At 41.3% G+C, this 288358-nt stretch overlaps 3 protein-coding genes, 1 long non-coding RNA gene and 1 pseudogene across 4 annotated transcripts; 1 reads left to right on the top strand and 4 right to left on the bottom strand.

Annotated features, from left to right (window-relative positions):
• Positions 1-55697: 55697 nt before the first annotated feature.
• LOC143670299 (uncharacterized) lies at positions 55698-95379 on the bottom strand. The gene is made up of 4 exons (XR_013169321.1): positions 95017-95379; positions 93897-94058; positions 93635-93700; positions 55698-55840 (listed from the first exon to the last, which is right to left on the bottom strand). It is a non-coding gene; the product is annotated as an uncharacterized LOC143670299 (long non-coding RNA).
• On the bottom strand, positions 71714-78040 carry LOC143671038 (COP9 signalosome complex subunit 2 pseudogene; annotated as a pseudogene).
• Positions 95380-102984: 7605 nt separating the features above from the next.
• Positions 102985-129398, top strand: PDHA1 (pyruvate dehydrogenase E1 subunit alpha 1). Its single transcript, XM_077145272.1, has 11 exons — positions 102985-103189; positions 117287-117346; positions 118038-118211; positions 119017-119143; positions 120208-120299; positions 121109-121201; positions 122036-122191; positions 122346-122417; positions 124283-124350; positions 125555-125663; positions 126086-129398. The coding sequence occupies exons 1-11, from the start codon at positions 103133-103135 to the stop codon at positions 126248-126250; spliced, it is 1173 nt and encodes a 390-aa protein (XP_077001387.1). The 5' UTR covers positions 102985-103132; the 3' UTR covers positions 126251-129398.
• MAP3K15 (mitogen-activated protein kinase kinase kinase 15) lies at positions 126693-216800 on the bottom strand. The gene is made up of 24 exons (XM_077147036.1): positions 216748-216800; positions 186370-186540; positions 180243-180355; positions 179335-179494; positions 176811-176961; positions 175426-175533; positions 170080-170129; positions 166885-166980; positions 160369-160456; positions 157340-157473; positions 153766-153893; positions 151778-151908; positions 151450-151555; positions 140614-140771; positions 137268-137451; positions 136217-136394; positions 135477-135651; positions 134475-134660; positions 133754-133859; positions 132635-132848; positions 129035-129147; positions 128071-128171; positions 127911-127987; positions 126693-127369 (listed from the first exon to the last, which is right to left on the bottom strand). The coding sequence occupies exons 1-24, from the start codon at positions 216798-216800 to the stop codon at positions 127282-127284; spliced, it is 3069 nt and encodes a 1022-aa protein (XP_077003151.1). The 3' UTR covers positions 126693-127281.
• Positions 216801-227651: 10851 nt separating this feature from the next.
• Positions 227652-284105, bottom strand: LOC143672135 (mitogen-activated protein kinase kinase kinase 15-like). The gene is made up of 6 exons (XM_077147035.1): positions 283760-284105; positions 268338-268477; positions 265409-265432; positions 238014-238207; positions 230088-230256; positions 227652-228108 (listed from the first exon to the last, which is right to left on the bottom strand). The coding sequence occupies exons 1-6, from the start codon at positions 284103-284105 to the stop codon at positions 227998-228000; spliced, it is 984 nt and encodes a 327-aa protein (XP_077003150.1). The 3' UTR covers positions 227652-227997.
• Positions 284106-288358: the final 4253 nt, after the last annotated feature.

Raw genomic sequence — 288358 nt, 5'->3', positions numbered from 1 at the left:
TAGGCCTTATCAATAAAGGCCCTGTATTCATTTCCTACTGCTACTGTAACGAATTACCACAAACTGGTGACTTAAAACAACATGAATTTATTATCTTACAGGACTGTAAGATGGCTCTCACTGGGCTAAAATCAAGTTGTTGGCATGGCTGCATTCCTCACTGGAGGCCCTAGGGGAGAATCCCTTTTCTTGCCTTTTCTAGCTTCTGGAAGCTGCCCATAGTCATTGGCTCATAGCCTCTTCCTCCATCTTCAAAGCCAGCAGAAGCTGTTTGAGTTTTTCTCAAACATCACCTCACTCTGACCTCCTTTTCTGCCTCCTTCTTCTACTTATAAAGACCCTTGTGATTATATTGGGTCCATCCAGATAATCCAGGATAATCTCCTCATAGCAAGGTCAGCTGATTAGCAAATTTATTCCATCTATTGCCAGCTGTGCTGGTGTGAATTTGTGGACCCCAGAATAGCCATGTCCTTTAATCCTCATTCAGTATTGCTGTGTGGGAGCTTTTTGATTATCCATGGAGATGTGACCCACCCAACTATGGGTGGTAACTTTTCATTAGGTGGTTTCCATGGAGATGTGTCTCTATCAAGGTGGGGTTGCTTGCTGGAGCCCTTTAAGAGGGAACCATTTTGGAAAAAACAATAGAGCCCATGCAGCCAGAGACCTTTGAAGATGAAGAAAGAAAATGCCCCCAGGGGAGCTTCAAGAAACAAGAAGCCAGGAAAGAAAGCTAGCAGACGTGGCCATGTGCCCTTCCAACCAAGAGAGAAACCCTGAACGTCATTGGCCTTCTTGAACCAAGGTATCTTTCCCTGGATGCGTTAGATTGGATATTTCTATAGCCTTTCTTTAATTGGGACATTTTCATGACCTTAGAACTGTAAACTTGCAAAATAAATTCCCCCTTTTAAAAGCCATTCTGTTTCTGGTACAGCACATTCTAGCAGCTAGCAAACTAGAACAGCAGGTAACCTAACATAGTCACGGTTTCTGGCAACTAGGACACGGGCACCCTTGGTGGGGCCTGAGAGGGAGTACCCATTCACTGCTCACATGCTGGTGAGGTTTTTGCTCCTTCTTGGCAGTTGGCTCATCAACAAAGATGAGGGCACTTCCATATTAGAATAACACTTCCAGTGTTAAAAGCAGGACAGTCAGTTCACTGTGATGCAGATGGCTGTGTAGGCATGCTACCTGGGGAAGTCCTATGGTGCTCCCTCAAGAGCATGGGCCCTGAAGAACAGTGATTTACATTTTTGCTCAAGCGCTTGTCACATATGGGACCTTGAATAAATTATGTACCTTCTCTGTGGCATCCATTCTTGATATATCAAGTGGGAATAATAATGCCTATCTTGAAGGATGAGAAACGGGAAGCTGCTAGCACATTGCCTAGTCTATAACTAGCATTGTTTCTGAAGAACTGCGGGTTCTACTTAGAGTTGAATCATGTCCCTTTGACCAGGATAACCACATGGAGAAAGCATACAATGACCTAATTCCCTGCAAGGCAAATGTGGGTTCTGCCCTAGCTATAGCATTCTAATTGGATCTCTTTTAAAAATTAATTAATTTATTTTTTAAGCATAACAACATACAAACACAAACTTTCTTACCATATGATCATTCCATTCTTGATATATAATCAATAAGTCACAATATCATCACATAGTTGTATATTCATCATCATGATCATTTTCTTAGAACATTTGCATCAATTCAGAAAAAGAAATAAAAAGACAACAGAAAAAAATGCATGCATACCATACCCTTTACCCCTCCCTTTCATTGATCACTAGCATTTCAATCTACTAAATTTATATAATTGGATCTTAATTATAAAGCCTAAGGCAACATTCAGAAGGCCTTAAAATAGTAGTATACATAAGCACTTAGTTAATAAAATTCCTTCTGAGGATGCTAATATCACAAAATATTTAATCTCAAATTACTCTGGCAGACCATTCATTGGTGACACTGCTGTGGGTTTGCCAAGAACAGCACTCATCATATGTTAAAAATAGATGTCAGAAAGCCATTAAATAAATGCAGCAGCTTTTATCTTAAGAAGTGTATGAAATTGCTTTCACCAATATGTGAGATAAAGCTTATTCAAATATAAAAGTAAAATTATTTTTCTCATTGTGAGAGTCAATCATCAGATGTTTTCAATAAGCAAAGTTTCAGCTCTTCGGTGCCTTGTGCATGTCCTGCCACCAGGAAAACATTTTAAAATATCTTCTTGTATCCTCTTCTTTCTATTTTTGCATTTTACATGATCTGATAAAAAAAAAATGGCAGCAGTTAGTTTGCCCAAAGCAACCAAAAAAGCTAACACCAAACACAGAGAGGAATCCTAAATCCCATTTTGATGCCCCAACCACTAACATGCTCATTTGTAGCTTTAAATGAAAACAAATTGCTCCCTCATAGAAAAACTTCCATAATCTCAGGAGAAATGTTGATGTATTGCCCGTGAGTCATTTTCCTGTGATTTGTGTCTTAGTTTGCCAGGGCTGCTATGACAAATACCACACACAATGGGTTGGCTTACACAATAAGAATTCATCGGCTCGCAGTTTGAAGGCTGGAAGTCCCAAATCAAGACGTTGGCAAGGCCAGGCTTTCTCCTGGACTGGGTGGCATTCTGGTGCTGGCAGTCCTCCGTCACATGGTGACGTCCCTGCTCTCCTCTTCCGGTTCTCTCTGACTTCTGGCTTGTCTTTACAAGGCCTCCAAAAATATGGATTAAGACCCACCCTCATTCCATTCGGCCACAACTGACCTAATAATAACATCTCCAAAGGTCCTCTTTACGAATGGGTTCATACCCACAGAAACCCGGATGAAGGTTTGTATGTGTCCTTTCTCGGGTATGTGATTCAATCCCCAACAGTCTGCCTGAATATCAGATTTTGAAGCTCTCCAAACTAGCCCGGCTGCATTCATCCAGAAGGGCGTCCAGGGTGAGAAGAGAGCCGTCTCAAATGATACTGATTTCGCCATTCGGATGGTTTTTTCATGGCTGTTCATATAGAAAGGAATTCTTTCCTTTGAAGAAAATTATGCTGACGACTAACAGCTTTCTCCTTCCCCATCCCCAGGGTTTCCCGTGTTTTTTGAATTCTCCACTTCAGAGTCAATCCTTAAAGCGAAGCTGACTCATGTGCCCCATGATTAACTATAACCACTTTTCCTTTCTTCCTTCAGAACCTTTCTCCATTGTGAACATTTCCCATGGTGGCTAGCCAAAATTCCTCAGCCACTCAAACCAAGTGAAAAATGACCGTTTTTTTTTAGTAAGTTAAAGGTCTTGGAAATTAGATTCAAGATCCCCACTGAACTTGGAGGCAGGCTACCATCCGATTATATTTTTCAAAATCTGATTCTAATAGCAATAAAGTTAGGAAGGGGGCAACTGGATGAAGAGCCTTTGACTACTTCGCATCAGTGGGCTTGATGATTTGCTTAGGAAAATAGATTTATAAAATATAATCAGGTAGTAAATAGTCACTTGTAACCAGTGTGAAGCAGCAGAGAGCCTTAAAGTAGTCCTTTCTGGCTAAGAGTTAGAACAATGAATACTAGAATAATTATTTGGGCTGCTTTTAGTTTCTCTTAATAAAAATTACTAGATAGAATTCAAGAACTTGTTACATTGCTTGTTATTGCTTAATGTACTGATCATCATTTAAAAGTAAAGACTTGGTCAGTAAAAAAAAATATATATATATATATAATCAGAAGTTGCCTGGTGTACAAGAAATGTGTCTGATTTGAGCACCTCATGAAATTCAAGCCCTTGCATAAAAGAGTTCAATTCCAATGTTGTGAATGTTGAAAAAGTTTTTCCTTTTTTCATATTTATCACCATCATTTCATAATAACACCTATTGTTGTTTGTTTTTAGCTGACACGTGTTTAGAAGTATGAAATTCTCAAAAAAAAATAAACGACATTTAAAAAATAATACCCATTGATAGTAAGAGTATAAAATGATCACTGGACACTTTTGATGGGAACTGGAACAGCCTTTCTTTAACCCATAAATTCCACTTCTTGACATTTATTCTAATGAAACTACCAGGAAAATGTAAACATTTGCACAAAGAGGCTCATCGCATTGTTGTTTAAAATATCAAAAAACTAGAAACAACCCACCCCTGCATCATGAATCAATTAAATGGGCGGGCCACCGTGGCTCAGCAGGCAGAGTTCTCATCTGCCATGCTGGAGACCTGGGTTCAGTTCCCGGTTCCTGCCCATGTAAAAAATAAATAAATAAAGGGTAAGAATCGATTAAATAAGGTATAACATATGTCCATATTATGGGTTACATCTTGTCAATAGAAGTTTGGTTTTGAAATAATTTGGTAAAAGATTCAAGAGATAGCATTGAATTAAAAATGAATTACACATAGTATATACAGTATCATCTCAATATGACCTTTACATATAGTGTGTGTGTATAAAAGAAAGAGAATATGCCAAAAATGGTGAAAATGGATATCTCTGGGGTTTTCTGTATTTTCTATCCTCTCTATAATGATGTGTTCCTTTTAAAAATCATAATAAATGTTAGTGTTTTTATTTCAGAAATGGGCTTCTGATTGAAACAATCTGATTCCAGTCTTGTTTCTTTTGTTGGCCATTTATCACCTTAAATGTTTCCAGGTTGTCTGGTCCTATATACTGCAACTTGCCAGATGCCAGGTCCCTGACAGTGTTTGAAGAGCCTGGTACAGTAGGAGATGGTGGGTGTGGCAACCAAGGGAAGGAATAAAGGAGCTGAGGGCAGAGGCAGGAAAGCTGGGGGCAAGGATTGAAAGAGAAGCAGCAGCTGCCATGCCGACACCTCATGGAGGTGGGCGTAATCACGCATGGTCAAAAGGATGCCTGAGAGCAGGGCCAGGTGTCAGACCAGACCTGGCTACGGTATTGGGACAGGCACTGCCAGGAGAGCCCCAGCCCCTGGGATGGCCTCCTGCTAATGTAGTCAGGGGAATCAACATGGAGTAAGGAAGAATCTGAGAGGCCGCGGTCTAGTTAGATGAAAGCCCGTTCACTGGGCTGGAGTTAGCCATGGGCCCAGGGGTGGGCTTGCATCCTAGAATGACTGAGTTATAAGATGGGTGTGTGGAAGCTGAGGACCCAGGCCCTGGACTGCAGGGAACAGGGGAGAGGATCTTGGGCACAGACAGAAACCCAGTTACCCCAATCAGGACATAAAGTTGGGGCTAGACTAACAGCACTGGTGACTTGATACTGAGTTCCAGAGAGGTGGGCTACACTTTCTTAAAACTCGCCTGCTGAGGTCAGGATTGGCAGGGACAGTGAGCTGGTCTAATAAGAGGATTGGTTTCCCCAATCTCTGGGGATCTGGGGAAACCAGATAGGACATAGCACTTGAGCACTGGAGTCAGATAATCTTGTCAGAATCATGCTTGATATAGTTTATAATCCATAAAACAAGTTAATGAACATTCTCCATGTGGCAAAAACAGGAGGCCCTCGCCAATGCAGACTTAGCCGTTCCTGCCCAATGCCCTTTGTGGTGTCCCTACTAAAGGTACAGACACACATTAGTGCATCTTGGTGATGTCAACAATGTGTCAAAAATAAAAGATGAGTCAATAAGCATTTTATCTTTGTTTTATCAAATCAGAATAGGTTGGAAATTTTATTCTTGTTACACTAATGCCTCTAATAAAAACTCACGAGCAGAATTTCTACCTCCATAAATTTCAATGAAAATGCCATGCTATACAAAAGATTCCAGCCAATCAAATATTTTTTATAAAGATTCTTTGGTATTTAATTATTTTACTGGAATATTGTGCTGGTTTGAAATGATGTATGTACCCTAGAAAAGCCATGTTTTAATTCTAATCCCATTTGGTAAAGGCAGCCATTTCTTCTAATCCTTATTCAGCATTGTATGTTTGAAACTGTAATTAGATCATCTCCCTGGAGATATGATGTAATCAAGACTGGTTGTTAAACTGGATTAGGTGACAGCATGTCTCCACCCATTCCGGTGTGTCTTGATTAGTTTCTGAAGTCCTATAAAAGAGGAAACATTTTGGAGAATGAGAGATTCAGAAAGAGCAGAGCAAAACGACATAGCCACAGGAAGCAGAGTCCATCAGACAGCAACCTTTGGAGATGAAGAAGGAAAATGCCTCCAAGGGAGCTTCATGAAACAGGAAGCCAGGAGAAGAAGCTAGCAGATGACACTGTGTTCGCCATGTGCCCTTCCAGATGAGAGAGGAACCCTGACTGTGTTTGCCATGTGCCTTTCTAGATGAAAGAGAAACTCTGACTGTGTTCACTATGTGCCCTTCTACTTGAGAGAGAAACCCTGAACTTCATTGGTCTTCTTGAACCAAGGTATCTTTCCCTGGATGCCTTCGATTGGACGTTTCTATAAACTTGTTTTAATTGGACATTTTCTCAGCCTTACAACTGTAAACTAGCAATTTATTAAATTCCCCTTTTTAAATGTCATTCCGTTTCTGGTATATTACATTCCAGCAGCTAGCAAACTAGAACAAATATGAAGTTGAATCTCACGATATTTCTTTCCTTAAATCCAGGAGCTGAGGATGTTACTACAAACTTCACTGGAAACAAAGAAACACCTCTTGATGATGACCCACACTTATTAGTTTTCTCCAAAGAACAATTTCTACTCCCATAGAGAAGAAATTCCATGGCTTATAGCTATAACAGTGATTCTCAACCTTGGCTTCCCAATAGAATCACTTGTAGAGCTTTTCCAGCTTTTTCTCAGAGCCCAGGCAGGAGACAAATTAAATCAGAATCTCAGGAGATGGGACTGTCAGAGATTAAGTGAGGGATTAGAAAAAAATTTTGTTTACTTGGGCAACAAATAACTCTCAAATCGGGCAGTACCAAAATACACGTGGAAAGGAGCTCCACCAAGGGCATGGAAAAGGAAAGATTATAGAAGGCAAACACAGAATCAAGTGAGGAAATGTTCTAATTGGTTGACAGTAAGTTTCCATTTTACATGGGGGGTGTCTTACAAAATGGGGAGCAGACATACACTGATTAATATGATATGTTATCCATTCTGATAAGATATCTCTACTAGACCAAACTGGTTTATCACCAGATGTTGCTTTATCTGCAATTCTACAGGGTACATTCCATTGTTCCAGTTTCTTAGAAAGCCCCTGGAGGTCAATTGTTTTTGTCTTCTGGAAAATCCTTTCTCAGAAAAGGGTCTTCCCTCCTGGCAACACCCTTTTCTACACTTGCCCTTTGGTTCTGCCAAAGCCCATCTGTTTGATGACACCACAGTGATTTACCAAGTCTCACCTCCAAATTTTGTTCATGCTATTATTCCCAGTAAGGTGGCAAAGTGGAAATAGCATGAATTTAAGTTAATTCTCACCCCTACTCCATCACAGATTAACTATGTGATCCACTTATTAGCCATGCAAGCTTTGGTAGGTCTCCCAATCTTCCTTAACATGAATTTTCCTATCTACAAAATTATAATACTAGTATCTACCTCCATTACAATATTTTCATGCTGTATTTTGAGTATTAAATGAGATGGCTGATGTGCCTGACACATGCACCATAAATGGTACTTCTCTTTCAGGTCTCATCCTCACCTCTGCCTAGAATTCTTTGCCATCTCTGTAACTTCCTAAATCTTGTCCTAACTTCAGAATCTAGCTCAAGATCCACATCTTGAAACTTTGTCATAACCACCCCTTTACCACTCAATTGGCCCTTCATGCCATACTGTCCTAGATAGCTATTTAACTTTTTACTAGAATATCTTGTCTCCTCAGCAGGCTTGTAAATTCCACAAGGAAAAGAACAATGCTTTGTACTTATTATACATCACACACAGTGCAGGCTCACAGTACATTTTAATACTGTATTTCTTCAATCCTAAGATGTAATCATTTGGGTGGGCCACGGTGGCTCAGCAGGTAAGAATGCTTGCCTGCCATGCCGGAGGACCTGGGTTCGATTCCCGGTGCCTGCCCATGTAAAAAAAAAAAAAAAAAAAGATGTAATCAATTATAAGCACTCCACCAATATGATAACAGGAAAGAGGGAAATGTCACATTTAATGTCTGCATAACTTTAGTAAGAAGATGTGAATGGTGTAGTAATTTCTACCCTTTTCCTTTAGGAAATTATTCATCAAGCAACAGGGAGAATTAAAATAATAAACAGAAATCCTAGTAAACTTTATTTTCAGTAAAACTAGGAGAGAGATCTAATCTACGGACTCCAAAATATGTAAAAGGGTTACCAATGGCAGCTGTTGAGGACAGAAACTGATGATCTAAGAGAGGGGATCATTTTGAAGCACAAGATTTATGTTCCTCAATTGCCCCAAATGGTACAAGAATATATGAGCGAGGCTTTCCTGGACACAGATTGTTCTAGTAAAGTAGAGAAGGAGGGTGAGGCAAAGAATCTCACAATCTATATAGTCAGGAAGCAGAGAAGGAGAGAGCCTTTGGGTCATATTTCCTAGAAAGCTACCGTGGCCTTTTCCCACCCTTGGAACCACTCCTCCTCCAACCAGAAACCTCTTGTAAGTAAATCATCAGTGAGGCATAATAAAGAACTCACAAAGTATTGACATGAATATACTATGGGGTAATATGGTAGTAAAGAATGGCAAAATTTGTCCACAAAGGAAGAAGACTCACCATAAAAATATTGCCAGGGAGCAGATGAAAATTGTGATCACATATTTTGCCATGAATTAGAAAAAACTCCAAGAAGCAATAATTTATAGAACAAAAGAAGTACAAAGCAGAAATATGAAAGCTCATAGACACTCTAGTGAACAATAGTAGGAGATGAAACATGAATTGGCAAAACTAAGGAACGGAGTAGAAGACAAAATAAAATCATATTTAAAATGAAGATAAAATGTGAAGGATTATAAGAGAAAAGAGACACTGCAGAAAACACAGTAAAGGAACAAGGATAGAAAAGACAAAGCAAACATAATGAAACAAATCCAGAAAATAATAAAGAATTAGAGATAAAGAAATGCATACAGAAGACTGACAAAGGAGAGCTACATTTGCATAATTGGAGTTCCCCTAAAAGAAAAATAAAACCTTTGGACAAAAGAGGAACTTAAAGTCATCATGTAAGAATGTTTTCTGGAAATAGAATAAGACAGAAGCCTACATACCAAAAGGGTCCAAGTACTGAGGGAAAATGACCCAGATAATCAGACATATTCCAGTAAATTTAGGGGACTTTGAAGATAAAGGAAGAATGCAGTGGACAGCCAGGCAGAACGATCAAGTCACTTCAAAGGGCAAAAATCAGGCTGGCCTCAGATTTCTCTGGACCAACATTCAATGCCAAAAGATAGTGCATCAACAGCTACAAGATATTCAAAGAAAGGATGTGTGAGCCATGGATTTTATATCCAGCCAAATTGTCCTCAGTAGAAAGGCTACTCCCAAACACTTTGGAACATGCAAGAAAGCAGGTTAATATTGTTTTATGAGGCTTTCTTGATGAAACTAATAGAGGAAAATTATAAGCCAACCCAGATAAATGGTGAAACAAAATAAACTATTTGGCAGTGAGCACTGAATATACTTAAAACGAATGTGGCAATTGGGTTGATGGAACAGAACATAAATGCTATATACCCTGACAACACAGAAACATTAGCAGTGAACAAAAATTGGGAGAGGAATGGGGAAAGAATGTGGAAGACCAGTTGTAATACTTGGAAGTTAAAGCATATCATTTAGAGGTGACCTAAATGAAATAAACATTATGAACATTATGAATATTAAAGATGCAGACACTCAGAATGAGAACACTTTTTTTTTAACTTTTTTTATTAATTAAAAATTAACAAACAAAACATTAAGATATCATTCCATTCTACATATACAATCAGTAATTCTTAATATCATCACATAGTTGCATACTCATCATTTCTTAGAACATTTGCATCGATTTAGAAAAAGAAATAAAAAGACAACAGAAAAAGAAATAACGATAACAGAGAAAAAAAAAAAAAGATTATACATACCATACCCCTTACCCCTCGCTTTCATTTACCACTAGCATTTCGAACTAAATTTATTTTAACATTTGTTCCCCCCTATTATTTATTTTTATTCCATATGTTCTACTCTTCTGTTGATATAGTAGCTAAAAGGAGCATCAGACACAAGGTTTTCACATTCACAGAGTCTCATTGTGAAAGCTATATCATTGTTCAATCATCATCAAGAAACATGGCTACTGGAACACAGCTCTACATTTTCAGGCAGTTCCCTCCAGCCTCTCCCTTACATCTTGAACAACAAGGTGATATCTACTTAATGCGTAAGAATAACCTCCAGGATAACCTCTCAACTCTGTTTGGAATCTCTCAGCCATTGACACTTAGTCTCATTTCACTCTTCCCCCTTTGGTCGAGAAGGTTCTCTCAATCCCTTGATGTTAATTCTCAGCTCATTCTAGGGTTTTTCTCAGTCCCTTGATGCTGAGGCTCAGCTAATTCCAGGATCTCTGTCACACGTTGCCAGGAAGGTCCACACCCCTGGGAGTCATGTCCCACGCAGAGAGGGGGAGAGTGGTGAGACTGCTTGTCATGTTGGCTGGAGAGAGAGGCCACATCTGAGCAATGAAAGAGGCTCTCTTGGTGGTGACTCTTAGGCCTAAATTTTAAGTAGACTTGACCTATCCTTTGTGGGGTTAAGTTTCATATGAACAACCCCCAAGACTGGGGGCCCAGCCTATAGCTTTGGTTGTCCACACTGCTTGTGAGAATATCAAGAATTCAACTTGGGGAAGTTGAATTTCTCCCTGCTCTCACCATTCCCCGAAGGGGGCTTGCAAATACTTTTCCAGTCACTGATCAAATCACTCTGGGATTCATCGGGGCATCACTCTGGACAAACCAACAAAACCTCATGTCCTACCTGAGATTCCGAGTACTTATGACATTCAATCAAACTATCTACATGAGTTATATTAGGAAATGCTCTAGTCAAAATATAAATTTTGTAACAAACATTTTTTTGCTTTAATCTCACACATAAGGTGACATTTTAAAGTATTAATTATCATCTATTTTCAGCACCCTGCAATAATGACATTCCTTTGTTCTTCCTCATGCAAAAACATTTTAAAAATTTGTACCTTGTACATTTCACTATTATTATACACTCTAGGCATTACTAGATTATACCATCTCGATCTTTACCATCTATCTTTCTTTCTGATTTCATTTATGTCCCCAGCCCTCCTCCCTCTATCATTCTCACATGCAGCTTCAGAATGAGAACACTTTTTAGTAATATTGGAGAGTGAAAGAGAGGGATAGTTCATTTTAATTCAGAATAGGACACTAATAGGATACTATCTTTACTCCTCTTTTTCTTTAGATATGACAAAGATACAACTATAAAGGTAACTACGAGAACAAAAATACTAACTTTGTAAATACAGAAGAACTACAGACAAAAAAATAAGGCAGAGAAAACAGACCACATGACAATAAATTTAAAAACTAACCGTAAAAAGAAAAACCACAACATAAAATAAGGAGACTAAGACCAAAAATATCTGCTCTATCAATAAATAGAAATAGGCTTAAGTCACCTATTAAAAAAATCATCATCTTTGATTTTCAAAATTCTAACTTTATGCTGCACACAAGAGATCCACCTAAAATAGTGATTCAGGAAGTTTGAAAATAAAATGAGGACTGGGGGCCAAATTTCTCACTGATGGAGTAGGAGTTTACAGATAAGCAAGGAAAGGAGGCTACAATGTCCATGTGGTGATGGAATAGAGTTGGAGACATCGGTATGAACTCATGTTTAGCTGAATGTAGATACAGATAGTTACATATAGAAATATTTATAGATAGGTGTGAATGCACAAGCTGGTATACACATATATATATATACTTCACTGCTCCATCCACTGAGAGGGCCTAGAAGCAATGGCACCCCAATAGTAACAAGTAAACCCTAGCACCCAGATCTTTGTTTCTAATACCATTCTCCAATAAAAGGAACGAGTGCTCCTTGAAGAAATGGTTGGTTCTAGGGCTCAGGCAGGAAGTATACAAAATGAGTATCTTATAGTGCCAGAACATAAGGATGTGCCAAAATATCACAATGATAAAGCAAAGTCAAAGGGTCATAAAAACCAACTGCAAGATCTCCCAATGGCCAAAATACAATTTGAGAAACAAAATAAAGAAGTATTATATTATAACCCCCAATACAAAATTAACATCCATGAGTCTACATCGATAGAAATGAATGATTGGATAAACAAATTAATGGGAGAGAGCAGAGATGATTCTCCCGTGAAGGATTCCACATGATTTATGTAGATCCTCTGCCCTCGAGGAGGTGGAGCATAAATCCCCACTTAAGTCTGAGCTGTGCACAGTGACTTCCTTCCAAAGGTGACAGTATAGAAAGGAGGGTGACAGAGTGACTTTACGGTGGAGACAGCAACAGTGTCAACATCAACAGGGCCAATGTCAACAGCAAGGAGTCATGCCCAAAGTCTGTCCCCTTGATACGATACGAAGAAAATGGCAAGTCACCTCGGTGGCCTTCTTCCCCCAAGCCCCAAACCTCAATCTAATCATGAGCAAACTATCAGACAAATTCCAATTTAGGGATGTTCTACAAAATACCTGAGCAGTGTACCTCACAACTGGCTAAAACAAGGAAATCTGATGAACTGTCACAGCAAGAGAAGCCTAAGGAGACATGATGACTAAATGTAGTATGGGATCCTAGATGGGCTCCAGGAGCAGAAAAAAGACATTAGGGAAGAACTAAGGGGATTTGCATCAAGTATGGGGTCTAGTCAATAATAATCTATCAATATTGGTTCATGGTGACAAATGTACCACACCAAGGTAAGAGGTTAACCATAGGAAAAACTGGGTGTGGGGTATACAGGAACTCCGTGCACTTTCTTCACAATTTTTCTAAAAATGTAAGCGCAAATGAAAGGCAGCAAGGTAAAATCAGTCCAAAAAGCATTAAATAAGAGAACGGTTCTTTATAATGCCAAAGAACACAATCCATAAAGATGTATCAGATATTATGCACCAAATAATATGGCAGCAAAACCCCAAAAACAAAAATTAAGAGATAAAAGGAAACAAACTGGTAATGGGAGAATAATTTACCTTTCCCAGTCAATGATATATCAAGAAGGAAAAAAAAGTCAAAATATAGAAAACCTAAATACTATAATTAATAAGGTAGATCTAATTGACATATACTGAAAAATGCACTCTGAAAATGGAGAACATACCTTCCTTTCAAGAACCTATGGTATACTCATAGAAATTTATCAAATATAAGGCAACAAAGAGAATCCAAAAAAACTGCCAAAAAAAGTTCAGAAAATATTCTATAGTGACAAGGTAAAGGAATTAGAAATTAAGAACAATCAGAAGACAAATAGGCCCTTCTACCAAACATTTTTTCTTTCTAATTCTTAAACAGGTCTGCAGTCAAAGAGGAAACCAAACTACAGTCAGAATTCATGGAAACCAACAATAATGAAAACACATCTAATAGAACCTATAGGATGCAGCTTCCTAATCTCCAATATTGCTGTAAACAAAGAGGAGAGGATAAAATAAGAATTAACCAGCCATCCAGCTCAAACACGTTAGGAGGATAACAAGGTAAACCAAAGGAAACAGAAGAAAGGAACTAAAAGCCATTAAAACAGAAATAAACGAGATAGAAGAAAGAAAACAGAACAACTAGAATATAACTCCAAAAGTTAGCTCTTGAAGGGAAAAATGTAATTCACTAGCTAACTTAATCAAGAAAAATAAAAGAAAAAATGCAAATACATAAAGTAAGAAAGAACATGGAGAAAATAACCACAGAGAGGAAAAAAACAGATTTCTTTCATGAAATCCACGCAAACGCATTTGAAAATAGGAATGAAATGGCTAGTTTTCTTGAAAAACACCACTTACCAAAGAAGTCAGAAAATCTAAACAGAATAATTTCTTAAAAGAAATAGAGAAAATTGTCAAGAGACTCTCCACACCTTCATCCCCACCGGAAAAAAAAAAAGACTAGGTCAAGGTGATTTCAAAGAGAATCGCAGAAACTTCTGCTTCCGGCCACAAAGTAGTAACAAAGACTGAATTTACTCTCCCCCCACTCCCAAATGCAACGACTAAAAATCCAGACAAAATATTAAAGAACAGTTTTCAGACCTAATTTTATATTTTATAAATATAAATATTTACATAAATATATTAAATATTCATATTAAAATATTAAAGAACAGTTTTCCAACCTAATTTTATATTTTATAAATATAAAACATTTTACCCAACAACAGCAGAATACACATTCTCTTCAAGTGCTCATGGAATGTTTTACCAAAAATGGACCCTATTCTGGGGCATAAAACAAGTCTCAATAAAATTTAAAGGATGCATGTCATATGAAGTGTATTCTCTGATCACAATGGAATTAAATTAGAACTCGATAACTGAAAGATACCGTGAAAATCCCCAAATATTTAGAAAATAAATAATACACTTCTATATGAAATGGTTGAAAAAGAAATTATAAAGGACATTAACAAGTATTTTTAATTGACTAAAAATGAAAATACAACATGCCAAAATTTGTGGGATACACATGAAGCAGTCCTTGGAGGAAAACTTACAGCATTAAATGCTTATATTAGAAAACAAAGAAGAGTCTCCAATAAATGGCTTAAGTTTCTACCTTAAGAAACTATAAAAAGAAAGCAAAATGAAATGCAATCATACCCTGTAGGTGAGGCTGCAGGAAACGGACGTCCTCGTGCCTTTCTGGTAGGAGTTTAGATCTGTACAATCCTGGTGGAGGGCAATTTAGTAACATCTATAAAATTACAAATGAATATTACCATTTAACTCAGCAGTCCTGGTTGGGGGGATTTCACCCCCCAAGTATACTTGAGAAGTATACTTGCTCATGTACTGAATGGTTTATGAACAGTATTATTAGAACATTGTCTGTAATACCACACAAAAAAGGAAACAACCTAAGCATCTATCAATTGAAGACTGGTTACATAAATTATGGTACAGCCCTACAATGGAACCCATGCAGCTATAACAAGGCAATAAGGAAGCTCTGTTCATACTGACATGGAAAAGTCTCCAGGGCACACTGTTAAATAAAGGAACACAAGATGCAGAAAATTGTATAGATGCCACTTTTGCTGGTCTGCATAAAACAACTCTGGAAAAATATACATAAAACTAACAGATAATTCCTGTAGGAGGATGGAGACTGGAAAATAGAAGAGAGATGGAGGTGGGAAGGAGACTTTTGCACCATAAGCTTTTTAGATTTAAATATATATATTTGAAGCAAGTAGATGTAGTACCCATTCAAAGAGTTGAATTTTAAAAAGGGGGAAAAAATGTCTATACAAAAAAGTTTACTGATGGAAATAGCAGACAGCTACCCATACAATTACGTTCTACTTTCTTTGTCAGTATTAAAGCTCGAGCCTAAACTTCTTTCATCTTTGGAGTGTCAGATTTCTCAGATTCCCCCTTGTCCCTGACAGTTAGTTACATATCACATCTTGGGGACCTGCTTGCTGTCCTTCCTGCCTGTGCTTGTGCCCTTGACACACTCACTGCTTGGGGATTCGTAGTATAATTTGGGAACAGCATAGTCACTGTCCTGATTGAACTCTTTTCCAGCCCTTGGGGAGCTCCACCCAATGCAAGAGGGAGCCTCAGAAAGACGGAGGAGCAAGTGTTAGGAGAGTGCCCATGCCTGTACAGCACGTGTGCCCACAGACACACTCAAAAGCCCACCTAGGACTGCATGTCTGGGGGGTTGGGGCAGAGGGAAGGAAAATGAGTTGCCGTTTTAACAATGAGCAGGAGGGGGTGTGAAGGTAGTTCAGTGGTAGAATTCTCACCTGCCATGCGGGACACCCCGGGTTCGATTCCTGGGTCATGTATCTCCCCCCCAAAATACAAACAAACAAACAAACATAAAACCAAACAAGCAAAAATTCAACAAATGGTGCTGCAGTAACAGGATGCTCACATGGAAAAAGAATGAAATGTGAACCCTGTCATACAGCATACAAAAAAAAAAAAAACAAAACAAAATGAACAGGACCTGTGGTAAAGGGGAAATCAGCAGTGCATGGTTAATTGGAGGTTCTGGGAAAAAGAAAGCAATTGCATTTTTGTACCCCATTAAAGTTGACCTGCTCATTAAACCTGTCACAATTTCAAAGCATAGCAAAAAAAAACAGTATTTTGTCTGCAATTCCTATTTGGTTAAACTTGAAGTTTTGTGTTTCTTTTCTTTAATTGAATGACACATTGCGAAAGGTTAAAGAACTTCTTTTAAAAGACAGTAGGAAGCTAGGGGGTGTGTTCTAGTTTGCTAGCTACCAGAATGCAACACACCAGAGATGGATTGGCTTTTAATAAAAGGGGATTTATTTCATTAGTTCTTCAGCGGAAAGGCAGCTAACTTTCAACTGAGGTTCTTTCTTACGTGGAAAGGCACGAGGTGATCTCTGCTGGCCTTCTCTCCAGGCGCCTGGTTTCCAACAACTTTCCTTGGGGTGATTCCTTTCTGCATCTCCAAAGGCCCGAGCTGAGCTGTGAGTGCTGAGATGAGGTATGCTGAGCTGCTTGGGCTGTGCTACGTTGCACTCTCTCATTTAAGCACCAGCCAATTAAATCAAACATCATTCATTGCAGCAGGCACACCTCCTAGCCAACTGCAGATGTAATCAGCAACAGATGAGGTTCACATGCCATTGGCTCATGTCCACAGCAACAGAACTAGGTACCTTCACCTGGCCAAGTTGACAACTGAAACTACCATAGGGTGCAAGGGTAGTTCAGTGGTAGAATTCTCTTCTGCTATGCAGAAGACTCAGGTTCCGTTCTTGGTCCGTGCACTTTCGACAAAACAAACAAAACAAAAATGCAGCAAATGGTGCTACAATAATGGGATACTCACATGGAAAAATAACGAAATGTGACCCTGCCACACAACATAAAACAAAAAAGATAGTAGGAAGCTTATTTACTGATAGATATTAGCAGCTGACTAATATTTCAGATTTGTGAATCAATTCCACCAACATATCCTAGCTCGGAAGAGTCTATGTTTTCCTTCAAGGGATTTTGCAATCTCTACCTATTTTAATTCTATGTCATGTGTCAGGCAATTTTCTTGTGTACATATCAGGTTTTCAAGACTGCATTATAATGCCATCTTTTAAAAAATAGTTTAAGTGACAATTAGGGGATCAAATTTAAGTTAAAATTCAGCCATGTGTGATGTTACAAATGCCACCCAGTTAGTTGACCTTCAAATAATTGATCATTTCCATGCAAGGCATACACGGTGACAACAACATGACAACTTACTTCTTTGCCAAAAGGCTGGAAAGTTTGTTTTAACCTGTATTCCAATTTTAGAATTCTTAAAGTATTCTAGTGCCTCTTATTATGGGCAAAATATGTTTAATACTTGTTGTATCAGTCAGGGTTCTCCAGAGAAAAGGAACAAATAGGATATATGCATGTATGTGTGTGTCTATATCTATATATTCTCAGTGCTATAAATACAGATGGATACATACAGAGATTTATTTTTAAAGGATAACAATTGTGGGGGGGTGGCAAGTCTAAAATCTGTAAGGTAGGCCAGCAGGGTAGAAACTCAGAGAGGAGTCAATGTTGTAATCTTGAGGCAGAATTTCTTCTTCTCCAGGAATCCTATTTTTGCTCTTAAGGCCTTCAACTGATTGGACAAGGCCTACCCACATCAGCAAGGGCAATCTGCTCTAAAGTCAACTGATTGCAGATGTTAATAGCATCCACAAAATACCCTCACAGCAACATTTTAGACTAGTGTTTGACCAAACAACTGGGCAACATAACCTCACCAAGTTGACACATAAAATTAACTACACTCTCGTTAAAATTTATTCACATAGTCTTCATCAATAGCTTGGTGACATAGCTTAGGGTATAGGTAGTAAATGTCAAGTTTATAGGTAAATCAACTGAATAATATCAGTTAAGATTGTGTAAAGCTGCACATAACCTGACTACAGTGACTTATCCAAACAGGGCTTTATATTTCTCGTGAAGGAGGAGGTCCAGATAGGCAGTTCTACCTGGAGCAATGTCTCAGGCCCCTTTCACTTTCCAGCTCCACCACCCCTAGAGTATGGATTTCCAGGCAATGGACGCATGATGGTATCTCTACCACCAGCCTTGTGGCTGCCTCCTAGCCAAAAAGCAACAGCATAACAGGGAAGGAAATAGGGACAGCATCCATCAGAAAACCAGATACTTCCCCAGACACCCCTTAGCTGACATCTGCTTACATCCTATCAGCAAGAATGTGTCACCTGGCTTTACATAGCTGCAAGGGAATCTGGAAGGGTAATTTTGCTTTCCAGAACAAAAATCTGTGTCATGAAAGAGAAAATGGGCTTTGGGTAGGTATCTAGCAGTATCTGCTCTGTCACCAAGAAGTTAAGACAAATTGAACATTTGTCTTCTTACTCTTAGTTGGATGCACCAAGATATTGCTTTTGGGCCAAGGAGAAAAATGAGGAGAAGGAGAGTGTATTCACACAACAATATATTTCATCCAAAATTCCCACCTAATTTTAGATATAAAGTTAGTTCCTGTTTGGTTATCAAAGAAGATTGAGGTTATGGAATGCAGAATACTAGTGCAACCCTTGACTACATGCAATTTTTCAGGATTACTGTGAATTAAATCCAGCCCACAGGGGTATTTTCATTTCTGGTCACATTGTCTTCTCATGTTCACTACAGAAAGGGAAAGGATGGTGAGATAGAGCTGGTTGTTCACTGCACTGCAAGAATACTTCTATAGAAGTTTCTAGTGGGGCTAATTCACAATTGTCCTTGGAAGAGAGTCATAGCTGGAGATAGCTGAAACTGGGTCTACCTTGTTAGAAGGTTAAGGATCCAGGAATGGGTTCTTTGATCCTGCAAGTAAAGGTCACAGCCTCTACTATGGTGTAGATCAACTCGGTTCAGCCTTCTGGACCCCTCAAGGACATCGTTCAAGAAAATGATCTGATATGTGACTTGTCGTGATTAGATCAAGATGGTAGACTGAATCCACATTCCAGCCTCCCCTCCCAAACCTCAAATCCGTTGATATAACAGAAAAGATATCCATGCACAGTTTTAAAAAGAATAAATGCATGTCAGTGCTAGGAATAGAAATCCCTGAAAGACCTAGGGTAAATGAGGTTGGAAGGAAAGCAGAAGGCAAGAACAAATCAGAGATCTTAGAAATAAAATAACTCCTAGTCATTCACAGGAAGTTTTTTTTTTTAACTTTTTTTATTGTATAGTATAACATATATACAAAGCAGATAAATAAAAAAAAAAAGCAATAATTTTCAAAGCACTCTTCAAAAAGTGGTTAAAGGATAGATCCCAGAGTTTGTCATGGGCTACCATATGATCCTCTCATAGTTTCCTTCTAGCTCCTCCAGAATATAAGGGGCTAGAGGGCTTAAATACTTACTTATCATCACAATTGACTTTTTTTTCCTTCTTTTTTTCTGAACAGTAACATATATACAAAAAAGCTATACATTTCAAAGCACAGCACCACAATTAGTTGTAGAACATATTTCAGACTTCAACATGGGTTACAATTTCACAATTTTGGGTTTTTACTTCTAGCTGCTTTAAAATACTGGAGTGAGATGATCATGTGATTTTTTCCCTTTTGATTTGTTAATGTGCTGTATTACATTAATTGATTTTCTTGTGTTGAGCCATCCTTGCATTCCTGGTATAAGCCCCACTTGGTCATGGTGTATAATTCTTTTAATGTGCTGTTGGATTCAATTTGCTAATATTTTATTGAGAATTTTTGCATTTGTGTTCATTAGGGAAATTGGCCTGTAGTTCTCCTTTCTTATAGCATCTTTACCAGCTTTTGGATTTAAAATGATATTAGCTTCATAAAATGAGTTAGATAGAGTTCCTTTTTCCTCAATTTTTTGGAAAAGTTTAAGCAGGATTGGTTTTAGTTCTTTCTGGAATGTTTGATAAAATTCCCCTGTGAAGCCATCTGGCTCTGGGCTTTTCTTTGTAGGAAGATTTTTGATGACTGATTGAATCTCTTTACTTGTGATTGGTTTGTTGAGATCTGCTATTTCTTCCTGAGTCAGTTTAGCTTCTTTTGTGTGTCTCCAGGAATTTCTCCATTTCATCTAAATTGTCTAGTTTGTTGGCGTATAGTTGCTCATAGTATCCTCTTATGATTTCTTTTATTTCTTCAGGGTCTGTGCTAACACACCCCTTCTCATTTCTGATTTTGTTTATTTGCATCCTTTCTCTTTCTTCTTTGTCAGTTTGCTAGTGGCCCATCAATTTTATTGATTTTCTCAAAGAACTAACTTTTGGTTTTATTGATTCTTTGTATTGTTCTTTTGTTCTCCCATTCATTTAACTCTGCTTTAATCTTTGTCATTCCTTCTATTTTCTTTGGGGTTAGTTTGCTGTTCTTTCTCAAGCTCCTCCAAGTGAGCAGTTAAGTCCTTGATTTTTGCTCTTTCTTGTTTTGTAATATAGGCATTTAGGGCAATAAATTTCCCTCTCAGCACAGCCTTTGCCACATCCCATAAGTTCTGTAAAGTTGTGTTCTCATTTTCATTCCTCTCCAGATAGCTACTGATTTCTCTAGCATTTTTTTCTTTGACCCACTGGTTGTTTAAGAGTGTGTCATTTAATCTCCATATATTTGTGAATGTTCTCATTCTTTGGTGGTTATTGAGATCCAGTTTCATCCCATTGTGATCAGAGGAAGTGCTTTAAATAATTTCAATAATTTTAAATTTATAAAGACCTGCTTTGTGCCCCAGCATATGATCTATCCTGGAGAATGTTCCATGAGCACTAGAGAAGAATGTATAACCTTGTGCTTTAGGGTGTAATGACCTATATTATGTCTGTTAGGTCTAATTCATTTATCAAGTTATTTAACTTCTCTATTTCTTTGTTGATCTTCTGTCTGGTTGTTCCGTCTATACAGGAGAGTGGTGTATTTATATCTCCTACTATTATTGTTGAAACATCGATCATTCCCTTCAGTTTTGCCAATGTCTGTCTCATGTACTTTGGAGCTCCTTGATTGGGAGCATAAACATTTATGATTGTTGTCTCTTCTTGGTAAATTAACCCTTTAATTAGTATATAATGTCCTTCTTTGTCTCTTATGATGTCTTTACATTTAAAATCTATTGTGTCCAGTATTAGTATAGCTATTCCTGCTTTCTTTTGGTTACAACTTGCATGGAAAATCTTTTTCCATCCTTTCACTTTCAATCTATTTGTATCCTTGTGTCTAAGATGAGTCTCTTGTAAAGAGCATATAGCTGGATTATGTTTCTTAATCTATTCTGCCAATCTGCATCTTTTAATTGGTAAGTTTAGTCCATTAACACTCAAAGTTGTTACTGAAAAGGTGTTTCTTGATTCCACCATCTTTTCTTTTTAATTTTATTTGTCAGATCTATATATTCTTTGCCCTCTTTCTCTTTGTATTCTTTATTTACACTCACTGGTACTCTTCAATTCTCTGCCCTCCTCCAGACCTCCCTCTCCTGTCTTTTTTTTTCAGCCAGCAGAACTCCTTTTAGTATTTCTTATAGGGCTGGTCTCTTGTTGACAAATTCTTTCAGGACTTCTTTGTCTGTGAAAACTTTCATCTCTCCCTCAATTTTGAAGGATAATTTGGTTGGGTACAGAATTCTTGGTTGGAAGTCTTTCTCTTTCAGGATCTTGAATATATCATACCACTACCTTCTCACCTCCAGGGTGCTAGTTGAGTAGTCTGAACTCAATCTTATTTGACTTCCCTTGTATGTAGTAAATTGTTTTTCTCTCGCCACTTTCAGGATTTTCTGCTTCTCTTCAACATTTGACAGACTGATTAGTATATGCCTTGGGGAAGGCCTATTTGGATTTATTCTGTTTGGAGTTCTTTGGTTTTCTTTGACTTGTATATTTATGTCTTTTATGAGGGTTGGGAAGTTTTCCCCCATTATATTCTCAACTACTCTTCCTAGCCCTTTACTTCTCTCTTCTCTTTCTGGGACACCAATGATTCTTATATTTGTGTGTTTTGTTTTGCCTATCATTTCCCTGAGTTCCCATTCAATTTTTTCCATCTTTTTAACCATTTGCTGTTTTGAGTGTTCAAAGTCAATGATCCTGTCCTCCATATCACTTATTCTTTCTTCTTTCTCTTGAAATCTGGGGTTGTGTGCCTCTAGTATGTTTTTTATTTGGTGAACAGAGTCTTTAATCTCTGTGATTTCTGCTATTTTTCTATTTATTCTTTCAAATTCCTCTTTGTGCTCTTCTACTGTCTTCTTGATCTCCTTTATGTCATTTGCTATCCCACTTATTTTAAGTAGAGTTGTATGAACATCTTTGATTAATTGTTCCAATGTCTGTGTCTCCTCTGGTGTTTTTATTTGGTCATCAGGCAGGACTCTATCTGTCTGCATTGTGATGTGCTTAATGATCTTCTGCTGTCTTTGTGGCATGTAAATATCTTGATTCATTTAGTTTGGGAGTTGATTTCTTTCAGTAGTCTAAGGCCTTGTGTTTGTGGGATGGTTGTATAGTAGGGAACAGGGTACGGGGTGGAGCACTTAGTATGTTGATTTGTTCCAGGGCAGGTATGGGCGCAGGTTGGGGATTTTACCCTGATGCTTGTGAACATGCTTGGGCACCCAGTGGCCAGGGAGGATGTAGCTGTGTGGTCTGTGCACCTGTCTGGGGGGGTGTAACCCTGGTGCGCACTGGTCTAAGGCACAGGATGCTTTGTGCGCATGCATAGAGCTATGGTAAGAGGTTGGCGTTACACCTTCATGGATTGGGGGCAGATGTGACCCAGCTGTGCAGGTTGTGCAGGTTGGCACTTTCTCAGAGCTGGAAAGTGAGATTGAGGGTTGTGCGCATGCGCAGTTCTAGAACTGCTGTAATGTGGGGTTCCAGGAGCTGAATGATGTGATTGGGGGCCTGTGTGCATGCGTGGGCCTGGGAGTGCCATAAACGGATGCACTGAGCTCAGGGAGGGTGAGTGAGGCTGTGCAATGCTATGGGCGGGGGTAGCCTAGCTATGGAGGTTAGTGCCCGCAGCCTTTATGTGCTGGTAACAGCTTGCAGGGAACAGGGAGGGGGAGGTAGTGCTCGGGAGGGGTGCAGGAGAGGTGGGTTGGGCTGCACTTGGGGTGGGGGTGTGGGACAGATACGTGCACTGGAGGCTGGTGGTGGGGGTGCCTGGAGCATGGGGAATGAGAACGGTTCAGAGGACTCAGGCGTGTGGGGTGTGGGGTGAGTCGCCGGTCACAGGGCTGTGCTGGTGAGGGTAGTGCACCCAAGGAGCACAGCCTTGCTTACTTCCTAGTCCTGTGTTCCCGTCTGTGCACTCCTGCAGGCTCCACTCCTCCGCACCTCCATGCCAGGCTCCAGCTTTCTGCCTTTCAGTTCCTCGGCCTCTGCAACCAGGGCTGCCACATGTGGTGCAGAAGGCTCTCCCAGGTCAGCCACACTCCTGAATTGTCGCCTCAGTTGCCCTCCTGTCCCTTCTCTATTTTTTCCATGAAGTAGGGCTAATATTGAGGTACTCTAGTCGACCATCTTCCCAGAAGTCCTAGTCACAGGAAGTTTTGATAGAGGAAATAAAGTGCCCTAAGTCCTGTGTTCCAGGCAGTAAGCACCTTTCCAACTTAGTAGTTAAAAATCACAGAGGACAGCACTTTAAAGATGATAAATCACATTAGGGCAGAATCACCATGAAAGTTTTGGACTTGGAAAAGCCTAACAATTCTGAAAGAATGAGGCAAGTCTGACCAATTTGATAGGAAAGAAGAAATTGCTTAAATAGTGCCTGAGTGATTCTCTCTGCTTCTTCTTAGAAATGAGAAAACACCATGAGATTCCACATGGTCTAAACAAGCCTTCAGCTGTGACAGATGCACAAATTCTATTGGAAACCTTGACATTCTGAACCGCCTGACTTTTCCATCCCGTTTCCAGCGGGCTTTTCAAGTCGTAGCTGGAAATTCTAGAAGCTCAGTATTTCTCCTGCTGTTTTGAAGTTTGCCTACCAAAATCCCAAGGTGATTCCGTTGTTTTAAAAAAGAATGAGTTCAAATCTGATCCTGTAAAACAAATTAGCGTGTAATAAAGGGTTTAAAAATAATCTGGTACATTTGCTTTCTGCTCCTAATATTTGGCATGATTACAATAAAACTCCATTAAAGTGGTAGATCTATAAAAGAGATCTGGTATGACCATGATTTAGAATTATCTGATTTCTTAATGAAAAATAATAGGGCATTTATTGGTTGAGAAGCAAGTTACCTTGAATTACAAATTAACTCAATAGTTGCTTATGGGAGTTTAGTGTATTTAATATTCCATCACAGTACATTGGGAGGTCCACTAGGCTTGAGATGGGAAATCTGAATTCTAATTCCATGTCTGCCATTACATACCTTGTGGCTTTGGACAAAATCAGTTAACCTCTTTGAGCCTCAGTTTCCCCATCTGTACCATGAAGGGATTAGACTAAAATAGTCTCAAAGGTTTCTTCTAGCTCTAAAATATTGTGGCTGTGTTTCCTTTTTTGCAGGGCCTTTGTGATTCTCACACCCCTCTTTCTTTGTTCCAAGCTCCTTGGCTTCTCCTGCTGCCTCTACTTCCCCCACCGGCTCAGGGTGTCCCCAGGATACTCACTCATCCCAGACAGCGGTGTATGTGCCAGACTTTTCTCCAAGCCCACCAATCAAACTTACTCTCAGGTAGCCCCTTTCCTCAGAGCCCAGTGACTTATGGATTCCCGAGCCCAGTAACAGTGTCTCCACCTAAAGGGGTGCTGAGGATCTGAGCTACTGTGGCCAGGTCAGGAAGGGGAGAGAGCAAGTTCTGCTGCTTATTCCAGGTTGGGAGCCTATTCTTTGGGAACTAAAGCTTGGGGATTTGTTTCTAATGTGGGTCCCTAAGGAGAATCCTGGTGGGTTGCGAGACTGGGAGAAGGAGATGCTCTCCTTGCTGTTACAAAATCAAAGGGAAAGCATTTTCCCAATATGCACAAAATTCAGTCTAACCAGCCATTTCAAATCCATATTTACTCTTTTTTTTTTAACTTTTTTTTTGTGAGTGTGGGGGGAAGTGCATGGGCCAGAAATAACTTTTTTATTATTATTATTATTGTATAATATAACCTATATACAAAGCAAAGTAAGAAAAAAGCAATAGTTTTCAAAGCACTCTTCAACAAGTAGTTACAGGACAGATCCCAGAGTTTGTCATGGACTACCACACCATCATCTCACATTTTTCCTTCTAGCTGCTCCAGGATATAGGTGGCTAGAAGGAATAAATATTTTTTTTTTATCATCATAATCAACTTTTTATTTCCTTTTTTGTGAAAAATAAGATATATACAAAAAAGCTGTAAATTTCAAAGCACAGTGCAACAATTAGTTGTAGAACAGATTTCAGAGTTTAGATGGGTTACAGTTCCACAATTTTAGGTTTTTTCTCCTAGCTGCTCTAAGATACTGGGGACTAAAGGAAATATCAATATAATGATTCAACAGTCATACTCATTTGTTGAACCCTACCTTCTCTGTATAACTCCACCATCACCTTTGATCTTTCTCCCACTCTTTAGGGGTATTTGGGCTGTGGCCATTCTAACTTTTTCATGTTGGCAGGGCCTGTCAAAAATATAGGGTAGGGAGCGGGCCACGGTGGCTCAGCAGGCAGAGCTCTTGCCTGCTGTGGAAGAAGACCCGGGTTCAATTTCCGGTGCCTGTCCATGCTAAAAAAAAAAAAAAAAAATATATATATATATATATATATATATATATATATATAGGGCAGGGAGGTGGAACTAGCTAATGTTCTGGAGAGGCTGGCCCCTCTAGGTTTCAAGACTGTATTTTTTTTATATATAAATGAGACAGAGTATGTGAAATCGCATGTACATATAAAATTATACACTGTATAACAGTATTATAATACAAAAAGTACAGATCCACATTACACCTAAAGGCAACTAAACGCGCACAGGTTCTGACTCGCTTAATATCTCGATGGTGATGTTTGCTGGGCCTGTGTAATCCTCTTTTGTAGATTTCTCCTCCCCATTGTGGGCAGGCAAGGGAGTTCGCTGGGCAGGGGAGACACCAAGACATTCAGAGTCAAAGCTTCATAATCCCATCCATATATTTCTTCCTCCCAATTCTCCCGTGTCCCTGTGTGCGCTTATCCTATAATCCTGCAAAGCGCAACACCACCCATGGGGCAGACATCCCAGAGACAGGATTACAAAGAGTATGCACAACATTCCCGAGCTTTCCTCCCCTCCCAAAACCAAGGTTATCCTGGGCGCCTCTCTACCGCCAGGCCAGCATGGTTGCAGTTCTTCAAAACCCAGTGTCAATGTGTATTTATCACACAAGCTAAGCGATTGCATCTTTTCTTTAAACACACTTCAGTGAGAGATGTCTCAGGCATATAGCCTAAGCCTCGATTCTTGCATTCTAACTAAAGCATTCGCTCTCACGTATCAATATCTTGGACATGTTATTATATCAAGGCAGAAATACTGAGTCCGAGAAAATCCAAAGTCAAGGAAATTCTGCGTCGTCTCCACCTCCCAACCCCCACCCTCATGTCTAGACATCGCCGTCGCCTCCACAGTTACCGCCCTCTTTTTTTCCACATTTCATTAATAACTGTACAAGTCAAACAACAGCTAATCTGGCAATTATGCACAAGTTGAAACAGAACATGTTACCCTGTATTGCCTGCCAAATTTACACTGAAATTTGGATCGATAAAGGAGCTGCAAGATTTTTGAAACGTTTGCCCTCCCTTTCTTCCGGCCTTTTGACCAGAATTAGTGATTCAAAAAAGCAAATCAACAAGCGCAGCATGAAACCTGCCTCCTCATGTCTTTATTTTTCAAAGTTAACCCTTTTTTCTTCTCCCGCCAGAGTTTGGGGACGGGAGAGGCAAAAAGGGGAGCAAACCAGAGAATACCCACACCCTGAGATAATTGCATCAGTACGAAGGAATGAGCCCCACACCCGGCCTGGTCAGCTTTCTGGGGTCATTTAATCATACTTTGTACACCTGTGTTATGAGGTAGTGCAGCTGCAAAGACAAACACTATTAGTTTAAGAAGCCAACGTTCCTGTTCCCCCATAGATTTAGTCACTTCCAAACGTCCCAGATTAGCTCGCAGAATTTTTGAGAAGTGAAGTAAATAAAGCAAAAGCAAGACTGGGTCTACAGAGTCAGTCTCAGGGCCAAAACATCCCTGCCTCGCTTCTACAACCAGTGCTGGGACTTCCAACTGCCAACAGTGCCTCGGTTTCCCACGGCCGTGATGTTCCTCAGATACTCTGTGCTCAGCAGAGCTGGATGGATAGGTTCTCCAGCAGCTTCCAGAAGCACCTTCAGAAGTCAAATTCAGCAACCAGATATAGCATCAACTCTGCCCACACCTCCTCCTCCTGGGTTTCCTTATTTCTAGACATTACAAAAAGGTGAGAATGCGAACATTCATAGGAAGAAGATCATTAATCATTCTTTCATTATAGATTTCCACAGAAATCCAGAAGAAACAGGAAGGAAGGCAATTGAAGGGCTACTTTGGTCTTATACTATCATTCTGCTGAAAGTTCCATCAGGGAACCACACTAGACTATCTCAAAAGCTAATTCATGCCTGAAATTATCCGTTGTCTATACCCAACTGGGGATTTGGATGTGGATTGGCAGCAGGATGTAATACACTCAGGTTATGCTGGCTCTGTATGCCAGCCATGAGGCCTGGTTGTGGAATTTCCTGAGTTCAGAGGACGTGGTTGGTTGCTATGTCCCTCCAGAAATGTGGTCTACTTCATTGCTAGAGACAAAAGACCCAGCATTTGGGCAGGAATCCTGGGATGGTTCTGAGATCACCCTTGATGGGCCTAAATCCATTTTGGAGACTTCTAGAAGGACCCGTCTTTCTTTTCTCTCTAGGGTACTACCTAGAGTTGGCCCTGTGGCTCTGGAAGCAATTCCTGGCAGAACCTGGTTCCCTCATGGAAAGCCACCTGTCTTTACACTCACCTAAGGCTGGCACAGATGACAAAGTGGGTTTGACTTCATTACCTGTATCCCTTTTAGAGCTCACATCCACCATTTCGTTCTTTCCCTTTCACTTTCCAGGTGACTAATATACTCATGTGGCTCCCAGGTGACCCAGGATTCTCTATTCTGGTGGCCCAGGTAGTCAAACTCTAGTGCCCCTCAGCCTCTACCATCTCTTACCTGGATTCTGCAGCAACCTCTGATCATGATCATCCTACAATCCAGTTTCCATTCTAATATGCAAGTTTGGGTCACAGTCTTGCCTAAAGCCCTTCATTAGCTTTTCATTATTGTTAGGTTGTAAATCATGCTTCCTTCAGTAGTACATGTTATATTAAATCTGGCCTATACTTATCTTTGTATGTTCATATCTTGCTACTTTCCCATGTACCCGCTAATATTCCATACAGAACTTTCTTCAGTTACTTTACTGTACCATTTATCCTATTCCTTCTCCTGAATTACTCCTTTCCTTCTCCCTTGCCCACTTCCTCATTTCTCATCTTTCTCCTCCATGGAGTACCTCTAATGCCCTAAGGCTGGTTTATATTGTCTTACAGCCATCTGTGCCTCCCCAGCCATGCTGCCTTGTCACTGCTTGTTTGGACACCTGTCTCCCCACTGAACTGAAGGCAGGAAATTTACCTGTTCTCTTCACCACCAATCATTCTAGGTGCCTGGATACATTCTTACCACTAGGCTTAGGAAATTTAGCTGAAACTCTCCATCACCCTTGGCCTGATGTATCTTGAAGAGTGTGATGGTTACGTTCTCATGTCAACTTGGCCAAATGATTATGCCCAGTTATCTAGTCAGGCAAGCACTGGCCTGACCTTTGCTGCAAGGATATTTCATGGCTGGTTGATTAAAGCATCAGTCAGTTGATTGCATCTGTGACTGATTACATCTGCAATCAACTAAAGCATGTCTCCCACAAAGAGGCAATCCAATCAGTTGAAGGCTTTTAAGGAAGAAGACAGACTCTTTCACTGCTTCTTCAGCCAGAGAGCCTCTCCTGTGGAGTTCATCCAGACCTAGCATCGGTGCTGCCAGCTTCACAGCCTGCCCCTGTAGATTTTGGACTTTTCCATTCCCACGGTTGCATGAGACACTTTTATGAATCTCATGTTTACAGATCTCTCCTGTTGGCTCTGTTTCTCTAGAGAACCCTGACTAACACAAACAGTAATAATATCTATTATTTTAAAGCACTTTAGTGTCTGCAACATTGCTTCCTTTGACACATCATCCTGAGAGGTGGGCAAATGAGCTCCACTCTGACAGACCAGCATACTTAGGCTAAAGCCCCCAGCATCATTGTCTACTCTGTTAGTTGCTAAGGATGCAACGATGAAGAAAACATGGTCTTTGTCCCTGAAGATCTTAAAGTCTAGACAGAAAAAGCCATTTTAAAGTGTGAGAAATTGATAATGGCAGTATTAACAAAATGTTGTGGAGTCAGGGAGGGAAAATTACTGACTTGATTTAGGGAAGCTGGGAAGGGCATGAGAACAAGTCCCTCTTATCTTCCAACAAGCTCCCACACATCCTTTGAGACTAACTCACCTGATCCGTCCTCCTTCTCTTCTCCTCTGTATCCCATTCAGAGGCCCTCCCAGCCTTACACAGGGAAAATTCAACGATAGTTCCACAGCACACCTTTTTAATACTGCCTATCAAGTTCCCTTGAGTCTGAGGAGATTCTACAAGCTAGGCAAAGATGGCTGATGCATGCGGGCTAAGAATCTCCTGAGAGATAACTTAATCTCAGACCCAAAAGGCAAGACCCAGTGGGAAATCTTGGTCATGAGCTGGGAGCGGCAATTGAAGAGCGGAAGAACAAGAAGCAATTGTGAGTACAACATGATGCTTGTCACTCAGATCTTCTTACCTCCGAACTCCCAATGGAAATGCACAGCTTTGTCAGCTGGAGGGGTAGAAATGGAAGCCAAAGAGTGGTTTCACTAAAGAATGTTAAAGGATTAGGGTAGCAGCTGCAGGCTTTGGATGCCCTCTAACAGATTGAAACACAAAGGGGAGACAGGCCTTCTCCTCCTTCATTTGCTGCAGACCATAGCTTTGGTATCATGGGGACTCCAATGAGTCTGGCATGGTCCCTGGTCAAGCAGCAGTAGCATCCAGAAAAGACTTGAATGCCTACAATAGAAAGAGAAGCACCCAGTGGGACAAGATTAGCCACCTGGGATAGTGCTTATCAAATTGTGGGGCATGATGCAATTGTGGGTCATGAAATTACCATAACCAAACAGTTTTTTTTAATAGACTAGAAGATAAAACATATGAGTTCATCATATGTTTTATGTATGTATATGCAATCATGTGTGCATGTATGTGAATATATATGTGTATATGTTCTGGATCATTATATAAAATATCTCTTCCTAGACATTTTTGTGTCAAAATCACAAAGGAATTGCCTGTGGAACAGAAGTAGTATAACATAGAAATGGTAGTTATCTTGTCATCAAGCCCATAGAAGACTCTCTTATGGAACCAATTAGGGTTTGCTGGGGCAAGCTACACTATCCATTATAGTAGCCACTAACCACATGTGGCTATTTAAATTAAAAATAATTAAAATGAATTTAAGTTAAAAGTTTCATTCTTCAGAGGACATCAGGAGATAGGAATAGGGTAGATATTGGGTAATTGGAGCTGAAGGGATACAGATTGTACAACAGGACTGAATATAAAAACTCAGAAATGGACAGCAGAATACTACCTAACTGTAATACAATTATGTTAAAACACTGAATGAAACTGAATGTGAGAATGACAGAGGGAGGAGGGCTTGGGGCACAAATGAAATCAGAAGGAAAGATAGATGATAAAGACTGAGATGGTATGATCTAGGAATGCCTAGAGTGTATAATAAGAGTGACTAAATATAAAAAATTTTCAAACGTTTTTGCATGAAGAAAAGCAAAGGAATGTCAGTATTGCAGGGTGTTGAAAATAGATGGTCGTTCATATTTTAGAACTTCAACTTCTGTAGGAGACTAAAGCAAAAGATGTTTATTTGGTACAAAATTTATATTTTGACTAGTGCATTTCCTAATATAACTTATATGGACAGGTTAATTGAACACTATAAGCACATGGAACCTTGAGTAGGGCATGAGATTTTGTAGGTTTGTCCAGTGTGATGCCTTGATAAATCTCAGAGTGATTTGAACAGTGAATAAAGAAGTATTTGCAAAGTCCCCTTGGGGGAATGGCAAGAAAGGGGGAAAAATTCAACTTCCCCATTTGGAGAATTCCTGATATTCTCGCAAGCAGTGGGGACAACCAATTCAATAGTTTGAGTCCTCAATCTTGGGGTTTGTTCCTATGAAACTTATCCCTGCAAAGGATAGGCTAAGCCTACTTAAAATTAGGCCTAAGAGTCACCCCCAGAGAACCACTTTTGTCACTCAGATGTGGCCTCTCTCTCTTTCGGCTAACACAGCAAGCAAACTCACTGCCCTCCCCCTGTCTACGTGGGACATGACTCCCAGGGGTATAAACCTCCCTGGCAACATGGGACAGAAATCCTAGAATGAGCTGGGACTCAGCATTAAGGCATTGAGAAAACCTTCTCGACCAAAATGGGGAAGAGAAAAATGAGACAAAATAAAGTGTCAGTGGCTGAGAGATTCCAAACACAGTCGAGAGGTTATCCTGGAGGTTATTCTTAGGCATTATATAGATATCCCTTTTTCAGTTTTAAGTGTATTAGAGAGGCTAGAGGGACGTGCCTGAAAATGTGGAGCTGTGTTCCAGTAGCCATGTTTCTTGAGGATGATTGAATAATGATATAGCTTTCACAATGTAACTGTGTGATTGTGAAAACCTTGTGTCTGATGTTCCTTTTATTATCTACCTTATCAACAGACGAGTAGAACATATGGAATAAAAATGAATAAATAATAGAGGGAACAAATGTTAAAATACATTGAGTAGACAAATACTAGTGATCAATGAAAGGGAGTGGTAAGGGTTAAAGTAAAAAAAATAGGGGGAACAAAGTTTAAAATATATTGGGTAGATGGAAATACTAGTGATCAATGAGAGGGAGGGGTAAGGGGTATGATATGTATGAGTTTTTTCTTTTTTCTTTTTATTTCTTTTTCTGGAGTGAGGCAAATGTTCTAAAAAATGATCATGGTGATGAATATACAACTATGTGATGATATTGTGAGTCACTGATTGTACACCATGTATCGAATGTTTGTATGTTAAGAATGTTCCTGTTTGTATGTTGTTTTGGTTTGTCAAAAAAAAGAGAAAGAAAATCCTCCGATGAAAGGAAAAAAAATCCATTCTTTGTATCAGCCATGTTTCCAGTGCTCAGTAAGCACGTGTGGCTAGTGGCAGATACTGAACCTTTCCACCGTTGCAAAAGTTCTATTGCACAGCACTAGGCCAGCAGCAGTTCTGCATCAGCAGGTGGGGGCCAGAGTTAGTGAAATGCTTATTTAACTGTTAGTCTGCCTTCCACCTGTACCCACAGACAAGTGAGGAAAACTAGAAAAATGATACCTATTTCCCCACTACCTATTCCCAGTCCATGCAACTAGAATGTGAGGTCTTTGAAGGTAGGTGCTATGTCTGACTCATCTTTGCCTGCAAGAGAAGAGCAAGTTTTGGGGACTGGAAGCACAGGAGGGAGATAGATAGATAGTTCGGTTTTAGACATGATAAGTTTGAGGAACACAGGAGCTATCCGGGAAAAGGTGTTCCTAGGCCATTGGTTCTTAAACTGGTTGTGTGTCAGGAATAATCTGTGCAGTTTTAGAAACCCACAAACACTTGGACCTTGCTCAAAATCGAGTTGTGTTGGTTTCTTAGGCTGCTCAAGCAAATACCATGAAATGGGGTGGGTTAAACAATAGGAATTTATTTGCTCACAGTTTTGAGGCTAAAAGAAAGTCCATATGAAGGTGTCATCAAGGCAATGCTTCCTCCCTGAGAACTGTGGCATTCTGAGACTAGCTGCTGACAATCCTAGGTCCTTAATTTGTCACCTGGCAAGGCACATGGTGGCATCTCCTGGTCTCTCCCTTCTCTTCTGGGTTCCACTGATGTTCAGCTTCTTGCTTCCTGTGTCTTTCTCTCAATATGCCTGAATTTTATTCCCCTTATAAAGGACCCTAGTAATAGGATTAAGATCCATCCTGATTGGGCTGGGTCTCACCTTAATTGAAGTCACCTCATCGAAAGGTCCTGCTTACAATGGGTTCACACCCACAAGAATGGATTAAATTTAAGAACATAGTTTTCTGGGGTATATACACTCCAAACCAACACACTGGTGGACCAGAATTCCCAGGGACAGGGCATGGACACCTACATAGTTTTTAAGTCCCACAGATGATTGTGAAGTACAGTTAGGGTTGATTCCATTATCACCCCCAGGCAGCAAAAATATATAAATTGGAGCTTGGCAAACAAGTTAGGCTGGAGATCATAGACACATCAAATGTAGTTGAAGCAAGATCTTCACCCACGGAGAGTGGAGAGAAAGAAAAGAGGACCAAGGACAAACCCCCTAAGATGGAAAGAAGCAAAACCAATAAAGGTGCTTGAGAAAAGATCAGAGCACTAAGAAGGTATATGAGTAAGCATGCTTTTAGATGCAAATAACAGAAAAGCCTAGCTCATATCAGCTTAAACAATAAGGAAATTAATGATGGCACATAAGAAAAAGATCAAAGTGAGTATGGACTCCAGGCACAGAACATCAGGGCTCTAACTTTCCTTCTCTGCAACTTGTTCAGAATTCTGTTGGCTTCCTTCTCAGGCTGGAAGGTAATACAGCAGTTCTTCAAGCAATCATTCTCTAGGAGAATGGAACCACCATGATTGGCTCAGACTAATCATATTTGAGTTTGAATGAATGTTGGGGTGTCAAACACAGTGATCACAAAAGAAGAGAAGCAGGAGAGCTAGGTGTCACAGAAGACAAAGAAGAGTGTGGGATGACCAGCGGAGTCCCATTGCTGCATTTAGTGTACACACTTTGCAATACTAGAATTGAGTTATTTTTAATAAAATATATTGCTTGAGAGTTGATCCTGAATTAGCCCTATGCAGCTAAAAGCATGATATGTTACAGTTCAATATTCAAGCAGGTCACTCAAAGGAAAGGAAACAGATCAAGAAACAAAGAGGAACATAAAGAGGAAGAGGAAAAAGAAGGAAAGGTCAAGAGCAAGAAGAAACAAAGAGAAATTTCTTGAGTTGTCATTAATAACTGCACAGAAGACATCCTCTCCACATGTACCCCCAATATCCCCACATACCTGGCCAAGAAAAAAAAGTTAAATCAACCAGAGAACACATATTCCAAAGATCTAGATTTCAGAGCAACTGTAACTTGTGACTTATGGTAAATTTAAAGAACTTCAGTGCCTTGTTTTACTTAGGGTTGTCAAGGCAATCCCATAGCCTTGAGAATTTTGGCAAAGCAATCCTTGGCCAATGGAGAAACCATCTCTCAAAGGCCTCAGTTGGCCATTGCCCACTATGTAGACCAGTTCCTTGATGCTATTCTCAGAACAAAATTTCCAACAGATGCTAAATCAATGAAAACACACTGAGAATTGTAAGATAATTTATTTTTCATCTGTTTCCACCTGCACTCAATTGAGGATACCAGCTCATAACCCAGGCAATATATAACAGAGACCAGGGGCTGTTCCACCCATATTTTATAAAGTACCCATGGTGCCAATTTTAGTATTGCAGCTGTAAATAACAAGCCCCTAGAGTCAGAGGGGTTGATCTCATTCTCAGACATACATCCAAAGCTTAAAGAAGGCCAGTGTATCGTTATGGATCATTGTGTTACTGACATTGTTGAGCTCACCAGCACTCACAAGGCCCAGCTGAATTTCCTAAGGGCTCCTCTGTACATTCTCCTCTCCCTCCTCCATCTGGGAATTACATAAACAGTTTCCCAGAAACCAAAATATAAGAAGCATGCACTAGGAGGTGCGGTAAGAATCAGGGGAACCACATCATCTCTCCTAGCACAATCCGGTCATTTCATTTTTGCATTAGTGAGAAATAGAACAGCGAAGTATCCTGGACACATGGATTGAGAACTCTCTTCGAAATCTTTTTCCAATGGCTTCCCACGGCCTTTGGGATAAAGATCAAACTCCTAACTTGACTTATGGAGCCCTGCAAGGCCTGCCAGCCCCTCCAGCACCCTCCATGCTGTCCTCCCACTTTGTCACTATCCTCTACTTCCTTGGCACCCACCCCAGCCCAGCTCCCTTTGTCTGGAACCCTCTCTACCTCACACCTAATTGTCACCTAGTTTATTCTTAGGAGCTCATCTCAAACATCACTTCCTTCAAAGAAGTCTTCTCTGCCTTCCGAGATTAGATTAGAGTACTCCATTACACCTTTTCCTACTATCCTGTGTTGTGTTTTTTTTTCTAGGGCATTTACTCAAGTATGCAATGACTTATTTAATTTACATCTGTCTAGCATCAGGCACTAGGAGTGTGGCGACCATTCCTGTCTCCCTCACTGTCCTCAGCACCCAGCCCAGAGCCTGACATGTAGTAACTCAAATACCTTGCTAAGCAAACGACTGCAACAATGACCGGCCATTCCCTATCTCCATTAGAGCTAAGGCACGTGATTCTAAGTTCTGAGCTGTGAAATATCAGAACAGCTTAGAGGTTTTTTCTTATGCTAGTTAAATTACTTGGTATTTCTTTCCCCTTTGTTCAAATACTTTCTTACTAACAGCTTTATTGAGATATAATTCGTATCCCATACAATTCTACCATGGAAAGTATACAGTTCAATGGTTTTTAACATAGTCACCAAGTCATGCAACCATTACCAAGATCTAATTTCAGAACACTTTCGTCTCCCCCCAAAGAATCCCTGTACCCATTAGCAGCCATTCCCCATTTCCTAGGAGCCCAAAGCAACCTTCATCTCCTTTCTGTCTTTATATAGACTTGCTGTGCTGGTTTGAAAGGATGTATGTACCATAGAAAAGCCATGTTTTAATCCTAATCCCATTTTGTAAAGGCAGTCGTTTCTTCTAATCTCTATTCAGCCCTCTATGTCGGAAACTTTAATTAGATTATCTCCATGGAGATGGGACTCAATCAAGAGTGGTTGTTAAACTGGATTAGGTGGACACGTGTCTCCACCCATTCAGGTGGGTCTTGATTAGTTTATGGGAATCCTATAAAAGAGGACACATTTTGGAGAAAGCAGGAGATTCGGAGAGAGCAGAACGACACAGCTACGAGAAGCAGAGAGTCCACCAGCCAGGGACCTTTGGAAATGAAGAAGGAAAACGCCTCCCGAGGAGCTTCGTGAAGGGAAGCCAGGAAAGAAAGCTAGCAGATGGTGCCGTGTTCGCCACATGCCTTTCCAGATGAGAGAAAAACCCTGACCCTGTTCGCCATGTGCCTTCTCACTTGAGAGAGAAACCCTGAACTTCATCGTCCTTCTTGAACCAAGGTATCTTTCCCTGGATGCCTTAGATTAGACATTTCTATTGACTTGTTTTAATTGGGACATTTTCTTGGCCTTAGAACTATAAACTAGCAATTTATTAAATCCCCCTTTTTAAAAGCCATTCTGTTTCTGGTATATTGCATTCCAGCAGCTAGCAAACTAGAACACTTGCCTATTCTGGACATTTCATTATAAATGGAATCCTAGAATACATGACCTTTTATGACTGGTCATAATGATTCTTAGCATAATGATTCAAGGTTGTAGCACGTGTCAGCACTTGATTCCTTTTTATTGCCGAATAATATTCCATTGTGTGGATAGACCACACTTCATTTGTCCATTCATCAGTTGATAGGCATTTGGGTGATTTCCACTCTTTGGCTATTATAAATAAAGCTGCTATGAAAAATGGTGTACAATTTTTTGCATGGATATATGTTTTCATTTCTCTTAGATACATATCTAGAAGTAGAATTGCAGCGTTACATGGTAACTTCATGTAATCTTTGGAGGAACTGCCAAGCTGTTTTCCAAAGTGGCTACACCATTTTACATTCCTACTAGCAATGTAGGAGGTTTCCAATTTTTCCACATCCTCACCAACCTTTGTTATTATATGTCTTTTGGATTGTAGATATCCTAGTGGGTATGAAGTGGTATATCATTGTGGTTTTGATTTGCATTTCCCTGATAACTAATGGTGTCAAGCATACTTTCTGTGGACTGTCTTTTCACCACCTTGATGCTCACCACCTTTGAAGCACAAAGGTTTTAAATTTTGATAGAGTCCAATTTTCTTTTGTTGCTTATGTTTTTGGTGTTATATCCAAGAAACTATTGCCCCCCAGGTCATGAAGATTTAGGTCTATGTTTTCTTCTAAGTTTTCTATTTTTACCCTTTACATGTACGTGTCTTTGATATATTTGGAGTTAATTTTTTAATATTTGGTGTGACCTAGGGGTCCAACTTCATTCTTTTGTATGTGACTATCCAGTTGTCCCATCACCATTTCTTTCCCCCATTAAATCATTGAAAATCAATTGACTTGTAAATACGAGGGGTTTGGGATCTCAATTTTATCCCATTAATCTATGAGTCTACTTTTATGCCAGTACCATGCTATCTTGATAGCTATAGCTTTGTGGAACATTTTGAAATTGGGAAATGTGAGTCCTCCGACTTCATTCTTTAGCTACTTTGGACCCCTTGTATTTCCACATGAAATTTAGGGTCAGCTTGCCTATTTCCGCTAAGAAGTCAGGTGGGATCTTGATAAGGATTGTATTAAATCTGTAGATCACTTAGGAGAGTATTGCCATCTTCACAATGTTAATTCTTCTGAACCATGAACATGAAATGTCTTTCCATTTATTTAGGTCTTCTTCGAGTTCTTTCGACAATGTTTTCTCATATACAGATTATACATTTTGCACTCCTTTTGTTAAATTTATTCACTATTATTTTATTATTTTGAAGCTATTGTAAATAGATTGGTTTTCTTAATTTCATTTTTGGATTGTTCATTACAAGAAAAAATTGCTTTTTGGACACTGATCTTGTATCCTGTGATTTTACTCTTCAAACACTTTCAAGTTATCACAACCTGGAACCTGAAATATCAGTTCTGTTTCATCCAATTAATCACATCTGGGTTGAAAACTCACTGTTGTTCTATGTTCCTCTTTATATGGGAAATAAATGTAATAAATAGCTGTATTTAAAGGACAACTTAGCTGCATTGTCCTTTAAACGCACAGGTCACACTTTAATCTTCTAACAACTCTGAAGATATTGCTCCATTCCCTTCTAAGCTAGCTAGAGCTATGGACAAGACTACACCAGCCTGACTTCTGCCCTCTCTTGTGGCTGCCTTGTTTCTTTCTGCATGGATGCTTGATTGAAATTCAACTGCTTACTAGTTTAATATTTTTTTCCTAGAAGAGAGGGATGCCCTTTAGAGCTGCAGTCCAGTTTGCAATCTCAGCAAATTCAACCTTCACAATACTTTAATCTACCAGGCACACTCCAATTTATCTATTAACCCAATAATGCTTTTTGTATAGCATTTTCCCTCTAACACAGGATCTGGTATAAGTTCATATATTGCATTAAGTTGTCAGACTCTTTAGTCACCTTTAACATGGATCCATTCCTTAGTATTTGTCACTTATGACATTGACATTTAAAAAAAATACAGCTGTTTTTCTTTTTTTAATAGAATATTCCTTAGGTTCAGGTTATACATTCCCTGCTAGAGTACTACTAAATGTCATGTGTCCTTCTCAGGGTATCACATCCAACTGATGTCCATCTGACCCTCATTTGTGATGTTAATTCTGATCCTAATTTGAGGTGTTACTCAAATAGTTATGACTATTTCAAAATTTTAACATTTGCCTTTTTCCTCTGGGCCGATTATATTACTACAAGCTTTTTTTCTGTCAATAATTTGATGTTACACCTATGTCCATTCTTCTTGCTGTTTCTAGTTCATTTATTCACCCCCTAATAGCATTGTTCTGGTCCTCCGTTTGTTTCCTTAACTCTGACCTTTCCCTTTTTGGCCCAATGTATTGGCTTAGCACTTCATATTGTTTGTGACTTACTTTCATTTTCTCATTCTCAGTGTTGGCAGCTGCTTGGACCTGCTGTTTACACTGATATGTTGTGTGTGTGTGGGGGGTGTGGGTGTGAATTCTTGATCCTCTTCCAACTTACCTACAATCCATTTATCTTCCTCTCAGAGCTCCAGTTGGAGGGCAAAATGAGGTGTTCTGTATGCTTTTCTCTACCCTGAGGCTGTGGTCATAAGGGGAAAGGTAGACACTTCAGCTGGAGCCGTCCGCCCCTTTGCTGGGGCATATGCCTGCCTCTGCTCTCTTTAAGGCAGTCCTTACCTGTCCTGCAGTAGAAGTTCAGGCATCATGCTTTTGGGTATAGCCTATTCCGAATACCATGTATCCTCAGACTTGGAATTATGCTCCCAGTTTTGTATGAATCCGTAGTAAATGGCACACTTTAGGGTTTTTCATTTATTTTTTTGGTCTCAGATGAAATACTCTGGCACCCTTAGGGACTTCTACTCCTAAGGGCTTTTCTTTGACATTTCCTAGGGCATCTTACTTTCCTCATCAATTCACTTCTAAATCAAGAAACACTGGTGAGAATTTGGGATTTGGTCGACTCACCTTTTACTCCCACAGTCCCAACTTCAGGTGACGGGAAGTGGGGTGGGGCGGGGGGGCTGAGGTTAAAAGCAGTGGTGTAGCAGTGAATGTTTACAAGTGGATCTCAAAAACAAAAAGCCCTAATGTATAGTGGATGCCAATCTCCACAGTAGAAACACTCCCACCATATGCAATTTCAAGCTACTAATGTGATGTTTCTAAATGAAGAGATGCGTGTTAGCACACCACTATATGGTATTTGCACCATAGAAATGCAATTAGATATAAATAACCTCGAGTGCATAGATAATAGTAAAATGGAGTGAAGTAATTAGGAAGTGATGAGTTTTGAGTATTTACGACCTTTGTTTTTCATGTAATTTATTTAATTGTATATCATTTAATTTTTAATAATTGCTGTGTTTCATAACTGGCTTGCAAAATCGCTGGAAATTTGACTGTTGGCTCTCATGAGCCAGTAGGAACCTGCCCCAGCACATCCCTGAACTAGAAAGCGAGCCAAAATCATCCATGCTTTCCTCTGCTCACCATTTCTTGATTTGGAAGTATGAGGCCATATCTAAAAGAGGCATGAAAAGAAAAGCTTCTGTGGTTGTGGTTGGTAAATTTTTGCTGTTTTTAAAATTATTTTTTGTTCATTCTAAAGGAAAGATTCTGTGATTTAGTGTGTGTGTATAATGTATAATGTATTTTTTTTCTTTCTTTTTGGAAAAAATCCATTTTGAGAAATTAAAGATGTTTTTAAGAGTCTTTATTAAATGATTCCTTACTGAACCAAATCACAGATTCTGGTCAATATTTCCTTTAATGCAGTTCTTTCTCAGCTCTGGCCAGACACTAGAATCACCTGGGGAGCCAGTTTCCAATACTGATGCCAAGACCCCACTCCAAAAAAATCTGATTCAATTGCTCTAGGGTGGGGTCATGTCATTAGTATTTTTGAAAAGCTCTCAAGGTTATTCTAATGGGAAGCCTGGGTTGAGAACCCCTGTAATAATATAAGATTTAGAATCTACTAAAATATATGTAATATATGTATTAACCTTCTAAAATGGATAGTAATGCACAGGAATATTGGTAAAGTTCCTGGAGATGTCTAAAGAAAAACAATAACAACATAATAATAATGATGTCATTAAGGTCTGTTTTGGATGGGCCTCCAGAAGTTTCCTTTTTTTTTTTTTCACATGGGCAGGCACTGGGAATCAAACCCAAGTCTCTGGCATGGCAGGCAAGAACTCTACCACTGAGCCACAGAACTCTGCTACTGAACCACTTCATACTAGAAGTTTTATAAATGAAAAAAAAAAACTATCCAGTGACTTATGGAGCAAAGCTTTATTAAATGTAACAATAGCCTGAAACTGCAGACTAAAAAATGGTATATTTTCAGTTTTCCTTTTGGAAGTTCATGAGATCAGCACATCAGACTGATTACTTACCGGACTGAGAAATATCCCCATGAACCTTTACAATAAAATCCTATTGATGTGTTTTTTTAAGATGGGAGCCAAAATTGATCCTCACTGAGCAAATTATTTCTCAGGAGTACAAATTAAAATTATGAAAAAGAGTGTAAGAGGGAGAGCTCTAAAATATTTAAGCAAATAAACTTCTCCCAAGGGATTGATTACAAGGAAATTAATAGCCTTATTAGAAGCTATAATTATCAGCTCACTGAAAAAAGCAGCCCCTGAAGATCTCTTCTTCCTTTTTAGCTTAGATTTCTAATTGTTGCGTATGTTAAAAAATAATATAGAAATATTTCTATATTAATCAGGATTCTTGGATTGCAAGTAACAAATCCAATTTGAAAGTTAAAGAGAAAAGGGATTCATTGGGTCAAACAACTGAAAAGTCCAGAGATGGACATCAAGGTTGCTCTTTCCATGTCTCCAAGCTCAGGCAGATGGTCATCTCATGAGTACAAGATGGCTGCCACAGCTCCAGGCTTTCATACAACCATTCAGCAACCCCAGCAGAAGAGCATCCCTCCATCTCAAGAGCTACAACCAAAATCATGGAATTGAGCCTTACTAGTTCAGATGGGCCTGGCTTTACTCGTGTGCCCTTTCTTGAATCCATCACTAGATCTATGGGACTCCAGTACTCTGATGGGCCAAGCTTGTGCCTACCCCTGGACCCAGGTGGAATCTTCTGTACATGAATTACATCACCGAGGATGGGGTGGAAGGTAGTTATCCAAGGACAGTCAGATCGCTGTCAGAAGATTCAAGGACGGATGCTGAGCAAAGAAAAACAGATTTAGATTCACGATTGAGAATTCCAAATCAACGTTCCATTCCTCTCTTCCCTCTAACTTCCCATTTAGCCACAACAAGTGAGGCTTTCTGGTATCTTAGAAATTGTTTGGTTTTTCAAAAGCCAAACAGCAGCCCCTTGGTATTGTGACTAAACATCTGATGAGAGATAAGTGCTTAGGTGAGAAATGCTATAGGGGTTATGCTCTAACACACCGTTCCTAGAGTTCCCTTACGTCTATTTGCCTCAAACGGAGCTAAAATGTATTTGATATGAGAAATGCAAGCTTTTAAGAATAGAGTAACATGACTGAACATACCACTTTCTAAATATTTTTTAGCCACAGAAACAGAAAGCTGCATATCCAAGTTTCCACTGAGCCCAAAGCAGATGTCTCGAGATGATTTTCAAACTTGGAGGAACCCCCTGGAATGAACGAGGATATGAATATATACCACTTCAGAACTACCATCTGCTTCCACGGTTTGGAAGCGAACTGTTAGAAGCGCATTAGTGACCAGTATTGAAAGAGTTCACGGTTTGTATTTTGTTAGTCCCTGTCGTCATGGCAACCAACTGGTGCTACATAAAGCCTGAAGCCAGCAGACTTGTAATGGAATACATTCCACCGAGTGAGTCAAAGTTGTTGAAAAGGAAGCAATCACACTGTTATGGAAAGAAATTATGAACTCCTATGAACCGATCAGGATAGAAATAAGCAACTTTTTTGGAAGCGCAGTTCCCCCTCCTCCCACATATTTTTGATGATAAGTAACTTGGCAATGCTTCAGTTCTAATGGAACTAGCCATCATGTCGTTTAAGAAGGGGGATGGTGGTGATATGTAGCCTGCAAAGTTTCAGAGAAGAACAGATGAGAAAGTATATGTGAGGGGCCCATGAAAACTGCAACCGGCTACACTGGTGTGTGCTAGCGCTGTTGACTAAGAGTCCTTAACATTCAAAATGGAAGTTCCAGATATTATTTTAACCCACCCCTGAGCCATTAGAGACTACTTCCTATGACACACATACTCATATTTTGTTCAGTCTGAAAACCCGAGTGATGAAACTTGCGTTCTTCCCCTGGGGCTTCCTACTTCACCGCAGAGCCAGAAAATTTATGCCCGGAGATTATAGCATTTAACAGCTTGGACTCTGGGGTCAGACAGGCATGGGTTCAAATCCCAGCTCTGGTACTTTAAAGTAGCTACGGTACTTGGGTATGTGACTTAAAGCCTTTGCGTCTCGGGGCCTCGCCTACAAAATGGAAGCCATGCTATCTACTCTACAAAGCTGTGAGGGAGATTAAACCCAAGGATGTCAATAAAAGCCCCTAGCCGTCTCTGCCACATAGTAAGAGATGGAGAAATGTGAGGTATTATTGCCATTAGATTTATTGCCTTTTATTTAATGCCATCTTTACTTTCTTGCTGATCCTCGTTGAACTTGTTCTACCATGTTGAAATTGTTTTCTTCTTGATTTACTCCCTTGCTTTCCAGTATGACCCTAGTATCTTCAGCTGTGGTCATGCCCACATTTTGTTATGATCTCATTGATTAGGCTTGGTGGCTCCTCAAAAAGTCGATTCCATAACAAAGATTGTCATCCCTTTTCGTTACTAATTGTCCAGTGTTATTGTTGGCTTCCCTGGGGTAGCTGACCCCCGTCCACCACCATATGGTTATGGGCCTTCCTTGGTTCAGAAGGTTCTTAAAAAAGCGATGGGAAAGCCCAGTTCTGGTGGACTGGACATTGGGACATCAGCCAGGCCTGTCACACACTTCCCCACACCCTCGTCTTTCAGGGAGCTGGGCTGGGATGTTCCACAAAAGTCAAGTTATACAAATTTGGCAGTACATTTCTTCCGCTATTTATCCCTTCCTTGGACAACCAGATTAAATTCCCGCAGCTTGGGCCTATCTGAGTTGTCAGCCTGAGCAGACCAATTTCTGCTTCTAGGAGAAGAGCAGAAGATGCAACAAATACTCAAGCACCGGGCAAACTCCTGAACTGGTGAGGTCCTAGGGCCCATTCTTCTAACAGACTCAGAAGAACAGTATTTTGAGCTGCAGATTTGCATAGGGTCAGTTTTTCCAAGAAATGTGGTCCTTCATTTGGATAACTAAGCTGGAAAGGTTGGCGTTTCCTCCTACCTGACCACATTTGTTTTCTCCATCTTTTTGGAGACTGATCTTAAAATAGTTTCTCTCTCTCCACCCTTCTAGAATTTTCACCTATGCTCTTCCAGCATCTTCATTAATTTTAATACCAGGCTGATTTTTCTTTGCCATTACAGGCTTCTAGGTTCTTTAATAGTTCTGCAATTCCTCCTGAATCTGCTTCTTCAACACAGACTAATGATTAACAAAAGGGATTTTTACTGGCATGTCATGTCCCTTAGTGGGACATATTATAAGCCATACACCCTTGGCCTCTTCTTTCACCACCAAACCTTAATAGTTGGGGGGTGGGGGTGGGGTGGGAAGGGATACAGTAGTTAATTCCCAGAACAGATTTTTAACTCCTTACTCAAAGACACCTTGAGGACCTCATGTTCAAGCCAGAATTCTTTAGGGCAGAAAAGATATCAAATGGTTATAAGATGCCAATTGCGCTACCCTGCCTTGGTCCACACTCTGAACTTCACGCCACTTCCTTTCTGGCTAGCCATCTCTTTCGTTAGAACCGCAATCTGAAGAGAGAATGCTTTTGATTAGAGACGCAATTAAAAAGAGACTCGATGTGTTCCAAAAATATTTCATCCCATCTGACCAACTAGCCTGGTTTCTACTTTTCTCAACCTTGGCACTATTGACACTTTCAGCCAAATAATTCTTTGTTGTGGGTCTGTCCTGTGCAGTGTAGGATGTTTAGTACCCCTGGCCCCCACCTACTAAGTGCCAGAGCACCCACATACCCTGGGTGTGACAACCAAAAATGCCTCCGGACATTGCCAAACGTGCCGTGGGGAACAAAATTGCCTCCAGTCGAGAAGCAGTGGTGCAGAGGAACTGGTGAAACCTGTGTTTCCCTTCCTTTCTTTTCTGGACTAGGCAAATCTTAGAGGTCAATGAAAAATAAGAAAATATTAGGTTCCAGAATGCACTATTTTGGTTCTATTATTATAAAATCCGTAACTCTTCTCACTTGAGATTTTTAGAAAAGCAATTAAATTTCCAAATATAGCTCCGATGTATAAACATTGGTCTGGTGGCTGGCACGCCTCACCTCCCTGCTAATGGGTCAATAAGGACAGAACTTTTCATGAGGTTTTTCCAAGAGGCTGCGGCCCTCCTTCACTGAGGCCCAGGATAAAACTACTCATTAGCAAAGTGACTAATCCGCAGCCTATTAGTCAAAAAGACTCAGCAAGGGGGAAAGGAGCGTAATGCTTCCTGTGTATGGTTTTCTCTCTTAAGGCTTAATAGGCAGTGGTCTAATGAGTGGTCATATCCAAGTTGGTTTTACAAATTGGCAGGTTTGGTTTTCGCTCCCCAGTGCTTGCTTCCAGGCTGATCAGGATTTCCACAGACCCTGAAGTGGAGGGAAAATGGTGGCATCCCAGCGGTCTCTTCTCCAATTGCTGCTCTATCCATGCCTTCCTTTCCCTCTACCCTCCTGATCCTTCCTGCCTTAGGCTGTATTGCTAATCTGCCAGGAAGGGGGGGGGAGGATGGCGGAGAGGCCCCTGAGGCAGGGAAGCAAATGAGAATTAGAATCACCTGGAGAGCTTTTTGGCTCCCCCCTCCCCCCAGACCAACCCATCACCAACACCCACTCACCCCCCCAACACCCACGAACCAGGTCCGGCACAAACAAGCGGCAGTCTCACGTGGGATGCGCTGAGGAGAGTTTGGTGGGGGGACTGTTTGCAGAGGTGCCGTCAGGCCTTAGAAAAATCTCAACAGGAGGGAGGCAGGGCCTCAGAGCTAATAACAGCAGGAAGCTGGGACCACCCCTAAGCCTGGGCAGGGCAGAGAAGAGTGCTAGCCTGAACCCAAAGGGTAGCTGTGGGGGCAATGGCTTCTTATATCACGCAAATATGTTCACCTGGCACAGAAGGAACCTAGAGCATGAATATCCCAACGTCACTCTTCTCCTGCCCTCCAGCTTCCTGCCAGCACCTCCTATTGGCCCAGTCCAACTGGGTATAGGAGGGCAAGGGAGCCTAGTGATGGCGTCCCCTGCTGATTCTGATGCTATGTCCCTACGGGATCAGAGGCAACATTCAGGTGAGGCTTTGTAGACCCGGGAAGGCATTGGGGGTTCATTCTAAGGAGGATGAGAAACTGTCAGAGGGTTTTAAGCAGAAGACCCAGATGATCTAACTGAGAACAGAAGATTCTGGCTGCTGTGGGAAGAACAGATGACGTGGGGGACAAGGACTCAGGCAGGGAGACCGTGAAAAGAGTCTAGGCAAGATGGAGAAGGAAGGAAGGGAGGGAGGCCGGGATGAAGTTAGTTCGCCTGAGGAGTATGAAGCCTCCTAGAGCGCTCAAGGGGCTTAGGGAAGCGTGCTAGTTGTGCTATGATCTCCACCTGGCTTAACTGCTGACGCCATTTTCCTGCCTCTGCCTCCCACCTTCCCGTGCCTTTAGGAAAGGAACTTGTTGCCATTAAACACCAGGAAACTAGTGGGAAATGGAACAGCCCTGCGTATGTGTACAGCGCGTTGCCTCTCCCAAAGGAGCAACTTCTCCTTACCAAGTGGAAGGATCTGGGGCTCAGCGAGGTTCAGAGGTAATTTAAATTCACTGCTTCCGATTCCTAGTCTAGTGCTTTCCTAACCTAGTGATGTTCCTACGCGCTGATTTTAACACAACAGCTAAATAGAAGTGGTCCTGGATTGCATCCTAGAAGGGAAAACGCTATAAAGGACTTTAATGGGACAATTGGTGAAATTTGAATACAGGCTATATTGAGATAACAATATTACATCACTTTCCATTTCCGGACCTTGATAATTACATTGCAGTTTCCTTAGACTGTGTCCTTGTTCCCAAGTAGTGATGCTGAAGGAGTCTAAGGTGAAAAGTCATCATGTCTGCCACTTATTTTTTTTTTTGGGGGGGCGGGTACATGGTCCGGGAATCGAACCCCGGTCTCCGGCATGAAAGGCAGGTAGTCTAACCACTAAACTACCCTGCCACTTATTCTTAAATGGCTCATTTAAAATAAGTATATATGGTAGAATGCTCACCTTCCGTACAGGAGACCTGGGTTCGAGTCTCGGACCATGCACCTGAAAAAAAAAAGTATGTAAACAAAGATTGATAAAAAGAGAGAAAGCAAATGTAGCAAATGTTAAGCAATAGGTGAATGGTATGCAGGTATTTATTGCATTGTTCTTGCAACTTTTATGTAGGTATGAAATTTTGATAATTAAATGTCTGGAAAATTAAAAGACAAATGTAGCTTTCAGATAAAATCAAGTTACGCCTTCTGTATGGTAATGAATTTGGCCTCCAAAAAAAAAGGTCTGTACTTTGTCCCACCTTCTGGGGAAGTGGCCTCTGAACCTCTGGAATTTCCTGTGATGGGAGGGTCTTTTCTTCTTTTTCGTGGGCTGGGACCACACCTGATAGGTCTTATGCTAATGGATGGCAGGGCAGGGCCAGCCGCACCTGCAGCCTTAGGGTGGGGGCTGCAGATCAATTTCCACCACACGGGCACTGATTCCATCAGTCAGGTCCCCGGACTGAGAGCCCACAGAAACTCAGGACACCTCAACTCCCCCATGAGCTTCCACGGCTGATAATGGCCTTGCCCCGCCACAAGGGGACACATTCCGACACCACGTGGAGAGGACATTTAAGACCCTCCGGACCTCACCCTATGCATCTCTTCTTTCGGCTTCTTTCTTGTACCTTTTACTCTGATAAAACTATAATGATAAGTAAAGGGCTTTCATTGCGTTCTGTGAGTCATTCCAGCAAATTGTCAAACCCGTGGGGTTTGGTGGGGATCCCCAAATCTGTAGCCAGTTTGGTCAGAAATCGGTTGGCCTGAGCCCCCAAACCTGCATCCGGTGTCTGAAAAACAAACTTTGTAGAGAACAGCCCTGAGCCTTCAGGTAGTTAAAAGTGCATTGTAGCTGGTGATTGAAATTTTCGCAGACTTTATAGCTGGAGTCAGAAATTGTTGAAATGTTTGCAGTTTATATAGTTGGTGTCTGCAGTATTTGTAGTTGGTCACAGAAGTGTAAGAGGTTGCAGAAGTTTTTGCAACTTATGTACCTTCCATTGTGTGTTTCACATACGACTGCAGTCATCTTTGACAGTGTAGAAGACAATGACAGCTCTGTTTCCTAATGGGTTTATCAATCGCTTCATTTCATCACTACACAGGCAGACTATCCCTGCTCATATTTAGCTAGCCTAGGCCAGTGAGCTTAATGGAGGAGCTTGCTCTGCTGGGAACAGTTGTAACTTTCATAGAATACCAAAGAACATTCTACCCCGAGGTGTCGAGAATTCTTCATTCGGAGGAAGAGGGAGGTGAAGAGTCTGCAGCCTTATCCATGTCCCCAAGAAAGTAGTAAGACCACAGAGGGCATGGTCTTACCCTCTATGTCCCATGGACAGGGCCTCCAGCCTTGCCAAATGATTTCATGACTCAAATACATCTTGGAAGCACCACAACTTCTGGACTTGAAAGGGAGCTAGGACCCTGGCCAGTCTGGGAAAATGGTCAATGACCATAAAATAACTTCACAGCTCTGAGGTGGAGAAAACTCAGTAATTTGAGTTCAAATTTCCCTCTACCATAGCAAGATGGGTTCCCAAAACTGAATTTAAGTTAAGGTAAATAGTAAATAAATAAAATAATAAGATAATTTTTTGTTAATATTTGCATTTTGGACTGAGTGTCATTTCTATTTTAGGTGACGTGTACTGAAATGTATGATTTACCGATGATACATTCATACTGAGGATCTTGTTTTATCCTCCCAATTCTGTGACTTAGGTAAAATCACCCCCATTTTATAAATGAGGAAACCAAAACTTAGAGGGGTTAATAACTACTTCTCTGATGTCATAGAGTGAGCAACTGGTGGGGCCGGGATTTGAACCCAGACAGTCTGACTCTAGGGTCCAGCCTCTTAGCCCCTCTTCCCTGCTTCTAGGAGGCCACCCACCTGTCCATAAGGCCAGTCCTTCCCTGTTGCAATTCCCACTTCTAGATCCTGGCCTGCAGAATAAGGCTTGTGATTTATTAAAGGAAGATGCTACTCTGTGGTGTAACAGAAATGTAAAAAGCTTATTCCAGCTCAACAGAGCACAAGAAAATCATCAATTCCATCCCTTTCAATAGGCAGCCAAACTTTCCATACTGCAGATGACTAAAATATAGAGATTGTGCCCGGGAGGGTGGGACTCTCCTGCCAAATGTCCTGGCTGCCAAGGCTGTCCTCTCCTGCAAAGAGAAGGTTCTTCCAAACGACACTGGTGTTCTCCAGTCCCCCAGTGGATGTGTCACTTAGTCAGGTAAGTCTGCCAAAGTCTCATGCTGAGCCTCATCCGGGGCTCGAAAAAGAGTAGGTCTTGCACCGAAGACAATTTGAGAAACAGAATTAATTGCAGATTCCTTCTGGAGCTGCTTAAGCTCCTTGATGTCTCAGATGCATGGCCAAGATGGAGCTCTCCTTGGCAGCTGAGGATGCTTCCAGATGACACAAACCAAGGGCAACACTCAGAGGAAGTTTGGCTTTCCCAAGACTTGGTGGGGCGAGCTCTGATGCATGAATGGGGCTTTGGGGAGCCTACCCTCTCAGCAGATCCAAACCACACGGCTCCCAGAGATCTATGGAAACTTATGTCTTCCTCATGAGCTGACCGAACGTTAGCAATAGTTTCCTTTTGGCCAAATGGCACTCTGGGTGGGGAGACGTGTGAAGAGTCTTTTCTCTCACTAAAAGGGGCAATTTGGCCATCAAAGGACATGCCCAAAACCTCATAGAAAGACTTTCCCAAGATAGCATTTGTTATCTGTTTAGAGAAGTGCCATAGGCTTTGAGTCTGCCCTGGCAGTGTTTGCATTCAGATTTATTAGCCATTATTATCAAACCACAGAACTAAAATGGATAGAGCTACCTATAATTCTGATTCTCTCCCAAACCCTACGTGGTCATTGTCATATATCTCATTTTACAGATGAGTAAACTGTGGAGATGAGCTTACGTAAGCTCTAAATGATTTTATTTTTAATCTAGGTCAAATCAAAGTTAGAAACAAAGGATACCCAACAACTTGGATGAAACTCATAGTTATTAAATCAAATGAAAGAAGCCACACAAAAATGAGCACATACTGTATGATTCCATTTATAGGAAGTTCAAAAATAGGCAAAACTCATCGATAAAGCTGGAAGTCAGAATACTGGGGTTACGTCTAGGAAGGTGATACTTACTGAAAAGGGGCGTGAGGGAGCCGTGGGGGAGGAGGGAGCTGGAAAAATTCTACATCTTGATTTTGCTGGTAGTTACACAGTATGTAAAAATTCATGGGCCTGTGTTCTTAAAATTTGTGCACCTTATGGTATTTAAATGATGTCTCAAAAAGCAGGTCAAAATTTTAACAGAAATTTTGAGCATATTTAAGAAGCTGTGGATACTGGTGTCTTTGAAGATATAAAGCACTGGCTAAACAAACAGCCTGTTTTTAGATAGCTGTGAGCAAATGGTTTTATAACAGTCACCATAAAATTAACTTAATCTATATGTGTTCTGTATGTTGACATCATAAAGTTGCCCTTAAAAAAAAAAAAAAAAGGAAAGGAAAGAAAAACCAACAAAAACCAGGAGACGTTTCCTGAAATCTTGAAAGGTTTGCTCTAGGAATTCCAAGGACTGTTGCTTTGTAAGTTGGAACAAGGAAGGTTTATTATGGGAAGTTACATTTGGGACAATGATTCCTCGCTTCAAATTGTCCACTGTGATTGCTATAAATGTCAATTTTACTCAATGACTTTTGATGGTTAACAGGATGGCCATGACCACAATCTAATTCTACAGAACCCAATAGGCACAGAAAGTTTCCCTGGGAATTAAGAGCAGCGTTAAAGGCATTTTTCCTTGAAAAGACATTTTAGAAGGCAAATAGAGTGATAAAACCAATTAATGTAAAACGCCCGATAGAATCTTTTTTCTTTTTTGTTTTTTTTGGGGGGTAGGGTGCATGGTCCAGGAACCCAATGGAATCTTAAAACTGAGTTGAAGGTTGCAAGGCCTCCAAATGTGAGAAACAGTGCTGGGATTCGGGTTTCCTGGTCCCTGATCTCATATCCATTCCATTGTCCGGTGCCCCCCTTGGATTTTTCTTTCAATCTCATTCTAGATTTCAAATGGATAAATGTATAGAAAAAAAGGTTTGCTGACTCAAGGTAACAAAATTAAACATTAGCAAGAAAAAGATGCTCCTTCTCCCTAAAATGTTTCTCATCTGAAAGTTTAAAAACACATTTCTTGCTAATTATTTGATTAAAGAAAACCTCAGAGTAGAAATAATCTATTTATAAAAGATCAGCAACACTATGCAGCAAAACTCATGGGATGGGTCCAGACTAAAATGCAGTGGTAAAAGTGAGAAATATAGAATGGATACCTCATTTTCAAGTGTGGAAGGAAGAAAGTGAGAAGAAGTCTGAAGAAGAACAGAAGGAAGAAAATAAATAGTGAACAAGTTAAACATAATAAAGGAGAAAATCAAGTAAAAATTCAATAAGGCCAAAAACTCGTTCTTTGCTCCAGATGGGTCCCTGGTCCAGATAAGTCCTGAAACCCAGAGGGCCCAGCCTCTCCAGAACATCAGGTAGTTCCATCTCCCTACCCCGTATTAGTGACAGAACCTTCCAATATCAAAAATTTAGAATTGCCATAGCCCCAACAATCCCAATGAGAGGTATGGAAAGATCAAAGTTGATGGTGGAATTATACAGAGAAGACAGGATTTAACAAATGAACATGCATGCTGAATCATTAAATTGATATCTCTTTTAGTCTCCAGTATTTTAGAACAGCTAGAAGTAAAAACCTAAAATTGTGAAATTGTAACCCATGTCAAAGTCTGGAATATGCTCTACAACCAATTGTGGTGCTGTGTTTGGAAATTTATAGTTTTTTTGTATATATGTTATTTTTCACAAAAAGAAGGGAAAAATCGATTGTGATGATAAAGTGTTTAAGCCTTCTAGCCTCCTATATTCTGGAGCAGCTAGAAGGAAAAATATGAGAGGATCGTACTGTAGCCCATGACAGACTCTGGGATCTGTCCTGTAACCACTTTTTGAAGAGTGCTTTGAAAACTATTGCTATTTTATTTCTTTGCTTTGTATATATGTTATACTATACAATTAAAAAAGTTTTAAAAAATCTCATTCTTTGAAAATCCAAACGGATAGCTGTCATTTAATCAGATAAGTTCGGGGGGTTAAAACTCAGAGATAATAAATATGAAAACTTTGGTTAAATGGATGCTTTCTTGGGAAAATCAAAGTTAGCAAAATTAGCTCTCAAGATGGCTGGTCAGATTTTCCTCACCAAGGAGGGGCAACCACCCCTGCAGAGAGGAGTATTTTATCACTGACACTGTTTAGCATTGCCAGTGCATGGTGGTGATAAAACGCAGACTGATGGAAATTCTCTACAGAAAATTCACCCTTTATTTCTTGCACCTGGCAGTCCTCAGCTACGTCGAGGCTTCACCTCAGGCTTCACCACTGCCTACCTACTGAAAAAAGTAAAAAGACAGTCAAAGATTTATTCCTAAAAGAAAGCCCATGCATATATTGTTTTATGGGTGACCATTTCCAAATTTTGAAGAAACAAATAAACCAAATGTTATATAAACTGTTCTACAACATAGGAAGATTAAGAAGCGAACCCATCTCACTTAATGACCTAGCAAAAATTTGATGCCAAAACCAGACTAACACAGCACAAGATAAGGAAAGCTGTAGACCCATCACTTATGAAGGTAAATACAAAAACTATAAACATCAGCGACTAGAATTGAACAATGTATTCTGAGATACTAAAACGAATAAGTAAGGTGCATCCAAGGAATGCAAGGATGGTTGAAAAGAGGAAAGTATGTTAGTGTAATTCACAGTGTACTAGTAGGGGGAAAGAAACATTATCTCAATAGTTGCAACATGACTAGATTCATAATGAGCAAACATATTAGCAATAACAAATTATAAGTTGCAACAGAAAAAGATATCATTCACAATAGCAAAAAAAAAAAGTTGTGAACGTTTGGCAAAATTTAGTGGCCACCCATGATTTTTTTCAAAAAAGAGTTAGAAAACATGAATAGAATAAAATGGTTTTAACTTGATAAAGACCACTTATCATAAACTTATAGCCAGCATCATAAGCAGTGGTGCAACACTACAAATGTTCTCATTTATCAGTTACAATGGTCCTTTTGACTACAAAAAAGAAAACTTAATCCACCTGGTGTTTAAAAGCTACAGAAAGTATTTTTACCTTGTGTTTTAGTTTCCTAGGCTGCGCCAGCAAATGCTATAAAATGAGTTGGCTTAAACAATGGGAATTTATGAGCTTACAGTTTTGAGGCTGAGAAAATGCCCAAATCAAGGCATCATCAAGGTGATGCTTTCTTCCCAAAGATTGGCTGCCAGTGACCCTCAGCTCCTCCGCGACAGGGCAAGGCACATGGCAGCATCTGCTGATCTCGGCCTTCTCTTCTGGGTTTTGTGGATTTCAGTTTCTTCCTTCCATGGCTTTCCTCTCTCTCTCTCTCTGTATTTATTCCATTTATAAAGGTCGCCAGTAATAGGATTAAGACCCATCCTGAACGAGGTGGGTCACACCTTAACTGAAGCAGCCTCATTAAAAGGTTCCGCATACAATGAGGTCACACCTACAGGAATGGACCAAATTTAAGAACATGTGTTTTTGGAGTACATACAGTTTCAAACAACCACACCTCACACAAGAAGAATAATTCCTGAGTTGGTTAATTCAACAGTGTCACCCCATATCTAGTCTTCCATATTTCCACTCAGAGCATTAGCTTCTTGCCCTCTTGCTTGGCCCTTCATTGATCACAAGTTGGCTATGGAAGCCTTAAGAATGTCTTCCTCATACAACAGATTCCAAAGGCTAGCATGGGGAAGCCAGATATATTTCCTCCTCCTATCTTTTCTTAAAAGTCAGGAAAACTTTCCCAGAAGTACCCAGATACTTCCCCCCATCTCACTAATAAGAATAAGGCCATATAACCCCGAATACTATTCAGCCATAAAAAGGAATAAGTTCTGATAATGGTGACAACACAGATGAACCTTGACAATGTGCTGTTGAGTGAAATAAGCCAGACACAAAGGACAAATGTATGATCTCATGTATTAGAAATACCCAGGACAAGCAAATTCATAGAGACACAAAATAGATTAGAGATTATCAGGGGCAGGGGAGAGGGGGAAGGGGGAATTATTGTTGAAGGGGTGCAGAGTTTCTGTTTGGGATGATGAAAAGCTGTCAGTAATGGTGGTGAGTTTCATTCATATCACTGAATTGGGCACTCACAGGTGCTTAAAATGGGAAACGTCGAGTTGCATATATGACATCACATCAAAAGTTGTTTGTTTATTTTTTTTAAAAAAAGAACATATAACCTTTAAGTTTGCCCGCAGTAGAAGGGCAATTATGAAGCTCACTTATCCAGGGATGCCAGAGGCATGTAGAGAAGCACCATGAGATCTTTCAGGGTTTGAGTTCCTGTCTACTCCAGCCATCCTGCCCTGGGGTAGCAGGTCATGGAACGAAGGCACATCATTAAGCCATATCAATGTTCTGTTTTACCCCTAACATTGACCACGTCCCATAGTGCACTTCGTATGAATTGTAATTGTGTGTCTTACCAAAACCTGCTATTCTTGGGGGTGAAAGACAGACATCTTGGTGTGAATCTGGGGAGAGGAAATCCCATCCTTCCATTCAGAGCCCTCTTCCCACTCCTAACACCATATGAGAGGAATGGGCTCTCACGCAAAGGTCACTGCTAGGTTTTTTTAAAGTCAGAACCATCGACATTTCACAATTGTGATTTCTTTGGAGATGATGTTCATCTGTCTCCCATGTGCACCTTCCTGGCATTCAGAAAGCTCAAATGATCTCCATGCTCAGCTTTCCCATAGGGCAGGGGGCAGGAAGGTGTTCTGATAGGGATGACAATGCCAGACCCCTCTGGAGTCAGGAGCTATATTCAGAAAATCAACCTGGGGGAAGTTTTTAAAGGTCACAAAGATGAAAAAGAAAACATGGCCTTCAAGAAAGGAAAAAAGAGAACCAGATGGGAAACTTTGCATCACATCATTTTAAGCAACTGTGCAAAAGACTCTGGGATAAATAGGTGCAGGGTGGAATGTCTAAGCTTTAGATATGACAATTATACCCACCAAGGTCCTAAGTCGACACAAGTTTAATAAAGGGTTTATTCGGAAAGGATGGAATTCCACAGGAGGGAGCTGCGGGGTAGGGATAATTATGCTGAGCGCACTTAGCTCCCATCTCTTGCTGGTGTCACCCACTGGTTGAAGCCAACAGGATCAGATGAAGTAGTTCAGACAGGTCCAACCTCCTGGGGGCACAGAACAGGGCCGAGAAGGTAGAGAATAGAATTGAGGTTAGTTACGGTAACTAATCACAACAAATCAGGATTCTCCCCAACCCGTGTTTGCTGGCACGCATTCACTTTGACTCTCCCTTCTTCATTTGCTTCCACCCAACCCACCTGCCCATTCCCTAAACATTTTGAAACACTTTGTATTTGCTGTCCATACAGTCCCCAGGTGTCTGTGTGTTTCGTTGGTGCTTTGACAAGTTGGTGATGTCCCCCTGAACTTATCTTAGGAGTAAGGTCTCTAACCACAGGCTAGAGGGGCCTTTATGAGGAAGTGACAGTTGTGCGGAGATCTAAGGGAAACCACCTCTGCAGAAGGTACAGCCAGTTCAAAGCTCTGAGACAGAGAGTGTCGGAGGGACAGACAGTTACCACGCAGTCAGCATTCCAGAGCTGAATGCCACCGCCTCCCACAAGGCACTGGGAGTCCTCCACCACATGGGACAGAGGAGCCTGCCCCCGCCTGCCCACTCCGGCCTAGCTCCCTCATTTGTGCAGCGGGGACCTCGGCTTGGATTGTGGCCGAGCTCACCTCCTACTCTAGAAACACACAACTCTTTCAGCCTATAAGGGGAAAGGGGGCCAAGTGGCATTTGTTTATTTAAAAAATGCCCGGTGGACACGGACATTGTGTTCACCCCGGGGCTGGCCTAGCTGATGCATCTTTGCACCAACAACACCACCCTCGGCACCTGCCGTCCCCGTGGCCACTAGTGGCTTCTTACCACAGGTATCTGTCGCCCTCCAGCCACAGGGCATGTGGGCCAGGCCAGCCAGGAGTGGGGGGTCGGCGGTCAGCCCTGGGCAGCCTTCCTTCCCCTGGGCATGGCCCTGGGTCAGTGGCCCCATCCCCCAGCTTCCTGTCCCCACATGGTACAGTGGGACAGTGCCCAGGTGTGTCCCTCACCCCCCTCTGAGGCCCCCTCGCCTTGGCCTTGTTCCCTTCCCAGCCTCACTTCCTCACTCCCCGACTGGGGCTTCCCAAGAAGCGACTTGCACTCAAGTCATTGTTTCCAGAGATCCGCTTCTGGGGAGCTCAGAATGTCTAAAGTAGACTTTTTTTGTCATCATAATCGGTTTAAAGCAGACATTTTTAAAGCCTCAAAATATGCCCTTTCCTTCTGACCGTTCAATTACTAATAATACATCTTTTGACAGTAATCATAGTGGAAGCAAAACATGAATGCCAAGATGTTCATGTTTGATGAAAACATTGGAAATTATAGAGAACATTAGAAAAATATAAATGCCTTACAGTAGGGGAATGATTAAACAAATCATGGTGCAAAATATTATTTACTCATTAAAAATCACATTATAAAATGCTACTTGATGACATGGAAAAAATATTCATGAGGCACAATTACACAAAAAACAATTACCGAGCAATATTTCTGGTAGATATTTTTGTTAGTAATAATATATGGGGCATAGAAAAAAAAATACGAGAAAGCTGAAACACACAGGACTTAACAATTGCTAGCAGTTTCTCTCCTCTGGGTTTGTCTGTATTTTTCAAATTTTCTATACTATACATATATATATATATATAAACAATATACATTTTCTTTTGAAATGCTGCAGCGTTAGCTTTCACAGTCTAAGATGGTACTTTTCCTTCTTGGCACTATTGGCACCTTGGACGGGATGATTCTTGGTTGTGGCGTGGTCCGTGCACTGTGGGACACTGAATGGCAGCCCTAGACCCACTCGATGCCAGTAGCATCTTCCTCCCACTCGTGACAGCCAAACATGTCTCCAGACACTGCCGAGTGTCCCCTGAGAGGCCAAAGTCCCCCCTTGTCGAGAACCACTGGACTAAAAGGACTTAAAATCATAGACGTGACATAAGATGATGCAAACTTTGTTTTGCGACTTGCATCATTTTATTTCATTTTGCAAAAACCAGTGTCATGTCAACATTTAACCCCAAAGTAATATCTACTTCAGAAGATGAGGACACTTCCTCAATGTGCAAAATGACAGCAAATATGTGGTCCCACGCCACAGAAGCGGTGCCTCCCTTTAAAAACCTTCCATTCTCTCTCCCACCGTGCTCAGAGGCTCTGGAGATATGGAAGTGAACAGGATGCTCTAGGGGCCTCCCCTGGAGGAGAGGCCCCTGAGGGGTAGACATTAACCACTGACGCTTATATGTCAGCAAAACCTCCCCATGCTGGCAAGCGTGAGCAAGAAGTAAAGGAGTGTTGTGGCAGCGTATCCCTTGGCCCTGGGGGAAGAGGGGGCTTTTCCCTGAGGACGTGACCCAAGAGCAGGGGCAGGTGGGCCAGGGCGGAAAGTAGAAGGAACCGTGAGTGCAAAGCCCTGAGCCAGCAATGAGTTTGGAGCATCTCAGGAGCAGAAAGAGCAAAGCCAACGGGGCTGGCTGCGAGGGAACAGGAAGGTGGGGGGGGGGGGGGGGAGGGCTCAGATCTTGGCAGGGCCTTTGGAGGCCTTAGGAGGGGGTTTGGGGCCGACTGTGATTGCAGCGGGCAGATGCTGGGGGGCGTTATGCAGGGGGTGGACAAGATCCAATTTCTGCTCTCGGAAGCCCCTTTGACTGCTGCGTGGGGGGTGGGTTGGCGCAGGACACAAGTTGGTGGGGCGGGGAGATTGCCATTCGACCTCAGCAGAAGTCCAGGTCAGAGATGGACAATGGCGACCGAATTAGATTGCACCGGAGAGGGGATGATAGAAGTGGTCACATTAGGAGAAAGACTTGGGAGAGGGGTTGGGAGCATGCCAAGGGCCTTGAAGTATGGGTGCTGAGCCAGCTATGAGGCAAGGAGGGGTGGGGGCAGTCTGCTTGGCAATGACTAATGACAGAGACCAGGAAGGCCAGGGCCTTTAAAACCTACTTTTATTTTTAAAGAGGCTAATGGTCAGGAAAGAAGGCATTTGGTAACTTCCTTGGGAGTCACAGCCAAGCCACCCCGGGAGCTCCCAGCTGTGTAGGCAAAGGCACAGCTGGTTTGGGGAAAGATCTCCAAATTTGTTCTTTACAAACAATCCCCAATCAGAGGCTGATGCCTGAAATTCTACCCTCTGAGCTTTCTTTTTGGTTTTAGTTCTTAAACCTGAATCCAAATCCAGAGCCCCATTCAAAAGACAAGAGAGGTGGCAGGAAGATGGCGCTGGGGTCTCCTGGGAGGACAAATTTACCATGCAGATGTTACTAACAGGAGGAACTCGGGGAGAGGCTGTTAGCAGGAGTACATGGGGACTCTCTGTATTTCCTGTGCAATTTTTTCCATAGATCTAAAACTGCTCTAAAAAAAAAATTCTACTTTAGAAACTCAATCAGACTTGATTTTCTTACTGAATTTCATCTTTTAAAAATGAGTTTTATTAATTTTTCTAATCTTTCAATTCACTGATGTTTTAAAATCATCAAGTCAAGAGCATTGAAATTTCCATCATTTTAATTTGTTTGAATCTCATTTTACCCTACCTGTCCAACTGCAGGAGCCCTAGGAATAGAGCTAAAAACCCCTAGATTTTTAGGCTGTTCATATTTTCTTGGCCCCATTTAGTTTTAATCCTTTCTTTTACTTATTGAGTAGATATTTATTGAATGCCTGTTATGTGTCAGCTACTATAGTAGAGGCTGGGAAGATACAAAAATTAAATGATTTCATCCCAGCCTTAGAGGACCTGCTAGGGAAGAGAAGAATGTATGAACAAGCCATTAAAATACATTGGAATAAACACTATAGTTAAGATATGTCTAAAGCACCAAAAATGTAGGTACTAGATTTTTATTTAACTAAGCAGTAAGTCCTATAAGTTTACCACCATTCATTGCTATTACTGTCTATTTAGCTTAGATTTGAATAGAATTATAATTAGTTTCAAAGCAAGTAAAAAATTTTTAGATTACCACAAAATGTAATTTCAACTGCAGAGCAGTTACATTTTCTATTTCTTGTGTTAGATTGCCACCAAATGGAAATTTTTATGTAAGTGCAGGCCATATGTTTTCCATTTCTTGTGTTAGAGTGCCACCCAGTGGAACTTTCACATATTGCAGAACTGGTGTTTTTCTGTTTCTTCTGTTAGAGTGCCGCCCAGTGGAAATTTTCTGTAATTACAGGTGAGGTGTTCCCCCCCCTCCTTATTATGTTCGGCTGCCACCGAGTGGCATTCAAATGTAACTGCAAACCATATATGTTTCTTATTTCTTATGTTAAATATGTTTCTTATTTCTTATGTTAGATTTCCTCCCAGTGGACTTCTCATGCACTTGTAGATCAGAGGGTTTTTTTTCCCCATTTCTTGTTAGACTTCCACCCAGCAGAATTTTCATTTAGCTGTAAAGCATATGTTTCTCCTATTTCTCAGGTTAGAGTGCCGCCTGGAGGAATTTTCCTATAATGCAGGACACATGTTTCTCCTACTAGGTTACAGTACCAACCTGAGATTTTCCTGTAATTGCAAAACACATGTTTTCTATCTCATATGTTAGAATGCCACCAGCTGGAATTATCCAGCTCTTGTAGAACAGATGTTCTCAGCTAATACTTATGAGAGTGCCACCCAGTGAAATGTTCCTCCTTTGTTATAAACTTCACGAGCACTCCTCAAGTTGGCATACAAATCAGCTAGAGAACTTTATAAAACACAGATTGCAGATTCTCACCCTATTTCTTATTTAGATTAGAAATGAGTTCTGGGACTTTGCCTTTTGATTGGAGAGTTTACTCCGTTAACATTCAGTGTTATTACTGCATGGGTAGTACTTTCTTCTACTATTTTGCCTTCTGGATTTTATATGTCATATCTAATTTTCCTTCTTTTTACCTTTATTCATGGTCTTCCTTTCTACACTCTTCTCCACACCTCTCTCTTCAGTCTTCATATCTGTCTCTAGTGTTCCCTTTAGTATTTCTTGCAGAGCTGGTCTCTTGGTCACAAATTCTCTCAGTGACTTTTTGTCTATAAATGTTTTAATTTCTCCCTCATTTTTGAAGGACAATTTTGCTGGATATAGGAGTCTTGGTTGGCAGTTTTTCTCTTTTAGTAATTTAAATATATCATCCCACTGTCTTCTAGCTTCCATGGTTTCTGCTGAGAAATCTACACATAGTCTTATTGGGTTTCCCTTGTATGTGACAGATTGTTTTTCTCTTGCTGCTTTCAAGATCCTCTCTTTCTCTTTGACTTCTGACATTCTGATTAGTAAATGTCTTGGAGTATGTCTATTTCGATCTATTCTCTTTGGGGTACACTGCACTTCTTGGATCTGTAATTTTAAGTCTTTCATAAGAGTTGGGAAATTTTCAGTGATAATTTCCTCCATTAGTTTTTCTCCTCCTTTTCCCTTCTCTTCTCCTTCTGGGACACCCACAACACATATATTCGTGCGCTTCATATTGTCTTTCAATTCCCTGAGTCCCTGCTCATATTTTTCCATTTTTTTTCCTACAGTTTCTGTTTCTTGTCGGATTTCAGATGTTCCATCCTCCAGTTCAGAAATCCTATGTTCTGTCTCTCGAAATCTACCATTGTAGGTTTCCATTGCTTTTTTCATCTCTTCTACTGTGCCTTTCATTCCCATAAGTTCTGTGATTTGTTTTTTCAGACTTTCAATTTCTTCTTTTTGTTCTTTCCTTGCCTTCTTTATATCCTCCCTCAATTCATTGATTTGGTTTTTGGTGAGGTTTTCCATGTCTGTTCATACATTCTGAATTAATTGTTTCAGCTCCTGTATATCATTTGAATTGTTGGTTTGTTCCTTTGACTGGGCCATATCTTCAATTTTCCTAGTGTGATTTGTTATTTTTTGCTGGTGTCTAGGCATTTAGTTACCTTAATTAGTTTATTCTGGAGATTGCTTTCACTTCTTCTATCTAGGGTTTTCTTGCTGGATGAATTTGTTGTATGTCTGTTCTTTGACATTCTGTTCAGCTTTATCTGGACCTTTAGCTTAAGTTTTGTTTAACAGAGGAGAATTTTTCAGTTCTTGTTTTCTTGTTTCTTGCCCTGCTTGTGTGGTGCCTTTCCCCCCACACACACACTTAGGAGGGTCTACTTAGATATTTTAGACCCCAGCCAGATTTTCCCAGACCAAACTGGCCTCCTATCATGAGGAAAGAGTCACCTGCGTCAGTTTTCCCTGAGGGTGAGACCCAGCAGGTTGAAAGACTTTCCTGTGAAGTCTCTGGACTCTGTTCTTCTTATCCTGCCCAGTATGTGGTGCTTGTCTGCCTGCAGATCCCACCAGCATAAGATGATGCAGTACCTTTAACTTTGGCAGGCTCTCCCTGCTGGGGGCATGGTAGAGACAGAGGAGAGGTTGTAGGATGGGTTTTTTTTTTTACTAAAAAAATTAACTAACACAACATTTAGAAATCATTCCATCCTACATATGCAATCAGTGATTCTTAATATCATCACATAGATGTATGATCATCATTTCTTAGTACATTTTCATCGGTTTAGAAAAAGAAATAGCAAGACAACAGAAAAAGAAATAAAATGATAATATAGAGAAAAAAATAAAAATAAAAAATACAAAAAATATATATAAAAAAACTATAGCTCAGATGCAGCTTCATTCAGTGTTTTAACATAATTACATTACAATTAGGTAGTATTGTGCTGTCCACTTTTGAATTTTTGTATTCAGTCCTGTTGCACAGTCTGTATCCCTTCAGCTCCAACTACCCACCATCGTACCCTGTTTCTAACTCCTGCTGGTCTCTGTTACCAATGACATATTCCAAGTTTATTCTCGAATGTCGGTTCACATCAGTGGGACCATACAGTATTTGTCCTTTAGTTTTTGGCTAGTCTCACTCAGCATAATGTTCTCTAGGTCCATCCATGTTATTACATGCTTCATAAGTTTATTCTGTCTTAAAGCTGCATAATATTCCATCGTACGTATATACCACAGTTTGTTTAGCCATTCTTCTGTTGATGGACATTTTGGCTGTTTCCATCTCTTTGCAATTGTAAATAACGCTGCTATAAACATTGGTGTGCAAATGTCCGTTTGTGTCTTTGCCCTTAAGTCCTTTGAGTAGATACCCAGCAATGGTACTGCTGGGTCGTATGGCAATTCTATATTCAGCTTTTTGAGGAATCGCCAAACTGCCTTCCACAGTGGTTGCACCATTTGACATTCCCACCAACAGTGGATAAGTGTGCCTCTTTCTCTGCATCCTCTCCAGCACTTGTCATTTTCTGTTTTGTTGATAATGGCCATTCTGGTGGGTGTGAAATGATATCTCGTTGTGGTTTTGATTTGCATTTCTCTCATGGCCAGGGACATTGAGCATCTCTTCATGTGCCTTTTGGCCATTTGTATTTCCTCTTCTGAGAGGTGTCTGTTCAAGTCTTTTTCCCATTTTGTGATTGGGTTGGCTGTCTTTTTGTTGTTGAGTTGAGCAATCTCTTTATAAATTCTGGATAGTAGACCTTTATCTGATACGTCGTTTCCAAATATTGTCTCCCATTGTGTAGGCTGTCTTTCTACTTTCTTGATGAAGTTGTTTGATGCACAAAAGTGTTTAATTTTGAGGAGCTCCCATTTATTTATTTCTTTCTTCAGTGCTATTGCTTTAGGTTTAAGGTCCATAAAACCGCCTCCAATTGTAAGATTCATAAGATATCTCCCTACATTTTCCTCTAACTGTTTTATGGTCTTAGACCTAATGTTTAGATCTTTGATCCATTTTGAGTTAACTTTTGTATAGGGTGTGAGATACGGGTCCTCTTTCATTCTTTTGCATATGGATATCCAGTTCTCTAGGCACCATTTATTGAAGAGACTTTTCTGTCCCAGGTGAGTTGGCTTGACTGCCTTATCAAAGATCAAATGTCCATAGATGAGAGGGTCTATATCTGAGCACTCTATTCGATTCCATTGGTCGATATATCTATCTTTATGCCAGTACCATGCTGTTTTGACCACTGTGGCTTCATAATATGCCTTAAAGTCAGGCAGCGTGAGAACTCCAGCTTTATTTTTTTTCCTCAAGATACTTTTAGCAATTCGGGGCACCCTGCCCTTCCAGATAAATTTGCTTATTGGTTTTTCTATTTCTGAAAAATAAGTTGTTGGGATTTTGATTGGTATTGCATTGAATCTGTAAATCAATTTATGTAGAATTGACATCTTAACTATATTTAGTCTTCCAATCCGTGAACACGGTACGCCCTTCCATCTATTTAGGTCTTCTGTGATTTCTTTTAACAGTTTTTTGTGGTTTTCTTTGTATAGGTCTTTTGTCTCTTTAGTTAAATTTATTCCTAGGTATTTTATTCTTTTAGTTGCAATTGTAAATGGAATTCATTTCTTGATTTCCCCCTCAGTTCATTGCTAGTGTATAGAAATGCTACAGATTTTTGAATGTTGATGTTGTAACCTGCTACTTTGCTGTACTTATTTATTAGCTCTAGTAGTTTTGTTGTGGATTTTTCCGGGTTTTCGACGTATAGTATCATATCGTCTGCAGACAGTGATAGTTTTACTTCTTCCTTTCCAATTTTGATGCCTTGTATTTCTTTTTCTTGTCTAATTGCTCTGGCTAGAACCTCCAACACGATGTTGAATAACAGTGGTGATAGTGGACATCCTTGTCTTGTTCCTGATCTTAGGGGGAAAGTTTTCAATTTTTCCCCATTGAGGATGATATTAGCTGTGGGTTTTTCATATATTCCCTCTATCATTTTAAGGAAGTTCCCTTGTATTCCTATCCTTTGAAGTGTTTTCAACAGGAAAGGATGTTGAATCTTGTCAAATGCCTTCTCTGCATCAATTGAGATGATCATGTGATTTTTCTGCTTTGATTTGTTGATGTGGTGTATTACATTAATTGATTTTCTTATGTTGAACCATCCTTGCATACCTGGGATGAATCCTACTTGGTCATGATGTATAATTCTTTTAATGTGTTGTTGGATACGATTTGCTAGAATTTTATTGAGGATTTTTGCATCTATATTCATTAGAGAGATTGGCCTGTAGTTTTCTTTTTGTGTAATATCTTTGCCTGGTTTTGGTATGAGGGTGATGTTGGCTTCATAGAATGAATTAGGTAGCTTTCCCTCCACTTCAATTTTTTTGAAGAGTTTGAGCAGGGTTGGTACTAATTCTTTCTGGAATGTTTGGTAGAATTCACACGTGAAGCCGTCTGGTACTGGACTGTTCTTTTTGGGAAGCTTTTGAATGACTGATTCAATTTCTTTACTTGTGATTGGTTTGTTGAGGTCATCTATTTTTTCTCGAGTCAAAGTTGGTTGTTCATGCCTTTCTAGGAACTTGTCCATTTTATCTACATTGTTGTATTTATTAGCGTAAAGTTGTTCATAGTATCCTGTTATTACCTGTTTTATTTCTGTGAGGTCAGTGGTTATGTCTCCTCTTCCATTTCTGATCTTATTTATTTGCATCCTCTCTCTTCTTTTTGTCAGTCTTGCTAAGGGCCCATCAATCTTGTTGATTTTCTCATAGAACCAACTTCTGGTCTTATTGATTTTCTCAATTGTTTTCATGTTCTCAATTTCATTTATTTCTGCTCTAATCTTTGTTATTTCTTTCCTTTTGCTTGCTTTGGGGTTAGTTTGCTGTTCTTTCTCCAGTTCTTCCAAGTAGACAGTTAATTCTCGAATTTTTGCCCTTTTTTCTTTTCTGATATAGGCATTTAGGGCAATAAATTTCCCTCTTAGCACTGCCTTTGCTGTGTCCCATAGGTTTTGATATGTTGTGTTTTCATTTTCATTCGCCTTGAGATATTTACTAATTTCTCTTGTAATTTCTTCCTTGACCCACTCATTGTTTAAGAGTGTGTTGTTGAGCCTCCATGTATTTGTGAATTTTCTGGCACTCTGCCTATTATTGATTTCCAACTTCATTCCTTTATGATCCGAGAAAGTGTTGTGTATGATTTCAATCTTTAAATTTGTTGAGACTTGCTTTGTGACCCAGCATATGGTCTATCTTTGAGAATGATCCATGAACACTTGAGAAAATGGTGTATCCTGCTGTTGTGGGGTGTAATGTCCTATAAATGTCTGTTAAGTCTAGCTCATTTATTGTAATATTCAAATTCTCTGTTTCTTTATTGATCCTCTGTGTAGATGTTCTGTCCATTGATGAGAGTGGGGAATTGAAGTCTCCAACTATTATGGTAGATGTGTCTATTTCCCTTTTCAGTAATTGCAGTGTATTCCTCACGCATTTTGGGGCATTCTGATTCGGTGAGTAAATATTTATGATTGTTATGTCTTCTTGTTTAATTGTTCCTTTTATTAGTACATAGTATCCTTCTTTGTCTCTTTTAACTGTTTTACATTTGAAGTCTAATTTGTTGGATATTAGTATAGCTACTCCTGCTCTTTTCTGGTTGTTATTTGCATGAAATATCTTTTCCTAACCTTTCACTTTCAACCTATGTTTATCTTTGGGTCTAAGATGTGTTTCCTGTAGACAGCACATAGAAGGATCCTGTTTTTTAATCCACTCTGCCAGTGTATGTCTTTTGATTGGGGAATTCAGTCCATTAGCATTTAGTGTTATTTCTGTTTGGGTAATACTTTCCTCTACCATTTTGCCTTTTGTATTATATATATCATATCTGATTTTCCTTCTTTCTACACTCTTCTCCATACCTCTCTCTTCTGTCTTTTCGTATCTGACTCTAGTGCTCCCTTTAGTATTTCTTGCAGAGCTGGTCTCTTGGGCACAAATTCTCTCAGTGACTTTTTGTCTGAAAATGTTTTAATTTCTCCCTCATTTTTGAAGGATAATTTTGCTGGATATAGAAGTCTTGGTTGGCAGTTTTTCTCTTTTAGTAATTTAAATATATCATCCCACTCTCTTCTTGCTTCCATGGTTTCTACTGAGAAATCTACACATAGTCTTATTGGGTTTCCCTTGTATGTGTTGGATTGTTTTTCTCTTGCTGCTTTCAAGATCCTCTCTTTCTCTTTGACCTCTGACATTCTAACTAGTAAGTGTCTTGGAGAACGCCTATTTGGGTCTATTCTCTTTGGGGTGCGCTGCACTTCTTGGATCTGTAATTTTAGGTCTTCCATAAGAGTTTGGAAATTTTCAGTGATAATTTCTTCCATTAGTTTTTCTCCTCCTTTTCCCTTCTCTTCTCCTTCTGGGACACCCACAACACGTATATTTGTGCGCTTCATATTATCATTCAATTCCCTCAGCCCCTGCTCAAATTTTTCCATTCTTTTCCCTATAGTTTCTGTTTCTTTTTGGATTTCAGATGTTCCATCCTCCAGTTCACTAATTCTAGCCTCTGTCTCTTGAAATCTACCATTGTAGGTTTCCATTGTTTTTTTCATCTCTTCTACTGTATCTTTCATTCCCATAAGTTCTGTGTTTTGTTTTTTCAGACTTTCGATTTCTTCTTTTTGTTCAGCCCATGTCTTCTTCATGTCCTCCCTCAATTTATTGATTTGGTTTTTGAAGAGGTTTTCCATTTCTGTTCGTATATTCAGCATTAGTTGTCTCAGCTCCTGTATCTGATTTGAACTATTGGTTTGTTCCTTTGACTGGGCCATATCTTCAATTTTCCTGGTGTGATTTGTTATTTTTTGCTGGCATCTGGGCATTTAATCAGATTTCCCTGAGTGTGGGACCCAGCAGGTTGAAAGACTTTCCTGTGAAGTCTCTGGGCTCTGTCTTTCTTATCCTGCCCCGTATGTGGTGCTTGTCTGTCTGCGGGTCCCACCAGCAAAAGATGTTGTGGCTCCTTTAAGTTTGGAAGACTCTCGCTGCTGGGTGTGTGGTGGAGACAGAGGAAAGGTTGTAGGTTGGTTTTAATGACTTCAAATTGTCAGGTCCTGGGATCTGAATTCCTTGAGAGAGGGATTCCACCTGGGTTGCATTTCACCCCTCCCGGGGAAGGTTCAGGTGGTAGAGAGCCCTGAAAGCAGCCCGCCTCTGTGTTCGGGGCAGTCGCAACCTGTGTAATCCAAGCGCTGAGCCCAGAGGCAACCAAGCCTCCGCAGAAACAGCCGCAAAAGGCTCTGTTTTGCCCCCTTTCCTCTTTTTCAGTTAGCCCAATAGGCGACTTCCACCTTGATCAGTTTCGCCTGAGCTAAGGGCCTACTTTTAGTAGTCAGAATTTGTTCATTAATGCCACTATTGGTGTTAGGTTGGACTCAGTCTCTACTACTGTTGGAGACTCTTTCCTTTCCCTCCGGGAAGCCGCGCGTGGGTAAGGGGCACCGGCCACCGTGACTTGGGGAACCGCCGAGCCGAGGCTCCCAGCCGGCCTGGGGAGTCGCGTGTGTGGGAGGGGCTCCGGTCGCCGGCTGCTGCGGCTTGGGGAACCGCCGATCCAAGACTCCCAGCCAGCCCGGGAAGCCACGCATGGGGGAGGGGCTCTGGTAGCTGGTCCGCAGCTTGGGGAACCACTGATCCAAGTCTCTCAGGCGGACCGGGAAGGAGGGAGGGAGGGGGGCTGGTCGCCAGCCGCCGCAGCCTGGGGAAGCGTGCACCGCTCGGGGACCTCACCGCAGCGGAGTCTCATAGCCAGTCCAGCCGTTCCAGAGTGGGGTACACTGTGTGTTTGGTCTCTGTCGTGGCTCCGGGAGCTGTTCTGTACTGTTTCTAGTTATTTAGTAGTTGTTCTGGAGGAGGAACTAAGACACGCGAACCTTACTAAGCCGCCATCTTCTCCGGAAGTCCGTGTAGGATGGTTTTAATGGCTTCAAATTACCAAGCCCTGGTGTCTGAATTCCTTGATGGAGGGATTCCACCTGAGTTAGGCTTCACCCCTCCCCTGGGGAAGGCACAGGCTCCAGACAAGCCCCCAAAAGAGCTCACTTCTGCCTATGCCTGGGGCAGTTGCAGCCTGAAAAGTCCTGCCACTGTATCCAGAGGCAGTCAAGCCTTTGTAGATACACAGCCACAAAAACCTCTGTTTCCTTTTTTTCCCCCCCCCCTTTTCTATCAGTCCTGCCCTCTTGGCGCCGGGGCAAAAATGAGCAACCTCCACTTTGATCAGGTTCACCTAAGCTGGGGGCCTATTTTTAGTAGTCAGAATTTGTTAATTAGTTCAACAATTGGCGTTTGATTGTGCCCAGTCCATGCTGCTGGTAAAGTCCTTTCCTTTCCCTTCTGGGAAGCGGCCTGTGGGGGAGGGGCGCCGGCCACCGCAGTTTTGGGAACTTACGGTTCTGGGGGGTGCTCGCAGCCGGTCCAGCTGGTCCAGACTGGGGTATGCTGTGTGTCCGGTCACTATTGTGGCTCCGGGAGCTGTTCTGTACTGTTTCTGGTTCTCAGGATACCTTTTGATTAAAGCTACCAGTTGGGGGTGATACCAGTTGCTTTTTATATGGGTTATTGCAAAGAGATATAAGCCACTTTATAATGCAGTTTTTGTCTGGTGTCTTGGGTATTCCAAAATCCTAGAATGGGTAGTCCATAAAATATTTGTTGGGTGAATGAATTAAATTGGCACTTCAATTTTGTCAGGTTATTTGGATAAATGTGGTGTTCCCCCACTTCAAGCAAGTAGATGCTATTTGTCTCATTATTTGCCACAACTCCACTACCATGTTATAATAAAAGCCACAGGCTTTTTATTTTATTATTCTATCAAAATCAAATATTTATTGGAGTGTAGATATACTACCTGCCATATAGCCTGTTCCCAGAAGCTTGGTGTGGTCCCCTCTCTGTCCTTTCAGGTGCTGCAACAAGCATCTTACCAAATGTTGATTCCAAAGCAGACCCAGAGGACTGAGTCCCCAACAAGTGGCAGACATAAGACAACTGCTCCAAATCATTAGGTCTCTAGCTTTACAAAACATAGATTGCAGGTCCCCTCCCCATTTCTTATTTAAATTTGGAATGGGGCTCTGGGACTTTGCCATTCTAGCAATTACACAAAATTTCCACCAGGTGGCACTCCAACACAAGAAATAGAAAAGAACATTGCTCTACGATTACACAAAATTTCCACCAGGTGGCACTCCAACACAAGAAATAGAAAAGAACTTTGCTCTACGATTACACAAAACTTCCACTAGGTGGCACTCTAACATAAGAAATAGGGTGATCTACTCTACAATTACATGAAAATTCCACTAGGTGGCACTCTAAAACAGGGGGAAAAATCTGCTCTACATTTAAACTCAGTTGATGCTAGTGCTGGGATCTCTGATAATCTTTTCAACAGATTGCATATCTTGAACACTGCCCATTTCACCAGTGAAAACTTCTTTCTAACACTCCTTAGGTGAATTAATAAGCTCCCTAGTACAAATTTAGAGTGGCTCCAGAATGTGGACTCCTGGTTAGGGTCCTTTCACTGCCAACCACCTACCCTTGGCATGTGCCTTCCTGGCTAGGGAACTTCACAGGTAAACTGACTGCCCCTGAGATGTGCAAGATTAAAGTTAATTTGCAGACATATTTACAGCACTCTGTTTATGCCAAATTATGTTAAAATAAATTGCAGTCCATATAAATCCGAGAAACACAACGTTTTGTTAATGTGCTTATTCATTTATTCACTTGTTCTTTATTAAAATGTTGACATTGTGGAAATCTGAGTCAAAAGTCAGGAGCCCTGAGTTCTAGTCCCAGCTCCGCCACTACCTAGCTAAGTGACTGCATACAAATTACGTAGTCTCTCTAGGCCTGAACTAGCCATTGCTAAGTCACCTCCGGCTCTAAAATTTCATGATTCTGTTCTTTCCAAAAGATGTCACAACTTGCAATTTCAATTACTCTCCAGCTTTTCTCAAATTGAGTAAGGATTAAGCACTAATAGCCCAAGGAATCTGCTGAATATAATGGATTAACGTCTATGCTATGCACCTAGAGTGGAAATAGTTATATATTCTCCCGAGGAGAAGCGAGGAAAGAGTCACCCACTTCATTTTCTGTGCTCTGTGGCTCAGATGAGGAACCTGGGGTGAGAGGCTGCAAAACACTCTGAAGACCATCTAGCACGTACCTCCCTGAGTGGGGCACCACCAGTCATTAGTGGGTTGCTAAGATCTCGTTCCCCTAAGCTTCTGTCGCGGCTGGAACCCCTGGGGAGAAGCAGGTTCTGTAAGGGCCGCCGGGTGCATTTCCTCCGTGGCGCCACAGAAACGCTATGGCTTTCTCCGCAAGCTGAGACGTGAGAAGGTGCGGGATGTGCTTTCTCGGACGGTGGTCATGGAAAGTGCAATGTAGGCCACACCAAGATGCTCCTTGCCCTGAAAAGCTCCCCTTGGAGATCTGGCATAGGAGTGCCTCGTTCATCTTGAGCACCCTGTTTCCAATCCTTTCTTACTTCAGCAGACTTCTGTCTGGTTTCTAAGTAAAAACCATAGTGGCCTCAAGTGACAAACCCGCAGGTCCAGAAATAAATATCCAGACACATTTTTGGAGAACTGACATTTTGCAAAATGCAGCGAACATTTTGGTTTATACATGAGAAAAGGAAGTGTTCAAAAGGGTATGCATTTCAAGGGATTGCAGGTTATTTGTGAGAACTTCTGCATGTAAAATGTTTCCATTTAACCACCAGTAGCATGTCAGTGTATTTAAAATCATGACCAAAACATCTTCTCTCTGGTCAGGCTCCCCATGACCGTTACCATAATGTTGCATGTTTAGGGCAAGATGTCAAGGCTGCAGAAATCCCATGGCATTTTGGTTTTCTTCTGGAGATGAAAGCTGTTCTTCTTGGGATGAATGCAGCCCAAAACACAAACCACTCGATTGAGAAAAGCGCCTCTGCCGTCGCTTCATTAATTTTCAGAACACATCAGGCGACAGTAATTTTGCCATTCCCAGTTCTTTTAAGAAGTCCATCTCTGCAGCTTGCTTAAAGTACATCCGTAAAAGCTTATTCTCTGTTAGGCCAGTTTACTGCCTACAGCCTGGCTGAGAGACTTTACATGCTTGGTGCATTTATCTGGAGCAGTCGACCGCGCCCCTCCCTCTTCTGACTTCATGGATTCGGCCGTGAATAACTTCTCCGGTATGCCCTGGTGTGGTTAACACCTCAGACATGAAAGGAATATATATTTTTGTGGCAGGCTTAATTAACTTTACGAGCACTTGTGTTCTGATGTTTCGCAAAAGCTCTTCAGTACGTCCCCTATGAAGGACTTCTTAAAAGAACTGGGAATGGCAAAATTACTGTCGCCTGATGTGTTCTGAAAATTTAATCCTGATTTCATTAGCATTTTTGCTAAGACCAAATATTTTCAGCAAGTGGTTTGTCTGGGACTCCCCGATTCATCACAATTCTTGAATGCTCCCCTAAGATCACTGTGTGCCTTTTCAAATTCACCTTCTCTCAAGTGCATTTAAACATCACATTCTCTCACAGCTCCTGTGATCAGCTTTTTCAGGTCCTCTTCATCATCAGACTGGCAAGACTGATGTAATTGGCATAAAATTTTTTGAAGCTTTCCATAGTCCTCTCAATCTAAATGTAATTTTCCAAGATTTGTGTTTGTCTTAAACTGCAGTCTCTCATTCTTAGCATCTTTCAAAGCTTCCAGTGTTGTTTCATAGAATTCCTGCCGTAAATCCATCTGTGTAGAAGTGGAGATATAATCAAAGATAGAATTAATGGATTTTTCAGGATAATTTCTTGTGACTGCACTCCAAATATAAGTCAATAGCTCTTTATATCTGTTCGTCATTTCTGGAAAATTTGTCAGTCTTAAGTTAGTCTTATCATGTGCTTCAGTGCTTTAAATCCCTATCTTCCTTCTTTACCTTTAAGTTCCAAAACCTTTTAGAATCTGTTTAATGCTGTTTTGGGGTCATTTTCTTGGCCGGGAGGGAAGAGGGGCTCTTTCTCTCTTATTTATTTATTTTTCAGAAAGCCCATGAGGGTCTTTATTTTTAACATGACTGAAAGGAACAAGTCCAACAGAACACACAAATGAGAAAAGAGTCTGACAATTTGAGGCTCCATTTTCTCTTTCTCTGAAAAGATGGTATTCTTCGAAAGTACCAGTTTCTAAGTTGCCAAGAGGAGGAGTGATCTTATCTCAATTAAGAGTTTGATTAAAAGGCACAAAGGCTCATGGGGGGGGGGGGGTGCTTTCATGTAGACAATCTTGTTTTCCCCGTGGGGAATTGATCACAGCTAGTTCCACCGACCAGGAAAGGACCTGCCATCCCATGCCTGTTGCCTTTACAACACAGCAAACTTCCTTAACATCCTGGGACTTGGGAAAGTGAGGATAATGGCATGTTCTCATGGCATGTCCACCATGGACAAGGATTTAAGGCAGCAGCCAAGTGCACAGGCCTCACCTGGGAGGTGGTCAGAAATGCCAATTCCCTGTGGAATCCGAAACTCCGGGGGAGGGGCTGACAAGCTGCATTTTAACAAGACCTGCAGGTGGTGCGGGTTTTGAGAATTACTGATTTCTGAAAATCAGGGGTAGAAAGCATGCATGAGGACCTTGCTCCACCCTCCCTGATCAGCTCCCAACACAATGTGGGCCCTGTTCAAAGGCAACTCCTTCCCCAGAAATCACCAAGTGAAGACAAATGGAAGAGATGGCCAAGGCCAACTGCATGACCTTTGTACTCTGAGGTCCTTAGAAAAGAGCCATTTCCTTTCCAAATTTTGGAGCCCACTGACTTGTAAGCCCAAGAACCACCAGCTGATCCAAGCAATGCTCAGGTAGCAAGATTCAAGAAGAGTTGCTCTCCATTCTGCCACATCCAGTGCCCCTGTGCTGGTTTGAAAGGATGTATGTACTCTAGAAAAGCCATGTTTTCATCCTAATCCCATTTGTAAAGGCAGCCGTTTCTTCTAATCACTAGTCAGTATTGTATGTTTGAAACTGGAATTAGATCATGTCCCTGGAGATGTGATTTAATCAAGAGTAGTTGTTAAACTGGATTAGGTGGAGGCGTGTCTCCACCCATTTGGGTGGGTCTTGATAAGTTTACTGGAATCCTACAAAAGAGGAAACATTTTGGAGAAGGGAGATTCTCAGAGAGCAGGGTGACACAGCCACAAGAAGCAGAGAGTCCACCAGCCAGCGAAATTTTGAAATGAAGAAGGAAAACGCCTCCCGGGGAGCTTCGTGAAGGGAAGCCAGGAGAGAAAGCTAGCAGATGGTGCCGTGTTCGCCATGTGCCCTTCCAGCCAAGAGAGAAACCCTGAGCATGTTCACCATGCGCCTTTCCACTTGACAGAGAGAAACCCTGAACTTCATTGGCCTTGTTGAACCAAGGTATCTTTCCCTGGATGGATGCCTTAGATTGGACATTTCTATAGACTTGTTTTAACTGGGACATTTTCTCAGCCTTAGAACTGTAAGCTAGCAACTTACTAAATTCCCCTTTTTAAAAGCCATTCTGTTTCTGGTATATTGCATTACAGCAGCTAGCAAATTAGAAAGCCCCCTTTTAAAAGGGGGCCTCTTTATAATCCTGAAATGAAGTTCATGGCCACTATAACTCACCTACACACATAATTTTTAGATTTTTTAAAACTTTGATATAAAGAAGAAATACAAGCAAATTTACTTTGCTATAAACTAAGGCGGTAGGCTGAACAAACACATTCCTTTTTTTTAAACTTTTTTATTAAAAAAATTAACAAACAAAACATTAAGATATCATTCCATTCTACATATACAATCAGTAATTCTTAATATCATCACATAGTTGCATATTCATCATTTCTTAGAACATTTGCATCGATTTAGAAAAAGAAATAAAAAGACAACAGAAAAAGAAATAAAACGATAATAGAGAAAAAAAGATTATACATACCATACCCCTTACCCCTCGCTTTCATTTACCACTAGCATTTCAAACTAAATTTATATTAACATTTGTTCCCCCCTATTATTTATTTTTATTCCATAGGTTCTACTCTTCTGTTGATATAGTAGCTAAAAGGAGTATCAGCCACAAGGTTTTCACATTCACAGAGTCTCATTGTGAAAGCTATATCATTGTTCAATCATCATCAAGAAACATGGCTACTGGAACACAGCTCTACATTTTCAGGCAGTTCCCTCCAGCCTCTCCCTTACATCTTGAACAACAAGGTGATATCTACTTAATGCATAAGAATAACCTCCAGGATAACTTCTTGACTCTGTTTGGAATCTCTCAGCCATTGACACTTAGTCTCATTTCACTCTTGCCCCTTTGGTCGAGAAGGTTCTCTCAATCCCTTGATGTTAATTCTCAGCTCATTCTAGGGTTTTTCTCAGTCCCTTGATGCTCAGGCTCAGCTCATTCCAGGATCTCTGTCCCACGTTGCCAGGAAGGTCCACACCCCTGGGAGTCATGTCCCACGCAGAGAGGGGGAGGGTGGTGAGACTGCTCGTCGTGTTGGCTGGAGAGAGAGGCCACATCTGAGCAATGAAAGAGGCTCCCTTGGGGGTGACTCTTAGGCCTAAATTTTAAGTAGACTTGACCTATCCTTTGTGGGGTTAAGTTTCATATGAACAAACCCCAAGACTGGGGGCTCAGCCTACAGCTTTGGTTGTCCACACTGCTTGTGAGAATATCAAGAATTCAACTTGGGGAAGTTGAATTTCTCCCTGCTCTCACCGTTCCCCGAAGGGGGCTTGCAAATACTTTTCCAGTCACTGATCAAATCACTCTGGGATTCATCGGGGCATCACTGTGGACAAACCAACAAAATCTCATGTCCTTGAGATTCTAAGTACTTATGACATTCAATCAAACTATCTACATGAGTTATATTAGGAAATGCTCTAGTCAAAATGTCCAACAGACGAGTGGCTGAACAAACTGTGGTATATACATGCGATGGAATATTATGCAGCTTTAAGACAGAATAAACTTATGAAGTATGTAACAACATGGATGGACCTTGAGAACATTATGCTGAGTGAGACTAGCCAAAAACTAAAGGACAAATACTGTATGGTCTCACTGATATGAACTGACATTAGTGAATAAACTTGGAATATGTCATTGGTAACAGAGACCATCAGGAGATAGAAATAGGGTAAGATATTGGGTAATTGGAGCTGAAGGGATACAGACTGTGCAACAGGACTGAATACAAAAAGAGGACACACACAGAGAGAAAGGAATAACTTCATCCTTTTCTTTCGGTCAGATGATTTATCCGGTTTTCACGAAAAGAAGCTTCAGGCCCTGGGTTGGTTCACAAGAATAGGGTGCTTGTATTTCTGTCGTGTTTTCCAGGCCTTCCTTTTCCTTCTCCTGTGGGAACTTAGGAAAGTCAAGTTTAATCCTAGAAATGTGTACCCTGCTAGTAATCCCTTGTAGTTTGGCAGCCATAGGAGTGGTTAAGAACACTGGGTAGGGCCCTTCCATTTGAGCTGTAGCTGCTCTGCTGAGGATTTTTTCTTTCCAATTTTTTTAACAAAGCTTGGTCCCCTGGATGCACTCGGAGAAGTGAGTCGATGTGGTGGGATGCAAGGAGGACTCGGTTCCCAGATTCCTTAAGAGCCTGTTAGACTTGTCCTACATTTATGAGGGCAAGTCTAGATTTATGATGCCCTAGACTTACAGTTTTATGTATGTCTCGGTACCAGTTAGAAGGTCTTAGGAGGGGAAAGGTCTCCCATAAGTCATCTCCTAAGGGCTTAGCTGTAAGGTGCTTTTCGGGGCAGCCCTTGCCCTGAGAAGAGTGATGGGGAGGATTTCATCCATGTCTCAGCAGTCTCTTGGCAAAGTTTAGCAATGGTTTTCCTAAGCTGATGGTTTGCCTTTTCTACTTTACCCAAGAACTGGGACCTCCAGGAGTCATGTAAGTGAAAAAAATTCCAAGGGCCACACAGAGCTGCTGGATCTCCCATTCAAAGTAACAATGGTCCCTCCTTTACCTCAAAAGAAATGGCTGCGTCCACCAGATGGATCAGGATTAAAGCATGGCTTTCCTAGGGTGCATCATCCTTTCAAACTGGCGCAACCTCCTGCCACCCTCCTCCTGGCAAACTTCTTCTCCGGGAGGTGGCAAAAGGAGACGCTGGGTCCATCCGGGGACATGTGCCATTTTCTATGACCGACCTGGCCCAATGTAAACAGAAATTAGTGTGCTTTTTGGAAGACCCAGCCAAGTTCACTGAGGGAATTCAGTTTCTGGTATATTGCATTCCAGCAGCTAGCAAACTAGAGCAGAGGTCCTGCTCTGGGTAATTCCAGTGGGACGACCCCAACCCGGTCCTAGAATGGGAGAGCTGGAGGGCAGTTAAGGTGGGGGATGGGGGTGGCCTGCCAGGCCAGTGGGAGAGTGCCTGGAGGCCTTGTGGACCAGGGAGGGGGCAGCCCCAGATTTGCAGGAGGGGATCTCATGCTAATGGGAGCTTAAGAGAAGGTTGTCTAGAATGTCTGCATGAGTATCATCAGAGGTATAGGTGTAACATAGGTGACAGGGCCCTCATAAATTAGGATTTGGGTTAAGGGTCCTGAAGGCCTGGATGTATGGAACTTCGGTCCACTTCCCTTGTCTGCTGAAAAAAGGTCTAGTTTTGCCAAACTTCTCTATCCTCCAGTCAACACTGGAACCAAGCTGTGTTGCAAAAGAAAATTATGCTCACATCTGCTGTTCCTTGTTCCTGGTTCTGTTGCTTCCAACTTCTGATTCCTGTGGTTTCCTCTCTAAGAGTCTGTGGGCATTCATTTAGTTCCTCCAGGACACAACTCTGGGTTCTGGCTTCCTCAGCATCTCATGGAAAGAAACGTGGTGACCTCTACTGGACCCCAAGCATCCCTGTCTAGACATCTGCTCTCTCTGTTGTCACTCCAAGCATGTATCTGTTGGCTCTGAAGCCATTGTTCTCCAAGTACCTGCATCTGAAGTTTCTCCAAAATGTTCACGCTTTTAAAGGACTCTATAAAACTAATCAAGACACACCTTGAATGGGTGGAGTCACATCTCCATCTAAACAAAAGGACACACCTACAATTGAGTGGCTTTTATCTCCGTGGAAACAATCTAATCAAAAGGTTCTCCCTAAACAATAATGAATGAGGATTAAGAGAACATGGCTTTTCTGGGATACATAACATTTTCAAACCAGTACACAATCTTTCCTTGGTCTACTTAGTAATATGTATTCATATTTCTGGAAAATCCAGGCCCTCCAAAATAAAAATACTTCTTGGGCAAGTTGCCTAACCTCTCTGTGCCTCAGTTTCCTTACCTGTAAAATGGCCATAATGGTTTCGTTGTGCAGGATGGCTGGCATCTCGAGCTCTGCCCATTAAATCCAAGAGTACCCCTCCTCAAATCACTGCTTGCCTTGTTTTAGGGAAGCAAATGAACCACTCTCTGCTTTCTAGTGGGCCATATAGCAACATGAATCAGAACCCTACAAGTTATGCAGACTGTTGGACCCAGCAGTTTCACCTCTAGAGATTTATCCTAAGTGGTCGTAATAACAATAATAATGAAAATAATAATAATTTGGATGAGGGTAAGGTTATACGGCCACAAATGGGCTGATCAAAGAAGGTTGATGATTGTAAAAATGGAAAACCATCTAATTGTCCAACAGTAAGGGACAATAAAATATTAGGACCCTTACAATAAAATATATACAATAAAATATTAGGAGTCAAAAATCAGGTTTCTAAAAAATATTTAAACCCCCTGTTGCAGAGAATCCATTCCACCCTCACCAGGAACACTCCCAGATTTGGGAGCAAAAGCAAGTCTGCCATCAATCAAGGATGACAAGGCAACTTCTTTGCTTCCCTAATGCTCAGGTGAAGTCATATCAGCTTGTTACTTACCCAGCATTTACTGACTGCAAGAAAGGCTGCACCTGTGCCTTCTGCTCTGCAGCCTCCTGTACTTATGACTACTTTTGGCATTCTCCAGGCTTCTAACCAAGTTTAATTGTTGCACAGTGGGTTTATTAAAGCAATATACATCTCCCTTTCCTTCTTCTCAAGTATAGCACATCAACACCGTGTGCTGGTCGTTGTGGCTTTTAGATGGGAGTTTTTTTTGTTTTTTTTTTGTTTTCTTAACATGGCAGGCACTGGGAATCAAACCCAGGTCCTCTGGCATCGCAGGCAAGCATTTCTGCTTGCTGAGCCACCATGGCCCGCCCTAGATGGGAGATCTTTTGCAGGGTGGAAGGGGTAGTGTGGAATCCATTGACACCCAGTTGGGGGGAAAAAAGCAAGGGAGTGTCCCTTTGGCTTAAAGCCAAATGTTGCTCACAGAATGACCTTTCTCTGCTGTCATTTAGAACTAATTTCCATGAGACAACTACAGAAAACCTGCCTCTTTGGTAAGACCGACTTGTCTCAGGGTGGGAGGGCACAGTAAGGAAAGGGTTGGACAGAGTATATAGGATGGCTCCTTCTGGGGACTCAGAAGCACCCCTTCCCTGATTTTGAATTGTGCTCTCACAGGGAACCTTCATAAAAATGGGACAGGGTGAAGTTGGAACTAGTAATGGAAATATGGTTGGTTTTAATTTGGATTGATTAGCTCTTAATAGTGTTAAGTGGTACAACCTTGTAAATGTGATACTAAAACTTGTATTTATTTCTAACGGGCGTCTGGTTGAACTTTGGATTTAGCTGGGATCAAAGTCAGTTTGTTCTTTTAAAGTTGAATTCACTCTAATGCTTAACCCTGCTCCCTCCTTACCTTGTCCAATGAAGCCCAATTCTAAAGGTCAGATGAAGAAGGAAAACGCCTCGCAGGGAGCTTCATGAAACCGGAAGCCAGGAGAGAAAGCTAGCAGATGACGCTGTATTCACCACGTGCCCTTCCTGATGAGAGAGAAGCCCTGACCGTGTTGGCCACGTGCCCTTCCTGATGAGAGAGAAGCCCTGACCGTGTTGGCCACGTGCCCTTCCTGATGAGAGAGAAGCCCTGACCGTGTTGGCCATGTGCCCTTCCTGATGAGAGAGGAACCCTGACCGTGTTCGCCATGTGCCTTTCCAGCTGAGAGAGAAGCTCTGACTGTGCTCGCCATGTGCCTTCTCACTCGAGAGAGAAACCCTGAACTTCACTGGCCTTCTTGAACTGAAGTATCTGTCCCTGGATGCCTTTGATTGGACATTTCTATAGACTTGTTTTAATTGGGACATTTTCTCGGCCGTAGAAACTATAAACGAGCAACTTATTAAATTCCCCTTTTTAAAAGCCCCTGTTTCTGGGATACTGCATTCTAGCAGCTAGCAAACTAGAGCACGCCTGAAGCAGAACTGCCTGTTTCAAAGGTCTGTGCATTGTGAGACTTGCGATCAGGACCCCGGAACGGCCCTTCACAGCGTGTGCTCAGCCTGAACTCCCTGCAGCAGCACCAAGGGCCACGCGTCTCTGTCCAGAGGGGAGCACGTCCCTCCTGGGTGCCTCTGGTCCCCAGGGAGGGGTGGGGATGGAGGGGGGGGCACGACCCCAGGCCGAGGCCCCCTCACCACGCCCCGTATTTCTTTGCAGTTCCTCGGAGCACACGACCACCCTGCTCTTAGCCCTCAGCAGCGTCCACCACCAAGTGGCCGGCCTGGCTGCTGGCACCGTGGGCTGGGTCCTGTCCGTCATCTCCATGGGCCTGGCGGCCTGGCGCGTGTGGCACCTCGGCTCCAACCCCCCCTACCGGTCCGGCCTGGTGTGCGTGGGCATGGGGAGGACGTGCGTGTACCACCACGCCAACCACTTCTGCAAGGACCCGCTCTGCTACGGCTACGCCTCCTACAGCGCCGCCCTGCCGCTGCGCCTCCGCGGGGCCCACGGCCTCCTGCTGACCGCCATCCTCCTGGGCCTCCTGGGCCAAGTCAGCGCCGTCGTCGCGCTCCGGACCGCGTACGTCGGGCTCCGGCGCAGGGAGGCCACCTCCCTTTGGTTCCTGGTCGCGGGAGCCCTGCACATCACAGCCGGCCTGTGTGTCTACGGCACAGTGGGCGTGAACTACCTCACGGTGATGCGGGAAGAGGGCATCTCCTTCCCCCCATCTTTCCAACTGCCCTTCAAGCCGGACACCCAGGAAGTCGGGAGGGCCAGCGTCGTGGCGTCCCTGGGCGCCCTGCTGCTGCTGGTCAGCGGCTTTACCTTCCTCTCGTACAGCTCTTCCTCCCAGAACCGAGTGCACCCCGAGTTCCCGCGGCGGGAGCTCCCCGATGACCTGGGCTCTCCCCACCCACCGTGAGCCGGAGGCGGCCGGCAGCAGCACCAGGACCCACGGCCAGGCATTGCCAGGGTCTCAGGACTTGATTAGACGTCATTGGGGCAGAAACTGTTGCCCCCCGGTATCTTCTGTGTCTAAACTGGGTTGGTGGTTTGACTGGTTGAATGAAGAAACTTGTTAAAAATAAAATCTTGCCTAGCTGCCAGTCACTTGGACGGGGTCTGGATTTCCATTCTTCTTAGCTAAAATAAATCATCAATACTCTAAATCTAGCGTGTGGACATGAGAGTCTGGGAACATGTTAACCTCCCTCTTAAGCTTCTGCTAGCCAGTGATTGGCCTGAATTCCTATGGCATGAAAAGAAATTCTCCAAAACACATACAAGTAGAGAGAATAGGGTGAGGCCTCTGCATGCAGCTGTCTGCACCCGCAGCAGTCAGCACGAGCCCGCCACATTAGCTGCCTCTCTCCTGTCTTTCTACTTCATCTGTTTTTTTTCTCCAAAGTATTTCAAGGTAAAGCCCAGACATCATGTCCCTTCATCCCCACATATTTCAGTGTCCTCTAAAAAATATGCACATTTCCTTACCTGATCACATACCACCTCAACACATTTTTAACAATTATTCCTCGTTATTATGAAATACCCAATCAGAAATGTTTAGTGCCTCAAAAATAGTTGTACAGTTTATTTTCTCCACATTTGCTGCCTACTTTTTCTCTTCAGTTTTAATCCAATGCAGTCTCCTTCACTCTCCAACCCCCATCTTCCCCTCCTCTTCCTCTTGTTCTCCTCCTCCTTTTCCTTCTTCCTTCTTCCATTTATTTCCCGAGGAAACCAGGCCAATTGTCCTGTAGAATTCCCCACAATCAGGAGGTCCATTTGCCTCCTAATGTCACTTAACTTGTTGTCTCTTGATTAGATTTGGGCTCAGCTTTTCGGGGACCAGGATTGCATAGGGGCTACCAGCTACCTCAGACGGACTGCACTGTACCAGGAGGCACATGATGATCTCCCCCCATTTCGGGACGCTAAGGTTGCTTGATAGATTCTCCAGGTGAAGACCTGATGCCTATTTTAAATTTTCTCATCAAACATCCTCCTAATGGTTTTATCTATTGATGGTCCTGGTTTGAATCAGTTATTTCATTAATGATTGAAAAGGGTGACTTTCTAACTCACATGTTCCTGCCAGAGATATTGGCTGAGATGCTTCCGTAAAAAATAACTTTTCCTCATTGCTATGGCTGTTCGGTTACCCTTAAATTCAGTTCATATAAAAATAATCTGGGGTAAATGCTTTGTTCTTTCCCTCTAATTAATAAGTTCCTGAGTAAGGAGGGAGTGGCCTCCTTACACTGCAGTGGTGACCGTTGCATCGTTTACTGATTTTGCTATTTTCTTTTATCTTTTCGGTTTTGAAACATGGACTCAATTCCGGAGTTTGAACACATGGGATTTTCTTCCACGTTTTGATTATGGAAATTTTCAAATGCATTCAGAAGTAGAGAGACTATTATAATGAGCCCACCTAGACTTGTTATTCAGCCCCGATAATTATCAATATGTAACCAATCTTGTTTCAACTCTACCTTCGCTTGACCCCCCAAGCCAACCTTGGATTATTTTGAAACCAGTCCCTGTCAACATATCACTTTATCCAGAAGTACTTCAATATGTATTTCTAAAAGATAAGAAATAATATTTTCTTTTTAAAAGTAATCGCATGTCATTTATCACACCAAAAAAAGATTAACAATGATTTCTTAATAGAGTCAGATCCTTAACCCATGTTCGGATTTCCCTAACTGGCTCAGAAATGTCTCTAACAATAACAGTAACATAAGAGTTTCTATGTATTCAAAGTGTTTCATTCCACTGCACCTGTTATTCCTTTTATTATCAAATTGTCTTTATCTTTGTCCTTAGAACCACTGTTATACACATACCCTTTGACAGGTCTCCATTTGTCTTTTTCCCAAGTTTAAAAACCCTTTATTCAAGATAATCAATGTACATTGTTTACTGCAAACAGTTCTTTACTTTATCAACAAAGTTTCTCTTCTAGAAAATGAGTTTCCTAAAAAGCAAAACGGTAGCACATCACTGGGTACAGCTGACAACCACATTCATCAATTGTTAAGGAGAGATATAGAAATTAAAGCATGTTTATTTGCTCTGCATCTAAATGTCTCTTATAGCCACAGTTCTTAACCTTATGGAAGCTCTCTGAGAATAGTACACAGACACACACAATTTTGCATACATTTGCAACCTTCTTGAGGCCTACTCATGTGTTTCACTTTTAAAAAAAGTAATGATTTCCAAAAATTGATTCATTCTTTCATGTACTTCCTAGAAACTCCTTCTCATAATCCTCATGTTATGTGGCTAGATTGCTCACAGCATTTTTGACATTCCAAAGGCCTCAATAAAAAATAAATGGCTGAGTAAGTACGGCATTAGTAGGTTAAAATTGGACAGATTTTCCCAGACCATGTACCTCCCGCCCCCCCCAAAAAAAATTAGACTTCTTTAATCTTCGAATTCCACAGACCAAAGTACACCAGACAGAAATCAATGGAATGTCTTCCTTAAATAATACTTCAGTCTTTAAGAACAAAATGGTTGGAAATTTCTCCATACTGTGACATATAGTACGTCTGTCAATTAATGTATGGACCATAAATGCTGCCTATTGGACCCAGGTAGACTGAGTGCGCTCCAGAGAATATTAAACAGATGTGTGGGCAATAGATTCTTCGTCTCTGATGGGGATTTTGTAAAATCTTGGTAGTGGTCTTTGGTGAATATCCTGTCCATTTTAATTTGCATAATACCTTCAGCACACAAGCACTGGGAGCTAGGAGGCAAACTCACCCTTTCATACTTAGTTCAATAGTTCCTGACTTCTTTCCCGTATCTTTGAAAGGACCTTAGGTCTGGTCTTGGAATGACTCCCATGTATTCTTGATGCAGCTATGAGAATGACTTGTAAAATTGTTCCCTAGGCAAACACTACATTTCCCCAGTGAAATCTTTCCTTCTAGCAGGCCTATTAAGGCCAACCTTACAAATGGAGGCTTTGTAAAAGAGTTATGGATGGGAACACAGAATGATAGAACCACTCTGATAGACAGTGTAGCCATTTCTTACAAAGCTAACCCACTCTTCACATAAAATTCAACAACCATGCTCTGGGTATTGATGCAAAAGAGCTGAAAATTTATGTCCGCACAGAAACCTGCACACAAATGTTTATAGTAGACTTATTCATAATTACTAAAAACTGGAAGCAGCCAAGGTGTCTTTCAATAAGTGAATAGATTGATAAAATTATATAAGGACCTGAGGACCCCTCAGAGACACAAAACCTGTGCCCTACTTCCTCTTTGAACTCCCTTTTGAGTTTTCTCTTGCAATCTTTTGAGATTGGAAATTCCCACCAAGGCTTTGGCCCCCAAATATCCAATCAAGCTCCAAGTTCATTACATTTACCCCAATACATAATAAAACCCACTTGCCCTAAACCTGCCCCATAACATAACCTTTGCCCAATCAATGAGACAAGCTAAGTTCCTTTTTACGTCTATAAAAATCATTTGCCCTCTGTAGAAGCTTGAAGCGGCTTCCATTTTAGCAAGTGATTTAGCTTCCTTGCAGGAGCAAAACTTTTGGTGTTTTGAATAAAATAGTGGAATGTGGAAACCTGATTCTGATTTGTCTTTCTGAAGGATAAACAAACTGTGATACATCCATACAATGGGGTATTCAACAATGAAAAGAAGTGGTCCAGCCACAAAAAGGCAAAGAGGAACCTCAAACGCATATTACTTAGTAAAAGAAGCCATTTTGAAAAGGTTATATACTGTATGATTACGAGCAAATATTTTAGAAGAAGCAAAATTATACAGAGAGTAAAAAGATCAATGGCTGCCAAGGGCTTAGGAGGAGGGAGGAAAAGATGAATCCTCACTATTCTCTGGGTTCCCCCCTTCTGGAAACCCAGAATTTTCCAGACCATCAATTTCTGGTTTCTTTTTCACCCAAGAGTTCAGTTCTCAGCTTTTCTCTTTCCTATCACATTTTACCACAAGCTACAAAGAGAAACCAGGCTGCACTTTCCACATTTAATTTGGAAATCTCTTCTGCTAAATATCCAAGTTCATAGTTTTAAAATCTGCCTCCCATCCAAAGTCAGTCTATTTTGCCAGATTCTTTGCCACTTTAAAACAAGGATCACCTTCCTTCCAAGTTGCCAATCCACATGGATCATTTCTGTCTAAGAGCTTAGAGTCCACGTTTCTACCAACAGTCTCTTCAAAGTATTCTAAGCCTTCTTTATCAAGCTCCTCACAACTCTTCCAGAATCTTCCCTGTATCCATTTAAAAAGGCAGTCCAACATGTTTGGTATTTGCAGACCTCAGTAACCCATGTCTCTTGTATCAAAATGTGTTCTATTTTGCAAGCTGCTAGAATGTGATATACCAGAAATTGAACTGCTTTTAAAAAGGAAATTTATTAAGTTGCAAGCTTACAACGCCAAGGCCATGAAAATGTCCAAATGAAACCATCAAGGGAAAGATATCTTAACTCCAAAGAATGGGTCGATGAAGTTTGGGATTTCTCTCTCAGCTGCGGGGGCGCATAGTGACATCTGCTAGCTTTGTCTCCTCGCTTCATAAGGCTAGTGTTTTCCTTCTATCCAAAGGTCTCTGGCTGTGTGGACTCTGTTGGTTTTGGTGGCTCTGAAGCTTTTTCAAAATGGTTCCATCTCTAAAAACTCCAGTAAGCAACCCCACCTTGAATGGGCGGAGACACATCTCCATGGAAACAATCTAATCAAAGGTCACTACCCACAATTTGGCAGGTCATATCTCCATGGAAACAATAAAAAAGATTCTACCTGGCAATACTGACTGAGGATTAAAGAACATTGCTTTTCTGGGATACACAACAGATTCAAACTGGCACAGGTGCCAATTGTACCCAAGGTGACTTACAGATTCAGTGAAATCCCAATTAAAATTCTAACAGCCTACATTGCAGAAATGGAAAACCAATCATCAAGTTCATATGGAAGGGTAAGCAGCTCTGACTAATCAAAGCCATCTTGAGAAAGAGGAATGTAGTTGGTGGACTCACATTTACCAATCTTAAAACTTATTTATACAGTCTTAGTAATCATAACTGTATGGAACTGGCAAATGGATATACATATAGACCAATGGAATCCAACTGAGAGCTCAGAAATCAACCCTAAAATTTATGGCCAACTGATTTTTGACAAGGGTGCTGTGCTGGTTTGAAACTGTTATGTACTCCAAAAAAAACCAAGTCCCCCCCCCCCTTTTTCCCCATTTTTAAACAGTTTTACTCAGCCTTTCCAGAACATCTTGCTCCATCCCCCATCCCATATTATTCACAGCCCCTTCCAACATGTAAAAGTTAGAATGGGAATAACCCAACTATCCCTAAAGAGTGGAAGAAAGATCAAAGGTGATGGTGGAGTTATACAGAGAAGGTAGGGTTTGACACATGAGAATGGTGCTGAATCATTATACTGAGGTTTCTTTTAGCCTTCAGTACCTTGGAACAACTAGAAATAAAAACTTAAAATTGTGGAATTCTAACCCATACCAAACTCTGAAATCTGTTCTACAAGTAATTGCTGCGATGTACTTATAGCTTTTTTTGCATACATCCCATTTAAAGAGAAGGAGGAGTATACAGAGAAGATAGGATTTATCAAATGAGCATGACTGCTGAATCATTAAATTGATACTTCTTTTGGTCTCCAGTATCTTGGAGCAGCTAGAAGAAAAAAAATTAAAAATCATGTAACTGTAACCCAAACCAAACTTTAAAATCTGTTCTATAACTACTTGTTAAAATGTACATGGAAATTTATTGCATTTTTTGTATGTTATATGTGATAATAAAAAATTAAAAAAAAGTTTTATCCACACATGATGTAATCCAACCTAAATGCATAAACATGCCTTTGCCACCATAATCTATCTGAAGACACTTCTTTTTCTTCCACAAAGAATCCACAGCCCTTCCCCATGCCCCCTGCCAGCTGTCATTTAGTCTTGGCACAATACCTTTGCTACATTCAGTGGAAGCATATTTCAGTGTTACTGTTGATTATAGACTCTAGCTTACATTCATTGTACTTTTTCCCGTATACTGTCTATTTTCAACACCCTGCGGTATTGACATTCATTTGTTTTCCCTCATGCAAACATTGTTTTTATTTGTACATTTAATCACCATCACTGTCCACTCTAGGCATTCCTAAATTACCATCTCAGTCTTTATCCTCTATCTTTCCTTTTGGTTTCATATGTGCTCCCAGCTCTTCTCCCTCCAGCATACTCAAATTCAGCTTTATGCAGTACTTACCTTACTGTGCTACAATCAGATAGTATTGTGCTATCTATTTCTGAATTTTTACAGTCAGTCCTGTTGCACAATCTGTATTTCTTCTGCACCAGTTGCCCAATTTCTACCCTACTTCTATCTCCTGATAATGTGTTCTTAACTTCAATTCTCCACGTTTGCTCATTAAGGTTAGTTCATATTACTGAGACCATCCAGTATTTCTCATTTGGTTTCTGGCTAATTTCACTCAGCATAATATCCTCAAGATTCATCTATATTGTTACATGTTTCGTGTCTTCATTCTTTCTTACAGCTGCATAATATTCTACCCTATGTATATTCCACAGCTTGTTTAGTCACTCATCCATTGATGAACATTTGGACTATTTCCATCTCTTGACAATCATATTGTTGCTATACACATTGGTGTGCAAATGTCCATTTGTGTCCTTTCCCTCAGGTTCTCTAGTAATGGGATTGCAGGATCATATGGCAATTCTATACCCTGCTTCCTAAGGAACCACCAAACTGCCTTCCAGAGCAGTTGTACCACTTTACATTCCCTCCAACAGTGGGTAATTGCCTATAGGTTCCACATCGTCTCCAGCACCTGTTGTCTCCTGTATTTGTTTTTCTTTTCTTTTTTTGATAATGGACATTCTAGTAGGTGTGAGATGATATCTCATTGTGGTTTTGATTTGCATTTCCCTAATAGCCAGTGAAGTTGAGCATCTTTGCACGTGCCTTTTAGCCATTTGTATTTCCTCTTCTGAGAAGTGTCTATTCATGGCTTTTGCCCATTTTTAAATTGGATTGTTTGTTTTTTGTTGTTGTTGAATTGAAGAATCTCTTTATATATTCTGGACAGTAAACGCTTATCTGATATGTGGTCTTCCATTGTGTGGGTTGTGTTTTTACTTTCTTGACAAAGCTCTTTGATGCACCAAAGTGTTTAATTGTGAGGAGTTCCTATTTATTTATTTATTTATTTATTTATTTATTTATTTATTTGGTGCTCGTGTTTTGGGTGAAAGGTGTAGGAAAACCCTCCTATTACAAGATTTATAAGCTATTTCCTTACATTTTCTTCTAAACTTTTATAGTCACAGCTCTAATGTTTAGGTCATTGATTGATTTTGAGTTAATTTTTGTATAGGGTGTGAGAGATGGATCCTCTTTCATTCCTTTGCATATGGACTTCTAATTCTCCAAGCACCCATTACTGAAAAGGCTGCTCTGTCCCAGGTGGGTTGGCTTGATCACCTATCAAAGATCAATTGTCCATAGATGAGAGGGTCTATATCTGAACACTCTATTCAGTTCCATTGGTCAGTGTATCTATCTTTATACCACAACCATGCTGTTTTGACCACTGTAGCTTCATAACATGCTTTAAAATTAGGTAGTGTGAGACCTCCCACTTAATTTTTCGTTCTCAAGATATTTTTAGCTATTTGGGGCACCCTGCACTTCCAAATAAATTTGATTATTGGTTTTCCAATTTCCGCAAAGTAAGTTTTTTGATTTTAATTGGTATTGCACTGAATCCTTATATCAGTTTGGGTAGAATTGACATCTTAACTATATTTAGCCTTCCAGTCCATGGACACGGTATGCCCTTCCACTTATTTAGATCCTCCATGATTTCTTTCAGCAATTTCTTGTAGCTTTCTGTGTATAGGTCTTTTGTATCCTTAGTTAAATTTATTCCTAAATATTTTATTCCTTTGGTTGCTATTATAATTGGAATTTTTGTCTTGATTTCCTTCTCAGATTGCTCAGCACTAGTGGATAGAAACACTACTGATTTTTGCATATGGATCTTGTACCCTGTCACTTTGCTGTACTCATTTATTAGCTCTTGTAGTGTTGCTGTAGATCTTTTGGGATTTTCAACATATAGCATCCTATTATCTGTAAACAGTGAGAGTTTTACTTCTTCCTTTCCAACCTGGATGCATTTTATTTCTTTTTTCTTTTTTCTTGCCTAATTGCTCTGCCTAGAGCTGCCAACACAACGTTGAATAACAACGGTGACAGTGGGCATCCTTATCTTGTTCCTGATCTTAGAGAGAAAGTTTTTATTCTTTCCCCATCAAGGATGATGTTAGCTGAGAGTTTTAAAATATACTTCATTTATCATGATGAGGAAGTTCCCTTTTTCTCTTCTTTGAAGTATTTTCATCAAGAGAGGATGCTGAATTTTTTCAAGTGCTTTTTTGGCCTCAATTGAGATGATAGTGTGGTTTTTCTGCTTTGATTTGTTGATATGGTGTATTTCATGAATTGATTTTCTTACATTGATCCAACCTTGCATACCTGGAATAAATCTCACTTGGTCATGATGTATAATTCTTTTCATCTGCTGCCGGATTTGATTTGCAGGTATTTTGTTGAGAATTTTTCCATCTATATTCATTAGGGAGATTTGTCAGTAATTTTCTTTTATTGTAATATCTTTGTCTGGTTTCATAGAATGAGTTAGGCAGCTTTCCCTCCTCTTCAATTTTTTTGAAGAGTTTGAGCAAGATTGGTACTAACTCTTTTGTGAATGCTTGGTAGTATTTACACGTGAAACCATCTGGTCCTGGACTTTTTGGGAGCCTCTTGTTGAGTCATTCAATCTCTTTACTTGTGATTGGTATTTTGAGATCCTCTATTTCTTCTCAAGTCATATTGGTTGTCCATGCCTTCCTAGGAAGTTTTCCATTTCATCTATGTTGTCTAGTTTATTAGCATAGACCTGCTCATAGTATCTTCTCATTAACTCCTTTATTACTGTGGGGTTGGTGGTTATGTCTCCTCTTCCATTTTTTATTTTATTTGCATCTTTTCTCTCTCTCCTCTCTCTCTCTCTTTTTTTTTTGTCAGCCTAGCTAAGGGACTATTAATTTTATTGATTTTCTCAAAGAACCAATTTCTGGTTCTGTGGATTTTCTTGATTGTTTTCATGTTCTCAATTTTATTTATTTCTGCTCTAATCTTCAATATTTCTTTCCTTTTATTTGTTTTGGGATTAGTTTGCTGTTCTTTCTCTTGTTCTTCCAAGTGAACAGTTAATCCTTGACTTTTACCCTTTCTTCTTTTTTAATATTGGCATTTAAGGCAATAAATTTCCCTCTTAGTACTGCCTTTGCTGTGTCCCATTAGTATTTTATGTTGTGTTTTTATTTTCATTTGCCTTGAGATATTTACTGATTTCTCCCTTAATCCATGTGTTGTTTAGCCTCCATATATTTGTAAATTTTTAGGCCTTCTGCCTGTTATTGATTTCCAACTTCAGTCCATTATGATCTAAGAAGGTGTTCTGCATGATTTCAAGCCTTTTAAATTTACTGAGATTTGCTTTGTAACCAGCATATTGTCTATCCTATGAGCACTTGAAAAAAATGTGTCTCCTACTGTTGTGGGGTGTAATGTTCTGTAAATGTCTGTTAAATCTAGTTCACTTATGTATTATTCAAATTCTCTGTTTCTTTACTGATCTTCCATCTAGATATTCTATCTATTAATGTGAGTCTGGAATTGAAATCTCCAACTATTATGGCAGAAGTGTCTATTTCTCCCTTCAGTGGTGTTTGTCTCATGTACTTTGGAAGCACTCTGGCTCAGTGCATAACATCTGTGATTGTTATGTATTCTTGTTGAATTGTTCCTTTTATTAATGCATAGTGTCCTTCTTTGTCTCTTTTAATTGTTTTACATTTGAAGGCTATTTTTCAGGTATCAGTATAGCTACTCCAGCTCTTTTCTGATTGGTGTTTGCATCAAGTATCTTTTCCCCACCTTTCACTCTCAACCTATTTTTGTACTTGGGTCTAAAGTGAGTCTTCTGTGACAGCATATAGATAGCTCCTGTTTTTTAATCCATTCTGCCAGTCTATGTCTTTGATTGTGGAGTTTAATCCATTAACATTTAGTGTTATTTCTGTAAAGGCAGAACATTCTTCTATCATTTTGTCTTTGGATTTTATATGTCATACCTATTTTTTTTCTCTTTTTACTTTTACTGATAGTCTTCATTTCTACACTGTTCTGCAGACCTCTCTCTCCTGCTTTTTCCTATCTGTCTGTAGTGCTCCCTATAATATGTCTTACAAAGCCTATCTCTTGGTTACAAATTCTCTCAGTGATTATTTGTCTGAAAATGTTTTAATTTCCCCCCTCAGTTATGAAGGACAATTTTTCTGGATACATAATTCTTGGCTGGTACTTTGACTTTAATCTATTTGTATCCTAGTGTCTAAGATGAATCTCTTGTAAGCAGCATATAGCTGGATTATACTTAATCCATTCTGCTGATCCGTTCTGTTTAATTGGTAAGTTTAGTCTATTAACATTCAAAGTTATTACTATAAAGGCATTTCTTGAATCCACCATCTTATCCTTTGGGGGTTATTTCTCAGATCTATATATTCTTTTCCCTCTTTCTTTTTTAAACTTTTGGTTACCCTTACTGGTGCTCTTCAACTTTGTGCCCTCCTCTGGAACTCCTGCTCCTGTCTTTTTTTTTTTTTTAGCCACCAGAAAGCCATTTAGTATCTCTTGTAGTTCCAGTTCTTGTTGACACATTCTCTTGCCTTTGTTTGTGTATGAAAATTTTAATTTCTCCCTCAGTTTTGAAGGACAGTTTGGCTGGGCACAGAATTCTTGACTGGAAGCCTTTCTCTTTTGGGATCTTAAATATCTCATTCCACTGCCTTCTTACCTCCACAGTGCCTATTAAGTAGTCCAAACTCAGTCTTGTGTGGTTTCCCTTCTACATAGTAAGTTGTTTTCTCTTGCTACTTTCAGGATTTTCTCGTTCTCAGTCTGAAGAGAATTGACAGACTGATTAATATGTGTCTTGGGGTAGGCCTATTTGGAGTTCGTTGGGATTCTTTGATTTGCATATTTATGTCTTTTATAAGGTGCACCGGTGAGGGTAGTGCACCCAAGGAACGTGGCCTGGCTTACTGCTTAGTCCCGTGCTCCCATCCATGCACTCCTGCAGGCTCTGCCACTCTGCACCTCCATGCTAGGCTCCAGCTTTCTGCCTTTCAGTTCCTCGGCCTCTGCAACCAGGGCTGCCACATGTGGTGCAGAAGGCTCTCCCAGGTCCGCCGCACTCCCGAATTGCTGCCTCAGTCACCCTCCTGTCCCTTCCCTACCTTTTCTGTGGAACAGGGCTAAGCTTGAGCTAGTCTATTCAGCCATCTTCCTGGAAGTCCTTGTTTTTGTTTTAACAGTGGGGAGGTGGGTAGGAGAATGGAAAAGAATAATTCTGGATACAATTATTTGGAAGAAGAGTAGATGTAAAGAGTATAAACCCTACCTTTTCATCATCTACAGCAAATAGTTAAAAAAAGAAGAACAAAAACAAACAAACAAACAAAAAAACCAGAAACCTTTCACCCTTGGGTATCTTTCTCTAAAAGCCTACTTTCTAGCTACTAGCCTATTCATGGCAATAATTTAAAATTCACTTGGAATACCTTTCATGTCCTCTGAATACTACTATGCCCACTGTTGCAGCACATTCAAACAAACACCCTACATGGCTGGATAGGGCTAACCTAGGACTGATATGAGAAAGGCTTGCAAACAAGAGGCCAAGATGTCATTTCTCTGCAGGTAGGAATACTGCCCATGGTGGGAAGGACACATCTACCAAGCTGACCCCTATAAAAAGTTCACACAATATTTAAGCCCTCTAGCTTCCTATATTCTGGAGCAACTAGAACAAAAAATCTGAGAGGACTGTATGGTAGACCATGACAAACTCTGGGATTGGTCTCATAACTATTTGTTGAAGAGTGCTTTGAAAACTATTACTTTTTAAAAAATTTCTTTGCTTTGTGTATATGTTATACTACCTAATAAAAAAGTTAAAAAAAAAGTGTACACAAAAGCAGGGAATTTAAGCGTTTTGTTCCAAGAAAAACTTTGTTGAGTAGTTTTCTTCATCATTTATCCTCTCAAGGGAAGCTTATAAACACACACACACACCCATTGGTCTAGGCCATATCATAAACTCAGTGGGATTTCAGTAGAAACAGCAGGAAACTAGTAAAAAATGAAGTAAAAATAAACCAAGTAAATGTTTAAGGGTTCCTTTTGCACTTGGTTTGTCAAACCAAGGCTCAGTTTTCGTATAGGGGGTAGAATTCTACCGGAGTGTCTATTACAAGCCAGACAGCAGTGTATGGGTGTTTCAACAGCAGAATGCCTATCATTCACGTGGAAGACCTGGGCTCACTTCCTGCCCCATTCACTACCCTCAAAAATATAAAATAGAAATATGAAAAACAAATGTAAACATACCTTGACAGTAGTAGGCCCCAAAGTCAGAAGGAGACACCGCAAGATATATTTTGGAATGAACTCAGACTGGTGCCCACAGAAGGGAGAGAAAATAATTTTTAAAAACCATAAAATTTTAAAAAATAAAAATAAAAATATTAAAATATATAGAAATAATAATAATAACAATAAAATATTTAGAGAAAATATATTTTAAAAAGTAGAAAAAAATAGAGAAAGAAAAACAGCATCTAGGCAGAGAAGTTTCCCGACCTGCACTTACCACTTCTCACCAGCAGGGAGCACTCCGAGGCACCGCTTCCTTTCAGGCCTGCTGCTCCTGACTGCCGTCGAGGGTGGGAAGATAGCGGGCATAGCAAGGAGGCTGCTCCAGGCCAGCGGCTGCAGGACCGCTGGTCCTGATGTGGGACAGGAGAGTGGACGGCTGAAAACGGGGGGGGGGGGGGGGGGGGATAGCTATTCATCTGCCAGATGAATCCAGCACACACCATGCGGGACAGGACGGCTATTCGCGGTACCCAGCAGTGTGATCGCTCCCGGTTCCCAGAGTCCCACCTCGGGGCTCTCTACAGGCACTGCTGACCGCAGAGCCACTGGGAATGTTTCCCCAGACAGCAACTCGGACAGGCCAGAGCAGAGGGACAGTCAGCTCCTTCTACTCTGCAGCTCTCCACACTGTCCGACCCCAGTGGGCATCATGGCTGACCCGACCCACCTTGCACTCCCCACCCCGAAACCACCCCCCTCCCAAGAATCACTGAAGACCTCTATACTCAACCCCCAACTACTGCAGTCCTTGTCTTTCTCTCCCTGTCCCCTATCTTGTCCCACAGAGCAGGGGGTAAATTCAGTCCACGTCACTGCACCATCTTCCTGGTATCCCCAATGCCTGGCAATATTAGGAGAGCCAGGAAACATTGCATCTCATGGCAAGGACTCTTGCCATCTATATCTGTGTGACCTTGAATAAGTTACTTAACCTCTCTGTGCTCAATTCCCTCATCTGTAAAATGAGGCCCATAACTGTGCCACCATCCTAAGGACTGAATGGGTTAACACTGTAAAGTCCATAGAATAGGGCCTGATCCACATAAAGCACAAGATAAGCATGTAATAAATAATTTTGGGGATCAGGATTTCTGGCTTTATTAGCCCCAAGTTCTATTTAACAACATTCCTTTTACTGCAGGTGGTTCATCTCTCACTGAGGATCTTTAAATATTGGCTGGGCATCTTTCCATTCCTATTGAACATTTCTTTCTGCTCTGAAGCAAATTTGCTGTCCCTCAAACATCAAGATTTTAAGTCCTGCCACAAGGCCCAAAGGTAAAATTATAAAGTAAGATAAATGTGAACTTCAGAATAATCCTGTCCCCACACACCCTGATTTCAGACATAGACAACACCAAACTTTCCCCTGGCTGACACATTTTCCTGGCAGCTGTAACCTGCTACTTCCTGAGCCCCTCTCTCCATCAAAATTTGAAACCTCTGGGTGTTACATGGGGGCGAGGGGGGGGGGGACCGGGAAAGGCACTGCAACTGGAGCTGCGGAGGCTGTGTTGCCCCTCCCAACATGACTTCCGGAACCGCCCCTTCCGGATGACATGACTTCTGGAACCGCCCCTTCCGGACACCTGACTTCCGGAGAACCTCCCCTTCCTGACGTCAGCTGACCTGTTTGTTTAAAAACTGTCGACGCACTCACCCAGGCGTAGACTCGCTTGTGTCGGTTGGTCTTGGATTCGGTGAGTTCTGCCCCGGAGCGCAGAAATAAACCTGCCCACTTTAAATTTCCCAGTCTACCTTTCTTCTTTCTCACCCTTTCACCTCCTAAACCTTTCACTGGGGTCTCTCCCCTCAGGCCCTTGGAGCAGGGAGGTAGTCACGGACAGGGAGATGATCACACTGGCCGATCTTGTGAATGTTTCTTCCTAAGTAGTAAAGCTGCTGATCTTGTATGATTAGAAAGCACATTCCCCAAAAGATTGGGAAAGAGTGGCTGCAGTTTTGGGGCATCCAGATTCCCAGCCAGAGGATAGAGTTTGGAGCCCCTGACCCTCCCTCACCTGGGCAGTTGTCAGCATCATGCGCACAGCAGGTGACTCTGCACAGACGCCATCTCCTTCCCTTCAGGGCCACATGACAGAGGGGAAACCCGAGGAGAATTTTCTAATTATCACAGCTTCTCACACTCAAGGATAAGAACTGGCAAGAGATCCAATTAAGTGGGTTCACAACCTAAATTTGGTTTCAGAGTAGATATTTGCTCCGTGTAAGACACATCAGGAGTTTTTGTTTTTTAAGAAACCAATATCTCTAAAGCTGGAATTTTGAGGAAGTGGTGGGTAGAAAAAAAAAGTCATGATTTGTTGTGTTGAGCATATTGTAGCTCATCAAGGTGGTATTTTAGTGTTTTTGGTTAGAAAAGTATATATGCTTATCCTAAAAGATGTATGAGTTATAGTAAATTGTGCAAATAAAAAATGAAAATCTCTCCCTCACGCAATTGGTCTCATAGAATTGTGTTCTTCTTTCTAAGATTTTCAGAAAGTATACGCATATGTTTGTATATATAAAGAGAACTCTGTTTTCCTTATGATGCAAATGGTCATACTCTATGCATTGATGTTCATTTTGCTTTTGGGCTATAACACAGATATTTCTTCAGACAGTTGAACTCATTCTATGTAATGGCCATGTGATATTCCACAGTAATCCTAGATGCTTTTGGCCATAATTTATTTAAGCATCCCATTACTTACAGACATTTAGGGTTTTCTCTCCATTGTAAACATTGTTGAAGCTAATGTCCCTGTACATATGTTTTTGCAAATTTGGGACTAGCTTGGTATTATTAATTCCTGGGGTTGGAGTTGCTAGATAAGAAGTATGAACATCTCAAATTTTGATCAACAGAGCCAATTTGCACTCCCAAAGTGGTTTGCAAATTGATACTCCCACCATGGCCAAAGATGTCTAGGTTTCTTTTAATCTTATCTAAAACACTTAGAACACTAAATGAAAGGTAAGTATATATAGCATCCTTAAGTGTAACTTTTAGACAAGAAAGTAACGCAGATATTTAGCACTTTTGAAGCCATAGCTCATCCAGTATGTTTGTTCATTTTTTTCTTCTTGGTGTTCCTGACTTGACTTCGTAATTCCTCAGCCTCATCTATAGTCAACATGAAGCAGCACTTACGCCAGAAAATGATTGGCCTCTCTCTTGGTTATGTATCTTTGGCTCTTGGCCTGGTCCTAGCGAAGAGCAAGTCCTGGCGAGTGTGGGAATTTGACAGCAGCGTTGTTCCTGTAGTGTCCATTGGACTTTGGAAAGCTTGTCATGTTCAAATTTTGAACATGTCTGGTTCTCTGGTTGAGTTGCCAGTATACAGTGAGATCAACATGAGCTGGGTCATTTCTAATGAAATTGCATATGGGCAGGAGCTGATGTTGCTGGATAATTTTATGAAGTTAGTAGCCCTTGCGCTTGGCTCAATGGGTTTTTTCGCCCACTGGATCAGTGGTGACCAATATCCAGATTTCCTCCGAGCGTATTACCACAGGGCTGCCATTTTTCTTTTCCTCAGCTGTGGTTTTACTGTGGCTACAGTGAGCTGGAATTTCAGTGTGGACTTTTTTGGCCAAACCACCCTTAATTTTCCACAAGACTTTCCTATTGATAAAGAGATGCTAACGAAGAAACGCCTCTCCTATGTGTTGCCACTAGGAATCACGACTGCCTCCTTGTCACTAATAAGTTCTGCCATGCTTGGCTCTGGGAAATATTTAGCAAAACGGCAGAATCAAGTGAAGCCTATGACTTATGACCAAATTTTCTAAGTAAAATGTCTGGACTGAGAACTTTTAGTTTTTGAAATGGCTGTCAAGATTTTTCTTAAAGAAATTTCCTATTACACATAACATTGTTAATAATTATCTACATATTTTTAAAAAAGCATATTTGATATCTCAGAGAATTCTGAAGCTTATCTTCCTCTCTCAGCGCCATTCTGAAACTCTTTTCCTCTCTTTGAAAGTTTTAACTTCCTGGAATCTGCAGACAAACATCCTCTATATATACTGGGTCAAAAACCAAAGGCAGAGGGAATATAAGATGGTACAGTCTCTCTGGAAAACCATTTTCAGTTCCTTGAGTAATTGAACAGTGCGTTACTGTATAACACGGTAACTGTACTTCTATATATGTGTACCTGAGATAAATAAAAGCTTGTCCATACAAAAATTTGTGCACTAATTCTTATAGCAGCATTATTCCTAATAGCTAAAAGGTGGAAACAACCCAGATTTCCACCAATGATGAATGTATAACAAGACGTGATGTATCCTTACAGTGGAATCGTTTATTTGGCTAAAAAAAAGATAACAAAGCTGTGATACTTGATACAACAGGGGTGAACTTCGCAAACATTAAGTGGAAGAAACCAGACTAAATTCTACAAATTATATGTGTCCATTCATATGAAATTTGAGAATAGAGGAATCTGAAGAGAAAGTAAGTTTATTAGTGATACTTAGGGCTCAGGGATGGGGAAAGGGGAAAGAAGGGAGGAAAAGGTGATAGCCATAGATTATGGGGTTCCATTATCTTTCTTTTCTTATTAAAGAAGTTGTGCTTTTATAGAGAAAGCATGTATAAACTCAGGATTCCCATATACCACAGTATTTTTTTTTATTTTAACAATGTAGATTTTATGAAAGTGATAAAATATGTTTACAGATGTAAATATACTCCCTATATCCTTTTCACTCAAATTTTTATCCCTGCAAAATCTGCCTGAGGCTGTCTATTGCCTAGCACATTCAGTTTCATGGCTGTTTACCATGTATTGGTGTTTTATTTATTTATTTATTTTTCTTAAATCCTGCTCTTTTCCAGTGACAGTCCTGTCATGTCCAACATCTGCTTCCACAAACTCTCTTGGTTTGGATTTTTGGGTGTGCATACATTGTTGCTATGCAAAGAAAGTACAGAATGGTGGTATTAGATTATTGCTTTGGGGTATTGCAAATGCTGTCCAGGTGGCCATATGCACATGCAAATTTTGATGGGCCCTTTTTGGAATCACTTGTCATTTGTGTAAATATTCTCGAGTCATGTCACCGTGCAACCCAGATAATAATAAAGAGTAAGCTGTAAGGGAAGGTAGTCAATATTTTGTGTGGAAACGAAAGCCACTGCCATTTTGTCTGCACTTTGAAGGTCAAAATATTCCCATGGAACTTTCTAGATGTGGATCCAGATAAATATAGGCTTTTTCTTCTATTAAAATTTTCAGTGTCTATAAAAATGGTTTCTCCTATGGACTGTTACTGACCCCTGTCTGTAGAAACACATAAGTGGAGTAATATTTGGGAAAAAAAACAGCTTTTTTAGAATGAAAAGAATATTTAATCACCTGTGGAAAAGGTAAAGAAACAGTAGGTACCTAAGGATATCATTTCTATATATTTCTAAAAAGTAGATCTATATATTTATACACATGTATACATAAGAAAAGACTAAAGAGGACATACTGACTTGATAACAGGGCTTGATGAGAGGTGTAGGACTGTAGAATATGCATATTTTTAATTTTGATTTATCTTTTGTTTGTATAATTTCTACAATGAATGTTTCTTTTATAGTAAGAAAAAATGAGAATTATAAAATGATGAGGAAATGCTTTACTAATGAATCCTCTTATGAGCTATTTGTAAAGTCAACATCTGCTCCCTGCCTTGTGTTTGGTAAATCCAGGCTTTTCTTTAATAATTGGCCAGGCTCATCGATGGTTAAGCCAGCTCTGGGGATGGTTGGAAAGGCCCAGAGAATTTTTATGAGTGGAGAACCTGACACAGACAGCAGCTATGAGCTGTAGAGATGGGCACAGAGTATGAGCTGTAGAGATGGGCACAGAGGTCGAGAGCACTCCTACCCCACCCTTATCTTCCACTGGACCCAACCTGCCTTGTTCCTGCCTGGTTGTTTAACTAGCAATGTTGAGTGCTTACCTTTTTGCCGAATTCTATGCTGGACGCAGATTCTTATCCTTTATTTAGTGGCACTTGTCTGTGATTATAAAGACAGCGGGTCACCCCTTAAATCTGCCAAGTTCTCAACTGATTCTTTCTCAACGTGCACCTGGAAGATATGTCTTTAAACTTTGCTTGGCAGATGATGACATGGAGGCACCAAGAGGCTAAAAGATTTGCATATTTACTTCTGTTTAACACATTCGGGTATAGTTCTCGTTACGGGTCAGGTGCTGTTTTAAGTATTTTACAAATACTAACCCATATAAGTTTCATAACAGCCTTATAAGAAGAATATTGTCATTATACTCATTTTACAGATGAGGGAAACTGAGGCCCAGAGAGGTTAGGCAACTTTCCCAAGGTCACAGAGCCTAGTAAGAGGTTGAGCCAGGTTTTGAGACCAGGCCTACTGGTTCCAGGTCCAGATGCTCGACCGCCTCTCTATAAGTCCTATCTTAGCTTGCTAAAGGCTGGATCTTTTGGGGGAGCAGCCACAGAAATGACTGCCCATGATCTGCATGATGGGGAAAGAAGTGCAGGCTTACAAGGATGGGCAATGTGGTGCAAACTGTTGTCTGACCATGAGCCCTCTCAGGATGTTGCAACTCGCAGATGGAAGGACGGATTCTGTCCCATTCCTGTTGGTCTAGGCAGAGTAGGTCAAAGACAGTACCCAGCCTGAGTCAGAGATTTGGTGGGCCAGCCTCCTGTTTGAGCACGTTCACACCCCAAAAGGAAAGATTTTGGAACCCGTTTTTCCACATTTTTCCATTGGCTGACAGAAAAAATCAGACCCAGCATTATTCACACACCTTTCCATAGATCCAGGAAACCCACGCTTTCCTGAAACCTGTGGCACCTCTTTCAATGACTGTCTTTTGGGGGCGTGTCATGAGAGGAAACATCTGATCTACCATATTTACAGAATGCAAAGCAAATCTTAAACTCTTTCTTTGGCTTCCCATTGATCTTGGAAAAATTTCTGTTCTAAATACTTAATGAGGTCTGAAAGTCAGGGAATGATCTACTGCCAACCTTGTTCTTATTTCTCAAGAACAACCTGCTTTTTCCATGCATGCCCCATCTTGTCAAATACCTTTATCCAGCCATTGCTATTCAGCAACCATATCTCATCTAAAAGATCTCTTCCACAGCCTTTCCTGACCGTTCTATCCGACCAGCTCTGCACAACACTACAATTGAAATGTATTAATTAAATGTATCATTTTATGTGTCATTCCTCTGTTTACTATCTGTCCCATCCCCCACCACCTACTCAGAAGCTTGATGGGGACCATGTCTATTATGCGCAACAATGTTTATAATTCCAGAGGCTGGTTCATCACAGGTGTTCAATATGTCTTACAAAATGAATGAATGAATGAATGCAAATATATGTACACCTTTTAAAATTTTGGTTGGAGACTGCCTGACATGAGCAATTCCTTCTGTAGCTTCAATGCATGGTAGCAAATGCCAAAAGTGGAAATGTGGATTTTCTGACACTGACTAAACTGTTTAATATTTTATCACAGAAATTTTCAAATATACACAGAAGTAGAGAGAATGGTATAACGATCCCCAATGTAGGCAACACCCAGCTTTAACAATTATCAGTTCTGGGCCAATCTTCTCTTCTCTGTGTCCTACAAACTATTCACCATCACAACCACCCACCCACCCCCCCCCATTGCTGGATTATTTTAAAGCAACTCCCAGACACCATATCGTTTCGATTGTAAATACTTCAGTATGTACCTGTAAAAGAAAAGGACTTAAAAAAAACACTTTAATACCATTTGCACACCTAAAAATGTTATTTAATATCTTCAAACATCCAGTGTTTAAATCTCCCAAATTATCTGATAAATATCTTTAAAACCTTTTTTTTTTTTTTTTTTTTTACAATTTTTTTGTTCAAGTCAAGACTTGACCAAGATTGAACCATCTAGTGGTTCCCCCTTCCTCTTTTTTCTTTTTTTTTTGCCTGGGAAGGTGTCAGGAGTCGAACCCGGGTCTCCGGCATGGCAGGCGAGAACTCTGCCTGCTGAGCCACTGTGACCTATCCCCCACTACCTTTTTTTTTTAATTTTGCCATTTGTTTATTTTAAAAAGTAGGTTACTTGGGCTGTAAAGTTTCCTATTGCATTCCAATAAACTGGTAGTAAACCCAGAGGCTGGATCAGATTCAAGTTTGATTTGGAGGCAAGCCTAATTCAGAGAGGCATGGGTACTTCCTGTCCTGTCAGGTCAAGGAACACATAGTGGTGTCCAGTTGCAGGAGTTCTCCGGTTGATCTAAATTATAAAGTTCTCAAACAGCTAGATCTACCATTTCCTTAGGGGTTGCAAGATTCCAGTCGAATTCTATCATTCCTTCTTTATCTATGAGCAGATATTGTTCTATAAAAAAACTTTCCCCCATAAACTATTCCTTTATTTTGAAATTCAGTTTGCACAGAAAAGGCAGGATAAATCCTTGATTCTTTCCCTTTACCAGTTTTTGGAATAATTACTATTGGCCTGGTCTTGGCTTCTAGGTCTTTTCAGTGCAGCGTGTTAGATGTATTTTTTTTTTAAAGAGAAAAATAGTCATGAGTTTGTGGGTAGTGTGCTTCCACGTATATGAAATACTTAGAATATGTGCATTCATATGAAATACTTAGAATATGTGCATTCATAGACAAAGCAGATTGCAAGTTGGGGAGGGGAGGGGAAATATTGCTTAATGGGTGCATTGTTTCTGTCCGGGTGATGAAAAAGTTTTCGTAATGGACGGTGGTAACAGTAGCACATTACTGTGAACGTAATTAATATCATTAAATTGTATACATAGAAATGGTTACAATGGGAAATTCTGTGTTGTATGTTACCAAGTTAAAATTTCAAAACGACCAAAATTGCCAAAAAAATCCCGTTAGTTGCTGAATCATTTATAGAAACCAGCTGTTCCGTCTTTTTGGCCTGGCCACGCTGTCAATCTTCTTCAGTCTGTGATCTGAGCGACGGCACCAAAAGGGCAGCACCGGCAGGACTGGGCACATGGTACGATCTTCCCGCACAATTTTCCGGCTGTTCGGTGGTGTAGAAATCAGCAAGAAAGCTCCGCGGGAAACCTGCCCCGCAGCCCCGACGGCTCAACCCCATTCTCCCACGCCGCGTCCCCGTAGGGTCAGCCTCTTCACCGCAGGCCGCGCGGTGACGGAAAGAGTTCTCAGTCCTGCCCACTTTGGAGATGACGCCCAATGGGCGGCCTCGGACCTGTCACGTGGGCGAGGCCCGCCTGGCGAGCCGTCCTGTTGGCCTGCGGCCTGACGCGGCGCATGACGTCGCCTCCGTTGCGGAGTGCCTGAGGTGTTGCGTCCGCTCTGGGCCGCCTGAAGGAGACTCAGGGGCACGGTGGCCGTTCCGCTTGGTCTTCGGGGGTCGCCGCCGTCGCTGTCGTTGCACGCGCTCCATGAGGAAGATGCTCGCCACCGTCTCCCGCGTGTTGTCGGGCGCCGCCCAGAAGCCGGTGAGGCGGCCTGAGCGAGCGGTCCTGGCAGGACGGGGTGGGGCGCGAGCGGGCCCGGGAGGGATAGGGTGCGGCGCGAGAGCTGAGGAGGCCGGGAGGGCCGGGTCGACGGCGCGCGGAGTGTCGGGCCCCTGTTTTGCCTCCACGCAGTGCTCCCGGCCTGGCCCCGGAGGGAGGTGGCGTGGACGGTGCTTCCTCACCGTCCTTGAGGCCAGCTGCGCCGCTCCGGGGGAAAGGGGGAGGGCTGCGGCGTCCGTGTGCTGGGTAGCCAGGGCTTTGCCTCCGTGGGCCCAGCTCCGTGCTGGGCAAGTAGGGGTGCTTTGGTTTACTGCCGACAGGAAAGGAGGTCACGGTCTTCGCCTTTAGGAAGGGAGCTTCCTAAAGTCTCCAGTCGACCAGGACCTCCCCACTCGTTTTAATCTTAACTTCGGCTGCGTAGTTCCGAGCAGTAGAGATCCTGGATTCCGGAGACGGAATAGCTCCGTGACCTTGTGCAAGTTTTTTTTTTTTTTTTTTTTTTAACATCCCTGTGCCCAGTTTCCTCAGCTTTTCAGTGGCGCTAAGAGTACCTGTCTCGGCGGGTTGTTGCTAGGAGTAAACCAGCTGCATGTATGTAAACCTTTCCGAAGAGTGCCTGGTACATAGTAGATGCCATTTGGGTTAAAGATTGTTGTCATTTACTGGCTGCCCATTTTGATATACACCTTTGCGAGGCTTTGTGGAGGGTTCATAATTGCTTCAAGCGGAGCCAGACTCCCAAGAAACAAACTTCGTCCCATTTCCTCACGTTGAGCTTTTCTTGGCAGTCGTTTTAAGAGCAGTCAAACCACCTGGACGGAACCGCTCTCTCTCCAGCGTGCATACACACACTTGCTTGAACCACTACTTGTCCTTTAAGGTCAGGATTCAAACAAACAAAAAAACCCCACAATTCATACTATGCAAAAGTCTTTTTAAGTGTATAATATAAAAAGATAAAAGTATTAGTTAAGAAAATGCGCAGTGATGCTTGGGAGAGTAGGGGTTAGATTAGCAAACTATTTATGGACCCAGCTTTTAAATGTCCTTGACATCTAAGCTTCTGGCATTTTGACCTCTAGGCACAGCGGGGTAGTATGGCAGCCAAGCTTTGACTTGCAAATCTGGATCCTGTAACTCCGCCAGGACTCTGGTGCAGCTCTGCTTGCTGTGGGCAGAGATTGTCCAAACGTAGGACTCCCATCGACTAAATAACCGCAAAAAAGAATGATGAATCGGTTTTTAGCATTTAAATTTTAACTGGATCTACGGTAATGGAGAAGTACATTCCATGCTATTTGTTTCTGTATGTACACGTGATATATCCAACGTCTATTGACCTTAATATGTGCTAGGCACTAGGCTAGGTTCTTCGTATGCTTTATCCCCCCAAAATTAGTTCTTAGTTGGACATAACAGAAACGTATTTTGAACATTATAAACCTTGGTTACATGAGGAAGTTAGCCAAAGGTGGAGTTTGCTTATAGCCTTGCGATTGACAATGAATAGAAGTGAAAATGAGGTACAGTTTTGTTATTAAAGCTTCAGACTTTATCAGTTGAAAGGAAAAAAATTCAAAGACACTACTTAAATGAAACTTAGAAGGTTTCAAGAAGTCAAACTGCAATGTGAAATTAATAAGAGGCATTAAATTTCACACCTTTCTACCAGAGTGTCTGATTTGAGATGTCATCCCAAAGCATTGCTATAGGGCTTTATCATTAATTGGAGGCTCAGAAACATCCTTAAATCTTTATTGTTGGGTATCCATATAGGTGTATTATTTCCTCTTAAAAGTCAGATTATTGTTTCCATTATTCGTTTGCTAATAGTAGAAAGAAAATTGAAATCCAGAGATGGAGTTGCCTTAGAAAGTGCCCAGGGGTCTTTCTATTTGGTGTTGTCAACTCAAGATAATTGGGAGTATTTCAGCACTTAACTTTGGTAATTAAGTGGGAGCTATTCCTGAAGCTTACAAAGACAGTGAAAACTGAAAGTTTCACATTTATCTTTTCAAAAGTCAGAATAATAAGTTAACATTTCAACTCTATATTTTATGATTCTTCATACTTACAAATGTCTCTTCAAGGTATAAATAGCACAAAATAAATCAGAGTTTTTACTTTTTATATTATACATTTAAAAATACTTTTACATAGCATTAGTTGTGTTTTTTAAAAAATTCTGACCTTAAAGAACAAGTAGTGGTTCAAGCAAATTAGGTGAACTTATATAATCAGAGCTATAGTAGTACCACCTGTCTGATACTCGAAGGAGAAAGGGTAAAGGGTTAGGTCGTTATTTTCACAGCTGTTGAGTTCTGCCTAAAGTTACTCCTCCTATCTTACTTCTGAGGACTCTGCAGATTTCCCCTCTTTTCATTTTTTCTTTTTTCCTCCAGTTTAAAACCTGCGTGGCATGGAGAGTTATCTCAGGCCCATATATTGCCATTCTCATCACAGAGTGTTTGGTTTGAAATTTTAGTTTGGATTGAATCGCAGTCTTGTATAGTGACTGCAAAGACTCAAAAAGCTGTTGAAGAGTTGAGTTTAAAATGTTTTTATTCTCCCAAACTACTGCTCCTCTAGGGAGCTGCTAGTGAAGTAAGGTTTGTTAAAAGCATTTGTCTATTTAGCTACTTTTAAAATTTATTTTACTTACCATTTGTAACTACTTGTCTTTCAATTAATTTATTTCTTTCAAAATGGCTACAGAGTTTCTACTTTGTTTTTTTGTTGTTGTTTCTTTTTTATTAATTTATTTTTTGTAAAATACCAAAAAAAAAACAAACGCAAACATTCATAACTTTTGATAATTCCGTTCTACATATATAATCAGTAATTCACAATATCACACAGTTGCATATTCCTCATCATGATAATTTCTTGGAACATTTGCATATATTCAGAAAAAGAAATAAAAAGACAACAAAAAAACTCATACATACCATACCCCTTACCCCTCCCTTTCATTGATCACTAGTATTTCAATCTAAATGTATTTTAACATTTGTTCCCCCATTATTTATTTTCCATATGTTTTACGCATCTGTTGCTAAAGTAGGTAAAAGGAGCCTCAGACACAAGGTTTTCACAATCACACAGTCACACTGTGAAAGCTATATCATTATACAATCATCGTCAAGAAACATGGCTACTGGAACACAGCTCTACATTTTCAGGCAGTTCCCTCCAGCCTCTCCATTACATCTTGGATAGCAAGGTGATATCTACCTAATGCATAAGAGTAACCTCCAGGATAACCTCTCGACTCGGTTTGGAATCTCTCAGCCATTGACACTTTGTCTCATTTCACTCTTCCCCCTTTTGGTCGAGAAGGTTTTCTCAATCCCTTGATGCTGTCTCAGCTCATTCTGGGATTTCTGTCCCACGTTACCAGGAAGGTCCACACCCCTGGGAGTCACGTCCCACGTGAACAGGGGGAAGGTGGTGAGTTCGCTTGTTGTGTTGGCTGGAGAGAAGGGCCACATCTGAGCAACAAAAGAGGTTCTCTTGGGGGTGACTCTTAGGCCTAATTTTAAGTAGGCTTGACCTATCCTTTGTGGGCTTAAGTTTCATATGAACAAACCCCAAGATTGGGGGCTAAGCCTATAGCGTTGGTTGTCCACACTGCTTGTGAGAATATCAAGAATTCGACTTGGGGAAGTTGAATTTTCCCCCTTTCTCACCATTCCCCAAAGGGGACTTTGCAAATACTTTTTTATTCACTGTTCAAATCACTCTGGGATTTATCAGGGCATCACTCTGGACAAACCAACAAAATCTCATGTCCTACTCAAGGTTCCATGTACTTATGGTGTTCAATTAAGCTGTCTACATAAGTTATATTAGGAAATGCACTAGTCAAAATATAAATTTTGTACCAAATAAACATTTTTTGCTTTAGTCTCACACATAAAATTTTCAAATATTAATTACCATCTATTTTCAGCACCCTGCAGTAATGATATTCCTTTGTTCCTCCTCATGCAAAAACATTTTTAAAATTTGTACGTTTAGTCAGTATCATTATACACTCTAGGCATTCCTAGATTATACCATCTCATTCTTTATTGTCTGTCTTTCTGATTTCATTTGTGTCCCCAGCCCTCCTTCCTCTATCATTCTCACATTCAGCTTCATTCAGTTCTACTTTGTTTTTAAGTAGTTCTGCATTTAATCTGAAAGACTACATTTTTAAAAATAGCCTTTATAGAATTAACTATCTATAGGAAAAGAAGAAATGTGTGTGTGATTTTTCAGATTACCTGTCCTCCATGAACAGAGATGGCATTTAAAGATCAGAGCCTCATTCCTTTAATTATCCAAAATATGTCTGGTTGTGCTTTAAAATCTTTCAGTAATGTGTTTGCATGAAATGCAAGTTGCACTTCATCTTTACCTCAGTAAAACTTGGCCTCTTCAGAAATTGTATAATATAGCCCAAATCAAATAGAAATGAATTTTGGGTTACAGTGATCTGTTAACTGGGTAAAATAAGAGTGGACTATAACTTCATTCAGTCAAAAATTCTTTTTGAGAGCAAAGACTGTTACAATGGAAATGAATTCTCGTGGATAGCATTTTCTTTCTCTTCTACTTAAAAATTTTTTTTATGGAGATTAGAGACAGGGGAGAAATTCTGGTTCCTTACTTTGAGCTACCTCTCTTTTGGCTATTTGAATGTTTATTTTGTTGCTTGCATATGGCAACAATTATACTAAGGCACTGAGAAAGATACTTTGAAGAAGAGTAACCATAAATTATGTGTCAGTGGGCTTTATAGTGCTGCCTTCCCACAACAAAGGAAATCAGCTAATCAATGTTTCCATAAGCTGTAATAACTGATGAGAATGTCCCCAGAGTGCTCACCGCACTTCTGGCTTTTATGTCTTAGTGTGTTTATTGCTCATTCATCATCCTTACATTTCAGTGTGCTAACACAGCCTATTCAGAGTGTTTAAAGTTTATTTTATAATCATCTTAGGCCTATACTTTTCTTTTTAAACCTATAGTTAATGCTAGAAAGATCATTGTTGGCTGAAGAAAAAAACCTGGAGACTGTCTTCCATGAACTGGAAAAGTTTCTTCTTCCACAACATGCCAGGTTTCCAGTGGTTCTGGATTTAAGACTTTGGTTTGGAAAAAAAAGTCTTTAAAATTAAGCTAAAACATCAGCTTTCTCCTCAAGAAAGAAACCACCAGTGTCTGGATAAGTATAAGAAATAAAAACAGGTTTAAGGAATGTATCTTGTAACAAATTCATTGTGTGTCCTCAAATGTAGTGTTTAGTATCTTACAGAACCTAAGGAGAAGTTTTAATGTAATTTATTATGGTGTTGGTTTACCATCATTTGAGAGCATATGGGGTAAGGAGTGTAGCATTCTCCCACTCTTGGCTCCCTCGTTTGCCTCCCTTCACCCAACCAGCAAAACCCTTCAGAAACTGGATGTTGGTTCCCCCGTACAGAAAGTTGAGAATCTCTGAAATTAAAGCAGATTAAAATTAAAGTTATTTTGCATTCTTAACTTGTGATTTCAACTTTGAATGAAGATATTTTTTTTTTTACATTTTTTTTATTAATTAAAAAAAGAATTAACAAAACAATTAGAAATCATTCCAATCTACATGTACAATCAGTAATTCTTAATAACATCACATAGTTGCATATTCATCATTTCTTAGTACATTTGCATCGATTTAGAAAAAGAAATAAAAAGACAACAGAATAAGAATTAAAACAATAATAGAAAGAAAAAAAACAAAAAAAACAAAAACAAAAAACCTATACCTCACATGCAGCTTCATTCAGTGTTTTAACATAATTGCATTACAATTGGGTAGTATTGTGCTGTCCATTTCTGAGTTTTTATATCCAGTCCCGTTGTACAGTCTGTATCCCTTCAGCTCCAATTATCCCTTCTCTTTTTTTTTTTTTTTTTTTAATTAACGGAAAAAAAGAAATTAACCCAACATTTAGAGATCATACCATTCTACACATGCAATCATTAATTCTTAACATCATCACATAGATGCATGATCATCATTTCTTAGTACATTTGCATTGGTTTAGAAGAACTAGCAACATAACCGAAAAAGATATAGAATGTTAATATAGAGAAAAAAATAAAAGTAATAATAGTAAAATCAAAACAAAACAAAACAAAACAAAACAAAAACCTATAGCTCAGATGCAGCTTCATTCAGTGTTTTAACATGATTACTTTACAATTAGGTATTATTGTGCTGTCCATTTTTGAGTTTTTGTATCTAGTCCTGTTGCACAGTCTGTATCCCTTCAGCTTCAATTACCCATTGTCTTACCCTGTTTCTAACTCCTGCTGAACTCTGTTACCAATGACATATTTCAAGTTTATTCTCGAATGTCCATTCACATCAGTGGGACCATACAGTATTTGTCCTTTAGTTTTTGGCTGGATTCACTCAGCATAATATTCTCTAGGTCCATCCATGTTATTACATGGTTCATAAGTTTATCTTGTCTTAAAGCTGCATAATATTCCATCGTATGTATATACCACAGTTTGTTTAGCCACTCTTCTGTTGATGGAGATTTTGGCTGTTTCCATCTCTTTGCAATTGTAAATAATGCTGCTATAAACATTGGTGTGCAAATGTCCGTTTGTGTCTTTGCCCTTAAGTCCTTTGAGTAGATACCTAGCAATGGTATTGCTGGGTCGTATGGCAGTTCTATATTCAGCTTTTTGAGGAACCACCAAACTGCCTTCCACAGTGGTTGCACCCTTTGACATTCCCACCAACAGTGGATAAGTGTGCCTCTTTCTCCGCATCCTCTCCAGCACTTGTCATTTTCTGTTTTGTTGATAATGGCCATTCTGGTGGGTGTGAGATGATATCTCATTGTGGTTTTGATTTGCATTTCTCTAATGGCCAGGGACATTGAGCATCTCTTCATGTGCCTCTTGGCCATCCGTATTTCCTCTTCTGTTAGGTGTCTGTTCAAGTCTTTTTCCCATTTTGTAATTGGGTTGGCTGTCTTTTTGTTGTTGAGATGAACAATCTCTTTATAAATTCTGGATACTAGACCTTTATCTGATATATCATTTCCAAATATTGTCTCCCATTGTGAAGGCTGTCTTTCTACTTTCTTGATGAAGTTCTTTGATGCACAAAAGTGTTTAATTTTGAGGAGTTCCCATTTATTTATTTCCTTCTTCAGTGCTCTTGCTTTAGGTTTAAGGTCCATAAAACCGCCTCCAGTTGTAAGATCCATAAGATATCTCCCAACATTTTCCTCTAACTGTTTTATGGTCTTAGACCTAATGTTTAGATCTTTGATCCATTTTGAGTTAACTTTTGTATAGGGTGTGAGAGATGGGTCTTCTTTCATTCTTTTGCATATGGATATCCAGTTCTCTAGGCACCATTTATTGAAGAGACTGCTCTGTCCCAGGTGAGTTGGCTTGACTGCCTTATCAAAGATCAAATGTCCATAGATGAGAGGGTCTATATCTGAGCACTCTATTCGATTCCATTGGTCGATATATCTATCTTTATGCCAATACCATGCTGTTTTGACCACTGTGGCTTCATAATATGCCTTAAAGTCAGGCAGCGCGAGACCTCCAGCTTCGTTTTTTTTCCTCAAGATGTTTTTAGCAATTCGGGGCACCCTGCCCTTCCAGATAAATTTGCTTATTGGTTTTTCTATTTCTGAAAAATAAGTTGTTGGGATTTTGATTGGTATTGCATTGAATCTGTAAATCAATTTAGGTAGGATTGACATCTTAACTATATTTAGTCTTCCAATCCATGAACACGGTATGCCCTTCCATCTATTTAGGTCTTCTGTGATTTCTTTTAGCAGTTTTTTGTAGTTTTCTTTATATAGGTTTTTTGTCTCTTTAGTTAAATTTATTCCTAGGTATTTTATTCTTTTAGTTACAATTGTAAATGGGATTCGTTTCTTGATTTCCCCCTCAGCTTGTTCATTACTAGTGTATAGAAATGCTACAGATTTTTGAATGTTGATCTTGTAACCTGCTACTTTGCTGTACTCATTTATTAGCTCTAGTAGTTTTCTTGTGGATTTTTCCGGGTTTTCGACGTATAGTATCATATCGTCTGCAAACAGTGATAGTTTTACTTCTTCCTTTCCAATTTTGATGCCTTGTATTTCTTTTTCTTGTCTAATTGCTCTGGCTAGAACCTCCAACACAATGTTGAATAATAGTGGTGATAGTGGACATCCTTGTCTTGTTCCTGATCTTAGGGGGAAAGTTTTCAATTTTTCCCCATTGAGGATGATATTAGCTGTGGGTTTTTCATATATTCCCTCTATCATTTTAAGGAAGTTCCCTTGTATTCCTATCTTTTGAAGTGTTTTCAACAGGAAAGGATGTTGAATCTTGTCGAATGCCTTCTCTGCATCAATTGAGATGATCATGTGATTTTTCTGCTTTGATTTGTTGATATGGTGTATTACATTAATTGATTTTCTTATGTTGAACCATCCTTGCATACCTGGGATGAATCCTACTTGGTCATGATGTATAATTCTTTTAATGTGCTGTTGGATACGATTTGCTAGAATTTTATTGAGGATTTTTGCATCTGTATTCATTAGAGAGATTGGTCTGTAGTTTTCTTTTTTTGTAATATCTTTGCCTGGTTTTGGTATGAGGGTGATGTTGGCTTCATAGAATGAATTAGGTAGTTTTCCCTCCACTTCGATTTTTTTGAAGAGTTTGAAGAGAATTGGTACTAATTCTTTCTGGAACGTTTGGTAGAATTCACATGTGAAGCCATCTGGTCCTGGACTTTTCTTTTTAGGAAGCTTTTGAATGACTAATTCAATTTCTTTACTTGTGATTGGTTTGTTGAGGTCATCTATGTCTTCTTGAGTCAAAGTTGGTTGTTCATGTCTTTCCAGGAACCCGTCCATTTCCTCTAAATTGTTGTATTTATTAGCGTAAAGTTGTTCATAGTATCCTGTTATTACCTCCTTTATTTCTGTGAGGTCAGTAGTTATGTCTCCTCTTCCATTTCTGATCTTATTTATTTGCATCCTCTCTCTTCTTCTTTTTGTCAATCTTGCTAAGGGCCCATCAATCTTATTGATTTTCTCATAGAACCAACTTCTGGCCTTATTGATATTCTCTATTGTTTTCATGTTTTCAATTTCATTTATTTGTGCTCTAATCTTTGTTATTTCTTTCCTTTTGCTTGCTTTGGGGTTAGCTTGCTGTTCTTTCTCCAGTTCTTCCAAATGGATAGTTAATTCCTGAATTTTTGCCTTTTCTTCTTTTCTGATATAGGCATTTAGAGCAATAAATTTCCCTCTTAGCACTGCCTTTGCTGCGTCCCATAAGTTTTGATATGTTGTGTTTTCATTTTCATTCGCCTCGAGGTATTTGCTAATTTCCCTTGCAATTTCTTCTTTGACCCAGTCGTTGTTTAGGAGTGTGTTGTTGAGCCTCCACGTATTTGTGAATTTTCTGGCACTCTGCCTATTATTGATTTCCAACATCATTCCTTTATGGTCCGAGAAAGTGTTGTGTAAGATTTCAATCTTTTTAAATTTGTTAAGACTTGCTTTGTGACCCAGCATATGGTCTATCTTTGAGAATGATCCATGAGCACTTGAGAAAAAGGTGTATCCTGCTGTTGTGGGATGTAATGTCCTATAAATGTCTATTAAGTCTAGTTCATTTATAGTAATATTCAGATTCTCTATTTCTTTGTTGATCCTCTGTCTAGATGTTCTGTCCCTTGATGAGAGTGGTGAGTTGAAGTCTCCAACTATTATGGTATATGAGTCTATTTCCCTTTTCAATGTTTGCAGTATATTCCTCACGTATTTTGGGGCATTCTGATTCGGTGCGTAAATATTTATGATTGTTATGTCTTCTTGTTTAATTGTTCCTTTTATTAGTATATAGTGTCCTTCTTTGTCTCTTTTAACTGTTTTACATTTGAAGTCTAATTTGTTGGATATTAGTATAGCCACTCCTGCTCTTTTCTGGTTGTTATTTGCATGAAATATCTTTTCCCAACCTTTCACTTTCAACCTATGTTTATCTTTGGGTCTAAGATGTGTTTCCTGTAGACAGCATATAGAAGGATCCTGTTTTTTAATCCATTCTGCCAATCTATGTCTTTTGATTGGGGAATTCAGTCCATTGACATTTAGTGTTATTACTGTTTGGATAATATTTTCCTCTAACATTTTGCCTTTTGTATTATATATATCATATCTGATTTTCCTTCTTTCTACACTCTTTTCCATATCTCTCTCTTCTGTCTTTTTGTATCTGACTCTAGTGCTCCCTTTAGTATTTCTTGCAGAGCTGGTCTCTTGGTCACAAATTCTTTCAGTGACTTTTTGTCTGAGAATGTTTTAATTTCTCCCTCATTTTTGAAGGATAATTTTGCTGGATATAGGAGTCTTGGTTGGCAGTTTTTCTCTTTTAGTATTTTAAATATATCATCCCACTGTCTTCTAGCTTCCATGGTTTCTGCTGAGAAATCTACACAAAATCTTATTGGGTTTCCCTTGTATGTAATGGATTGTTTTTCTCTTGCTGCTTTCAAGATCTTCTCTTTCTCTTTGACCTCTGACATTCTAACTAGTAAGTGTCTTGGAGAACGCCTATTTGGGTCTAATCTCTTTGGGGTGCGCTGCACTTCTTGGATCTGTAATTTTAGGTCTTTCATAAGAGTTGGGAAATTTTCAGTGATAATTTCTTCCATTAGTTTTTCTCCTCCTTTTCCCTTCTCTTCTCCTTCTGGGACACCCACAACACGTATATTTGTGCGGTTCATATTGTCCTTGAGTTCCCTGATACCCTGTTCAAATTTTTCCATTCTTTTCCCTATAGTTTCTGTTTCTTTTTGGAATTCAGATGTTCCATCCTCCAAATCACTAATTCTATCTTCTGTCTCTTTAAATCTATCATTGTAGCTATCCATTATTTTTTCTATGTTTGCTACTTTATCCTTCACTTCCATAAGTTCTGCGATTTGTTTTTTCAGTTTTTCTATTTCTTCTTTATGTTCAGCCCATGTCCTCTTCATGTCCTCCCTCAATTTATCGATTTCATTTTTGAAGAGGTTTTCCATTTCTGTTCGTATATTCAGCATTAGTTGTCTCAGCTCTTGTGTCTCATTTGAGCTATTGGTTTGTTCCTTTGACTGGGCCATATTCTCAATCTTTTGAGCGTGGACAGTTATCTTCTGCTGCTGGCGTCTGGGCATTTATTCAGATTTCTCTTGGTGTTGGACCCAGCAAGGTTGTAATATTTTTCTGTGAAATCTCTGGGTTCTGTTTTTCTTATCCTGCCCAGTAGGTGGCGCTCGTGGCACCCGTTTGTCTGCGGGCCCCACCAGTAAAAGGTGCTGTGGGACCTTAAACTTTGGAAAACTCTCGCCGTCCTGGGGGTTCGCTAGCCGAAACGGCTTGAGCCGGCCCGGGGTCCGAACGCAGGGAGGGTTGCTGGTCTCCGCAGCCAGGGAAAGAGCCCGTCCGAATTTCCTAGTCGGCCCTGGGCAACAAGCGTGGCGGGAGGGCGCCAGCGGCAGCGGCCCGCCCGAGAGAGTGCACGTTCCCCGGGAGTCACGGGTTTGGAAGGGGCCTCCCCCACCCGTCACCGTTCTCCGCGGCCTGGGGGTTTCCGATCCAATTCTCTCAGTTGGTCCGGGGGCTGCGCGTGGTGTGGGCACCAGCCGTCTTTGTTTCAGGGGACCACCTCTCCAATTCTCCCAGCCGGCCCGGGAAGGGGGAAGGGAGTAACTCCGGCTGCTTGCCACCCCGCCCGGTAAGGCCCGCGCGCCTCGGCAATCTCACCCGAGCTGCTTCTCTCAGCCAGCCAGCCGTTCCAGGATGGGGTACGCTTTCTTTTTTATCTCTGTTGTGGCTTTGGGCGCTTTCTGTATCGTTTCTACTCCCCTAGTAGGTGTCCTGGAGAAGAAACTAAGATCCGCGCGTCTTACTAAGCCGCCATCTTCCAGGAAGTCCCTGAATGAAGATATTTTTCAAAGTTCTTTTTTCACAGAAGATTGGATTGCATTTTTAAACTTTTCTGCTTGTCTTATTGCTTGTATTTCTGTTATGACCCCTTCTTGTGTTCCTTTTGTGAGATCTTTACTACCAGTATTTTTGCTTTTTAAGTAGTAGGTAAAAATTTTAATTCGCACTGGTAGAACCTGGAATTTTTAAATTTTTTTCCTCTTGTAGTTCAAAGTTTCCCATATTTAAGAACTTAAAAGTTTTTATTTTTTCAAAATTCAAAGTGGTTATCCATGGACTCTGTCAAAGAGGAATTCCACTTAACAGAATCTTTTTATGGTTCTCCAAAGAAAATAAATGATAAAGGTATTTTGAACCAACCTCAAGTTAAGAAACATTCACACTTACTGATATGACTTTTAGCTTCTTTAATTTAACTTGGCTCTTTTCACCTGTTACACGTCAGTGGTGGTTCTTGTTTTTGAGCTTCATTAGAAAAGTGAAACAAGGGTAGAAAGTATTTAACTAGCTTTCTGGCAGCCATAATCTTTGTTCTTACCTTCCTACTCTTTATTATGTAGCACTAATACCATTCTTTATTGTTTCTACCTTAGCACAGCAGATAAAGGATTTACCTTCTATCCACTACTGTTACTGTTGCCTGGCTGGCTTTGTCTCTAGTTTTAAATCCTTTCCAGAAATATGGTTTCTGTAGTTGTATCTGGGAATTTATTTCGCAATATAATAAAAATTTCTGGCCCCCACAAAATGACTTATTACCTGCCAAAAATAGTACCACCATTTTGTGATTTTCAAATGTAGCCTTTTGTGTCTTACCTCAGTCCTCTTGGCTTTACATCCCAAATTCCTAAATTTTCTTCACTTATTCGTAGAATATGTTAGTGGATTCCCTCTACCTCTAACTTAACTGAGGAATTTATTTCTAGAATTTAAGCTTTTGCTCCTCCAGCGGTCTCATTGTCTTTGTTGGCTTTATCAGACAATGGTAGATGAAGAGATAAGTATACTTAGAGATACTCATAGCAGGTAAATCTTAACCCTTCTCACCAATATTACATCCAGTCTTAGAAGGTGGGTGGTAAGGGAATACACTGTTATGAACACATCAAAAGTGCTTTTTGTAGGAATTGATAAATATGCTTCAAGTTTCTGTGAAGAGAAATTTTGCTGGTTTACATTTCAGTGTGTGAAAACATGTCAGAAGAGTATATAATCCAGAATGTGGCTATGGCTAAAATAGTACAGTAATACTAATTGGTTACATTTTTTGGTGGTCTATCACCATCCCCTGTAGAATACCTTGAGCAGGTATGTTGTAAGGATGAAAAGGAAACATTTCCCCAGCTTTTAACTTCCCAAGCTGTGACAGCAGCCATCAGAGATCAAGAAGGTAACACATTGTTTTGGAGAACACTTTTCCCTTCAGGGGTTCCCGCCGTAGAGTTAGGCTGTTCAAGTGATAAAACATCTCCCAAAATCCAGTCTTAAAGTCAGGGCATGCCTAATCTCTTTTGTCTTGCACATTTCTAAGTAATGTATTTATCACATACTTTGAGTAGCTTCAAATATTTTTTCTCTTATAAATCCATTTCACAGAAGAGTGAAATTTGCCTGGAATTGGGATGACATCATAGTTTTATTAGAAGTCTAATTCTGAAAGCTTTTTAGCTTGCTAGGAAAACTTATCTGATGATGACTAAGTATAGCATAGGTAAAGCCCACTGATTATCTAGTCTCTTCAGTTTAGCCATTCATTTAATTATATTCTCAGCTATAATTCTTTGAAAGCCAAGTGACTTAGTGGGTGGGTTTGGGTTTGGTCTCCTTTCTCTCTCTGCTGTTTGCCTTCAGATAAAGGTATGATGGTACGTCTTGGATTTATTATGGAAAACAAGGAAAATGTCAACACAATGAGCAGAATGGAAGATAAACCCATGAATGTGTTGGGGCTTAATTAAAGTTTAATGACTGCATCCTGGTAACTGATTAATAATAATGATGATTTTCAAAAATAAATAACCACTAATGGAAAAGGTACTGATTGATTTATACATTTTGGTCTTTCAAGGCTAGCAGAGTGCTGGTGGCATCCCGGAACTTTGCAAATGATGCTACATTTGAAATTAAGGTATGGGGGTCTTTTAGTTTGCATTAATCATTTCCCCATAATTTGAAACAGTTTTTTCTTTGGAATAGAACATTTTGATATTTGGGCTTTTTCACCAGTTTCTTAATGTTCCAGAATCTAAGTCCAGAATTATTTAGCAAAAATTAGAATTTATTGTTCTTATTTAGCAGTTTGCCGATTTCCTGTACCAGGTAGAATTTTACTATTTAAAACTATATGGCATGGTGATCATCTGTTTGCACTTTGGGGAGAAAGGGGTCTTTTTGTTTTTTTGTTTTGTAGTTTTAGGACAAGGGTTATGAATTCAGTTGTTTACCAGGACCAAACAGGTAGAGTTTCCTAGGGGAGAGCTAAAGATTAAGCACTTTCTCCACAGTTTAGATTGTGACTCTAAAAAATTTGAATGAGAAAACTCCTAGAATATTTCTTTGAAAGTTTATTTCAACCTATAACTCAGTTGACTTCTAGGGGGTTTTAATGAAAGTCATCTTAATATGGAAAGATTCCCTTCCCACAAAACCCCATCATGTTGTACAGTGAGTTTCATAGATTTAAGGAATCAGAAGCCATATGAAACGTACTCCTTTATTCTTTTTTGTATTAAACATTATTTGAGATTGAGTTAGATTTAGAATGAGCTGACAGTATTTTCAGTATAATAATGGAAGACAAATTCTTTATTCCTTGTCAGAAATGCGACCTTCATCGGTTGGAAGAGGGTCCTCCTGTCACAACTGTGCTCACCAGAGAGGACGGGCTCAGATACTACAGGATGATGCAGACTATTCGCCGAATGGAGTTAAAGGCAGATCAGCTGTATAAACAGAAAATTATTCGTGGTTTCTGTCATTTGTGTGATGGTCAGGTGAGTGGTAGTTTTGTAATAAAACCATGTCATTGAGGTGTGGTGGTGTTTAGTTGCTTTTACCTTGCCTTTGACTTTTAATTGCTTTTACCCTGCCTTTGGATTATATAGTATTTGAGGCTGATATCATAGAATAAAAATTAGAATGCTAAAACCTGTTATGAAGCTTAAGCTAAAGAATGTATTCGCACATAGCATTGCTGATTTCCTGTATCTAGTAGAATTTTTACTCTTTAAAACTTTATGGCATGGTGATCTGTATGCACTTTGGAAAGAAAGGAATCTTTTTTTTGTTTGTTTCATTGTTTTAGGCCAAGGGTTACAAATTCAATTCCCTACAGGGGCCAAAAGGGTAGAGTAAACAAACAAAGAAGGCCAGGTGTACAAAAAAGAGAGCAAGGTCACTGGGATGGCCCTAGTCTACCCAGAGAGTCATGTACCACTCACTTGCAGCCAACTAGTGCCATTTGGAAATACGGGGCTAATGCTCCCAAGTTAACATTTCTTCAAGAGAAGACAGAAGTCTGGATTTTTATGTGAAATTCTCCCCGTATTTTAATGTTGACATCTGATTCAGGATTTTGTTTTTAATTACTATGCAGGCTAAAGTAAACTTCACGTCTGTGGGTTGCCTGTTTATGGCTTCTGGTTTGGACCTTACTTTTCATTAATGTTTCTGATGGAAAATAACCACTTTGTGTGGTTATTAATGAAGAGTTCTAATAGCCCAAATATTTCATAATAGTCTAGGAAATCTAAATATTTGTATCATAGTAATTTAGTGTTTCTTCTTCCTTTTATGCAGGAAGCTTGTTGTGTGGGCCTCGAGGCTGGAATAAATCCCACGGATCATCTCATTACAGCCTATCGGGCTCATGGCTTTACCTTTACTCGTGGACTTTCAGTCCGAGAAATTCTCACAGAGCTTACAGGTTTGCTATTGATTTACAAAAAAGTGAAATAAATGAATTTTGTTTTCACTTCTCTCCCCTTAAGATGCTCATTATTATGCATTTAATATTAAAACCTTTTTTGTCTGGCAGTGAGCCTACAGAATAGGTTCCGCCTGGGTTCGATGGACACTTAAGACTGAAAAATGAAGCAGACCGCTCCAAGTAGCAGAAGAGTAGCAGTTTGTTAGGGAACTTACAGATCAGGAAGCTGGTCTTGGGCAGCCGCAGGAGTTCACAGAGTAGTGCTCTGCCCAGCCCAGTGAGTTACAGAGGGTTATATAGAATGTAAACAAAGAAGGCACAGAGCCAGGTCAGGGTTTTCAAGATCATAAACATGTCTTGGAAGTTACTGATACCTAGCAGGAGTAGTTTAGCACACATGGCAAGCATGCTTAGGAATGTACATGTCTTATCTAGGAATTTATGGCTTCTCTGGTTGATGGCCTCACACTTTGAACTAAAAACAAACAAAACCCCCTTTTGGTGCTCTGGTACCTCTCTTGTTCTTTAGAATAAATTGCCCATTTGTTTACTTCATCTGGCCCTTCAAGTAAATGTTTGAAAAGGTTAGCCAAAATCAGAATAGTGTGTATATCTTCCATCACTCAAGCATGCCAGCAGAAATCAAGCGGTCACAGAAAGTAAATCGGGGAAAAATACACTACAGTATGCAATTTAAATTCTAGGACTCTCTTAATATCCCCACCCCACCCCTGAGTCTTGAACTGTTCAGGGTACCAGTGCAACAGAAATCAGAAGATGTTTGCAAATGTCAAAAGTCCAGGGTACCATGCCAACATGTGAAGGAAACTCAGTAAAGAAAAGGGAGCATCAGGAAAGGTCAAGCACAGAGGGCCCAGACTGCCTTTGTTTTAAAAGGACAGGAGATGGGTAGAACATATGTTTGCATAGAAGAACAGATACTTAGATCATTGACTCAGGCTCAGAGTCCTAATAGTTGAACCTTCTGAGTAAATACTTGGGGTGTGGGTTGGTTGGTTTTGTATATCTGCTTTTTGATGCATATTTTCTGCCATTTCTAGGACGAAGAGGAGGTTGTGCTAAAGGAAAAGGAGGATCAATGCATATGTATGCCAAGAACTTCTATGGGGGCAATGGCATTGTTGGGGCTCAGGTAAGCTATCTGTTTATGGCCCTAATGAGGATGAGGATTGTCAGGCCTTCCTAGATTTGGCCCTGGCTCATACCATCAAAAAAAAAATGCATACTCCCCAGAGAACTTATCTCTAAAGTATTTAACTTTGGAGGCTTGGTTTGCTTTTAAAAACCTGCTACTTCATATTCTACCATTTGATCATTTAAAAAGTAAATTTGGATGATGATTTCAAATTTCTCCTTGTAATTGTTTATTTTAAGTAAGCAAGAGCCTCTAGCAATACCTTCAACCTTATTTATTTTAAAGTACATTCATCACATGTTTGCATCAATTTAGTTCTTGCAGCTCCCTAACAGTGCTGACACATCCTGATCTTAGGGGCCTATTTATGATCCAAAGCCAACTTCTGAAGTTCTTGCTTTCATTATTACTGAGTAATCAGGAATTAACAGCATAAAAGTTTATCTAAAATGTTCATTTTCCTTTCTAACATATTAGAATTCTTTTATGTGTTTAAAAGCAAAACAAAACTCCCCAAATCTCTAGGTTTTATTTTTTGACTGTTTAGGACTAGTAGTTGAATTTTGGAGTATAGAAATGTTATTGCTTGATAGTTGAAACAGAATATCATGTTTGTTCCTGTTACTTTACTGGTGTCATCAAAATATTGGGGATAGGATAAACAGAGAGATGAGATTGGGGTAGGAAGAGCTGATAGCAGTGGTCAAATTTCTAGCCCAGATTCTGGCCAGAAGTTAAAATTTAGAGCGTTAATTTCTTCCCTCATGGATTTCTACGGTTGTCTTCTTGGTTGTTCTCAATGTTAGGTGCCCCTGGGAGCTGGAATTGCTCTAGCTTGTAAGTATAATGGAAAAGATGAGGTCTGTCTGACTTTATATGGTGATGGCGCTGCAAATCAGGTAAGCACATCTCTTAATTTTCCAATAACAGACAACAGTTTTATTTCCACTTTGTTGAATATTCACAGTTGAGTTTGTAAAGAAGTAGTATATTACTTATTAGTTGAAATAGAAGTTTATATGGCAAACTAAAATTTGGTTTTACGGTCATATTAGAGACTCAATAATCTCTTGGCACATTTTATGAGAGCTCTATACAGGTGCATTTCTATGAGGGAGTTCTCCTTTTGTTCTATACCTGGACTTCTCAAACTATCTGTGGTAAAAACTTAATTTTTATTTTAAATATCTAACCTGTTGCAGACCAATATTGAAATCAATACTGTAATATACAGACTCATTCTCTTGGGTGCCATGGCAATGTAAACTACTATAATAGTTTTTAAGCCCTGATTTTTACTTTCGGCACTTAGCTTGTCCATGGCCCACACTTTGTATAGCACTGTGACTAGATGGTGGTTCTGAGACCTGAGTTGACTCTGGTTACCCAGAGAGTTTGATAGGATTTGTAATAAAACATAAGACTAGAAAGCCATAGATACATTTTTGCACATTTATCTTTATTCCATCGTAGTCTATACTTTTAGCATGGCCCCATTGAAACAAGTAGTATATGTTTGGTTTGTCATTTCCCCTATGCTACCTGCTGCTTCTCCCCTCGGTCTCCCAAATACTTACATTCCTTTCCCTTACCACCCAAATGCTTTGAAGATGAGGCTTTTCATTCTTTATGAAAGCTTTCTTTCTGTGATAGAACAAGAACTGTTAATGATGATGGAGTATAGAGAAAAACAGCAAAATGAAAACACTTGAACTTTTTATAAATACTTCTAGGGTCAGATATTTGAATCTTACAATATGGCAGCTTTGTGGAAATTACCTTGCATTTTCATCTGTGAGAATAACCGCTATGGAATGGGAACATCTGTTGAGAGAGCAGCAGCCAGCACTGATTACTACAAGAGAGGCGATTTTATTCCTGGGCTGAGGGTAAGGATTCTCATAGTGCAAGGGTCATGCCCACTAGATGCCTTTGTGTAACACACCCCTTGGCTATTTTAGAAAAATTTAAGAATTTCATTTTCTTACTCCATGAACTGATCATATAAAATTATAGTAGTTTTTGGTTTACATTTCTTAACAGGTAGATGGAATGGATATTCTGTGTGTCCGGGAGGCAACAAGGTTTGCAGCTGCCCATTGCAGATCTGGAAAGGTAAGACTTTCTAAAGATTCCTAATGACATTTGTCTTGAAGTTTAATAGCGCCTCCCACATGCCTTTTCCATAGATAGCCCTAAGGGATAGCTGCCCATTAAGGTATATAAGATAGAAGCAGAGATGAAGGAAGTGAATTGGGTACCTCTCAACATAGCCTGGGCTTTGGAAAACATTCCATATTTCCTCCATCTGGGTTAAATCTTTTCTTCCAGTGCTTTGTTAGCATTTTGTCTATCTTTATCATGACCATCTCTTTTGCCTTTTTGTATCAGTCATAAGCCCCTTGAGTGAGCAAACTGGGTATCCCCAATGTGCCTAGCTCAGAGCATTGCTTATGTAATAGGCATTTAATATAAATTTAATATAAATTATATATTATGATTAAGTATATAATCCCACCCTTGCTGTTTCAGTCCTAAAAATCTCTACCATTCAGTATATAGTAGTGGAGGGAGAGGGGAACAGTGAGATTGGCCTAAAAGTGTTCCAAGTACCTTCAGAGACAGTATAAAGGTGTTCTCCCTACATCACTGTTCCACAGCCAGAAAATCTGCCCCGAGGGTAACATTTCAATGATATACCCTGTGTTGGGTGGGGATCAGGAATGCAAGTAAGAGTTAGCTGGCAGTGAATGAAAGTGCTAGAAAGGGAAAAGAACGTGCAGGGGGGAGGAAATTGTAGGGAAGTTAAACAAGAAAGGGAGGAGAATGAAACAGAGTGCGACAGAGATGACGAGTTGTAATAGGCTAAGCAGTCTACATCATCTCTTAATTCCTCAACAGAAAAGAATATGTGGTGTCCAACTGTCTAAGTGGAAAGGTCAGTAGTTTATAGAATGCGTTTACTTTCCTAACCCAACCAAAGCCTTGTCCTGGAACTTAGGGAGTGCCTGGAAACCCCCTTATCACCACCGGTCTGACTAAATGTGTGTCCAAATGGCTACTGGGTGGCATAAGAAAATTATTGAGGTGTTGATGTATGGTAGGCAATGTGCTAAGCACTTTATATGTTAAATGCAATTTTACACCTCTGAGTTAGGTACTGTTCTGCCCAGTTTGCAGATGAGGAAACTGAGGCACCCAGCTATACTATATGTTTGAGCCGGGATTAGAACCCAAGCACTTAGATTCCAGAATTCCCCCTTTGTAATTGCACCAAACTACCCAGAGATCCTACATTCATTCCATCCCCTCAGTATTCAAAGTCGTCTTGTGGAAGTGGGCTAGTGTAATGTGAACAAGCCACTTGGTGATGCATAGCTAGGCTGGCCCAACTCCTAGCAGTCATGTGCTTTTGTAGCAGGTCGTCATTGCCTGCCATCTCCCTGTTAAACTAGCAAGATCTCCATGAAACAGGATTGGTTGTCAGCCCACTGACCCTGAAGATGAAGCTATCACCTTTCTCTCTGCCATCCCTGCTTAGTAATGAGTTCCTCTTCATTAAATCTAAATCTACTTTTATAGAATTCTGTATTTAATGAAATTAATAGACAATTCTATCTTCCCTTTTTTTAAAATTTAATGTCAGTGGGCTCTGTAACTTGCTAAATGCCTTTTTTTTTTTTTTTTTTAACATGGGCAGGCACCGGGAATCGAACCCGGGTCCTCTGGCATTGCAGGCAAGCATTCCTGCCTGCTGAGCCACTGTGGCCTGCCCGCTAAATGCCTTTTTGATTCAAAATGAGCTGTGACAGATTACTTTATTAAATTCCTCAGTCAACCAAAAAGCAGTTCTTGAGAGCTATGCTTTTTTTAATAGAAGATCTAGTGAGGATATACTTGATCCTGAAAGGAGCTGCATTTGAGGTTGTGGGTTGTTGGCGCACTGCTCCAGTCACCTTAATCTTTTGTCTCTGATTTAGGGGCCCATACTGATGGAGTTACAGACTTACCGTTATCATGGACACAGTATGAGTGATCCTGGAGTCAGGTATGCTGATGGGAAAGCTGAGTATGCTTTCCAGAATGGCTGCGTTTTGAATCATATTAAAAAGTAAAACATTTTAACATTTGCTTTTGAAACCAAATACCAGTTGCCTTCATTCATTGAATTAGCAATCTTGGCATCAGGTTCTATAAGTCTTAGTCTGAAAAGTGCCTTTAATACAGAAAGCATTCTGATAATCTGTAATACATAGTATGTAAATGTTAGCCTAAGCAGTACTAAAGAACAACAGTTAATTGCAGAGAGAGTTCCTCGCATTAAACAGTTCTGATGTTAGAGTAGCATGTTTGGGGGCACTTCGATTTTGTAGGTATACTTGTGATATACTGTACCTGAAGAGGATTGGACTTTTAAAATGTTCTTTTGGCTGGAGTGAGGTTAATTGTGAGTGAAACATCGCAATTGAAATAATGTTATACTAGGAAGATGAGGGTATTTTTCAGTTAGAGACCCTGGCATACCAGGTGTGACGATTGAAGGAGGAAGAAAAGGTAAACCATAACAGGCTTTTGTTTGTAGAATGGAGTTCTGTGTAGAATGGAGTTCTAAGAGTAGATCGATTTTTGCAGAGAGCAAAGTAAATGGAGAAATGCCTGCTGTATAATCCTGTTTTAAAACTGCTTTTAGTATAGGTCTAGAATTAGAGAACCTGTATCCAAATTTTTGCTGGCTACAATTTTCTGAGGACTTAAGGAGGAAAGGAGAAGTACATTTATTTTCTGCCTGGCATTCTGATGCCTTAAAAGCTATAATTATCACCACACTAAAAGTCTTCACTGCCGCGCCCCCCACCCCCACGTACATACAATATAAGAACTCAAAAGGGTGGGATGGTTGCCATATTAAAGAGGCTCCATCCTTTCCCTACCCTTATCCCTACCCTTAGGACTAGATAAAAATAAAGTGGTCCCTGTTGTCAGAATGCTGGAAAGGTTGGGTATATTACCAGCGAACAGAACATTATGTTGAGTTCTTATGTTTCGAACACCAAAATTAATTTCAAGTTGGATTTAATGTGTTAATATCTTCTGAAAGTATACCTCCTGATACTCCCACAGGGACATGGGCATCAATATATGTCCCTTTGTTTCAGAAACCTGCTGTATTAAACAGTCTGTATTTAACAAAGCTGTCTTTACTGTACTGGAAGTGTTCCTAACCTATTTACTACTGCTTCCCAAACCCATAGTTATCGTACACGAGAAGAAATTCAGGAAGTGAGAAGTAAGAGTGACCCCATTATGCTTCTCAAGGACAGAATGGTAAACAGCGATCTTGCCAGTATTGAAGAATTAAAGGTATAGTTCTTGGTGGTCTAAAAAGATTGGTTCTCCTTTTGGAGCAGTTTTTTTCCCCACACATATTCTTTTAGGCTCCCCTTGTTAAAATTACAACATTATTCTTTATTAGGAAGTTTCTGGTGGGCCATGTACTAATGAAGTAAATGAGAAATTACATATTACTATAGCATGTTAATCAGTCGTATTGGCAAAGTGTTTAAACTCCACTTTGGATTTTTAATTCCTCAGTGTTTCCTGGCCAGGATATATCTGCTTTAAATGTTGACACCAAACTCTTCGTGTGTAATTTTGTAACTTAAAATAGCAACTTTTAATACTTTTTAAACAGTTATACTAGCAAGAGGTTCAGGATTATAACTTTAGTTGGTAGCTAAGCAGCTATTAATTCAAAATCTCTTGAACTGTGATCTGATTTTTAGGAAATTGATGTTGAAGTGAGGAAAGAAATTGAGGATGCAGCCCAGTTTGCTACGGCTGACCCAGAACCACCTCTGGAAGAATTAGGCTATCACATCTACTGCAGTGATCCACCTTTTGAAGTTCGTGGTGCAAATCAGTGGATCAAGTTTAAGTCGGTCGGTTAAAGGGAGACTGCAAGTAAATTTATTATTATACTGTGAATAGGATATTCGTCATCAACTTTAAGGAACCGTTTGTGTTCCCACTTTTGTTAAAGGAGGAATAAAATCCATAAAACATATCTTGTAAACTTTCATTAAGACTAGTATGTAGATTAAATCCGAGGGATAGGAATTGCATGGAGCTTATATATTACTGCTTTAAAAGATGTTGAGGACTTAAACTATTTAGTGTGAATATTGTAAAGGTTTTAGTAAGATTTTAGATTTATACAGATCTGGAGATCTGTATAAAATGGAGAGTTCCCTAAAATAGTTTGATTTCCTTGCATCAACCCTGCCAGCTTTTGAGGGGATCATTTTCCTGAGGTATCAGCTCTGTGCCCCATGTGGTGGCAGACTGACATTAACCACCAGCTGATGCTATTTCCTATGAGAGCGCCCCCCCTTCCCCCTCATGGGAGCAGGGTTGGTGCTGAAGTCATTAATACCAGCTAGCGATTCTCTATAATAAACACAATATTTATTTCTAGGGTGGGGTGGGGGGAGGACAATTCCATTGTTAAAGTAAGCATTTCAAAGGCCAAATAGACTAGTTTTTTCATTTATGCACTCAAAATAAATACGAAGCTATTTTCTTAATCGTTTTCTATTTACATTAAATACAAGGGATATTCTTAATAGCATCTTTCTCAAATTATACATGATTAGTAACTGGTATTGCATTTAAATTTAACAGTAATTTCCAGCCTTGTTATTTTAAAACTCTTTCACCTTTTCAACAAGTGCAATAGGATGCGCTGATCTTTTATTGAAGTCAATTTTAAGATTTTTGTGATACTCTGGGATGTTAAAACTAAGGCTCACAATCTCTACAGTTCTACTCATCTTTAAAACATGTATCAATTCCATTTAAGTAGGATAGCTTTACATAAGAAATGCAGTTTTTAAAGTGTATACATTAACAGACACTTTAACAGCAAAGGCAGGGGAGGGGTAGATTTGCTCACTCAGTCCCACAGTTTACTTGACTATGCTTAAACCTCATCTTTGGTTTCTGAGGGCTCCCGAGCCTGTATTCTGTGCTGGGTGACTGCATTCCAGATCCTGCAGAGGAGACCACCCCTTTGAGATAAAAAGTGTTCATTAGAGTCATAAGAAAAAAATTACTTCATAGCAACAAAACCAGTGCTTCCTTAGGAGCCGTTATAGCCAATGTCACAGTATATCACTCTAGATTTGACAGCTAGTCTTAAAAGTACAGCAGCCTCTACCTTAAAAATTTAATGAAAGTAAAACACACATGGAGGACACTTCTGCCTCAGCAGCAAGTAGCAGGACATATGTATTATAGCACCGGTGGATCTGTGCAGAGAAGGCTACTTAAATGATGGGATGAGCAGTCTACACAAAGGATTTGGGTCTAGTCCCTGCTATTTCATGCCTTTCCTTAACCCACTCTTGAACTGGGGAGAACACTTCTGCTGCTTCTTCCTACTTCTCTGACGTCTCTGACCTAGCCTTCAATTTGTTTTCTGACTGAAGGCCCTTCTAAGCCAGAGGAAAGGAAACTTTTACTTCAGTAACAGTGGAAATGTAACCAGCACTTAAAAAACAACAAAAAAGACATTTTGTACTATAGGAACCGTTTTGAGGCTACTCTTACCGTAGTTGAAGGTATCTTAGATCTTCCTTAGTGATATCATTAAGAACATCAGAAAGTATATAACCTTCTTCAACAATCTGAAACAAAGATGAAATACATAAAAAATGCTAAATGGCTTTTTCACAATAGCAGGTAGATCATTTTATGGTTCTATGTTTACCTTTCTAATTGTATTAGAATCTGCTCCGTGCAGTTTCAACCAATCTACAAGCTCTTTATCTGTTCTCTGCTCATGATGGAGTTCTGGGTTCTGTGTAATATCTGTAATAATTAGAAATTTGTTTTATTGTATATTAATGTCTAACAGTACAACTTTTTAAAAAGTAACAAGTTGGATGTAATAAACTATTCCAGAATGTAAATGTGGTGATATAAAAAGGAAATGAACCTAAATCAGCTGCTCTAATATATACTAATCAACCTTCCTGGATTCACAGGAAGATTCAGTTTCCAGAGAGTTAAATAGTCTTTATTGATACCATTATTTATGTTGGAATTTGAGACGTTATCTGTCAGCCTCTTTATCTGCTCTTTCTCCTGTCTTTAAAATGCTTTTTCTTAGGACTGAGATTTCGTTTTGGAGCTTATCTATTTATCTATTCACGTTCTAAGAGGTGGCTGTAGTTCTTTCCTACATGGCACCAAATGAGTATGTCAGGTTTATGGAGGTATAATTTATGCAGTAAACTACCCTTTTTTAGGCATACAGTGCTGTGAATTGATAAACTCAGATATCAAGATAGAGAAATGTCCATCATTCCAGAAGTTTCTTTGTGTCCTTTTATAATTTTATAATCTTCCCCCTTTCCCTGCCATTCTGATATATTTTCTGTCTCTATTTTTGCCTTTTCCAGAGTATTATATAAATGGAATCATATATGTCATTTTGAAGCTGGCTTCTTCCACTTAGCATAATGTATTCGTCATTCATCCATATTGTTGGATATATCAATTGTTTCTTTTTATTGTTGAGTAGTATTCTAGAATCTACTGGAATACTGATTGAATAGAGGATAACTCTAAACTGTTTCTTCAAGATTGACTAGAATATTTTTATGAGCCAGATTTTAAAAGTCTGTCTCACATCCACAGATATGTCAGACCGAGTAGAAAATGACTCTCACCATTAGACTTGAATTGTAACTGAAGATGATACAATTCTTGAGTTTTCTGTTTTAGAGTTTGCTGTAGAAGTTTCTGGTATTCTCTCTCTCTTTGAACTAGGTGTTCCAAAAGTCTGGTTAAAAAAAAATCATTCAGAGGTGAGTCTGATGAAGAACCTAACACTGTTCAGTTCAGCTCAGACATTTGTTTGACCATTAGGGATTGGAAAAAACCAACACCATCCCAACAGTTAGTTGAGTGAGGAAAGCAAATAATGTTGTTTCTTAAAAGTTCTGTGAATCGGGTTTCAGCCTGTAATAAGGGATCCTTCATTGTGTTTCCCTCCCCTTGAAAATAAAGACCAGTGTTCAGAGAGTAGATGTATTTTGTCTCAAAGTGTATTAATGAACGAAAAGAATTTGACTGAACAGTAGAACTCAGCGAGATGGTCTGATTATTTAAACTTGTCTCTCTGAGTGACATAAAAAATAGCCAAAACAAGAGTAATTAGACACCTCCCTTCTCCTAGGGGGAAATAAGCCAAGTGGAGAGACTAGAAGCCAGCCCCCTGCTTCTGAAATAATGGGGCAGGAAGGGTGAGAAACAAACTGCTCGATTGAGCAGTGTTAACCACAGAATCTAACGCTGCTTTCGTACTTTACGTGAATTCATTTGAACCTTATTGCAGTTTTATCAGGTAAGCGTCATTTTCTATCCCAGTTCTACATAGAAGTAACGGAGGCCCAGAGAAGTAATTGGCCAGAGTCACACAGGCTGGACTCTGCCAGTCAGGATGGTCTCCTGTCATCTAATCTTGTTCGTAATTCTCCCTGAGACAAAGGAAGAGGGCTTGGCATAGCTGAATGTGGACGACCTTAGTCCTCAGCTCAGGGATGGGGGTAGGGAGCTGGCAGATTAGAGCCATTTCTAATTTTTCTCATTTGTTTGTGTACCTAGTAAATGGGGCTCGGTTTTCTGTTGTTTGCGTGGGCAGGCACTGGGAATCAAACCTGGGTCTCTGGAATGGCAGGCGAGAACTCTGCCACTGAGCCACTGTGGCCTGCCTGGGGCTTGTTTATTTTTAACAGCATGTTCTTTTAATTAATGTGATCCATGCTGGATAGAGAGTAGGGAATATAGGACCAGGCTTTGCATTACTGAAATTAATCCCTACAGTTATGCTTAGAAGTCACTCTACAAAAACAATATTGGCAAACAACGTAGCAAATGTGATAACACAGCCCCTGCTGGGTAATTTGGTGGCAAAATGGGGTGGGAAGAACAGAATACTCCTTTTCCTGGGGGATAGCAGACAGGACATACTGGAGTCAACAGGTAAGGAGTGCTCACTACCCTTATTCCCTGCCCCTGCCTTCCTTTGTCATTATCTCTCAAGAAGTCCTCCTTTTTGCACTAGTGAAGGAGTCAGTTCTGGCCACCAAATAGATTGTGAAGCCTCTCTGGACCAGAGAGCTGGCTTAGAACTAAACTCACTCCACACACACACATGTACGCATACCCACCCTCGAGTTCATCTGCACAAGGGCTGCCTCCCTGTGCTGTCTCGGACAAGGACAGTTATCCAGTCTACACCGTTTTACCCAATGGCCAGAGTTAAGGTATCTCCAGACCACAAGGACTGACAAAGCACTGCATGTTGATTAGCTAGCAGTGTGCATTAAGGGGCTGGCTAATGTTTAACCAAACTAATTCTGTGACTGTAAGATAGAATGACTCAACAGTGGAGAAGAATAACCTTTGAATCTATATATAGCATTTTATGAATTTGGTGACCATAAACCTCATTAGAAAACAATTTTAAAGTATTACTATATCTGGAACAAATTTTGCCACAACTACCATTTCATTAAAAAAATGTGAAAAATAAGTCCCCTTAGGGGAATGATGAGAAAGGGGGGAAATTCAACTTCCCCAAGTTGCATTCTTGATATTCTCACAAGCAGTGCGGACAATCAAAGCTATAGGCTAAGCCCCCAATCTCAGAGTTTGTTCATATGAAACTTAACCCCACAAAGGATAGGTCAAGCCTACTTAAAATTAGGCCTAAGAGTCACCCCCAAGAGAACCTCTTCTGTTGCTCAGATGTGGCCTCTCTCTCCAACAAGCAAACTCACCGCCCTCCCCCTGTCTTACATGGGACATGACTCCCAGGGGTGTGGACCTTCCTGGCAATGTGGGACAGAAATCCTGGAATGAGCTGAGACTCAGCATCAGGGGATTGAGAAAACCTTGACCAAAAGGGGAAGCGTGAAATGAGACAAAGTGTCAGTGGCTGAGAGATTCCAGAGTTGAGAGGTTATCTGGAGGTTATCCTTACACATTAAATAGATATGTGGAGAGGCTGGAGGGAACTGCCTGAAAATGTGGAGCAGTGTTCCAGTAGCCATGTTTCTTGAAGGTGATTGTATAATGATAAAGCTTTCACAGTGTGACTGTGTGATTGTGAAAACCTCGTGTCTGATGCTCCTTTTATCCACCTTATCAACAGACGAGTAAAACATATGGAATAAAGATGAATAATAGGGGGAACAAATGTTAAAATACATTTAGAGTGAAATGCTGGTGATCAGTGAGGAGGGGGGTATGGTATGTATGAATTTTTTTCTGTTTTCTTTTTATTTCTTTTTCTGAATAGAAGCGAATGTTCCAAGAAATGATCATGATGATGAATATCCAACTGTGTGATGACATTGTGAATTACTGATTATATATGTAGAACAGAATGATCAAAAGTTATGAATGTTTCCATTGGTATTTTTTGGTATTCAAAAAAATGTGAAAAATTATTACATCTGCCTAAAATTCAACTTCAGAAATTCCTGGGAATGTATAAAATTTTTCATCCAAAATGTGGGTAACTGGCACCTTATTTACTCCTGTTATATACTTATTAATCTGACCAGTGACCACAGGGCAACAAACCAACATTTTGAGCAAGTTCCAACTGGCTTGTTATGGTTATGTATTTCATTTTTTAAAAGCCCATTGATAATATGATTTTCCTAGAGCAAATGAATAAAAAAATGTTTCAGATATTTATTGAATACCTACTATGTGCCAGAAGTGAGCATAACGGAGAAGCACTCTTGGGGGAACACTGCTGCAGTGCCAGGGTCTCCTGGTTGGGAAGGCAGTCCACCAGTTCTTGCTTAGTGATAATGAAAAATTCCAAGAGATTCAGAGGTGACTGGGGAAACTCCCCAGGGGGTAGAATTATGAGGTATATATCCATTAACAAAATGCTGACACCCTGACTGCTACTTCTCCCGGGACAGGCTACAAATGTACACTGCTGGGTCCCATCTTGGTGAAGAGACAGAAAAAGAACTCAGAGATCCTGCTGCTTTAGTGTACAGCTAGTTTCTATGTGATTACTAATATTTTAAGAAAAAAAATGATAGGTTGTTCTAATCCCAGTTTAAGCCAAGAATACCCCCTTGCCAGGTTCAGAGACAGTTAAAATGTTTTACGCCAAATATCTGCTTTATAAGGCATTCCTGAGACCTGGGTGAGGCACTGTCCATTCAACAATCATGCCAATTACCTGGAGGCTTCCAGGCATTCTCCCACTCCTGCTGGAGAGCATGAAGGGTCCTCACCTGTTGGTCTCCTGCCTGAGCTTGCCCAGCTGGAGGTTCAGGTGCTGCTGCTGGTGGAGTGGGGTCTGTAGAACCACTGCGGAACTGGGTCTGCTCCCCTTGTACGTGGCTTGTGCCTCACTTCCATGCAAGTCGGTGGAGGGACAGTCTTCTTCCACAGCATCCTTATCCACCCCTTCCATCTCAGAGGCAGGCTCAAAGTGTGCCCGGAGCTCTGTGAAATTATGGAAGAAGAACTGACCATGGTTAGTCAGAGCATTTCAAATTGGCCAGGACAATGCTCCACCAGGGTACTGCTGCCTTTACGAATGGGAAGGAGACAATTTCACCCAGTTCTTTGCAGTGTAAAAATACCTCCCTCTTCCCCCCCGCCCCCCACTTTTACAGACAAAGGAACTGAGGCTTAAAGATATTAAATTAGCTAGCTGAAGACAACCTTTAAGAAGTACCCACCAAGTTTCCAACAAGCCCTTTGTTTTTGCATGGGCAGGCACCAGGAATCGACCCCGGGTCTCTGGAATGGCAGGCAGAAGTAAACCCTTCATCTTTGACTACAGAAACCTGCCTCCTTGGAATGGGTGAAGTTACTAAGTATCAAGGTTTAACAAGTCCCTCCTGAAGTTCGAACCTAGGTTGCAGAGTACACTCAAAAGATGGCCAGTGACAGATGAAATAAATAGAAGGAGCAAGGCCAACAAAATTGTTTCAAAGCCCCACTTCATGGGAGGAAGTTGCCATCAAAGGTATTACGTTGTAACATTTCAAAAAACAGGCTAAAAAGTATAAGAGGAGCCAACCAGGAAGAACTCCGAGTACACACTGAAGTGGATCCTAAATCCTAGGATCCCTGCTCCCAGGCTCAACTCTCCCTTTTTTAGATCGTATGAGTTTCGTTTACACCCAGTCACTTTGGTTAAGCCAAAAGAGCACATAAATACAGTCATGAGACTCTTAGAGTCCCAGAATCTTAGCCCCTCATGGGGCCTCTGATGGCATTCACTAAATTGCAGGGAAGCGTATGGCTAAGATGGTAGAGACAGCAATAACCGTGAGTGCAGAGGCCATTTCTTATCTTTTCCATAGTCTGAAGCCGACCTTAACCACCAAGAGGGCGCTTACCTGGGATGAGAATGGTGACAGCAGCCTGCACCGCCCGGCAGATGATGTTGTCCATTGCGAACATCCAGTGGGGCCTAATTAAGTGGTTCCTCAAAATTTTATTTATCTAAAAATTACAAAAATCCATGTTTCATATCAGACTTTTAAGAAACATGAGTTCTTACTGACTCTAATTTGCTTCTACTTGGTCTAAGGTAAAGCATTAGTCACGCCACCCTGGATTTCTAACTGGTTTGTTTCTTGTGGGCTGAGTCTTCCTCTAGGCCGACCAGAAGTCCTGCTGTGGCCTGGGGGTTGGGTACATGAATCTGGTCAACTTCATGGGGTGCTTCGTTTGTTTACTCAACAAGCATTTACTGAGCACCTGTGAAATAGGTGCTTGGGTCACAAAGATGAGTACGACATGGTCTCTGGCCTGGAGGCCCTCACATCTGTTTGGGCAGTCCCATAAGCTATAAACCCCACACCCACTCTGCTGGCACATGTTCTCACATCTTATACTCAAGCTCTTCATATCCAAATGCAAACCAGCTGGTTCACCCGGGTGCTATATTGTGAATTTGCATACTCTGTTTAGAGAGTGCTGCAGAAATTCGGGATTCAGGGTAAACAGGTGAGAAGAGATGGGGCCTATGGGAGAAGATGGTAACTGAACTCCATGGTCTTGGCTAAGGACTCCCAGCCTCCTGGCTTGCTCTCTCAGGTCAGACCAAGCACTTACAGCGTCCTGAAATCCAAACAGCACCAGGTGAATCTGATTGATGGATGAGCTGTCAAAGTCCAGGTCCACCTTAAGCTTTGAGATCATAGATGCCATCATCCTGTGCTCCGGGGAGCGGATGAAGTCCCTCAGGATCCCAATTATTTGCTTGATGTGGCCAAATGAGAGCCGCAACTCTTCTGAACTCTGACAGAGGGAGGGGACGGGGACGGGGACGGGGAGGGAGGAAACTTTACTTTCATCAAGTCAAGGAGGGAGGAAAAATTCAGGTAATATTGAGGGAAAGCAGAATGAGGATTATCCATCTGATAATGGAATTGGGGGATTCCCAGGGGAGAAGGAATCTGTTTGTTCCTGGAATTCCTCCATATCTTTCCTGTCATGGGGTTATCTGGGCCTTGTCAGAAAGCACAGTTCATGACAATTCATGTCTCCACAGTAGGCGGGGCCTCCTCATAAAAGGACCTTTCCCGTTCCAAAATAAGGAAGAGGGCCCAGTTTGCCACTACAGTTTCCTTGTTAAATTGAATTGAATAATCCCATCCACAACCTTTTCTCCCAAAGTGGTTCTTCTCCCAGTACCTAGCAGCGGCTCTGGGGTCCTCCCATGCTGAGGGGGGTGGGGGTGGGGTACAACAGTTACTATGGTTACTACAGGAGAGAAGGCTGGAGGTCCTGCCCTCTACTCTGGCCTTTGGGCACAGCTGGCTTGCTTGCCCACCAGAGGGCAGCATTGCCCTACCGATGGCTTGACCTCAATGTTTTGCAAATTGATATTTCAGCAAAGTTTCCACACACACACACACACACACACACACACACACACACCTTTGTATTCTTTTGTTTTGTTGGAGGGGAAAGAATTGGGAAATACTTAGGGTGATTACTGTACTATTCAAATGTTCCAGGGTAATAGGCCTCTTGGTTCTTCCTCGGACTGGTTCCCAGACCCTGTCCCAGCAGAGGGGGTGGGATTAGCAGGTACCACCCTCAAGCTCGTACCTGGGCCACGCACTCCTGCAGGTTGGAAGCCACCTGGTTCTGCTCCTCCCACAGGATTTTGTACAGGATGGCGCGGCGCTCGCTGTCCTTGCGCAACAGGAAGAGGCCTGGGTCCCTGTCTTCCTGGGAAGAGGCCATGCTCCGGTCTTCTGAGACCGCGTTCTCATCTGTAACACTGCGGGAGAACCAGGGGTCAGACCCCACGTGCCTTCTCCAGGAAGTGCGCCACACTAGGGCAGCATGACCCGGGCTGATACCAGAAATAATCAGCAGTCCCCACCCTGCAGAAGATGGAAATTTCAGAGATTGGGGGGCGGGGGGGGGGGGGGTTGGGGAAGAGTGGATCGGAAAAGAAATGCAGAGGGATTTTTTTTTCTATCCTCCCTCAGCACTACTGCTGGGAAAAGGAGGGGAAGAGTACCTAGGGATGGAGGGAGGGGAAAGGGGAGAGGATAAGGTGGGGGGAAGAATGTAGAGGGGAAGAAGGGAAAAGGAGGGGAAAGGGGGGAAGGGAGGAGGGGGAGGGGGAAGAGGAGAACGGAGCGGTGGAGGGGAGAGGTAGGAAGTTAACAAACCTCCCTCCTTGCTTGCCTTTTGTGGCCACCTGGCTGCCTTACTGACAGGACAGAAAGGAAGCAAAAGCTCTTCACTGCCAATCTGGTTTTCACCCTACAGGTATTTCCCTCCCCTGGGGAACACGAGTAGTTCTTGCAGATCCCCAGGCAAGGGGACGGCCATACCTGAGCAAGTGACTGAGGGGGTGCTTGGGTGGCTCCTGGGGGGGCAGCACCAGGGCCTTGTTGAAGAACATGTCAGGGTGGGCATCTGAGTCGGGGGACACGGAGCCGTGCTCGCTGCTGCTGCTGCCCACGGGCTCCCCGGGCGCAGACAGGGCCAGAGTGGTGCCCCGGGCACCTTCTGTGCGGGATCAGAGCGGGAGGGAGGGCGGAGCCTGAGCCGGGGGGGGGAGGGGGCACCCCAGGCCCACCCAGGGGCTCACTAAGCCTGTGCCGCTCCAGAAGGGCTGTGGGACCCACCACTTGGGGATCCTGTTACAAGGGGGCTTCTGCTTCAGCGGGTCTGGGATGGGCCCGAGCCTCTGCATTTCCGGCAGGCCCGCTGGGGTGCTGATGCAGCCAGTCCCAGAGCCGCACCGTGCGGAGCAAGATGCTGAGCCCATCCACCTCCAGGGAGAAAAAGAACCAACAGCTCCTTTGCAGGAGTCACTCTTATGTCACTGCCACTTAGGACTTGGCACCCCAGAAGGGGCTGCCTGGCTGTGCTGCCTGCAAGGCAGCGGCTCTAGGCAGGGTCCCCGAAAACTCCCAACAAAGCCCTTCTTCAAGGTCAGGGGCAGCACAGGACCAGAGGCCAGGCCCTGACCACGGAGCACCAGGCTCCAGCGTGGAGAAGCACAAAACCCTGGGCTGGATGCCTCTGTGTCCCTCCTTGTCACAGTCTCGAATGGAAGGCTGTAACGGGGTGGAGTGGGGGTTGGGCGGTGGCATCACAGACCCCTATTGGAACACCAGAGGGACATTCATCGCTTGGGTTGTTTCCTTTTTTGGGGGGGGGGCAGGGGGTGCATGGTCCGGGGCTCAAACCCGGGTCTCCTGCATGGAAGGCGCGCGTTCTACCACTGAGCCACCCGTGCACCCAGCGCTTGGGTTTTAACAGCCCCAAAACCTGCTCCATGAATCCCTGTCACTCTTCACAAAAATGGAGGCGGGGTGGGCTCTGGATGGACCCAAGGCAGTCATCTGGCCTGGGTGAGACCCCAGCTGTCCTCACCTGAGGGCTTGAAAGCAATTCGGCTCTTCTTGCCCTTGTTCACCTGCCTTAAGAAACCCGCCCTGAGCAGGTCTGCGGCTGTGACGCGTTTGCGGGGGTCAGGTTCAAAGCAGCTCAAAATGAAGGCTCTGGCGTCAGTGGAAAGGGCTTCTGGAATCTCAGGGTGGATCTTAAACATCCCCACCTGCATGGAAGGGAGAGGGGTCGGATCTGCGGCACCGGGGCCTCGGGCAGATCCCCAGGTGCTGCTTTTCAAGGCGCAGCTCCTACCCCCGCCATCCTGGGGGGCTGGCAAGAGACCATGCTCGTGGCCCTGTGAACACCGGCCTTCGCGGGGGCTGCTCCGACGCTCCCCCCCACCCCCGTCAGAGGCGGACAGTGCCTGTGCACTCCTCGGAGCTGGGCTGACCTCTTGTGGCTTTACTTTGACCCAACAGGAGGTGTGGAAGTGACAGGGTGTGCCTCTCGGAGCCTGGGCCTGCAGGGGCCTTGTAGCGGCCTGGTGGCTTCTGCTCTGCTCCTCCCAGAACCCAGAGCCCACCAGGCAATGAGGAAGCCCAGGAGGAAAGGCCATGTGGAGGGGTCACCCCAGCTGCACCCTCAGCCATGTGGGAGAGACCATCTCAGACGTCACCAGCCACGCCACCAGCTGGATGCGTCAACCCGAGAGAACCCAGGCAGGACCAGTAGCGGAACCAGCCAACCGAGAGAATTGTGAGGAATTCAGAAAGCATTGTTTTAGGCCACTACATTTTGGGGGGTTTTTTGTTATGCAGCAGGTGGCCAAGGCGGGGCTTAGATCACAGACCGGAGCAGGGTGCTCTGAGGGTCATTCAAAGGCATCTGTTATCTGTTCTTGCTTCACAGTGTCCCCAAAAGACACCCCACACCCCTCTCAATCTCTTGCCATCACAGCCTAAATTCCCAACCTCCTGCTCCAAACCATATGCGGAGAAAACCCTGAGGCTGGTAACTCAGACACAGGTGACTCATCATCCAAGTCATCCAAAGCCAAAGCCACCTCCCTTCATCCCCGTGGGGTCAAACTGACTGAGGGAGGGGCACTGCCCTTTCCTGTTAGGGGTCCTGCTAGAATTTATATTTCAGCTCCTACTTTTCCAGCCAGCTAATCAGTGTCTGCTAAAGGCTCTGTTCCTCTAACCCAGAGGGGAACAAGTGTTGGGCCTAAGCTGTCCCATCTCACTGTGACATGGGGATGCTTCTTGACAAGTCCTGCTCGTTCATCTGGCATAACCTCCTCCTGCATAAGCAGCCCCATAATCAGGGGTGGCACTCCTGTATAAGCAGCCCCATAATCAGGGGTGGCGCTCCTGTATAAGCAGCCCCATAATCAGGGGTGGCACTCCTGTATAAGCAGCCCCATAATCAGGGGTGGCACTCCTGTATAAGCAGCCCCATAATCAGGGGTGGCGCTCCTGTTTTTAGGTGGTAGCCTCTTGAAGTTTGTGGCCATCTTCTTTTCTTTACCAAGCCCAACCAACAATCCAGGGAGGGAAGCCATCCTGCCCTCCAGGTCCACTCCGTGCCCAGCTCCTTGCAGTTCCCTTTGTCCCAGTGAGCAAGACCTGGGAGAAGCAGAGAGCAAACTGCAGTCCCTTAAGATTTCTGATCACTAAGTCTCTCCAGACTTCAGATCCCTAAGTCCCTCATCCAGGGACACACTTTCCATTTCTAACTCAGGAGAAGCTCAAGGGTTTGGGATTTTGAGAATGCTAAATGCTGGATGGAATCCAACCACTCAGATGTGAAATGCAAGGAACATTGCAGGTGGCATCCCTCACCTGAGGGGTGGGGAGAGAAGTAGCCAGTGCCCTTGGCCCTGGCAGAGGGAGGGGTGGTCAGAGACAAAAGTTCAGGACAAGATCCCAAAAGAAAGGAGCGGCCTCTCCCTTGGCTCTCAGAAGAGAGCAAATATGGGCAGCCCCAGGCCACCTTGCACATGCATCACTTTTAAGGGTGCTTGCGGTTACTCAAAAGGTCCCCTGGTGGGGTAGTACCCTTGGTTTGAGAGGCTGCCCAGAAGTTTCTAGAAATTCTTCTGAAGAATTAGAGATCCCAGAAATAATTTCTTAAGAAACCACAAAACCCATTATTTACCAATAACTTTCTCGTGTGCAATAAAAACTATACTCTCTATGCCATCCAAGAAACTGAATATATTTTCAGAAAATTTGTATAGCTAATTAGCTAACCAGAAACAGGAGGAAGGAAGAAGTAGTAGGGTAACTGAGAGAGTCACAGCCTTCAGATGGGGTTGTCTGATTTACATGGGAAGTCTGCAGCAGATCGGAAAGCTGCAAGCCATGGCTGTTAGGCGGGCCCCAATGTGTTTCTCTGCTCAGCTGCTGTTTGTTCCAAGGCTGGTGACTGAAGCTGCAGGTAAGATCTTCAGTGGCCCCAAATGGGTCCATTGTGGGTAGACATCTAAGTGCCCTAGTGTCCGGGGCAATGTTGGGATTGCAGGTGCCAGGAGATGCTTGCTGACTAGAGGTTTGGGCTTTGGAGCTGCCTGAGCCATGGAGGGCAGGATGCTCTGAGCACCATCTACAGGCACTCATGTCCCCCAGAGGAGGGCAACAAGGGTGCTCCACAGCACCCAGAACTGAGAGTGGGATGGATGCCCTGAACTCGCTTCATCCAGTAGAAACCTGTACTCATGCCTTTAAATTCTTCCTGCCTGAGAGGCCAAGCTGGAGGGACTGGCAAAGATGGAGGCAGTGAGGCTAGGTGGCAGGAATGGGTTGAGAGAGGCTGCCATATTGGCAGGGAAGCCATGAAGGATGTCTTCTGGAATTCACGTTTTATCAAGTTACTTCAATGCACTGTGACATCATTATCCATAAGCAATAGCTATCTGACCTTCTGTAATCCTACTCTCTTACTTCTTAGCATTGGGGGCTGGGGTGGGGGGAAGAGCCAAAATGCTCCATAGGTCAGACTGGTAATGAGCTATTAGGGCTAGAGCCACTCAAACTTTTCCAAGCATTTATGGAATCAGAAGCCACAGGTCTGAACTTGGACATGCAGGCTGTGCTGACATCCGCTTCCCCTGGGGCCATAAGCCAGCATGGCCCTCCCCAAGGTCTCAGCACACCCATCTGTAAACCCGCACCCCTACTGGTCAGTCAGAATTATGTTGGTTCCCACACATGGACTATCTTTCCAGTTCGCTTTGGGAGAAATTTTAGAAAGACGAAGGACAGATTATCTGATACCCAAAGTCCCTTCTCTCCAAAACCCAGTCAGAAACCTATCCTCCAAAGACACAGACTCCACATGAACTTGGCACCTTACCCAGCAACCAAAAGCACCAAACAGGTCTTACTTTGAACATGGCTGCCTGCGGTTCGCCGAGCTCGGGGAAGGGAGGCCTGCCGGCTGCCATCTCGATGATGGTGCAGCCCAGGGACCAGACGTCGGCTGGGGCGCCGTACCCGCGAGGCCCCTGATCGATGATCTCAGGCGCCATGTACTGCAGAGTGCCTATTAGGGGAAAAAACAAAGTTCATGGGCAACTCACTGTTTACAAACTAAGCGGACCGTTAGTAAACAAGCATGTCAGCGCTAATTTCCTCGTAAAGGATGGCTGGAGCCCGCACATCAACAGAGTGGTTGTGCCTTTTTTCTTTGAGCAGAGACATGCAAGGCGCCTCCTTTTCATGCCGGTCACATGGGGAGAGACTGTTCAGCCTCTCAAGGATGTTACTCAATTTAACAAGCACGTATCAGTGCACACCAGATACACGGCAGCCTGGCTGTGAGAAACTTAGTACCTGGCTTCACAGAGCTGCCTACTGGTTATTCTAGAGCAGCCAGAAGTAAAAACCTAAAATTGTGAAATTGCAACCCATGTCAAAGTCTGAAATATGTTCTACAACTAATCGTGGCGCTGTGCTTTGGAATTTAGAGCTTTTTTTTTTTTTTGCATATATGTTATTGTTCACAAAAAAGGAGGGAAAAAAAAGTCGATTGTGATGATAAAGTATTTAAGCCCTCTAGCTGCCTATATTGTGGAGCAGCTAGAAGGAAAAATCTGAGAGGATCGTATGGTAGCCCATGGCAAACTCTAGGATCTGTCCTGTAACCACTTTATGAAGAGTGCTTTGAAACCTATTGCCTTTTTCTTTGCTTTATATATATATTATACAATAAAAAAATAATTAAACAAAAAAGAGCTGCCTACTGGAGGACACAGACATGATGATAATGATAAGGAGGAGGAAGATGGCAGTGGCAGGAGTGATGCTAAAAGGTGACAAGGGCTTTAAGAGAGGGTTATGGGGACACAGATGGAAAAGTGCTTGATTCTGCCTGGTTCGAGGCAGGGAAACCTACACTAAAGGGGGCTGTGTTGATTTGGGTCCTCTAAGAGGTAAGTGCCAAGATGGGATTAGATATATAAGCCATTTACTGGGGAGAAGGCCTATAAAGGATACAGACGGAGGGAGCTGAAGGCAGGCATGGAGAGCCTTCAGGTTGCGCTGCAGCTCTGAAAGCAGAGTGGGAAGGAAGAATTGGGTAGGAAGAGTCTCAGAGGGCAGAACAGCTCTGAGAAAGCTTCAGCCGGGCCACTGGGGAGTCCCTGACCAAAAGTTGCCCACTGGAGGACTCTCGCATTGGTTCTAGTATCCCTGCCACATTTAGTCATTGGGTAAAGTGTGACTTTAGCACAAACATGGTGGTAGATCCCAAGCGATGGCAGTCGGGGCCCTCGGTGAACAATGCTCCTGCTGCCAAGGCTGAAGGGGGTAGGCAAACAATGGGAGGACTTCCAGGCAAGGGGAACAGCCTGAGCAAGGGCATGGGGGTTGAAGTGTCTAGCAAGTTCAGGGAATGAGCAATGCCTGACACAAGGCAGGGAGTGGGAAGAAGTGAAGGAGGCAGTGGCCAAGGCTGCAGCCCAAATGGCAAGTTGTGTATTCTGAAGGTTCCGGTAGGGTTGGAACTTTCTCCTGTGGGTCGTGAGGAGCCACCAACTGTCACAGGGAAGATGGGGATCAGATATAGCAGCAGAGAGAAGGGACTATTGAGGGGAGAGACAGGTGGCAGGGAGGTCAATCGGGGCTCTGGGTGTAAAATTTTTGGTTTTCCTTGAAACTAGGCCCAAGGAACAGGGTGATGTGGTAACAGCATCAGCAGACGCTACGTGCTGGCAAAGAGGTTTAGAATAGGAGCAGAAACTCAGAGAATGACCTTGGCCACAGCATGAAGAGAGGACACTGATGCCCAGAGAAATTCAAGGGCTTGTGTCAAGATCACACAACCAAAGTAGGGTTCCTGAGTCCCAAACAATAAAAAAAAGGGCTCACTGGCCAAAAACATTTGGAGAAGCGACTCATTCCATCCTCCTCTTCAAGGTCCAATGTTGTATTAGCATTTCAAAGACTCTAGGTTGGCTGTGACCAACAGAACTGCCCACAGTGATGGAAACATTTCATTCTGTGCAATCCAATATGGTAGCCACTAGCCACATACGGCTGCTGGGCCCTTGAAATTGTAGCTAGTGAGAATGAAAATTATAGTCTTTAATTTTATTTCATTAAAATTAAAGTTAAATATAAATGTGAACGTAAATGAGGTTGTCTTTGTGAGCTCAGTGGGGCAGAAACGATGGCTTTGGCCTCCGGAGCTGAAAACCTGGTGGGGAAGTGTCCAGTCGGTTGCAGGGTTGGGCAAGATGGCGGTTCACAGCACTTGTGGCATGGTTGGGAAATCCTGGAGCCTCAGGAAAGGAACCTTTGATGATACAATGTCCCCAGCAGACCCTTGCTTCTGAGAATAACAGAGGGAGAGGTCTTGGCAGGGAATGTTCCTCCTAACTAATCTGTAATTCATTAAGGAAAGATATGACACTTGGCTGGTTGGACTCTACAAACCACATTTTTGCTTTGCCTGTTGCCCTATTAGGGTCTGCCCCTAGGTGGCGTGTGAGGGAGGGAGGAGGGAGGAGGGAGGAGGGAAGGAGGGAGGTGCTCCTCCCTGTCTGCTCACTGTCCCTGTAGGCGAGCTTCACTGTGTACCTGGTTCCAGTAGCAGCATTTGGTTCCAATCTCAAGGCTTTCTGTCTCCCCATACCCCCAGAACCAGCCTCATGTGCCCCCACTCAGAAGTACGTGCTCCAGCCCTCTAGCAGCCCCTCATCAAAGGTTTGAATCCTGCTGTCCCTGCTTTGCTTCTCAGCCCTAGGTGTGTGGCTGCTTCCCAGGACCTCAGTGGCCCCTTTTTGCCTTTTCAGTTTTCCATACCCAACAAACAGTTCTTTCTATCACATTCTTCCTGTAAAAAACAAGTGGGGTGATTTCTGTTTTCCTGCCTGGACCCCAACTAATATAATCACCAAAAGAAAATAAAATCACAAAGTTAGGTAATAATGGAAAATAGCACTAAACCAAGTTGCAATGGCTTGTCAAACTTGGCTAAATGACTGCCCACCTTAGCACAACTGTCTCATAACTGGAGCCTGTTTGTTTAGTCTACGTTGTGCTAAATTTGAAGATTTCCCTTATATGGATCAATGGTGAACACCATCCTTCTTGGAGGCAGGGAATTAGCAATAACATGGGTGCTAGTTATTTATCGCTGCATAATAAATTACCCCTACGCCCAGCAGCTTAACAAGACAAACAGTTATTTATGACTGCACACGGTCTGCATGGGTCAGGGCCTGGGGAGCCGGGTGGGTCTGCCTCGGAGTCCCTCGGGAGGCCGCAGTCAGGATGTTGGCGGGGTTGCTGTCATCTGAGGGCTTGATGGGGCTGGATGGTCCTCTTCCAAGGTGGATCCCTCATGTTGTTATTGGTAGTAGGCTTCAGTTTCTCACTGCATGGCATTCTCCAGAGGCCTACTCAGGAGAGGGCTTCCCCAAGAGCAAGAGACCCAAGAGAGAGCAGGTAGGAGGGGTGCCACACTACCTTTTATGGTCTATACTCCAAGTTACCACTTTTACTCAGTGGAAGCGAGTCACCAAGTCCAGCCCACATGCAATGGGAGGAGATTATACAATGGTGAGGAGTCCAAGCAGTGCGGCTCATTGGTAGCCATCTTGGATGGCTTACAAAGCATTTCCCTATAGCACTGCCTATTTGACTCTCACAACTCCACGAGGTTGGGCCGAAGAGGCAATCCCTACTGTTATCCCATTTTCTACATGAGGAAACTGAGGCTCAGAGAGGCTAAGGGATTTGCTGAAGCAGAAAATTCTGAGCTAGAACCCAGGTTTTCTCCCTCCAAGTTCAGAGCTACACACCATGATATTGCAGCTCTATGGAATGTGCCAAGAAGACTGGCCACTGAAGGAATAGCTTCCTGATGCAAGGATTTCCCAAACCAAAATGTGACTTATTTCCATGTACCTGGAGGTTGTAGAGTAATAACGGAAAACTGGGAGCTCCATTTTATTTATTCAGTGGGAAACTATCCATTTCCAGTAAAAGCCAAAAGAGAGAAATGGATCCATGAGATGGTTTCAAATCAGCAAGGGAAACGTCCCCAGGCGGTAGACATGCTGTTGGTGTCCATCAGCCATATCACAGGCTGGATTGTGTCATGAAATCTGAGTGAACATGCCATGCAGGGCAGCTGAAAAATGCACACATCTGGGAGAACTTGCTGGCCTTAAATTGCGCTCTCCCAAGGCCTTCATAGTCTCCTTAAACTGCATTTCCCCCAAGGTATGTCCACACACCTGTGGTCACCGGATTGGCCAGCAATGACTTGCAGTTCCCTCCACCAGTGCCGTGAAGCAGCATTTGGAGTGAGGTGGTTGGGAGACCCAAAGGCACCAAGATCTGGCCACCTTGTGACCTGGATAATCACCCAGCAGTATTTCCAAATTTCCAGCAAAGGGAAAAGATGGCATAGGGAAATGTATTAGAAATTTTGACTAAGTTGCCAAGACACTGAGACAAGGGGTGAGATGGGGTCCACCAACAAGCTCCCAAGGGATTCTTGGACAATGAACACAATTCTTGGGCCCCCTTCCCAGGGGCCTTCCACCCTGATCAAGACAGTAGAGCCTGAGGGGGGCAGTTTTGAATGTGACTTTTTCGAGAGAGGTGGGCTTAGATGTCTATCCTCTCTCAAGTTAGAGGGTGTTCTGGTTTGAAAGCTGTTGGAATGCGATATACCAGAAACAGAATGGCTTTTAAAAAGTAGATTTATTAAGTTGCTAGCTTACAATTCTAAGGCCGAGAAAATGTCCCAATTAAAGCAAATCTTATAGAAATGTCCAATCTAAGGCATCCAGGGAAAGATAACTTGATTCAAGAAGGCTGATGAAGTTTAGCGTTTCTCTCTCAACTGGAAGGGCACATGGAGAACATGACGACATCTGCTAGCTTTCTCTCCAGGCTTTTTGTTTCATGAAGCTCTCCCGGGGGCATTTTCCTTCTGGTTGCATGGGTTCTCTCGTGGCTCTCAAGCTTTTTTCCAAAAATGTTTCCTCTTTTAAAGGACACCAGTAAACTAATCAAGACCCACCTGGAATGGGTGGAGTCACATCTCCCTCTAATCAAAGGTTAAAACCCACAATTGGGTGAGTCACAGCTCTGCGGACATAATCTAATCACACTTCCAACCTGCAGTGCTGAATAGCAATTAAAAGAAAGGGCTGTCTCCACAAGGTGGATGAGGATTAAAGCATAGCTGTTCTAGGGCACATAATCCTTTCAAACTGGCACAGAGGGGTTGGGGCAAAACTGTGCCTAGAAGGGTGTGGGGCCCATGGCAAATCAAGCAACTCAACATCAGCTCAGGCTACACACTTGTAAAGTGGCTACACTTGGCAGCATCTGTCCTAGGCCCCTTGAGAAATCATACGAGGTCAAATTTCCCAAAATTTAACATCAATGATGCACAGAAAAGAGTTGAATAAATGCAGTTGCACATGGCCCCAGTCCTAATCACCCTGCCCAAGGGCTGGGCCTGCAGGAACGGAGCACCGCTTCCTCTTAACCCAAAGCCTGTGGTGGGAATCCTCACTGGGCCCACTCAGCGCTCGGCGTACGTGTGTCCCCCGCAGGCCAGCTGCACGGAGGTTCCCAAGGGGGCAGAAACAACTTACAGAAGCAGAGGGGAGGACCGTACAGTCTGGCAGAATATCACTGCTGCCTCCTGACAGGGTGAAAGATGCACAAATCCCAGCTATCAGGTATGGGACCCATTGTAGAAATATTGGTTTAGGGTCTTTAAAATAGGAACCCCATCCAAAGGTGGTCTGCCAGGGCCTGGATCCCTCAGTAGAAAGAGACTGAGGGGGCGGGTACAGTGCAGGGGGTACAACCTGGTGGGGGGGAAGGGAGCCATCAAAGGACATGCTCCTGCCCGTGCCAGGGGAGTTATAGTCAGAGGAACCCAAGAGGGAAAAGCCAACAGTAAGCCACAGCCAGGCCCAGAGAGCACAAAGCCAGCTTACACCAGTGCCAGTCAAGTAACAACTTTCCACACCCCTTCCCTCTCCTTCCAGGAGCTACTGAGTAGGGAATGAGATGAGGCGGGGAGAAGCAGCTGATACCCACCCCTGAGTCTCCACCTGCTGCTGAACCTGGCAGGGAGATGGGAGAGGAGTTGGTCCACTGAAGGATACCTAGAGTGTTGGTTAGAACATTAGCCTGAAACCTCCCCCCCTTTCTATTTTGATTTGGTATAAAAATGTTATTATGTTGCTCAGCAGTAGTTTTGCTAAACACCATATTCTGCAAATAGATGGCATGTAATACAATCCACCATAAACAATTCATCATGTTGAAAGCTGAGCATTCTATAACACTATTAACTTGTAAGCATGCCAGCACATGAAAATTTACATGGGGCATACTAATATTATAATAGATTTTTTTTTTAAAGATGAGAACAATACCACCCTCAAGTAAATCTGGACGGCTTCACTGCTACAGTAAAGTAGATTGCAGTCCAGTTGTGAACACACCTGAACCCTTTTAAATTGCTGAATTGGAATTCTATTTGCTTGTTAAGGTGACATTAAGACTTTCTGTCTGTTATCTCAGAGTGACTGGAAAAGTCATAGGAAGGGACCACTGCCCTTGGCAAGATTTAAAGGAGCAGCGAAAGACTAAAATAACATGGCTTTATGATTACACCCTTTGAATCCTACAGGTTCAGCATGTTAGTTATGTACATAAATGCCATCATCTCAAAGGCCCCTCCCAGCTCTAATAATCTGTGATTTCTAAGTACAAATTAGTCTTATATTTATTTGATTTGTTTCATTAACAAACACTTCGACTGCCCTTGCAATCAGAGCCAGGTATTGGCCTAAGCACCTCATCAAAATCAACTCATTTAATCCTCATTAAAACCCTATGAGGTAGGTACTCCGAGTATCTCCATTTTACTTATGAAGGAACTGAGGCACAGAGAGGTTGAGTAACATGCTCAAGGCCACACCCATCAAGTAGTTGAGCCAGGATTTGAACTAAGGATGGGCACAGTCATAAACCAGAAAACAGTTCCTGTCCCAGGGTCCCCAATGAGCCTAGTGCTTAAAAGCAAGGGGGCTGCCATAATTCCGCTCCCAGGTATCTACCCAAGAGGAATGAAAACATATCTCCACACAAAGGTTTGTACACAAATGCTCAGAGCAGCATTACGCAGTACAGCTAAAAAGTAGAAATCACCCAAATGTCCATTAACTGGTAAATAGATGAGCAAAATGTGGTACATTCATAGAACTGGATTCTACTCAGCAACAAAAAGGAACCAACGACTGAAACATGCTACAAGACAGACAAACTCAAAACCATTATACTAAGCAAAAGAGGGTAGAGGCAAAAGACCACCCTTTGTATGTGATGGTTTGGAGGACCTTAGAAGAGTATGTTCTTCAAGTTACTCCACTCCTGTAGACCCGTTGTAAGTAGGATCTTTTGATGAGTAGGATCTTAAGATATGGCCCACCTCATTCAGGGTGGGTCTTAATCCTCTTACTGGAGTCCTTTATAAAAGGATGAAATTCAGGGAAAAAAAGGCACAGAAGACAGAATAAAGAAACGGAAGCTAAGGGGAAGCCACTGAAGCCAGAAGCTGGAAGCATGAAACCTGGAAGAGAAGGGAGAGACCAGCAGATGCCATATGCCTTGCCACGGGGCAGAGGTATCCAGGTACCGTCTGATGATGCCTTGATTTGAACCTTTTCATGGCCTCAGACCTGTAAGCTTGCAAGCTAATAAATCCCATTGTTAAAAGCCAACCCATATTATGGTACCTGCATTTCAGCAGCTTTAGTGAACTAAAACATTGTATCATTCTATTTGTATAAAATGGCCCAAATGGGCAAAATGTAGAAAAGCAGAAACTGCATCAGGTGGGCCAGGGCTGGGGGTGAGACCTGGGAGTGACTGCAAATGGGCACGAGAGATCGTTCAGGGGTGATAGAAATGTTCAAAAACTGGATTGTTGTGGTGGCTGCACAACTTGGTAAATTTACTAAAAATCATGAAACTGTGCACTTCAAATGGGTGCATTTTCTACATAAGTTACACCTTGATAAAGCTGTCCTCCCCCACCCAAAAAAGAAAGGCAGGGGTATCTGCTCCTGGCTGTAAATCCCTCCCTTTTGCTCTAACAGGTTTTTCCCTACAGTGAAAACCCTTCAGAGGAACACAGGAGGGGAGGATTCCAGGCCAGGAAGTTGCCCACAGCCTTTGGCTCTCCTTCCAGCCACTGCCCTGACAGCCTCCGGGGATTGTACAGGGAAAGCCCCACCCCATTCTCATGACCCACCCGAGTTCTGTACCAACCAGCTGAGAATTCTTTACAGAACTGCTCTGTTTTGCAAAAAGTAATTATATGCAGAGGAATTTGAATTTCCTAATCAAAATGAGACCCCTTCATTATTATCCCCCAAATAGCCCCTTGCATTATTTTGCAATTCAAAATCCATGTCTCCCCAAGCCAATTACTTGGGAAACTGTGATATACAAGATGAATTATACATGTGTCTTCTTTGTGATTTTTTTTCCTTCTTGGGGATGCTAATTATGAGATAAACTGTAGGGTTTTTTTGGGGGGTGGTGGTGGTGCATGGTCCAGGAACCAAACCCAGGTCTCCTGCATGGAAGGCAGGCATTCTACCACTGAACCCCTTGTTGGTGGATTTTATGTCTTGAAATAACTCCTTGTCATATTAGAGCCCCTCTTACTATGTATTGGAAAGCTAACTGGTGGCTTCCAAAGAGGAGGGTAGAAGTTATTGTCAACTAGGGCAATAAAATGTTCAGGGAAACAAAAAGTGCCAGTCATACAAACATATATATTAAATATAGGTATTTGCATATACATGTATACATGAGTGTGTGATACATATGTGTGTGTAGATATGTATATGTATGTAATACATATGTGTGTGTATCTATATATACATATCTACAGAACAATGAATGAAACTTCTATACATTCTTTCTTTGGAAAATCTTGATGAAGTCCTTGGAGTAATATTTTCCCTTTTTGAGATGTATGTACCTCCTTTCCTTGCATTACAACTGACAGACCACTTTTGCTGCATAAACACCCCTTTAGATAAGGAATGTGTCTCCACTGCAGGCATCCAGTGGCCAAGATACAATGACCCTCTTATTGAGGAAAAGTCTTTCAGAGCCGAGACATTATTCACCAAAAACAAGACCAAAGCTGTCCACTTCACAGTTTTGGCAACTACAGGGAGAGAAAACAGTCATCTGTCTTTTACAGTTTATTTCAGGGGCATATCATCAGCAAAGCACTTTTGTAGTGCAATCAAGCCAGACCTCTGCAGCCCCTGGTTTCTTCCTTAGGAGACCATAAACCTTTACTTATGAGAAACCAGGACTGCTTCTCCAAGGATTCAAGTTTTTGCTACAATTATTTTTAAGCAGGACTTTTGAAAAGCCATAGCACAGCTTTTTACTTCTCCTTCCTCAGAAAACTGCTCTTGACCCCCATTTTCCCTTGAAGCCCTCACCCCATTTCTCTTTTCCCAATCTCCTTGGGATGGACTCTGAGTGGGCTTTCATGAAGTCCAAGCTGCCCGTGTGGCCCTTCCCAGGACACTGCTAACCTCCCTGCGGGCACACACAGCGGTCACTTTCTAGTGCCCCTCCTACTTCAACTATCAGCAACCTTCAACCATCGCTTCCTCCTCCTGGAAATACTTTTTTTTGGTGGGAGGGGCCAGGCAGAAAAGGAATTTATTAAAAAATATCAAAGGATATGAGAGTAGTTCAGTCGTAGAATTCTATTCCTGGCCGGTTCAATTCCTGGCCCATGTACTTCCCCCAAAACAAACAAGAATTCAACAGATGGTGCTGCAATAACGGGATACTTGCATGGCAAAAGAATGAAATGTGATCCCCCCCATACACACACACACACACATACACAAAATCCGGCAGCTCCCCACACCCCTGGGAGGAGATAAGACCAGGCCTGGAGGCAGGAACCACGGGCCCCAGATGACAACGCGGGGGGTGGGGGGGCGCAGATGCTGGGCATGGGGACCACAGCTGGCACCTCTTGAGCCTGGACAAGGGACACTTTTCCCCGTTACTCTACCCACTGGTCTGGAAGAAGTAAAAGCTAGCAGGTGATGTCACCACTCTTTCAATCCGCCCTTCCCAACACGTGAAATATTCCCTCACTGGCACATCGAAAAGAAAAGCCAATTCCTCACACCGCTTAGAATGCCGAGCTCTCCGGAAGTATTAGCCTCCGAAGGCAGCGTAATCACATATCGTATCATCATCTTCATCGTATCAAGAAACAAGTTCCAGAACTCACCAAGGCTATTTTCATGAAAGACTAATAACACTTCCTAATAAACTGCCTGAGGAATAGTCGTTATTCAGGTTTTGATCAATATGGTATTAGCTTAAAAAAAAAAAAAGACATTGCCGTTTTGCTGAAAAGCTGAGAAATCCTCAGGAAACCACAAGCGGAGCGAGACGCCCACCCAACTTCCGGAAGGGAACAGGGACCGCACAGCAGGCCGGATGCGGGGGGCGGACAGCCGACGGCCTCTGCAGGCATCAGGCATCATGGAGGCCACGCAAGGCGGGCCCGCCCCTGCCCCTGCCCCTCCGCTCCCGAGGGGCCGCCGCGAAGGGGCCCGGGAAGGAGTGAAGCCTGGGCGCGCCCACAGCACCCCTCCAGGACGCCGCGCTCTGCTCACCTGCAAAGGTCTCCGCGCACGGGTTCACCCGGGCAAGCCGCTTGGAGGTTCCAAAATCGGAAATTTTCACCACTCCGCTGTAGGTATTTACCAGAACGTTATCACCCTTAGGGGAAAGGAGAACACCAAGGGCTTAAAGGCAGATTTGGGACACACGAACACGAAACAGAAAGCATCACAGGTTCCCTGGAAGACCGGGCTTTGCCCTTCGGGCCCGTCACGGTCAACCTTATCCCTGCTGTGATGCGACCACTCGGCAGACACAGCCGGCAGCTGGCGTGGTCTGACCGAGCGCACCGAAGCCTCCCCGGCTCAGACAAGCAGGTACCTTTATGTCTCTGTGCACTATCTGGTTGTCGTGCAGGTACTGAAGGCCTTCCAGGATCTGCCTGGTGTAGAACTTGATAGTGGGCTCCTTCATCGGCCCCCACTTGGACCGCAGAAGAGCAGAAAGGCTCCCTAGAAACGGACACAGCAGAAAACTTATCAGGGCAACAAAGAGTCAATTCAAAGAGATTAGGGGCACAAAGTGAGGTGATAATACGTCTACCCCATGCAGGCATTTCCCCCAGCATCACTGCACCCAGGCCAAATGTGACCTGCGAGCTCCCTCTCTATTGCCGATGCCCCAGATGGGCCCACACAACAGCCCTAGAGGGCCTTGCTGGCTGCACAAGGCCAGCAGGAGAGGAAGGGAAGGCTGCATGGACTTGGGAGGCGTGAGCAAATGCTGCAGGTGTTCCGCGCCACGTGAAACTTGGCCTCTGTCCATGTGTCCCAACCTGAAGCCCTGAAAGCAGAGGTGGACAGGTCCAGAGCCAGGGGCCCTATGAGGGCAGCAGGGACTAGCTCTGGGGGTTGGGCCTCTCTGTCCCTACTGGGAGAACATGCTGATGTCTGCTCTCAGCCGCAGGACTTCCTTGATAACTCCCTAGCCCTGTTATACTATTAAACATTGAACATTTGGGCAGAAAGCAAACCTCCCTTTGCTACATTCTGACCACCTGTGCTAGAGACCTTGGGTGAGCCCTGGGTGGCACTGCCTGCTGCCAAGGGCAGGCCCTTCAGCATCAGCCCTTCTCTGCTATGCCACTCACACGGTGCTAAGGGACCTTGCTAAGCCTCAGTTTCCCCATCTATAAAAAGGAGATGAGTGTACCTACTTCTGATTCTGCACTTCACCCTTAAACTTCATGCCTGGAATGGCAATTAAGGTGAAAAGCAACTGACTTACTTTCTCCTATACCATGCACAACTTGAGAGAAGAAACTATAATTTATCTATCCTTAATGTAACTATCAAAATCTAGCCCACTGCCTGGCATGTAATAGGCCCTTAACAAATGCTGGGTGCATCAATGAGTACAGACTTCTAATGGAAGGTTTTGCATTTGTATATTTATTGTATAAATGTAATAAGAAGAACTATTATTACGATGACCACTATTATTTCAATGTGCTCTCTGCCAGGCATTGATCTAAGAGCGTTACATACATCTTCTCATTTAATCCACCCAACAATTCATTTGTTGATCTGCTTAGTTGACCAGAAGACTGAGAGCACAGAGAGGTAGAATAATTTGCCCAAGGTTACACAGCTTGTAGCTAGAGGGGTCATGATTAGAGCCAGATGGTTCTACTCCAGAGCCGAGGAACAAACTCTGGTGGTGTTCTTCCCGTATTTGGGATTTTGTAGATAGAGCAATGGTTCCTCATTTAGTAATCAGTGGTATTTGTTTGTTTTTTGGGGTGCGTGGTCCAGGAATCAAACCTGGGTCTCTGGCATGGAAGGTGAGCATTCTACCACTGAACCACCTGTGCACCTAGTAATCAATGTTTTCTGCAATGTCATTTTTAAAACCTATGTCCCCTCTTCCCCATCCTTCTCTAAATCATCTTTAAACTCCTAGACTGTGAACACCTCAAGGCCAGAGACCACGCTTCCTTCATTCAGCTCTATGTCTCCAATTCTCAGCTCAATGGCTGGCACCCCACAGACACTTGAATATCTGCTGAACGACCAGATGGACAAACCAGAAAGAGAATTTTACATGACACTGCAAAGTGTGTATCCACCTCTTTTGAGATACAAATACTTTCCGACATCTAAAAGTCCTGTTACTTTTTTTATTTTTTGCATGGGCAGGCACCAGGAATCAAACCCGGGTCTCCAGCATCAAAGGTGAGAACTCTGCCTGCTGAGCCACCGTGGCCCTGCCCTGTCATTTTTTAAATGTCAGGATGGACGGTGACATTCACATTATTTTTTAATTAGTGATTTTTGGAGTGGGAGAGCAGAAGACCAGCAATTACTCACCCCCAGGCACCTGCTCCATAAATATCTTAATGTAACCGTCCTCTGAAACAGAGCCCAGATACTGGACAATATTGCGGTGCTTGAGGTGCTTGTGCAGGGCTATCTCCTCGTGCAGGGGCTGAGAGAACCTATCAAGAAAGAACAAAGCCAGCATCACCTCCCATGTGTCCAGGTTTCACATCACACCTCACCGGTACCTGCTGCCATTGAGGACCATGCTTTCTTTCTGGAAACTTCCTTTGGCTCCCCTGATATTGCTCAATTTCTCATCTGTAAAATAGGGATAATAACACCAGCCATGCAAGGCTGCTGGGAGCCAAAGTATGTCAAGGAGCTCAGTCAGGCACAGTGGAGCACCTGGCAGGGCAAGTAGTCACACACAACTGCCGCTGTTACCATCGCTCTTATCATGGCTTGACCTCACCTTTGCCTCTCTCATCAGCCCCTCTTGCTCTGCCTCCCTTTAAGGGGTGGTTTTCTGGAAATTTCTGTCCTCAGCTGCCTTCTAGTCCCTTTCCTTGTCAGCCCATTCTCTACCTGACCTCCATACGCCCTCTTCCTGAGACCATGTCACTCCTCTACATAAACAAAGCCATATTGCGTCACATGGCATACAAGAACCATGAAAATCAAGTTGTATTGCACCTTATTTTATCTTTAATATTAACAGTTGTTCTGGTTTGCTAGTTGCCAGAATGCAACACACCAGAAACAGATTGGCTTTTAATAATAGGGATTTATTTTGTTAGTTCTTCAGAGGAAAGGCAGCTAACTTTCCACTGAGGTTCTTTCTTACATGGGAAGGCACAAGATGGTCTCGGCTGGCCTCTCCAGGCCCCTGAGTTCCAACAACTTTCCCTGGGGTGACTTCTTTCTGTATCTCCAAAGGCGTGGGCTGAGCTGCGAGTGCTGAGATGAGGAATGCCGAGCTGCTTGGGCTGTGCTGCTTTGAGCTCTCTCATTTAAGCACCAGCCAATTAAGTCAAACGTCATTCATTGCAGCAGGCACACCTCCCAGCCGACTGCAGATGTAATCAGCAACAGATGAGGTTCACGTACCATTGGCTCAAGTCCACAGCAACAGAACTAGGTGCCTTCACCTGGCCAAGTTGACAACTGAATCTAACTACCACAACAGTCTACCATGGCTCTCCATCCTACACTCAAGTCATATCAAACAACTGGCTGTTCTCTGAATATACTGTGTGCTTTAGCAGCTCTGTTCTTCCCTCAGCCTAGGATGGACTGGCTTTTTTTGTTTGCCAAACTACTATTACTCACTCAAAGATCAATTCAAAGATTATTTATCTTTCAAAATTGCCACGATGCACCTGGGAAAAGAAATTCATCCCTGTGTTCTAAAAACATTGTGTTCCCCTCTATTAGGAGACTTGTCACTTTGACTTACAGGCAAACTCTCTGCACCTCCCACCAAACTGGGAGTGGCTTGGGATAAAGACGATATCCTAATCACCTTTCATTCCTCAGTGCCAGTCCCAAATCGGGCACAGAAAATGTGTCCAATTGTGCCGAGTCCATCCTGGAAATTTAGGGAGTTGGATCAGGCAGTCTCCAAGGTCCATTCTAGCTCTAAAATCCCAGGATCTTCTATCCGCAATGAAAATCAAGAACAACTACTGCACCCAACTCCAGGAAGCGGTACAGGCCAGCAACTTCACCAGATATACACAACTGCCAACACCTCATCTATCATTAGAATAAGAGACAGAATCCTGGATCCTTGCCTTGTTTCTGTGTGTCCCTGGGGAAGTCATTTACTCTTTCTCAGTTTGGTTTTCTTATTGGCAAAATGAATAAGCTGGATCAGCTTGTTTCAAGTCTTATCTTATAATTCAAATATCATAACATGCTATCCCATTAAACATGAAATGAAGGGTCCTATGACTGGAAGGAATCATTTATAATCCATCCCTAATAAATCACTGACCACCTGAATGGATGGACGTTAGCACATGGCCATTCAGTACCCACTGCTGAAGGCGACACTGCAGAGGTGGCCTAGCCATGCCTGTGGACCACACAACTATTATTTCCCATGCTTTGGTCATTGCTGTGGATGTCACTTTTCTACATGTGTCCATTGACAGATGAATGGACAAAATGTGGCCTAGCCATCCAATGGAATATCGCCCCACTGTAAAAAGGGATGAAGTTTTGACACATGACAACATGGGTGACCTCTGAAGACATCATGTTGTGTGAAATAAGCCAAACACAAAAGGCCACATATTCTATGATTCCACTTATCTGGAACATCCAGAATAGGTAAATCCATAGAAAGAGAAAGCAGGTTGGTGGTTTCCAGGGGCTGGGGGGAGGAGGGAATGCGGACAGCTGCTTAAGGACTACAGGGTTTCTTTTTGGGAGTGATGAAAATGTTTTGGAGGTTAGATAGTGGTGATAGTTGCCCAACTTTGTGAATATACTTAACACCACTGTTACTGTACACCTTAATATGATTAAAATGGTAAAGTCTCTAGAATGTGCATTTCACCACAACTAAAAAAAAAAAATGCTTACAGCCAACACTGCCACATTCTTGTTCAGAATTAGGTAGGGCTTATCTTTTCAAAGACAAGAACATTTTTAAAAGACCCTAAAAAATGTTGGAGAAACATAGTTGCACTGGTGGTTAAAAAAAAAAAAAAAGCCCTAAATCCATGGGTGAAGTTGAAAAAAAAAATCTCTACTGTAATCTGCCTAGATGACAAAGATTCCATGTCTTATCAGACCAATGTATTTATTTATTGACATGTATGTTGATCATCCCCTTCCTTATTGTTTTAGATACTGCCTCCTCACGTTTAAAAAAGTTGTCTTTTTAAAATCATGTTAACACTTCTATTTACTCTCAAACTGTTATGTTACCTTGATTCAGTAAAGAACAACAAAAAATCTATAGCACTGTTCTACACAAACAGTGAATCCTAAGTTAAACCATGGACTATGGTTAATAATACAATTACAAAAATGTGCTTTTGTCAATTGTAACAAACATACCACACCAATACAAGGTGTTAAACAATAGGGCAGTAAACGGGAATAATGCATTTTATGCATAACTGTTTTGTAAACCCACAATTTCTCTAATAAAAATTTTTTTAAAAGGGAAAAAAATCTCTACTGCAAAAATCTATTTTGTTTTACTGCATTTAGATTTTCTGTAATGACACAGCTGAACAACTAATAGGCATTTTAAAAGTGCAACAATGTGAAGTTAAATGCACTGAACTACAGTTATAAATATTTGCAAAATACCCTCTATGTAAAAATGTAAGACTTCAGACCTTGTTGATGGGGAGGGAAGAAAACTACAGTTTTCTTTTAAAATATGACCTTGGGCAGTCCATGTGCCTCCAAGTGAATTTATTCCATTTTTCTCCATCAATTTCCAAATGGACGCACAGGACAAAAGCAAATTACCCTTATTACAGGTGAATGACAAAATTTTCGATGCCCCTTCCATCTTAACCCCTCAGAACCATCAGCAGTGGACGTGGGCTCTGGGATATCGAGATGGCAACGAAGAATGGCGTGCGTCTGTCCGACTTGCCTGCTGTCTCGCTCCGGGATTTCCTTGATGGCTATCCACACTTGATTGCTCAGGTCTCTCCCGGCGTACACGGTCCCGTAGGTGCCTTTCCCCAGCACAACGCGGTCACCGTTGGCATCCCGGTCATACTCGTACTAGGAGCGAAAACCAGCAGCACAGCAAAGCACACGAGATGTGGCAGAGAAGGCACGCCCCCCCCAAAAGCAAAAAAATGGGCCATGATTTTTAACATTTATAAATAACATTCTTTGTGCACAGGGCAACTCACACTTTCCTTCTTAGGTCACATACTTTTCATTAAATAGTTACTTAAAAGGGGCAGGATTCTCAGTTAATCATGTCTTCATAAAATGATTTTCTGGAATAGAATCCAAGAGATTTAAAAATATGGCTCAACTTTTTTTTTTTTAAGCTGGCTCACCTTCTAGAGATTTCCCCCCACCCCTCTTGAATACTGCAATTTAAAACGCTTCTAAGCATGTAAAGTACCCCAAAACGGGTGTCTTATGAACTTGTCAGCAAATGAACGTCTTTGTATTGCCCCCCACCCCCAGAAGAATCAAACTTAATAAAATTAAATTTCTTTCTTATGAAGACCATGGTAGGGGTTCCTCTCCCTTTTAGATGTCTAGATTTAGCATTAAACACATACTGCATAAATGTGACCTAGGATTAGCAGTCCTATTTTGTTTCACCAATCTCAGCATCAGAAGCTGTCATGCACAGTTTTTTTATTTTTGATGACAAAAACAAATGCAACTCAAGGCTGACCTATGCTTATTTAGAGCAAGGAGGTAGCAATGACTTTTCTTTTATATGCTCCACTAAATTGCAGTGTATACACAGCATAGCATGCGTGCATGTGTGTTTCTGTTCACATCTATTTCTAGGGATACTCATGACAATTAAGATTCTTTTTAACTAGAAATCAGCCTGCTCCATAAAGGGCTTTCATCTCACACTTTTTTTCTGTCACCCATGTCTTGTTACCTTCAAAGTACACTGCTTAATTCATTTCTACAACAAATTTTGATTCCAAGCTAAGAATTCTAGTACCTAACTCAATTATTGACGTGAATCTCTTTGATATTTTCTGAAAGAAACTTCAAGGAATTGATTTCAGGCTGGCTTGAAAGTATAGCAAAATCTCATTTAGGAGAGAGAGCAGAGAATGCTGCAGCACCACGTAGCAGAGAGTCCACCAGCCAGTAACCTTTGGAGATGAAGCCTCCCGAGGAGCTTCATGAAACCAGAAGCCAGGAGAGAAAGCTAGCAGATGACGCTGTGTTTGCCATGTGCCCTTCCAGCACAGAGAGAAGCCCTGACTGTGTTCGCCATGTGCTTTGTCACTTGAGAGAGAAACCCTGAACTTCATCAGCCTTCCTGAACCAAGGCTGGCAGTAAAGAAGATGAAGAAATTAGTGAGGAGGAGCCTGAAGAAGATGAAGATGATAACATTGACAACATCCTCGAAGAAGAGTTTCCAAAAGATGAGGAAGAGATGAGTGAGGAAGATGAGCAGGAAATTGATGCCACTGATCGCCTGAGAAGTGAGCTGGGAGAAAAATTTGAAGCAGATATGAATAATTTACAATCAATACAGCTGAGTGAAGGAGAGACATTTAAGCCTGTTGAAAGTTCAGAGACTTCATGTTATCCTATCATCCATCATCAGTATATTTATTTTTTATCTAGTAAGGAAACTAGAGAAAAATTTATGAAGAACCCAATCAAATATATCCGCCAGCCCAAACCTAAACCTACTCTTCCAATTAAGATTGCAATTGCAGGGCCTCCAAAATCTGGGAAAACTACAGGTAAGAGGATATTTGCCTTCGTCTTCCTCAAGAATAACAAGATCCCCTGAAAACTATTGTCATCTCCATGAAACCAACTATCAAAATGGACTCAAAAAGAGATAGAAAACCTAAACAGATGAGTAACCATTGAAGAAAACACATTAGGAAGTGTAACCCCACTCAAAACAGCCCAGGATGAAATGATTTTAGAGGAAAATGATATCAAACTTTCAAAGAATTAGAAACTCAAAGAAGAAATAACTATTGTGTTTTTGTAACTTTTTTAAATAGGGAAAAAAACAGAAGCTTCCCAATATTTTTAGTTTTCTTTCTGATTAAGGAACATAACCCAAACATTCAAAAAGGTATAAAGAGAATACAAGTTCATTTTGAAATTATCACAACTCTGATGTCTAAACCTAACAAAGATAGTACAAGATATTACAAAGTAATATCACTTATAAAAATAGTCAAATATCCTAAATAAAATATTAGAAAATTGACTATAGCCGTACATTAAATAATAATGTTATGTTGGAATAATTAATTATGTTAAATTTTTATTAATTTAATTTATTATATTAATAAAGTGTGAAAATCAAAAAAAAATCTCATTTAGTCGTAATCGTTGGAAACTTCAATTAGTGACAAACCTGAATGACTGCAGAATTTAAACATATCTACAATGCTGTATTCACAAGGGACTACAACTGCTCAGTCCTCAAGAGTTACTGAGGGTCCTATTTACTGATTGATGGTTTAAAAATTTTATTTTTAATATGCTAAATACAAGTACATCTAACCAAAGTCATTTTAGGCATAATGGCAGATGTCTGTTTCCAGTTGGCCAACTATTTCTCTTAGAGCCTATGAATACTATTGACTAGCTTAGCAACATTTTTTCATAGGTTGTACACAAAAGTTAATTTCAGGTTAATCCATGGCCACGTTTTCCTTACAAATTCTGACTGAGAGGATCACAGAGCCATGAGGCTTTTCTCCAGAAACACATTAAACTTATTCTCTGAAAGTCATGGGTGCTGATGGCTTGCCAGGTCATAAATGAGGACTTATAAATATACACATAAAGAATTTCACATGAAGAATATGACATTTTCTTTAAGCATCATAGACATAATAACCACCTTTTAATTTTTCCTTCCTATGTTTCTTAACCTGGGGATGAGGAAGTGGAAAGCGTTTCTAAGTTCTAGGTTTTCTACGACTCACCTGTAACGCGTCTCCATCAGTCTCTCCCTCAAACTCCACCGCCCCGCCCACCGCGTGGTTTATCATCTCTTTGACCAAAGAGCAAAACCTAGAACAGCAAGTGTGGCAAAGATGCTGCTAGTTATTACCACTCTTGTTCCTTACCTTTAACTTGGCTTTTTTACTTTAAACTATACTTACGTATAAGCCACACCCTTAGGAGGTCCTGGAGTAATCAATCCACTCCTGAACTGACACCTCCAATGACGGAGAGCTCTGTACCTCTCAAGACAACTTAACTTTTTTGAAGAACTCCATGAGAAGTGTTTTCCCTCATATTGAACTAAAGATTTCTTTCATGTGGGTTCCACCCCCAGACCGCTTAGAATTAATTCCTTTGTATGTAACAGCCCATTAAAAATGTAAATAATTTTCTTTTAATTTTTTAAAAAAATATAACAGACACAAGCATTCTTAACACGTGATCATTCCATTCTACATATATAATCAGTAATTCACAATACCATCACATAGTTGCATATTCATCATGATCATTTCTTAGAACATTTGCATCAATTCAGAAAAAGATATAAAAAAGGCGGGCCATGGTGGCTCAGCAGGCAAGAATGCTTGCCTGCCATGCCAGAGGACCCGGGTTCAATTCCCGGTGCCTGCCCATGTAAAATAAGAAAAAAAAAAAAAAGACAATAGAAAAAAGTTCATATATACTATACCACTTACCCCTCCCTGTCATTGATCACTAGCATTTCAATCTACTAAATTTATTTTAACATTTTTCCCCCATTATTAATTTTTATTCCATATGTTTTACTCGTCTGTCGATAAGGTAGATAAAAGGAGCATCAGACACAAGGTTTTCACAATCACACAGTCACACTGTGAAAGCTATATCATTGTACAATCATCTTCAAGAAACATGGCTACTGGAACACAGCTCTACATTTTCAGGCAGTTCCCTCCAGCCTCTCCACTACATCTTGCCTAATAAGGTGATATCTATTTGATGCATAAGAATAACCTCCAGGATAACCTCTCAACTCTGGAATCTCTCAGCCATCAACACTTTATTTTGTCTCATTTCGCTCTTCCCCCTTTTGGTGGAGAAGGTTTTCTCAGTCCCTTGATGCTGAGTCCCAGCTCATTCTAAGATCTGTGGTCCACATGGCCAGGAAGGTCCACACCCCTGGGAGTCATGTCCCACCTAGCCAGGGGGAGGGCGGTGAGTTTACTTGTTGTGTTGGCTGGAGAGAGGTCACATCTGAGCAATAAAAGAGGTTCTCTTGGGGGTAACTTTAGGCCTAATTTTAAGTAGGCTTGACTTATCCTTTCTGGGGTTAAGTTTCATATGAAACTCAGCCTATTGCTTTGGTTGTCCCCATTGCTTGTGAGAATATCAAGAATTCTCCACTTGGGGAAGTTGAATTTTCCCTCTTTCTCACCATTCTCTCAAGGGGACTTTGCAAATACTTTTTTACTCACTGTTCAAATCTCTCTGGGATTTATTGGGGCATCACTCTGGACAAACCTACAAAATCTCATGCCCTACTCAAGGTTCCATGTACTTACGGTGTTCAATTAAGCTGTCCACATAAGTTATATTAGGAACTACACTGGTCAAAATAAAAATTTTGCACCAAATATTTTTTGCTTCAGTCTCATGTATAAGTTAAAATTTTAAAATATGAATTACTATCTATTTTCAACACCCTGCAGTTATGACATTACTTTGTTCTTCCTCATGCAAAATGTAAATAATTTCATATGTTTCTGTAAGTCTTTCCTTCTTGTTCCTGTGAAGTTTTCCCCAGGCTTTGTTGTGAGTCACCCCACTAAAAGGTAATTCTTCAAATGTGTCCCTCAGTTACTCCCCAAGTCTGGCACTGAGATGACTCCTCCAATAGTGATCTAATCAGCACTAGGGATGGTGGGCCATCACCTTTTTTAAAAATATATTTTTTTATTGAGAAATCTTCACAGACATATAGTTCATCCACTGTCTACAATCAGTGGGTCACAATTTCATCACTTAGTTGTGTATTCATCACCATGATCATTTTAGAACATTTGCATCACTCCAGAAAAAGAAATAGAAAAAAATCTCATACATCCCATATCCCTTACCCCTCCCTCTCATTGACCACTAGTATTGCAATCTACTCAATCTCCATTTTTAAACCACTTATCCCCCTATTTACTTATTTATTTTTCCTTATCTGTCCATACCCTGGAAAAAAGGAGCATAGGACACAAGGTTTTCACAATCACACAGTCACATTCATTACACAATCATCTTCAAGAATCAGGACTACTGGAACACAGTTCAACAAACATCAGCTTTCAAGTAGAAGACATTCTATTTCTCACTGAGATATAAAGTCTTGATTAAGGAGAGGAGGTGAGGAGGAAATCCATATGGTGGCCACACCATTCTTCTGACACAGATTAAGTTTAATACCATGACCTCCAGGGGTGAAAGTCTCCCTGGATGAGGGAGATGATGCCCAGGAATGAGTCTGGCCCTGGCACTATGGGATCAACAATGCCATCCTGACAGAAAGTAGGAAAAGAAGTGTAAAAAATAAGGTATTGGTGACTGAGAGAGTTCAAATAGAGTCAAGAGGCTACTTTGAAGGTCACTCTATGCAAGCTTCAATTAGACATTGCTACCTACCATAACTTGCCAAAACCCAACCAAAATCATTCCTGCCAATTCTAAAGAACACCTAGGGCAGTACATAAGATTCTAGAAAGGTTCCCTGCACTAGAGTAACTTTCCAGAAATCTCCATCCTCCAGATGGGTCCCTGGACCAGATAAGTCCTGAAATGCAGAGTGGCCAGCCTCCCCAGAACATCAACTTGTTCTATCCCCCTATTCCTTATTATCGACAGCCCCTTCCAACATGAAAAAGGTAGAATGGGCATACCCGAAATACCCCTAAACAGTGGGAAAAAGATCAAAAGTGATGGTGGAATTATACAGAGAAGATAGGGTTTAACAAACGAGTACAACTGCTGAATTGTTATACTGATATTTCTTTTAGTCTCCAGGATCTTAGAGCAGCTAGAAGTAAAAACCCAAAATTGTGGAACTGTAACCTATACCAAACTCTGAAATCTGTTCCACAACTAATTGTTGAGATGTGCTTTGAAATTTATTGCTTTTTTTGTATATATGGTATTTTTCACAAAAAGTGGGAAAAAAAGATTTCTTCTAGCCACCAGTGTTTTGGAGCAGCTAGAAGGAAAAATCTGAAATAATGAAATGGTAACCCATAATAAACTCTGAAATCTGTTCTGTAATTGCTTGTTGAACTGTACCTTGAAAATCACTGCTTTTTCTTTTTTTTTTCTTTGTATGTCTGTTATATTTAACAATAAAAAACGTTTAAAAAATATCAACCAGTCCCCTAGAAATCTTTGTCACAAATGCTGCTGGGTTACATCAGCCACTTCCTAGACTTAGGTTATTGTTCATTTTCCATACAATTGATCTCGACTCACTAGGAAGTTTGTATTCAGTATTTTCTGTTAATTTGGCAGGGAATAATTTTGTACACTTTGGGATAATTTCTGTGAAACATTAAAACGTTCTAACTACCCCATACCACTTTTGCTTCTTCTAACCTTCAAAAGCCAGAAAACTCAATAGCCAGGTTTCTTAAGAATTGTGTGGCATTCACTGATCAGAATAACTAAAATTTAAAAGACTGACAATACAAAATATTAAGAATTTGGAGTAACTGGAACTCTCAGACATGAGTGATGGAAGTATAAATCTATATAATCACTTTGGAAAATTATTGGCAGTATCAATCAAAGCTGAATATAAACTTACCCTGTGATCCAGTAAAGAATTCCTAGGTATATATTCAACAGAAATAAATATCTATGTTCACTAAAAGAAATGTACCAGAATGTTCATAGCATCTTTATTCGTAGGAGCCTCAAACTGGAAGCAATCCAAATATTCCTCAACAGGAGAGCAGATAAATGTATATTCACAAAATGGAACGCTACACAGCAATACAAAGGATGAACAGAGACATGGCATAGCTGAATCACATGTATAGTATATTAAAGGAAAGAAGCGAGACACAAAAGAGTACAGACTTGTATGTCTGCATTTATTTCAAGTTCAAGAACAAGCAAAACTAACTGATAGTGACAGAAACCAAAATAGGTAGTTAACCTGTGGAAGGGGTTTATTAACTGGAAAAGGGGCATAGGCTCCTTCTGGGGTGCTTGGATCTTGGGCAGGGGGAACATCTTAATCTAATCATGACGAAACATCAAACAAATGAAAATGGAAGAACATGCAAAAGAAATATTCTGTATCCTTCAAAAGGGTTAAGTCAAGAAAGACTGAGGATGAATTGTTCCAGATGACAGGAGACTATACAGATATGGCAATTAAAAGCAACACGTGATCCTGGATTGGATCATGGATTAGAAAGATAGCTTTTTGTTTTGCTAGAAAGGACATCAAAGGAACAACAAATGAAATCTTAATACGTTTGATAGATTAGATAATAGTACTGTGTTGATCTTAACTTCCTGATTTAGATAACTGTACTGTGATTATTTATGTGAATGGCCTTGTTTTTAGGAAACAAACACTCAGTTACTGAGGAGTAATAGAACATATATCTACAGCTTACTCTCAGTTGCAAAAAAAAATAATCATCTAGATAAACAGCAAATGATAAAGCAAATGTAAAGCATTGACGCTGAAGAATTCTGGGTGAAACATATATGAAAATTCTTGTTACTACATTTTGAAATTTTCCTATAGGTCTGAATATGTTTCAATATAACATTTTTGAATTAAAAAATACTGTGCAAAGGATTTCAGTAAACATTTTGCCAAACAGCCAATAAGCACATGAAAAGATGCTCAGTACCATTAGCCATCATTAGGGAAATGGAAATCAAAACCACAATGAGATTCTACTTCAGATGCACTAGGATAGCTATAATCAAAAGGACAGAGAATAACAAGTGTTGGCAAGGGTGTAGATAAATTGGAACCCTTATGCAATGCTGGTGGATATATAAAATTGTGCAGCTAACTGAGGAAACAGTTTATCACTTAGTTCCTCAAAATGTTAAAAACAGTTAGCACATAGCCCCACAATTCCACTCCTAAGTATCTACCAATTGAAAACATACATCTACAGTAAAACTTCTGCTTGAATGATCATAGCAGCGTTATTCATAATAGTAAAAAACGGAAGCAACCCAAATGTACAATTTATGTATGGATAAATGAAATATGGTTTATCCATACAATGGAATAGTACTTGGCAATAAAAAAGAATGAAGCTCTGACACATGCTACAACATAGACGAACCTCGAAAACATGATCAGTGAAAGAAGCCAGACACCAAAGGCCACATATTGTATGATTCCATTTATGTGAAATGTCCGGACTAGGCAAATCCATACAGACAGAAAACCAATTACTGGTTTTCTAAGGCTGGAGGCAGTGCAGAATAGGGAGTGACTACTAGTGTGGGGATACAGGGCTTATGAGAGTAATGAAAATGCTCTAAAGTTAGATGACAGTGATAGTTGCACCACTCTGTGAACACACTAAAACCACTGAGTTATATAATTTAAATGGGTAGACTGTATGGTGCATTCGTTTGAAAGTGTTGTGTACCCCACCTTTAATCCTTATTCAATATTGTAGGGTAGAAACCTTTGATTAGATTGTTTCCATGGAGACTGACCCACTCAATTGTGGTTGTGGCCTTTTGCTTAGATTATTCCATGGAGATGTGGTATGCCCAGTTGTGGGTGTGGCCGTGGAGATGTAACTCGATCCACTTAAGGGGTGTGTTGATTAGTTTATTGGAGTCCTTTAAAAAGGGAAACAAACAAACAAAAAAAGGGGAAACATTTTGGAGAGAGCTCAGAGCCGACAGAGATACAGACATTTGGAGATGCCTGGGGTGCCGACAGAGTGAGCAGATGCCTAGACAAGGACGTTTGGAGATGCAGAGCCTAGTAGCTGACACCATATCCCTTCCCATGAGATACTGAGCAAGCCAGACCTCAGAGTTGTGTCCCAGAGGAGCTAAGTGAAGGCCCATAGATGCTTCGAGAGGAAAACACTTGCATCAGAAACTGGAAGCAACAGAACCGGGAACAGGGACCACCAGATGCCAGCCACGTGCCTTTCCATGTGACAAACATTGGCCTTTCTTGAGTCAAGGTATCTTTCTCTTGATGCCTTAGTTTGGGCAGTTTTATAGCCTTAGAACTGTAAACTTGCAACAAAAAATTCTCTTTTTAAAAGCCATTCCATTTCTGGTATATTGCATTCCAACAGCGCTTAGCAAACCAAAACATATGTTGTATGAATTGTATGACAATAAAGCTGCAAATATTTTTCCTTAAAGTTAAAAGCTCAAGAAAGGCAGCTTAGCAAATAAATATTTTTCACGAGATGGGCCCTTCAGAATGATTCACCGTAATTACATTGCAAATCTATTAATCAGCTATAACTCACCTACTACACTGGTCTTCAGTGGAAAAGTAAATTTGAAAGTCATCAGAATTATCGTGGACGTAAAGAAAACAACACCGTTCATCAAACTTGGATATGCTGTAAAATTTCAATAAATGAGAAAGCTTATCATACATAAGTTATGAGAACAATTTTAAATTTCTGAGAAAACCTAGCAACAGATTTTCTTCCATTTTACAAATTTTTGAAAGATTCATCAAGGTTTTTAACAGATGTTCCTAAGACTTGCCTTTTATTTCCCTATGAAATTTAAATAAGAGACATTTATCTTGCTTATGTTTGAGTCTGTTTTTTTTAAATGACTTTACCATGTATCAAGAAATTACTACGTATTTGAGTTTTTCTTTTTAAATGACTTTACCATGTATCAAGAAATTACTATGTATTCAGTTCTAAACAAAGCACATGGGTGACAGAAAAGACAATACAACATGGTCCCTACCCTCAAGGAATTAATAATGTCATGAAAGAGACGAGAAAGGTACTTATAAAGAAATTTCATTATGGTTTCAAGAGAATTTCTAGACTTGGAAAATATCAGGACACAGTACTTATGACCATGTAAGGGAAGTAGAAATAAACATGGCATTTCAGCTCAAAAAAGGATTTTAAATGTGATCTGGTCCATCCCCACTCGGGGTCTGGGCCTGAATCTCCAGCAACTCCAACAGGAAGTACTCAGCCTGCCTAAACGTGTCCAGGGGCAGATGACTACCACACTCCAACTACTGCTAAACTCCACTGCTGGAAAGTCCTTGCCCACAGGGAGCCAAAGTCTCCACATGGGCCTTCATTCTGCCAGGTGGGGTTATGGGGAATAAGGCTAGAGTCTGTTCTACAATTAGCCCTCCAAGCAAATCAAGTCACTTTATCTTGTCCACTTTGACTCATGCCTCTTGAGATCCACAGCTTCTGTGACCTATCTTTACACGCTATCTATTTATTAAAAGACATGAAAGCAGTAATACAGGGTAATTAAAAAAATAATTAAAGCCAGGTCACACATGAGCAAGTTTTCAATACCAGTCTGTAAAGGAAAGATCACGGTCATGTAACACTGGGAATGCTCAACACTTGCTCTTTACATCACATCAGTCTCAGAATCTGAGTCATCCTGGGACCTTTGCAAATCCCTATCAATAGTTGAAATAGCAGCCAGAGGTGCCTTTTCAGTTCTTCAGGGCTAATGAAGTTGAGGAGGTACAGACAGAAGGTTTTTTTTTTATATTAATTTTTAAATTTTTTTTAAAAAATAACAAACATTCTTATGATCATTCTGTTCTACATATATAATCAGTAATTCACAATATCATATAGTTGCATATTCATCATGATCATTTCTTAGAACATTTGCATCAATTCAGAAAAAGAAATAAAAAGACAACAGAAAAAAGTTCATACATACCATACTACTTACCCCTCCCTTTCATTGATCACTAGCATTTCAATCTAAATTTATTTTAACATTTGTTCCCCCTATTATTTATTTTTATTCCATATGTTTTACTCATCTGTCGATAAGGTAGATAAAAGGAGCATCAGACACAAGGTTTTCACAATCACACAATCACACAGTCACAGTGAAAGCTATATCATTATACAATCACCTTCAAGAAACATGGCTGCTGGAACACAGCTCTACATTTTCAGGCAGTTCCCTCCAGCCTCTCCATTACATCTTGACTAACAAGATGATATCTATTTAATGTGTAAGAATAACCTCCAGGATAACTTCTCAACTCTGTTTGGAATCTCTCAGCCATTGACACTTTATTTTATCTCATTTCACTCTTCCCCCTTTTTGGTCAAGAAGGTTTTCTCAATCCCTTAATGCTGAGTCTCAGCTCATTCTAGGATTTCTGGCCCACGTTGCCAGGAAGGTCCACACCCCTGGGAATCATGTCCCACGTAGACGGGGGAGGGTGGTGAGTTTGCTTGCTGTGTTGGTTGGAGAGAAAGGCCACATTTGAGCAACACAAGAGGTTCTCTTGGGGGTGACTCTTAGGCCTAATTTTAAGTAGGCTTAACCTATCCTTTGTGGAGTTAAGTTTCACATGAACAAACCCCAAGATTAGGTACTCAGCCTATTGCTTTGGTTGTCCCCACTGCTTGTGAGAATATCAAGAATTCAGCTTGGGGAAGTTGAATTTTCTCCCTTTCTCACCAGTCCCCGAAGGGGACTTTGCAAATACTTTTATATTCACTGTTCAGATCACTCTGGGATTTATCGGGGCATCACTCGGACAGAAGGTTCTTGACCACATGTTCTCATACAACCTAGATAGTGAATAATACATTTTTGAAAATGTTCAACTTTTTTTTTTAATTACCTTGTATTTTCTGGGCAGTATTACCCAAACGCATTCTGTTCTAAAATGGTTTCTCTCCCTTTAAAGTGGCATAAACATTATCCTTATTTAAACACTGAGATGTGTTCAGGACAGCATCATACTTTGAAGGTAAATGGGGATTTGTTCAGTGACCTGTAGTAGTCTCAGAACTAGAGAGAGGACAGATTTCTAGGCCAAACCCTTCTATTGATAAGGAATCTGACCTAGAGAGGTTGAGTGAATTTCCCAAGGTCACAAAGCAGAAGAGGGATTAGAATTCATATCTAGTTCAGAGCTGCCTCCACATTTGGATGTGATGGACGGTAATGAGCTTAGCTGAGTTGTGTTAGCTATCCTTGGGGCAGGTATGTGACTCACACCAAGTGTCACCACTCCTGACTCAAGGGCAAATGCCACAACTCTGCTTGGAATCTACCACAATACCCTTGGCTCTGTTACTCTGCCAAGGAGAGACCCCATCCTAGTGTCATTACCAAAGAAATCTCCTGAATTTGGCTCTGGTATGTATGTGAATATCAGTGGTTCAACAAAAGACATTTTCTTTTTCTAGAGATATAACTTTACTTTTTTTAAAAAGTTTGAGACAAGAGTGTTTCTTTTGTTGGATATGAGAAAAAATACTCTGTTATGACAAGCCAAGAAGTCCTCTCTAGCAATACATTATGAACTAGCTCAGGTACGGACAAGAAAAGAGAAAATAATCCATCTTGGATTCCATTAAAGATGAAGGTATTACACATTCAAAAAAAATTGGAAACATCACAATAACACATAAGGCATCATTATTTCTATTAAAACAATAATTACATTTTTCATATGTTCTTACCTTATTCCCCTAATGGAAGAGGCTGTAAAATTCCATTCATGTATTTGTTTCTGCAGGTATCAAAGACAGAGGTCAATAGCTTGATTTTTTTTTTCAAAGCAAAGAGAAGCAAAGAATCATTTTTAACTTTTATCCTATAGTCGATCTCTTCTGCTATTTTACTTTGACTAGAGCTTTAGGGACTGTACAACATACTTTGTACAACTTAGAATACCAGAAATATTTGCTATCATATCAAAAAAATTCACATGTATCTATAACCCAGTTTAGAGAAAATGATCTAAATTTGAGATGATCTAAGTTGGAGGTTGAAACAGAAGAACACAGTGGCCTGACACCTTCTGTCAATTTATCAGAAAATCCTAAAATGAGTTTGGGAAGAGCCCACCCAGGATGAGTGGCCTGCATAAATATGTGGAGAAGATTGCAGCAGACAGGGCTGAGTGTTCACCAATCCCAAGTTCCTCTTCTCCCTAGGGACACAGCTAAACTATATTTCCCAGTCTCCCTTGCAGCTGAGTTGGACCATGTGGAATGTGAGCAGGAGTACTGCAGACCGCTTCCAGGCCTGGCTCATGAAAAGCTCTACAGCAATTCTCTATATTCTTTCCCCATCCACTACATGAAGGAACAGGGCCCCCTGCCAACCTGAATATGACATGAGCCGCAAATAAGTTTGTATCATGCTGAGGCATTGAAATTTGGGGGCTATTTGTTTTAGCAGCCAGCCTATTACGATTAATACAAAGACTTACCAGGATTTCCATCTGTCTAAGATGTATCTTATTATTATTATTTTTACCAACTCTGTCCCTCCCCCACCATTCCCTTCCCTTAAATTTAACACAAAGCAAAGCCTCAGAAAGAATGTCTGAAATCTCGGTTTCAAAAGAGCTGCCGGCTACAATACCAATACTATCACAACAACAGAAAATAAATTTAAATGGGGAAACATATTTGGTTGGCCTGAGAAGTGTCACAAATGACCAGTGGAGCCCCAGGAAAGAAAAGTGTGAGAGCTGAGTGAGCAGATGGCTCAGGAGAACAGCCATGAACAGGCGGCCGGCATGTCTCCTGCCATGCCAGAGCAACGCCAAGAAGAGACTGGAAACATGGCGCCCAAAGGGAGAGGATCCATTTGTGCACGTTGATTAAGCACTGCCTATGTGCCAGGCAAAGTATCAGGCACAGAAGACAACAGGGAATGGCAAAGCCCTTGGAGGGCTTCCATTTGAGTGAGGGGAGGTGGGTGATAAATTAAATAGTGAATTATATAGGTGATGAATAGTGAAAGTGCTATGAGGAAAAACAAAGTAGGGGAAAGCAGGGCAGAGGATCATGATATTAAACTGGATGCTCAGGGAAGGCCTCTCTGATAACTTTTGAGCAGAAAACTAAAGGACATGAAGGGGTAACCCACATGGATATTAGGGGGAAAAGTTCCAGTCAGAGAGAACAGCAAGTATAAAGGCCCTGAGGCACAAGCATGCTTGGCATGTTCTAGGGCCAGCACGGAGGCAAGCATGGCTGGAGCAGAGTGAGTAAAGGCCGAGCAGGGGAGGAGGTTGGGGTACTGACGGGAGCAGATCATGCAGGGCCCACTGGCCCACCACCAGGCCTTCAGCTTCTACTATGCCTGAGGCAGAAGTCACCGGGGGCTGTGAAAAACAAAATATGAAAAATTCAAACAGGATCCAACCACATAGACATTCTTGCACAAAAGCTGGGGCTTGGATAATTGGAAGAAGGAATTTCAGGGAAGAAGGATGAGAACAAAAGTGCACAGGTATGTGAGGCCCTATGGGACCAGCTCAAGGAGGTCTGGCTCACATGAGGCGTGACCGCTTAGTAAAAGAGTCTGAGGTTTATCTAGAAAGCCAAGGGTGCCAGGAACAATCAGGGAACATTAGGAAGATGAGGACCAGGACATTGGGTTTTCTGTTTTTTTAATTACGCTTTTTTAAAAATTAAAACATAACATACATAGAAAACGGCACAGATTATAAGTGATCAGCTCAATACATTTTCACAAAATGAACCCCTGCAACCAGCATGCTAATCAAGAACTACCAGCAGCAGCAGCCCAGCAGCCCCCCCATCACTTTCTCATAACCCCAAGTCACTCCTCTCCTGCCACCCCCAAGGGTAACCCCTAACACCAGGGAGCAGGTGCTTTGCCTGTTCTGAGATATGATATAAACGGAACCACGAAACATGTGCTGTCTTGTGTCTGCAAGTAGGGCTTTTCATCAAATCCTGGGTGTGGAAGGCAGGGCTGTGGGCATTGCTTCTGATTTGGTTCCCAACTCGCTCGATCAGTGGGCACCAAGTACCTGATCAGGGACTCTCTGACTGCCCTTCTGTTCTGAGCCACTGTTTGGCAGCACCCTACTGCTTTCTGAGCTGGGATATTTCACCATATCTGAGCCACAATGAAGAAATGGATTTATAATGGTATTTTCCTATGTCAATGTCAGAAGCCCCCAGTAAAAGGGCATTAGAACCAGAGCCAGTAAGGTGGACCTGAAGTGAGCCTGGAAGCTGGAGATGGGCGCCTGCCTCCAGGATTCCCTGACTTGGCTTCAGCCCCCACCCCACCATGCTAAATCTGGTCAAAGGACAATTTTGTATTAACAGCATTGGCTTTTTGTGTTATTTTGTCTGGTTGCTGAAATAAGCATAAAAGACACAAAATAGGCACTTTCCAAAGCCAGCAGCCCTACCAGTGCAAAGTGCACGGTTGGACTTCGGGGGCCAAGAGGAGCTCGGTCCGGCTCTGGGATGCCCTTGCAACGGTGGGGTGGAGGCACGCAGTGTGCACCGACTTACGAAGCCAATTTCGCACATCTCTTCCTAACCCCATGTTCACTGACCTGATGTTGGCTGCTTGAAACTGGCTTTGGCAGGAGTATTTATCCCGTGGAAACCAGTAAACACTACAAGCGAGGGTCCCCTCCCCGCACCCCGGGAGAGTTGGTCGTTAAACATCTATCAGCCTGCCACAGCCTCCTTACTTCCAGTAAGTTTCTGAATCCTTGGCTAATAAACCAGGAACATGGCCTTAGTGTGCAGGGATACCCTATGTGGTGGCACGTGTGCACATGTGTGGTCCCTTCCCACCATCTATAGCCCACCAGGAAAAAATGCAACACTGTGTAAAGAAATGACATCTTGCTCTCGGTAAATCTGCTTGGTTTCAAAATCAGAATTTCAAACGAGTAAAGGAAGCAAAGCAAAGCCTTCCTCTCCAAAAAAGAAAGGCAATTTATATTTCTCTCAGCTCCTCTGACAACTATAAGCACTTGTGCAAAACACTTCATCATTTAAGGAAAATTAGCATTTGCTGCTTACATAGTTTCTGTTTCCTACTATAGACTACACACAAACAAAGTAAAATATTTACATCTAGTGAGATATGATATGTACCAATGGAAATTCCCATTAAGGGCCAGTAACTTACAGGATTCAAATGAGATGGGCAAAATCTGTTGAAGTCCATGAGATCAAAACCATTTTGCTCTCAAGGTATGAAGAGTCACTTTAGTAACATTAGTTTTTTTCAGCAACTACTTTGCAAAATGTGAGGTCTATTGCACCTACACCACTGAGATAATGAGACTATAGATCAGAATCCTGAAAATTCTCTTGTATCACAGTAGAATCAATGACTCAAAGAAATTAATCAGGTCTGGCCCCTAGTACAGCCATTCCAAGACTGAGAACAGGGTGCTTCTTGGAGTTAGTGCCTGGAGGGAGCTTGAGGGGTGGGGTGGGGTGGGGCGGTGCTGGTGAGGTGCCCGTTCCTTGACCTGTCCTGGTGACTTGGGTATGTTTGCTGTAAAAAATACATCAAACTGTACATTTACGACTTGGTTCAATAGAAAGCTTTAAAAAGGGGCAAATTAAATAGAAAGATGTATGCATTCCTCAAATAAGATATAAATCTATACGAATAGGCATTTTATGTATGCACTGTATTATAGTTATAGTTTCTCTTCTTTGCACTAGGATCTTTAATGCACACAGCACAGAGGAAAAGATACACAAGCATTTCATGTCAGCCAGCCTTCGGTCTTCACGCATGGCTGTGGATGATCTTTTGTAAGATTGCTTTTGAAGTTAAATATTGGAAAAGGCTTTTGGCCTCTGCTTGAGACATCAAGACTATTTCTGATGAGTTTCTAATATCAATTTGAGCTTTGCTTATTCTGCAATGCTGCATTTTATTTTGAAGATAATGTTTCATTTTACCTGATTGAAACATAATTGCTCACACTCTTGTTTCCAGGAGAAAACAACAGCCTGTCATTTTGCCAAGTTAATGGCAGAACTCTCCCCACATGCCATGAAAACAGACGCATAGCAAATAGATCTATCTAGTGTACTCACCAAAGGCGCAACCTCTCTTTATTACTGCAAAATATTTTATTCAGGAAAAAAACTGATCAGACACTTCACATAAACAGAGATGAAAATCTAGCTGTCACCACAAAAAAACATCAGGCCCAGCCCAACATTTCTATAGTCTCTTTAATGGGTAAATTAAAATATTTTCTCTCCTATATTGCTGTCAGGAGTATACATTGAAATGGTATAAATGTGGCAATGGCTCTGGAAGTTTCCAACATATGTACCCTTTACTCCAGCAGATCTTGAAACCCTTGGACAAGCGTGGTAGAGTGTAACAAATAGGACATGCACTGGTGTATCACTTGCAAGAGTAAAAAATTGGAGATCTAAATGTGCATCACTAGGAACGTAGTGAAATAAATTATGGTCCATCCATATCAGGATATATACCAGATGGCATGGGACGACAGGGTATAATACATTTAGAAAATCAAGTGGGCCAGTGTGTGCTAATAGGACAAATTGTCCATGATGTGTGGATGAGTTTTGTTTTTTCTTAAGTTGCAGAACAGTAAATATACTGCATGGTCCCACTTTGATGAAAATGCCTTGCAAGATACACATACACACATGATACATATATAAATGAGTTCAGAAAAAGTATAAAAGGATAGCTATCAAATCACTGGGGATGGGGGTGGGAATGGAGACCAGGCTTAAGGAATATGGAAGAATTTTCCCTTTATCTCTTATCTGCATTCTCATGGTTTCACTTTTAAAAAGAAACCAAGACTGTGTTAAAAGTGTGTGCATACATGCAAATAAACACACACACACACACACACACACACACACACACAATCTCCCATAATTCAGAAATTAGGTATGGGTGTCTGTTCTTTCAAATACAATAACATATTCTCCTACTTGAAAACTTAATCTTTGAGTAAATAATACAGAATAGAGAGAGAGCTGTCTGTGATATTTCACCCTTACCATTTCTGTGGGTGAGACATGCCATAAAGAAACCATTCTCTCCTCGGCTTCATTGTTTATAGACACATAAGAAGGCTGGTAGACTTTGGTCGGCTCTATCACCACAACCTACAATAAGAAAAGACTTCTGGAACACATGGGGCTAGAAAACCTGGGGCCCCCCGCTTGGTACAGAAGTGGGAAGATTCATACTCAACAAATGCTCATCCAGCCCTGCCGACAGGCCAACACCAAGGGCCTGCCCAGACGAGACTCAGGCTTGAACTGGGCAGACAGATGAACAAACAAGCTGGGACATGCAATAGAAGGTCAGGTGGAGCTCGGAGGAAAAGAGCGCAGAACAAGGGTAAGAGTGGCCAAGAAAAGCCTCTCCAAGGAGGCAGCAGAGAAGGAGGAGGCTATGGTTGTGTTGAGAGAAATAAGGAAGCAGACTGGCATGACCCACATGCAAGGGGGTGAACAGTGGAGTGACATTTCACCAGTAAACACTATTTTATTGGGAGCGAGAGAGATCTAAAGCAAACAAAGTAAGATATTTAATATGCTAAACCTGGATAAATTACATGCCTGTACTATCCCTTTTTGTGGCTTTCAGTAAGTTTTATATATTTCATAATTAAAAGAAGATTTTAAAATGTATTACCTAGGAACAAAATAAGTATAACAATTTCAAACAACCCAGTCCTTTATGAGATGCTTAATCAAATTTCTGGAAACAGCATGTTTGCAAAAATCTCATGGCATAAATATGAAATGCAATTATCTGAAGTTCAGTTTCCAGGCTGCTTAGATATCTTATTTACGACTCCTTATAAGATGGTCATCAAATTGAAACAAAAAAAAGTTATGAAAACGCTAGAAGCAATTTCGCTTTTCAATAAAATTTTTAAAATTAATTAGAGGCAATGGAGGTGAACCAAAGCGCAATGGGAAACAGCTTTTGAATTCCAAGTTTTTGCTATCAGTACTGCATTGTTTTAGAGTCAGATTTTTCTATCTCGCCAGTACTGATATTTTGGGCCAAATAATCCTTTGTTTGGAGACTATCCTGTGCAATGGGGGATATCTAGCAGCATTCCTCGCCTCTACCCACAAGATGCCAGTAGCCCACGTCCCCCCTCCCCAGGTGTGACAACCAAAAATGTGCCTGGACACTGCCAAATGTCCTCTGGTAGGCAAAATTGCCCCCAGTTGAGAATGACTATTTTAGAGGATACAGCTAACTTTTCCCAGTGAGTTGATCTATCACTTGTTGAACCTACATAAGCTTGATGATTATTTTAACATTTTAAATGACAGTTTTCTTCCTTTCAGAATCTTCAATCATCTGATTCTACCAACCCAAAATTTCTTTATCTTAAAGAAATAGAGTTAGCATATCTTACTGGAAATCTGAGTCCGTTAGTAACTTTGTTTGTTGCCTCACAAATGATATCTAACCAGAAGTTAAGCCGCTCTTGCCTAGGTGAATGTTCCATAATGGGTTTCTTGAAGTGCTGAATTAACAATAAGTTCTGAACTAATGATTGCAGGTACCTGGAAAAATCACAAACATCAATCAGATTCTTAAAGAAATGGAATTTGATGCCATTCTCTTTAAAAGAAGTTTCCCCAATTATATTATGTAACAAGCGCTTCTTATACAATCCCTTGGAGGCCACAGAATCAATGAAAAGAAACCCCAACAGTAGGCAAAATAAGTCAGTCCAACAAAAATCATACCACATGGCCTTTCATCAACATTGGGTGAAACCTCAGTTTTGGTACACAGTGTCAGCGAGTAGGGACTGGCAGGCATTTGATGACTGTTTAAGTGACAAGTAGTTTGAAATTCAAAACAACTGCAAAATGGTGAACTTTTTATTTTGAGATAATTGAACATTTGCCTACAGTTGTAAAAATAATACAGAAAGAGGGTGGTGCAGCGGTGGCTCAGTGGCAAAGTTCTCGCCTGCCATGCCGGAGACCCTGGTTTCGTTCCCGGAGCCTGCCTATGCCAAAATAATAATAATAATAATAATAATGCAGAAAGATCCTACATGCCCTTTCTCAGGTCCCCCCAATGGTAACATTTTGAAAAATGCTAACACAACATCACAAGGAGGTTACTGACCTGGATATGGTCAGGGTAAAGACCATTTCCATCAGCACAAGGATCCCCCCTATTGACAGCCACATCTACTTCCCTTCCGCCTCCACCCCCTCCTTGACTCCTGGTAACCACCAATCTGAAATTCATTGTCTTTTTATTTTGTTTTATTTTTAAAATTATATCCAACCAGGTACACTGTGAAGTTATGACATCTTCAATCTGATCATACCTTTTCCGCTTTGGACAGCTCTAACATTTTGAAACATCCTATCTGGTACTGACCAGATGTGATGCAGCTGCACACATCACAGGATGGCTTTGCCCATTGAGGGCAAAATCTGGAGCCATCCTGGGCAGGTAGACCAGCTCTACTTCAACTTGTCCACTCGGGCACCAAAGCTATCAATCAGACCAGGTGCCCACGTAACGGGAATGCACCCAAGTCTGGGCTCTCCTGTCCCTGCAGTCAGCACCGTCTAGCCCAGATGCAGGAATGTGCCCTAAGATTAGGACATTGAGGACACTGGCCACTTCCACAAGGGCTGAGGGCCCCGCCTGGCCGCATGTTCTCTCAGCCTCAGGGGACTTAGACGAGATTACTCTAATTTGGGGGCCAAATCGAAGGTCCTTCAGATTGGGAAGAAACGGGGTCAAACTAAATCTGACTGAAGAGATTCCAACCCTTGGGAATCCAGGTGGGCCCACTTTGCTGGGGAATAAGAGGAGGGAGATAATTAAAATTAAAAATGTAAAAATCAGGCAAGTAATCCATACACATTTTGGAAAAATCAGAAAATAAATTAAAACCAAAGCCATTTAAGATTTAAAGCTTCTTGTTAAGCTACCTCCCTGAGATAACCACTGCCAATATTTTGGAGAAAATCCCTCATTTGTTCATTCATGTCATAAATATCTACTGAACACCCATCGTGAGATCACAGCAACGAATAAGATAACCACAGCTCTACCGCAGCTTAATATCTATTGGGGAAGTCAGATATTGCCCAATCCTCCCAGGCCTTTCTCAGTGAATCACATACCAAGCACATATTTTTAATTAAAATGAGATCATTGAAAACAATGGTTCTCAAAGCGTGGTCCCCAGATCAGTAGCATCAGCTTGCATTTGTAAATGCGAATTCTTGGGCCCTACCATGACCTAACGAACCAGAAATCCTCAAGTAGGCTCCGCAATCTGTGTTTTAACCAACACAGAGATCCTGATGCAACACTCAAGTTTAAGAATGACCAACACAGAAAAATATGGCCTGCAACTGCCTTCTCTTACTCTATGATGAACCATGAACACATTTCCAAGTCACCAAGTATTCTTCAGTGCACAGTTTAATAGCTGCATGACGGGCTAAACTAGGGCTATTGCTGGGCCACCATTTTCTTGACTATACCCTGTCCCTGGCCTTTTAGGTTAGTTTCACTTTTCATTTGTCATGGATATCATTTTCTTGGTGTGCAGATCATAAAGCTTTCTCGCAAATGCATCATATGTACTAGTACCAAAGATAATTTTGTTCTGGAGGACCTGAAGAAGTGAACAAGACTGAAAGAATAATCTTAGGATATAGTATGTAAGGACTTATTCTCCGTGTATGTGCCTGTCTTTTCTTCCTTTAAAGGCAAGTGAGTTTGCAGAGCTGTTACGTCTGCCCTAACTTGGCTTTAATTGAAGAATTCAGAAGGAAAAAAAACATAGCAATTGTTATTGTTTGGGGAGATTATACTTTCTCTGTCTGGGGGCAATATTTCAGAACAAGATTAGATATTGACATGGGTGATGACAATGCACAGACGAGACTTACCAGACTGGAGGTTTCAGTTTGAACAACTTCTCTGCTGCTTGGACAGCCTTTCCAACATCATTGGCCAACATGCTTACATTGAAGAACTGACCTACATCCCAGTAATTGTTCATTTTCTCCAAGCTCCCTTTTCTTCCCAACAAACTGTTCAGCCGGACACCTTAAGAATTTGAATTTTAGTAAAGTTATGAAAAATATTTCTAGTTTCTCTATTATGCAATCCTTTAGACAGAGGAAAAAGCAGGCATTTTATTTTGGCAAATGTTTCAGAAAGTAGTTGATTGTCCCTCTTGAAATAAAACGTTAGTTATCTGAGCTTATATTTTAAAATCTCAACTAGATGTATTTCTATTTTGTGTTTTAAAAATATTGTTGTGACAAAACACATATAAAATTTGCCATTTGAACAAATTTGAGGTATACAATTCAGTGGCATGTTGTACAACAGGCCCTACTACAGATTTCCAAAATTTTTCATCATTTCAAATAGAAACTGTGAACTCATTAAGCAGCATCTCCCCATTTTCCTGTCTCCCTGGCTCCTGGTAGCCTCTAATCTACTTTCTGTCACTATGACTTCACGTATTCTGTGAGTGGGATCATACAATATCTGTCCTTTTGCTTATGGCTTATTTTATTGGCAAAATGTTTTCAAGGTTCATCCATGCTGTAGCATGTATCAAAAATTCATTCTTTCTCATGGCTGAATAATAATTCACTGTATGAACAGACCACAATTTGTGTATCCATTCATCTGCTGATGGACATTTGGGCTCTTTCCACCTTTTGACTATTGTCAACAATGCTGCTATGAAAAGCGCTGTATAATATCTGTTTGAGTTGAGCATATTTTTAATGCTGAACTTCTATAACCCAAGCGTTAACAACTGCAATAATAAACAGCGTACCTATTTTCCTTAGTTCCATGGAAGTTTCAAATTGCTGCCCAGCAACTATCAGCAAAACTGCAAGGTTAATTCCAGAATAAAGAGACGGCTGCAGCTCAAACCCTTTGCGATACCTATATTTGTAGAACCACCAAATCTTTATTATATCATCTTATTATATTAGAACAAGATAAACAATGTGTAAATAATGGTACAAACCAATATTAATGAAGCTACTCCAACTTAATATTTTCCAGCTTTCTCCCTACTCTTACACACAGCTAGATGTAGCTCTCAAATTACTTTTTTTCAAATGACATAATAACATAAACCAGGGAGTTTATACATTTTTCTTCATGAGCTTTATATTCTAATTATAAAAGCAATTATCATGATATGAAATAAGGAAATTATATTGAAGCATGCAAAAGGAACTTAAAATATTGTAATCCCATCCCTAAAGACTACTGCAATTGGATGTCCAAATCTCATTTTTTAAGTTTAGATCCCAATGGCACATCGACTACTGTTTCTTACATAGAAATCACATCCACCACAGGCCATTTCTCTGCAGGCCTCATTTATTTGTTTAAACCACAACAGGGAATCATTTGTGTGTGTGTGTGTGCGTGTGTGTGTGTGCGTGTGTGTGTAGGAAGCACTGTTGCCGGAATCCTGGATCCCAAAAAGCTATACTAGCAGTGCTATTGGCATAAAGTGAGATAAGGGGCAGGACCTGACATGTTAGGATAAGGAGCAAGATTGAAAACCGGGTGCACCATTTTTATATGAAAATGTTCACACCGTATTTTTTTACTCTCGTCTTTATAATTTTCTCTCCATAAAAAGTTTCCATGTGCAGAATTGGAGATCACTGATGTACTGATTGAGCTGAAGCCGTAAGTTTTGGTGGGGGTTGGGGAGGAAGGTGGGGAAGGGAGAGAGGGGGAGGGGGAGGGGGGAGGGAGAGAGGGAACCCTGGGGGTACATCGCTATGTAAGCAGTAAACAGAGAAAGCCAACTCGTGGGAGGGGAAGAATATCATCAGATGTAAATGGTGCTGCTAAGACAGGAGCTGCATGAGGAAGGAACTGACAGATTCCCTAGAGCCTCTGGGTGGAGCATGGCGTTGCTGCTGCCTTGGTTTTATCGCAGAAATACCCACTTCAGACTTCCGGCCTCTAGTGAGAGAATAAATTGCTGTTCTTTTAAATGACCAAACCCAGTAATTTGTTACAGCAGCTATAGGAAAATAATACAGGAATTTGCCTTCAAAGTACAGCCTAGCCTATCTAGAGTAACAGCCAGAATCAAACATACTATTTTGCATATAGCTGGATTCTTAAATTTATTTTTATGGCTGCTGATTTAAGAAAGGGAATGATAGCTGTAATATGTAGTTGAGCCTTTTTTTCCCCAGCCATCTCACTATGTATTAGAAGTTTGGTTCTTTCTACCATGGGAATTCTTAATCTAGGAGAAGAGGGATCTTTTGCCTTCAGTCACTCATTTGTTGACTCATCCGACTAATATCTTTTGGGCATTAACTATTCACCAGGCTCTGTGCTAGACCATGGGAATACAGAGATACACACAGCTCTTACCTTCAGGCAGTGCTGAGAACGGTTATATTTCCCTCAGTCCCTGGGATAGAGAACTGTTTATTCAAAGTTTTAAAAAGTTTTTGTTGGGGCATTAAAATAAATGATATTAGAATGCCTATGAGTATAAGAACATAGTACCAAATCGGTCAGGGCTCTCTAAACCTCTCAGAATGATGGAAGGTTTTGCTCTATGATTGCTGGTTAATATAGTCTCTATGTGCCAGAATCCATCTAGTTAGTTTAAAGGACTTTGACAACTTATGTTTTAATTGGTAAGGATGTTGTGGAGACAAGCCTGGTACCGTGTGTTCAGTACCTCCAAGTAAGGCACAACGGGAAACGTCAAGGTATACGTAAGAACAGACTATCAACCTCAGAGAGGAGTGCTTTTGAGAGTACTTGGGATAGGTAAGACCTTCAAGCTTAAGATTCAGTGAAAGATTTTATTCAGTGATCAGTTGGCTGCTATCTAAATGATATATTCTTTTAAAAATATGAAATCTCTCTTGATATCAGTATAGGTATTGAGAAATTATCACTTTATGGAAGACACAAAAAAGACCTGGATTAGATTGAACATATGTCCTATTTAATAGCCGTCTCCTTGGCTTTGTGTTATTAGCCCTAGAATTTGATCAGGATTTCTCACACATCAATCCCATCTTTCCTGTAAGTAAACCCATGATTTGACCTTTATATGGTATAAACCCAAACTGGACAGTAACTTGAAACACCAATCTAAATATCTCAAAAGTCTGAAATGCTTTAACTCAGTTAAGTGAGGTTTGGCCAGGCATTCTTCAAATGCATTGCTTAAATACTAAAACAGTAAATGGTTTACTCTCAGAAAGTACCTACAGGCAATGTTTGAATTTTTTGCAATACACCTATTTGAATTTAAAATATTTGGAATTAATGTTGATAGCCGGCTTAACCAAACAGTGTAGAGATGAAGCAGATCTGCATTTTGTTTTATAATCAGGACAATCACGCAATTAAAATATTAATTGGATAACTGAAAAAAGTTTCCTACTCTTCCATGAGCAAATATGAATATTATAATCAAAAAAAGAATTTAATCAGTGAAGTAACGACACAGAAATGACTTTAAGTGGCACAGTTCATACCAAGAACTTGTCCACCAGGAGTAATTTTGTACTCATGGGACAACAAAAAAATTCAACAACAACAAAACGTCAATTCTGGAAGGGAGAAGTTATCATTTCTGTTGACTAAAATCTGGTTTTCTGAACTTTGGGGAATAATGCAAGTACCTTCAGATGGGCCAGAGGACACTAACCCCAGCCAACAACATTTCTACCTTTTTCACCCCTGTATGTTTTGGGGATTTAAAATCCCACGTTTCGCTAGATTTAATTTTTAAAGACTGACAGAAGGGTTGGAGTCGGGAACAGATTGAATAGGGAGAGAAGTGAATGAAAAGCATCAAACCTTAATCAATTTAAATTTTTTTTCATTATCTTTTCTATGAAAAGTTATGCTGCAAGAGGGGAGAAGGGGTTATTTCTCTGTGCCTCTTACCCATAAATCAAACAGGCCCAGCTTTGGGGGTAGACAGGAAGTGAACTTGAGGTCAGGATGGCAGCCCCAGCTTTGCTTCTGACCAGCTCTGTGACCCAAGACCAGCCACCTGCCTCCCCCAACCACACACTCCATATCTGTCCTCAGGGCCTGGCCCAGATGGTTCCCAAGGTCTCATCCAAAGTCAGTTTGCCCTGGCCAGAAGACTAAACTTCATTTGCTCCTGTGCTCCCTGTAACTACCTTCTGAATTGGGCAGAAAAAGATCCTGATGACTTTCTTGAAGGAGTCCCAGGCAGCAGTTTCCCGATTTGCAGTTGAATTCTTGGCAGGACCACAGCTCCCTGCTTTGGTTCTACTAAACATTAACTTCCCTCCCTCCAACACCTCAGTGACTCCCCCTCTACCATGCAGTACCTTAAGCAGGGCTGCAGATGAAGTAAGAATAATAGGATGAAAGGAGTAAAACAAGGTCCCTGCCCTCCAAGAAACTACACTATAGTTCCATACACAATCAGTGAAAATATAAGCGAGAGTGACAGCTATCCCACAACCACCCAAACCCATGTCTAGAAGGACTCACAGAAGACACATGGGTCCAGTACAGAGTGTTCCCTCGAGACTTGAGCTCTGCAATAAAGATGGACAGATTTACAATAGCTGTGATTTGGGAAGGGAAGCCCCAGCACAGGAAATGGCAGGAGCAGAGATGAGAAACTGGGGAGCTCCTAAGGGAACTTCAGTTTAGTTGGATGTACACGGCATAATGGGAATTAGAGCTAGAGGTGCCTTGAATGGCAAACTAAGAGTTTTAATTTTTATTTAATAGGCAATAGGAAGCCAGGGTAGGCTTTTTGAGATTTAGGAAGAGTAAGTGACAAATCTGTGGAGGATGGAATGAAGGAACATCAAGCAGGGAACCTACTTGGGATACTACCAGGACATTCCTAACAAGAAAGTGAAAAAAAAAAGGCACCGATTGGGGAGGTGGTGATGGGAAACGATTGGCAAGGGTTGAGGCAAAACTCACAAAAGGGTTGGAGTCGAGAACAGATTGAATAGGTAGAAAAGTGAATGAAAAGAATCAAAAGTTTAAGCCTAGGGGGCTAAATGATGATAGGAAAAGAAAAAGCAAGACACTGGAAGCTATAACTTGTGGAGAAGAGGAAATGACTTCAGCCTTCAACATGTTGTGTCTTAAATACCAGCATCATCTTGAGGTAGAACAGGTTCACCTTAGGGGAAAAGTCAGGCTGGAGATCACCATCTATAGGTCCCAAGGTATGGGAGTAGCTGGAATTTCCAGGGAGGATAGTGTGGATGGAGAGAAGAAGGCAGAGGCCAGAGTCTCTGACATGAGTAGAAGAGGAAGAGACAGAGAGGCAGCAGTTAGAACTCAAAAAGACTGGGGCAGCAGTGCCAAGACCTCTCATGATTGAAGTGGATGATGTGCGCTGCTGGCATCACCTTCAAAATATACCCAAAATCTGACTTTTCATCATTTTCCTCACTACCACCCTCGTTCAAGCCACCATCTGCTCTCCCCTGAATTACTGCAACAGCCTCCTAACCCTGCCCTGACTCTGCCCTTACCCCCGTGGTAGACTGTTTAATGGCCACAAATTCCCACCTTTCCAATGGGTACACACCTTTGATATATGACTTTGCCACTCTTTCCCTCCAGAGATGGAGTCTATTTCTCCACCCCCTTGAATGTGCCCTGGCCTTATGATTTGCTTTGACCAATGACATGTGGCAGAAGTGTCACTGTGAGTTCCTGAGCCTAAGCCTCAGGAAGCCTTGCAGCTTCCACCTTTGCTGTCTTAGAATTCTTCTCACCACTTGAGGAAGCCAGTCCAGATAGATGAAAGGCCACATGGTGGAGAACCCAGGTGCACCACTGACACTAGTACCAATTACTCAACATGTGTGAGGCCATCTCGGCCCTTCCAGGCCTGCTAGCCTTCCAGCTGATGGCAAGTTTAGGAGCAAACCCAGGTGAAGCCAGTAAAGGAACTTCCCGGCTAACCCATGGAAATCTGAGAAGTCACAAATAATTGCTGTCATAAGCCACTAAGTTCTGGGGTTGTTATGCAGCAAAAGGTAGCTGACATCCCTCCTGCAATTTATTCTCAGCACAAGGATAAGAATGAGGGTACTCTGTTAAAATGCATGTCAGGTCTTGTCATTCCTCTGCTCAGAACCCTCCAATGATGTCCCATCCCACCCAGGACAAAAGCTGAAATCCTTTTCCTCACCTACAAGGCCCTGTATGGTTGTCTTCTACCTCCTGCCACTGTCCCCCTGCTCATACCTCACCACCTGTGAACGAGCCTGGCATGCTTCCTCCTCGGGCTCTTTGCTTCTGCTGCTCCCTTCCCCTGGAATGCCCTCTCTACAGGTGTCTGCAAGACTCACTCCCTCCCCTCCTTCACATTTTTATTTGCCTTCACCGATTACCCTATTGAAAGCTGCAGACCATCCTTCCCAGTCCTTCTTATCCCTGTCTGCTTTACTTTTCTCCACAGCCCTCACCACGGGCTCCCATCCTGTACACTTGACTTTTTTTGTTTGTTTGCCTGACTTCCTTTACAAGCAATGCAAGGTCCGAGACTGTAGGAATTCAAGTCTAATGTATCTTTGTCCCCACCATCTAGAAATGTCCCTCAAAAAATACTTGCTGAATGAATGAATGGTGAAGGATGAACAGCTCACTGGGAAGACGATACCCTGATGGTGGTGGAACAAAGTTCTGGGAGAGGTAGCTGGGAAGAAACATGCCAAGCCTTCTTGCTCTCCCAGACAAGTGAGCTTGTGAGAAAAGGGGACCATCAGAAGAAATGGCCTGCCATCAGATCCCCCTCGGAAAGGGGCACTGAAAAATCTCAGGCCACATATATTACATTTTTTTCCCACTTGCTGATACAGAGGGATCTGGAGCCTTAGCCCCTGTGACTGTCCTTTGCAAAACACACGCGCTGCAGTCTAGGGCTGAGGGTTTACCAGTCAATGGCACGGTCTCGGCTGGTGTCATCTTTGCAGTCTGAGTCCAAGAACATGTCCTTGTAGATCCTCCCGCACAGGCAGAGCATGTCGGGGGCGGGGTGGTCACAGGTCTGCAGAACGCGGAGCATGACCTGAAGGGCCTTCTCACGGTCGCCCAGGCTGTTTCTCCTGCAAGGTTACACACGTGGACAGGACCGTGAAAGTCTGAATGCAGGGCTATGCCTCCTGCCGGACTGGATGCCAGGACGCCATGCTTCAGTGGGAAAAACCACCTAAATGGTGTTTCATTTTCATTTTCAAATGTAACAGCTGCTTAAGATCCACACTAGGAAATCTACAACTACACACAGCCCCTACTTGACTCTTTCTCTTTGTATCAGACCTAAGACTGTGGGTGAAAGCAGATGCAGATCCATTTATTCAGATGGACAAAAAAAAAAAAATAATACGGGGACCTCCCCTGGCTGGATGGGGAGCAAGGAGTTCAGAATCTAAAGCCTCAATTGGGAGGACACAGATCGACAAGGGGTCCTTTTGGAAAAGTGGCCAGGCCCCCAGATTCAGAATACCAAGGCGAACTCGGAAGTGACTCCTGTATTTCTTTATCTGAAATACCTAGCCATCCTCATCTGGGAAAGGACTCGTGCCACTCCTGTTTTCCTATCTTATGTTACAGCCACTGGAACAGGAAATATTATGAAATTATTCCTACCTTTATAAATGGCAGTTTTCTTTGCCATTATCTTATAGGGTTAAACCTTCATTTTACACACAGGAGACTGGCTCCTTAGACAACTGTTAAAGCTACTCTTACCAGCGAGCAAATCCCAAGTTTGCAGCTGTGATGTATTAAAAATATTCCTGTGAAAGTCTAGGAACACATTCCTATCTCCTAGAGGAGATGAGCTGAATAAACCATGGCACATCCACTCATTGAAATATTAAAATCTGTAAAAAAGGAATGAGATGATTTCTATATGCTGCTTGGGAGTGATCTCCAGAGCATACTGAAAAGAAGAAAAAAAAGATGCTGAATAATGTACACAGATAAAAGGGGAAGTTTGAATAAATGTATACATTTACTTTCATCTTTTGTTTTGCTTTGTTTTCAAACTGGAAGGACAAACCAAAAAGGAAGAAAAGTGGTTAGCAACAGGTGGAGGAAGGAGACGCAGTAAAGGCGATATGCAGAGACATGACACTTCTCGGAATTTGACTCTGAAACGATTTGAGTGTTTCACATAATTATAAAACAAATGAAATGAGCTAAAAAAAAAAAAGTGTTCCCTAAAACCACTGTTTGCCAATAAGCTTATCATCTGAGTTTGTGGCCAGGGCAAAAAATGAAACGAATGAACCTAGGTATCTGGCTGATGTCTTAGCCACAAAAGGCACACACCATTTCATGTAACTTTGAAATGCATCAATTTGGCTCTATTTCCCTAGGAATAATGACAAACCCATGTTGAGTTGAGATTTTGAAGAACCAGGTACCAAACCCTAGAGTGATCAGTCCAAAAGCATTTATTAGGGGAATTTACTTAACAGCCGCACATACCTTGCAACGGATAGCAAGACTGGCCTAAGTTCACTTGAGTATGTCTGTACTTGCGGCAACCGCCCTACAGGTTACACATGACTGGGGACAAAGGTGGCTGAATGCCAGACTTGCACGCAAGTTTTGGACAAACATCTGGGGCTGTGCTATTTTCTCTAAACAAGATGCACTTGGACGGACAGCATTTAAGCTTACAGCAGCCAAAGCTCAGCACATTTCCAGGGAATCATGGGGAGGGGTGCAGGGTGCAGAGAGGGACAGGGGTGAGGTCAATCCTTGGTCAGGCACAAGATGTTATATGTATCATACAAGCACTGAGCACATCCAAGCCCTGTCTAGGTGTCTAAATATCATCTCCCACTAAATGGAACCAGAGCACCATGGAGAAATGGCTGGCTTCTAGAAATGTTTAAGATGATACATTTGTAGACAGATGAAGGGAAAAATCAAGCACTTATCCTCCTTTTCCTATACAGACTGTATATCAGGATAACCAAGTCATTGATGAGGGGAAATTTCTCTTTATAAAGTCTTTGTATTAATAAGTTAGGAAATGATGGAATTCGAATACCACTAGTTTGCAACCCCTAAGAAAAAATATATAAGTGCAATGAAGTCTTAAATTCTTTTCAGCAATCATACTGCTAGTGACAATACCAGCATTGACATTTTGAAACTATATATTCAGAACAGAAAATATAACAAATACTGACTTCAATATCATTTGGTCCCAGACTTTTTGGCAGAAAACAGATTTAAATACAAACTCAAAGAAATACGAATCCTGTAGTCTTAAATTTGAATTGGAACATCAGTATGAACTCATTAAATGATTTTCCTTAAATATACATGTACATTTCCTAGCTTTGTCCACTAAAAATGTCAAAAAAAAAAAAAAAAGACCAACCCAGTAGCACTGAGACCCTCCAAGCCCTGACTGAGATCTCTAAATTCACCTTTCACTACAAGGCATCAGGGTTCCTTGGAGAAATGGCTTTCTTTAAAAATATCTAAGATGATCCTAGAACATCTTAACATATGAAGAAGCAAAGAAGCTACTAAGTTTGTATCAAAAAGACTCAGGAGCCACTTGAATCAGTTTTGGGCCAAAGAGGGGATAATTTGAGCACTGAGAAGAAGAATAACTACAAAGGATCGAAATATCAAATGTTAAAATGATGAGTTCATAATGATTTGACAAAAACTCACCAGTCACCTTTGAAGGATGCTAAGGAACCAACCCATTGCATTTGAAGACAGATGAAGGGAAAAATCAAGCACTTATCCTCCTTTTCCTATACAGACCGTATATCAGGATAACCAAGTCATTGATGAGGGGAAATTTCTCTTTATAAAGTCTTTGTATTAATAACTTAGGAAATGATGGAATTCGAATACCACTAGTTTGCAAGCCCTAATGAAATAATAGATCTAGACAATGATTATCAATGGCAGCTAGCATCACAAAAGAGAGAAATTAGATATAAGTTTATAAGGATATATTCTAAAATAAGCCTCCAGATCTAACTAGCAATTTACAGGGGGAATAAGGGGACAGAGGAACTTGTTAAACCACACCACAGTGAAAAGATCAGCAAAATCTCGAACACTGAAAATGTTACAGGACAAATGCTTCTTCAACAAATAAATGATGAAGGAAAGAAAAAAGAGGAACTCTACTAAAAAAGACGTAAGAGTCATATCAACCAAATACAATACACAGATCTTATCTCAATCACGATTCAAATAAACCAAGTTTTCTAGTTTGCTAGCTGCCAGAATGCAATACCAGAAATGGGATGGCTTTTAAAAAGAAGAATTTAATAAGTTGCTAGTTTATAGTTCTAAGGCCATGAAAAACTCCAAATTAAAGCAAGTCTATGAAAATGTCCAAACCAGTGGTTCAAGTGGTAGAATGCTCGCCTTTCATGCAGAAGATTCCCGGACCATGCATCCAAAAAAACAAAAAAAGTCCAAACCAAGGCACCATCAAGAGGTCACCATCACTCAAGAAAGGCCTATGAGTTCAGCATTTCTCTGTCAACTGGGAAGGCACATGGCAAACAGGGTAATGTCTGCTAGCTTTTTCTCCAGGCCTCTTGCTTCATGAAGCTCCCTGGGAAGTGTTCTCTTTCTTCATCTCCAAAAATCACTGGCTGGTGGACTCTCTGTTTTTCTCATCATTCTGTCATGGTTCTGTGGCTCTCTCATTGTCAAAAGGAACTCTCAGGTGGGCCACAGTGGCTCAGCAGGCAGAGTTTTCGCCTGCCATGCCAGAGACCCAGGTTCAATTCCCGGTGCCTGCCCATGTTAAAAAAAAAAAAGGAACTCTCGCCAAAATGTCTCCTCTTTTAGGATTCCAGTAAACTAATCAAGACCCATGTAGAATGGTTGGAGACATGTCTCCATCTAATCAAGTTTAATACCCACAACTGATTGAGTCAGATCTCCGTGGAGATAATCTACTCAAGTTTCCAACCTACAGTGCTGAATAGGGATTCGAAGAAACTGCTGCTCTCACAAGATTGATTAGGATTAAAACACAGCTTTTCTAGGGTACATATATCCTTTCAAACTGGCACATTCCATCCTCTGGACTCTGAAAAAGACATGTTTTCCCCATATACAAAATACATTCATTCCATAACAATATCAGAGAATCTTAAACCATTTCAGTAACATTACAAATACAATACAAGGTTAAAACCAGTACAAAGTCTCATCAAAGTCAGTTACAGGCATGGACAGTCCTAAGGCAAAATTTTCTCTGCTGGCTCTGGACCTGCACAACTCAGAACAAGTTGTTTGGTGCCAACATACAAAGAAGGGACAGTCACAGGATACATGTACCCATTTCCATAAGGAAGAAAGGACACAGGGGTCACCAGACACAAGCAGTCTCAAAAATCTGCAGAGTAAACTCCATTCGATTTCAAAGTCTGAGAGTCATTTATCTTTGGGTCATTTATCTTGCCTCTCTCTGAATGCAACCTTGGGGGACATTGGAGAGACCACCTTTTTCTCGGCTCTACTCTCTACAAGCATCGGGGTCACACCTGGGCTCTCTGCTATCTCTGGGGCACACGTTCAACCCTTCCACATGGTGGTAGCCAGGCTCTACCCAATCCCCAAGGAGTGTGCTGCACCCGCTCCAAGGCCTGAGATGGGATGACTCTCCCACTGCAACAAGGGCTTATCTGGAGCCTGTGCTTTCCCCAGGGGAGGGGTGAAGCCCCACCCAGGTGGAATCCCTCCATCAAGAAATTCAGAAACCAGGGCTTGGAAATTTGAAGCCATTAAAACCAGCCTACAACCTCTCCTCTGTCTCCACCATGCCCCCAGCAGGGAGAGTCTACCAAAGTTAAAGGTACCACATCACCTTATGCTGGTGGGACCTGCAGTTAGACAAGTGCCACATACTGGGCAGGATAAGAAAAAGAGAGTCCAGAGACTTCACAGGAAAGTCTTTCAACCTGCTGGGTCTCACCCTCAGGGAAAACCGACGCAGGTAACTCTTTCCTCCTGATAGGAGGCCAGTTTGGTCTGGGAAAACCTAGCTGGGGTCTATAATATCTAAGGAGACCCTCCCAAGTGTGTGTGTGTGTGTGGGAAAGGCACCACACAAGCAGAGCAAGAAACAAGAAAACAAGAACTGAAAAATTCTCCTCTGTTAAACAAAATTTAAGCTAAAGGACCAGATAAAGCTGAACGGAATGTCAAAGAACAGATAGACAACAAATTCATCCAGCAAGAAAACCCTAGATAGAAGAAGTGAAAGCAATCTCCAGAATAAACTAATTAAGGTAATTAAATGCCTAGACACCAGCAAAAAATAACAAATCACACTAGGAAAATTGAAGATATGGCCCAAAGGAACAAACCAACAATTCAAATGACATACAGGAGCTGAAACAATTAATTCAGAACATACGAACAGAAATGGAAAACCTCATCAGAAACCAAATCAATGAATTGAGGGAGGATATAAAGAAGGCAAGGAAAGAACAAAAAGAAGAAACTGAAAGTCTGAAAAAACAAATCACAGAACTTATGGGAATGAAAGACACAGTAGAAGAGATGAAAAAAACAATGGAAACCTACAATGGTAGATTTCGAGAGACAGAACATAGGATTTCAAAACTGGAGGATGGAACATCTGAAATCCGACAAGAAACAGAAACTATAGGGAAAAAATGGAAAAATATGAGCAGGGACTCAGGGAATTGAAAGACAATATGAAGTGCACAAATATATGTGTTGTGGGTGTCCCAGAAGGAGAAGAGAAGGGAAAATGAGGAGAAAAACTAATAGAGGAAATTATCACTGAAAATTCCCCAACTCTTATGAAAGACTTAAAATTACAGATTCAAGAAGTGCAGCGTATCCCAAAGAGAATAGATCCAAATAGACATACTCCAAGACATTTAATAATCAGAATGTCAGAGGTCAAAGAGAAAGAGAGGATCTTGAAAGCAGCAAGAGAAAAGCAATTCATCACATACAAGGGAAGCCCAATAAGACTATGCTCAGATCTCTCAGCAGTAACCATGGAGGCGAGAAGACAGTGGGATAATATATTTAAATTATTAAAAGAGAAAAACTGCCAACCAAGAATTCTATATCCAGCAAAATTGTCCTTCAAAAATGAGGGAGAAATTAAAACATTTTCAGACAAAAAAAATCACTGAGAGAATTTGTGACCGAGACCAGCTCTGCAAGAAATACTAAAAGGAACACTAGAGACAGATACGAAGACAGAAGACAGAGGTGTGGAGAAGAGTGTAGAAAGGAAGACTATGAGTAAAGGTAAAAAGAAGGAAAATTAGATATGACATATAAAATCCAGAAGGCAAAATAGTAGAAGAAAGTACTACCCATGCAGTAATAACACTGAATGTTAACGGATTAAACTCTCCAATCAAAAGACATAGTCTGGCAGAATGGATTAAAAAACAGGACCCATCTATATGGTGTCTCTACTCAAAGGACACGAGGCCAAGGAACAAATGGACATTTACACACCAATATTTATAGCAGCATTATTAACAATTACCAAGAGATGGAAACAGCCAAAATGTCCATCAACAGACAGTTGGCCAAACAAACTGTGACATTTACATAAGATGGAATATTATACAGCTGTAAGACAGAATAAAGTTATGAAGTATGTAACAACATGAATGGACCTTAAGGACACTATGCTGAGTGCGATTAGCCAGAAACAAAAGGACAAATACTGTATGGTCTCACCGATATGAACTGACATTAGTGAATAAACTTGGAATATTTCCTTGGTAACAGAGACCATCAGGAGATAGAAATAGGGTAAGATATTGGGTAATTGGAGCTGAAGGGATACAGATTGTGCAACAGGACTGAATATAAAAACTCAGAAATGGACAGCACAATATTACCTAACTGTAATACAATTATGTTAAAACACTGAATGAAGCTGCATATGAGAATGATAGAGGGAGGAGGGCTGGGGCATAAATGAAATCACAAAGAAAGATAGACGATAAAGATTGAGATGGTGTAATCTAGGAATGCCTAGAGTGTATAATGATAGTGAATAAATATACAAATTTAAAAAATGTTTTTGCATGAGGAAGAACAAAAGAATGTCATTACTGCAGTGTGCTGAAAATAGATGGTACTTAATAGTTTAAAATTTCAACTAATGTGTGAGACTAAAGCAAAAAATGTTTATTTGGTACAAATTTACACTTTGACTAGTGCATCTCCTAATATAACTTATGTAGATAGTTGATTGAACACCTTAAGTACATGGAACTTTGTATAGGACATGAGATTCTGTTGGTTTGTCCAGGTGATGCCCTGATGAATCCCGAAGTGATTTGATCAGTGAGTGGAAAAGTATTTGCAAGTCCCCTTCGGGGAATGGTGAGAACGGGGGAAAACTCAACTTCCCCAAGTTGAATTCTTGATATTCTCACAAGCAGTGTGGGCAACCAAAGCTACAGGCTGAGCCCCCAGTCTTGGGGTTTGTTCATATGAAACTTAACCCCTCAGAGGATAGGTCAAGCCTACTTAAAATTAAGCCTAAGAGTCACCCCCAAGAGAACCTCTTTTGTTGCTCAGATGTGGCCTCTCTCTCCAGCCAACACGATGAGCAGTCTCACCACCCTCCCCCTGTCTATGTGGGACATGAATACCAGGGGTGTGGATCTTCCTGGCAGCATGGGACAGAAATCCCAGAATGAGCTGAGATTCAGCATCAAGGGGTTGAGAAAAACTCTAGAATGAGCTGAGACCCAGCATCAAGGGATTGAGAAAACCTTCTTGACCAAAAGGGGGAAGAGTGAAATGAGACAAAGTGTCAATGGCTGAGAGATTACAAACAGAGTCGAGAGGTTGTCCTGGAGGTTATTCTTATGCATTAAGTAGATATCACCTTGTTATCCAAGATGTAATGGAGAGGCTGGAGGGAACTGCCTGAAAATGTAGAGCTGTGTTCCAGTAACCATGTTTCTTGATGATGATTGTATAATGGTGTAGCTTTCACAGTGTGACTGTGTGATTGTGAAACCTTGTGTCTGCTGCTCCTTTTATCTACCTTGTCAACAGATGAGAGGAACATATGGAATAAAAATAAATAATAGGGGGAACAAATGTTAAAATGAATTTGGTTTGAAACGCTAGTGATCAATGAAAGGGATCAGTAAGGGGTATGGCATGTAAAATTTTTTTTTTTCTGTTTGTTATATTTTTCTGTTGTCTTTTTATTTCTTTTTCTGAATTGATGCTAATGTTCTGGGAAATGATCACGATGATGAATATGCAACTATGTGATGATATTGTGAATTGCTGAGTGTATGTGTTGAGAATGTTTGTGTTTCTTGTAATTTTTTTTAATTAATAAAAAATTTTTAAAAAGTTAATGAAATAATTGGGCAAATTTGAGCACTGACATTTAGGAATGAATGTTAATTTTAAAGTACGATAACATGTTTTTGATTGTTTTTTTTTAAGTATTAACTTTTAGGCACACACTGAAATATCTATGGATAAAACAGATCTTTGCTTCAAGATAAATCCGGTGTTGAGGTGGGATGGAACAGGCGTGGCGTATGGGGAAACATACTGGTCAGCTATGCGATGGTAAGTATTGGGTAGGGGTATGCTGGGGTTTGCATACTAGCCCCTACTTTCGAATAGGCTTGAAATTTACCATAATAAAAAAAAAACATACACACAAAAAGTAAAAGGTGGCATCTTGATTCAACAATTCCACTTGTAGAATCTATAATATAGAAATATTTGGTTATGGGTTTGAATTGTACCCCTCGAAAAGATATGTTGAAGCCTTAACCTTCAGTATCTCAGAACGTGACCTTATTTGGAAACAGGGTTGTTCCAGATGCCATTAGTTAAGATGAGGTCATACTGGAGAGGGGTGGCCCTAATCCAATATGACTGGTGTGCTCCTGGGAAGAGAAGAGACACACAAGGGAAGATGGCCTTGTGAAGACAGAGGCGGAAATTGGGTTTTTGCTGCCACAAGGAAAGTATTGCCTGGGGCCACCAGAAGCTGGAAGAGGTAAGGAAGGACCCTAGAGCACCTGGACATGAGCAATGGCCCTGCCAACACCTTGATCTTGGACCCTTAGCTTAGTGACTGTGAGAGAATAAATTTCTATTGCTTTAAGCCACCCAGTTTGTGACAGTTTGTTACAGCAGCCCTCAGAAACTAATAAATACTTATAAACATACCCAAGAATTTTTGAACAAAGACGTTTATTACAGCATTGCTTGTAATAGCGAAAAACTGGAGATGACCCAAATATTCATTAACAGAAGAATGGAAAAATGTATTTTGTAACAACCAAACCATGGGAAGCCGTGCAACCCTTGTAAAGAAAGCAGATCAGTATGTGATGATACAGAATGTCCATAACATTTCATGGGAAAAAATTGCTGAGCCAGATGTATAGCATGACCCCATTCTTTTGAAATAAATATTATTTACATATATGCTAATGTGCATACACAAAAGTCTGGGGGGATATACATTTAAATTGTTCAAAAATCATTGCTGGGGTTGATATAAGATGGTCTTGTATATACTTTACTAATAATTATTCTATTAAACAAATAAGGAGATTATCCTTTTAAATTCCTGTGAATTCTACAATGGACTCTGGTGTTTCTCCTTTTTTTTTTCTTTGTTTACAATGGACTCTTCTATGCCTTCTTTCCTGAGGGATTGTACCTCAAAAACTATTGCATCATCTAAGAAGACAGATCAGTCCCTAAAACAGCCTTTTTCAACCAGAGTTCTGTGAGAGAATTAAGCCCTAAAAAAATGATTTGACTATTTTCTCATTTAGGCCAAGGATGGTACATAGCTAGCTTCATTCTGCATGCATTAAAGAGAAATTAACTCATTTCACACAATGGATGCCTTAGAACATTTGGGCTTAATTCTCCTGTGGAACCCTGGCTGAGAAGAGCTAATCTAGAAACTTGGCATCCTTCAAGAAGCATGCAACAAATTAAGCCTTATTTTTCAACTCAGCCTGTTCTAATATATTTGATCTTCTCTCTATCTTATGGAATTCAATTCAAGCAGTCTGCAAAGAAGATTTCTTAATGAACAGCCCATCCATGATATTCTTTAATTTCTAAGAGCCAACAGAAATAAACCCAACTCAACCTCGCTAAAAGCATTTTAAATAATTTCTAGCGTCTATGGCAAGAAAATGAAAATATTAAAACTTTAATGAGGTGCAAAATTTCTACTTCCATTATGAACCAACTTTTGAGATGTGAAATATTCAGGATTCTGAAAAGAATGTATTTAACTCTCTTCAATGAGTAATCATTAAGGTTTGTTGCTGTTGTTTGGTCTAGTTACATCTAGAGTTTCCTCAAACGTTTTCATTAATTTGAAACTCACCCTTGTGACTCAAAACTGACCCTTGTGACTCAAAAATGTTTTGAACATAATCCAAACAAAAAATAGAATATTTGCAAAAATAAAAAGCAAAGAGATTTTCGTCTTAAACGCCACTTTAAGACAGGTGCTAAATAGCTAATCCTTTCAGAGGTTAATAATCTGTTTTCAGATCTGCTTATCATTTTCAGATTCCAAGGTATCTAAGAACAAGCCCATAGATAAAAACTCCTGTGTTTAATCCATCAGCAACACCTTTTTCTAGCACTAAGGCCATTTCACAACTAAGAGAAGAAAATAAACCAAGACCATGGTTCTCAACACGGGATGCATAGTATAAATACCTGGGGAGTTCTTAAAATCCTGGGGTCCAGACTACCCCAAACCAATTCATGAGAATCTCTAGAGATGGGACCCAGACATCGCTGTTTCTTACTCGGGACATTTCTGATTCAGTCGTCGGGGTTACTGCTAAATCCACTGATTAATTCTCAACCCTCCTCTCATTTGACGTACCAACAGCATTTGACAGTTCAGTGCTCCTTCCTCCCCAGAACACCTTCATTTGGCTTGCAGGATACCACACTTTTCTGATTTTCAGCCTACCTTAGTCAAATTTTCTGGCTCCTATTCCTCTCCCTGACATTTTAAGGCCGGAGAGTCCACAGACACAACCCTTGGACCTTTCCTCTTTCACTACACTAGATCGTGCAGTGACATCCAGTGTTGTAATTTTAAAAAAATCTTCCATATTCTGATGAGTCCCAAATTTCTGTCTCCAGCCCAGAATAATCCAGACTCATATATTCAACTGCCTTCTCGCATCTTCCTTGGATGCCTCATACTGCCAACTTAACATGCCCCTAAATAAAACTCTTGGTCTTCCCATCAAACTTGTTCTCCTCACAATACGCCCCATCTTATTCCATGGCAGGTCCAAAATTTTGTAGTCATGCTCGAGTACTCTGACACCCTTTTTTCAATCACCAAATTCTGTTGGCCTTCATTTCAACACACATCCCCATTGGTCGACTCCTCCTCACTCCCAGAGACCACCCTGGTCCAAGACACTGTCATTTCCTGCTTTCACCTCACCCCTCTATGATCTATGCTCAACACAGAGTGATCTTGATAAACCATAAGTCAGATCACATCACTCCTCTAATCAATACCCTCCAGTGGCTTCCTATCTCCCAGCAAAGGCCAATTTTCTTACAATGGCCTACAGGGCCCTACAAGATCTGGCTCCCGGATATTTCTCCAGGCTCACCTCCCACTATCCACACCCCATTACCTACCTACTTGGCTCCAGCTACACAAGTCTGCCTGCTATTCCCCAAGCATAGCAGTCACCTCCCCACCTCGAAACCTTTGCACTTATTGATCCCTCCACTTGGAATGCTCTTCTCCCATATAGTCACACGGTTTCTTCCGAACTCGCCTCTTTTAGATCTTTTCTCCATCACCCAATTTACAATTGCAACCTCCCTCTTCTCATTGGCCCTCCCTACCAACCTGCCCTGTCTTACTACATTTTACTTATTTTGTTGATTGCCTCTCCTATTGTGGGTTGAACTGCATCCTCCAAAAAGATATGTTCAAGTTCTAATCCTGGTACTTGTGAATGTGTGACCCTATTTGGAAATAGGGTCTTTGGAGATGTAATCAAATTGAGTTCATGCTGTGATTAGGGTGGGCCCTAATCCAATGACTGCTGTCCTTGTAAGAAGAGGGAAATTTGGACATGGAGACATACAGGCAGAATGCCATGCTTTGATAGAGGTAGAGACTGGAGTAACACATCTACAAGCCAAGGAATCCAAGGGTCATCAGCTAGGAAGAGGCAAGGAAGGATCCTTCCCTTGAGGCTTCAGAGAGAGAACATGGCCCTTGCAATACCTTGATTTTGGACTTCTAGCCTCCAGAACTGAGAGAGAATAAATTTCTAATGTTCTAAGTCACCCAGCTGGTGATAATCTGTTGTGGCAGCCTTAAAAAAGTCATATGCTCCCCATTTTAGAATGTAAGTTCCAAGAGGGAGGGATTTTTGTCTCCTTTCTTTACTGCTGTGCCCCACTCCTTCGAGTTGGGTCTGGCACATGGTATATATGCAAATGTCTGTTAAATGAATGAAGGATGAAGTAAGCCTACATGCACTGACAAAGAGCTATCTTCAAGCACTGATTGCTACATGAACAAAGAAAATAACAGGATATCCCCCTGCAAAGTCCTGTATTTTTAAAATCCTGCAGTTTTATAACAGTATGCAAATGCATAAAAAATTGTCCAAAAAGGCAAGCAAGGTTACTTCTGGAATATGAGTGGGATCGGAGATTAGAGTTGAAAGGGACAGCTTCTTTAAATGTTAAAAATTTTTTTTTACAATAAAAACACATAAACATATTTATGTAGTAAAATGTGAAAAATAAAGACAGAATGCTGTACTAGGAATCTTATAGAGCTAGATTCTGGTTATTTTCCAACCATTTATCAACCATCTGATTTTGAGTGAATCACTCACCCCTTTCTGTGTCTCAGTTTTCCATGTGAAAAATAAAGTTCTGTGAGCTACAGGTCTGCCAGAGCATTAGCTGGCCACCAACTATCCTGTCTGTTTGCCCAACTTTTCTATTCTATATGTGTGTCTATAAGAGGAAGTTCATAGGGTGAGAGACAGATAGAGGTCAAATCAATCTTCTAAGCCATCCATGAACAGTAATGAACAAAGTTCTCACTAGAGAAGTGTCCTTTCTGGAACAAACTTTTCCTTGAGTCACCTGTCAAAAACCTTATAGGAGTAGCAGAATAAAGTGAAAGACCTTCATTGCTGTGGTAACTAAAAAACACAGATAATATAAAAATCATACTGAATAGTAGAAAGAAAGCCTTGATTAACTGAATTTCAGAGAAAACAGGGCCTTTTAGAGGTGAGCAATGAACAGTGTCAGCTTCCAAAGTTAAGCGCCTGCTTAGGTACTGGTGAAAGGAGATGTAGACCTTTGATAGAGAAACTTGGCAAAGACAAGGAGAAAATCAGCCAAGTTTTAGACAACAGCATGGAACCTGGAGGCACACCAAGCAAAAAGAAATCATTTGACACGACAATCTGCCCCATACCCACCCCCTGAATTTTGCCAAGAAAACTACAGTGAAGGAGGGGGTTTAAAACAGAAAGATATCAAGGCACTTAGGTTCTGAGGCTCTCCTAAAGCCGAATCCAAAGTAATAGCCTAAAACTCTACTCACTCAAAGGCTAACAAGGTAAAAAAAAGGCAGTGAGGGCACAGGAATTTGGCAGTTGAACAAATTACTGGTAAATTTAAATATAATTAAAAGTGGGGTCTTGTTGTAACCCAGCTGCTAGGAAAGGGCTCAGATGCTCACAGAAATAAACAACAACAAAAATTTATACGTCAGTTTCCACTGTTCTTTTCGATAAAATTATGAGACATTCAAAGAAACAGGAAAACTGGACCCAAAAACAAGATAAAATAGAACTGTATTAATTAGGGTTCCCTAGAGAAACAGAATCAATGGAAATATTCGTAAATATAAAATTTATAAAAGTGTCTCACATAACCGTGAGAACATAGAGTTCAAAATCTGCAGGGCAGACTGTGAAGCTGACAATTCCGATGGAGGGTATGGATGAACTCCATAGGAGAGGCTTGCCGGCTGAAGTAGGAAGAGAGCCTGTCTCTTCTGAATCCTCCTTGAAAGACATCCAGTGATTAGATTAAGCATCACTCATTGCAGAAGACACTCCCCTTGGCTGATTACAAATGGAATCAGCTGTGGATACAGCCAACATGATCATGATTTAATTCTATGAAATGTCCTGACAGCAATAGACAGGCCAGCACTTGCCCAACCAGACAAACACGTACCAACACTTGGCCAAGTTGACACATGAACCTGACCATGACAGTCCACCCCTTGTCAATTTGGCAACTGGATCACTAGGGGTAATAGTGAGTGGTGCCACTCCTATTTCTACCCTTTGGTCCCTGGACCCATGAATCCTGGCTATGGGAGAAACAGCACCATACAGCGGATGCTGATTCAGAGCATACACAGCTTCCTGGAGAACATTACCCCAGCCCTTCAAGGTACTGCCACCTATAACTGAGTTTTCAAAAGGCCATTTCACCGTTCTATCAATCCAGCTGCTTCTGGATGATGGGGATCATGGTAAGACCAGAGAATTCCATTAGCATGTACCCATTCCTGCACTTCATTTGCTGTGAACTGTGTTCCCTGATCAGAAGCAATGCTGTGTGGAACACCATGACGATGGGAAAGGCATTCTGTAAGCCCATGGACTGTAGTTTTGGCAGAAGCATTGTGTGCAGGGAAAGCAAACCCATATCCAGAGTATGTGTCTATTCCAGTTAGAACAAATCACTGCCCCTTCCATGAAAGGGAGTGGTCCAATGTAATCAAGCTGCCACCATGTAGCCGGCTGGTCACCTTGGGGAATGGTGCCATATCAGGGACTGAGTGTGGTTCTTCACTGCTGGCAGATTGGGCACGCAGTAGTGGCTGTAGCCAGGTCAGCCTTGATAAGTGAAAGTCCATGTTGCTGAGCCCATGCATAATCTCCATTTCTACCACCATGACCACTTTGTTCATGAGCCCATTGGGCAATGACAGGAGTTGCTGGGGAACAGGTTGACTGGTATCCATAGAACGGGTCATCTTATCCACTTGATTATTAAAACTTTCTTCTGCTGAAGTCACCCTCTGGTGTGCATTCACATGGGACACAAATATCTTCATGTTTTTAGCCCACTCAGAAAGGATAATCCACATACCTCTTCCCCAGACCTCTCTGTCACTGAGTTTTCAATTATGGTCTTTCAAGTCCCTGACCATCCAGCCAAACCATTAGCAACAGCCAATGAGTCAGTATACAAACGCACCTCTGGCCAGTTCTCCTTCCAAGCAAAATGAACAACCAGGTGCATTGCTCGAAGTTCTGCCCACTGGGAGGATTTTCCCTCACCACTGTCCTTCAAGAACACCCAGAAAGGGGTTGTAGTGCTGCAGCTATCCACTTTTGGGTGGTACCTGTATATTGTGCTGAACCATCTGTAAACCAGGCCCGAGTTTTCTCTTTCTCAGTCAATTCACTGTAAGGAACTCCCTAAGAGGCCATAGCTCTGGTGTGGGAAAGAGAAGATAATGTGGTAGGAGTGGAGACCATGGGCATTTGGGCCACTTCTTCATGTAACTTACTTGTGCCTTCAGGACCTGCTCTGGCCCTATCTCATATATACTATAGAGTGCTGCTGTGCATGCCCAACTGTATGGATTGGTGAGTCAGACAACACCCAACTCATGATAGGCAACTCAGGTCTCATGGTAAATTAGTGGCCCATGTATAAGGGTTCAGTCTCTCCTAAGGTCCAATAGCAGACCAAAAGCTACTTCTCAAAAGAAGAGAAGTCATCTGCAGCAGATGGTAAGGCTTTGCTCCAAAATCCTAAGGGTCTACATTGTGATTCTCCTATAGGGGTCTGCCAAAGGCTCCAAACAGCATCTCTATTTGCCACTGACACTTCCAGCACCTTTGGATCTGCTATATCATATAGTCCAAGTGGCAGAGCAGCTTGTACAGCAGCCTGGGCCTGTCCCAGAGCCTCCTCTTGTTCAGTTCCCCACTCAAAATTAGCAGCTTTTCTGGTCACTTGATAAATGGGCCAGAGTAGCACACCCAAATGAGGAATATGCAGTCACCAAAATCCAAAGAGATCAACTAGATGCTGTGCCTCTTTTTTGGTCATGGGAGTGGCCAGATGCAGCAACTTATCCTTCACCTTAGAAAAGATATCTCGACTAGCCCTACACCACCAGACACCCAGAAATTTAACTGAGGTGGAAGGCTCCTGCCTTTTTGTTGGATTTATCTCCCATCCTCTGACATGCAGATGCCTTACCAGTAAGTCTAGAGTAGTTGCTACTTCTTGCTCACTAGATCCAATCAACATGATATCATCAATATAATGGATCAGTGTGATATCTTGTGGGAGGGAGAAAAGATAAAGGTCCCTGCAGACAAGATTATGACATAGGGCTGGAGAGTTGATATACCCTTGAGGTAGGACAATGAAAGTATATTGCTGACCTTGACAGCTGAAAGCAAACTGTTTCTGGTGGTCCTTACTAACAGCTATTGAGAAAAAAGCATTTGCCAGATCAATAGCTGCATACCAGGTACCAGGGGATGTATTGATTTGTTCAAACAATGATACCACATCTGGAACGGCAGCTGCAATTGGAGTTACCACCCAGTTGAGCTTATGATAATCCACTGTCATCCTCCAAGACCATCTGTTTTCTGCACAGGCCAAACAGGGGAGTTGAATGGGGACGTGGTAGACATCACCACCCCTGCATCCTTCAAGTCCTTAAGAGTGGCAGTAATCTCTGCAATCCCTCCAGGAATTTGGTATTGCTTCTGATTTACTATTTTGCTAGGTAGGGGCAGTTCTTTCTGCCCTATACCTACCATAATAGCCTTTCCTACCATAACAGCCATCAGTGCACGAGTTAGAGAGCCAACGTGGGGATTCTGCCAGTTGCTCAGGATGTCTATATCAATTATACACTCTGGAACTGGGGAAATAACTACGAAATGGGTCCGGGGGCCCAATGGACCCACTGTGAGATGGATCTGAGCTAAAACTTCATTGATCACCTGGTCTCCATAAGCCCCCACTCTGACTGGTGGACCAAAGTGATATTTTGGGTCCCCTGGAATTAATGTCACTCCTGAACCAGTGTCTAATAATCCCCAAAATATCTGATCATTTCCTTATCCCTAGTGCACAGTCACCCTGGTAAAAGGCCGTTGGTTTCCTTGGGGAAGGCTTGGAGGAAGATTAGCAGCATAAATTTGTGGCACTGTAACAGGTTTCTCCCCCAAAGGGACCTGGCCTCCCCTTCATTCAAGGGGCTCTGGGTCTGTAAACTGTCTCAAGTCTGGAAATTGATTAAGGGGCTGTGACTCTGTGTTTTTGTAATTCAGGTTAGACTTCTGTTCACTTGACCTAGAACTCTTTTGTTTATATAGCTTTAACAAGAATTTAGTAGATTGCCCTTCTATTGTATTTCTAGGTACCCTATGATTTACTAGGCAATGCCACAAATCTCTGCGAGTCAGATTATTGTGACTCATGCTTTGAGTTTGCTGTCTATTAAATAGCCACGTCCACCCTGTCTTTGGTGATTAAGTGCTGCCACCTGACTTCTACCAACTCGGGATCCTGTCATCCCCATTGTGTTTAAAGATTCCAGCTCAGTGACAGTAGCTCCCACAGTAATATCTGACCTACAGAGAAGTGCAACCACAGAGCCCTTCAGGGATGATGATGCTAGCCTCACAAATTTATTTCTCACTGTTCTAGTAAAAGGTGCATCCCGGGAACATTTCTGGGGTGTAAGAGCAGGCTTTGCATGATAAATCCACTCTAATGTTCTAATCCGTCTAAGCCTCTGGATCCCCTCATCTACATTATACCAGGGCAGTTTTGGCAATTCAACCTCAGGTAATGTCAGCCACATTTTGATCCATGTTTCAACCACCCACCCAAACAAACTGTTAATGCCTTTTCTAACCCCTCAAGTTATAACATTGAATGCAGAATCTCTGCTTAGTGGGCCCATACCAATAAATTCAGCCTGATCCAGCCTTATATTCCTCCACCATTATCCCACACCCTTAAAATTCATTGCCACACACATTCCCCTGATTTCTGTCTAAATAAATTGGAAAACTCACACAGTTCTTTTGGAGTGTAACATACCTCCTCATGTATGATATTTTGTACCTCACCTTCAGGGGCCTTTTGGGACTTTAGTCTAGTTATAGGTCTGGAAGAAATGAGGGGTGGTGGGGATGGGTCATGAAAAGAATTAGAAATATCTTCCAAACCATTTGATTCAGGGCATTCACTTGCAGTTTCATCTGGTGAAACAGGATTAATCACTCTAGGGCTAATCCCTTCAGGTGGAGGTTGGGTGGCCAACTCCTCAAGGCAGGTTGGAGGTGGGGCAGTAATGTCCTCAGGGTAGACTATTACAGGGTTATCTAGAGAAGACTCAGCATGACCTAGGGTTTCAACCTGGCCCCTGACATCATAATCAATCCATATGTCACCATCCCATTTTTCAGGATCCCACTCCTTTCCAATCAATGCCGTCACTTTAATGGCACACACCATGCAACACTGAGATATCAGTTTATGTTGTAAAGTCGCTACTCTAACAATAAGACTCTGAGTCTGATTTTTAGAGATCTCAACTCCATAGCTACAGGAAATAAGATTTTCCCTCAGGACACTCATAGAAACTTCTACATCTCTCAGACGGCACTTAAGCATCTCATTTGAAGCCTTAAGCCCATTCCTTTCACTCATTAATGTATCCAGTGTATCTAACAACAACCAGTCAACATCTCTATATCTCCTACTTCCACAAAACTCCATAAAGATGTCACAAACATTATCCATAAGGATGTCAAAAACATTATCCCCCAGAACCTGGCTTCGTACAAGCGAAGCATTAGGAGAACTGAATGGTGATATTTTGACTATCTCTTTTGCCAACTCACTCCATGGATTGGCAGTGTCAGTCTGATTATGGGACTCAGAGTCCTTAGTGCCTTTGAGTCCAGTCAGAGTAGAACACCATTCATAATAACCCATTTTTAAGATTCTGTTCTTTAAGAACCACTCCTGGTTGTATTAGTTAGGGTTCTCTAGAGAAACAGAATCAACAGGAAATATTCATAGATATAAAATTTATAAAAGCATCTCACATAATCATGGGAATGTAGAGTCCAAAATCTGCAGGGCAGGCTGTGAAGCTGATGATTCCAGTGGAGGTCTGAATGAACTCCACAGGAGAGGCTCTCCGGCCAAAGCAGGAAGAGAGCCTGTCTCTTCTGAATCCTCTTTAAAAGGCTTCCGGTAGAGTGCCAGGGTCAAGATGGGGGCTTAGCAATGTGCGCATTGTAGTTCGTCCTCCAGAACAACTACTAAATAACCAGAAACAGTACAGAACAGCTCCCGGAGCCACGACAGTGACCAGACACACAGCGTACCCCAGTCTGGACCAGCTGGACCGGCTGCAAGCCCACCCAGAACCATGAGTTTCCCAAGCCGTGGCAGCCGGCACCCCTCCCCCACAGGCAGTTTCCCAGAGGGAAAGGAAAGACACTCTAACAGTAGCAGGGACTGAGTCCAACCAAACACCAATTGTGGCATTAATAAACAAATTCTGACTACTAAAAATAGGCCCCCAGCTCAGGCAAACCTGGTCAAGGTGGAAGTCGCTTATTGGGCTAACCGAAAAAGTGGAAAAAGGATGAAGCGGAGGTTTTTGTGGCTGTTTTTATGGAGGCTTGGCTGCCTGTGGATTCAGTGGCGGGACTACTTGGGCTGCAACTGCCCCAGGCATAGGCAGAAACAGACTGCTTTCAGGGCTGTCTCCCGCCTGTGCCATCCCCAGGGGATGGGGTGAAGCCCAACTCAGGCGAAATCCCTCTCTCAGGGAATTCAGAACCCAGGGCTTGGGAATTTGAAGCCATTATAACCAGCCTACAACCTCTCCTCTGTCTCCACCACGCCCCCAGCAGGGAGAGCCTTCCAAAGTTAAAGGAGCCACAACATCTTTTGCTGGAGGGACCCATAGGCAGACAAGTGCCACATGCTGGGCAGGATAAGAAAAACAGAGCCCAGAGACTTCACAGGAAAGTCTTTTAACCTGCTGGGTCTCACTCTCAGGGAAAATTGACCCAGGTGACTCCTTCCCCCTGATAGGAGGCTAGTTTAGTCTGGGAAAACCTGGCTGGTGTCTGTAATACCTATGTAGACCCTCCTAAGGGTGGGGAGGGAAAAGGCACCTTATAAGCAAGGCAAGAAATAAGAAAACAAGAACTGAAAAATTCTCCTCTGTTAAATAAAACCTAAGCTAGGCCCAGAAAAAGTTGAACTGAAGGTCAAAGAACAGATGAACAACAAACTCATCTAGCAAGAAAACCTTAGGTAAGATAAGTGAAAGCAATCTCCAGAATAAACTAATTAAGGTAATTAAATGTCTAGACGCCAGCAAAAAATAACAAATCACACCAGGAAAACTGAAGATATGGCCCAGTCAAAGGAACAAACCAATAGTTCAAATGAGATACAGGAGCTGAAACAATTGATTCAGAATATACGAACAGACATGGAAAACCTCATCAAAAATGAAATCAATAATAAAAAAAAACCAAATCAATGAATTGAGGGAGGATATGAAGAAGGCAAGGAATGAACAAAAAGAAGAAATGGAAAGTCTGAAAAAACAAATCACAGAACTTATGGGAATGAATGGTACAGTAGAAGAGATGGAAAAACAATGGAAACCTACAAGGGTAGATTTCAAGATGCAGAGGTTAGGATTAGTGAACTGGAGGATGGAACATCTGAAATCCGACAAGAAACAGAATCTACAGGGAAAAATATGAGCAGGGACTCAGGGAATTGAATGATAATATGAAGCGCACAAATATACATGTTGTTGATGTCCCGAAGGAGAAGAAGAGGGAAAAGGAGGAGAAAAACTAATGGAAGAAATTATCACTGAAAATTTCCCAACTCTTATGAAAGACCTAAAATTACAGAACCAAGAAGTGCAGTGCACCCCAAAAAGAATAGATCCAAATAGACGTTCTCCAAAACACTTACTAGTCAGTATGTCAGAGGTCAAAGAGAAAGAGAGGATCTTGAAAGCAGCAAGAGAAAAGCAATCCATCACATACAAGGGAAACCCAATAAGACTATGTGTAGATTTCTCAGCAGAAACCATGGAAGCAAGAAGACAGTGGGATGATACATTTAAATTACTAAAAGAGAAAAACTGCCAACCAAGAATTCTATACCCAGCAAAATTGTCCTTCAAAAATGAGGGAGAAATTAAAACATTTTCAGACAAAAAATCACTAAGAGAATTTGTGACCAAGAGACAAGCTCTGCAAGAAATACTAAAGGGAGCACTAGAGAGATATGAAAAGACAGAAGAGAGAGGTGTGGAGAAGAGTGTAGAAAGAAGGAAAATTAGATATGACATATAAAATACAGAAGGCAAAATGGTAGAAGAAAGTACTACCTGTACAGTAATAACACTAAATGTTAATGGATTGAACTCCCCAATCAAAAGACATAGACTTGCAGAACGGATTAAAAAACAGGACCCTTCTATATGCTGTCTACAAGAAACACATCTTAGACCCAAAGATAAACATAGGTTGGAAGTGAAAGGCTGGGAAAAGATACTCCATGCAAATAACAACCAGAAAAGAACAGGAGTAGCTATACTAATATCCAACAAATTAGGATTCAAATGTAAAACAGTTAAAAGAGACAAAGAAGGACACTATGTACTAATAAAAGGAACAATTCAACAAGAAGACATAACAATCATAAATATTTATGCACCGAACCAGAATGCCCCAAAATACGTGAGGCAAACACTGAAAAGGGAAATAGATACATCTACCATAATAGTTGGAGACTTCAATTCCCCACTCTCATCAATGGACAGAACATCTAGACAGAAGATCAATAAAGAAACAGAGAATTTGAATATTACAATAAATGAGCTAGACTTAACAGACATTTATAGGACATTACACCCCACAACAGCAGGATACACCTTTTTTCTCAAGTGCTCATGGATCATTCTCAAGACAGACCATATGCTGGGTCACAAAGCAAATCTCAACAAATTTAAAAAGATTGAAATCATACACAACACTTTCTCAGATCATAAAGGAATGAAGTTGGAAATCAATAATAGGCAGAGTGCCAGAAAATTCACAAATACATGGAGGCTTAACAACATACTCTTAAACAACCAGTGGGTCAAGGAAGAAATTACAAGAGAAATCAGTAAATATCTTGAGGAGAATGAAAATGAAAACACAACATATCAAAACTTATGGGATGCAGCAAAGGCAGTGCTAAGAGGGAAATTTATTGCCCTAAATGCCTATATCAAAAAAGAAAAAAGGGCAAAAATTCGGGAATTAACTGTCCACTTGGAAGAACTGGAGAAAGAATAGCAAACTAACCCCAAAGCAAGCAAAAGGAAAGAAATAACAAAGATTAGAGCAGAAATAAATGAAATTGAGAACATGAAAACAATAGAGAAAATCAATAAGACCAGAAGTTGGTTCTATGAGAAAATCAATAAGATTGATGGGCCCTTAGCAAGATTGACAAAAAGAAGAAGAGAGAGGATGCAAATAAATAAGATCAGAAATGGAAGAGGAGACATAACCACTGACTTCACAGAAATAAGGAGGTAATAACAGGATACTATGAACAACTTTATGCTAATAAATACAACAATGTAGATGAAATGGACAACTTCCTAGAAAGGCATGAACAACCAACTTTGACTCAAGAAGAAATAGATGACCTCAACAAACCAATCACAAGTAAAGAAATTGAATCACTCATTAAAAAACTTCCCAAAAAGAAAAGCCCAGGACCAGATGGCTTCACATGTGAATTCTACCAAACGTTCCAGAAAGAATTAGTACCAACCCTGCTCAAACTCTTCAAAAAAATTGAAGTGGAGGGAAAGCTACCTATTCATTCTATGAAGCCAACATCACCCTCTTACCAAAACCAGGCAAAGATATTACAAAAAAAGAAAAGTACAGACCAATCTCTCTAATGAATATAGATGCAAAAATCCTCAATAAAATTCTAGCAAATTGTATCCAACAACACATTAAAAGAATTATACATCATGACCAAGTAGGATTCATCCCAGGTATGCAAGGATGGTTCAACATAAGAAAACCAATTAATGTAATACACCATATCAACAAATCAAAGCAGAAAAATCACATGATCATCTCAATTGATGCAGAGAAGGCATTTGACAAGATTCAACATCCTTTCTTGTTGAAAACACTTCAAAGGATAGGAATACAAGGGGACTTCCTTAAAATGATAGAGGGAATATATGAAAAACCCACAGCTAATATCATCCTCAATGGGGAAAAACTGAAAACTTTCCCCCTAAGATCAGGAAGAAGACAAGGATGTCCACTATCACCACTGTTATTCAATATTGTGTTGGAAGTTCTAGCCAGAGCAATTAGACAAGAAAAAGAAGTACAAGGCATCAAAATTGGAAAGGAAGAAGAAAAACTATCACTGTTTGCAGATGATATGATACTATATGTCGAAAACCCTGAAAAATCCACAGCAAAACTACTAGAGCTAATAAATGAGTACAGCAAAGTGGCAGGTTACAAGATCAACATTCAAAAATCTGTAGTGTTTCTATACACTAGTAATGAACAATCTGAGGGGGAAATCAAGAAACGAATTTCATTTACAGTTGCAACTAAAAGAATAAAATACTTAGGAATAAATTTAACTAAACAGACAAAAGACCTATACAAAGAAAACTACAAGAAACTGTTAAAAGAAACACAGAAGACCTAAATAGATGGAAGGGCATACCGCGTTCATGGATTGGAAGACTAAATATGGTTAAGATGTCAATTCTACCTAAATTGATTTACAGATTCAACGCACTACCAATCAAAATCCCAACAACTTACTTTTCAGAAATAGAAAAACCAATAAGCAAATTTATCTGGCAGGGCAAGGTGCCCTGAATTGCTAAAAATATCTTGAGGAAAAAAAACGAAGCTGGAGGTCTCACGCTGCCTGACTTTAAGGCATATTATGAAGCCACAGTGGTCAAAACAGCATGGTACTGGCATAAAGATAGATATATTGACCAATGGAATCGAATAGAGTGCTTAGATATAGACCCTCTCATCTATGGACATTTGATCTTTGATAGGGCAGTCAAGCCAACTCACCTGGGACAGAACAGTCTCTTCAATAAATGGTGCCTAGAGAACTGGATATCCATATGCAAAAAAAATGAAAGAGGACCCGTATCTCACATCCTATACAAAAGTTAACTCAAAATGGATCAAAGATCTAAACAGTAGGTCTAAGACCATAAAACAGTTAGAGGAAAATGTAGGGAGACATCTTATAAATTTTATAATTGGAGGCAGTTTTATAGACCTTACACCTAAAACAAGAGCACTGATGAAAGAAATAAATAAATGGGAGCTCCTCAAAATTAAACACTTTTGTGCATCAAAGAACTTCATCAAGAAAGTAAAAAGACAGCCTACACAATGGAGACAATATTTGGAAATGACATATCAGATAAAGGTCTAGTATCCAGAATTTATAAAGAGATTGTTCAACTCAACAACAAAAAGACAGCCAATCCAATTAGAAAATGGGAAAAAAACTTGAACAGACACTTCTCAGAAGAGGAAATACAAATGGCCAAAAGGCACATGAAGAGATGCTCAACGTCCCTGGCCATTAGAGAAATGCAAATCAAAACCACAATGAGATATCATCTCACACCCACCAGAATGGCCATTATCAACAAAACAGAAAATGACAAGTGCTGGAGAGGATGTGGAGAAAGAGGCACACTTATTCACTATTGGTGGGAATGTCAAATGGTGCTATTGCTGTGGAAGGCAGTTTGGCAGTTCCTCAAAAAGCTGAATACAGAATTCCCATATGACCCAGCAATACCACTGCTAGGTATCTACTCAGAGGACTTAAGGGCAAAAACACAAATTGACACTTGCACACCAATGTTTATAGCAGCATTATTTACAATTGCAAAGAAATGGAAACAGCCAAAATGTCCATCAACAGACGAGTGGCTAAACAAACTGTGGTATATACATACGATGGAATATTATGCAGCTTTAAAACAGAATAAATTTATGAAGTATGTAACAACATGGATGAACCTTGAGAACATTATGCTGAGTGAGACTAGCCAAAAACTAAAGGACAAATACTGTACGGTCTCATTGATATGAACTGACATTAGTGAATAAACTTGGAATATGTCGCTGGTAACAGAGACCATCAGGAGATAGAAATAGGGTAAGATATTGGGCAATTGGAACTGAAGGGATACAGACTGTGCAACAGGACTGGATACAAAAACTCAGAAATGGACAGCACAATACTACCTAACTGTAATGTAATTATGTTAAAACACTGAACGAAGCTGCATGTGAGAATGACAGAGGGAGGAGGGCTGGGGACATAAATGAAATCAGAAAAAAGATAGATGTTAAAGATTGAGATGGTATAATCTAGGAATGCCTAGCATGTATCAAATAGTGAAATGTACAATGTACAAATTTTAAAAATGTTTTTGCATGAGAAAGAACAAAGGAATGTCATTATTGTAGGGTGCTGAAAATAGATGCCAATCAATATTTTAAAATGTCACCTTATGTGCGAGACTAAAGCAAAAAATGTTTTATTTGTTACAAAATTTATATTTTGACTAGAGCATTTCGTAATATAACTTATGTAGACAGGTTGATTGAATGTCATAAGTACTTGGAATCTCAGGTAGGACATGAGATTTTGTTGGTTTTTCCAGAGTGATGCTCCGATGAATCCCAGAGTGATCTGATCAGTGAGTGGAAAAATATTTGCAAGCCCCCTTCGGGGAATGGTGAGAGCGGGGAGAAATTCAACTTCCCTAGGTTGAATTCTTGATATTCTCTCAAGCAGTGTGGATAACCAAAGCTATAGGCTGAGCCCCCAGTCTTGGGGTTTGTTCATATGAAACTTAACCCCTAAAGGATAGGTCAAGTCTACTTAAAATTTAGGCCTAAGAGTCACTCCCAAGGGAGCCTCTTTTGTTGCTCAGATGTGGCCTCTCTCTCCAGCCAACACGATGAGCAGTCTCACCACCCTCCCCCTCTCTGCATGGGACATGACTCCCAGGGGTGTGGACCTTCCTGGCAATGTGGGACAGAGATCCTGGAATGAGCTGAGCCTCAGCATCAAGGGACTGAGAAAAACCCTAGAATGAGCTGAGAATTAACATCAAGGGATTGAGAGAACCTTCTCGACCAAAAAGGGGAAGAGTAAAATAAGACAAAGTGTCAATGGCTGAGAGATTCCAAACAGAGTTGAGAGGTTATCCTGGAGGTTATTATTACGCATTAAGTAGATATCACCTTGTTGTTCAAGATGTAAGGGAGAGGCTGGAGGGAACTGCCTGAAAATGTAGAGCTGTGTTCCAGTAGCCATGTTTCTTGATGATGATTGAACAATGATATAGCTTTCACAGTGAGACTCTGTGAATGTGAAAACCTTGTGGCTGATGCTCCTTTTAGCTACTATATCAACAGAAGAGTAGAACATATGAAATAAAAATAAATAATAGGGGGAACAAATGTTAAATTTAGTTTGAAATGCTAGTGGTCAATGAAAGCGAGGGGTAAGGGGTATGGTATGCATAATCTTTTTTTCTCTGTTATTGTTTTATTTCTTCTTCTGTTTTATTTTTATTTTTTTTCTAAATCGATGCAAATGTTCTAAGAAATGATGAATATGCAACTATGTGATGATATTAAGAATTACTGATTGTATATGTAGAATGGAATGATATCTTAATGTTTCGTTTGTTATTAATTTTTTTAATTAAGAAAAAAATGGTAAAAAAAAGGCTTCCAGTGATTAGATTATGCATCACTCACTGCAGAAGACTCTCCTTAGCTGATTACAAATGGAATCAGCTGTGGATGCAGCTGATAGGATCATGATTTAATTCTATGAAATGTCCTCATAGCAACCTGCCAAACCAGACAGACAGGTACTACCACTTGGCCAAGTTGATACATGAACCTGACCATGACAATAACCAATTGAAACAGACCCAGAGATGATTCTGTTATGGAACTTAGTAGGCAAGGGAGTGAAAACTATTATGAATATGCTATTTCTATAAATATAATGTGTATATGAAAAGGTAACACATTTCACAAGAGAAACAGAAACTAAAAAAGAAATAAATGGAAGTCCTAGAACCGAAAAGCACAAAAATACAAAAGAAAATCATTGAATGGGCATAACATCAGATTGGACAGTACAAAAGAAAGGATCATGACCTAGAACGCAGGTCAATAGAAATTATCCATATGGGGACAGGGTATTGGGGGGAAGTGACTGGGAAGGGGCAACTTTCGGGGGTAAAATATTCTAGATCTTGATTGGTGGTTGTGGTTGCTATACAGACACATTTGTCCATACTCATCAAATTGTGTACTTAAAATGGGTACATTTGATTGTAAATTATACCTTGATAAAGCTGCCAAAAAAAAAACAAAACACCACAGAAACTGAGCAGTGTGTCAGAAAGTTAAGCGTCCTTCTGGGCCAGTCGTTGGTCTGTTTGCCCTCTTCTATTTCCTTTTCTTTCTCCTGTTCTGCTCTTTATCACAAGGGGGCTGACTCCCACCAGCTGTTTCCCAGGCTCCCAGCTCAGCTCATTACCAGCTGTGAGTAGGGGGGAGGCCCTGGTCTAAGAATAACTGGAGAATGAGAAGAAGGAAGAAGCCAGAGTATTTTCTCCCTCTTTTTGTGTTTTGGGTGGTGACTCCAATAACAGCTACATCTCTTCTGCTGATCTAGCTCCCACCAGGCTGGCTCAGGAAAGTTCCAGTTTCTTCCAGGTGATCCTGGCTCCGGGGTTCTGACAACTACACCCCTGGCCCTCCAACCAAGGAGCAGGAACAGCTTCCTGCTGATGCTAATTTCTGGGCTGCCTCACAATTTCCTGTTTGGCTTCTCAACTGTGCAACCAATTTCCTGTATCAAATTTCCTCTATTTTGAATATATAGGGTGGTTTCTGTTTCCTGATTGGAACCTGAAAGATACACACCTGCCACAGGAAAGCAGGTGCCCTATACTGGCCAGATGCCTCATATTTATAAAAGGAGATAAGGGCAGCTAGAGTCAACCTGTGTTTTAACGTGAACAATGGCCAAGCCAAAGAAAACAAAAACCAGAATAGTTGTTCTCCTACTCTCAAAATCTCATAGAACTGTTATTAAATCATCCCAACTCTGCTCCCATCATCCCAAACTTTCCCAGTCTCCTGAGAAAATTCAAGGTGCTATTTGCAGTAACCATCAAGCACTATCTACAAAGACTGGGATCTACAGTCTCGGAGCTGGGCATTTATCAAAGGCGGCAGGAGCTGAAAGGATATTCCTGTCTGAACCCCTGGTTCTGCAATGTGATATGTTCCCACGGATCTCCACTCTGATGGAGTCAGTTAAATTCTGCTTGTCATTTGAAAATTATAGCAAACACTAGGACATGCTCATCAAGCCTCATTCCCTACCCCCACCCCCACCCCCAGAACTCAGACAGACTGTATTTCCCAGTTTCCCTCGCAGTTAACTCTGTGAGACTGAGTTTTGGGCAAACAAATGTGCAAACTAATGGACATAACTTCCTGATCAGGTCCATAAAAACCTCCCTTGTATAGCCCCAAAGTAGAAACAACTCAAGTGCCCATCAACTGATAAATGAATAAACACAATGTAGTAGAGCTATACAACAGAATATTATTGGGCAATAAAAAGGTATCATGCTACAACATGGATGATCCTTGGAAACATTTTGCAAAGTGAAATAAGCGAGACACAAAGGACCATATGCTATATAATCCCATTTTTATTAAATGTCCAGAATAGGCAAATCCATTCAAGCAGAAAATAGATTAGTGTTTGCCAAGGGCTGGGGGAGGGAAATGGAAGAGAAAAAGAGGGTGATTGCTAATAGATAGGGTTTTTTTTTTTCTGGGGGTGGGGGGGATGGGATGGTGAGAACGTTCTAATACTGATTATGGTGATGGTTGCACAACTCCATGAATACACTAAAAACCAGTGAACTGTATACTTTCAGTGGGAAAATTGTATATGAATTATATTTTAATAAAGGTATAACTAAACACACACACACCCCTCCCTGACAATTCACCAATGCTCTTTTTCTCTTATTGGCTGAATGAAAGGAGATTTGAGGCTCTAGGAGAAGGCAAAGCCATAAGATGGGAAAAGACTGATTCAAGTAATGAACTGGAGAAGGGATCACCCAACCAGGATGTACAAACACTGGAATGTCACATAAGTGAAAATAAACTTCTATTATGTTAAGCCACTGAAATTGCGGGGCTGTTCGTTATAGCTGTTACCCTACCCTGACTAATACACAAGTCAACAATGCTAAAATGACAGGGGTTTTCTCGGTCAGGAAGATCAATTCTCTTCTGAATCTGGAGGAATCCCCATTTTAGCAGAGACCTGAGACCCCCACACCAGGAAGACTTCCATCACCACCCACCCTCACCTAGGCAGGCCTCCATTTTCTGAATTCTCTGCTCTGGGCCATGTCCTACTTCAATGGTTATCTTTGGATGGATGGTGGTATTAGCAATAATTACATTTGCAGGTTCTTCTGTATACACTGAACATGCGTGACGTGGATATTTTTGTTTTCAAGCATAGGTTCATATATATAGAAAAATACAACAGATTTTTCCTTCAACTACCAAACCCTTAACTGTAACATTCAGACACTCTTTATATGGATCTTTTCCAACTTTACACCAGAGTTGGTCATTTAGTCATTCATGCATTCGCCCATTCAACAAACACATTCTGAGCATTGGATCATCCCACATTGGGTGGGATGTCACAACCATGCTGTGCACTGGGTGGACCATGGCCTCTAACCCCTTCAGGCTTACAGGCCAGTGGGAGGGATGAAAGGTAGGAAACAAGTAAAGAGCAAGGTGCTATGAGAATGAATTAACAGCCTCATTTTTAGATTTGGAATTCAGGGAAAGCCTCAATCAGAAAGCAACATGGCAACCAGACCCTGAAGGATCATCAGATTCTGTCAGGTAAGCAACAAAAGAAAGAGCATTCCAGGTAGCGGAAACAGCACGTGCAAACACCCACACAGGAACACGGCCAACTGGGAGGAGCCCGACTGCAGGGGGCAGTGCCGGCTCATTCGCAACCATTTCTACTCCTCTTATGCATACTTTCTCGAGGGCTCTGCTTAATCGAGGTACTCCTAACCCAGAAGCACCCAGAAGCTACCCTCTAAGTTTCACACTTTATTCCACGTGGCTTTCCAGATCCTTCCAAATAGCCTTCCCTAAATGACCAAAGAAGAGTTGGTTCCCCACAGGCACGGTCCACCCACCTGTGGCCTCCTCACACACCCATTTACAGGGAATAACAAGCAAAAGGACAGTTCCTCCACCTTCCCAAATCCTTTGCTCTGCCCATCTGCCATCCTGATGATAATTTCCCATTGACGGAGCAGAAAATAACAGCCCTAGGGGCTGGCTGCTGGTCAGAACTTCCTTTCATCTGACTTGCTGGACAACTATTCCTAAAACTACCAAAAAAAAAAAACACAATAAAAACCATGGCATGGTTGCTAAAATAATATTTAGTGCACATGGCCTAACATCACCACGGGACCTAGTTCAGCTAAAGGGGCAGGTTAATTCTTAACAGGAATTTTCTCTTTTTATACTAGTCCTCTGGTGGTTAGTTGTTGATGCTTCTTTCGGATCCATGGCAGGGCTGAGATTCCCCATTCTTCCTGAAAGCACAAGGGCCATGGGGGAGGCTGGCTCTCTGCAGCGGCTCTTCAAGGCTGCCAGGCAGAGAAACCCAATCTATACATGCATAATCCGGACGTGTGGCACTACAAGACTTCCACCTGCTCAGAACTACACTCAGGTTGTGAAATGAAAAACACTTTCTGAATAGAGAAATAGAATGTCTCAGAAAATAAAAATCTTCAACACAGCAGCCAGGCAACCATGGCATTGACACCTCCTGAAAAAGATCCCATCAAAGTATACATTTGCCGAGTAGAATAAAACACAAGGAAAAATTCAGTTAAATTCTCCCCATTATTTGGTACAAAACAGAAAGCAGAAAGTCTCAGGAGTTCATCAGAAATTCGTATTTCAAGACCAATGACTGATCAGAAGATGGTGTTTAAGATTTAAACCACTGCCAACACCAGAGCAAGCGTAGCAGATGCTGCATGCCCCACCACACCCCATTGGCACTCACCAGTACCTACAGGCGTGCGGGCTTCCCACTGCAGCCATGAGTCTCCACCCCTCACCCAGCTTGCAGAACAGTCCTCAACCACTAATGGAGGGGAACTGGTGGAAAGGGCCTCAGCTTCCTCATCCCTTGGCAAGGGCAACCTAGAGGCCTGTTCTATAGTCTCCCCAAGTCCCCCAATAGGATCAAGCCTCAGTTTCCCACAGCATATTTTATGTTGCTGTATTAGCTGGGTTCTCTAGAGAAACAGAATCAGTAGGAGAGATTCGTAAATGTAACATTTATAAAAGCATCTCACGCAACTGCGGGGATATAAGACTCCAAGGTCTGTAGGCCAGGTCATGACAGGCAGCGCCGATGCAGGTCCTCAGCAAACTCTCAGGAGATGCTGGCTGGCTGAAGCAGGAAGAGTGACTGTCTCTTCTGAATTCTCCTTAAAAGCTTTCTGGTAATTAGATTAAATGTCACTCATTGCAGAAGACACTCCCCTTAGCTGATCTTAGCAGATGCAATCAGCTGCGGATGCAGCCAACATGCTCATGATTTAAGTCCATGAAACGTCCTCACAGCAACAGACAGAACAGCGCTTGCCTGACCAGCCAACTGGGTACCACCACCTGGCCAAGGCGACACATGAACCTGACCGCCACAGTTGCCTTTCTTCTCTTTCCTGTCTCACTTCTCCATTCTCCTTGTGAAACTTCTTAGATCACCATCCAAATTAATGACCTGCCCCCCCCCCCATTTATTTCTCAGGGGCTACTTCTTAGCAGAACCCAAATTATGGTTTGAGGAATACACAGAAAGTTCTTAAGAAGGCCTAGTGATAAAAATAAAAACCTCAAGCTGCTTCTAAATTAATTAGCTAAGCCTTAGACCGAGACTAGCTGGGCCAGTACGCAGAAAATTTGAGGAAAACTTGGCATTTGGAGGGGAAATAATTACAAGTATAGCTTTTAGTTCACTTAACCTGTGCTTTCCAGACAAAAATCATTGTTTAAGCAAAAGCTGCTTTAATCTCATGTGCTTCTCAAACACAAACTGAGAAAGTGCACCGAGGAGGTTTTACTCTTTCTGGAACAGTGAGGTAACTGGATTTACATCTGTAAATAGGACTCCAATTGCTAACATGATAAAGGATTCGTTATTATAAAGGCAAAGGCTCGAGATATTGATACATAATTAGTGAACTAATAAGATGATGCCTTAAGTTATACACTCATCTTCAAGGACAACAGGTTCAACTCTCTTTATTTTTCTTTAAAAACATAAAGCAATAAAAAGGACTATAGGGCCCAGAAAAGTAGGGTGACCTGCTTAGGGTCACACAGAGAGAACTGGGACCCAGTTAATCTGCTGGTTACAAAACCTCAGTAACTCCCCAGGGCCCAGAGAATAAAATCCAAATTTCATAGCCTCAGCGGTCTACTTCGCTCTATCCCCCTAAACAAACCCTTCACTCAGACTAACCCTGATGGCTCCTTATGGCCTTACCACCTAGTCTTGGCAAACAACAGCCGCTGAGGAAAGCGGGCTGGTGGCAAATGGCATTGCAATTCGGCACTTGGAGTACGAAGGCATTCCACAGGCTGTGCTACCCCGTTCTCTTTCTTTGATAGTCGCAACTTCTAAGCTACTAAAGAAATAAAACAAAAAAAAAATAGAGTTACTAAGGCTAAGAGATTTCAAATGGAGCCGGGAAGTCACTCTGGAGGCTACCCTGATGCAGTCTCCGCAAGATGTCACCCACCGCCACAGCATGTGATGCCCCAAAATGCAAGGTTCCTCAAACCCTGAGGACACCCCAACCATCGACCAAACCACAAGCTAGAGAACTCAGTCCACCATCTAACCTGAGGGATGATTAGAGTCCCCCAAATGCCCACCAACTGCAAACAACATGTTCAATCATCATCTTTTAAAAAACCCTTGCAAAGACGGGCCAGGATTTGGGCTGCTACCTCAGTCTGTACTCCCCAAATTGCAATTCGAAGACCTCAGATAAATGCCTTCGTGGTCTTGCAGCTTAGCTGGTTATTTCTTGGTTGATAAAGTCCTGGGAAGTAGAATAATTGGTAGTAGTACAGAGAAACAACACAGGCCTCCTTATTCCTAAACCACTCCTTCCCCCAAAAGACAAATTCCTTTATTTACAAGTCCTTCAACAAAGGTATAAATGTATTCCCTGCAATGTTGAAGTAAGAGCTGCGATGTACCACAAAGTACTCATGGACAATAAAATCCAACTATTTCAAATCTTAGGTGAAGCATTATCCCAAACTAACTCACTGATAATGAACACTTAACGAAAAATAAAATTGCATTCCTTGAATCTGGAAGAGGGTCACAGAGGATTGATCTGGTGGTTCCAAAATTTGTCCAAGGAAATCAGAAAAGCTATCTCCCTTTTTTTTTTCTGATAAATGCCCCTATGTCAAGGGCAGCAGTGATGGGGGTCCACACATGTTAGGCTCTGAAAAGACACTCAAAGGCTCTGGGCCTACAGGAAATTCTCAGGACATGTTTCTGGACTTGAGATGTGGCATTTGCCTTTTGTCGGAAGTCTTCAGACAGAGGGTGGGAAGGCAGTTTTTGCATGTATGAATTTTTTCTTTTTTTTTTCTTTTCCTGGAGAAATGCAAATGCTTAAAAAAAATGATCTTGCTGATGAATACACAACTATATGATGATATTGTAAGCCACTGATTGTAACCATGTATAGAATGTTTGTTTGTTTACAATAAAATTTTTTTTTTAATGCAGCTAACAGGGTTCACTTGTGTGCTGCCCACTCAGCCTGCCAAGTAGAGGCCTTGGGAGCAGCTCGCATTGTGGTCAGGATTCTCCTCAGGAACGGGTAATAATTAATGCTTTACTCTGTGTGTCAAAATGTATTACAAATTAATTCCCGGTCCTTAAGTTCTCAACTGATACCTGAAGCTGCTGCATGTGAGGCGGGAGTGTTGAGTGAGTCTCAAAACAATAAAAACGCAGGGTTGGTTATCACTGGAATTTTCGGGATGCTCAGTCACAAAGACAAAAGGTACAGTTTAAACCAAGTCTCCTACCTCGGAGACTTTAAGCCAAATGGAAGCATTTTTTCCCCAAAACGTATGCATGAGGAAAACATAAACACAAACAACTGCTTTCCTAAATCTCATGGATAAAAATTTGGTGTTAGGTAGGGAGGAAAAAACACTTTTCTTCTCGAGTCCTTTAGTGAGTGTGTTTATTGTACTAATCGTATTATTAGACTTTATTCTTTTAATGCTGTGTTTTCTTCGGCTGACAGAAAAGCTGGCCAGGATGCTGCTTTCTCTGAGACCCTCATGGAAGATTACAATGCGATGACGTCACATAGGTGGGTGGGGTTCTCTGTTGGGAAATCAGAAGCACCTGGCAGGCATCCAGCATCTTCTTTCCTCCAGGCACTATGCTAAGTGTTCTACATACAATATTCTTACTTAATTTTTGGAACCTTATTAATTCCTATTATCCTCATTTATAAAGAGGCCCAGTCATGGCTTTGTGGGTTGTAAATAGAATGGTTTTCAAATATTTCCAAAGTTAAATGCTCCCTGAACAACCAACTCTTGGTTGGCAAAATATGGGTGTTTTTTGTTAAATTATAAAAGTAGTTTTTCTTGTCTACTTTAAACAACCATAATTCTTACAGAATAAGCCAGTAAATCACTTGGCACTTGCTACATTGACTCCACAATCTTTTTCATAATGCACTGTTACAACTCAAATAGAGTTAAGGAGAGTGAGCAGGGGGTAAGTGGAGGAAGGAGCAAACTTTTATTATTTAATAACAACAAAAAATATTACCTGTTGCCAGGGGCTGTGCAAGCAACTTACATACGCCACATCCTATTTAATCCTCTATCCCAGTTTTCAGATGAGAAAACTCAGGGTTAACGAGTTCAATGACCTTGTCAAGGTTGTATCACTGGTGAATGATAGAACTAGAGTTCAAAATCCAAAGCTTCTGCTCTTTCCCACACCCCACATTGTTTCCCAGTGCTTCTCAGCCAGGTTTTCCGCCTCCCAGGGACAGGCAGCCACATCTGAGGACATTTTTCAAGGGTGGTGGTAGAGTCTACTGGCATCTTAGTAGGTCAAGGCCAAGGCTGTTGCTCAACAGCCTCCCCCACCAAAGAATTATCCGGCCCCGAACATCACTAGTGCTGAGGGTGAGAAACTCTGTCACACAATAAAGTATTTTTTTGGTTTTTTTTTTTTTTTGTATGAGCAGGCACCAGGAATCAAACCCGGGTCTCTGGCATGGCAGGTGAGAACTCTGCCAACAAGCCACCATCACACCGCCCTAAACTCTGATTTTTACCAAACATATTGCTCTTCCTTTCTACAAATATCTATATTCAAACAAACCCTGACCCATTCAAAATGGTCACCTCAGAGGGATATAAGCTTATTCCAACAGTGTCCTCCAGATAACAACATTTTTATGAACTTCTCTTTATGACTGTGCTTCAGAGCCCAGTTATGTTATCTTAAATATCTCCTGTGGTGGTATAAGTCTCTGTATTTTGCTGGTAGTATTGGTATTTAGAAATGGTCAGAGGTTCTCTCTCACAGCTGGTAGAAACAGAAGTGATCATGCTACACAATACAAATAACAGCCATAGCCACACACCTGCTTCCTGCCAAGAGTATGCCGAGTAACACTTACTGCATGGTAGATGTCAGCATCTCATTTTACAGTTGAGGAAAGTAAAGTTTCAGGAGGTAAGCAGCTCGACCAAAGCCATATCCTTAAGTAAGAGAGAGAATTCAAATCCAGATCTGTCTTCAAAGCGCACAGTAATGGTACTGATTTATCAGTGATACTGCTATTGACGTATAAGCAGTTCCTAAGAAAATTCCAAAGAAAACATCACCTCTCCCTCACTGATACCATAATATTCTAAATCATGGCAGTATTGTCAAAATAAAAGCAAAACATTGCAGGGCAATCTGTTTGCAGAGAGCAAGTTCACTTGTGTGTATAAATTCAAGTGTGTGTGTGTGTGAGAGAGAGAGAGAGAGAGAGAGAGAGAAGGAGGGAAGGAGGGAGGGAGGGAGGGAGGGAGGGAGGGAGGGAGGGAGGGGGAGACTGAGAGAGAGGGATTAAGATAATTTTTTTTATCACTAATTAACCTCAACCAGCCATCTGATGAGCTCTCTCCTTCTTTAGCACATGGCTCATCCAGTGATAACTAAGTAAATGAAGGCTGAGAGACAAAAGAGAAGGAACCAGATGAGGAGATAGAAAAGACTGGTATTATAGGATCAAGGAAGTCAGTGGGTAAAAAGACGTCAGCCTGAAGTGGTAAATCCTTTGGATAAATATTGTTCAAAAGGAAAGCACGTGGGGGTGCCCGGGTAGTTCAGTGGTGGAACGCTCGCCTGCCACGTGGGAGACCTGGTTCAATCCTGGCCCGTGCACCACCACCACCCATCTCAAAAAAAAAAAAAATAAAGGAAAGCATGTTATTGACAAGACCACTGCTCAAGAAATAAGAATATGCTCCGTTTTTCAGAAAAATAAATGCAACTGGCTTTCTGCTATAAAAAGTACGGTCAATTCTCATTATTTGCAGTGATAATGGTCTATAAAGTCGCCATGAACAGTGACTTAATGAATACTGTACCACTGCTCCCAGGGGAAGCAGGGAGTTAGATTCCTGTGAGCCTCTGGTCACAACATTTTCATCAACCGATCAAATCCATGGTCTTGTTTTACATGTATTTCTGTTTAAAGACAACGTATTTAATTAATAATGTTGATTCACAGCCAACAGCACTATAACTCCTGCCTGAATGAAGCTTACCTAACACACGTATTTTCTCTGGAAAGCACATGACAGCCTTCTTGTGCTTAGAAGCACTAGACAACACTTCAGCATTACACTTAAGAGACTTTTTTTTTTTTTCCCATGGGCAGGCACCGGGAACTGAACCCAGGTCTCTGGCGTTGCAGGTGAGAACTCTGCCTGCTGAGCCACCATGGCCTGCCCTTGAGAGCCCTTTTAACAGTGAAATTGCCAATGAAAGGCACACAAACGTGCTGCAAAAAAGAGACCTGTTTATAGTATAAGAGCTGAAACAAGAAGGAAAAGCATCACCTTGTTCAAACTCAGCTGGGAAGCTGGGCAATCAAATTTTTCTCCAGTCTGTGCATGTCTGCAACCTACCATAAGAGTGCCGAAAGTGTTCATTTGGGGGTTATTAAATTTTAGCAAGTAAGCAAATTTGCAAATAAGGAATCCGTGAATAATGAGCATCGACTGTGTACATTATGAAAGTAGCTTCAATGTTCAGCTGCCATCTAGCTCTCTCATCATATCTGACAAGTCAGGACATATAAAGGGACAACTCTAAACTTCCAAATGGAGGCCCATAGCTTGTTTTGGTCACCTTCCTGGCAAACAAAATATTAGCTAAACCTGCTTGGAAGAGACAAATTGATTGGCTCGGGATATCGTTAACAGTTTAAAAAACAAGTATGTAAAAGTGTGGCACATAAATTTTTGTCCCAGCTCTCCTATAAACCAGCTGTTACATTTTGTGCCCTTTCCTTTATATCATTCTTCTTCTTTTCTAAAATAAAGAGACCAAATGACTCTATAAATTCACAGACCTTGTGATTCTATTCACCACCAGGAAAACAAAAAATACGTATTCTTCTTTGGCAACGTGCTTTTAGGTGCCCGGAGACAATGCAGTATAAATGTAGGAGGATTGCACCATTTTTCTACTTTTTTTTTTTTTTTTTACATTTTTTAAAAACTTTTTTTATTGTATAACATACAAAGCAATGAAATAAAAAACCAGTGGTTTTCAAAGCATGCTTCAAGTTATTATTTTTTTAACTAAAAAAAATTAACAAAACATTTAGATATCATTCCATTCTACATATACAATCAGTAATTCTTAATATCATCACATAGTTGCATATTTATCATTTCTTAGTACATTTGCATCGATTTAGAAAAAGAAATAAAAAGACAACAGAAAAAGAAATAAAATAATAATAGAGAAAAAAAACTATCATACCCCTTACCCCTCGCTTTCATTTACCACTATTTCAAACTGAATTTATTTTAACATTTGTTCCCCCTATTATTTATTTTTATTTCATATGTTCTACTCTTCTGTTGATATAGTAGCTAAAAGGAGCATCAGACATAAGGTTTTCACATTCACAGAATCTCATTGTGAAAGCTGTATCATTGTTCAATCATCATCAAGAAACATGGCTACTGGAACACAGCTCTACATTTTCAGGCAATTCCCTCCAGCCTCTCCACTACATCTTGAACAACAAGGTGATATCTACTTAATGCATAAGAATAACCTCCAGGATAACCTCTCAACTCTGTTTGGAATCTCTCAGCCATTGACACTTTGTCTCATTTTACTCTTCCCCTTTTTGGTCGAGAAGGTTCTCTCAATCCCTTGATGTTAATTCTCAGCTCATTCTAGGGTTTTTCTCAGTCCCTTGATGCTGAGTCTCAGCTCATTCCAGGATCTTTGTCCCACGTTGCCAGAAAGGTCCACACCCCTGGGAGTCATGTCCCATGCAGAGAGGGGGAGGGTGGTGAAACTGCTCATCATATTGGCTGGAGAGAGAGGCCACATCTGAGCAACAAAAGAGGCTCTCTTGGGGGTGACTCTTAGGCCTACATTTTAAGTAGACTTGACCTATCCTTTGTGGGGTTAAGTTTCACGTGAACAAACCCCAAGACTGGGGGCTCAGCCTATAGCTTTGGTTGTCCACACTGCTTGTGAGAATATCAAGAATTCAACTTGGGGAAGTTGAATTTCTCCCCACTCTCACCATTCCCTGAAGGGGGCTTGCAAATACTTTTCCAGTCACTGATCAAATCACTCTCAGATTCATCGGAGCATCACTCTGGACAAACCAACAAAATCTCATGTGCTACCTGAGATTCCAAGTACTTATGACATTCAATCAAACTATCTACATGAGTTATATTAGGAAATGCTCTAGTCAAAATCTAAATTTTGTAACAAATAAACATTTTTTGCTTTAGTCTCACATATAAGGTGACATTTTAAAGTATTAATTATCATCTATTTTCAGCACCCTGCAGTAATGACATTCCTTTGTTCTTCCTCATGCCAAAACATTTTTAAAATTTATACACTGTACATTTCACTATTATTATACACTCTAGGCATTCCTAGATTATACATTTTTCTACTTTTGAGAAGCATGTTCTAAAGAATGCATATTAATTTAAACATAAGTTAAGGTGGTGTGATCAAACAATGACCATGAACAGACGAGACAAAGAAAAGGACGCTGTGGCTACTGTAGAAACGACACGCCCACACCACTCTCCTGAGGACAAGTGTCCCTCCAGCAGAGCAGTGTCCTGGCGGAAGAGCCCAGGGACCGAGGCCCAGGTGATGGCTGTAGGTCCTGGAGCAAACTGCTCCCTTCCAGCCCCTCTGGCGTGAGCTGGATCTGTAACATCTGCCTGACATCCCTCATACATAATAGGGCCCAGTGTATCTTCCTCTCTCCATCACTCACCTTCAGAAATGACACATCAGACATTCGATTAATGTTTCAAGCATCCAGTTTCCCCTGCACTTGCTGAAAAATTCAACTTGTGAAATTTTGCTGGAATTGCTGGTGGTCTTGACCCAAGGATGCAGGAAGAGGATAGGCATATGCCCCTTCTATTTAGCGATAGGTGGGTTTCACTTTGTTTTTAACCTAGGACTCTGATTCCGATATTCTTTTTCTGGCCTGTCCTTCAGCCTGGATCCCTGGTTAGAACATTCTGACTGTATTAGCATATCTAATAATGACCTGTCTGTAAAAGCAACAGCCAATAGGCACTGCACATAGAGGACTCCTTGCTATTGACAGCCAAACAGATTTGACTGCTCAATGGAAACTTGAAGCTGTTTGAAAGGGCTTCTGAATGCAATGGAGAGAAAGACAGCAAGAAAAGCTGGCTGGCTCAAGCCAGCTTTGCCCCGTACCGCAGAGCCCCTGCCATCTGAGAGTAGAACCTCATTCATACCTGTCAACTGTTAGCAACTTGTTTAGGGCCATGATTTGTTCCACTTTCTAAGAGTTAAAGGTCAACCGCAATGCAGGAACATTCATGATTTGTCCATCATGTTTTCCCCCTTTATAGACATAAGGAACCCCCACAAACTTCCTCAAAAATTCTCAAATCCTACTGTGACTATACTGTCACACCTAGCCAAGTTAAACCTAAAACGAAGAAGTGAAATCTAGGATTAGACCACAGATATAAATGAAGTCAATATTGCGATTCTACAGAAAATCTCTAGCTCATTGTAAAAACTGAGAACCCTGTCTTAGCCTCTAGCACAGAACCACTGTCTAACAGCAAATCATATTCCCAAATTCAGATTATACTACTATTTAAAGATAGCACCCTCTTTTTCTATCATAAAACTGAGTTAATTTTGCTGCTTAAACTAGTTCCCCCCACCTTCAGGACTACAAAGCATTTTTAACTTCCTTATTCATGCATTCGCTATCTTTTCCTGACACGGTCCCCTCTTCCATGTTTACTCGCATCACCTGTCTTTGCTTCACCTGCACCTTGCATTGTCGGTGCCCTGGATGCTTCCTGAACACACCATGCACATAAAAAAAAAAAACTCTATGCTCACATTTCTCTCCTGTCTACACATAACTGCCTTTTTAATCCTCCCTCCCTTCCATCCCATATTCTTTCCTGCCAACAGGGTAATCCTTACTAATTCTTCAAATCCCAGCTCAAAAGTCCTCAGAGAAGCTTCTCTAGAACACCCAGGCAGAACCAACCTTGCCCTTTGCTAATGTTTCCACAGTACTTGGGACAAAGCCTTCCTTATGACATTTCTCACCCTGTGCTATAAGGATTTTTTTACATGCCCGACCTTACAGCTGGAACATATGTTCCAAAAGACAAAGACCCTGAGGACAAAGACCCTCTTCCTATTTTTGGCCTTTGGCACATGACCTGGCATATACGTGATTTATGCTGAATGAAAGAAGGAAGCAGGATTCACCAGGTGGCATGTTCTAAAACCCTACCCGTGCGTATTCACTCTTACCTATTCAGTGCAAATGCATAGTGAAATTTAATGTTATGCTGATTGGCCAAATCACACGTAGGCATCATTTCCAGTGTCTCCACCAGCTTCACCATTGCATCATAGTCCTGTTGGCAAGAGGTTCCAAGGTGAGAAAAAGAGGAAGCACAGCTCTTGTCAGAATTTCCTGAGAAGTTATCAATACAAAACAGCCTCAGCATTTAAAGAAAGGCCTTCCCTTCTCGGGTGAATTTAGTGAAGTCACTTGTAGCTCTTAATAAAACAAAAATAAGCTAAGAAAACAAGATGGGTGGGAGAGAGAAAGAATCTGTGCTATCCAAGGTCACACAGGGATTGAGGGGAAAAAGGTTAAATTCAAACGTAACAAAAGAAAGCAACGAGCCTAGGAGCCACAGGAAACTATCAGGTTTTAAATGCAGGAGAGGTAACACTAGCAGAGCTGTGAGTAAAAATAAGCTGGACATTAATGCTACAGAAAAAGTTTACAGTCACTGCTTACATCAAGGGATAACATCCCAGTCCTTCCTATTTTGTTGAAAATGACTGAATTCATCTAAATGGACCAGGATTTCTCAACTTCAGTGCTACTGACATTTGGACTGGATAACTCTGTTGTGGGAGCTATCATGTGCACCACCAGTTGTGACAACCAAAAATATCTACAGACACTGCCAAATGTCCACAGAGGAACAAAATCACTCCCGCTTGAGAATCACTGCTCGAAACTCTGCATAATTCCCCAGGGAAAAACAGCTGCTGAAACCATCTGCAGCAGGTTCTCTCTTGGTAGCGCTCCCTGCTACCCTTCCAGCCAGGCTCAGGGTCGTGGGGACTGACAGCCAGCCACAGTCTACGGGGCTCATCACGTCCCCCCTGTAAACCCAGGCCTGGCTGCTGCCTCTGCATTTTGATGTTGTTGCAACCAGAAAGAGAAGGCAACATATTCTGGGAATCTCCTGGCTCACCTTTGAATTCGAGAGTCCCCACCATGGAAGGTTATGAAAAGAAGAGATTTATGAAGGCCAGGAGAGAAGGAAGCCAGCAGCTCAGGGGAAGAAAGTTCCAAAAGGGTCATTCCTGTGCTCTTGTTACATGGGTCATGAGTCAAGCACTGTCACAATCCCTAATAGCACCAGCTATTAAAACCAGTCAGATGCATCTCTTTGTCACCAGCAATATGGGCTCCCTAGGGCTTGACTTTGCTCTTGGTTTACCACGCTTCCCCTGACTTTGGAAAAGAGCTGGGTCATGAGTGGATGCCTCCATCATTTAGAGTTAAAGACCCATGGCTAACAACTTCCAACAGGCTCTGTAGAGCTCTGCAGGTGGTCCATGTTCCTCCAAAGAGAAGGCAGGCAGGACACCCTTGGAGGTGGCTCAGTGGAGTTCAACTTGGAGGGAAGAAATGCTCGCTTTCCTTCATGGTACCCCATCCCATAAGCCCTGTCTCCAGAAGCCTCTGAGGCGCGTGTTAGAACACAAATCCACATTCCCTGGGCCCTGTACTTGTCTCTGCTACCTTCCGCTCTCCTCGTCACTGGTGGGTGGTGGTAAACAAAGAAGTAAGTGACAAAGGTCAACAAGAAGCTGCATAGCAGAGGGGTTAAGAGCAAGGACAACGAGGTCAGTCTTTGAATCCCAACTTCACCAATTGCTGCGTGACCTTGGGCAAGTTATTTAACTTTTCTGTGCCTTCGTTTCCTAATTTGCAAAAATGGGACAGTCAGAGTCTATGTCCCATGGGGTTGTTGAGAGGATTAAAAAGAGCAAAGGGCTTAGAAAAACGCCTAGCACAAAGTGCTTGTAACCTGTTAAATTCTGGGCTTCTCATACCACGGGGGCCTGTATACAGGATCTCATTGGAGTGACCTTCTAAATGCACACCAGCCCTGAGATAAGCCCCTCCACTGCTTCCACCACAGCAGAGATGCTGAGTGATCCCTGACCCAGCTCACATACTTTTTTTTGTCCTCAACACAGCTATCTTCCCACAGACACAGGACCAGAGGCCTTCAAACCAGGCGCTCCCCCCCGCCAAGCAGGAGGAACTCAGGCTACTTTAGCCTCAACCCAGTGTATTTCATACCTGGATATCGCGGTAGGACAGCAGCAAATTAATGACGACGTCTGCGGTCAGAACCTCGGTATTAACCAGGCGGAGTTTGATCCGACCCAGCTCTTTCGCGAGATCCTCGCCTTGGTATTTCTCTCGGGCTCTCCGAATGTCATTTAACAGGCTTTCTTTGTAATAAACACTGGAGAGAGAGACACGGAAACCTCCTGTCACATCTGCACGCCTCCAGGGCCCTGCTTGTAGGTCAAACAAACGTGGCTCTCGCTGACATGACTGAGGCCGACACACGGGGCCTGGGCCAGCCCGCAGGAGACACGCACTGCTTGTCACTCACGTTGCACAGAAATTATTAACAGTGGACAGCAAATAAATAAAAACCAGCCCAGTCCAACCTGGAAAATATTTGCAAATGGGGCCCAATCTCTACTTGGACAATATGAGGAACTCGCTAGCCAGCCCACTTCCTCTGGGTTTTTCAGACACACAGAGGGCAAGAAGGTTCCCTCCCTGAATATTTCTTTTGCCCAGTAATAGCAGAATATCACAAAGTCAAACAGAAATCCAAATGCCACAAAACAGAGAGAAATGAGAACTTCTTTAAAACTAATTTCTCTGTCAGGGGTCCCATACCAGCAACCACAAAGCTTTCCCCAGTTGATCGAGAGCCAGAAACTGGTATCGTGTCCTTGAGAAATCCAAGAAGAGACATGCCAGAGGCCCCTGTAAGTGTGTGGACAATCTTAATCATTTACACCTGTCACTCACGCTGCCATTTTGGGCCATCAGAATGTTTGTGTAATGTAAAATGTAAAACTTCCTTCATGGTGGCGTCTAGGAAACGTCTCACTCATAGCCTCTCAAAGAGGCAACACCAGTGCCTGGTGTGCGGTTGTTCCGGGTTGAATTGTTTGTCCCCCAAACAGATGAGTTGAAGTCTTACCCCTGGTACCTGGGAACATGACCTTATTTGGAAATAGGGTCTTTGTAGACATATTCAAATTAAGATGAGGTCATTTGGAATTAGTCTGGGCCTTAATCCAACATGGCTGGTATCCTTATAAGAAGAGGAGAAAAGACACAGGGAGAAGAAGGCCATGTGAAGAAGACAGAGGCAGAGATTGGACTGAAGCATCTACAAGCCAGGGAACTCCAAGGATTAACAACAAACACTAGAGGCTAGAAGAGGTGAGGGATGGCCCACCCCTGAAGAATTCAGAAACGGCACAGCTCTGTCACCACGATTCCAGATGTCCAACTTCACAATGGGGAGATAATACTTTTCTGTTGTTTTAAGCTATCAAAGGGGTGGTAATTTGTTGCAGCAGCCCTAGGAAACTAAGACAGTGGTTCAAAACCTTTATAAATCGCCTAATTTGATGTTGGGTACACAAAAGCAAATTTGCAATGACCGTAGAGCGATTAAATATATTGTCTACTTTCCAGGTAATTTTTTATGGAGAGCGCACACTGCCAGGCAGTAATACTGTCAACCCCTTAAGTATCTGAAATGAACTAACTGCAGGGAACAAAGTTACGCTGCACAAACTTAAAGAGTTTACTAAATTAAATGATAGTAATTAAAGAGAATAAACGAAATTAAATGACAGTCTCCAGAGAAATCAAAACAAACAGGTGAGAATGAATAAGAACAAATGTTACTTCCTATTAACAATCATAAAACCAGGTCAAATAAAATCACATACAGCACATAAACTGGTCCTATGCTCATAATAACACATCAATTAAGCTTTAAAGAATGAAGGGATGTCCTACAGGAAGGGTTCTGATATAAAAATATCCCTGCAGCATGGAAGAACTGGGTATCAATAGCCAAAAGAATGAAAGAGGACCCTCATCTTACACCCTACACAAAAAATTAACTCAAAGTGAATCAAACACCAAACAACTAGCACCATAAAGCTTCTAGAAGAAAATGTAGAGAAACAGCTTCAAGACCTAGTAATAGGAGGTAGCTTCCTAAACTTGACACCCAAAGCACAAGCAACAGAAGAAAAAATATATAAATGGGAACTCCTCAAAATCAAATGCTTCTGCACCTCAAAAGACTTTGTCAAAAAGGTAAAGAGGCAACCAACTCAATGGGAGAAAATATTTGGAAATCACACATCAGACAAAGGTTTGATATCCTGTATACATAAAGAAATCATACAACTTAACAACAAAAGAACAAAAAACCTGATTACAAAATGGGCTAAAGATAGGAATAGGCATTTTTCTGAAGAGCAAATACAGACGGCTGAAAAGCACATAAGAGATGCTCATTTTCATTAGCTATAAGGGAAATGCAGATCAAGACTACAATGAGATACCACCTCATACCTATAAGAATGGCTGCTACTGAACAAACAAAACTGTACATGTTGGAGAGGATGCAGAGAAACTGGGACACTTATTCACTGCTCGTGGGAATGTATAATGGTGTAGCCACTATGGAAGACTGTTTGGCGGTTCATTAGGAAACTAAATATTGAGCTGCCATATGACCCAGCAATAGCACTATTTGGTATATACCCAGAAGAGCTGAAAGCAATGACACAGACATTTGCACACCTATATTCATAGCGGCATTATTCACAATCGCCAAAAGATGGAAACAAACCAAATGCCCATCAACAGATGAGTGGATCAACAAAATGTGGTATATACATACAATGGAATATTATGCAGCAGTAAGACAAAATGACATCCTGAAGCATATGACAAGACGGATGAGCCTTGAGGACATTATGCTGAATGAAATAAGCCAGACACAAAAGGATAGATACCATTATTATTCCACTTTTATAACCAGCATAGAGGTATAATCAGAGGCTTATAATACAGAATATAGGGGACTCAGAAATACATAGAAGCTAGAGATGGGAGAATCATTAGCTAATGAGGCTGAACTCCAATGTAAGGGAATAGATAGGAGTGAAGGTGATTCTCTAGTGGGTCTAGAAGTAATATTACCATACTGAAGATGAACAAGATTGAAAGGGGTTGTATAGAACTACGTGTCCCACTGATTAACACTAGAAATATGAATTAGTTTTTGCAAGAATTACTTCAAAGATATAATTCATGTACAAAGAGTGTTTAAGTCCAGGGTACTGGGGGAAAACTGCTATTGCATGCTGTGGGCTGTGTCCAAAAGGAAACCTTCACCACTACCACAGCAACAGCAGAGGTAAATAATGGGGGGAGGGCCAAGAGTTAAGGGGAGGCTGGATTTCCTATTTGGCAATGGTGTGTTTATTGGTTTTCTTTCTCTTGGGTTTGATTTCCTATTTGGCGATGGTGTGTTTACCTATTTCTTTAGATAATGAAATTATCTAATTGAGAAGGTTGATGGACTGTGGACTTTGGGCACTACGCATGATGCCTGGTGAAAGCAGGTGGCTGAAGGATGCACTGACTGAAAAGTAGATTGGCGAACGATGGTGTATACTTATGAACGAAGGTTGTGCTGCTACAAAAAGGAACAAAGTTGTGAGGCATGCAATGATGAAAATGAACATGTGGGACATTCAGTGAGGCAAAATAAGTCAGGAAAGTTTTATTTGGTCTGGAACTGAAATTTTCTTTGGCATAATCTAATTCTATCTATCTGTATAGCTCATTTGAATAACTGAAACACAGGGAGCCCAGAATAAGAAAGAGGTGCTTTAATCCTGTACAAATTATTGTAATGCCTGGAAACATCCTAGAGTATATTAAGCAGATAATCAAAAAGTATTGGCAAGGGCCCTTGAGGGATATGAGAAAGAATATGGAACTATTAAACCTTACCATCAGGGAATCCCCTGATACTGTGTCAAACTTTAGGGACACCCAAATCAATACGCCATGCCTTCAATCGTGAGGCTTACTCTTGTGAAGCTTATGTAGATAGCGGAGAAGCTTAGACTACCTATAGGTATGCCTAAGAGTTACTTCTGGAGGCCCTCTGTTGTTGCTCAGATGTGGCCTCACTCTCTCTAAGCCCAACTCTGCGAGTGAAATCATTGCCCTTCCCCTGATGTGGGACATGATATCCAGCGGTGAAAGTCTCCCTGGTGACGTGGGAGAGGACTCCCAGGGATGAATCCAGACCTGGTACCATGGGATCAACAATTCCATCCTGACCAAAAGGGGGAAAAGAAGTATAATTAATAAAGTATCAGTGGCAGAGAGAGTTCAAATAGAGTGACAGGCTACTCTGGAGGTTGCTCTTATGCAAGCTTCAGGTAGACCCTGCTACCTATCATAACCTGCCAATCCCCAACCAGACCATTGCAGTCAATCTTAAAGAACACCTAGGGCAATATTTAAGATTCCACAAGGGTTCCAGGCACTAGAGTAACTTTCCAGGAACCTACAACCTCCAGATGGGTCCCTGGACCAGATAAATCCTGAAACCTAGAAGGCCCAGCCTTTCCAGAACATCAAATAGTTCCATCTCCCTAACCCAAATTAGTGACAGACCCTTCCAATATGAAAAATTTAGAATGGCCATAGCCCAAACACCCCTAAAGAGAGGGATGTAAAGATCAAAGGTGATGGTGGAGTTATACAGGGAAGATAGGATTTAACAAATGAATATGAATGCTGAATCATTAAATTGATATCTCTTTTAGTCTCCAGTATCTTAGAGCAGCTAGAAGTAAAAACCTAAAATTATAGAAATGTAACCCATGTCAAACTCTGAAATATGTTCTACAACTAATTGTGGTGCTGTGCTTTGAAATTTATTGCTTTTTTTTGTATATATGCTATTTTTCACACACAAAAACATGAAGGTAAAGAAATCAATTGTGATCATAAAAAATACTCATTACTACTAGCCTCCTATATTCTGGAGCAGCTAAAAGGAAAAATTTGAGAGGATCGTATGGTAGCCCACGACAAGCTCTGGGATCTGTCCTGTAACTATTTGTCCAAGAGTGCTTTGAAAACTATTGCTTTTTTATTTCTTTGTTTTATATATATGTTATACTATACAATCCAAAAATTTAAAAACAGTATCAGTGCATTGCTTTAACTTTCAATTTTGGTATTTGTCTAATGCCATGATGAGCAAATTAGTTACTTCTGCCTGTTTAAAATCCTGTCATTAATCTAATCATTCATTAAGTTGGGTGACAGCCACGGTCCATTTGGTGGACTATAAAGGCATTAAAGTTATTAAAATTATTTTAGTTTAGCATGACAAGTACAAAGTTATATTTCAACTTAAGTCTTCTTTTCACAGGTAATTCTGAAAAATAGTTTTAATAAACAAAGAATCACTAATAAGAACAGTAACTTTTAAGCAAATAAACAAAACACCAAAAGGAACATGGCTTGGGGTCATGAGATAGGTAATAAACATGTGGCCATTCCACCCTCTGATAACCAGGGAAGATGTTGCTAATCAATGTGAACTTGGAAATGGCTTCAAAATCCCTCTTAACACAGGCCTCCAGAGAATCTCTGTCAATCTCTCAGAGTTAGCATTGAGCTAAAAGCCTACTTTCCATGCTTGTTATAGATGTTTTAATTCCTAAGCACCATTTACCCTCTCAGTAGCCATTGGCAGGCATCTGCCACGCTGTGGACTGGGAATTAACCAACAGGTCTTTCAAGACCTTTCAAGTTGAACCAAGACACAAGAGTTGTTTTCCTACCAATACACACACTGAATAAGAAACAAACTTGAGTTCATTTCTTGCAAAGACCTGAGTTACCTGGCAGATTCAAGGTGAATTACCTCATTGTCAGACCTGAAATATGGTGTTGGGAGAGCCTTCTCTCTAAACTTCACTGAAATATGTGTTCTGCAATAAGACAACAGTTAGCAAGGTAGGACTTGATGAGGTTTTCCACTCAGGTGCTACAAAATATCTCCCTTCTGCTTTCTTTGTCAGCCTGTGATCAAACATGCCTGGGTTTCCAGCCTTCTTTTGCCATGTAAAGTTTGTAAAAGAAACCAAGTCCAGAGAAGAGGTTATGGGATAGAAAAAGACAACAGACTGTCCACAACTGTGAACACACTAGTCACAATTTGCTCTTCATACAAATACTGCCATGTTAACACTCCAAAGTTCAGGGTGCTACAATTTAAGCAAAAGTGCAGTGTGCAGTACTTTAAATTTCATTATAGGTCACTTCTGCCAGTGCTTCTTATTTTCATTTATTTTGGAAGGACAAATCATTCTTACGACACAACATGCAAGAGTTAATCCTTTAAATTGGCTTCAAGAAAAATAACTGGATCCTTTTGGTTGAGTACAAGAATTTTTCTGCCTTTGACTTTTGGAATAAGAAAAATTTAAGGTACAGTGCCTCGAGTGCTGACACTCAAAATGGTGAACCGGCTCTTAGAAGGCTACACAGGTAAAACTGCTGACCCAGGATTCATATTCAAACCTGTCCACCTCTGAATTGGTATTCCACACAGCCTGTGACAGAAATCTAAAAAGAAAACATCACAGTATATCCTGAGGTCAAGGTAACTTCATTTTGACTCAATGCACCCAGGCTTTTTATAGCACGAGAACATATGGTCAGAATGACCTTGCTGAGGCATTTTAAGAACCTCAACAATTAAGGAGGTGACTAAATCTTCTTCAGAAACTCTCTTGAAACACAGACTCTTAGAGTTGAAAGAGACCACTGGCAAAAAGTCACATATCTAACATCCTTATCTGCTAGATGAGAAACGAGCTAGAGATATGTGATTTACCAAGGTCACACAAGGGGTCAGGGGTCAGAGCAGGCCCATCCTAACAGCTAACTCTACTTCCATTCTCTTTGAGCTACATATCAGTGGTCCATCTTGGCTGAGGTGATAGTGCTGGTTTGAAGCTATTATGTACCCCAGAAAAGCCATGTCCTTGACTCCTCATTCAGTATCGCTGGGTGGGAGCTTTTTTTTGTTTCCATGGAGATGTGTCTCCACTCATTCAAGGTGAGGTCGCTTAGTGGAGCCCTTTAAGAGGGAACCATTTTGGAAAAAGCTTTAGCGCCAACAGAATCAACAGAGCCAACAAAACAGAAATGCCCCTGGGAGAAGCCATTGAAGAAGCCTGGATAGAAAGCTAGCAGACATCGCCTTGTGCCTTTCCAGCTGAAAGAAACCATGAATGTCTTCAACATTCTTGAACCAAGGTATTTTTCCAGGATGTCTTAATTTGGACTTTTTCATGGCTGCAGAATTGTAAACTTGTAACTTAATAAATTCCTCTTTTTAAACGCCATTCTGTTTCTGATAGATTGCATTCCAGGAGCTTTCACACCAAAACAGGTGGTGAGAGGTAATAATGGATTTCAGTAGGACATAAAAATGATTGGTACAATAAGCCAGACACAAAAGGACAAGTGTTTTATGATTCCACTTATATGAGATGTCCAGAATAAGCAAATTTACAAAGACAGAAAGTTGATTAGAAGTTACCAGTGGCTGGGGTGGGGGAAAGGGGAATGGGCAGTCACTACTTAAGAGGTAAAGAATTTCTGTCTGAGACAATGAAAACATTCTAGAAACAGGTAATGGTGAAAGTTATACAACATTTTGACTATAATTAATACCACTGAATTGTACACTTAAAAGTGATTAAAATGGGATAATTTGTGTTATATATGTTACCATGACAACATTTTTTTAAAGGATTGATTCACTGCTTAACAGGTACAGAGTTTCTGGTTGGGGGTAATGAAAAAGTTTTGGCAATCAATCATTGTGATGGTGATCCAACATTGTGAATGCAATTCATACCATTGAATCATATACTTAAAAATGATGAAAATGGCAAATTGTACGTTAGGTATATGTGACCACGATTAAAATAAAACAAGACTGGCCCAAGTTCCCCATGCTCAGAGGATTCTGGTTATCTGAGGCTATAGTGCCTCCACGAAAAGGAAGGGGAAATTGTGGCAGGGCTCTTGGGGAGGCAGGTGGCTGCAGGGAGTTACCATGAGGTCACGTGGATATCCTTGAGGAGGCTGATGAGCCTGCCCACCAGGGGCACACACAGCGGGCCCAGGAGGATGTCCCATTTGGGCTGCAGGTACTCCGAGGCACGCCTCTGGGCATCACTCTCGCAGCAGAAATAATCCGCGCCCGGCGTCAGGATGTACGGGATGAAATAGTAATTGCCACTAGATGTCTGGGAAAAAAGACACCAAAAAACATCTCAGAAAGTAATTGGCATGGAAGTGGAACTGTGGCTTTGGGCAGCTGAGACCCGGTGGGATGCGGAAGGAAAACATGCCTGCATAGATGACCAACAACTTGTGCAACCTGACTATGTATCGGTTAGGCACAGAAGAGGAAGCCACTCAATTTCCCAAGCTCCAACACACAGACGTAGACACAAATTTGGTTTCAAATGCTGAACGGGCCTATGCCTCTGAGCTTTTGGGGCAGAAACGCTGGGGCTTTATGCCTTGCAAACCACACTACTTAATACCCCACCCCACACCCCACCAAACAGAGGGAAATTGAACCAGTTAATTAGCACAATTTGCAATGTAAAGACAGAGTACCTTTCTCTCTTTCAGCACAGATGGAACATGTATATTATTTGATAATTTAATTAAGCGGGAATTATTACGAACTTTGAGTTAAAACTGTTTTGCTGGTAGTAAGCACACACAAAAAAGATTAATTGGAGCTGTTTTGAAAAAAGGATCTGTTAATGTTTTTATAGCCAAACAGTCCTCAGGTAAAACCATCTTTTGCCCTATGAAATAATACTCTGCTCCTGAATTGTGATCCTTTGTAAAGCACAGTATCACCTTTAAAGAACATTAGATCAATGCTCAATTTTTAATATATTTAGAGGATTAAAATAAATTTTTTATCATCATAGCCAATGATTTGTCTACAATGTCATAAAACGAAACTAGCTTAAAACTTCAGATTTTTAAAATGCTATCTTTCCACTAAATTTTTTGAATTTATGATTCCAAAAATAATTCCTTCCCTCTAAATTGTTAACCGAACAAATGGATTTAGCTAGGTATTTCAGTACAATGCAGACATAACCTTGGAAAGAACAATTTTTCCATGAATAAGAAGCCAAATAAGGGATAAAAGTCTTCTTCTAAATTAAAAAGAAATCCATTAATTACAGAAAGAACTGTCAAAATGCCATGATCTCAGACGAAACAGCAGCACTGGGAAGCTAGTTTCAAACACATTTTTAAGTTTTCCTTTTCAATAAGCCTTGCTTGCACAAAGACAGGCAGCATTTTAATTTTTATCTGAACACAAAATACAAAAAACTCTCCTGACACTTTCTCTTTTGTAACTTGTTGGGCAAATACAGCCCTGCTGGGACACATCTCGGCACCCTAAAGATAGTTTGTTAAGAAAAATGGCACGTGCTGCTCCAGTGAAACATATCTTAGACCAGGGACCAGTAAACTTTTCTGTACAGGGCTAGATAGTGAATAATTTTGACCATGGAGGGCGTACAGCCTCTGACACAACTACTCAACTCTGCTGTTATAGTGCAAAAGCAGCTGCAGACAATAAGCCCTGAGTGAACGTGGCTGTGTTCCAATAACTCTGTTTATGGGCAGTGAAATCCCAATTTCCTATTTTCATATGCCCCCAAATCATCACCTTATGATTCTCCCCAACCCTGTTAAAATGTAAAAGCCACACAAAAACAGGCAGCAGGCCAATCCTGGTCTTACACTAAGCTTACTGGTATTCTATTAGCCCTGAAAATAGGATTTTCTGAGAATACTTCTCCTGCTCCTAAACAGCAGCCAGAAACCATCCCTGTGGGAACCAACTATTGAAGTTAGACTCTTCAAACCACACATGCCAGTATGCTAGGAATAAAAGGGGCACAAATTCAGGCGTGTGGGTGATACCTGGGGAGAAGGGGAAGTGGGCTCATGGCTACTTCTTCACAATTACTACACATTGTCCACGTCAGAGGAACAAAGTCCCATCCTCCCTGGTAATACCTTCACATCCTCAAAGAGAGACTCTAATTGTCCAGCAAACTAAATGGTTTGGTAGGTTACAGACAAATTTCCCCTCACCCATGCCGAGAAAACCAATTGCTGAAGCAAATTAAGTTAATCACCATTTTATACGTTCAAAAGTTCAACTGCTTGTTTATCCACCTGAAACAGTTGAGGGTATATGGCAAAAGTCTCCCTATTTCAGACTAGCAAAGGGCAAAAGGGCTGCGTGGATCAGCGAAGTGTGGGCAGTCAAAGATATCTGAAGAGATGTAGGTTGTTATTTAAAAAAATGTATAGCTAGAATGAAGGTGTGAAGAGCTCACAACTACAACTAGTGAAAATTACTTTAAAACTACTTAAAGTCCATAAATTGTCTTAGGCACACAGCCAGTAGAGAAATAGTTATTCAAGAATATTTACTAAATCTTGGCACGTACAGTGAGACTCTGTAGCATTTGAACCACAAACTTCTTGTCCATCGCACCCGAGCTCTGAGCGACAGAAGTCCTACTCTGGTCAGGTAAGGCTGAGATGACAGAGCCCCTCTCTTCCTTGCTCCCAGTCTAGGGCAGTGGTTTTTCACTGGGAGGGTGTCATTCTGAGGGAAGTGGGGTGCTGTCCCACCTTCAGTTCTGAAGCAGCGGTGACGTTCTATCCAGAAAAAAGAGAGAGAGAGAGAGAGAGAGAGAGAGAGAGAGAGAGAGAGAGAGAGAGAGAGAGAGAGCGAGCTCTAGCTCTAGCTCTTCCTAAGGGAATCACTTTATGTGAAACAGAACATGTACAAACCTAAGTGTGCTGTCAAAAATAATGGCAATTTTGACAGTGAGCAATTAAGAGGAGGCTGGCAGCTCCATGATAGCACCAAATGAAATGGTAGACCAGCTAGACAGATAGCTAAGAGCCTTCCTGGGGTCAGAGCAAGCCTCAAAGATTGTCCTCAAAAACTACCTCTGCAAATTGGTCTGGCTTTAATTGTGTCAGACTACAGAGCAAGTTATGCCTCAGTTTATTGTTAAAAACAACAGGGCAATCAGCTAAAAATTAGGGGAGGCTAACAAGATGGGTGTGATACCAACAGAGAAAGACCAGCAAGAAGCTTAACAGGAAGATCAGGGGAAAAGAGAGCCTGGCTAAAACCTCTGCCATCCTTGGGGACAGTGGTAGTGAGAGTGGCTGTGCACAAGCCCAAGACTGTACCTTCTGAGAAGTGACATCAGAAGCTACATACTGTGGAGGAACAGATTTCACTGAATTAGTTCACTCAATCCACTAAATAAACAAGCAAACAGCAATAAGCCCTCAAGGTAGGGGAGGGGAGATAAGACCAGTATCCAGAGTCACTAAAGTATATTAGCTAAAACATCCAGATAGCAACAAAAAATTACAAAACATGCAAAGAAACAGGAAAGTATTACCCATATACAGGAAGAATAGGAGGGATCAGTAACTTGACAGGATCCAGATGTTAGATTTGGCAGACAAAAACTTTGAAAGCTGCTATTATAAATACGTTCAAGGAATGAAAGGAAACCATCCTTGAAGAATTAAATGTATGATGACAATGTTTCTTCGTGTAAAAAGTAAGAATAAAAACTTAATAGTTACAAAAAAGTGAACCAAATAGAAATTCTGGAGTGGAAAAGTGTAATAATTGTATTAGTTTCTTAAGCTACTGGAATGCAGTATACCAGAAACAGGAATGGCTTTTAAAATGGGAATTTAATAAGTTACAATTTATAGTTCTAGTGCTGAGAAAACGTCCAAACTAAGGCACTAACAAGAAGTTACCTTTCCTCAAGAAAGGCTGACGCCATCTGGAACACCCTGTCAGCTGGGAAGGTATGTGGAGGGCATCTGTTGGTCCCTTGTTCCTGGGCTTCATTGCTTTCAGCCTCTGTTCCTGTGGGGGTTCCCCATTTTGCTTCTCCAGGGATGGCTTTCATCTCTTGGCTTCCCCTGGCTCACTCCAGGTTCTAGCTTGCTTAACATCTCATGGGAAGGCACACAGAGATGTCTGCTGGGCTTCAAGCATCTCCAAAAATCTGTTATCTTTGTTCTGAACTCTCTCCAAAATGTTTCCTCTTCTCAAGGACTCAATTAATCAAGACCTACTAGGAATGGGTGGAGTCACATCTCTATCTAATCAAAGATCACACACCTTCAATAAGGCACGTCACATCTCTGTGGAGCTAGTCTAACCAAAAGTTTCTGTCTTGCAAGACTGAATTAGGATTAAAAGAAATGGCTGTCCCCACAAGACTGGATCAGGATTAAAACATGACTTTTCCAGGGTAAACAATAGCTTCAAATTGGCACAATAACCAAAATGAAAGACTCACTAAAGGAGCTCAAAAGTCTTGAAAAATTCACTTCCAGATCTGAAGACAGATCAATAGAGATTTTTCAACCTGAAGAAAAGAGAGAAAAAAAAGTGAAGAAAAATTAACAGAGCCTCAGAGAAACGTGGAACACTGTTAAGCACACCAACATAAGCTTAATGCAAGCACCAAAAGGAGAGGAGAGAGAGAAAGAAGAAAAACTGAACAAATAATGGCTAAAAACATCTGAAATTTGTTGAAAAACAATAAATAACCTATACATGTAGGAACCTCAACCAATTCTAAGTAGACACAAAGAGACCCACAAACAGATGCATCACAGTAAAAATGTTAAAAATCAAAGAGCAGGAAAAATCTTGAAAGCAGCAAGAGAAAAAAATGAGTCCTCTAGTACAAGGGAACCCTGGTAAGATTAACAGCTAACATCTCATCAGAAACAATATAGGCAGTGGGATGACATATTCAAAGTGTCAAAAGAAAAAAAAAATCTGTCAAACAAAAATCTTATATCCAGCAAAACTGTCTTTCATAAATGAAGGTGAAATAAAGACATCCTTAGATAAACAAAAACTGAGATAATTAGTTGCTAGTATTTAGTATTTAGAAATACTAAAGGAAGTTCTTTAGGTGGAAAGCAAGTAGCACAAGACAGCTATTCTTTTTTTTTTTTTTTTTTTTTTTTTAAAGAAAGACAGAGAAGGAAGGAAGGAGACAGAGAAGGAAGGAAGGATAGAAGGAAGGAAGGGAGGAAGAAAGGGAAACATCTTTTAAACATTTTCTTATTTTATTATATTTTGTTTTGTTTGTTTGGTTTTTACATGGGCTGGGGCCGGGAATCGAACCGGGGTCCTCCGGCATGGCAGGCAAGCACTCTTGCCCGCTGAGCCACCGCGGCCCGCCCACAAGACAGCTATTCTTATCCACAGATAAGTAGAACATATGGAATAAAAATAAATAATAGGGGGAACAAATTGTTAAAATAAATTTAGTTTGAAATGCTAGTGATCAATGAAAGTGAGGAGTAAGGGGTATGGTATGTATAATCTTTTTTTTTTCTGTTTTCGTATTATTTCTTTTTCTGAATTGATGCAAATGTTCTAAGAAATGATGAATATGCAACTATGTGGTGATATTGTGAATTACTGATTATATATGTAGAACAGAATGATCATATGTTTATGTTTTAGTTTGTTTGTTGTTAAAATTTTTTTTAATTAATTAAAAAAAAAAGGCAAAAAAAAAATCCCTCAGAGTGTCAGTTAAGGTAATCATGTAGGTAATTATAAAAGACAGTAAATTGCATATTTCTTCTCCTTCCTTAACTGACTTAAAAAGCAATTTCATAAAGTTATCTATATAATAGTTTTTGAGGGTGGTAACACTTAGAAATCTGTTTGGCAATAATGGCACAAAGGAGATGAATGGGAACAAAGTTTTATTGGAGTAAGAAAATGATACCAGATTGTTGTAGTTTGCTAGCTGCCAGAATGTGACATACCAGAAATGGAACGGTTTTTAAAAAGGGGAATTTATTAACTTTCTAGTTTACAGTTCTAAGGGTGTGAAAATGTCCAAATTAAAGCAAGGCTATAGAAATGTCCAATCTAAGGCATCAGGGAGAGATACCTTGGTTCAAGAAGGCCGATGACATTCAGGGTTTATCTCTCAACTGGAAAGGCACATGGTGAACATGGCAACATCTGCTAGCTTTCTCTCCAGGCTTCTTGTTTCATGTAACTCCCCTGAGGGTGTTTTCCTTTTTCATCTACAAAGGCCTCTGGCTTTGTGGGCTCTATTCACTCTTTTCCAAAATGATTTCTTCTTAAAGGACTCTAATAAGCAACCCCACCTTGAATGGGTGGAAATACATCTCCATGGAAACCATCTAATCATAAGTTAACACCCACAACTGGGTGGGTCACATCTCCATGGGAACAATTAAAAGCTCCCACCCAGCACTATTGAATGAGGATTAAAGGACATGGCGTTTCTGGGGTACGAAACAGATTCAAACTGGCATACAGATAGTAACTTGAATCCACAGGAATAAAAAGAATCAGAAATGCATATACCCCAAAGAATTGAAAGCAGGGACTCCAACAGATTTTTGTACACCAATGTGTATATCACCATTAACACAATAGCCAAATAGTGGAAGCAACCCAAGTATCCATTAATGGAAGAATGGATGGACAAATGTGGTATATATGCCCAGTGGAATATTACTCAGCTGTAAAAAGGAATGAAATTCTGATGCATGCTATAACACGGCTAAGCCTCAAAGACATAAGGTTGAATAGAATAAGCCAGACAGAAACCCAAAAATGTTGTGTGATCTTGCTTATATGAAACACCTAGAATAACTAAACTCAGAGAGACAGATAGTAGATTACAGGTTACCAGGGGCTGGGGGGTGAGAGGAAGGGGGAGTTATTGCTTAACGGGTGCAGAGTTTCTGTGTAAGGTGATGAGAAAGTTTGGAGCTTGGGTAATGGATATTGGGGAAGGTAACACGATACTGTGAATAGTACACTTGAAAGTGGGTAAAATGGAAAACTTTGAGTTGTATATATGTTACAACACAAAGTACAAAAAAAAAAAGAGGGTCCAGAAGTGTTTAAAAAAAAAATCTAACAAACTATAAATATATACTTGCTTTCCTTTCTTTTCTCAGCTTGAAAACATATAAAACTATATAAAGTTTTAACTACAATAAAAATATTTATGAGGACTTCCTGGAAGATGGCGGCTTAGTAAGACGCGCGGATCTTAGTTTCTTCTCCAGGACACCTACTAGGGGAGTAGAAACGATACAGAAAGCGCCCAAAGCCACAACAGAGATAAAAAAGACAGCGTACCCCATCCTGGAACGGCTGGCTGGCTGAGAGAAGCAGCTCGGGTGAGATCGCCGAGGCGCGCGGGCCTTACCGGGCGGGGTGGCAAGCGGCCGGAGTTACTCCCTTCCCCCTTCCCGGGCCGGCTGGGAGAATTGGAGAGGCGGTCCCCTGAAACAAAGACGGCTGGCGCCCACACCACGCGCAGCCCCCGGACCAACTGAGAGAATTGGATCGGAAATCCCCAGCCCGCGGAGAACGGTGACGGGTGGGGGAGGCCCCTTCCAAACCCGTGACTCCCGGGGAACGTGCACTCTCTTGGGCGGGCCGCTGCCGCTGGCGCCCTCCCGCCACGCTTGTTGCCCAGGGCCGACTAGGAAATTCGGACGGGCTCTTTCCCTGGCTGCTGCGACCAGCAACCCTCCCTGCGTTCGGACCCCGGGCCGGCTCAAGCCATTTCGGCTAGCGAACCCCCCGGACGGCGAGAGTTTTCCAAAGTTTAAGGTCCCACAGCACCTTTTACTGGTGGGACCCGCAGACAAACGTGTGCCACGAGCGCCACCTACTGGGCAGGATAAGAAAAACAGAACCCAGAGATTTCACAGAAAAATATTACAACCTTGCTGGGTCCAACACCAAGAGAAATCTGAATAAATGCCCAGACGCCAGCAGCAGAAGATAACTGTCCACGCTCAAAAGATTGAGAATATGGCCCAGTCAAAGGAACAAACCAATAGCTCAAATGAGACACAAGAGCTGAGACAACTAATCCTGAATATACGAACAGAAATGGAAAACCTCTTCAAAAATGAAATCGATAAATTGAGGGAGGACATGAAGAGGACATGGGCTGAACATAAAGAAGAAATAGAAAAACTGAAAAAACAAATCGCAGAACTTATGGAAGTGAAGGATAAAGTAGCAAACATAGAAAAAATAATGGATAGCTACAATGATAGATTTAAAGAGACAGAAGATAGAATTAGTGATTTGGAGGATGGAACATCTGAATCCCAAAAAGAAACAGAAACTATCGGGAAAAGAATGGAAAAATTTGAACAGGGTATCAGGGAACTCAAGGACAATATGAACCGCACAAATATACGTGTTGTGGGTGTCCCAGAAGGAGAAGAGAAGGGAAAAGGAGGAGAAAAACTAATGGAAGAAATTTTCACTGAAAATTTCCCAACTCTTATGAAAGACCTAAAATTACAGATCCAAGAAGTGCAGCGCACCCCAAAGAGATTAGACCCAAATAGGCGTTCTCCAAGACACTTACTAGTTAGAATGTCAGAGGTCAAAGAGAAAGAGAAGATCTTGAAAGCAGCAAGAGAAAAACAGTCCATTACATACAAGGGAAACCCAATAAGACTTTGTGTAGATTTCTCAGCAGAAACCATGGAAGCTAGAAGACAGTGGGATGATATATTTAAAATACTAAAAGAGAAAAACTGCCAACCAAGACTCCTATATCCAGCAAAATTATCCTTCAAAAATGAGGGAGAAATTAAAACATTCTCAGACAAAAAGTCACTGAAAGAATTTGTGACCAAGAGACCAGCTCTGCAAGAAATACTAAAGGGAGCACTAGAGTCAGATACAAAAAGACAGAAGAGAGAGATATGGAAAAGAGTGTAGAAAGAAGGAAAATCAGATATGATATATATAATACAAAAGGCAAAATGTTAGAGGAAAATATTATCCAAACAGTAATAACACTAAATGTCAATGGACTGAATTCCCCAATCAAAAGACATAGATTGGCAGAATGGATTAAAAAACAGGATCCTTCTATATGCTGTCTACAGGAAACACATCTTAGACCCAAAGATAAACATAGGTTGAAAGTGAAAGGTTGGGAAAAGATATTTCATGCAAATAACAACCAGAAAAGAGCAGGAGTGGCTATACTAATATCCAACAAATTAGACTTCAAATGTAAAACAGTTAAAAGAGACAAAGAAGGACACTATATACTAATAAAAGGAACAATTAAACAAGAAGACATAACAATCATAAATATTTACGCACCGAATCAGAATGCCCCAAAATACGTGAGGAATATACTGCAAACACTGAAAAGGGAAATAGACTCATATACCATAATAGTTGGAGACTTCAACTCACCACTCTCATCAAGGGACAGAACATCTAGACAGAGGATCAACAAAGAAATAGAGAATCTGAATATTACTATAAATGAACTAGACTTAATAGACATTTATAGGACATTACATCCCACAACAGCAGGATACACCTTTTTCTCAAGTGCTCATGGATCATTCTCAAAGATAGACCATATGCTGGGTCACAAAGCAAGCCTCAACAAATTTAAAAAGATTGAAATCTTACACAACACTTTCTCGGACCATAAAGGAATGATGTTGGAAATCAATAATAGGCAGAGTGCCAGAAAATTCACAAATACGTGGAGGCTCAACAACACACTCCTAAACAACGACTGGGTCAAAGAAGAAATTGCAAGAGAAATTAGCAAATACCTCGAGGCGAATGAAAATGAAAACACAACATATCAAAACTTATGGGACGCAGCAAAGGCAGTGCTAAGAGGGAAATTTATTGCTCTAAATGCCTATATCAGAAAAGAAGAAAAGGCAAAAATTCAGGAATTAACTATCCATTTGGAAGAACTGGAGAAAGAACAGCAAGCTAACCCCAAAGCAAGCAAAAGGAAAGAAATAACAAAGATTAGAGCACAAATAAATGAAATTGAAAACATGAAAACAATAGAGAAAATCAATAAGGCCAGAAGTTGGTTCTATGAGAAAATCAATAAGATTGATGGGCCCTTAGCAAGATTGACAAAAAGAAGAAGAGAGAGGATGCAAATAAATAAGATCAGAAATGGAAGAGGAGACATAACTACTGACCTCACAGAAATAAAGGAGGTAATAACAGGATACTATGAACAACTTTACACTAATAAATACAACAATTTAGAGGAAATGGACGGGTTCCTGGAAAGACATGAACAACCAACTTTGACTCAAGAAGACATAGATGACCTCAACAAACCAATCACAAGTAAAGAAATTGAATTAGTCATTCAAAAGCTTCCTAAAAAGAAAAGTCCAGGACCAGATGGCTTCACATGTGAATTCTACCAAACGTTCCAGAAAGAATTAGTACCAATTCTCTTCAAACTCTTCAAAAAAATCGAAGTGGAGGGAAAACTACCTAATTCATTCTATGAAGCCAACATCACCCTCATACCAAAACCAGGCAAAGATATTACAAAAAAAGAAAACTACAGACCAATCTCTCTAATGAATACAGATGCAAAAATCCTCAATAAAATTCTAGCAAATCGTATCCAACAACACATTAAAAGAATTATACATCATGACCAAGTAGGATTCATCCCAGGTATGCAAGGATGGTTCAACATAAGAAAATCAATTAATGTCATACACCATATCAACAAATCAAAGCAGAAAAATCACATGATCATCTCAATTGATGCAGAGAAGGCATTCGACAAGATTCAACATCCTTTCCTGTTGAAAACACTTCAAAAGATAGGAATACAAGGGAACTTCCTTAAAATGATAGAGGGAATATATGAAAAACCCACAGCTAATATCATCCTCAATGGGGAAAAATTGAAAACTTTCCCCCTAAGATCAGGAACAAGACAAGGATGTCCACTATCACCACTATTATTCAACATTGTGTTGGAGGTTCTAGCCAGAGCAATTAGACAAGAAAAAGAAATACAAGGCATCAAAATTGGAAAGGAAGAAGTAAAACTATCACTGTTTGCAGACGATATGATACTATACGTCGAAAACCCGGAAAAATCCACAACAAAACTACTAGAGCTAATAAATGAGTACAGCAAAGTAGCAGGTTACAAGATCAACATTCAAAAATCTGTAGCATTTCTATACACTAGTAAGGAACAAGCTGAGGGGGAAATCAAGAAACGAATCCCATTCACAATTGCAACTAAAAGAATAAAATACCTAGGAATAAATTTAACTAAAGAGACAAAAAACCTATATAAAGAAAACTACAAAAAACTGCTAAAAGAAATCACAGAAGACGTAAATAGATGGAAGGGCATACCGTGTTCATGGATTGGAAGACTAAATATAGTTAAGATGTCAATCCTACCTAAATTGATTTACAGATTCAATGCAATACCAATCAAAATCCCAACAACTTATTTTTCAGAAATAGAAAAACCAATAAGCAAATTTATCTGGAAGGGCAGGGTGCCCCGAATTGCTAAAAACATCTTGAGGAAAAAAAACGAAGCTGGAGGTCTCGCGCTGCCTGACTTTAAGGCATATTATGAAGCCACAGTGGTCAAAACAGCATGGTATTGGCATAAAGATAGATATATCGACCAATGGAATCGAATAGAGTGCTCAGATATAGACCCTCTCATCTATGGACATTTGATCTTTGATAAGGCAGTCAAGCCAACTCACCTGGGACAGAACAGTCTCTTCAATAAATGGTGCCTAGAGAACTGGATATCCATATGCAAAAGAATGAAAGAAGACCCATCTCTCACACCCTATACCAAAGTTAACTCAAAATGGATCAAAGATCTAAACATTAGGTCTAAGACCATAAAACAGTTAGAGGAAAATGTAGGGAGATATCTTATGGATCTTACAACTGGAGGCGGTTTTATGAACCTTAAACCTAAAGCAAGAGCACTGAAGAAGGAAATAAATAAATGGGAACTCCTCAAAATTAAACACTTTTGTGCATCAAAGAACTTCATCAAGAAAGTAGAAAGACAGCCTTCACAATGGGAGACAATATTTGGAAATGATATATCAGATAAAGGTCTAGTATCCAGAATTTATAAAGAGATTGTTCATCTCAACAACAAAAAGACAGCCAACCCAATTACAAAATGGGAAAAAGACTTGAACAGACACCTCTCAGAAGAGGAAATACGGATGGCCAAGAGGCACATGAAGAGATGCTCAATGTCCCTGGCCATTAGAGAAATGCAAATCAAAACCACAATGAGATATCATCTCACACCCACCAGAATGGCCATTATCAACAAAACAGAAAATGACAAGTGCTGGAGAGGATGCGGAGAAAGAGGCACACTTATCCACTGTTGGTGGGAATGTCAAAGGGTGCAACCACTGTGGAAGGCAGTTTGGCGGTTCCTCAAAAAGCTGAATATAGAATTGCCATACGACCCAGCAATACCATTGCTAGGTATCTACTCAAAGGACTTAAGGGCAAAGACACAAACGGACATTTGCACACCAATGTTTATAGCAGCATTATTTACAATTGCAAAGAGATGGAAACAGCCAAAATCTCCATCAACAGAAGAGTGGCTAAACAAACTGTGGTATATACATACGATGGAATATTATGCAGCTTTAAGACAAGATAAACTTATGAACCATGTAATAACATGGATGGACCTAGAGAATATTATGCTGAGTGAATCCAGCCAAAAACTAAAGGACAAATACTGTATGGTCCCACTGATGTGAACGGACATTCGAGAATAAACTTGAAATATGTCATTGGTAACAGAGTTCAGCAGGAGTTAGAAATAGGGTAAGACAATGGGTAATTGAAGCTGAAGGGATACAGACTGTGCAACAGGACTAGATACAAAAACTCAAAAATGGACAGCACAATAATACCTAATTGTAAAGTAATCATGTTAAAACACTGAATGAAGCTGCATCTGAGCTATAGGTTTTTGTTTTGTTTTGTGTTGTTTTGTTTTGATTTTACTATTATTACTTTTATTTTTTTCTCTATATTAACATTCTATATCTTTTTCGGTTATGTTGCTAGTTCTTCTAAACCAATGCAAATGTACTAAGAAATGATGATCATGCATCTATGTGATGATGTTAAGAATTAATGATTGCATGTGTAGAATGGTATGATCTCTAAATGTTGGGTTAATTTCTTTTTTTCTGTTAATTAAAAAAAAAAAAAGAGAAGGGATAATTGGAGATGAAGGAATACAGACTGTACAACGGGACTGGATATAAAAACTCAGAAATGGACAGCACAATACTACCCAATTGTAATGCAATTATGTTAAAACACTGAATGAAGCTGCATGTGAGGTATAGGTTTTTTGTTTTTGTTTTTTTTGTTTTTTTTTCTTTCTATTATTGTTTTAATTCTTATTCTGTTGTCTTTTTATTTCTTTTTCTAAATCGATGCAAATGTACTAAGAAATGATGAATATGCAACTATGTGATGTTATTAAGAATTACTGATTGTACATGTACATTGAAATGATTTCTAATTGTTTTGTTAATTCTTTTTTTAATTAATAAAAAAAAAAAAAAAAAATATTTATGAATATTACAACTAAATCTGAGTCTAACAAGTTGCAATCATCCAACTTATTTGTACAGAACTGCTACATGTTTTCAAAATTATTTGCAAAGCAAATATTTCTGCTGAAATCTTATTTACATTATTCCTTTAGCATACTTATTCTTTATAAGCTGCACAAAAGTAAACTTTGCCCTAGTCCTGCTCAGATCTGAAGTAACAAGGTGTGAAAAAATAAGATTTTGAGAAATACACTCTACCTGCTGCCACAGGTTATGTCCAAGCAGACAGAGCGGTGGCAGCCGAGGCTAACAACGGCACCCCATGTTTAGAAAATCTGATCATTTGAGAAATGTCTAGCCACAGTAAAAGAAAAATCAGTGAGAAAGGGAATGCTTGAACTATGAGACCAGATGAGCACGTTTAATGAACAGAACTGGGGGCTGTGGAAAGGTTAAAAAAAAATGCTTTAAAAAAAAAAACACAAAAAAACAACTTTCATAAATATGTACAATTTTAAGAAATGCCCCCAAAAGTTGACAAGAAAGAAGTTGGAGTGATGCCTCTAAGCTGCAAAAAGTGATTCATAACTTCATAAGATGAAAGCACAGGCTTCTCAGGGCATCACTTTCGCTCTAATGAACAGGAAGAAAAGGCCCAAATATCTCCAGATGCTGGAACACGTGGAGACACTTTTTGGTGGGGACACCAGAAATTAAAAAGAAAAACATTGATGAGCACAACATCTGTTCGACAGTGAGCTAGGATAAAATATTTCTAATTGTTATATTTATATATGGAAACATCTCAAGGATCTAGCTAATTAAAACAAAATTTAACAAAGGCAGCTTCCCTTCTCACGGGAAGAGGCCTTAGAACTAGTATGCAAACCACAGCAATGTGTCAGCCCCTGCTCTGGGCACTCTCCAAGCATTTCCAAAAAGATGATTCTGAAACAGTGAGTGAGGTCAGAGGTCAGAGTAGAAACCACTGGTCTCTGATACTGGGGTGGGGTGGGGAACTCTGTCCTCCCAAGTTTTGGGTTGCTAACTTAGCATCTGAAATTTCCAGAACTATTTCATCTACAAATATCACCACAACGAACGGCCTGTCCAATATTAGCACTCGGTTAAATAATACATATTTTTAAAAGCTCTTATTTAAAAAGTTTAACTGTATTGTCTTAAATGGAATACTTTTTATTGGCTGCCTAACAATCCATCTGGTAATTACGTACAGTCTAATTAACCTTTCTCCGATTATTTGCTTTCAGTTTGTGTTGAAATTTTCCTTACTGTAACACTGAAATGCACATCTTCGTGCCGGCAGCATCTCTTACTAGAGCAAATTTAAGGTTCTTGGCAGGTGTGGCCAAATTTCTCTCTAAAGGGATGGGGAAATCGCCAAAAAATAAAAATAAAATAAAATAAAAGGATGGGGGCAATCTACCGTCCCACCCACAGCAGATGAGAGCAAGCCTGTTTCACCAACCTGCAGCCAGAACTGGGTAGTGTTTTGTTATTGATAGTTCCTAAGTTAGGGGAAATAAATACCTTATCAATATTGAAACAGGAAGTCAGTATAATTTCAGTTCAAGCATAATAGCAAGGTGGTGAAGACTTCAGAAGGGCCGAGGACTGAATTCCAGTTGCACTCCACATTAGATGCACGACCCTAGAAAGTTTACTTATCTAAACCTGTTTTCCCATTTTTTAAATGGGGATAATATATCCATCTCATAACATGGGAGGGGCTTAACTGTGGCCATTTATGTAATGTGTTCTGCACGTAGTAGGAGCCCAATAAATATTAACCATTTGCAATAGCTCTAGAGCTGCCCACCCACCCCTCCAGGGGCTCAGAACTTGAGTCCATTAAATCTTGGAGGTCTGAATTTGACTGCGAAAAAATTCCACCTACATTATCATTTGCCTTTAAAATGTAACATTCCAGAGAAAGCCATGGAAGCAGAGAAGCCATGGAAGCAAGGAAACCTGGAAGAGAAGGGAGGGACCAGCAGACGCCTTGTCACAGGGCGGCTGGCAGCCTATCTTCAGGAAGGTTATGCCCTCGGTCACCCTTAGGAGTTGCCCTACTTCCCTGTCATCAGAGAAGCTTCGATGGAAGAGCTGGAGAAACACCAAACATTTGCTTGTCTACCTCAGTAGCACATTTCCAAATTCCAGAAAGCAAAGTATAGAATTTCAACTCTTCTTGAAGAAAGCAAAGAAATGGCTGCGTTTCACAGGGTGGTTTGTGTAGTATGGGACAGAAGCAGCTGGACTCCAGGAGTCAGAAGAAGCCAAGAAAATTGAAGACTGACGAAAGAACGGGAATCTCGGAGCCAGCTTTGGAACATGACAGGCTTTGAAACTGGGACAAACAGGCTCTCAGGTTACATCAGCAGTACACGATTGTTTTAAAGGAACATAAGAGAGGACCAGTATTTTTTAGTTCTAATAAAAAAAAGAAAAAAACTAATAAAAATCCCTCAAATGATTTAATCAATTATAAGGAAAAATATTTTGGGGTCATGCATAGCAGAACCAGTTAGCTGTTCACCTCTTTCTATAGTATAGAAATGATAGTACCTTTTTATGAAGTCAGGATTTGCATTTCCCAGTCCCCACCCTCCTGCCTCAAGGCATGGCCATGTGATCTATTCTAAAAGAATAGGAAGAGAAATGATGTGTGGTGCTTCCACAAGATATTTAAGAAGCAGATGTATCTTCTTCACGCTTCATTTCTTCTTCTGCCAAATAGATTCAGATGACAAGGGCCTTAGGGTACAGAAAAGGCTTAAAATCTAAAGCTCCTGGGTTCTTACAACACACAGCAGACAGATGGTTGTCGACCAGGAGTGCCCATCTCATACTGTTAAATGAACACTAAATAAAATTTTGTTGCATTTGAAAAACAGATACATCACATTCCCTTCACCTAGGAATGTAGGCAGCATTTCATAGGAGCATTAGCAGGACCTGGGACTTTGTCACTAACAGCACAGATGTTTTCATATCACATTGTAGTTCCTGCAGCAATCACCATCACCACTCCAAAATTAAGAGTTTTGGGACCTGCTGTTTCATCTTAAGGCATTATCAAGAAGCACATGGATCACTACATACAGCTTCTTAAAAAATTCTTTTATAACTATATTTCATCAGAATCCTTTGTATTTATTTAAGCATTTAAAGGCACTCTAAGGAGGAATCCATAGGCTCCCCCTGACTGCCAAAGGGGCCCATGGCCCCCCAAAAGCTAACAGCTCCTGCTCTAGAGTCCTAGCAGATGTTTCACATAGAACATCTGAGCTGCGGCCCTAAGACGTCAGAGTTCCTTCAGCGGGTTTCACAGGTGAAGATCTCTGTGAGTCACGGCACAACTCCCATCCAGGAACAGCTGCCTGGGCTCACCGCACACCCTGAGCCAGCAGAGCATCTCCTCAGGGACGCCCAGGGCAGCCCTGCCTGCGGACCCTCCCTGCCACGCGGCCAAGTGTCCAGGGAGGACCACGGCCAGGCCAGAAACGCAAGCCAAGGGACCTCTTTACACTCCCACTCTTTATTTCTCATCAGCAGCCAAGGGCAAAGTTGGTCAATAACAGTACCAAGTTTATAAGTTAATTATCTGGGCCAAACAAAAATGTGTAAAAATTTATCTTAGCTGACTTAATAATGAGACTTTGAGCTGGACCTTCTAGATAATCTTTTTTAAATGATAAAAGAATTTAGTAAGTCAACAAATGCCTGGTTGAAAAGGGGGAGGGAGCATGTAAGGCAGAGGTGGTTTGATACTACCCAAGATGAACTGATTTCTGAGCACTTGGGGAAAAAGGCAAGGGTTGACTGCAACTCCCTGAAACTTGCACCTTGTAATGCAAATGGGGCATAAATCCTTAGTGAAAAAGAAAACTGAAAAAGCTCAGAAGTTACACCTCAGAAAATTTAGGGAGCAAATGAACAAACATGGGGCAATTTTTCTTAAACAGTTACTTAACATGACCAGGTTAAGGCAGAAAATGCAAAGTTGATGCTACACCAAAAGAAAATTATCCCAGACTTTAAGCTGAACAGTAGATACCATTCTTTGTCTAGCCAGTTAAAGGAGAATTTTCTAAACAGGCACGAGTGCACATCCAGAGAAATGCAGTTGTATTTATTTTTTAAGATTAATGCAAATAGCGCTCTCCACTGTACTTGTCTGTATTTAGTCATAAGATGACCAAATATACAGAAGCTGAATAATAATTTCAACTGCAGAATCAGGCTATTGGGCCATTTAAAAGTAAATGAAGTTCTCCCTACAGGAAATTTGCCAGGTGATGCCATCTGAGCCAGCATGATAGTTTATCTGCTTTGTTTATAGAACAAAAATGATCATAAAAATCATAGAATTCTTTTAGAGCTGGCTCAAATCTCAATCACCTGATTAAGCTTCTTGTCTTATAAAGGGGGATACTGAGACCCAGCAAAGGTACCAGCAGGCCCACAGATGACTGCCAAGCTAGAGGAATCTTAGGTCCTCCCCCACTCCCTTCCCAGGATTCTTGTCACTGTCACTTTAGCTTGGTTGTGAAATATACTTAAATAAATAAAACTGCAATATACAAGATAAAATGCCTCAAAACAGATGGGCTGCCAAGGGCTGGGAGAAGAGGTGTGGGGACTTATTGCTTCATGGATACAAAGTTCCTGTTTGGGGTGATGAAAAGGTTTTAGAAACAAATAGTGGTGATGATGGCATAACAATGACAATGTAATTAATGCCACTGACTTGTACACTTAAAATCATTAATATGGCAAATTTTATGTTAGGTATATTTTACCATGGTAACATTTTTAACTTAAAAAAACAGATGTGAAAAGCACACAAAAAAACAGATGTATGAGTGAATTTTATGGTTTGTGAACTATATCGCAATTTAAAGAAACTAGACGGGTGTCACTGGACACCAACGGTTTTGATCTTGAACCCAGAAAACCCAAAGGATGAAACAAGAGAAGGAATTTAGTTGTTCTTTGATCAAAGTGTCTCTGAGCGATGTATGCCACCTTCGAGAATTATGGCGCCCAAGTCAGAGCAAACTCGAAGAGGCGAGGAAGGCAAGAGGGACAGGCCAGAGGAAATTCTGCTGCCCTGAACTCGAGGTCTGAGCCTGTTTATATAGGCCAAGGAAAACACTTCCAATACTGCAAAAACTGCCGCAAGTACTGCCCCTATCTGCTGCTCAAAGCATTTACAGTTTATAGGGATTATACAGATAACAATTTTGAGGGAAACACTGAGCTTTTTTCTTTTTTTTCTGGAAAGCTGAGATTTAAAACACCTAGTCTAGTGATCAAGAACCAGATTAGTTTTTAATAACATATTTCTTAATAACATGATCCTAGCTTGGAAACTTAATTCTGTTTTTGCAAAAGCAACCATGTGACAATTTCTTAAAACATAAGGCATACTCTTTTTTTGTAATTGAGGTAAAATTCACATAAAAGTAACCCTTTTAAAGAAGACAATCCAGTGGCATTTAATACGCTCACAACATGGCACAACTACCATCTCCACATAGTGACACCCGTCATCACCCCACCTAGTATCCCTTTGAGGGTTCCTGTGACAAGGATTGAGTAGAACATCTGGGTCTCTCAGGGATTTTCCTGGGTGGAGGGTGGGGTGGGTGCAAGGCCCCACGTTTCCTCTCTGGTGAAGCTACCTAGAACTTTCAGGTAATTAGCTACCGATTCAATGGGAAAAAAATTGCTTCTGTGCCGATCATCAACTGTACATGCAGCTTCAATGCCCCTTAAGGGAGATGGTCAAACTGTGGCGCCGCCCAGATTCCCCTCCAAGGAAGGAGCTGGGGCCCCAGCTGCCGAGAGCCTCTTCCAGAACTGCCTCAAATGCAGAGAACCAGCACCTCACCCAAGGTCACACTCCTTCCAGTGACTGACAGATACAGGAAGACGGAGGCGGGGCTGTCGCACCCCAAATGGGGACGTCTCCATCTCCCAAAGGCCATTCAGGCCCTAGGGTGCTGCTGCGGGGCCGCCAAGGCTGGGCCCGAACCTGCCTCCCAGTGAAACGCCTCTTTGTCTGCTCAGCGCCCCCCCACACACACACACTGACCCTAGCACAGTCCTTAATTAACCTCCTGGATGAAACACTGAAAGGCAGGGTCAGCTTCCAGGGGGTAAACCCACATGTGAAATATACCAGACTTTCCAAGGTATGGCTGTTTTTGCAAAGGGAAATTAAAACAAAAGACTTAACAAAAGGACAAATACTGTATGGTCTCACTGATATAAACTAACATTAAAGAATGAACTTGGAGAATTTCAATTCAGAACAGAGGTCATCAGGAGATAGAAACAGGGTAGATATTGGGTAACTGGAACTGAAGGGATGCAGATTGTGCAATGGGACTGATCGTAAAAATTTAGAAATGGATAGCACAATACTTCCTAACTGTAATACAATAATGTTAGAACACTGAAGGAAGATTGACGTGAGAATGATAGAGGGAGGAGGCCTGGGGGCACAAATGAAATCAGAAGGAAAGATATACGATAAAGACTGAGATGGTATAATCTAGGAATGCCTAGAGTATACAATGATAGTGACTAATTGTACAAATTCAAAAATATTTTGCATGAGGAAGAACAAAGGAATGTCAATAATGAAGGGTGTTGAAAACAGATGGTAATTAATATTTTAAAACTTTAACTTATGTGTGACACTAAAGCAAAAAATGCTTATTTCGTACAAAATTTATATTTTGACTACTGCATTTCCTATTCTAACTTATGTGGACAGCTTAATTGAACACCATAAGTACATGGAACCTTGAGTAGGGTATGAGATTTTGTAGGCTTGTCCAGAGTGATGCCTCAATAAATTCCAGAAGGATTTGAACAGTGAATACAAAAGTATTTGCAAAGTCCCCTTGGGATAATGGTGGGAAAGGGGGAAAATTCAACTTCCCCAAGTGGAGAATTCTTGATATTCTTACAAGCAATTGGGCCAACCAAAGCAATAGGCTGAGCCCCCAATCTTGGGGTTTGTTCATATGAAACTTAACCCCACAAAGGATAGGCTAAGCCTATTTAAAATTAGGCCTAAGAGTCACCCCCTAGAGAACCTCTTTTGTTGCTCAGATGTGGTCTCTCTCTCTCAGCCAGCATGACAAGCAAACTCACTGCCCTCCCCCTCTCTACATGGGACATGACTCCCAGGGGTGTGAACCTTCCTGGCAACGTGGGACAGAAATCCTAGAATGAGCTGGGACTCAGCACCAAGGGATTGAGAAAAGCTTCTCGTCCAAAAAGGGGAAGAGCAAAATGAGACAAAATAAAGTGTCAATGGCTGAGAGATTCCAAACAGAGTCGAGAGGTTATCCTGGAGATTATTCTTACCCATTAAAAAGATATCACCTTTTTAGTTAAGGCATAACAGAGAGGCTGGAGGGAACTGCCTGAAAATGTAGAGCTGTGTTCCAGTAGCCATGTTTCTTGAAGACGATTGTATAATGATATAGCTTTCACAATGTGACTGTGTGATTGCAAAAACCTTGTGTCTGATGCTTCTTTTATCTACTTTATGGACAGATGAGTAAAACATATGGATTAAAAATAAATAATGGGGGAACAAATGTCAAAATAAGTAGATTGAAATGCTAGTGATCAATGAATGGGAGGGGTAAGGGGTATGGTATATATGATTTTTTTTTGTTTTCTTTTTATTTCTTTTTCTGAATTGATGCAAATGTTCTAAGAAATGATTATGAGGGTGAATATACAACTATGTGATAAAAAATGTTCATATTGTATGTTGGTTGGTTGTATTAATAAAAATAATTTTAAAAAAGACATTAAAGAATACCTGTGGACTATGAACACTAATGCCAAACTGCTAGGAAGTCCCAAGGTTCAACTGATAAAGTAGCCTTGGAGATAGAGGGCTACATTTTCATTCTTGTGCTTTCATAAAGATACAACCTAGATCTGTCATCATAGCAACGTTTTCTGAGGTACTAAAAGGCTGGAAAGTGGCTATTACCTTAAAAGGAGTACAAAATGCTCTAGGCATGAATTAAAACAGATGAAAATACTGTACAAAAAAGCAAGAAGTCTTTTTTTTTGTAAGTGAACTCTAACCAAAAACTGAATCACATTTTTAATTCAGATACAGAATTCTGAAGTAAACATTGGTAACAGTATTAAAAAGATTTTTGTTGACGTTATTAAAAACAAAATCTATCCTGTTTCTTTAAAAAGTATTTATAGCTTCTACAGTATGAAACTTTAAATTCTCACGAAACAGTATTAAATAAAATGTAAAGCAAATGTGGTAATGCCCATTTTGCCATTTGACTTTTCTAAAGCTTTTTATTTTGAAATACTTTAAAACTTACAGGAAGTTACAGAAATAACACAAACCCCAGAGAATGCCAACATACTCCCAACCCCCTCCCTCCCATCTAGACACCCAGGTCCACCAATTTAACACTTTGCCACATTTACCATATCAGTCTATTTATCGATCGGTTTTCTAAACACTTGCATGCAAGCTGTATACCTCAGCCTCCATTAACACTTAATACTGCCATGCTCATTTCCTAAGAACAAGGATATTCACCTAGGTGCAATTATCAACTTCAAGAAATTTAACATGGATACAAAGCTTATAGTCTACACTCCAACTTTTTTTTCCTATGTTCCTAAAATGACCCTCTGAGCCTTTTCATCTCCCTTATTAGATCACACCCAGGAGGAGTATAAATTGCATTGAACTGCCACTGTCTCTTTGTTTTTTTTTTTTTTAAATAATTGTGGGAAAATTTATGCAACATAAACTTTCCCATCTCAACCACTCCCAAACACACCATTCAGTGAGGTGAAGCACATTCAGAATACTCTAGCACTCTCACCACCTTCCATCACTCCCCAAACAGAGCTGCTATACCCAGTACACAGTAATTCCCCATTCCCCCATCCCTGAAACCTGTACTCTAATTTCTGTCTCTGTGAGCATGCACATTCTCCAATATTTTCTCTGTAGTTACCATGGGGTTTACATTAACATATTTGAATCAATGTTATGGTGGTTAAATTATGCCACTTGCTAGCTGTGTGTCCTTGGGCAGGTTACTTAATTTCTCTGTGCCTCAGTTTCCTCATCTTTAAATTGTTATAAGAAAACAATAAGTTGATATGTGTTAATCTCATAAAACAGTGGTTCACACATAGAACTGTATGAACATGTTTTAAATTGTTTGAAAATATATTAGTAAAGTAGACACAAAACCATCACCTCCCTTTTTATGTTAAAATGAAATTACACTATGATATGATCTAACACTTGTGATTTATAGCCATGATGATACTCTATCCTGTAATGCTAGAATCCCACCTGCAACTTTTAGATTTACTCAGTGGCCCTTTCAGTGACAGAAGACAATGTGAAATTAAAGCTATGGTTTGAATCTTGGGTTTATTATATTTTTAGTTCAAATCTTTCATACCAGGATTCTGCTAAATACTGTTTTGCATCCTGTATAATTGCCTGCTTGATGACTAAATTGAAATGTTCTAAGACAAATGTTCTCTTTCAACAGAATATAATGTCTTGTGTCCTATAATAGACAAATTGTCTTGATATCTCATACTTTCCTTTTAAGAGTCACAATATAAAGACTCCTATTTTTGTCCCAATGTTTTGAAAAATAAACCGTAAAAGTTTATCTTTGATTTTCAGGTAAGTCATTATTTTAAGGCAAACGTTTCATGTCTGCTTTAAAGCGTATAAAAGGAAGGGAAAAGATAATAGGTTTACCATCTGCTCAAGTAGAGTCCAAGAAGATGGGCGGGGGGAGGCAGGGGGAAGGTCAGGGGATATAATCTTTATCAAAACCATAGGCTTTCTGTTGACATTGAGAAACTGATCATGAAATTTGCATAGATGGGTGGGCCACGATGGCTCAGTGGCAGAGTTCTTGCCTGCCATGCCAGAGACCTGGGTTCAATTCCCGGTGCCTGCCCATGCAAAACAAACAAACAAACAACAACGGCAAAAAATTTGCATAGAAAAGCAAAGGTCCTGGATTAGCCAAAAAAATTTTGGAAAAAAAAAAGAACAGAATTGGAGAATTTACACGTGTGGACCTCAAAATTTATTATAAAGCTATAGTCATTAAAGCAGTATGGTACTGACACAGGATAGATGTATAGATCAGTAGAACAGAATTGAGAGTCCAGAAACAAATCTTTTTTATCTACAATCAACCGATCTTTTGACAAGGGTGGCAAGACTATCCTGTGGTGAAAGAATAGTGTTTTCAACAGATGGTACAGCATGGATGGACCTCAGAAGCATCGTGCTCAGTAAAAGTAACTAGATGCAGAAGTTCACATGCTGCACGGGCCCATAATGAAATGTCTAGAAAAGGCAGATCTATAAGACTTAAAGCAACCCAGTAGTGCCCTGGGGTTAGGGGTAGGGACATGCATTATCTACAAATAGGCATTTTTTTTTGAAGGTTGATGGAAATATTCTAGAACTCGATTGTGGGGATGGCTGCACAACTCTGTAACTTTACTAAAAATCAGTGAAGTGTGCACTTAAAACAGGCACGTTTTATGGTATGTATGTAAACTATACCTAAATAAGACAGTTTATTTAAAAAAGCCTGTGATGGAGGAATATGGGCATCACCTCTTAAATAGATTCAGTGTTTCCAAAGAGCAAAGGCTCCCGGGGGGCTACAGGTCTAGCACCAGAGGCCAGCTTCCCAGTCCTTTACAGCCCTGCAGTGCAACTGCTCTTACAAAGGGTGCACATCCGTCCACCAAATGAAGCTGAATTCAATAGGTTATCAGGTTATTCTAGAAACTTAAGATGACTCCCTGGAAAAAAAAAGATCTTAAACCATCTAGGTTTCCCATGTTCATAAAATCACCGCAGACACCTGGCCTGTACGCTCAGGGTGTGGCCCCAGATCTGCACACTCACACATCTTCATAGTAAAACAAAGCTTTCCGAAATGATCACAGACCCACAATTCTAAGCAGATCTCGGGTCTTACAATCCAAGCCTTCTGCTTCCAAGCAGTGTTAATTCAATCTACACATGGGGGCAACTGAGCAAACCATCCTAAAGATCACCAGGTTGACTGTGACACCCCTTTTAATGGTTAGTTACGATTAGTTGCCAGATGTCCATTCCGTTCACCCAAACCTTCCTTCCACTTGCCCTGGTTCCATCCTAGCCAGAGTAGAAGTGACAGCCTCCTTCCTCTCAGAAAGGTATTCACATGTGACCATGACCATGCACAGGACCATTTTAGCCTTTCCTCCTATGGAGATTTTTTTTTACCCTTCCAGTCACCCTCTGCTCCTTTCTGTTGTTGTTCTTTGGATGCTCCAAATTTTCACCCCTCGCCAGGCATGACAACCAATACTGAGCACAGAGTTCTAAAGTACTGCCAGATACAGCAGAAGAGATTAATTGCCAAATCCTTTGGAATAAGTTTATTCTTTATAAAACAAACAAACAACAAAAATGACAGAGGGAGAGCAGTGGCAAAGCATACTTAGACCCGCCTAGAACGCTGAAGCATTCCTGGGTGCCAAGGAAGGGGGTGCACCAGAGCAGGGGCTGGGGGTGGGGTGGTAGTGGAATTGTAGTGAGAGTGGATGTCTCCCAGAGGACAAGGAGATTTCTAATCTGATACACTCAGGAGTGAGGTCGGAAAAAGAAGAAGTTTTCTCTCTTGCTCCTTGCATTAACGTTGCTCTTGTTTTAAGGAATAACTTAAAAAAAATGTTGTAACATATATAACAAAATTTGCCATTTTAACCACTTTAGGATTGGCGATTCAGGGCATTAATTACAGTCAACATGTTGTACTACTGTCCCCATTATCCATTTCTAGAATTTTTAATCCTCCCCACCCTGTCCCAAACAGAAGCTCTACAGCCATTACGCAAAAAGCACCAACCCCTCTCCCCTAGTCCCTTGAAACCTCTAATCGGCTTTGTTTCTATGAATCTGCTTATTCCAGATATTTTATACGTGGGACCATACAATATTTGTCTTTATGCGTCAGGCCTCTTTCACTCAGCATACTGTTTTCAAGGTTCATCTATGTTGTAGTATGTATCAGAACTTCATTCCATTTTATGGCTGAGCATATCCCACAGTACGTGTATGCTACATTTTGTTTATCCACTCATCTGTCAATAGACACTTGGGTTGTTTCCACTTTTTGGCTACTGTGAATAATGCTGCCCTGAACACTGGTTTACAAGTATCTGCTTGAGTCTCTGCTTTCAAATCTTTGGGGCATATACTTAGAAGTGGAACTGCCAGGTTATATGGAAATTCTATGGTTACTTTTTCCAGGAACCAAAGAAACAACCTTTCATAGACATTCCTTGCATTAAGTCCAAGTTACATCTTTTCACTTGTACAACAAATACAGAACCAGAGACATTGACGGCTGGAAGGTATCTATGAAACGACTGAGTTCAACCTGCTCATTTTATCTATTAAACAACTGAGGCCTAGTGGCTACCAAATGACTGCCCAGTGTGACTTAGAGACAGGACTGAGCCTACAACTTCATGCCTCCTGGACTCAGACCCAAGCTCCTTCGACTGCATTCCATATGTCTCCAAGTAGGAGATAACTTAAGAAATCAAGATCTAGAGAAAACAGGAAAGACTCCAATTAATGGACACCATCAATATATACATTGACAAAATGAAGCGAAATTACCTCCTACTTCTTTCTAGAGAGACACTGAAATCACATTTTCACAGGTCTCCTTGCTAAAAGCATGCTCTGCACAAAAATGGCCTCACTTGCTTTTTATTCCAAAGCTAATCATATAGAAGACACCATTTCCCTTATTTCTAGAACTTCATCTTCTGGCTTGGAGGAGGAGTCAACTCTCTCACCTCTGCTCAGTCCTGGAGAAGCCAGGGTGGGGCCACCTGGGGAGGAAGAAAAGCCCCCGCTCCCCTGCAGAGGGGGCCCTTGAGAGAGCTCAGCCTCCCAGGCCCTTTTCTCCTTGGAGCCCCTCTTCCTGGGGAACTCCAAATGGAATAGGAAAAGAGGTTGGAAGTCCTTTCCCTTTAGGAGAGCCAGTGGGAAGGAAGCTGAGGCCCAAAGGAGAGGGGCAAAGGGCGGATCCTTAGTTGAGGCCACAGTTTCTCAAATCACACCACCATAGGTCTGGGGGATTGTGGCAGGTTGTGGGGAGGGGGGTGCTTATTCAAAAGTTCAGGATAACCTTGGCACGATTTCTAAGAACACTGATTTTATTAGAATATTTCTAGGGTCGGGGTATCATTTCAATGTTTTTAAAAATGTGGCTAGTACTATATAATTGCAGGAACTTTCATGCCACATTAGGAGACTTCAGTACATAAATGGGACAAAATGAAGTAGAAGTTCACCCACTTCTTCTTAGCTTGTGGCAGAGAATTTCAGGCTAGGTACCTATATTAACGGGGTTACAAGTTCAAGTTCGTCCTTTGTTCGGGGAACTTTGGTGGCTCCAGCAAAAAGAATCCTGGCAGGCCACAGGACCATATCACCCAGCTCAGAAGGAGATGCCCAAAAGATGCCAGACTCAAAACCCTCCTGAGTAATAAAGAACTTTTTTCTTTCTTTCTTTTTTTTTGCTCACGTTAGCCTTTCATCCAGCACCCTCAATGGCTATGTGGGGCCTGAGCGGGTGGCAGGTTAAGGAGTGGAGGGAGGGTCTTTAGTTGCCTTCCTTAGAAACAACAACTAACAGGCCACATTAGACATCACTTCGCTGCCCATGTTATTTCCAGACAAACATTTTACTATTTCACAATTGAGGCTAACAATCTGAAAAGGTAATACTTACTGCGTTTTTCTGAGTTACCATATCCTGAAAAGAAAAGAGAAGATGATTTCAGTTTTTTTTTCCCAAAGCAGTTCATTTCCATCAGCATTTCACCCACATGATCCAGCCCCCACCTTAGAGTGAGAACAAATAATCTGAAACTCCCTGAAAAAGCTTCAAGTAGGATGAACCTCTGGCAACTGTAAAATTCGCATCCTAAGGACAACCTATCATAATTGACTAGCTTTGCAACTCTCAGAAAAGGGAGGCATTTATGTTTATAAAGGCTTTCCAACAGCAGGGGTCATGCTTTTGTCCTAAAGGTATTTCGAGATTCAAGTCTGGGCCCTCTGAAGGCCTTCAGTCTCAACTACCCGGATGTTAGTGACAACAAGGACGTTCTGGGGAGATAGATCCGCGGTGGCCTCAGGTCTGGTGCTCAGTGAGTCCTCAGCAAGTACCACTTCAATTAATCAATGAATGATTAACTGGATGACTGCTGATTAATTCAATTATCTTCCTACAGAAAGGGTATGCTGGCAGGATTCCTGACACCCCATTAGAATTGTCCAGGAACGTTCAAATTCGATGTCAACAATTTTGATCCGTTAATTTAGCATGATATTTATACAACCCTTGGCTATAGCATTAAAGCACTGAAAACAAACATTTCCCAAAAAAGAAAACATAATTAAACAAAGCTGCCCTACAAAACATGCTCGATATGTACTGAGTTTCTATTTTCTGCTGATGCAGATGGCTTCTTCTGGTATCAGCTATAACTGACTAACCATTTCCATTTTAGACAATATTTTTCCATATCATTAAAATTAACATTTGTATCAAGGTCATATGATTTGTCAGAGAATTTCATTAAGACACAATTGAGGTGGACAATGTATTGAAGTGGGAAAAAAACATTCTAATTTCATGTTTCTATTAAAATATGAAAGTGTACACTATTAATCTCTTTTTTCTAAGTTCTAAATATTTATAAGCATAATTACCTTAGTGAAAATCAGTACAAGGAAAAAAATCAATACCTAATTATAAGTAATTTAGATTGATTTATAGCCTTTTTAGAATCTATTTTACAACTTAAAGGACAAGAGCAAGAGTCTCTTCTTCTACTGTCCTATGAATGACTTAAAATACAGTACTGTGCTATAGTTGCAGATTATACATCTATACAAAATGCTTAATTTATAACACATCGAATTTACACATTTGAAACAGGCATTATTTCTACCAGGGAAAAATCACAAATCAATACAGAAGCCAGGAAATATGGTTAATGTTAAATTTGAGGAAAAACACCAAAAATGTCAACTTTGGCATCACAAAATTATAGGAGTTAAATACCTGTGATTTTTAATACCGAGTGATCTGAACATTTAGAAAAGATGTCCGTGAAGGCTGACTCTCTAAACCATTGATTTTCAATCCTGGTTTCACATTAGGGAAGTTAAAAAATCCCAACAAGTGTAGAATTACCACATGACCCAGCAATTCTATCCCTAGGTATACATGCAAAAGAACTGAAGCCAGGTATTCAAACATTTGTACACACCTGTTCACAGAAGCATTACTTGTAATAGCCAAAAGGTAGAAATAACCCAAATGCCCATCAACTGATGGATGGAAAAATAAATTGTGGTATATTTGTACAGTGGAACATTATTCAGTAACAAAAAGGAATGAAGAGCTGCCCATGCCAAAAAAAAAGGGATGAAGCTCTGATACATGCTACAATGCAGATGGACCTTGAAGACTTTATGCCAAGTGAAAGAAGCCAGGGACAGAAGATCACACATGTCCGACTCCATTTACAAGAAGTCTGCAGAACAGGCAAATCCATAGAAACGGAAAGCAGATTAGTGGCTGCCAGAGGCTGAGTGAAGGGAGGAGGGGGGATGGGGAATGACTGCTGAACTGGTATAAGGCTTCCTTTGGGGGCGATAAAAATGTTTTAGAACTTGACAGAGGTGATGATTGCAAATGTAGTAAATGCCACTGAATTGTCGACTTTAAAATGGTTAATTTTATGCTATGTGAATTTCCTCTCAAAAACAAAACAAAGAAACAACAAAAAACACAGATGCCTGGGCCCTGGGCCCAAAGACTCTGGAGTCACTGGTCTGATGTGCTGGCGTGGGTATTTAGGATTTTTAAACACCCTCCAGGTGATTCTGAAGCGCAGTCGAGTTGAGAAGTGCTGCTACAAACAAAACGAATCTTTTACTCTGAAAAATTATTTAATATAGACTAGGATTTTTCTGAGTAATGTTCAAATATTCAACCATACTGACTGAAGTTTGGAACAATTTGCCTCAGACATTTACAGTTTTCAAATATAAGCGTTTTTTGGAAAAAACATATCATTCAAAAACGTCTATCAAATGCACAAAGACATATTTTAAAAGTTCTCACTGATAGTACACCGAGTTGTACACGAACACCAAGTTTTCAGTTTTACTTCGCCTTAGACCGGCGGAAAAAGGACACGTTAAATGCGGCTGACGCATCCTCAAATTCTCTGCCTGCGTCTGGTCGCTGTTAAGAGTTTTCGTATATTATTCATCTTGAGAACTGATTCCCCCTACACCCCCACCCCCATGTTGGAAACTTGGATTAAATTGGCCATCGGGGGTTGAGAGAGGTAGGCCTGCTTCTACTGGTTCCTGGACGCGGACAACGGAAACGCGCGGCAGTCCGGGCCTCGGCGTCCTGGCGAGTGGCCCGCCCCCCACGGCCGCTCCTGCGCAGCGCTGCCGGAAGTCACCCGCGGGGGCTCTCACGCCGGATCCGGAAGGGAGGGGCTGTGCAAGCACGTGTTCCTCCGACCTCTCTGTCTGCGACTATCTTTTCCAGCCAAAAATACCCGGTGCCGCTCCCCACCCCACCCCCAACAAACCAGGCGCTCGGGAGAGGGCGCCCCATGGCCCTTTACCTTGAGCGCGAGCGAGGTGGTGGCGTCCGTGTCGTGGTAGAGGACCACGTTGTTGGCCACGTGGAAGCTTTCGCGGACTCCAAGATGGTAGAAGAGGGACGGCTGTCTGGAGACATCGCTCACGTCCACCACCGCCACATCTGGGACGAACAAGACGACAGGGTCGGGGGATCAGGGAATGCGCTGCTGCTGACCGAACCTACTTCCCACCACCGCGGGCCCGGTGCTACCTGGACCTGCATTTCCACCCTCAGTCTTTTAGGCAAAACCCCAAGGGACGGAGGATCTGATTCAAAACGTCCCCTGGAGTGTGGAAGAAGTGTAAGCATCAGAAAGGCCCTTCTAAAGCAACGGGATGCAGTCTTCCTTAGAACCTGCTGATAGATCTATTTTTAGTGTCCTTTTTATTATGAACGATCTCATATGCCCAAAGGGTATATTTAGCCTAAAGTAAACTGAAATGAAAAACCACCCAGCCCAAGAAACGCAGAGCAGTCCCAACACCCGCAGAGCCCCACGTCCCTCCCCAATACCTTCCTCTCTTTTCCCCCTGGCCTGAGAAACCCCCCTTTTCTCATCTCTGTATTTATGGGTTCCCTGCTTTTCTATTTATGTTTAATATACACGGCCATGTGTGTAGAGATGCTGATGTATGTGTGCACCTGTGGCTGTATATGCGTATGTGCTTACATGTATTACATAAGATTATGTATATGCATTAATTTCTAAACAGTACATTCTTTACTTTTGCATGTCTTTGCACTTTATATAAATAGCATCACACTGTATGTATTTTTTTATTTGCCTGTTTTGGTTCAACGCTTGTTGCGCCTTGATTTGTACATCTAGCTTCAGTTTATGCATTTTCCCTTCAGCATAGCATTCTGCTGTATGCTGGCTAGATCACAGTTTCTTTATCCATTCTCCCCATCTATGGACATTTTGGTTGGTTTTTTTTTTTACTTTTTTCTATTTCAAACTGTTGTAATATGTACTCCTTTGTCAGAACTCCCGGTGCACGTGTCCACGTGCAACTTGACAATACATATATAAAATGCTGCCCTGGAATTGTGCCCTGTGGAGACCTATTCAAGACAAGGGAGCAACAAATTAAAATAACTAGCACATTTAAATTTGCTTGTTAGTACTGTACACCATTACAAAAGCCTTCATTTTGGACAGTGCATAAGAGCTCCCAAGTTTGAGTGGAGATTCCCCACCACGTACCATAAGTTATAGGAATGTAGTGTCCAAACTTATTGCCTGCACGGTCACAATTCATAGGAAATTACTGAAAAAAACTAACATAACAGTCCAGAGGAGAGTTTAACAGAGGGATGAAGAGACAAGCAGGAAGGCGAAGGCGCATCACCAAGCGGCCCCAGGGTAGTACCTAATCCCCACTTGGGCAGAGGGCAGTCAGGAAAGCCTGGAGGAAGTGATGTTTGCTCTGTGAACCGAGAATCTCTAAGAGGCAAGCAGGCAAATCAAAATAAGGATGGAAGGACAGAAAAGAATGCTGCAGGAACATAGGTTGGATTGTAGGATATGTGAATAAAATTGCTTAAAAATGAACAGCAAGAAACAAGTGCCAGAGAAAACGTGGAGAAAGAAATGTACCTATAATCACTGTCGGTAAGGAAACTGAGAGGTGCAGCCCCTTGGAGGGCAGTGTGGTGGTTCCACAGGAGGCTAGGGGTGAAGTCACCATATGATCCTGAAACCCCATTGCTCAGTATATACCTGGAGGAACTCAGTGGGGACTCGAGTGGACATTTGCACACTGATGTTTCTGGCAGTAGTGTTCATGATCCACAATGGATGGAGGTGGCCTAAGGGTACAATGACAGGAATGGAAGGGGAAAACTATGGTGTATACAAACAATGGACTACAGAGCGGCAGGAAAAGGAAGGCAGTTGTGAGGCACACAACTAGATGAATGAACCTTAAGGACTGTATGTTGAATGAAACATCAGGAACACAGACAAATATCATCATGCCTCAATCATATGGACTGACTATAATATAGGAACTTGGTGAACTGAAGTCGAAAGCATGGGTTATCAGGTTGGGGCCTATTGTAAAGGGTCCTAGATTGTAAGCTCTTAACAGCAGTCACGTATATTCAGGAGGTGTAATTGTTATTTCTAAATTCTCAGATACTAAGCAGTTTGTATATAACGTGGTTGTTCCCAGAAACTTCAGGTATTTATGTGACACCTGAGACTCAGAGTTAGAGCTCTGAAGCTGTGAAAGCCAACAGTACACCTCTAGGAACTGCTTAAAAGGTTGAAAAAGTGATCAGACATAGAGTTGACATATGAATGAAGCTGATCTGGATAGGACTCAGGTGTATCAGAAGCCTGGGTAAAAAGATGATATCCATATTTTAAAACTTCAACTCCTGTGTGATGCTAAAGGGGAAGATGCTTCTTAGGTGCAAAATTTATATTTTGGGTAGCATATTTCCTAATTTAACTTATATGGTCAGTTTAGTTGAACACCATAAGTACATGGAACCTTGAATAGGGTGTGAGATTTTGTAGGTTTGTCCAGGTTAGTGTGATGCCCTGATAAATCCCAGAGTAATTTGGACAATGAATAAAGAAGAATTTGCCACATCCCCTTGGGGGAATGGGAGAAAGGAGAAAATATTCAATTTTCCCATTTGGAGAATTTCTGATATTCTCGCAAGCAGTGGAGACAACCAAATCAACAGGCTGAGCCCTCGATCTTGGCATTCACCCCTATGAAGCTTATTCCTGCAAAGGATAGGCTAAACCTACTTAAAATTATGCCTAAGAGTCACCTCCAGAGAACCTCTTTTGTTGCTCAAATGTGGCCACTCTCTCTAAGCCAACTCAGCAAGTAAACTCACTGCCCTCCCCCCTACATGGGGCATGACTCCCAGGGGTGTAAATTTCTCTGGCTGCATGGAACAGAACTCCCAGGATGAGCCAGGACCTGGCATCCTGGGAATGAGAAAGCACTTCTTGACCAAAAGGGGGACGTGAGAAATGAAACAAAATAGTTTCAGTGGCTGAAAGATTTCAAACAGAAATCTTTCCTGGAGGTTATTCTTATGCATTAAATAGATATCCCTTTTTAGTTTATGGTGTGTTGGAGTGGATGGAGGGAAGTGTCTGAGACACTTGAGCTGTGTTCCAGTATCTGTGATTCTTGAAGACAATTGTAAAAAGATACGTTTACAATGTGACAGTGTGATTGTGAAAATCTTGTGTCTGATGCTGCTTTTTTCCAGGGTGTCCTAGTTTGCTAGCTGCTGGAATGCAATATACCAGAAACGGAATGGCTTTTAACAAGGGAATTTAATAAGTTGCTAGTTTATAGTTCCAAGGCCGAGAAAACGTCCCAATTAAAACAAGTCCATAGAAATGTCCAATCTAAGGCATCCAGGGAAAGATTCCTTGGTTCAAGAAGGCCGATGACATTCAGGGTTTCTCTCTCATCTGGAAGGGCACATGGCAAACATGGCATCATCTGCTGGCTTCTTCTCCTGGCTTCCAATTTCATGAAGCTCCCCGGGAGGCATTTTCCTCCTTCATCTCCAAAGCACTGTCTGATGGACTCTCTGCTTCGTGGTGCTGCAGCATTCTCTGCTCTGCTCTCTCTGAATCGCTCATTATCCAAAATGTTTCCTCTTTTATAGGACTCCAGTAAACCAATCAAGACCCACCCAAATGGGTGGAGATACATCTCCCCTAATCCAGTTTAACAACCACTCTTGATTGGGAGATATCTCCAGGGAGATGATCTAGTTACAGATTCAAACATACAGTATTGAATAGGGATTATTCTGCCATTTTACGAAATGGGATTTTGATTAAAACATGGCTTTTCTGGGGTCCATACATCCTTTCAAAGCAGCACACAGGGTATGGACAGATGAGTAAAAAATATGGATAAAAAAATAATAAGGGGGACCAAGGGTAAAATAAATTGGGTAGATGGAAATACTAGTGGTTAATGAGAGGGAAGGTAAGGGGTATGGGATGTATGATTTTTTTCTTTTTGTTTCTTTTTATGGAGTGCTGCAAATGTTCTAAAAAATGATCATGGTGATGAATACACAACCATATTGTGAGCCATTGATTGTACACGATGTATGGAATGTATGTTTGTGAAGATTTCTCAAAAAACATATACTTAAAAAAGAATACTGTAGGAAAAGAAAACAGCAAGTACAGAGGGCCAGAGGCAAGATTGGCTCTAAGCATCAGAGCCACTGCAAATAATTCTGAGGGGCTGGAAGGTGTCAGGAAATCAACCTAGAAGGATTAACAGGGAGCAAATGGTAAAGGGTCTGGAGGCCACATGAGGAGGGCTGGAATCTAACTTGAAGCAACTGAAAAACTGTTAGTTCTTTTTTTTTAGTTTTATCATGGAGAATTACAAATATATATAAACATAGAATAGTCTGATGAACCCCCCCATACTTCTCTCCCTACCTCAACAATCAACTCATGGCCAGCCTTGTTTCAGCTTTATGGCCACCCACACCACCTTCTTCCATATTATTTAGAAACAATTCCCAGACATCATTTCATCCCCAAATATTTCAGTATAGATCACTAAAAGATGAGAACAAAAAGAAAAATAAGTCACCAGAGTATCACTGTCACACCTAGAAAGGTTGCTTTTTTTTAAATAATGATGAGACTTTAAAACAGGAGACTCTCATATCCATATTTGCCCTTTAGAGGTTGTTGTGGAAGAAAGAACAAACATACAATGCTGGGAGCACATTTTACAACCTGGCCTGGTCTTCTTACCTAGGATGGATAATTCTGCTCCCTGCAGACAGTTGCTCAGAGTGAAAAGTAACTGCAGCTGAGGAAATCAGATGCTCTACCTGGTTCCCTCCACTCTGTCACCTACTTATGCTGGTTTGAAGCTGTTGTGTACCCCAGAAAAGCCATGTTCTTTTTCCTAATCCAATCTTGTAGGGGCAGACATCTTGTTTAGGGTGGTAACTTTTTATTCGGTGGTTTCCCTGGAGATGTGTCTCCACCCATTCAAAGTGGGGCTGCTTACTGGAGTCCTTTAAGAGGGAACCATTTTGGGGCAGGTCACAGTGGCTCAGCAGCCAGAGTTCTCGCCTGCCAAGCTGGAGACCCGGGATTAATTCCCAGTGCCTGCCCATGTTAAAGGAAAAAAAAAAAAAGAGGGAACCATTTTGGAAAAATCTCAGAACCGACACAGACAGAGACAATTGGAGATGCAGAAAGAAACAGCTTCCCAGGGAAGCTGTTAGAAACCAGAAGCCAAAGACCAGCAGACGCCAGCCACATGTCTTCCCAGCTGAGAGAGGCGTTCTAGAGGCCACTGGTCTTTCTTGAGTCAAGGCATCCCAAGTGCCTTGGTTTGGATGTTTTTATGGCCTTAGAACTGTAAATTTGTAACTTAATAAACCCCCTTTATAAAAGCCAACCCATTTCTCATATATTGTGTTTTGGCAGCATTAGCAAACAAAAACACCTATCCAAATTTGAAAGCGTTTTATAGTGATGCTAATAAGATGTGGCAAGAGAGCCCTACTTCCAAGGCCTTGGTGACTACTAGAATCAGTTGATAAAGGGAAGGGCACAAATGAGGAGGACAAAGGAGAAGCACAGGAAGGGGCAGGGGTGAAGGCCAACAGTCCCCAAGTCACACAGACTGATCAATTTTTACAGTCAGAAAAATGATTTATTTTTAGTCATTCTTACAGACACAAAAAGATATTGGAAAGCAAAAATAGGAGCTTAGGTATAGTTTCCTGATGTCCTTTCTTATTTCATACTAGCATGTGATGAGATCATTGTAATTGATTCTTGAATTGAGGGGCACTTTAATTTTAAATTCAGACACTCTGCCAAGAATAGATTTAATAAGAGCCTTGGCTCTTTGCAGGTCACTTAAGGTTTGTTAAACCAAGGTGTGTGCATATGTGTGTGTGTTACAGCTCATGACCAATTTTATCTCTGCCTTTTTATCTGTGATCTGTTTGCCCAAGATTTAGCCTGATAAATAAGTTAAGTGTTTTGCCTCCAGGAGGCTCAAGTTCAGAAAGCGAGTCAGGAATGTGGGAAATCTCACTTGGCACCAGGAGCACAGGACAGGAGAGCAGGAAAGCTGCGTGGCCCCGGGTACTTCGCTTCTCCCACCTGCAGGGTGGTGCTTGTGCCTGCCCTGCCTCCCTCCCCGGGTTGTTCTCAGATTCCCTAAGACGTCGGCAGAGGCATTTTGTAAATGGCCGAGCATAAGACCAATGAAATGACTGAGGCTTTTAAAGTAATCTGAGGTCTCCTTGGGGGAAAAATAAATCTTGATTTCTTGATTTCTTGTATATATAAAAATTCCAACATGGAATTTAGCATTCATAAATCTAATGCTAAATTAATGTCTTAGAAGTCCTAAAAACCAAGCTGAGGTGAATGAACTCATTGGGCTCGATTTCAGACCACTCACAGTACGATACTCATAACAGAAAGGGTAACATGATTTAAGCCACTTTAGTGTTTGCATGTACATGTTGCTGTTCCAGCTAATGATGCAGAAAAATGTAGAGTATTAAACTGTACACTGCCCCCCACTAGAGGATCATTGTCCGAGAGGTTTGAGCCCTGTGTCTTCACTATTTCACAAATCACATTTCATTCTGTACTGAGATTCTGGTATATTAATTGGGCTGAGGAGGGAGGGGAAGTCACAGAGGGCAGAGCGGAGCGGCATGGGGGGAACTGACATTTACTGAACACTTATTAAGTCAAGGCACTGTACTGGAATCTTTACATAGAGATTTTTTTAAAGTGAGGCTCAGAGATGTTAAGTAATCTAGGGTCACACACCCAAGAAATGATAGAGTACAAATTCAAACCTTGGTTCAGTAAGCCAGTGTCCTTCCTCCTTGGTTGCTTGTGTTTCCAGGGTCAGTGGGTCATGCTGATAACATTACATTTTGGATCTGTTTTGGGTTTTGACCTGGAAGGCAGAAAGGCCCTTCCCCAAAGGGCAACCTGCATTTCCTCTGCTTTCCTAGATGTGAGATGAAAAGACTCACAGCACCAGAAAACACTGTGGGGCAAGACCGGCTTCTCACATGTCCGAGGCAAGGTGGCAGGCTCGGGTTGCCAAAAGTCACCTATGGCAAACTTCATGTGATTTCAATCACAGACCTAAATGTAAAAGCTAAAACTAAAGTTTTCAGAAGGAGACAACCTGAAGATAGGCAAAGATTCCCTATAGCAGTCGTAAAAGGAAAAAAGATTATAGACTTCATCAAAATTAAAACTTTTTAAAAAAGTAAATACTTTTGCTCATCAATAAACACTATTAAGTAAAAGAATAAGCAAGCCACAGTTTGGGAGAAACTGTTCACAAAATATATTTCTGACAAAGGACTTGAAATCAGAATATCTAAGGAATTTTTCCATAAGACAAAAACCTAATTAAAATGGGTAAAAGATTTGAACAGAGACCTCACAAAGGAAGATATCTGCATGGTCAATAAGCACATGAAAAGACAACTAACATCATTAGTTGTGAAGGAAAGACATATTAAAACCATAACGAGAATCTACTACACACACACACACACACACACACACACACACACACACACACACACACCATTAGAAAGGCCAACATAAAAAGAGTGATAAAACAAAATGTTGGTGAGTATCTGAAGCCACCAGAATGCTCACACATTGCTGCTAAGAATTAAAATTTTACAACCAGTTTGGGAAAAAGGTTTGGAAGTCTCTTATGCAGTTTTACATATACCTACCCTTTAATTTGGGAATTATAGTTCTAGGTATTTACCCAAGAGAAACAAAAATGTATGTCCACAAAAGACGTATATTCTAAAGTTCATAGCAGTTGTCTTTGTAACAGTCCAAAACTGGAAACAACCCAGATGTCCATCAGCAGGGGAATGGCTAAATCAACTGTGGTATGCTCATACAATGGAATGATCCTTATCGTTCAAAAAGGAACAAATGATTGATATGAATAACAATATGGATCAATTTCAAAAACATCGTGTTGAACAAGAGAAGCCAGACACTAAAGAGTATATACTGGGTAAGCCCATGTACATGAAACTCTAGAAAAGGCAAATCTAATCTCTAAGGACAGAAAGCAAGTCAGCCATTGCCCAAGTCCAGAGGTGGGGTGGGAGGGACTGAACGGGAGGGGACATGAGGGAGGGGAACTGGAAATGTTCTGTCTCGTGCAGGGCTTTGGGTTACACAAGGTGTAGGCAATTTTGAAAACTATACAAATAAGATTTCTGCATTTCTATGCATATACATTTCACACAAACATACTTTTAAAAAGTATAATAATAAGTATGGGGTAGGGAGCGGGTAGATATAAAGAAATAAGAATGGCAGAATGTTAAGAATTGTTGAAGCTGGGCGATATACACATCTGAAATTTTCTATGATAAGAAAAAAGTCAACTACATCTAGTGCTCCCCACTTCTCTCTACCTCCTCTTTCCCTTCTCCCTTGGTCCAGTTGTGTCTGGCCCCTGGGCTGCCCCACCTGAGTGGGCTCTACTTCCTGCCAAGTGCCACCACTTAACTCAGTTGTGCTTCGCAACATCCGCCACCAACCCCGCCTCAGTAACCACCAGGCATTTCTGCCAAGTCCCGTCACACCCAACAGCTCCAAAACCGTGCAAAGTATTGGGAAACAAGAATTTTCCATCCTATTTTGTAGAGGTTCAGTCCTACCCCACTACACTGTTTGACCTGGATTTAAACAGTCCCTACCTCAAAGGCTGATACATAGAAGGCTTCAAGTAAGTTCATGGCTTATATGCCAAAAATGTGTTTACACATTAACTGTTTGGAACTGAATATCCATTTTGCCTTAGTAACAAATAAGACACAGCCAGGAGGGTGGCAGGCCAGCCCCCCTGAGTATCCATTTACTCTATATAGCTCAAACAGCAATGTCTTAATTAAATGCCACAGGCACGATGCAGCTTTCATCAAAGTCAGCCCAGTGAGCAAGAGTTGAGGAAAGTTCCAGGCTCAATGCCGAGTCTGGGGCATTAACAGTAGCAGCTAAAGGAAGGCGGTCCAGGGGAGGGAGGCGGCCACCAGGGGCAAGCCAGGGGCCAGGTCCAGCAAGGGACAGCTGAGGTCTGGCCAGGAGCTCCCCCAGCCTGATCCTTGAGGTGAAGTACTTAAAGCCTGAGCATGCCATACCGCTTTCTCCAGCAGGGAAGGAGAGAGGGAGAAGCCTTTTGAGCACTAACCCTACCTTCAATCTCTTACTACACTTATTTTAAATAAGATCCACGCATATATTTTAGATACACACCATATATTTAGATATTGCATGTATTCTATACACACCATAGAAAATGTGGACAAGCAAAAAGAAGAAAAAGAACCTGTATTCCCACCACAAAACTAAAATCACTGCTTTCTTTGTGGTATAAATTCTCCTAGTCTCTCCTGCTATATATGCATTGCTGAGGAGAAAATTTCAGAACCAGAGATGTGCTGTGGAATGGCTCTTATTTCTTAACAGAATTGTAATTGCACTATATCTCTATGCCTGGCCACCATTTTCAACATGGTTGCTATGGGAAATCACATTCTGAATTCCTTTTGAGGACACAAAACAAGTCCTGCTTCATCTCAACAGCAGAAGCCAAGTGTCGGCTGTCTCCACCAATACTCATTCTAAAAAGGAGATGGGTAGATGTTCCCAGGAATCATGCAAGCAGTAGGGAAGAAAACCACAACTGCTGCCTGCCATGGAGGAGTTTGCTGTCTGGCAGGAGATCAGTCATAAAATCAGTAATGTTTCATTCCAATTGTGTTACCGGATAGGAAAGGCAACTTTGACAGGCAAAAAGCCAGCAGGGTGAGAGGGGCGGGGTCGGTGAAGCCTTCCTTGAAGAACTGAGAGGTGAAGGCCGACTAGGCATGGGGCAGAGGAAGACTGTGGGGTGGGGGAAGGGTGCCGGGATCGAGGGGGCTTCTAGGCAGAGAACATGGGTTTCAATGCACTGAGACTGGCCCAGCCTTGTGGCACCAGTTACGAAGCCATTGGCAATAACCTGGATAAGAGAAGATGATACTCAGACCAAGATGGCAGCAGGGTAGGTAGCGAGCAGTGAGCTGGTTTGAGACCCGTTTTGGAATGAACTGACTGGATTTGGCAGCGAGAAAGAAGGTAGACAGACCAATTTCTAGGTTTCTGAGCTGAACTACTAGGCTGATGATTTTATTCAGCTGTTACTTACATGAGAGGAGGCAATGTCTAAATTAACTACTGTCCCAATTTTTGGCTGCAGGATATACAAGGCTGGAAATAGATTTGGCTAGTCTCCTGACCATGTATAAATGCCATGTAAAATGCAGGTGCTGAATCAGGGGCGTGTTTCATCATTCCACAGCCACCAAACCTCTGCAGGATCATCCTCCTTTGAACTTTATGCATTTTCCAGAATGAGGAAGAAGGAATGTCTAGCAAATTATATGACATTCTAAGACTTCCTCTTGAGCAGGAGCCAATCCCTGTGTGGACTGAGCCCACTAAGGCCAGCTGAACCAAGAGATGTGCTTACCCATTTACGGCAGAATTCAAGGCAAAGTTGTATTCGTCAGGCTAAGCTAGGTTATGCTGCCATAAAAGACAAATCCCCTGAAACCTAATGGTTCAGCTGCCACCTCAAACACATGACCTTCACAGGTGTCACGAGAGAGGCCAAGAAGGATGGAGGAGGCACGTCATCAAATTGTCTCAGTGCCTAAGTGACACTTGTCTCTTTCACTCACATTTCATTGGACTCATCACGAGGGTCCAGCCTAACCGCGAGGGAGAAAAGGAAATGCAGAAGATAGGTGGCTAGTGGCAAGCACTGTCTTTGCCACACAATATGTCAAGCTAATAAAGAATCCAGGAATAGCAACACAGGGCGAGAGGCTAGACATAACCCACATACAGGGCAGCAAATAGAATGGCACTAGCCTTAAATGATCACATAACCTATTTCTAAAGAAAATGCAATAGCACTGTTGGATAAAGACTAACAGAATTATTACTACATCACTTAATACAAAAGGAAAAGATTACCTGGCCTCCCAAACCAGTGAAACCAGGGAAAACAAGAAAACACTTCCCCCCATTCCTGGTATGAAGCTGATGGTCCAAGCAGCTCCTTTATATTTTCTTGGTCCACAACAGCATGGTGCAGGGCCCGTGATTAGCACAATTTATGAATAATGACCATCCATCACATGAGATGACACGTGGCCTGCTCTTGCTAAGGCGCACCTAGGAGATGATTTTCTAGCATTTGGGTTAGATTATGTAACCCGAGTTGCACTCTCTTACCACCATGACCAACGTCCCCCAAATCTCAGTAGCTTGACCAGATGTTTCTCTTGCTTATACCAAATCCCAAGCAGATATCACTGCTCCAACAGCTCTGCTCCAGAGAGTGACTCCTTCTGCTGCCACCTTCTATATGGAGCCTCTAAGGTTCCCAGAGAAACCGTGGAAATGGATAAGAGCAGGGGGAAGGCCCACTCCATATGATGACACCTTGGCCAAAAGCATCACAGATCACTTCTACTTCCATTTCATTGGCCAGATCTAGCCACAGGTCCCACCTAGACTCAAGGGGTGCTGAGAAACGTAGTTCCCACTTCCCAACAACAGGGAGCATGAACTTCGGTGGCCACTCAGTTACCTCGGCCCCACCCCCTAATATGACTCTTGTCTGAGACAGCCAGCCAGCTAGCAGGTGGGGCACCACTGGGATCAGCCAAAGTCAAACGATTACTCTGGAGATTGAAACCCCAGTTTTGGTCTTATCAATAGTCAGGAAATTCAAGTCTTCTCTGCTGTAAGATGGTAACATTCCATGACTCTTAAAATCAGGTGAATGTAGCTGAAGGGAAAAAAAATCAGAAGCAGAACCCCTGGGCAAGAAGGTGGCATTTAAACAAGCTTCAGAGAGGAGGAAATTAAGCAAAGCCAGACACCGCAGGTACAGGATGTTCATTTGTGCCTCAGCCAAAGGGGCTGTTCTTGTCATCTGAGCAAGTTAACAGCTAATTTCAGGAGATGGAGAATGAGAATGCTGGGGCAGCCCTGATTTCCACTGGTCATTAATTAACCACAAACCACCTGGAGAGGAAACCATCATCAGTAACACAGGCTACTCCCAGGTCAATGTATTGTGTTCCATCGGGCAGCTCTCATTTCACAATTCGATACTATAATAAGCATATTCAATCATAGCATCCTGGGAGAATGGAGTTTCCACTGTGAAAAAGTTTGGAAAAGCATGAGACGAAGTCATGCAGGTCTGCTTCCTTCGGGAATTCTCCGTCTTCAGCGTGTCTGTGAGCACCAGAACCTCCAGGAGGGAGACACGGGATGCAGTGGAGAAAAGTAGATGCAGCTCTAGGTAAATACAGTCCAAAACTGCAGTTAGTTCAAGTCATGACTATGAATTCTGTCCAAGGAAAGAGATGGGCATTTAAGGAAAAGAAGTCAAGAGGTGTCCAGAAAAATGAGTTTCTTCTGGGGAAAGGGGGTGGTATGTTTTATTTTTCAAATACTGGAAGAAACCAGGTGATGTGCCAAACTTGATAGATCTGCTGAATCCAAGACTCTGACTTCTGGAGATAGATGATGGATGTTTAAAAAAAGTTAAAATTTAAAACACTAAAATAAAGCAAATCTGGTCCTTCTATGGGGCAAGAGGTATACACCGACTTCTACCATCTCTACTAAAAGTGAATAGTAGACCCTGCCCATCACTGCCCAGGTCACTTCATTTACAACCGTGTCCACTTTTTCTTGCTTTGGCTGAAGCCCTACCTGTGACTTTCCTGAAGCTCACCAAGTCCCCCAACCTCTAGTGACACGCAACCTCAGAGTCAGACCCTCATGGGACCGTGTAAAATGGTACAAGGAGACAGAAGCAACCCAATCTGGCCTTGGCTTTGCTACAAGAACAGGAAGTGCTTAAAGATTTCAACCCAGCTTGGTTCAGTGCCCCCTCCCCTTTCTGTTCTGTCCCCCTAGCTCATCCATTAAATTACAGAATTTAACAAGTTTCTGATGAATACAACCGTGTCAAGAGTGAAAAAGGCAAGATAGCTGTGCAGATATGACCCTCCCCAAAACATATTCACTAGTTCCCCATCCCCTCAAGCCTTTTTCTAGAACAGCATTGTCTGATGGGACTTTCTGCAATGAGGAAGATATTCTAGGACTTTCCTAACAGAAGAGCCATCTGTGGCTATCTAGGACTTGAAAAGTGCCAGCATGACTAAGGAACTACATGTTTTATGTCACTGAATATTTTTTTCCTCTGTATGCTGTATGGCAGGGGTCACATTTCACTCCTTTTCCATGTGAGTATCCCCTTATTGTAGTGCCATTTGTTGAAATAAAATTTTTTTTCTCCCATTCATTTGCTTGTTTTGGGAAGTGTATGGGCAAGGAATCGAACCTGGGTCTCCCGCATGGTAGGTGAGAATTCTACCACTGAACCACCCTTGCACCCTCTATGTCACTGAATTTTAATTTAAATGTAAATAACCACATGTGGCTAGTGGCTACCTTTTTGGACGGTGTTGTTCTAGAACTTCTGCCAAGAAGCAAAAGTGATAGATTAGTATCATTTGGGTAGAGATGCCAAAAAGCTGTGAATGGAAAAAAGCAGGAAGCCGGGGAGGTGGCGGTGGGCCATCTGTTTAACCCATAAACTCACTTATTGGAATTAGGTATATCCTTTTTTTCAAACTTATGAAAATCATTTCTTAATTATAATGATGTACTGTGAAATGACTTATTCAAGATCAGGCCAAGGTCAACCAAAGAGGGTATAGGGTGCAGCTGAAAATTCCAGGCCGTTCGGACCTATTGTGAGGAAAAGGGACGTATATTGTGTAGCTCTGAAGCAGAGAGATGGCTGACTGAGCCTTCACACCCAAGCAGAAGGAGGGGGGCCTGCTAGCAGACGAAGACTCGCTACACACACGCGTGTCCCCTCGCGCACACACACCCCACACCCGTAGAGAAGCAAAGCCCCTGCACAGCTATTTCCCAGAGGCGGGGCCAGCAGGCAGGAGGCTGCAATAGTGCGCAACGCCAAGGGGGGGCGGGGGCGGGAAGGCAGCTGTTCAGAGTACCCAAGTTTGGAGTAGCATAAATAGAAGCCAGGAAAAGTAAGCGGTTCCAAGTGAAGGGGTCTCCCCAACAACTTTTCTAAAAAGATGTAACGAACACCTTCGGAGGGGTCATAAGTGTCAAGAGAGTATTTTCAAGCTGGAACCCAGCTGCCACTTGTTTAAACAAGGCCAGACCCAACCCCTCCGCCAGCTGGGAAGGATTTGCGCTGCAAAAACAGGTCCACATATGCCATCATGGGACAAAAGCTACCTTTTCCTCACAGCATGGCCTGGCCGTTGTTTCAAAAGCCTCTCCCCATTCACCTTCTCACATGCTTTTAGAGTTAGGTGAGGCACGGTTGACCTTTTTTGACGGGTGGAGAAACTGAGGCACAAGGGCTCCCAGGTGATTACTATCTTACATACACGCTCCTGAACCTCACTCAAGTGCCAGAGGCTTGTCCCGGATAAGGAAGGCGCAATGAGGAAAACAGAGAAGCAACAACTCACTCCAACCCTTGGTGGGTTTAGAGAAACTCTTGCCAGCTCAAAGTACCGATTTTAAGGCCGGGTTCTTCACGGCGCACTTATTACACAGTGAGCTAGTGTCCCGTTTTGGCAACGGTGGGGACCCCGAACCCTGGGATGCTCATGCATTCTGGGGTAAAATACACACCGCACACTGTCAGTGTGTGTCGGAGACGGGAACTAAAGCGTGCAAAAGACCACAGGGGTTTCTAAGACGGGGCGCCTCCACCCTCAGGTGTAAGGCGCTGATTCCCACTCTTGGTTCCACCATGGAACCACCTGGGAAGAATTAACCAATCCTGCGCCCAGGGATTCTGATGTCAGTGGCCTGGGGTGCGGTCTGGGCATCCCAGGATTTTTGAAAGCTCCCAAGTGATTCATTGTCACCAAGGCCGGGACCCCGTGCTGTGAGGGACGTGCCAAGAGTGAGAAAGTAAAAGTTGCATAACTGGTGGGGTCTGGGGTCATCTGATGTTTACAGAAAACTAGGAATAAAGGGGTCTCTAAACGCCAGTGGCCTCCGTTTTCTTTTCCGTAAAACAGTGCAACGCTCCCTACTCTACCCTCCCCCAAAGGTGGGTGGTCTCGCCTTAGGAGTCTCGGGATGCAAGCCTGGGGGAGGGGACCGGGAGAGGGAGAGTAGGGAGCGGGAATGGGTGCCAGGGCGCGTGCGAGGATCGGGAAAGGAGACGGGGCGGGGGTCTGGGCAGGGGTGGAGGTGGTGCTCGCCCTCACCTGCGTCGTAGAAGGCGTCCAGCACGGCCGTCTCCCCGAAATCGAGCCCCCCGAAGGGCACGGAGGCAAAGTGGGCGCCCTCAGCCTCGCAGGCCCGCAGCAGACACCGCCGCGCACCCGCCTCGGGGCCGCCCGCCGCGCCGCCCTGGGGGCTCTCGCTGCGCACGTATACTATCCGCGGTGCCCGCCGCGGCCCGCCCTCGCCCTCGCCCGCCGCTCCTTTGGCCGCCCCATCGGGTTCGGTGAGCCACGCCGCGACTTCGCCTCCGGGCGGCAGCGGGCACGGAGGAGACTCGCCTGCCACCCCCAGCGCCCCGGCTAGGGGGGTACCGCCGCCGCCCTCCATGGGGCCTCCCGGCGCCCCCCTCCGCGCTCCTCGCCGGCCCAGGAGCTAGCTGCGGGCGCTAGTGGAGGCGGCCGCGCAGTCCCGACACCTGCTCCAGCTGCCGACCGTAGCCCCAGCCCCGCTCCCCGCTCCCCGCTCCCCACCCCAGCACCCTTTGAACGCCCGGGGGAAAGAGGCGGGGGCTGGGGACTGAAGGGCGAGCGAGCGCGGAGGGGAAGGTCTGAGCCGGGCGGCAGGGCAGGAGCGCGGAGGGCGCCCCCTGCCGGCTCCCCCCCGCTCCGGCGGCTCCCAGGGCCCCGCTCCGGGGTTCACGGATTTCGCCCTCGCCCTCTCTCTCGCCATCTCTCCAGCCTGGCCACCCCTGGGAGCCCCAATTTCTTTCTCCCGAAACAAGTTGAGGCTTTTGAGAATGAGTTGCTGCTCCCTGTATCAATCCGTATAAAACTTTCAAAGAGCTGGTTTGAGATTACATATATTTTCAGTTCCAAACCAAATACAGACGTGGTTTTAACCCAGCATCGGGATGAGCACCTGCTTTTAAAAAACACCTCTGATTTTTGCATCGGTGGCCCCCGTTGAGCTCTGTCCTGGAGGCCGACTGGGCCTGACTTTCACTGTGAGCTTGACGCGGCCCGGGAACGCACCCGTAGCTAACCTTGCTCGCGGGCAAAATAGACTCCAAGCTCGCGGCCTGCCCCACCTACAAAATCCGGGGCCCCAGAGGGATCTTTATCCAAACATTAAAAAGTAGCGTTGCCTCTGCGGGTAGTGCCAGTGTATTTTAAAGATAGGATGCACTGGATGTTGTGACGAGCCTTTAAAATATCTATCTAGCTATATAAATATTTATATATTAATACAGCTTTATTGATGTGTAATCCACAGCCATACAACTCACCTATTTAAAGTGTACAACTCAGTGATATTTAATATATTCACAGTGGTGCAGCCATTACCACAATCAATTTTAGAACATTTTCATCACCCTCAAAAGAAACCCCATTCCCATTAGCAGTCCTTCCCCATTCTCCCATTCCCCAGCGGTAGGCAATCACTAATCTACTTTGTCTCTATTTGCTTATTCTGGAAATTTCATATAAAAGGAATAATAAAATGTGTGGTCTTTTGCATCTGGCTCAATTCACTTACCGTAATGTTTTTTTTTGTTTTGTTTTGTTTTTATTAATTAAAAAAATTAACTAACACAACATTTAGAAATCATTCCATTCTACATATGCAATCAGTAATTCTTAATATCATCACATAGGTGTATGGTCATCATTTCTTAGTACATATGCATCGATTTAGAGAAAGAAATAGCAAGACAACAGAAAAAGAAATAAAATGATAATATATAGAGAAAATAAAAATAAAAATAAAAAGTACAAAAATATATAAGAAAAAAACTATAGCTCAGATGCAGCTTCATTCAGTGTTTTAACATAATTACATTACAATTAGGTAGTATTGTGCTGACCATTTTTTTTTTTTTTAGAAATCATACCATTCTACATATGCAATCAGTAATTCTTAACATCATCACATAGATGCATGATCATCGTTTCTTAGTACATTTGCATTGGTTTAGAAGAACTAGCAATATAACCGAAAAAGATATAGAATGTTAATATAGAGAAAAAATATATAAAAGTAATAATAGTAAGAACAAAACAAAACAAAAACCTATAGGTTGGATGCAGCTTCATTCAGTGTTTTAACATGATTACTTTACAATTAGGTATTATTGTGCTGTCCATTTTTGAGTTTTTGTATCTAGTCCTATTGCACAGACTGTATCCCATCAGCTCCAATTACCCATTATCTTACCCTGTTTCTAACTCCTGCTGAACTCTGTTACCAATGACATATTCCAAGTTTATTCTCGAGTGTCGATTCACATCATTGCGACCATACAGTATTTGTCTTTTAGTTTTTGGCTAGACTCACTCAGCATAATGTTCTCTAGGTCCATCCATGTTATTACATGCTTCATAAGTTTATTCTGTCTTAAAGCTGCATAATATTCCATCGTATGTATATACCACAGTTTGTTTAGCCACTCGTCTGTTGATGGACATTTTGGCTGTTTCCATCTCTTTGCAATTGTAAATAATGCTGCTATAAACATTGGTGTGCAAATGTCTGTTTGAGTTTTTGCCCTTAATTCCTTTGAGTAGATTCCCAGCAATGGTATTGCTGGGTCGTATGGCAATTCTATATTCAGCTTTTTGAGGAACCGCCAAACTGCCTTCCACAGTGGTTGCACCATTTGACATTCCCACCAACAGTGGATAAGTATGCCTCTTTCACCGCATCCTCTCCAGCACTTGTCATTTTCTGTTTTGTTGATAATGGCCATTCTGGTGGGTGTGAGATGATATCTCATTGTGGTTTTGATTTGCATTTCTCTAATGGCCAGGGACATTGAGCATCTCTTCATGTGCCTTTTGGCCATTTGTATTTCCTCCTCTGAGAGGTGTCTATTCAAGTCTTTTTCCCATTTTGTAATTGGGTTGGCTGTCTTTTTGTTGTTGAGTTGAACAATCTCTTTATAAATTCTGGATACTAGACCTTTATCTGATATGTCGTTTCCAAATATTGATTCCCATTGTGTAGGCTGTCTTTCTACTTTCTTGATGAAGTTCTTTGATGCACAGAAGTGTTTAATTTTGAGGAGTTCCCATTTATTTCCTTCTTCAGTGCTCTTGCTTTAGGTGTAAGGTCCATAAAACCACCTCCAATTGTAAGATTCATAAGATATCTCCCTACATTTTCCTCTAACTGTTTTATGGTCTTAGACCTAATGTTTAGATCTTTGATCCATTTTGAGTTAACTTTTGTATAGGGTGTGAGATACAGGTCCTCTTTCATTCTTTTGCATATGGATATCCAGTTCGCTAGGCACCATTTATTGAAGAGACTGTTCTGTCCCAGGTGAGTTGGCTTGACTGCCTTATCAAAGATCAAATGTCCATAGATGAGAGGGTCTATATCTGAGCACTCTATTCGATTCCATTGGTCAATATATCTATCTTTAGGCCAGTACCATGCTGTTTTGACCACTGTGGCTTCATAATATGCCTTAAAGTCAGGCAGTGCAAGACCTCCAGCTTCGTTTTTTTTCCTCAAGATGTTTTTAGCAATTCGGGGCACCCTGCCCTACCAGATAAATTTGCTTATTGGTTTTTCTATTTCTGAAAAATAAGTTGTTGGGATTTTGATTGGTATTGCATTGAATCTGTAAATCAATTTAGGTAGGATTGACATCTTAACTATATTTAGTCTTCCAATCCATGAACACGGTATGCCCTTCCATCTATTTAGGTCTTCTGTGATTTCTTTTAGCAGTTTTTTGTAGTTTTCTTTATATAGGTTTTTTGTCTCTTTAGTTAAATTTATTCCTAGGTATTTTATTCTTTTGGTTGCAATTGTAAATGGGATTCGTTTCTTGATTTCCCCCTCCGCTTGTTCATTGCTAGTGTATAGAAATGCTACAGATTTTTGAATGTTGATCTTGTAACCTGCTACTTTGCTGTACTCATTTATTAAGTCTAGTAGTTTTGTTGTGGATTTTTCCGGGTTTTTGACGTATAGTATCATATCGTCTGCAAACAGTGATAGTTTTACTTCTTCCTTTCCAATTTTGATGCCTTGTATTTCTTTTTCTTGTCTAATTGCTCTGGCTAGAACCTCCAACACAATGTTGAATAATAGTGGTGATAGTGGACATCCTTGTCTTGTTCCTGATCTTAGGGGGAAAGTTTTCAATTTTTCCCCATTGAGGATGATATTAGCTGTGGGTTTTTCATATATTCCCTCTATCATTTTAAGGAAGTTCCCTTGTATTCCTATCCTTTGAAGTGTTTTCAACAGGAAAGGATGTTGAATCTTGTCAAATGCCTTCTCTGCATCAATTGAGATGATCATGTGATTTTTCTGCTTTGATTTGTTGATATGGTGTATTACATTAATTGATTTTCTTATGTTGAACCATCCTTGCATACCTGGGATGAATCCTACTTGGTCATGATGAATAATTCTTTTAATGTGTTGCTGGATATGATTTGCTAGGATTTTATTGAGGATTTTTGCATCTATATTCATTAGAGAGATTGGCCTGTAGTTTTCTTTTCTTGTAATATCTTTGCCTGGTTTTGGTATGAGGGTAATGTTGGCTTCATAGAATGAATTAGGTAGCTTTCCCTCTGCTTCGATTTTTTTGAAGAGTTTGAAGAGAGTTGGTACTAATTCTT

This window comes from Tamandua tetradactyla, chromosome X (assembly GCF_023851605.1).
Source record: "Tamandua tetradactyla isolate mTamTet1 chromosome X, mTamTet1.pri, whole genome shotgun sequence".
Lineage (NCBI taxonomy): Eukaryota > Metazoa > Chordata > Mammalia > Pilosa > Myrmecophagidae > Tamandua > Tamandua tetradactyla.
Note: the sequence above shows the minus strand (reverse complement) of the source record. Positions and strands in the feature narration are given on the sequence as shown.

Excerpts from the sequence above, each read along its gene's own strand:
- PDHA1 (XM_077145272.1), top strand. The coding sequence starts at position 103,133 with ATGAGGAAGATGCTCGCCACCGTCTCCCGCGTGTTGTCGGGCGCCGCC. Across the intron at positions 119,144-120,207 it reads AATTCTCACAGAGCTTACAG|GACGAAGAGGAGGTTGTGCT; the intron begins GTTTGCTATTGA and ends TGCCATTTCTAG. Across the intron at positions 120,300-121,108 it reads ATGGCATTGTTGGGGCTCAG|GTGCCCCTGGGAGCTGGAAT; the intron begins GTAAGCTATCTG and ends TCTCAATGTTAG.
- MAP3K15 (XM_077147036.1), bottom strand. The coding sequence starts at position 216,800 with ATGAGCCGGCACTGCCCCCTGCAGTCGGGCTCCTCCCAGTTGGCCGTG. Across the intron at positions 179,495-180,242 it reads CATGGAACTAAGGAAAATAG|GTGTCCGGCTGAACAGTTTG; the intron begins GTACGCTGTTTA and ends CAAATTCTTAAG. Across the intron at positions 135,652-136,216 it reads CCCCTCAGTCACTTGCTCAG|TGTTACAGATGAGAACGCGG; the intron begins GTATGGCCGTCC and ends GTTCTCCCGCAG.
- LOC143672135 (XM_077147035.1), bottom strand. The coding sequence starts at position 284,105 with ATGGAGGGCGGCGGCGGTACCCCCCTAGCCGGGGCGCTGGGGGTGGCA. Across the intron at positions 268,478-283,759 it reads GGACGCCTTCTACGACGCAG|ATGTGGCGGTGGTGGACGTG; the intron begins GTGAGGGCGAGC and ends TGTTCGTCCCAG. Across the intron at positions 230,257-238,013 it reads GATATCCACGTGACCTCATG|TGTTTATTACAAAGAAAGCC; the intron begins GTAACTCCCTGC and ends CTCTCTCTCCAG.